Source organism: Lycorma delicatula, chromosome 8, assembly GCF_047948215.1.
Source record: "Lycorma delicatula isolate Av1 chromosome 8, ASM4794821v1, whole genome shotgun sequence".
NCBI classification, from domain to species: domain Eukaryota; kingdom Metazoa; phylum Arthropoda; class Insecta; order Hemiptera; family Fulgoridae; genus Lycorma; species Lycorma delicatula.
Genome location: NC_134462.1, coordinates 17,352,865 through 17,625,925, shown reverse-complemented (window position 1 = coordinate 17,625,925; position 273,061 = coordinate 17,352,865). Strand labels below are relative to the sequence as shown.

Sequence of the window (273,061 nt, the reverse complement as noted above, 5' to 3'; positions counted from 1 at the left end):
TTCATCGTTTTAAGTAAATCAGAAAAGGATTTTCCAGCTGCTTTGATAACCACAGTACGACTGTCAACTGCCGGTGGTGTTGACTTTTTAATATGGGCTTGTCCAGGCTTGCCTTGTATAGCTTTACCTTCAACTGGGATCGTAAGCACTTTAACCGCTACTTCCTTATCTCTCCGCAAATAAGATATTAATTTCTTCATATAGTTTCCAATATTATTATTGGGGACGACAAAAACTAAATTACCAGCCTGAGGAATAATCTTCCTTAATGCTCTCAATATAGCTCCCATTGTGCTCTTCTCAGTAGCATTACCATCATAGTAGATTTTGTATTTACTTTTCTTAATGTCGTCACAGTCTCCAAGAAGTCATTGTACATCTTTACGAATGTCGCCTACTTTGTATTTGGTACTAATACCTTCTTTTTCATGACTTGATTTACTTAAATCACTAACAGTACAAGAGTCCATCATCTTAGAAGGCAACTCATTAATCAAACTAATTTTGCTCCGCAAACTATTTGGCCACCTTTTGGGCAGTAGAACTATTATTTGCTCATCTGTCAGCTCCTTAAGTACTAAAACCTGGTAAAGACAAAACTAACCCCTCAAACTACCGCCTTATTTCTTTAACAAGCGTTTTGTGATAGTACTAAAAGTACTTGCAAGCGTTTTAGTACCAGTATGCGTTTTAGTACCAGTACTAAAACCTGGTAAAGACAAAACCAACCCCTCAAACTACCGCCTTATTTCTTTAACAAGCATTTTGTGCAAAGTAATGGAGAGAATAGTAAACCGCACGCTTACATGGTACTTGGAGAGACATGGCTTTCTATCTCCAAAAGGTTTCCTACGACAAGGACGATCTTCCATTGACCATTTAGTGTCAATGGATACAGCCATACAAAACGCTTTCCTAAACCGCCAGCACCTCGTCGCTATCTTCTTTGATATAAAAAAGTCGTAAGACACGGCCTGGCGACGTGGTATTCTTTTCCTCCAAGAATAGGGAATCAAAGGCAATATGACTGCTTTTATCCAGGGATTCTTAAATCACCGAACGGTGCCAAATGATACACCGGTATCCACAATCTAGTATTCAAATTCAAATAAAAATAACTACCTTTATTAGGATCTGAACCTGAGAACTTCTACTTCAAAATTAGCTGATTTACGATGACGAGTTTACCACTAGACCAACCCGGTGGTCTAGTGGTAGGTTAATTTATTCTTAAATTAGTCCTTTATTCATTATTTTTTGTATTTATTTTCTTATTTCAATATAGCGTTTCAGTGGCACCAATCTAAGAACTAATTAGCTAACTTCAGAGGTAGAACACCTACTACATTAATACCGATAATTTTTTAAAAGTAACTTTCTTGAAAACAAAGTTACTTTTTAATTTTATGTACGATTTTTTTTTTTTTTTTAAGAAAAGCTTGCTTTAAAAATTCTTTTTAATTTTACTAGGATCAGAACATTTTTATAAATCTTCTACATATGTAAAAATGTTTGTCCTGTACGCGTTCCTGTACCATTCATCCGACTGCGATTAAACTTTGGTGAGTTGTGCGCCCACTCGCGAAGGTTTCTGAACTAGTTTGGATCCGCTAGGTGGCGTTGAAGTAGAAATATTTCGAAAAATTGTATTTATAGTCCAATTTGGCTCATATTCAGAATACATATTAGTTACGTGAAAAAAATAATTTTTGCAAAAACTATACCCGCTAGGTGGAGCCGGTGTCGAGATATTTACAAAACAAACAAATATATAAACAGACTTTCTTATTCTATATGCAGTTAGAAATATAATGAAATATTGGATATAGTGATCAAAAACTTGTGTCTTGGTTGGTTTGATATGCTGTAAATACATAAATAGAGTATGTATATTGTTTATAATTACATCAGTGTAGTGACATATCGGTTATTATGACTTTTATTTTTGCTACTGCAAAAAGCAGCATCTTATCGCTTACAATGTCGGACGGAAATGACTCGTCAGTAACATCGTATATCTACAGTAACGTAGTATAGCTACAGAGATATTTTGACGGTTAAAATGAGTCACCTTTTCCTTTTTACCTGTATATCTACTATAGTTTTTGTTTTTCTTATCTTCTTCCTGTGCCAGATTATTGTAACTGAAGAGCCACATTCAGTTGTTATTAATCTTTTTTTTGTGAGGGTATCATATCGTACGGGAACAGTATTTATTTTACGTATCCTGTGTAATTCATTTAATAATGATTTAATTATGACTTTGGCCAAAGCATTCACGGCAGAGGAAAAGACGCATATTATATAGCGGTTAGAGAATAGTAAAACTAATAAGGACATTGCCCATGAATTACGCGTAGGTCATTCGACAATGTCGGTGATATCAAATAACCGTGAAAAAATTAAGAAAAAGTTTGAAACAAATTCTATGAAATCAAAAAAATTACGGCTTGTTCAACATAATGATGTAGACCAAGCGCTGTTAAAATGGTTTAAATACCAGAGAGCTAGTGATATCCCTGTTAGTGGTCCTATATTGCAAACTAAGGTGAAAGATTTTTTTTTTAAATTTGGTAAATCACATGAAATAACTTCAGCTTGGATACTACGGGTCCGTCAGCGTCACGATATTGTGTCTGGCACAGCCACAGCAGCTCCAACCGGTGTGTTAGAAAAATGGCTAGAAACCATTTGGTCAAAATAAAAAAGGGTTATTGGGACGAAAAAATGTTCAATGCTGATGAATCCGGTCATTTTTTTAACTGACCCCAGAAAGAACCCTTCGGTTTCAAGGCGAAACGTGTAAGGATGGGGGGGGGGGGGTGGAATTATCAAAAGAAAGAACAGTACTAATTATGAATGGAACTGACAAAAAAACTTCTGGTTATAGGGAAAAGTGCTAATCACCGATTTAAAATTTTGAAATCGCTTCCTGTTATATACGAAAGTAATAAGAAATGCTTGGATGAAAAGTGATACCTATACGTCTTGGTTACGAAAATGGGATCGTGAATTAAAGATTAAAAATGACAAAATACTGCTGCTCATTGACAACTGTCCGGCACATCCACACTTTGAAAATCTTTTGTGTATAAAGTTAGTTTCTTACCACCGAAAACAACAGCAGTCTTACAGTCCTTAGATCAAGGCGTGATCCAGTCGGTAAAAGTCCACTACAAAAAACACCTAAGTTTACAATTGATACAGAATTTAGATCAAAAAAAGGAAATACAATAACTATTCTGGATGCTATAATTGTGTTAGAAAGATCTTAGATTGAGGTTTCTTCGCCGACTGTAAAAATTTGCTTTGGACATTCAAGACTTTTATCACAAGCTAGCGAAGTTACTGACGTCGCATGCGAAGAAGAATCTTTAGCGGAATGGGGCAATAGTCTGCAAAACCAATCGTTGTCTAAGAAACCAATCTTTGCGCTAGCATTCAAATCCATATAAATGTAACATTTTTTCAAGGACTCGAATCTCAGAACTCTCGATTTCGAAAATCAGCTGGTTTTACAATGACGAGTTTAACCACTAAATATATATATACTCGTGTATATATATATATATATATATATATTTATACGGAAATCATTACGCTAAATTTTATCCAAATCGTTCCATCTAGTTCGGAGGCATCAAGCAGAAAATTTACCACTTAGATGCATTCTTTGGACATTTTTAATTCTAAAATTGTGTTTTTTGGTTACAGGATGGAACCATGAAACGTCAAAATCTGCAAAAACCACCAAATTTCAAAATTCCATTCGTCGGCTTAATTCCCTTATATATTACAGTATTAATTTTATTTTATTTATTATTCGTTTTTTAGTCGTTTATGGTAATATCACAACTGACATTACCTTAAACGATATTTACTGAATATAAAAGGCAATGTTCGTATGTGTGTCCGCTTTAGACTAAAAAACTACTGAACCGATTTACGCGCGGACTTTTGAAAAATGGTCCGCGTTGTCCAGAGAAGGTATGAAGCTATTGAAACCCTCGATCTAACTAGTAGAAACAAAGTTAGGGGTATTTTTAACCGACTAATGTGTTTAGAGAGTAGTTTGAATTAAATCCGATAGGTAGTGCTGTTTTGATAATTTGATTTATTTACATTCTTACTTTTATAAAGTGAAAGCTTAAATTTTGTGAAGTCCCGTAATGTTTTGCAAGTTTCTTAATGTTCAGTATTAATTGTGATGATTTTGCAGTCATATCTCTTTTCATTAAAAAGTTATTTTTCACTACTACTGTGTTTAGAGAGTAGTTTTAATTAGATCCGATAGGTAGTGCTGTTGTTTTGTCAATTGGATTTATTTACATTTTGACTTTTATAAAGTGAAACTTTCAATTGTGTTCATTTAATATGGTATAGTCAGTATATATATATACTGATACAAATCTAACTATGGCTAAGCATTGCCGGGTCTGCTAGTAGTTTTATAAAAAAAGTATAAAACATTTTAAATATCAAAAATTAATAAAAAAAGGTATACCAACTTTTGAATAACTTTTTAACAGTTGAAACAAAAAAAAATTGATTTTAGCAAATTCTTGTACCTCCTGAAAGTACACTGAAAAACAGATCGTTTTAAGAACGGAACTTTATACACGACTGCCCAAAAAGGAGTGTAATGCATGTATGTTTGTTTGCTTGTTCCACTGTAGCAGCTCAACGGCTGAACCAATTTAGATCTATGACCCCTCGTTGGAATCCTTATGTTACCAGGGCTATGATAGGCTATATATATGTTTAAGTAAATATAAAAAAAATTATACTATATACAAAACCTGCACGCTCTTTAATTCTCCTTTGTTAAAGAGCAATGTTTGAAACGCAATTCTTTTTGGCAGTCCTGTCTTTTCATTTTTTATCTCTTGTTTCTTTCTTTCTTTATTATATTTTGAACCTTTTTTCATAAGTAATCGTTGTATTTTCATTACATTGTTATCTAATTATTAAAAACAAATGAGTGACGATCCAGAGCATGTTGTGTAAAAAACATCGTGTGTGAATAAAACATTATTTACGTTCAGATACAGTTATAGAAAATTGTCTGGACTATGAAGATAGTGATTCTGAATTTGAACTTTACGAATTTTATTTATTAGACAGTAGTCAATCAGATGTTGACAATTCATGTCAGTTCGAATTAACAGACAGGGTAGATATAAACATAGATATAAACACAGATATTTTCAATAATTCTCATAACGTTCTGCCCATAGAATATAGTGAAAATAGTCAATTTCAAAACAGTGATACTAGTTCTCCTGTAACAGAAACTTCAACTTTGTTACCTACGGTATATATAAATTGAAAGCTCTTGATTCTTTTTAAATCGAAGATTATACATATTCTCAACAAAAATACTATTTTTATTTTCTTAAATAAATAGATAAATCTTAAGAAATAAAATAAATCATAAATTTAATAATCATAACAATGATAATTACATTATTTTTTAAATATTGTGAATATTGTTTTGAAATAGATTGGATATTATGTAAGGTACCGATCGGCTCATCGGCATCTCCGATAAAAAATTCGGTTGGTATGCCAGTGGGACCCACCGGTGACAAGACTGTTTTTTTTTTTGTTTTTTTTATGTTTCTGCAGGTAAAACTAACAGACAAATAATATAGTAACCATTACTTATTAATATTTAGTTCTTATAAATAAAAATACTGTCTCGGTATCTGAGGGGACGGATCCAGGAGATGGAAAAAAATGAGCACGCGTTTTAAGAGAATGTATGTTAATCTAAATAACTTTTCTTTTTACGAAACCCAATTTGGTTTTCTGAAATAATAATTTTATAATAATATTTTCTCTATTTAAAGCAAATATATCTGTAGAATAATAAATTTTATAATTGTTTTAATTATTCAGCATAATATTATTTTTTAAATAATTAATGTATTGTTATCTTTTGTAATTCATAAAAAAAAGACGATTATCGTTTCTATGCACTGTTTCCTCCTACGTTATGTTTCTGACAAGGCCGGATATGTATACGTATAATTAATTGATAATTATTATTTTATTAATAGTTGTTATATATAATGAACTTAAATGTAATTTATATAAGACATGTATTACTATTTTTATTATTACATAGTAATTATATTGTATATTCACCGGTGATCTCATATTTTCGTGGAACATTCTTATTCGATGTGCAAATAAAAAATGAAAGTTAATCTGTTACCGTAGAGATTATATTTTAAACTTATAAGTAAATAAATCTTCATTTTTATCGATACATTATACCGATCACATCAGGAATGGATAGTTAAAACTTCTGGCTATTAAAGAAAAAGAAAATAAATAAAAAAGATACTGAAATACTTTTACGGGTAAAACTTTTTAACATTTGCCTGGATGGATCAAGGGAAACCGTAAAAAATCCTTGATCAGAGCAGAATTACATAACACATAATCAATTATAAAAAAAAATAAAATAATGTAATTCAAATACATTTTAATTATTTAAAATTTAAACACATGAAATTATTTTGAGCACATTTATTTAAGCATGGTTTATATTCCTCTGTTGTGCTATTCTATTTACTTACGGATATCTTTTTAGTTTGTGTTGCCCTTTGAACTTACATATCAATCATTGGTCTCATTATCATTATCATGGTCTCCTCATCAACCGTCACCGGTAAACTAAAGAGCCGACTACGTCGTTCCCGGGTCCCTCCCCAGTCACCAACAGGTCTTCTTATATTAATTCCCAGACACAGTTAATCACTATCAAGCTCTTTTGTTTCCAAAATTTCTGTTATCGTATTTTCGATGTCTCCATTCTTGTGTTCCTTTTAACGTAACATTTACGACTGTATCCGATGTGATGTTCGTCCATTGCTCCTTTTCTTTGATGTCTGACCATCTCTCACAGGTTAAGAAAGTGTGTTCCGGTGAATCGATTTATCCGCAATATATATAATTGTTAAATTTTCTTCTTTTAAACCTTTGTAGATATTCTCCGAATCCCCCATGGCCAGAGAGAAACTGAGAGATGTAATATCCCACCTCCCCGTGTCCTTCTCCAACCATGGGTGCAGTCTAGGGATCAACTATTTGTCCAGAACGCATTGCGGACATCCAGAAGGACCATTAATGGAATCTGTCTGGTCCTCCAGGTGCCCGCTCTGCACCATCCGCCCATGACACCACTCTTCTTAAGGCATCTACGGTATACCTTCCTTTTTTAAATCCATATTGTGACCGAGATAGGTCTCCGGTTGCTTCAGTCTCCTACGTCAACAATCTCTCGTACAGTTTGTCAATAGTTGGTAGAAGACAAGTCGATCGATATGATACTACCATGTTATTCGCATTTGGTTTAGGAATTAACACCAATCTACCGAATTTTCAAGATGGGGGGAAGGTTCCCCTCTCCAGAGTCGCCTTCAGTAATCTGACAGTCTAAGACCGTCCACGGTAATTTTTTAGTCAGCTCTTTCAATAATATGCCTGGTACCCCGTCTGGGCCTAGACTCTTTTTTGGGTTAATGTGGGTGATCGCCCATTGCATTTTATCTACGGAGAATCTTCTCTTGTCAAAATATGGTTTAACCACTCGGTCGCCTTCTTCAGTAATAAAAAGCTTTGTAATCGCTTGTTCAATCTGGTCCCGAGTAAGCGAGGGAAGGGGGGTGCACTGAACCTCTTCATAACAATCCGGTACGCCCTTCCCCATACATCGCCCTCTAATTCCGCAACCAGTCTTGTCCATGCGGCTCTCTTAGTGTCTGACAGCAGCGCAGAATTCTTTCCGAAAGTTTTTAAAAGTTAATTCTGCTTGTTCGAGCTCATTGGGTGTGTTACTTCTGGCTCTTTGTAGTCTCTTCTACAGGGCGTCCACATCGAAACCCTTAACTCAGCAATTTCTGGCGTCTATCAGAATATATTTCTTCGTGAACGGCCCGATGGCAGTCGAATCCTATCACACTCTTCGAGCATAGTGTTTAGAAACATTCGGATTTATATCTATGCATGCTGCTGTTTTCCTTTCAACCGTTTGGACAGAAGTTCGTGTTTGTATCCTTGTAGGTTGCCTTCTCCATCTCTCTCTTTATACAATCGGCTGGCCCAGATTGATCTCGAAGAAGATCCCTAGATGATCACTTGTCAACTTCTCTTGTAACACACACCATGAGGTGATCTTACTGATACTCCCTTCCGAAACAGCAGTTATATCAATCACAGAGCCTCTACCACGACTTACGAAAGTACAGACCCTTAGCGTGTTGATGACTTCCATATTGATTGAGCCCAGCATTGCCGCCAACTCGTAGCCACGGCTTGTAGATTTCGTGCCAGCAAGTTCAACAGATTGGGCATTAAAATCTCCCGATAAGATGATCGATTCTCTTTCTGTCCTAATTGTATCTTTGAATTCATTCAGAAATTTTTCGAATCTCTCATCACAATTCTGTCAGATATATCCACATATGATGACACACACCGATAATCGTATGGCCAGTATACCTCTGCTATTTTGATTTGCACGACTGCCCATCAATTCGATACATTTAATACGGCCGTGTCCAGAAGTTCATCCGTGATCCAACCACCAGAAGAAACCTTCTACGGTTGGTGCAACGGCCAGTAGGAAGTCCACATCTCTATCATTAGCCACTTTTCGGCTTTCTCCTGGTTAAACATTAGATATGCAAATTCGTACAATGTATACATTGTGTCCTCCACATTTTTGGCGTATTCAAGCACTCAGTATGCACACTCCTTAATTTCACGCTTGGCGTTTGTGTTTTGTTGAATATATGCAATTAATTCCTCTATTTCGTTCATCAGATTGTCCATGTCTGTACCATCTGAGAGATCGACATCATATGATGTCGATTTTCCTCTTAGGGACCTTGACCTTGGTCGTCTTTATCTTGTCACAATCCTCGTCTCCATCTTTCTCTTTGGTGTCTTTCAACTTTTCACCTTTCTCCTGACCTTTATCACTTTTTCCTTTCACCGAAGATGGTCCTGGAGCCGAAGCTGTGCTTCTTCTTGATCTTTGAATGTCTCCGCATACTGGGAAGCGGGTCAGACTCCTCATCGCCTTAAATGATTGATCAATTATATCTCAACAACGGGTTACTCAAATTAAAAAGTAACCACAGATCCTTGTTCAGGGTTGATAACCACTCGAAAACAACACCACACACGGCAATTTCCGAGGGGTGCCGTGGCAGGGGGGGATGGAATTTTTGTAGGGATGAACCCAGAGATTAGTATAAATGTATACGGTTATGAACTGCCAAAGGACGATGTTCGTTTATATCCAGTCTTAGCGAGAAACGGGATTGCATACATGATTCATCTGTTACTAGTGACAAGCGACAACCAAGATAAGTCTCAATGTCTCATTAACACCAAACATGGATACAATGCCTATCGTGACTACTGACTGGACTGACAAAATCAAACCCTGTTTGTCATTGTACAACAACAATAAAAACAACCGCTGCTTGTCGCATACGACATGGATCATAATTGGGACAGCAATTTTAGTTAAAGTGATCGGTATGAAAGAGGATGTTCGATCGTTTCTCTTTATTTCATAATGTACAAAAGTTATTTCAAACGTGAAAATTATTCAGTTTCACTAATGCGGATTTTTTATTAATACTTAGATGTAAAAGATCAGGAGACGGTACACTAATCGATATTTGTTATCAGTATTAATCATTTGCTTGTTGGACCTTACGGCATTCACTACTAGCGTTTGCCATGTGTAACAAGAAAAAGGTACGAGAATATGTGACTGGCGTTCAGTCTTTAAAGCATTAAATTTGTAAACGACTCTAAATACTATTTCAATGCATTATAATCCGAGTAGAAGAAAAATAAAGAAAGATCAAATATAAATTTTTAAAACGGTACAGTGCATTGATGCTGTGGAAGTTTAATGTATTTAATTAATTGTCAAATTATGTTACGGATGGTAAGAGGAGTGTTTAACACATAAATACGTTTATTTTTTTAAAATTGGGTGTGGCACTTTTCGCTTGTAATATATAACGGACTTTGTTGCGCCACAAGGAAATTGGTCAAAGCCATCCGGTTTCGCCGCCACCGGACACGATAATCATTTTACGGCCGGCGCGCATGCACGGGCGGTTGGGATCGGATGTGGCTTTCGGCGCGAAAAATTATCGGGACGATGCGAGATTAAGCCGCCTTCATCAACGGTTTTTCAGTCGCACGTCATAATTCGTACGGTGAACATCTGCGCTGATCCGTAGCAGCGGCGGGCACTACACTAATGAACTATTGTAAATTCACACCTTACACAGAATAAATTTAGCGGCGACGGTCGGGGAGCAGCTGTGGCCGCGCGGGCTGAAGCTCTCAGCATCCCGCCGACAGTCAACCGACTACCGGGCGACCGGATTCGAAACCTAGATGGAGCGGTTACTTTTTTGGGCTTTAAGTATTATTTATTCATTCAATCCTCCCGCTCACCAGTGACATCACAACAGCTGTACGTTAGTGCTACCAATATTTGAAATATTAACTAGATTAAATAAAATAAATAATTAATATTTAAAGTCTACTTATGTTGGTAACCCTGTTGAACTTCAAATTTTTTCGGTCCAAGAAGACGAGGGAAAAGAGGAATTCCCACAGGGAAAAAGGAAATTCCCAAGATGGCGAACTACAACACTAGCTCTCCTGGCGGCAGCTAGGAAAACTATTGATGTAGTATGCCTATTTCCTCACTATTACCAGTCTGTATTGTTGTGTTATATCTAGTACAACACGCAATTCAGGCGAGTACGGTTATGTCTTATAAGCTCCGATTTGTAAAGTTTTATTATTTTTATATTTTCGGTTATTTATGGTTCAGTTTAGTTTCTTCGTTCGTGTTTTTGAGTAAGTTTTTACTGTTTTTAAATATTTTTATTTGTTTTTAGTTTATTTAGTTTGGTTGCTTAGATAGCCTAGGCTATCTGGGTTATTTGTTTGTGGGTGCTGGTTACTAGTTTTTAAATATTTTAGAGTTTTTCTTTTGAGGTGTTGTTTGTTCTTTTGTTATAAATGATTTGTTCGTTGAGTTTATATTTTATTTAGTTAGTTATAGTTTATTAATATTGTGTTTTTCGTTAGTTACAGCCCTACCAACGGTAGCCATCTTTGTTCATCTGGCTGGTTCATTTATTTTGTTTACGTTAGGGTGTGTTTTGATGAGTTTTTCTGTTTTGTTTATATTAGTTTTTATCGTTTGTTTACTGTTTGGAGCTTGTTAGTGTGTTATTTCTTATGTTAGCATGAGTAGTGAACCCGAGTCGGAGGAAGGATCATGTTCTCCGGGGTATCTCTGGAGAAAGGCATCGCAAGCGGAGAAAACACAAAAAAAAATGCGTGAATCTAAAGTGCAAACTGAAAAAAATATGAAGTCCAAAAGAATAGACCGCAAGATAAGTCAGAAGGAAAGAAGCTAATGAAAGAGAGGTTAAGGAGAAAGGAGATAAGGTAGCTTAGGGGCCAAAGACTAAGGATTTTGATTCAGTAGCCGAGTTAATATGCAACTCCTCCATTAACCTCCATTTGGTTTCTGCAACCAGTCAAGCCAAGCAGGTCCTTCCGCCGACGAAGGCAAAGACGGCAATGGCAGCGTCACTGAAAGAGTGTTACTATCGGTAGTGTTCTACTGCGTCGCCGCGATGTTCAGATGTTGGACGAGTTCATTTCAGTAACGAGTAAGGGAGTAAGCTTGACTTTTGAAATTTCATGGATGAGTGATTGATGGGTTGCGTTTTATATGGAACATCCTGTATTTTCATCATGCTTGTGTTTTAAAGTTCAGTGACTAAGAAAACAATTGCTCGTATTGCAAAATTACAGGGCAAAAGATAAAATTCATTACTTATATAAAAATAGTTGTAATTAAGCAAAAGAAAACTGATGTTTTATTATTAAACATTGAAATTAATTCATTAATATAAATAAAGCGTAATAAATAATATAATGTTATTTAACATTATCATGATATGCGACTGGGGGTTCATGCACATAGACAGTAATATTAAAAGAGAAGTCGCATTTACTTTACTAGACTGCTGGAACCGTGACTGTACGTAACAGTCATTTGTAAACTCTTTGCACCCCGCCTCTTCGACTAGTATATTTTAAATTAATCGTGATTAGTTTTATTTATATAAATGTTTATGTATATAAATTTATATAATGTATTAAATTTTCTTCTTTGGCCATGAACCTCATTAGTAGGTTACATATCAATTCTGATATGTACTTTTTGTCTTTGTAATTTATATGTAGAGTTTATCTATGTTAATTTTCGATGAGCAGTGTTGGAAAACTAGAACTGTTAACAACCTTGGCCTACTGATACTTCGTATTTACGCTTTAATTTGTTATGTCCTTTGGTAATTGTAGCAGATCGATAAGTGTAATAAATTTTTTAATAAGTTGACTGATTTTTAATCAACTTTTCTTTGTTTATTATAATATACTTCAAGAGTACTCACGACTATACATATTTATAGTGGAAAAAACGCACAATATATACACGCATGTTGTGACTACTAACCTCTATAAAAATGTTAAACATTGAAGGATAAAGTGATCACTTGTAAGAAATAACTGGTTTTATAAGTAGCTTTTACTTGTTGAAAAATAACTTTATCGTTTCTAACGAAATAAATACAAAATGTAGTATTCTATTATATCAAATAAAAAAAATTACGTTTCATTATTATTTTTTAGTTTTTATTTTTAATACATTACCACTTAAAACATCTAAAAGATATTCCAACCGATTAATTTAAAGTTAAATACGAAATCTTCTTTTATAAAAACAGTATTATTTATTGAATGTTTTAAATTAATATTCATTAGAAAAAACTTGGATTTTCTGCATACTCGTATAAAGTAAACCGCATTCCTTATTAAAATATTTTATTATTTTATTTTGTCCCAATTTTATTTGTTTATTATTATGTTTTTATATTTTTTTAAATTTTATTTATTTATTCATTACTATGTTATGAAGAATGTATAAATTACAAATATATGGATAATTCAGTAAGAAAGGGAAATAATTTTGAAACTGATTCTAGAGCTAGAGATTAGGAAACAAGTCGTTACAAACATAAATTCGAAAACGCTTTCTCATCGAGTTACGAGTAATGAAAAATTTCACCCGTATTTCAGATCTTTCGGTAAGATGAAGTTATACTGAAATTTTTAAGGCGTTATATAAAGGCTAAACTTGATGATTTGTAATGTTATTGTCCTGAAAAATGTAATAAAACTGGTCCCAGAACTGTCTTGGTAAAAATCCGTTGTATGCTCACAACGCTTCAGTAGTTAGTTCTTATACGTCACCAATGAAACGTTATATTGAAGTAAGAAAATAAATAAATAAAGTTATAAATTTTTTTCTTGTTTAACCTCCGGAACCACCGTTAGGTATTGCTTCAGAGGATGAAATGAAAGATTTGTAGCGTGTGCCATGCCCTACCGGGATTCGAAGCGCTATCTAGCAGGTCCCAGCGCATATTTAGGAGCCACCTAGCGGATCCCATATTCATATTCTGAATACGAGCGAAATCGGACCGTAGATAAAATTTTTCGAAATATCTTGACCTCAGCGCCACCTAGCGAGTCCATTTCTTGGAAAACTACTTCTTTTCATGTAAAACAAATATTTATTCTGAATATGAGCAAAATCGGTGCATAAATACAGTTTTTTTTTTTAAATATCTCAACCCTAGCGCCACCTAGCAGCTCCATTATTTGCAAAAATATTTCTTTTCACGTAATTAATATACGAGTCAAATCGGACTATAAATACAATTTTCCGAAATATCTCGATTCCAGCGCCACCTAGCGGGTCCAAACTAATTCAGAAGTCTTCGCGTGCTTGCGCACAACTCACCTAAGTTTCATCGAAATCGGATGAATAGTATAAGAATGCATACGAGACAGACAAATAAACATTTATTTATATATATAAGATTTATTAAATCTCTCAGCTTCATTTAATTATATATTAATGCATGAATTTATTTACAAAATTCCTTTACATTTTATATCACAAATAATAAAAACGCGGAGCACCCTTCTTTGTATTACATAGTAAATATCAATAAAAAATTATAGAATATAATGTATTTATTTTTTAGTGCATCTTTAAATATGTTTGTATTGGAAAAGTTTTCCAAAAAATTTATACTTAATTCTATAATTTTCAGTGAAATTTCGGTACTTTTTTTGTAATTTTTTCATTAGTTAAATAAAAATGTATTTTAAAAATTAAAAAAAAAAAATGTATACTTTTTAGTCACAATTAGACTAAAAATCATTACTATAACAGTTAAATACTGTATTACTATGAAACTTCTCGGATACAATCTCAGGTAATGCGTTAATTTATCACGTTTAAACATATTTTATTAGTGTTAACGTAACTCTACGCAGTTGTTCATTTTGCAACATCATTATATTTCAGAAGAAATCTATCAGAAAGCACAGCTGATTGGCCCGCTTTGTCGAATTCTTTCGTACACGTGCACGTTTGTTTGAATTTCCGTTATTTGCAAACAACAATTTTCTAAGAAAATTAATTTTTTATGAAATTTTTTGTTATTACAATGCATTGTCATCGGCAACAAACATGTGTGAAAAATTTTAGCTTTCTATCTCATCTGGTAGTAGGTGAAATATTTCTGACAAAATTCTGACCATCTCGCCGGGCGACACAGTGCACTGAGCAAATTAAATAAAAACGTATAAAAATAAAGATTTATATAACGGATCGAATTTGATAATCTCTATTTAATAAAACTAAAATTTGTACTTATAAGAAAATATGTTCTTTTTATTTTTTATTTAATTCTCTAACGAATCTCTAAAATACTTACTAACTGTTTTAAAATCTATCTATATTATTGGATAACGGCGTCATACCATATAATTAATATAATATTTTTATGCCAGTTATTTAGTTTTATCAATTATATGTCTATAACATATTGATTTTACTTCAAAAAGGCGAGTTCCACGTGAAAAAGCGTCCTTGATATAGGGAAAATTTATCTTACCTCATTTTTGAAAAATGAGGTATGATTTTATTTCCTTCTATCACAGGAAGGAGCTAGAGTAAAAGATAAAGTCATCGTACAACTTTGGGGCGAATGGCTAACTAGAAGTGCAATTCTTTGTGTTGATCTGAAGGGATACGGAAAGCTACTAAGTGCAGGTTATACAAGAGTATTATTGTGAGCATTCTATTTTACGGATCAGAAGCTTGGGAAATTACAAAAAGAGATGAGGAAAGGTTGTTGGCTGTGAAGAAGAACCCTCCCTACTCTTACCCAAAAGCGGCTTACTTTTCCACTCTTATCCTTTTCCATACTTTGCTCTTGTTGCGCTATATGGATGAATTATATGTATGAATTGAATACCTCCTCATTTTTGAAATCTGTTTATAAAATAAATAATTTAAAAAAATAAAAATCAACAGAAAAGATTAATTAGACGATCAAAATATCTCTGAAAATTTTAAGAAAAGAGATGTGCATAGAAATAGAAATTTGCGATTTTTAATTTTTCATTAAATCTCCGCTTAAAATTAAATATTTAACTAGCAAAAAATTAAATTTTTGAATTGACACTACCACAGTGTAATATAAATAGATACCTATTTTCACTTTTTCAGCGCAAAATTGTTCAGACTGCATAATTTTTTAAATTTAACAATTTCAAGCCTATTACTCGTATAGATGAATATCAACTGATTTGAACAAATAAGGTATCATTCAAAATAAAAGGGTTACCATTTTACCTAATGAACCATAATTCGATAAAACTAATGTATACTATTAACGATTAAACAATTTAAACGGTCGCCATTTTGGAATTTTTAAAGGTATACTTTCATAGGTATTTAAATTTGAAAACCTCTCTCTGGGGCATTTGTCCACATGAACTTACTAGTTTATCCTTTATGTTTTAAATCAGTCCCTTAAGTCTGTAGGGGGTATACCGAAATGAAACGACTAGCACTAGATAGGGAATCTTGGAGAGCATCAAACCAGTCAAATGACTGAAGACAAAAAAAAAGTCTGATTATATTGAGTCAATTGAGAATTTTAGACAAATTGAGTTAAGTTTGGTAAACACCCAGGAGGTGTTCATCAAAGTCAATAAATAACTCTACCTCCGCTAAAGCTTATCCTAAATCTGTGTTTTAAAAGGAGGAAAGTAAATGGTTGGTTAAATCATTGTGAAAGTGCTGATGTCATGTAGGTGTAACCATTAAAAACGATGAAACGCTCAATTTGGTTAGAATCTGCTTACGTAACCAATAATAGGGATGGATAAGGGTAAACATAAAACATAAACTAGATATCGTCGATAAAAAAAAGGAAATACCTTTTTCCTTTTTTTTGTTTTTTTATCCTCCGGAACCACCATAAGGTATTACTTCAGATGATGAATGAGGATAATATATATCAATGTAAATGAAGTTTAGTCTAGTACAGTCTCAAGCCGACCATTCCTGAGGTGTTTAGTTAATTGAAATCCAATCACCAAACTTTGCACGATCTAGTATTCAGATCCATATAAAAGGAACTACCTTTACTAGGATATGAACCTTAGAACTCTCGACTTCGAAATCAGCTGATTTGCGATGACGAGTTCAACACTAGACCAACCCGGTGTGTTGAAGGAAATACCTGACAACAAATTCCTGTTCCCCGGTTATGGGGTTTGATTTTTTCTTTTTTTTCCCTAACCTTCGGGACCACCGTTAGGTATTGCTTCAGAGGATGAAACGAATATAAATTTTTTTTGTGTGTGAAAATGCCATCCATGCCTGACCGGAATTCAAACCCGGGACCTCCGGATGAAAGGCCGAGACGCTACCATTCGCATTACGGTGGCCGGCTTGGGGGTTTGGGTTGTTTTTTGTTTAGCCTCCGGAAATTACCGTTCAGGTATTATTACTTCAGAGGATCATATGTATGATGAGTGTAAATGAAGTGTAGTCTTGTAAAGTCTCAGTTCGACCATTCCTGACATGTGTGATTAATTGAAACCCAACCACCAAAGAACACCAGTATCCACGATCTAGAATTCAAATCCGTATAAAAGACTTTACTAGGATTTGAATGTTGGAACTGTCGACTTCCAAATCAGCTGATTTGGGAAGACGCGTTCACCATTAGACCAACCTGGTGGGTTTTGGGGGTTTGGTTCGGAAAAAGTTTACATTACGGTATCAAGGCAACAGCCTTATATCTGCTAAGATAGGATTTTCGGATAAGAAACCTAAATTACTATTGAGAAGAACGGCAGTGGTTTGAAACGCTTGTAAAAACGAAAGTAAAAACTTCTGATGAGGAAGTAATCACTTTGAAAGTATTACAGTTGGTAAGTTTCTTAATTTTAATATAATAGACACTTACCGTATTAATCACTGGTTTTGATTTTATAATTTTATTATTCATTAAATTATATTATTCCATGCAGTGGAGAAGATATTTGAAAAAAAAATTATAGCTAAATATTTATACAAAATTTCAACTTTTTTGGTCAACGGATTTTCGAGACATGAGGTAAACAGTGTTCAGAAATAATATTGAATATCCCTCTACTCCTATCGACTTAAAACTTCGGATAAGTTTAATTTCCTAAGCATTTGGCACCGTTGGTATTAATACAATTTGTATAAATTTTTGTTTCCACTTACCAGTTTTACATATATGTCCTTGTACTTTCAGAGTCACTACTCCATCATTACGGATTTCTTAAAAAGATGCTAATTCAAAATTCATATGTGTAACTTCTCTATGTATAATTATATTTTTAATTAAAATTGTTATGTTCATAATATTCGATCGTCAAAAAATAAAAAAATTGTTTATACATCAATAAGAATGTAACGTCATGTCCGTAAGATGTTTACGACTATTATTGACGTATAAATTATTTTTTCATTTTTTGACGATCGACTATTATGAACATAACAATTTTAATTAAAAATATAATTATACAAAGGGAAGAAGGGTATAAATTTTGAATTAGCATCTTATAAGAAATCACTGATCATGGACTTCGAAAGAACTGGGACATATATTCTGAAAATTGTTGGTAAGTGGAAATTTTTATTTATACAAACTTAATAAGTATTTTCATCGAATACTCTACAGTATTATATAAACATTACATATGCTGAATATTCCTCTACATTTTTTAATTTTGTGCAAAATTTAATTCCATCAGTATCTCATATAGAGAAATTTGTTGAGCTATTTTCGAAGAATTTTTGTTGAGCCAACCCCAAGATATTTATCAAAATACATACCATACACGTATGGTCCTGCGTACGTACATCATCGGGAAATTTTTTTTCGTGTTTTTTAGACTAAAGAGATCTTAAAAATCGACATTTTCAAAAACCCTTGCTCCCAAAATTTTGGCTTATCGTTGTACTTTGCATTTGTAGTTATACTGTTCCACCAGCAATAGAGCTATAGGCGGAAAAGTAAAAAGGCTCCACTAAGAAATAAAAAGATGTATGAAATTTCGTCTTCTTTGAATTTGGCGCCAAATGAAGGGTTTTGAGTTAAATGGTAGCGATATTTGATCGGATGTCCGTTTCTGAAATTGGAAATTTAACGAAGAAATGAATCATATTAGTTTTGTAATTTTTGGTACGATCTTTTTAATGTGAATGACATCAAAATGATTGCGAAATGATTTACGTAGTTGATTCAGAACCGTCTTGCTAATAGGAATCAATTATTCTTTATTCTAATCTCTTAAGTGATTGGAATAGTTTCTAACAGAGGTCATTGTGAGTAATAGAAAATCATTTATTTATTTATTGCCGATGACAACTACAGGCTTACGATTAATTGTAGTTATCGGATGAGATGTGAAGAATTTTAGAGCGTGTGAAAAATGCCAAGCCTGACCGGGATATTACCAAAGATCTTCCGAATCAAAGGTAGAAACACTACCACTCCGCATCGGAGGTCGGCGAAGTACTAACTGCATGGTAATAATAATACTATTATTTTCGTGACTTTTCCTTGTTAATAACCTTACTTATGGTAATTCACCTGAATATAAAACTTGTTTTCCTTATATACATCGTAAAAATTAATCATAGTTTTGAAGAATACCCAATTATATCCATCCTTGAATTTTAACGTAAAAATAAAATTAGTTACTTTCTTAAGTTATGATCGTTTTGAATACATAACAACAAAATTTAATTTTATAAATTTTTTTAAAATAATTTTTAAACATCGGAAATTCCTGTGACCTATGTTGAAATAACATTTTTTAATTAACAGTCTTTCCCTGGAATTCCCCTCATTCTCTATATAATGTAATTCTAAATTACTTAATTGAATTATTACAATTACTTCTTAATTGAATATATAAATAATAATTGTTATTTATGAACAACATGCTATAATTTCCATGTTCTTTTAACTTTACTTTTATGTATGTGTGTGTGTATATATACATAAAAAGAATAATTGTAAATAATTAAATATATATATATGTAAAGAATAATTATAAAGTTATGTGTATGTATATATATATATATATATATATATATATATATATATATATATATTATCTTCATGTAATTTTCTTATAATTTTCTACAAAAAGTTGTTTATAAAATATAACAATATCTAACTAAAACAAAATAAAAAAACAACTTAAAAACTTCTAAAAAAACATAAAAGATAATTATTTAAATTATTTTTAAAATTTCGTCGTTTAAAAATCAATTTTTTTTTTACGTCAGAGAAGGGAAATTATCTAACAGAAACCATCCGCTCGCAGAGATGGTAGTTTCGAGTTTTCCGGCTAAACAACACCCCCTCAACAACACGCGAACACCGGACCCGCCATAATCACAACACAGTCTTTCAGGCCGGGTCGCCAGTCAGAAAGGGGGCGGCAAATTACATAGTGGAACCCACGGGTACCGACGGTAAACATAATTTTCCGTGTCCGGGCCTAATTCAGCCTGGTCTTCTTTTTTTCTGTTTAGCTTCCGGAACCGCTGTAAGATATTACTTCAGAGGATGAATGAGGATGATATGTACCGATGTAAATGAAATATAGTCTTGTACAGTTTCAGGTCGACCATTCCTAAAATGTGTGGTTAATTGAAACCCAACCAGCAATGAACATCGGTTCCAAGAATTAGTATTCAAATCCGTATAAAAATAACTACCTTTACTAGGATTTGAACCTTACAACTTTCGACTTCGTAATCGGCTAATTTTTTTGCGATTTTTGATTTGCGATGACAAGTTCACATTAGACCAACCCGGTGCGTTACTCAGCTGGGTCTTATTTGACCCAGCCTGAGGTGCGTATGTGTACCTGCGCCCTACCGATTAAACCTCCTATCTCACGAACTCCCTCCCCTGGGGCCGGGTCAGCATTTAAGCATTACACGATCCCGGGAGGTGCTTTCGAGCTCAGGTGGTCCAGAGTCCCCGTGCACCATCATCGCCGCCCATCCACGTAAGGGCGGACGAATGACGGCTCTGCAGGAGGCTGTCCTTCACCCCCTCGCTCTCCAGTTCTTCTCTTCAACTGGGATCCAGGACTTTTCTATACTATTATTCTGCTACGACTAGATTGTCTGCTTCTTCCTAGCTCAGGGTTCGGGAGTTCCGCCGCTTCATAGCCGCCGCCCACCCGAGCAAGCCCGGACGAAACGACAGCTCCACGATGGGCTATCCTTCCTTCCTTGCACCTCGATCCTTTTGTCGCATGACGCCCCGCCAAGATGTTTGAGATTCGGGCAAATATCTGCTCATCAAAAAATAAAAAAGTTAGATTCTGACAATAAATAATAAAATACATATTTACACTGGTGTAAAACACTTATAAATAGGATTGCATCAGTATTGCACAATGTTACTTAATAAAAGTTATTTAAATTTAAATCCATCTCGCAATTTACCTGTTGGATTTAAAATGTAAAAATCTTAATTTTTTATAGCCCTTACTCTTTAGTATTGCTTGAAAAAAAATTTAACTAAACGTTTTCATCTCTTCTTAGAAAATTACAAATTGTTTTATTTAGAATTAAACAAAGTATTTATCTTTTTATTTTTATACAATTTCAAAAAGCTTTTTTTTTAAATTATGCTTCCCCTTGAGTATAGGAGCCCCAAAAAAAAAAAAATTATTAATTCACCATTTCTAGTGATCAAAACGTAATTTTGTAAACAATAAATTCACTAAAATAACTTAATATCTCTCCCCTGATGGGAGGCTCCGAAATTAAAACAAAAATTGAATTTTTTTTAGATTTCAATTTTAATTTATTTAAAATAAATTTTAGTAAATATTTTAATCATTAAAAAGCCCACTGATACATTAACTCCAAATTTTTCAAAATGTTCTAAACATATTTTTCAAAATTGTAATGTTAATATACTAATATTAAAGATTCTTGTTATTGCTTTTTTTTGAGCCTATGGCTTCAAAAATTAAAATATTTAATTATTATCAAACAAGTAAAAAAAAGTTAAATCAATAACATTAAACTTTATTTATGATTTTTTTTTTACTTCGATGAAGAAATTACTAAAGCTGGCTAATTGAACATTTTATAACACATTCGTACGTTGTAAAAAGATTTCATAATTAAGTTCTTGTTTTTTTTCAATAAAAATTGATTATTTTATCATAAAGATAAAAAGAGAGCTTAAAATGATTGGATTTTCAGGCTTTAGCCAGAAAGGATTTTCAAAAATGAATTATGCAATTCATTTCCGGTTTTTTTTGTTTGTTTTAGAAAATAGAGCAGCGGATTGTTTGCTGACTATTATTATTAATCACATTACACTAGGAACTCTTATAATTTCAGACCGGTAGTCATCATAGAATGGTAAAAGGAACATGAATAAGCATTACATGTTACTGTCAACCACACGAAACGGTTTATCGACCCCAAATCAGGCGCGTACACTAATACTGTTGGAAGAATGTGGGGCGTTGCGAAATTTTCTTTTAAGCGACATTATGATGGACAGAAACCTATTTTTTTTTCTTTAATCTCCGGGACCACCATATTATTTCACAGGATGAGATGAATGAGTTTTAACGTATAAAAATGCCTTGCCTGAACGGGATTCGAACTCGGGTCCTCCGGATGAAAGGATGGACAGATACTTGCGTGAATTTATGTGAATGAAAAACCTATCCGCAAACGGGAATCCATTTTAAGTATGTTCTGGAATACATCAGTAATTTCTGGTTGCCATAATAACGTGTGTGTAGGTTTGTCGATTTAATAAAAATATAAAGTGTCCAATTTTGTTAAAACTAATTATAATAAAGTGAAATAATTTCTATTTAATAGTTTTTATTCCACGCTAATTATAAATATAATATTTGCATCAATTAATTGTAAGAAAATATTTAAAATTTTGAAGGCATATAACAATATTTAGTCCAATTAAATTCAAGTGAATTTTTCGTAATTATAGCTGAATCAAAAGTATTATTTTTAAAATTGTTATCTAGTTAAATAAATATAATCGCTAAGTTTAATAGCTGTTTAAATATGTATGTTGTTTGTCATTATCAATAAATATTTTTAATCCCTCTATTTGAATGATAATATAGTTTATTCTTTTTGGACTTGTATACTTCCTTATGCATGACTGGATTCTTATCTTTATTACTTACAAATAAGATATATTTTATGTATATATTTTAAATTCTTCATAATTTTAAATAATTGTTATATTTTCGATTAACCTTAAAATAATCGTAAAATTAAAACTAAATTTGCAAATAATTTTTTTAAATTATGTGTCTATATATATATATATGGTTTCTCCGAGTATGTTACTCTTTCGCGCAAAAACTACTCAACCGATTCATCTGAAAATTTTCGTTAACGTAGTTTATATACTTGGAAAGAAAACAGGACTATAGCTTTTACGAAATATTTCACCGTTTCAAGATGGTGGCAGTTTTAATGAGCTGTTAGTCAAATCGAATTCATAAACCATTTGGAGTATTAGAAATAAATTTTCTACAAAAAAGGTATTTTTTCGATATTTAGTATTTATCGAAAAAAAAATAGCTTTATATGTGACGGTATACGGATTACATTCCTTTATTCTTGTCCTTCACTTTCAACCAGCTCCAATTTCCTACTTTTACGATAAACTACTTTACTTTTAAACCTACTTTTACGATAATAATAAATAAGTCACAAGGGTAAATGCTTCCAATGGCTGGTCTCCACTTGGAAAGTCAATGCTTCTCGCTTAGGAAAAGTATATCTGGCTTGCCCAGGGTTTCATATGGGAACAATTTGTATATACAGAATGATTCAAAGACACGGAAATTTTAAAAATTAAATGACGTTAATGAAAAATCTTTTCAGAAAATGAATTTTATTTCATGTAATTGTACAAATGTTGCCATTTTAGGATACATACATTTTAGTTTATTTTGTAAAGATGACATCTTGCAGGTGACCTCCTCTTATACGTAAACACTCACGAAGTCTCTTCGTTAAATTGTTCATGGTTTGACGTAACATCTCAACTGGAATTTCCGCAATCGCTTCTCGGATCTTTGCCTTCAGTTCTTCCGGTGTAGCAGGTCTACTGTGGAACACTTTGCTTTTAAGGTGACCCCGCAAAAAGTAATCGCAAGCTGAGAGAACAGGCGATCTGGGAGGCCATCTAATGTCACCATTTCGTGAAATGACACGTTGTCCAAACAATCGGCGTACAGCTGCCATCGATATTCGTGCAGTATGTGACGTTGCTCCGTCTTTTTGAAACCAGGCTGTGTTAAGAATTGGTGGAAATCTGTTTTGTTGTTCCACAACAAAGGTTTCAAGCACGGCTACGTAACGAGCCGACGTCACTGTAATCGCAAGACCGTTGTCATCCTCAAAAAAATAAGGCCCTATAACACCGTAAGATGACATAGCACACCAGACGGTCGCTTTCTGGCTGTGCAACGGACGCTGGTGTAGCTACGTAGGATTTTCTTGTGCCCGGTATCTGAAATTTTGGTTGTTAACAAATCCACTGAGGTGGAAATGCGCTTCGTCTGACATCCACAGTTCGTGAACAAACTCTTTGTTATCATTTATCATCTGAAGCATTACATTACAGAATTGTGCTCGCACAACTGCATCGTTCGGTTTCAGTTCCTGGACGATCTGCAACTTGTATGGATGGTATTGCAAGTCCTTCACTAACATTCTTTGAACTATCCAATTGTAAAGATGCTGAGAGACGACGGATTGACCGATGTGGACTTCATGTGACAGCATCTTGTAAAGCTTGAACATTCTGTGGTGTACGGACGGTTCGCTCACGGCCTGGAGGTTTCTTTTTCATTGCCGAACCGGTTTCCTCAAAATTAGATATCCATGTTTTAATTGCATGTGCTGATGGAACACGGTCGTGCCGTCCCAGATTAAAATGACGGCGAAATTCTCTACGCGATCCCTCCACACTGTCATTGTTTTTGTAAAACGCTTTGATAGCAAATGCACGTTGCGCACCACTCCAAGGATCCATGACAGCTAAATGGCAGGTTAGGTTAGAGAGGCTGGCGCCACTTATCAAGTGGTACCAATCGCCCACGGCTACCAACACAACTTTCAAAATTTCCCGTTTCTTTGAATCATTCTGTATATATATATATTAGAGAGAAAAGCTGTAATCCAATTCCATTATTTAGATTTTGTTGTTCATTGATTGTTACATCAAAAAAGTTAAAAATATAATATTAAAAAAAATAGAAACAAAAAAAGAAGAAAAACGAAGTACGCTAATCTTAATGTTTGTTCCGGGTTCAAATCCCGGTCAGGCATGGCATTTTCACACACGCTACAAAACGTTCATCTCATCCTCTGAAGCAATACCTAACGGTGGTCCCGGAGGTTTAACAAGAAAAAAAATGTTAGTCTGGTAATGCTAAAAACCGTGAAAAATAATAATAATAGCTACTATAATTTCTATTTCTTAAATAAGGACTGACTATTCTGAAATCCGCATACTTCAGATCCCTCAAAGTTTCGAGTTCTGTACTTACCAGACTACTGATCTGAAGAAATTACAATACACTGATAGTTTTTATCAATTGGACAGGCTTTATTGTTATTTATCTATATTATTCTCACAAGCATGAGGATAATGAACACAGTGTCCCGTGACCGGTTAGTACGTCATAAAATAATTATATTTTGCAATCATACTTTCTATACCTATTTTGTAAACATGCATTATTGATGTATCCTTATATGAATTTTTCCTCCTTGAGAAGTAATTCAGAGTTGTTATTGCTCAATTTATGGTTTTTTTTCTTTTTTTCATCCTGCCAGCGCTTCGTTGGACACCTTCCTATTTTTTTTTCTTTTGCAGTTTTGCCTCCGGAAACACCGTAAGGTATTATTTCAGAAGATAATAGATATGAATATAAATGAAGTAGTCTAGTACAGTCGACCGTTCCTGAAATGTGTGTTAATTGAAACCCAACCACCAAAGATCACCGTTATCCACGATCTAGTATTCAATTCCGTATAAAAGTAACTTAATTTTACCAGGATTTGAACCTTAGAACTCTCGACTTTGAAATCAACTGATTTTTTTTTTTTTTTTTTTTGTTTAGCCTCCGGGGCCGCAGTTAAGCATTACTGTACAGAGGATGAGATGAATGATTTGTAGCGTGTGTGAAAAATGCCATACCTGACCGGGATTCGAACCTGGGACCTCCAGGTGAAAGGCCGAGATGCTACCACTCGCGCCACTGAGGCCGGCGATAACCTAACCTAACTTAAATAATTAATATACTAATTAAAACTTTAAAAAATCTTTTCAGAAATATTTAAACCGAAGGGAGATAGACTAAATGAACAAAAAATACATACAATATTTTTTTTTCAAGAGGAGGCGGTTGAATTTTTGAAATACATTTCAACCGGTTCGAATCCTGTTCGGGCATAGAATTTTTCATACGCTTCAAATTTCCATTTGGATTAAATGACCATAGCAGTCAATGCCCATAATCTTATAAAAAAAAAAAATAGCTTTGGCATTTGTATTACATTCTAGACCCAAAATCAGATGCAATTTTTTTTCAGTTACTTTCATAAAAGTGTAATATTTTTAAACAATTTTCTTTTAAATTAATTTGTTGTTTTTAGGGATCACTTCAAATAAATATTTCCTAATTTTTCCCTGTAAGGAAGGAAGCCCATAAATTAGAAGATTTTTTTATTCGAAATTTGGGTGTTTTGATACTTAAATCTTCTTTTGGTAAAAATGATTTAGTTGGCGTAGCTGGAATAATTATGCAATATTATGCCAACTTTTTTTTTTAATAAAGTAGATTATAAAATTTTATTTTATCATTATTTTTAAAAACTAATTTTAGGGTAAACCCACAACTTGGAGATTATTTGAGTTCAAAACACCAAAAATTTAAATCGTTTTTGAAATTTTTAATTGTAGTAAGCCAATAATTTCTTACTCATTCAACGGAATAAACTATATTTTTCACATAATTAGAGTAATAATTTTTTCTACCATAATTATGATTTTTTTTCTATTATAATTATAATTGAGGGAATTTATTGAAGTTAATGAAAAGGTGATGTTTAAGATAGATAAGAGGTTCTACTATAATTGCAAGTAAATTTCATTCTTGCGTTCTCTGTAAATGATTCAAAAGGTTTAAATTGGATATAGCAAACGTCTCTCGTCAAACTAAAAAGTCTGCTATTAAAAATGGATGAATTATAAAAAAAATTTCGTCTTCGAAAAAATAAAACATACTGCATTTGTGTTGTTAAATGAATATGACCTTGTTTTTTTAACATTAATATATAATTTATTTACTGAAATAATAGCAATGTTGCGCGAACATTAACTTGCATGTGTTAAGAAGAGCAGTGAAATAAAGAAATTACGTTGCGTTACAGATTATTTTTTTTTTATAATGTATTATTATGTTATTAATTTTTAATAAAATTCAACATGTAATTCTATATATATGATTCATTATTTATGCATTTTAAATACAGTATTTATAATTTTTCTAGATTGTGATAGGAAGATTAAAAAAATGTCTCAAGGTCATTCTTAATAATATCTATGCACTGTAAATGATTTTAGCATTTTAAAATTTTACTTCTTTATTAATTTTTAGAAGATAGTATTAATAAATTTAATATAATTTTAACTTTTATTTTATTTTTTTTAATTTTTTAAATCGGTGGCTATTGAAAGATTAATAATTTGTTCACTTATTAGAATTTTATCGTGATTACACGATAAAAATTTAGATCAAAATTGTATCGATTTTTTGAATCAGTTTATTATTGTTATTATTACTTCTTTTACTTTATTTTTCAGTTTTTTTAGTTTTATTTTTATTAAAAATTAGAATAGAATTTTAAGAAAAGCAGTTCATATGAAAAGTATTTTATAGGCACATATTATATACGCGCGCGCGCGTGTGTGTATGAAATATTACAAATTACACTATTATTAAACGGTAAATAAAAAATCTGTCTTACTAAAAATAAGAAAAGGAATGTAGATAAACCATGTGCTATCCGAAAAACAGATAATTCGGTTTACTGACCCTGACCCCCGTAGGGGAAATACCCGCCTTGTGACGATCCCAGTCACATTCAGTTACTAGCCTGATTAGCTTTCCGGAGGTCGTTTTTTAAACCTTCTAAACCTAATAATACATCACAGTGATTGGTTTGGCCTCCGTCAGGATGCCACTTCGACAGACATTTCTGTTAATGTATTTACACAAATTACTATTGCCTTCTTACGGCATCCTTCAACCACGATCACCTTTCACAACTTACAACCCTCATCTATCAAATTAACCGATTCGAGAAATCGCGATCCCCGCGCCTTTCTGTAACACCGAAGGTTTCACACAAAACCTTTTCCTATATCTAACTTCCATATTAGGCTGTCACTTAGATCATTACTGATTACTGGATTGAGTCTTTTAAAACCAAAGATACTAGTCTAGTACCAACGTAACAAGTGTTGATCGCAACAACAATTTTGTCCTACAATTCAATTTACTCAAAGTCCGCTTGATTTACTAAAAAATAATTAAAAAATTCACAAATTTAATAAGCATCTAATGAAAACATGCTATATCTCTGTCGGTTCTGGTCCGCATTCAGGAGTGAGGACAATGCCTACTACCCTCCCACACCGCAGCTCCGTCACAATGTTCTCAACACATCCATTCTCATTCTAACAGCGAATAACCGGAGATCGATGCCAAAACGCCTATCTTGGCGAAGTAAGCCTCCAGGCGGACCCCTAGCTTCTCGGGTTGCTATTCTACTTATAAATTTATAACAGCATCAGACCCTCTTAGCCATCCTCCTCAGGGCTAAGAATTTCAGGAAACCTGCAACTATGTTCCATTCCCTTTCGGGTATCCAATTAACTTGCAGATCAAAACTAGAATTGATCCTCGCAAGCTCTATACTACTTTGGTACGGTCAGCTGCGTACCTGCCGCGCACATGATCATCGGACCTACACTCCGGACGTAAGCCTGAATTAATCAAACCAAATCTGGTCAACCTATCTCGAAAAGCACCTTGTCCAGAAAGAAACTGTGTAATATGCCGACCGGAGGAAATCCACCTAACAACCTGCATAATTCTCACATCTGGAAAAGTACTATGCGTGTAACGGTCATCGGACGATTCAATCCACCTGTCCTGTCATAAATGGAAATCTTGGTCGTCTATTTATTTTATGCGCCCAGACGTAAGTTGGCCTATCTTCTTGGCATCATAACGTAATTGGCGTTCAGTCGTTTGTTTCAGTTTTGAAATGTGATGCAAAGACAACATAAAGTAAAAAGAAAAGCAAAGTTGCAATTTATTTACATATCTAACATCCCCGTCGCGGCTTCGCCTGCATTTTATGGTTACTTGCGTTTCCCGTCGCGATCAGAAAATATTTAGCAGGTCAAAGATCGCTTCGTTTGCCCTTCCCGTCTAGTCAGAATTCTCTGCCCCCGCAGTAACAGTAGTAATGGCTGTGTTGGTTGAACCGTTGCGCCGTACAGTGTTGTACCCCTTAAAAAATCAAAATTCAAAAAACCCGAAAATGTTTTTTAGATATTTATCTGAAGAATATTTTCAAGCCCAAATCTAGTGAATATCTCGTTTAGTATAGTCGGAAAAGGGGAACATTTGTAATCACTATTCAACATTTTTTTACCTTCTTCACTTCTTGTAAAGTCGAATTTCGAAAAACGTAGAAATTGGTTTTTAGATTTTTAAATGAAGATTACACATACCAAAAATCAAGTTTATATCTTCGTATGTTACCGAGAAATTAAAAAAAAAAAATTGTGTATTTTATTGTTACTCCATTTTAACCCTTTAAACTGGGAATTTAAAAAAAATCCTTTCTTAGTGTGCACTTACACCGTAAGAAGAATATGTACCCAAATTTTTGTTGGGTGTTGATTATGAATCGCTCACGATATATTATTTTATACTGTTTATTATTTTGTATATATGTATATACTAGCAGACCCGGCAATATTTTGCTATTGCTAGATTTGAGAATATATATCTATATATATAAAAATGTTAAGTTCGTTTGTGTACGGCTTCAAAAACTCAAAATGTTCTGCACCGATTGAGCTCAAATTTTAGCACGATATATAACCCGCATCAAAGATTGTTTTTATCTATTTTTCGCATCAGTCACATACCCGCGACCGCGAGAAAACAGTTTTTTTAACGGTCAGCTCTGTACCAGTGACCGCGCCATCTGCCGGAAGCGAGGGGAACACTCGCTGTACTAGCTAACGACAACCGCAATCACATGTGAAACAATACCTGTTCCTAATTACATTGTTTATTAACAAAAAAAAAAAAACGTATCCACTTGCATCTGATTCAGATTATTATACAATCTTAATTAAATATTCACTTTAATCGAGGTACTTTTGTGTGATCGTGTCGTGATTGAGCTGCGCCTTTCACCAAGCTCTGAATTTATTAGAAAACGACCAACAGTGAGATATATGTATTAATGACGCGTGCAACACTGCACATCCAAACCAAATTCGCGCATTATTCGCAATTATATTGACCGCTTACTTCATCTCCCATCTCCTACAGAGTTATGGGAAAGATATCGATCGCATATGGCTGAGGATATTTTGAATAGAGTACGCCTAGAAAATACCAATATGACCATGGAATTTACAGAAGGCATCTACAACGAAGCATTGATAAATATTGAAGATATTTATCAAGTGCTTAGCTATTGCAAGTAAAGTACTTAGTCAATTGGGAATGCCAGCATCCACCCGAGCTGCGATTGCTTCATTTGATGTGGATTTACGTCGTGAACAGAGTTACAACATTGGTGATCTTCAGTCATATGTCCAGTCAAACATTCCCAAATTAACGCGTGAACAGAAAGGCATTTATGATCGCATAATGCAAATGATAAATGACGGAGATGGGGGGCCTTCTTCTTGGATGCGCCAGGAGGAACTGGGAAAACATTCCTCATTAGATTCTAGCAACGGTTCGATCAAAAAAATGACAACATGTTGCGGAATATTAATCAGCCAAAACTCTGCAACGGCTCGTGACTTGCAGTTAAGAAATTGATGAATAACGTAGTGAAAGCAACGATTTTAACGGGGCCTTTCAAAGGTGAAGATGTCCTCATTCCTCGAATACCCATAATCCCGACCGATACACCATTTTAATTTAAAAGATTGCAATTCCCAATTCGATTGGCATTTGCAATCACAATCAATAAAGCTCAAGGTCAATCTTTAGAATTGACCTTGTGTGGTTTAGATTCAGATGCGGATTGCTTCTCACATGGGCAACTGTATGTTGCGTGTTTCCGAGTCGGCAAACTAGATAGCCTTTATATCTACGCAGACACTGGAAAAACAAAAAATATTGTATATCCACAAGTATTGCAAAATTAAACTTCTATGAAATGTATCCTTCGTTTTGTTTCTCATTTCTCATCCATGCAACCACAATGTGCCACAGCGAAGCGTGGCGGGTAGAGCTAGTATATATATATATATATATATATATATATAAATTAAACGTATACAATTGAAAGTTTGATAAAACATTAGCCAAATGAACATTACGGAACTTCACAAAATTTAACCTTTCCCTTTTGCCCTTTCTGTCTTTCCCCATTTTCATTTTTACCATATTCCTTACAGTTTTCCTATTTCCCCTTTCCCAAATACTCCCTTTCATTCCCATTTACGCCCCCTTTCCCTCTTTGATATTTCCTTTCCCCTTTTCCCTTTCTCCTTTCCATTTCTCTTTCCGTGTAATATTCCAGTGTAAAATTTTCTGCTGTTTTCGTTGGTGGAATCAAAAATAGGTAATTTAAAAAACCGTGTTAACCTTGAAATAAGATCAAGGTCAAGCTTAAAATCAAATCCAAGGTCACCATGAGGTGTCTCTCACCGATCTGAGTAACTTTTGTTTTGGTCATTTGTTTGTATTCTGCGTAGTTTACGAGAAAATCGCTTGAGGCGATTAAAATGAAACACCCGATATATATATTATTTTATTTATTTATTTGTATTATTGATTTTGATAAACTCTTGAATTCCTATCTGAATACTTTGCAGATTACAAAAAAGACACCGATCTGGGCTTTTGATTGAAAGCTAGATTATTATTTATTAACTAGATACCGAACGGAAAACGACTATAGTAGGTCAGCATCACGTAATTTAAACCGGGTAAGCACATCCTTACGGATAAAGCCAGGACTTAAAGATTTACGAAAAAAATTAATTTACATTTTACAATCATTATTTAATTTTTTTTCAAACTCCTGAAATCCATGGCTTTATCCGTAAGCAAAAAGGTACCTTCAAATTTAAATTAGCAAAGCTGACATTTTCTAGTAAGTTTCCGTCAGATGGACTTTTGGCCTTTAAAATCCCATCAAATTCCTTCTCCTTAGGTCTGAAACACAAAAAGTTTTGTGAATAAAATAATAGTTTTTATACGAACATAATTTATGTTTAGGAGCCGTAATGCCACCTGGCTGAATAGTTTTTAATCCGTTTGGATAACTGTCATAACAGCGATGATTTTAAGCCGTTTGAAATTATCAACAAGTCACGCCTGAAAACAACACATTACCCATTAGCAAGAAAATAAGCATTCCATTTAAGGCATAGTACAATACACTGATCAACAATGATTTTGTTAAATGAGAGTGAATAACTGATTCTTACAGTATTTTTTCATGATTTCAAATACGAAATCAGAATTCTTCTATCAGGCTTAGTTTTTTTTTACCCACCATTCTTATTTGCAGGTAACATCATGCATGAACTCCATAAGAATAGTATTTTGTGAACGTAAATACATTCGCAAATATCCCATGTGCTACGCCATGTAGCCAATAGCTTCAAATTCCTGCACCACCAGATACGTGGAACGTAGATAAAGATGAAAATGCCGAATCTTGTGCTGACATATCAGGAGATGAAGAAAGAGATCCAAAATTTTTAGAAAATAAATATACTGAACTCCACTTAATTAATCAGTCAGAATTAAATGATCTGGTTCATGATCTAAATTTATCAAAGAATCAAGCAGAAATACTGGCATCAAGACTGAAAGGATGGCATTTTTTACAATCAAACACTAAAATAAGTGCTTTCCGTGACTGACAGTCAGAATTTGAACATTTCTTCTCTCAGTACGAAAACTTAGTATACTGTAATGATATGGATTCTTTACTGGTAGCTTTGGGACATATGCACCATCCTGACAAATGCGACATTTTATTGAATTGTCTCAAAGTTTAGTTTGAAAGCTGGTCTACTTCACACTGGAAATAAATACCCATCAATACCATTTGTACACGCTCTTCACATGAAGGAGTCTTATCAAAATATGAAACTTGTAATGAGTAGTATTCAGTATGGGGAATATTTATGCCGTATTTGTGGAAATCTGAAAATATTAACGCTTTTACTTGGATTCAATAAGCTCTGTTGCTTTTTGTGCGTATAGTACAGCAGGGATAGGAAAAACCATTAAACCCACCGGGTTGGTCTAGTGGTTAACGCGTCTTCCCAAATCAGCTGATTTGAAAGTCAAGAGTTACAGCGTTCAAGTCCTAGTAAAGCCAGTTATGTTTACACGGATTTGAATACTAGATCGTGGATACCGGTGTTCTTTGGTGGTTGGGTTTCAATTAACCACACATCTCAGGAACGGTCGAACTGAGAATGTACAAGACTAGACACTTCATTTACACTCATACATATCATCCTCTGAAGAGTTATCTAAACGGTAGTTACCGGAGGCTAAACAGGAAAAAGAAAGAAAAAGAGGAAAAACCATTAATTAAAAGAGCAGTGGCCAAAGACAGAGGTACTGACTGTAGGATAGAAGAATGTTGTTAGTCAGACATTAAAATCAAAAAAATTATCTTCCACCACTACTCATTAAGCAAGGTTTATTCAAAAATCTTGTTAAAGCAGTGAATCGTAATGGTGCAGGGTTTCAGTTTCTAAAAAACAAATTCCCTAATATAAGCGATGCGAAAATGTTTGTTAGACCACAAATAAGAAAATTAATGAGTGATAGAAAAAATCTATTTACATAATATATGAAATCAGCATAAAAAATACTATAAGAATCAGCCATTTACTCCCATTTAACAAACAAAAAATTTAATTTTGTTGACCAGTGATATCAGAATCTTTATTCTGACTGAAAGACAAAAATACATTGTATAGATCACATCAGTATAAAATAAGTTATAAGTATGAAAACGAATTATAAGATAAAAAAAATATTTGTGACTAAATCTTATTTTAATTATTTACTAGAATAAAGGCAGGCCTAAAGATTCGTATCAACAAGTATAAATCGTTTGAACAAATGAATCGTTCGTGCGCTGCGCGTAGCCACCCGGCGCACCACCATTGATCCTCTCTGCACCAATAGCAACTCAAATAAAAATGTGAGCAAATAAAACAAACCCATACACCAACATTTGTAAGGGAAGAGTAGAAAAAGGGCGGGCCTACAGCCCGCAGCAAAAATGTTACGTGACTTATGTTTCATTACATATGATTTTCTTATATCTTTTTGCCAATTGTAACTAAATGACGTTGATGAATTTAGCGTACTAATAACAACAATAAAACCTTTACAACGAAAAGCTAAAAAACTTGAACATTTTAAGCTGTTTCTTGACGTGATTTTTTAACACAACTCTAACGTCAATGTGTCCTTTTTTATCCCCAAAACACAAATATAATTTTAGATAAATCATTCGTATAAAGAAGTATAAATTGTTTGAAATAATGAATTCTTCGTGTGCGTCGGCAGCTGTCCTGCGCACCATGTCGTCCGCTCTACGGCAGTAGCAGCTTAAATAAAAATGTGAGCACATATAACAAACAAACAAACAAATCCACGCACCATCCTTTTTACTTCTTTGTACGAAGTAAAGGATGAAATTTTTCGGGATTTTGTGATCGCGAAAAATTTAGGTTTTTGGATTTCAACGGAAATATCCATTTTGACAAGTTTCGACGTGACGTCTGTACCTAAGTATCTCGCATAACTCAAAAACGATTAAGCGTAGGATGTTAAAATTTTGGATTTTAGGACTGTTGTAACAACTAGTTGTGCACTTCCCTTTTTGATTGCAATCGACTGGATCAAAAGTGTCTAAAAAAGCCCAAATCCCAAATTGGATTTTGGACTTTTGCTTAACTGCAGTAATAAGCCCTCATTGAAAACTTTTTAACGATATATAGTTTAATAGGCGTACAAGGTAGTCATGTGGTATCTCTATCAGATTTTTTATGAAAGAAATTTAAATTCATTAAACAATTATGTTAATGTAATAAATTAAAAAAATATGTATTAAAAAATAATTCACAATACAGAAAGAAGGTACTGTTGATGAAATTTTTGAAAATTATTTTGAGCCCATATTTATACAGAGTGTATCACGAAGTTCTCCCGGGACCTTTATAACCTATTCTACTCGTGAAAATAATGGAAAAAGTTCATACAAACATATGTTCTAAAATGCTTCTTTTGCGAGTTACAGTTGGTGAAATATTTCGCTCGGATTACAGCTACCTCGGTGAAATGAGAACGTACTGAAAGTTTTAGGACGTTAATTAAGGAGCAGAATTAGTGATTGCTGATGGTTTTCGATATGAAAAATCGAATAAAATATGTCCCAGAACCGTATCTTTAGTAGTTTTTTAAAACTCTACGGTGAAAACTAATAAATTGTGGTAATAAACCCTGTTTTTTTATGTTTGACGTACAATAAATTGTTAAACATTATTTTACCTTTCATCAACCCTTTGAAGGTCAAATATAAAAAAATCTAGAAATTGGTTTTTAGATATTCACATGAAGAATACATACTCCAAAAATCAAATTGATATCTTCATTTGTAACCGAGAAATACAAAAAAAAACCCTGGTTTAAAAAAAATCCAACATTCATTTTAACCCTTTCAACTCAAAATTTCAAAAAAATTCTTTCTTATATACTTAAACCGTAAGAAGAAGATGCATAAAAAATGTTCACCAATTTATATTCAATAATTTTTTACGATGAATAAGTCAGGACATGTTCTTTTTCTTACATATGAAGATATGGAACTTTTTTCTTTGTGTCTACAGTTAGGCTGCGTTGAAAAACATAATACTTGCAAAATGTCTTAATAAACATAATAATAAATTAAAAATGAATTCTCAAATGTCTTTGTATATTCTTTTTACATATATCAGCTGACCTTCAATTTAATTTTGTTATAACTCATTAGTGTGTTTCTAGGAAAAAACTTGTAAAAGACGTAAATTCACCGTTTTATACGAAGCAATTTTTTATAATACTATATTTACGAATAAAAAATAAATGTTATGCTTTGTAATATAAATCAATATGTTTCTTCATTCAATACTTGAATTATATCGGTAGTTTAAATTATGAAAAAGAAACTAGCGTGTTTCAATACAGAGAATTTCTTCTGATAAGAGAGCGTCCATATGTGGTCGCTCTCTTCAGTACGTAATTACAAATTAAATAACTTCAGGAATGTGTCGATGTACTAGTCCAAGGATGATAAAAACAACTGCCGTACAGCCTAGATGGAATAAGGGAAACCATGGAAAAAAACTTCATAAAAGCAGCATCACAATATATAATTAATTAAAAATTAATTTAAAAAACTGGCAAAGTACTGCATGAATTTCCCGGTTATTAATAATAAAAATTGAAAGAGATAGAACCAAAATACAAAATATGTATTACTTTCCCGTCTAGCGCTACAGCAGAGCAATAGCTTTAGAAGGTAAATTATTGTAATCGGTCCAATTTGGGCATATGCGGTTTTCAGCGGATCTTGACGTTTTAACATCGAGGAACTCAAAAACCCGAATGGAAATTTTATGGATGTTCATATCTACGTGGGTGTGTCTTGCACTCCTCATATCTGTAGAACTACGGGACCATTTTGACCAAAAATAGTCAGATTACTTCTATTGATGCCATTAAATTTTCCACTTAAAAGGTCAAGAGGTGAAGGCTGTAGAGCAATGTCACCCTCAGTATCTCGAAATTTCTCCTAATTAAGGTCTTATTTTATTAGGAATATTTTTAAAATAAACTTTTTGGAAAATTGCACTCCTACCCCAAAATATTATCTAAATAAACTAGCGGTTAAGTGGGTATAGTGCGTCAATGGTAACCCCTCTTACCAAAAAAGAGCTCTAGTATCTGCTATGTTTTGATGTCACAGGTGAGCGGTAGAATTAAATAAATAAACAGTATTTAAAGTGTAAAAGAAAATATTTTAAGTGGTCGCTGGTACCGCCACACCCGCGCGAATGAAATACGGTATGCGCGCGCGGTTTAATTTAACAAAAATTGTTATCCTACTCTGCTAAATGGCATCTGTGTGTGTCCGTTAACTGATATGATTTTCAATAAGTAAGAAGAAGCAACACCAACAAATAAGAGCAAAAAGAAAGAACATGCTTACATGGTTTCTTTTTCGCCCCCGCAGCCGAACACGCATTAAACTCAGCTCTGACGGGTGCCATCGCCTCAAACTACCTCGGCGGGAACAAAGCCCTACCCAGGCAGCTGGGACTCAGTCGTTTATTGTCATGCCATGCCTGTAATAGTGGGAGGGGGATCCTAGAGGGATCCCTCCACCGGGACTCCAGTCGTTATGCCTCCGCCTCTAATGAAGAACCCCCGAAGGAATCCCCTACCGAGACTTCTTCGCCCCAACGGCCTTATCTTACCCCCAAAGGTGCTGCAAGGAAGTCCCGCCCGATCATTGATGGTGTACGCCGGTGCCTCCAACCCCGGACAAGGCTATCCCTCGCAAACACCAACTCGGGGCAGGCACTGCGCCTTACAACCTTGACCCCCGGGATGCATGCCCATGCAACTTACAAGAGGGACAGCGGACTTCCCGCTTGCAGTCCTTCCGCAAGTGGCCGACCTCTCCACAAATGAAGCAGTGGCCACTCCTCTCTGGACTGCAACAAGACTGAGCCCTATGGCCCGGACTCCAGCACCAGAAATATAGGTCAACATCGAAGGTGCGCCGTGTGACTCTCCAGGCCACCCACCCAATACGGATCCGCCCATCTGACAATTTTTCTGCAAGAATGGGCGGCACCACTACCGTGACAACCTGCGTTGTTCCATAGGCCGGCCGCATGGACATGATATCTACTGTAACCAACTCTCCCATCACCTTGCGAAATTCTCCAATGAACTCTTTTGTTGTCAGTACGTTCACATCCTTAACCAGGATGTGGATCCTCCGACCGCCCCTCCCCGCCGCCTGTGGTGGCGCCTTCTACCTTCGTAGAGATCTCCTGACGCAGTTGCTCTGCGGTGCCACCAGCAGCCCGCACCCGGATATGAAAACCCCATGCTTACATGATTGAACGTACATAAACATTCTTAAATGTTTATAAACAATAAATAAAAACAGTAATAATAATTATTGTAAAATAAATTTTACTACCGTAATACGTTCATTCAGTATCGCAGCAGATCTTAAAACACAACTATTTTCGATAAAAATGAATCGATAATGAAAATACTATCGATTATCCATTTAAAATCGTATACATGATTTATTTTTGGCCTTAACTACAGACAAAACACATGGGTCAAATAAACTGGTAAACGGTAATAAAAATTAGAGGAATTTTGAATCCTATATAGCAATTTACTGATTTTGAAGCCAACTTCTCTTTTGCTATTGTATCAAGGAAGGTAACTATGTATTACGATAATTTGTTTTGTAAATTGGATATAATATGCTCGTATAAATAATAAATTAATTTAATTTATATTTAAGCTTCCAGCTTTTGTAGCGAGTAAATTTGCATATGGATATTATGAATCTTGATAAAAACTTTGAGTGTGCAATCTTTAAAAGATATTGATTGAAATGTGCTGGAAGTGAACGACGACGATCTCTTTTTTCGCTTTTCCTTGATCAATTTTCATCATTCAAAAAAAAATTTTTACATAAGAGGTAATACATTTTTGACACCTAATAATACCATTCTGAGACGCCACCCACCAGGGCAGCCCGCCTGGAGGGCGTACCGTAGGCATGCCTCTGTAGCTAATATTTAAATAAAATGATAAATATTTTTAATTAAGTTGTGTGTGTAAGCCGTACATCAGAAAAAAAGCCGCGTGACGGGAAAGTCCTGCAAGTGTGTTGTCAGCTTTTTTTTGGAGGTGAGGATTAAAATTTAAGAAAAATTTTTAAAAAATATTCATATAAGAAAAAGAAAATTTAGACAAAAACTATTCTATTTTAATTAGTGTTTTATTTACCAAAATTAAGATTTCTTACAATAAATTCATTTTATTTACAAGCAGAATTTCTTTTGTTATTTACATTGTTCATAAATAAATGAGCTGTGTCTGTTGACTCCTTGTTATCGAAAACCTTCTTCGTTGGTTATATTATGTACTTCTGTGTGGGTTGCGTCAATTTACTTGTTTTGGTTGTAACTAATGTACAGCTAATAATGCAGTTGTACTTGTAAAACAAAACTTGTTAAACTTTAGATTAGATCTAATTGCATTTGGTAATTCGATGTAACAAATTATAGGGTAAAAACAGTAAATGAATTATCTTTGTTGATTTTACTATGAACTTTTTCCGGAAAAGAGAGCAAAATGCATTTTTACTCTTTTATTTGGAACTGGTAGGTTTTCAAAATATTTGTCTCTATGATATTTTTTTGAATTTGTCTCCTAGGGTGTCCCATAAAAAAAGCAACTTTTGAGTGCATAATAACCTATAATTTATTGATAAAAACTCTCTTAAAACATATTGCGGTAGCGTTCGCCGCTCACGGTTATAGCATTTCCGGTGCCATCTTCGAAGAAGTACGACCCAATTACGCCCTCAGCCTAAATATCACACCACACAGTCACTGGTTGTGGATGTAATGACTTCTCCATAATTACTCGAGGGTGTTCTTAGCCCCAAATCATGCAATTCGTTCACGAAGCCGTTCAACAGAAAGTGTGCCTCATCACTTGAACAATACTTCTTTGATGAAATTTTTATCCACTCTGTTTCGCAAGCACCCAATCGGCAAATGCTCGGCGCTTTTCGTGATCGTTTGGATTCAGTTTTTGTGTCAGTTGGATTTTACAGGCCCAAAGATGCAGATCTTCTTTTAGAATTCGTTGCATGCTGGTTCTGGAAATATTCAATTGTTGTGAACGTCGGCGAATAGATTTCACTGGACTTACAGTAACATTATCACTCACAATGGCGATGTTTTCCGCAGAACGACTTTAACGAGGACGCTCTGAGGGTTTAATGTTCACAACCGAACCGGTTTTCTCAAATTTAGCAATCAGTCTCATTACAGTCTACTTATTCGGTGCATAACTTTGACCAAACATTCCACGGAGTTTGCGAACAGTCTCTGCACAACATTCAACACTGTTCCACAGTGAAGCGCTCCATTCCTATCCCTACAGAAAACATATGATAATCATGTGCTATTCAGCGCTCTGTGACTACAAACAACAAAGACAACAGATGAAAATCGTGTAACATTCAGTGCTGCCAACTTACTTGAACAGAAATGGCGGTAATTTCAAAAGTTGCGTTCTTTACGGAACACCGGTATAAGCAGGAAAAAATAAAAAATACACCTAGACTCAAAAAATTACACAAAATATTATACGAAATCAACACCTTTTTTTTAGTTGAAAATTTTGCTTAAAGCAGACTATTAATGAACAAAAATAACGTTGGAAAACAGTAAAATTGTCGGACAGTAGCATCTAGCACTGCATTACATTTTCCAGTTCGGGAGACAATTTATAAGTATAAAATCAGAGACAAAGAGAATAATATATTTATTTCATAGAATTGCGTCTTTATAAAGATGTTATTACTAATAAAAAAAACAAAAAAAAAACAAGTGTTTGATATAGAATTCCAAAAATTATACGGTTAACAGACAAAGTGTGTGTGTAGGTCATTAGCAATTTGAGTAGTAGTCTTAGATTATGTATTTGTGTAAATGGAGTTGTTGTCCTTGGGGGTTGGTGGTGGAACATACGATGTTGTTAGTGGTGGGGGGAGACGGCTCTACACTTGCTACCACAGTCGTGGTTGAGATCACAACTAGGGAAGTTCCAATTTTATATAGTTGTTACATTGTTTTTTTCCGTTAAATGAATTATACGTTTTATTGAGATCTTTTTTATTATAGTGTTATTTATTAAAATGTGGATTTATTGTACAATGGTTTTATTATATTTAATGGCTGTTTTGTTTTTCAACAAAGCATGTGGTGATGTAGCGTCGGTGTCATTTAAGGAGTTAACTGATAACAAATTTAAACCTTGTAAGTTTTTTATTTTATTTTTTATAGTTAATAGATCAAATAAGTTTTAATACAGTTTTTTTTTCTAGTCAAAAGTGTTAACCTGTTTGTGTTGTTTCGAACATCTATAAGTTATAACTATATTATAAAATAAAATGACTTAATTATGCTGATAATTACATCAACTAGCAGTTCTGTAAACAATACTATTTTCAGATCATATTTAAGTAAAACAAAAATAAAACCTTTCATTCTGATTGGTACATAATAATACAGTGTATAGATTATATCACTAATAATACGTTTCATTTGACTTGTTCCTAAATGCTCTAAATTTTGTAAAAGAAAAGTAGAAGACCGTTTAATTTTCATTAAATTTTACGTGAATTATTTTTAATTGAAACTGAACTGAAAAAAAAGCTATTTAAAAAATTGAACTCAGCAAATCTATTTTGCATGTTATGTTCAAAAAATAACCTTGGGATTTTTAATATTTTTATAAAACCTGTTTTACCAAAACCGTTCTATTTTTTAAAGTATACTAATAGTATGCATTTAATATAAGGAACTGACCAAAAGATTACTGTGAGCAGAATATTATTTAACATTTTCCCTTGTATTCTAATATTTTAGTACCTGTATTTAAAGAATTTTGTTTATTTTATTGTTACACCTTTAAAAAAAAATAATAACGTCTGAATTTTTGTGTGTGATGGTCGCAGTGAATATTCTTAGTTTGGTACCAGCCGAATTATTGATAATTCTTTTAAGTCAGTAATACAATCATACTTTTCTGAGACATTTGAGGTAACCCGTAAAACTGTAATTTTACAGTCTTGTTCAATAAATGTGAGTTGCGTCAGTTGACACCTTGTTACAAACCTCCTTGATGTAACCTTTTTCCTGGTTACATCATGTACTCTGTGTGTGTACTCTGTGTGTGTAAATCAATTGATTTGTTTTTGATATCATAACTGTTACATCCAATAATGCAGCTATAAGTACTTTAATGAGTGCAAGATAATGAATTAAACTGAAACACAGAAATACTTATATCAATTACGTTACGTAGTAAAATATTTTTCCACCAATTTATTTAAAATACAATTTAAATATTCTCTTTTTTTAGAAAAAATGTACTCTGTTGATGTATATTTAAAATAATATTTAATAGCTGGTAATAAATTGTATAATTTTTCCAGCTATGCCTGTCAAATTATGGAATTTCAGTTAAATTATTTTAAGCTGTATTCTACCTTTATTACAAAATAATTCTTTTGTATTGAAAAACAATAAACAAAATTATGAAGTCTTTTTTCAACATTTTCATGTAAAAATAGGAAGGGAATGGACAAATCATTTGATTTGGAAAGTCGATAGTTACAGCGTTCAAGTCCTAGTAAAGCCAGTTATTTTTACACGGATTTGAATACTAGATCGTGGATACCGGTGTTCTTTGGTGGTTGGGTTTCAATTAACCACACATCTCAAGAATGGTCGAACTGAGAATATACAAGACTTCATTTACACTCATACATATCATCCTCATTCATCCTCTGAAGAATTATCTAAACGGTAGTTACCGGAGGCTAAACAGGGAAAAAGAGAGAGGAAGGGAATGGAAATTTTTGACTAATTTTTTTTTCAAGAAATACTAAAGATAAGGGCATCAAAAAATTAAGATTTAAAAAATTTAAATACAATGAGTAACTTGCGAGATGAATTTAAATTTAAAATAAATTTTAAAATAGTTTTTCTTTTAAATTAAAAAATATTTTTCATTACCATAGACAATCGGATCAGGATGAGCAAAAACGTGTTATACTGGTTTGAAGACCTGTTGGTGTAGAAAATATAGATGCAAAAAATTCCCATTAACTCCTTTTCTGAAGAAAGATATAGCCAAAAAAATAAAAATATATAAAGCTATTTTTGAATAGGGGATGAAATATTAAATAAAAATTTTTTATCGATTAAAAAAATTCAACTTTTGTAAGAAAGATATTTTGCTAAAGTGCCTTGATAAAAATTTGGAATCTTATCTTGGCCAAAATACTCTACCCCTTTTTCTAATAACTGTGAAAATTTGTTACATTCTGTCCCCCCAAAGGTAGTATCTATCTACAGAGTTTGAAGAAAATCAATCAATGGGGTTCACAGTACTAAGACCAAATACAAGCCAACATATATATATGTACAAATGTCCTCTGATAAAAATGGATTTTTTGGACCTGGAAGCATTGAATAAAAATCTTTTTTTGTAGATTACACTGGGGAACAAAAAATAATTTTTTTTTTATCTCAAGAAGAAAAATATATTATGATAGTATTTTCCCCCTGAATTCAAATATGATATAAGTTTTCCTCATCATGTAAGGATTTTGAGAGGCAAGCATTTATAATTTCAAACATTTTAATACTTTCTCCTTTCTTAACTACACAATATTCAAAGATTTGAATATTGACTCACCTAGAAACTAAGAAATGATTTTCTGCTATAATTCACCATCCTTCTTGATGGTCTAATAATATTCAGCTTGCATATTAGGTTTCCATTTGCCTCGATACATTTTTCTATAGCTGAAATCTCTTGATGAAAGTGCTCACTACACCAAGATTTTCCGGGAAGAAATCTAGGTCCAAGTGCAGGAAGTGTACTTTTAAGGAGATATCACAACCCAAATTTTTACAAGATGTTATAAGAGCATTGACAATATCAGTAATTTTCCGCCTTTCGATTGCCAAGCTGCTCTCTCATGCTTTAGTGATCGTATTTGTGGACTCACAAATATTCCTTCTTTAATTTTTGCATCACTAATTTTAGTAAACTTCTGTTTTAAGTATATCAAACCAGGAGTATTGTGCTTGGCCTTGACAAAATTCTTCATTAATCTTAGTTTGATAAGTAATAGAGGTAGATACACATTTTTTAGGATTACACAACGGGTCATATGTTTCAAATTTTTCTGTTTAGGAATGAGTGGTGATTCACGTTTAGGCCATTCTTTGCTGAGTAACTGAAAATAAATTTATCATTTTCGGCTCTTATCACAGACTTTTTGTTGTGATTATAAGTTTTTATGTAAACATCTTGCTTGTTATTTTTATAAATATGTTTAACTTTTACTTCAAATAAATTATGTTACTGTATTTTCTATAAAGATTCAAAAATAATTTACTCTTTCATAAATTAACATTTAAAGTATTAATTTATTTACTATAATTTCAAATAAATTTAATTTTTTAGAATTTTAATACCTTTATATCAAATCACGTTTAGTTTGCATTAACTGTTATAGTATAGCACACACAAACACACTTACACTACCATTTAGTGGAATTTTAAGTAATTATTTTTTGTACTTTATACCTTTGCAATATTTTCCCTTATTGTAGTAATCTTTACTATAATGATGATAAAGTGAAAATTAATTATATCTTGCTTTAAAATTAATAGTCAAAACAGTTCTTTTCAGATCTAAATATACAGCTTATTGGAGTTAACTATTCTGCTTTTGTTAATGGTTCATTTCTTAAATTAGTTAATAATAACAACTTAGAATATAACATTTAACCAACCTCTGATACAGACTGGTAAAAACTGTATTTCAAGCAGAGGGTTGTGGATTAATATCCTTGTCAGGTTTGGCACTTCTCAAAAAAAGAAAAATATAACTTTTTATCTTGTCCATAAAAAAAAAAAATAGACTGGTTGTAATTAGATGCAAGATTATTGTCACCAGAACAAAAATACATAAAAAAACGATTTGGAAGAAATATTTTCATAAAATCTGAAAACAATTTTTTAACATAAAAGAAATTATTTATTAAATCAATTTTTATTTATAGATTTAATTTTATAATTCGAAAAGTTTAAATTAGTTATTCAATACTTTATTTTGTTATTATCTGGTTGTTTCTCTGTTTTGCTGTGTATTATTATGCTAAGATTTCTTTTAATTTGTAAAAATATTAATTATTATATTAAATATGATATATTTCATTATATGATATATATCATTATTAATGATTATATGATATTATATGATAATATCATGACATCATAATATCATGACATTATATGATATTTATCATTATTTATTAAAAATGATATAATTATTACATTATATTAAAGAAAACTATAACAAAAATAATGCATTACTGAAATTGTAAACATTGTGTATATTATAAAGACTTATCATAAAAACCTTTAAACCCGTTCAATGATAAAGTTTACTACTTTTCTGTTATCTAATTTATATTTTTAAACTTAATATAATAAGAGAAAACCCTGATTTGACACCACATGTCTTCCTTGTACGCCTATTAAATAATATATGCACATTTTTTTTAAATGAAAAGTACATAAAATTTTATTTCATTTTACTTCACTTTTATTTCACTTCTGATATTTCTGCAATTTTTTTTTAATAATTATTATTGAATTATTATTTCTATAAAAATCTTTTTACAATCAAAGGTTAATAATTATTAATAAATCAATATATTTAAATTAAAAAAAAAGGAGATGAAGTCAGATTTGAACTGATGTGCCTTCCCCTTGTAAGATTCAAACATTTCATTAATTAAATATTTACTTGGCTATAACTCTGGAACCAATAAAAATTCTCAACGAGGGCTTTTTACTACAGTTAACAAAAGTCTGAAATTCAAATTTTTGGGGTTTTTGGCTTTTTTGGACACTTTTGATCCAGCTGATTGCAATCAAAAGTGGAGGTACTGAACTAGATGTTACAACAGTCCTAAATCCAAAATTTCAACATCCAGCGGCTAATCGTTTTTGAGTTATGCGAAATATATATGTACGTACAGACATCACGTCGAAACTAGTCAAAAAGGATATTTCCATTGAAATTTGAAAACCAAAATTTTGGTTTTCTTCCTTTACTTCGTACAAGGAAGTAAAAATTGAAATAAAATCAAACACATAAAGGCCCTTAGTTGTTCTTTGGAGTATTACATAACTGTAGAGTTTTTGTCTGTTGTGTGGTTTAATCGATTTTTTCCCAGAAGGGAATATATATAGCATAACAAATATTTAATAATAGTGTGACAAGCTTAGCCATTTAGTAAGACTTTAAAACAAATCAATATGATTTGATTTTATTACAAATGAAATCAATTTGATCATCTAAATTACAAAAACGTGAGATTAAACTTTAATTTTAATCTAAAATTGCTGTGTCTTTAATAACTCACTTTCTAGTCATGATTTTCAATGTAACTTTGTCAGATAAAAGCTTGAAACACATTAGGAAATGACTATATAGAAAGTACATTGAAGGTATAGTACAGAAAATAAACCTGTTTACTATGGAATGTGGATTTTTTTTTGACTTGTCAACAATACAAACCATAACTGAGTAAATATTCAAGTGGCTGAGAGAGATCCTTGTTGATGTTATATTGTTACGTAAAAAAAAAAGTCATTCACAGGGAAATTTAGATTTACTATAAAAAGTAATCAGTATGAATTCTGAACATTTATCTCTAATTTTCTCTTCTTTTAAGTTAAACTCCTTTACTGTAATCAGTAAATCTCCAATTAAAATAACATTAGCTGTAACTAAGTCAAATTGTAATTTGACTTTTCATTTTTACTGGATAATCTAATACAATATTTTTCTAAAAAAAATACTTTAGCTAATTACTCGAAATGTAGAAACCAAGGACCAAATATATCTTTGTTGCATAAACTTTCACCTTGCACAGAGTGGTTATGTGATTTGAAAAGAATTATTTGACTTGAAATGTTATTATTAAAACCAATAATACTTATAATATTGATGTACGACAAATACGTATATCTTTTAAAAAAATGTTAATTTCAGCAAAAATAAATGTTCCTATTTTTTATAATATATTTTTTTGTCCTAAGTTTTAAGTAGAATGCCTACAGGATCTTAATCTTAGGATACATTAAAGGAAAATGAGTAAAGGGAAAAAGAAAGATAGGAAGGTACAACGGATATAAGAAAGGACAGAATTCATTGGCAAATGAAAATAGAAACTCAGGAACAAGAAAAGTGGCAAACTGTCCAGCTGAAACCTGTTGCAAGACAGTTCCACCAAGAAGAAAATCCTTAACTGATGAAAGAGATATTTCTATAAACTTTTTTTTTGTTAGTTGTTATTTCTTGGGATGCACATTATTTTATTATATGTATGTATAATTTTTTTGTCAAATTTAATATTATTTAACTAAAGCAGGAAGAATATTTTTCAGTATCTAATAAGAATTGGGTTGTTTAATAACATGTTTTCAACTTAGTTTATTTATTAAATTTAGTTTAAGTTTATATTTTTTCTAATTTCCTTAACGTAATATACATACCACACCTTATATGGTTAAAGGAATAATAAAATTCTTCCAAAGCGAGGTTTTCTTTAACTTTGATATCTGTATATCAAAACGAATGCAGCTGATCAACCAACCTGGAAAAGTGCTTTGATGGTATTTGTTTTATCAACCAATCCGTTTAGAATTCAGAAAAGCTACAGATTACCATGACTGCTCTTCACAGTAGTAATTCATTACTAGCTATTCTTCAGAAAAGATCTATGACATGTGACTTTATTTAAGTAGCTTTATCAAACTACTTTTTCAGTTAACAAACTTGAAGCTTTTATTTTTCAAAAAGATACTTTTTCAGTATTCACTAAGCTCTGGAATGTATATTCTCCACAATTATTATTTGGATGTATTTCCACACCACAATAGAAATAAAATTTCATGTTGTAACACCCATGGCGCGTTGAGATTTTTTTTTTAACGAGTGTAATCTCTCCCCAATAGGCCTACTATAAAACACTCAAAACTGTTGTCTTAATGTAAACTGTGATTATCTTAAGAAATTCATAAAGGGACTTGGAAAGGATAGTTTTTCAACCAATCTGCAATTAGATCCCTTACAATTGCTTTAATTATATCAGACAACAAGTATTATTGTAAACATGCAGCCTATGTACACAACTTAGCAGAAGCCGAAAGGTCTGCAGAATAAACAGCATGTCATATATTGATTTCTTATAATATGTGCTCACTGATGAAATATACAAAATGTAGACCCTGAAACCTATTTTATAAAAAAAGCCTTGAGACTCAAAAATAAATCGTGTAAGCAATATTAGACCGGCGCTCTTTTAATGCTGGTGGGTCAAGTGTAAATCAGTAAATTCTACAAGTACATAAACAACAGAATTTGTTCCTTTAAAGACCGATCAGACCTTTAATTGAGATGTACTCCCTCGCCACTATTCCTCGACCTACTAGAAAAAGCACCGAAAATATATGTGAGTCAATTGACTGCAATCTCTGTGAGGGGTTAATATTATACCAGCCCTTACATACACTACCATAATGTCTACAGATTCTATTTAGGTTACCCATAAAAAGAACCTGACCCATTAGTCCTGATGAAGCATTAACGTAACAAACCCGTTTCATTAGTATTACATGACCTATAATTTCCTGACCTGTCCATTTTATTTCCTTGCCCAACATTTCCTAATCTGATTATGACAATGAAGTCATTGAATTGAACATTTGATCAGCATAAGGATTCATACAATTTCGTATGCTTTCTCTAATAGGTAGTTATCGAATAGCGGTAAAGGAATCTCATTCAAAGGTCTTATTAAATCTTTCATGTTTAAACAACTTTCGATGTAGTTCATGTACATATAAGATTTAATGCTTTTCCCTGTTACCCACCAGCATTAAATGCATCTTGAGTATAGAATAGCTAATAACAAAACAGGTGTGAGCTAAAAATTTGCTCATCGAAGTGCATTGTATTTCGTTGCTTCTTTTTGCTCATATAGTTGAATATCATGACTGAATTCGAAATTATATTAGCTTTCTCAAGCTTTATAAACCGTACAATCGGTAGAAGTAGCAGTAAATTGTATTTCTTCTTCATTCTATAAAATATGTTATATTACAATATCTTATACAATATGTTCTTTTGGTTTGATAAATTTATAACAACAAATAGTAGGAGTGGATATTTAAATACACTCCTTTATCTGGTTTCACAGTGTCCTCACTAATAGTGAGGATTTTTAATGCATCCTTTTCGTTGTCACAACCTATAACTAAGTATTAACCTAACAATAATTAAAGTATTAACAAAAATAAAGCATTAACCTAATAGAATTATAATAACAATAATAATAGTAGTAATAATAATAAAATTAAAAATCTCTAGACAACAGGCTCATGAAACTAGTTATAAGAATGGGATGAGAACAAAGATCGGAAATTCTATCGAGAGCCTGTAGAAATGGACAAAAATTTACAGGACCACTCGGAGATTAAAATGAAAGGCCACTACAAGATACCTTGAAGACTAACATAAAGAAAATAATCCAGAAAGGTTTGAAGGAAGAACGACATGGAAAATGTTGATTGACAGTATGCAATCAGAATGGAGACTCCAGGCGCACAGAATATCTATGGCTTCTTAGAGGATAACTGAAATCCTTAGAAATGGACAAAAATTTACAGGGCCACTGGAAGATTAAAATGAAGGGCCACTACAAGATACCTTGAAGAGTAAGATGAAGAAAATATATTCCAGAATGGTTTGAAAAAAAATGCCATCAGAATGGAGATACCAGGCGCACAGAATATCTATTATTTCTTAGAGGTTCACTGAATGCTGAAACCGAAGCCCTGATTGAAACAGTCAGGCACTAAAGACAAGAAATTATGAAAACTTGCAGAAGCATAATAAAATGTGTGGCTTTATTTATTTGGCCATGTGTAAACTACGAATATTTTTGAATGCGGACAAATGGTACCAGCAAATGCTGAATTAATGGTAATTTTGAGAATGTAATTGTACTGAAGGAATAATAATAAAAATGCCTAACAGCGCACACCAGTGAGAAGTTCGGAACTACCTCAACTTCATGACATGGTCGTCCTGTCATTCAAAAAAATGTTTACATTCGTGAATGATTGTGTCACTGATAATATTGAGATGATGTCTATCAGTTTCATATAGTGCAGGTCTTGAAAGAAAGTTTTAACATTTGCTGCCATTTAATATAACAAACATACTATGAAGAAAAAATAATAAAAGAGGGAGCTCGCGCTTTAATAAAAAAAAATTCATTGCGCCGAGGTTACGAGGGAGTAATTGATTTTCACATTTTCCAGATAATAGTCACGATTAAAATAGTGGCCTCGTTCCTTCGCTACAATTTTTTTGTTCCGACCATCTTATGCAGAATCTAACCTCAATATTCGAATTGCAGATCGGTTGAAAAACGTTGGAGAGATATCGGAATTCACTCCGCTAAACCTGTTTCACAAATGTAGATCTGTTCTCTCTAGAAAATAGAACATTGTGTAGTGAAGGTAACGGATAAAGGAATATTTATCTTTAAAAAAAAAATATGGTAGCAAGAAAATTGTATAAATGAGTATTAAAATGGTGAAATAATTTTCAATAGGTACCAATGATTGAGAAGGGGATTTTATATCGCTTTCTTTTGTTCTTTGATGAAAATGGCAGCAAAAGTTAAAAATCACTTTCTTTCTTTCTTTTTTATTATTACTATTATTATCTTTAATATTAAAATTACATGTGCATAATTATATCTCGGAATTCAAATGCCCTCATTAAGGAATGGACTTCTCTTTCAGTGGATTCAATTTTTTCAATTAATGCGTTGCTTCTTAAGACCAAATCGCGCCTGATATTCTCTAGCTCAAGGTCTAAACGCGCCTGGAGTTTTTGTTGCTTTGATTTTTTTAGATTTTTAGGATTAGACTGGGGGGTATCTTGTAGAAAAAATTGGAATTCGTTTTCTAGATCGTCTACCATTTCTAATTGTTCGTTTAACTTCCTACCTTTTTTTCTAAAGATAATTCTAAAAATATTAACTAAGCAAGACATACCTAAGACTTACTGTAGATATAACGCAAGTTTTACGGTATTTAGTAGTATATTTTACCAGAAAAGAGTTTTTTAAGTGCTCTGTTGTAAACCTTTTATGGAAGTATTTTATTTAGAAAATACTAACATATAAACTACGTTGCCAGGCAAAGTAGTTTATCTATTTAGATAAACTACGTTGCCTGGCAACCTAACTAAATTAATAAAAACAATAAATAGTAATAATAAATTAGAATCAGAAATAATTAGAAAATATTCATGTTTTTATTTTTCAAAATTAAAAGTCAGAATATCTTTCTTTTCCGCTCTCTTTTTTTAAATATGAGATTTCTAAGCTACAGAATACTGAATTTTATTTTAATCTTTACACAAATGATACCGTTTTTTTTTATGGTATATGAATAGTTAACTTTATTAAATTCATTCATTGACTATGATCTCAGTTATAATTTTATTCTGATTGAAAATTGAAGGAGATTGTTTTATATTCAAACATTTCAAATTATAAATAGAATTCAGATCAAATAAAAAATGTTAGAAATGAATAATGTGATTGAAAGTTCTTTCAATACCTTCAAATAAAATAAAAAAAAAATAAAAAAAGCATGTACAAATGTCATTTATTTTTTAATAACTGAAAACTATGATTACATATATTTTATTATAATATAGAAAAGCTTTATAAATCTATAGATATTGTGAAATTTAGAGATTAATAATATAAAAATTGGTGTAATAAGAGAATAAGAACCACTATTTTTTTGTTTGACATAATTAGTTTTAATGAAAATTCAGAATTCTAAAGATTAAAATAGTCTTTATTGTTTAGGATTCCTTTTTTTAACGTAAAGGAAAATGAAACTGGGGTAAACATTTATTTCTCCAAATATCTCAAAAACTATTGAACAAAGCTGCTTCTAATTCAATATCTTCTGGTATCAAACAACAAATGGGTAGGTTAGAATCACAAAATTCAATTCAAGTAAGGCTTCCCCAAATAAACATTCCTACATTTTCAGGCAGCTATGAGGAATGGCTAGGATTTCGGGAACTGTTTGATGCTATTGTTGACAAAAACCCTATTGTTTGATGATGTTCATAAATTTTATTTTTTGAAGCAATCACTGAAAAATGGCAATGCAGTCAATTTAATAGATTCTCTTGAATTAACTAGTCAAAACTATAAAATGCATGGCAATTACTAGTTGATAGATTTCAAAATGAGCATGTAATTATTGAAAGTCATGTCAAAGCATTATTTGATTTTCCAAAAATAGAAAGGGAATCATGGGTAAACTTAAGATCATTGTTAGATTCTACTAATATTCATCTTAGAGCACTAAAAACTCTTAAACAGCTCACAGACTCGTGGGATACATTACTCGTTCATCTTTTGACAAGTAAATTAGATATTAATACAAACAAAGCTTGGCAATCTCAAGCACCAACACAAAGAATTGCAACATTGTCTGAATTTACCAAATTTATAAATAAAAGATGTCAAACTTTAGAGACCATTTCGTCAGTAGATAAATTGAATCTTCTTATTATACGGAGTTCAAGATATGACTCACAAAAATAACAATTTAATGTTAAAAATAAGTTAGTCTATCATGTTACAAACCAACCACCTATTCAAGATTTATTCAAATGTAGTGTTTGTTCAAATGCTCATAAGATATTCAATTGTCCAGTATTTCATAGGTTTACTCCAACCGATAGAATGAGCAAGTTCAAAAAATTAAATTTTTGTTATAATTGTTAAAGAGCTGGTCATGGTATCAAAGATTGCCAAATAACTAGTAGTTGTAAGATATGTGGTCAGAAACACAATACATTATTACATAATGAAACCTTTAATAGTAAACATGCTTTCATAAGTAGGAATATTCAAGATCAAACAAATAATTCTAATTTGGAGGAAGAATACAGTAATTCTATTGCTGTGAACCATATATCAACCATAAAGTCATGTAACTAGAGTCCTGCTATCAACAGTATTAATAAAAGTGACACATCAGGTTCTTATATTACCTGTACAGCATTGTTGGACTCAGTTTCTTCAATAAACATAATTTCTGAATCATTATGTCAAAAACTTAAGCCAACGTCGAAGTGTAAATATATCTATTGGTGGTGTGGGAAACAGTACTACTTCGAATTATGCAGTCACAGCATCAGTCAAATCTAGATATCCCAGTTATGAAAATCAATTAGAATTTGTTTTCCCAAAAATCACTAATAGTTTACCTACTACTAAATTAAATATATTTCTGATTGGGCTATTCCAAAGAGGTTGTTCATAGCAGATCCTTCATTTAACAAGCCAGCGAGTGTACATATGTTAATTGGAGCTGAGATATTTTATGAGCTTCTGTGTGTAGGTCAATTTAAATTAAAAGATGGACATCAATCCTTCAGAAGACTGTGTTAGGGTGGATTAATTCAGCAAGAATACCAGGAGATTCAGTAACATGTAATACATTTTTTTGCACTGAAGATCAAATCAATAATCAGCTTGAAAACTTCTGGAATCTTGAAGAAATAGATAACAAGCAACAAAGAGCACTCACTGGAGAAGAGGCAGTTTGTGAAAAATTATTCGTTGAAACCATTCAAAGAACAGATAGTGGAAGATCCGTTGTAACGGTTCCAACTAAATCCAATATTTTAGAATTAAGTTTGTCTAAAAAATAGCTTTAAGAAGATTCAATCAATTAGAAAAATGATTATCAAAGGATCCTAAAATGAAGGAACAATATTGTGAATTTATGCAGGAGTATGAGAGATTAATCATATGGAAATGATTGATTCAAATACTATTAAAAAACCATATTATTTTATTTCACACCATTGTGTAATTAAAAATGATAGCACTACTACTAAGTTATGAGTATTATTTGATACTTCTTGTAAAACTGAAAACAAGTTATCTTTAAATGATTGCTTAATGAATGGTCCAGTGGTTCAAGAGGACTTATTTTCTATTGTCACTTGTTTTCGGAAACATCTATATGCAATGACAGCTGATGTAGAAAAAATGTATCATCAAATACTACTACATCCAGATCAAACATGTTATCAACTGATTTTCACTGAAAGACACCTTTCAATATGTCATTAACCTTAATTTTAAAAACAAGTCATTTTACAAAAAGGAAAATATTTTCAGACATTTTAAAACTCTTTGACCCACTGGGTCTAGTTGGTCCAGTCATTTTGAAGGCAAAAATTATTGTTCAGGAACTATGGAAACTTAAATTAGCATGGGATGAAAGCATTCCAATGTTCATTCATAATGAGTTTGTATAATTGTTTGTATATTTTGAGAATTCCAAGACTTATTCATTGCCGGGGTCAAATAACCACTTTAGAATTACATGCATTTTCATATGTTTCCGAGTTCGGTTACAGAACTTGTATTTATTTAAGGAGTGAGGACTCCTCAGGAAATATGTGTTTTTTTAGTTTGTTCAAAAACACAAGTAGCGTCTATCAAAAGGGTTATTTTACTGAGATTGGAACTATGTGGTGCAACAGTGGCTGTACAGTTATTAGAAAAACATTATCAGCATTAAAATTTGACAAATATAAAGTCTACTATTAAACTGATTCAACGATAGTCTTGTCCTGGCTTGCATCAAAATCATCAAACTGGAGTACATTTATATCAAACCATGTTGCAATTAACAGATATAGAAGATTGGAAACATGTGAGAAGTCAAGAGAATCCAGTAGACTTAGCTTCGCGCAGAGTTGGAGCTGATACTCTTGTAAAGTCATCATTGTGGTGGAATGGTCCAGAGTGTAGCTGTCCCAAGAATCTACATGGGAATCTTATCACAATATTCATTTTTATCCAGATAATGAACTTTCAGAGCAAAAACAAAAAATCAATGTATTCTTAACAGGAACACAAGAAGAGAGTCAATTACTACTGAATAAAAATTCAGATATTCTTAAATTTATGAGAGTAACCGCTTATATGTTAAGATTTTGTTATAGTTCAAGAAATATAAATCATAATAATCATATCATGGGTCCATTAACTGATCAAGAATTAAACACCACTGGTAATATTGGGATTAGTAATGTATCAACTACACAAGATCATTCATTAAAATCATCTATTGGTTCGCAAGGAAAACAACTACAGTTAATACTGTTAGGTAACGAGTTAATGAAACTTACTTATTTACATAAAAATCAGCCAGAAGAAAGTATTTTTATGACAGATTCTTCTCAAATCTGTCGTAAAAATACAACATAGTTAAAAAATATTGATAAAACATTTATGAATCAGCAAAATTAAAGTATGGTTCAGCAAAGTAGTAGTAATACTTTTCAAAATAATATTAATGTAAATATATTAACTACAAATTTAAATAATCCCTCTAATAATTCAACTATACATTACCTACAAACAGATAAATCCCTGTATAATGTTAATAATTGTCAAAATATTTATAATAATAATAATTTATTAAAATGTGGTTATGATAAAGTTAGCAGTGATAACAATCAGTTAAAGCAGAATTCTCAGCAGACTATTAATAATGTGCAGAATTATATTTTACCACCAGTCGGTAACATATCAGATAATCATACTCTGATGCAAAATCAGTTTAATCCAAATTTTGTTAGCCAAGTACCAGTGTAAAATATAAAAAGAAAAATTGTTGATTTTGCCACAGGTATTCTTTGAATACCTGTGGCAAATCAATTATCTTCTGGTAACACGTATCAGAATATAACAAAATAATGATTTAAACAGTAACTCTTTGTTATTGCAGCTAAAAAATAGGAATAAACAAACAGATATGTTATAACTGAATGTAGAATGACCAAATTTGCAGCTTCAGGTTTCACGTTTAAAAGCACAACAGTGGCAGCCACAAACACAATTACAACAAAAGTGTACAACACTTTTGTACACACTGGTGACTCAAGTGTACACCAGAATACTGTTAATAGTAATGAAGATAATCATAATTCATGGGAGAATGTTTGGAAAAACAGAATTGTATTATTAACTGCTAGAAATTATGCAGTATTAAGAAATATGGAAAGTCAGTCTAACCAGAATTTTCTACAGTGCAATACAACTGCATGGATTTCATTACATCAGGGTATATTTTTAAATAAATTAATATTCCTATATCATCATTTACCGCGTAGTTAAATCTTTTTCTCTTGCATGTACTCAAATATTTGTTTAATAATACTTTCTAAAAATGTTATATTATTCTGTACTGGTTGTATTTATTTGTAGTCTTTTCATCATAAGTCTGCATTTTTTTTTTTTACATTCAAAATATCTAAGGATCATGTTTGCATAATTTTGAACTTCTCTTTTGCCAAAATACTTACTCTCATTCTGATTATTTTTGTTTTTTCTTTCTTCTGTCCATTTTCTTTCAGGTTTAAGTTTTTTCTTTTTCTGGAAACCTTTTTTTATGAATTATCTTTCTAAATTTGTCTATCTTCTATTTTATCTTTTGTGATTCCTTAACTTTTAAAATTTTTTTTTAATTTCTGTAAACCATTTAGGATTGATTTTTCTTTTAAAAAATAATTCAATATTTATTTTATTCTATACATATGAAAAATATCTTATCTTTTTTCTTTACTTTTTATTCTATTTTTTCTAGATTTTCATAAATTTCCAAGGTACTTCTAAATTTGTATTGTTGATCTTCTGTAATCATTGGGCGATGCATTTTCCTTAGAATTTTTTTTCTAATCTAAATATTTCTTAACTAGAGAAGATATTTTTCAGATCCGTATAAACCTTAGGGTAGAATTACATTTATGTCTTATTTTTAAATTTTTAGATTGACAGTGTTTGTTGTAAATGTTATGGATCATGAAAAAGGTTTCTTTCATTTTTTTCTGTTTACATTTAATTTATTTTTATCTATTCCATTTGGGAGTATGATTTCTCCTAAATGCTTAAATTTATTCACTCTTAATAACTTTGTTTCTGGAATTTTAATTTTATTTGTTAAATTTTTAGATTAAGAATTAGAGAACTAATTAAATTTGTTCAAATGATATTTGTAGACCATAAAACTTTGTTTATGTTTACTCATTTTTTCTTTTGTTGATATTTCCAGAATTATCCACAAACACAAGAACATTTATAAAAGTTACTATTTTTAACTCCTACTTTAATATTTTGATCTATTTCTAATTCCTTTAGTTTTATTCTCCATTATCTTATAACTTTTTCTAAGACATAATTAAATAAACAAGGGGATATTCCTCCTTCTTGCCTTGATTTCAAAGGACATAGACTTTTCTTCCGTACATTTAATTTTAGAATATGTTCAGTTAATATTTACTTTATGATATTTTTAGTTTTGGGATCAATTTTAAATTATTTTATTATCTTAAATAGTGATTCTTAAAGAATTAAATTGTATGAATTTTTAAGTCTACAACATTTCAGGATACTTTTAAAAAAAAAAATTCCTCTCTCTTTCTCCTCCTCCTCCTGTTTCCGTATTCTGCCTAGTAGAGCTATGGATAATATTTTATACATTACAAATTGGAGCGATATGCCTCTTTAATTAATTACATTTGACTTGACCCTCTTTTATGTAATGGATGAATAAAAGCATTTTTCCAATCCTTGGGAACTTTTTCAGTCTGCCAAATCTCTTCAAATAACTCATTTTTCTGCAAATTCCTTGTTAGCATATTTCAACATTTCGGTGACAATGCTGTCATCTCTAATAGTTATAGTGTTTTTAAGTCTTTTTATTATACTTATAATTTCTTCTTTATTTGGTTGTTTAGAATTTAGAATATCATTGTTGTCTATGTTCTCAAAATTAAAAGTTTCATTGTGTTCAGGCCAATTTATTAGATTTTCAAAATACTTTGCTAAGTCTTTCAAATTATCTTGAGAGTTTATCATTATTTCAACTTTCTCATCTATAAAATTCATATAAGTAGGCTAATGCTCTTTGTGTTATCTGATAAGTTGATAAGTCACCTGTATTATTTCTATCAATCCTTTCTTGTTCTTTCTATAATCTATTTTTTCAAATTTTTGTTTTTCTGCTCTTAATATTTTGGATGTTTCATTTTTACATCTGGACTATTTTATTTCATACTATTCTTGAGAATTCTTGGAGTAATATTTAAGCCAAAATTTATGTTTTAATTCTAAAACTTCTTTGCATTTTTTGTTCCATGATTTCTCTTTTTATTTTTAAAGGGAGGAAAACTATTTTCTCTGCTTTTAATTATTTCTTTTTTTTGTAAGTTATTCCAATCATATATTTAATTAGTTTAATTTTTTTTAAATTTTTCTACTTCTTAAGATTTAACTATTCTGTTTTGAATTTAGAATTTCTCGATATTAGATATATCTTTTTAATTTGAATTTTAGGTATAGGTTTGAATTTAATTTGGGTTATATGGTGATCTGAATTGATATATGTTTTTCTTACTTAAGTATTTTGAATTTCAATTATATTTTTGCTTGAGATTGTGATGTGATAAATTAAAATTCTCCTAGCATGTGATTTGGAGATTTCAAAGTTGTACATCTTTTAGGTTTCTTTCTAAATCTTGTTGTTGTCAGCTTCGATCTAAACATTTTACCTAAGTTCATAAATCTTTATTTATATTTTTTTTGTTGTGAGCCAAATAATTTACTTTAATTTCTAAATCTTATTTTTCTTCACCAATTTCAGTATCAAAATTACCCATAATTATTTTTATGTTTCCAATTTTTTTTATTTCATTTATTTAAAATAATTGGGTTATTATTATTATTTGAATTGTAAAATACTGAATTGTTACCTGTGTAATTATAGTTATTATTTGTTAGTGTGAAGATATCTGTTATTATTATTATTATTAAAATTGTTTTGGACTATTTTTTAATATTATTTTTATATATATGTAAAAATTTATATATATATATAGTTGCATTTATATATATGTAAATTTGCTATTGATTTGTAAGATTGTAAAGGCAGTGGTCTGATTTTCTTGCTGCAAGTTCGTTTCTTGAAATATGTATTTTCTTAATTTTTTGAGAATTGTGACTTGAAATTCTAATTATTGTTGTGAATTTATAATTTATTATTGTATTCTGAGATTTATGTATTTAAATATTATGTTTTCAATTTATATGTGAATTGTTACTTATAACTGTTGTAAGGATATTGTAACTATTGTATTTGTTTTTATGTAATATTGTGCAACATACAAAGGCTTTATAAAGCTGTTCTGTTGCATGAAAAAACAAAATAAATAAATAAATTATTGTTGTAAAAAACAAAATCATATTTCAAACAAATAAATAAAAAAAAAAAAAAAGATTGTAGCAGAAAAACATAGCCTATACTCAAAAAGATAATATAATATATATATATATTATAATATAGATTTTAACCAATTTTGTTTTTTTTTGTATTACTTTTATACTACTTTCCCAATAAATATAGCTAAAATTGCTATATTGTAGGGGAAAGTATGGTAATCATGTCAAAAGTGGGGTATGTACATTTGTCACACTGCTTTTGGCCTTATATCTCAGGATTGATCAAACTGATTTTCTTCAAATTTGGCTCAAATATTTCTACATATGAGGCTTATTAAATTTTTTTGAAAAATTCATCAAGAGGTGGGGAAATATTTTGAAAATACAAATTAAAATTTTTTCAGAGGCATTTTAGAGAAAACTTTATTAAAGAAAACTTTTTATCTACAATGAATGCATATATAAATAATCCAAAAATTATTTTTTTCAAAAAATCAACCCACAATTCTTAAAATTGAAATATTTATTTTTTGTTCTTTACCTGCCTTCAATGTTGTAAATACATCTCCCATATTAATAATATATCTTCAATTAAAGTTTATATTTCATATATAGAAGAATCAAGATATGCCTAGAATTTTTTAATTATTGACCCTGGACCTAATATACAAAAATGTTTTTTTTTTGTTGAAAATGTTCTTTTTCTTATTTTACCCTCTGTTGAAAGAGATGTTAGATTTAGAGAAAACTTTAGTTAAGCAAATCTTTTTAACTTAACCTACATGTGAATAATTTTAGAAAAATTGTTCTTATAATTTATACCCTACATCTAAAAAATATATATTCTGTTTTTTGGATCTAACTCTTTTTAATTCATATTAAATTTTTTTTGTAGTTTTCTTCATCACTTAAAGGGCTACTAAAATAAAGTAGCTTTGGCACATATATACTGAACTCAAAATAAGAAACAATTTTTTTCATAAAAATGATAGTTTTTTTTAAATGTTTTAAACAGTTCTCTTTTAAATTTATTATTATTTTTTGTTAGGGATCACTTCTTTATAAATAAATTTTTCATAAATTTTCCCAACTGATTAAGGAAGCTTGTAAAATAAAAAAAATTGTTTATTTTAAATTTGGGAAATCTTATTTTGGTAATTATTACATGACCGATATAGCTGGGAAAGTCATGTAATATTTTTTCAGCATTTTTTTAATACTGCTTTTAAAAGTTTTCCTCATGATCTCCCTTGATCCCTCCTGGTAGATGCAAGAACATTTTCTTTTTTTTATCTATGGTAGAACGTTCTCAATGTGATCTATCTAATCAGTAATTGTACAATTATCTGAAAAATAAAACATATTTTTTTATTTAAGCTTTTATTAATCGCAAGTTAATATAATATAATTAATATAATATTTTCATCGGTCACTATAAACATTAAAAATAAGTCTTATTACATATACAGATTACAAAAGTCAAGGATATAATAGTTTTTTTTTATTTTTTATTATAGTGTTTATCATTTGCATCATCTTATATATTAAAGAAGTGATGATTAGTCACTTGAAAAATTATAATGTATAGTTGTACTGTTCTTTTTTATATTTATTCATCCATGAAAAATATACATCGATTTTTTTCACTCTTTTTATGAAATAAGTGATTATAATTATCTTCTTTACAAGAATGAATTCTTTTAACAACAAAAGATGAAAATACAAAGGCCATTTAATAATTAAGACACAAATTGTTCTTAAGTTAAAATGATTTATTTAATCAATGTACCCTTTTTTAACTTTTCAAGATAATCTTCATCAACGTTAAAACAATGTTACTCATCTCTGAATCAGTTTATGTATGCTTATTGTGAAGTTATCTTTGTGTTAATGTCAGAACCAATTAAGCACATTTTCTTTGATGTCATTACCATTAAACTTCTTACCATGTAATGCCTCCTTGAGTGAACCAAACAAATGGAAATCTGACAGTGGCCAAGTCAAGACTGAATGGGAGGTGAGGTACGTAGTACTGCCCAATGCAATCTGTCAATGGTTTATCGAGTTACTTGAGCTGTATAAGGTCAGGCATTATCGTGAAGCTGAATAATGCTTTTGTGCTGAGATCCAGGGTGTTCTTTTATCAACATTCTGGCTTCACTTTGTTTATAAAAGCATATCACAGTACTATGCACTGTTTATGTTTCGCTGATCTTCTAAAAATCAATAAAACCAGGCCTTTTGTATTCCAAAAGATAGTCATCATGATTTTTCTTGCTGATGGTTTGATTCAGAATTTTTTTTGTCAGGTGAACTTGTGTACTCTCACTCCATGCTCTGTCTTTTGATACCAGTTTATAATGATGAACGCATATCTCATCACAGGTTAGAATATTGTGCAAAAAAGCATAACCTTGCAGCTGATAATGTTGTTTCAACTCTGTGCATATGTGAAGTATTGTCTCCTTATGGTGATCTATTAACTCTCTTGGAACCCATCTTGTACTTATTTTACAGTACTTGAGATTCTTGATAATAAGTTATGAGCTACACCAACCTATATTTAGATATAATATTAACTGTAATCTGTGCTTTTACTGGATGAGAGAGTATATGTGAGTTTCAAGCGCTGAAGTTGGAAACTTCAATTGAACGTTCTGAACAGTGCTCGTCTGTCACTGAATTTTGACTCTATTTAAATTTTTCTATCCGGTTATAAAAATTTCTGCTCTTCATACAACTTTGTTTGTATTGTTTGATCATGTGAGAATAAGTGACTGGTTTTTCACCTATGGAAAGCAAAAAAATGGATCACTGCATGCTTTTCAACTAATTCGCAGACTTTAACAGGACATCCAACATAAAATGAGATTTTGAAATTACATACAAAACAGTTTTATTCATAACAGCTGACTAAAAGTCATCATAGAAGTACCAACTTACTTTTCTGAAAGTGTCATAACCCTCTAATACTGTGCATATGTTAACTTTTTTGCCCCCACAACTATTTGTGACTTAAATTATTGAATAACTTTTGTATTTTCTTTTATAATTTTATGTTTATGATTACAAAAATTCCTGGAAAAATGTTAATAATAAATAAATCAAAGATACAAAAAAAATTTTCTGGATAAATAAAGTGTGTGTAAAATAATGGTCGGGTTTCAAACTGTCATAATTTTTGGAACAAAGAAGGACAGAGACATGAATGAAGACTCTCCATGTTTTCGATATGTAGAAAAGTTCTACTGCCAGCACATGCACATTGTGTTACAAAATTTTCAATGAGAATATTTCTATTATTTTTTGTTTTTCTCTATTGAAATCCTAAGGATTTACAAATTTTCCTGATGCTCCATACGCCACTCTGAAAACTATTAGCCTCATTCAATTTATTAAAAATACGTTTAGCTCTAGGAAGCACATTTTCTTGCAAATAGAATTCATAAACAATTCGCCTAACTAAACATTTATCAAAACCATCTAAATTAGTAATTCTGTTTCCCAATTTATATTTCTTTTTGTTTTTGGTGTTTGAAACAAGCATTCACATTCTGTCATCCCATTTTTTGTTTTCTAATAGTTTTAACAGTTCTGGTCGAAACTCGACATGCAGCAATAGTTCTCTTTATACATTTTTTCACACGAATAATAAATGGCACGCTTGGAACCGCCTACTTTTGGAACTGTTTGGCATCTCTTTCATAAACTGATTAATGTTCCAATAATTTTCTGAGCTTGGCAATGGAGAGTTTCCCTTTCTTAAATTTTGATGTAAAACCTTCCATATTTTTTCTGAGAATAGTAAAAATATGCAAGAAAATAAATATACACTAATATTAAAATACTACAAAAATATTATTTGCAGGATAATGCACTCAACATATGAAAATTCAAAATACGAGGTTAAATCAAAAAGTAAAGGGGAAATTTTGATTTCCATCCCAATTACATGTATGACAGCAATGATTGTTTAACTATAACTCATAACCTCTATCAGCTGCTCATTGAAAGTATAATTTCATTGTTAGCTATTTGTGATATAATATTTAAAAGTCTGTTTAAAATGAGTGCTCCTTTGTCTGATTGTTCCAAGGAAAAAATGTGAGCAGTTATTCGTTTCTTCAGTTCAGAAGGGGTGAAACCAGCAGAGATTATTATGAAGAGAGTTGTTTGAGTGGAAGCAAGATCTACAAATGGATTGGTCCTATTGATTAAATTACTAAATATAGAAGAAATTTTTATTTTTATTTTTAGGGGCTTTCTTATTCTGTGAGGAAAGTTTAGGAAAAAATTATTTATATAGAAATGAATTTTAACAAAAGGGAATTGCTTAAAAATATTGATAAAATAAAGTATAACTCTTATGAAAGTATTGAAAAAAAATTACTTCTCATTTTCCGTCTGGAGTATAATATATGTGCGAAAGCTACTTTAATTTTAATAGCTCTTTAAGTGATGAAGAAAAATACAAAAAAATACCTTTTAATAATAGAGATTAAGAGTTAGAACCAAGTAGCACAAAGACAACATTTGTATTTGTATTTAAGGGTGGGGAATAAATTTTAAGAAAGACTTTTTTAAAATATTCTTGTATAAGTTAATCTTAACAAATTTTCTTAAATAAAGTGTTCTCTAAATCTAACAACCCCTTCAACAGAGGCTAAAAAGAGAAAAAGAAAATTTTCAAAACTGTTTTTTTTTTCATTGTAGGACTGTTTTGTAACTAAAAAAAATTGTAGAAATTTCTTGTTAATTCTATATATGAAGATAAGGTATTAACCTTACAATGGTTCTGGAGCTAAACGGAAAAAGAGAGCTCTATATATGAAATATAAGCTTTCAACAAATTCTTTTTAAATATTTGAATTGAAGATAGGTAGAGAGAAATAACAAAAAAACATGTAGGCTATTTCAATTTTAAGAGATGGGGATCGATTTTTAAAAAAAAATCATGTTTGGATTATTTATATGTGGGTATTGTGTGGTATTGTAACAACAATTTCACTTTAATAAAGTTTTCTGTAAAATCTGTCTGAAGAAAATCAAAATTAGTTTTTTTGCGATATTTCCCCACCCCCTTAAGAAATTCTGGAAAAAAATTATGATCAATGTCCTGTAAATAGAAATATTTGTGTCAAATTTGAAGAAAATCAGTTTGTCTCAGTCCTGAGACAAGGCCAAAATCAGTACAACACACGTACATACATATGTAAGATTTTTTCGTCTAGTTGAACTAGTTGGACTCTAAAACTTAAAGATTTTTAAAAACCTAATACTCTATTTTTGTCATGATTACCATACTTTCCCCTTTATTATTGGTATTCTAGCCTTATTCATCAGGAAAGTAAAATATGTGTGATTACAGTTCATATTTATTATCTTTTTATTTATAGTCGCATCAACAATTAAGAGTAATTACTGAAATATAATCCATATTATTAAAGTGTAACACAAAATAGTGTTCAACTAAATACATGAATGTGCTAAATATACAAAATTACTACAAAAGAATTCACAATTGTGCCAAGGAAAATTATTTGAGTAAATATTTATATAGATGTTGGGCAGAAAATTCAGTGTTATTTTAATTAGTATTATTTAAAAATTCATCAACAGAGTAATCTTGTTTCTGTAGAAAAAAAATTTAATCATTTTTTTAATAAATTAATGGAGATACATTTTGAATGCTGTGGTAATTTATTAAAAATGGCAATGGAAGCATAATTGTAAGTATTATGTTGAGTTAAACAAAAGCAGTTCTGTTCTCTGGTTTGGTAGAGGTCAATATTGATAATTTTTTTCAATTTAATTTCATTTTATGGGGATCAGAAATACTATCATTATCATTAGTAAAAATTCTATATATGTGATTAGAAATTTTTCATTTATCTGAAAAGCACAATGCAACAGTTTTATCCGTATTTAAACTTAGATCTTTACAATCCATTTAGCAAATAACTTTTTAAACTGTTAGTGTAAAATTTTCAAGTCCTTTTAAGTAATTATCTTCAGATATTAAGCACAACATGTTGATTTTATACATAGATCTCAACACACTTATTTGAACTATATAAAGTTTACAAATGTACTAAATTTTACAAAGTTTGTGAATTAAATGATCATACTCAAAGGTTGGTTGTATTATTAGGTTATGTATTTAAGGCGTTTACTTCCATTTTTAAGATGAGTTCTACTAACAATGATGCCAGTGCTTACTTTAATGTAGGGAGCTGCATAATTAGCTTTGAAGTCATCTTGAAGAAAAATGTAATCTGAAGGCGAGTTGTATATGATTTTTATAATTTAACCTAGGCACATTTTAGTAATTATTTATTAAAGGATGTAATAACAAGTAATTATACTTGTATACATATTATACTAGTAACTGTTATAAATCCGAAGGTATTTATTTAATTGAGAATTCAGAATAGGATGAGTATGTTGATTATCTTATTAAAAAGCTCTGATATTAGTTCTATGACTTTGCCAAGTTGAAACCGGTTACAAGAGGTTGTAATTTATTAAATTTATATTACAGTTTAATGGATAATTGCCAGGTATATTTTTTCTTGAGGCAGAGCTTACGGTAATACTCTTGATGTAAATCGCTTCAAAATAGAATCATTTAAATAAGATTTGGTTGTTTAAATTCAATACCATTAAATTATCATCAGAAGTACATGGTTGAAAATGTGATATTGAAATTTGATTACTTAAAACATTTCTGTAAAATATTCAAATTGTAAAGCAACAAATAAAAGTATAATATGAGAAAATAAATTAGTATGCAAGGAAACACTTTAAATTCATTTGACCATCAAAGACTTAAAAAAAGCTTCATGATTAATGCAGTAAAAGTGAGTAAAACTTTTAATTAAAATGTTAATTAATTGTAATACTTAGTTTTGAGCATGAACTGCATTATTACTTTATTGCAAATATTTTGTTTCATTTTTTAACAATAATAATACTTTATACCATGTTTTAGTGTTTATTGTGGTTTAATAAATTAAATAATCATCGTACTTATAAGAACATATTAATTTCTTATAAAATATTTTATTAATCGCCAAATAAAAAGCCAAAAAATTTCCTTCTTTTTGTTTTTAAAGAGGTTCAAGGACTTCAAAGAAGCATAAGATGGAATAAAGAAATTTACAACTTACTTGCTATACTAAATTTAATCTTCTGATTAGAATACATATCTAAAATATACATATCAAGTTGTATTGTGTGGAATGCCACAAAGGAGTGCCCTCAGTCTGTTGCTTTTCTTATTATTTGTTAAAAATTTTCCTCAAAATCTTTATTAATTCAGTTATTCTCTTCACTGATTACAGAACTATATCTATACTTGAAAATAATTATTTATATGGAGTTGAAAATTTTACATAAACAGTTCAAAAAGTTATTCACAGATGGCTAACTTGAAAAACTGTTGCATTATCCTTCTAAGGTTGATATAAGATTGCTAATTGTATGGATAGGATTATTAATGATAATAATAGTATTTCTATTTCCTACAAAACAAATTTTCTGGTTGTTGTATTAAATGACAAATTCTGTTTGCATGATCAAATCGATTTCATTAACAACAAAATCAAACCATATTTCTTTTTGCTTTAAATCGATTTAATAAATACTAAGCTTGTCATCATTATTCAGTATTTATTATTTATACATATATTCACATCTGCAGTACGAGGGTTATATTTTTTCAAGGTTCGATCGATCACGAAATTAAAACCACAGTGAAAATTTTTATTTGTAATAAGTACTTTAATAGTTACGCTATTTCTCTACATAGTCGCCACTCCGATTTAGCCATTGTCATAGTGTGATACCAACTTTCCAATACCCTCGTCATAGAACAGAGCCGCCTGTGTTTTCAGCCATGTTTCTACGCTGGTCTGCAGCTCGACATCTGTGCCAAAATATTGTCCTCCTAGCCAGCGTTTCATGTGAGCAAAGAGGTGAAAATCGGATGAAGCTAAGTCCGGGCTGTATGGTGGGTGATCAAACATTTCCCAACGAAAACACTGTAGAAGCTTCTTTGTTACAGCTGCAGCGTGCGGCCGAGCATTGTCATGGAGAAAGACAATTCCTGATGCCTGATAACAACATTCCTCTCCGCTTATTCTGAATTGCCCTTCGTAGACGTTGAAGAGTCATGCAGTATGAGGCCGCAGTGTTGGTCGTGCCACGTTCCATGAATTCCACCAAGAGAACTCCATTCCGGTCCCAGAACACAGTAGCCATACACTTTCTGTTGGAGAAGGTTCGCTTGAACTTTTTTGGTTTAGTGGGAGAATGAGAATGCATCCACTGTTTGGATTGTTCTTTTGTTTCTTCAGTTTCGAATGGACCCATGTCTCGTCCCCTGTGACAATTTTGTTCAAAAAATGTTCTCCTTCATTGTGGTAGCACTGGAGAAACGTTAAGGAGGCGTCCATTCTCATTGTTTTGTGATGGTCGGACAGTATCTTGGGAACCCATCTCACACACAGTTTGCGGTACTGAAGTCTCTCACTCACAATGGTGTAGAGAGCTGACCTTGAAATTTCAGGAAACGAATCGCTCAATACAGAAATTGTGAACCGACGATTTTCTCGAATTGTCTCATCCACTCGCTCAACGAGATCATCGGTTGACACTCGCTTTCTTCCCTGACCGCCTGCATCAAGAACATCTTTACGTCCTGCTTTAAAGTTCCTTCACCATTGCCGTACTTTGCTGTCACTCATTGAAGTTTCACCGTACACATTACTTATTCGTCGATGAATTTCAGCTGCATTACACCCCTCAGCCTGAAGAAATCGAATTTCCGCACGCACTTCACAGTTGGCGGGAGATGCTATTGTTGTACACATGTTTACGTGCTAGCTGCGTGGTCAGAACAAAACAAAGTGACACACCATGATTGAAGGCCATACTAGAGATGCTGCGCAACACATATACGCAAAGGTTCATCCGATTTTTGCGCGGGTTTTTATTTCGCGACCGATCGAACGTTGAAAAAAATAACCCTTGTATATATCATCACTAAAGGCTACTTCAAAAATTCAAATGAAATTTTCAAGATATAAAAATGGATTGTCAGATAATTGTGTCAACTCCTATAAATGTGAATGATGTAGACTGATATATAGAAAATGTAACTTATTTTTATGTTTATATTATGAATGTGCAAATGACTGAATGGTCACTTATTTAAAATAATATCCACCTTTATCAAACCAGATAATGGAACAGTTTTCAAGTAATTCAACACAATATTTAATGCAGCACAATACAAGAAAGGGACTTATATTTAATGCCTTTTTTAATAAATTACCAAACCATTTTTAAAAAAATCTCCAATTTATTTAAAATTACAGAAAAAATATTATTCTGCTGTTGAATTTTAAATAATATAGATTAAAAATTTCTCAAGTATCCTGAATTTGTGCATGTGTAATTTGTATATAAATATGTGCTAAATAATATTCATTAAATTTCTTTGAATTGTGAATTTTTTTCATATTTAGTATCGTCATGTATTTATCTCAACATTATTTAATGTGTTTATATTTTAAATAATTAATGTAGATTTTAATTCCATTTATTTTAAAACTAGCCAGTCACTTGCCAAACTGTCTAGCCAGGTATTATACAGTTGTTAGTTCAATTTTTTTCGCTAGATGGTAGTACTCAACAACAACAACTGCGTGCAGCTGCCCAGCGCTCCACATGGTCTGTTCTGTGCTAATAGTAGCTAAAATAAAAATGTGAGCACATATAACAAACAAACCAATGCACCGTGTGTTCTTATTGAAGTGATATTAATGTTGTATTTAGTGATGCTGTACAGAAGAAGATTTTACCACAGTTTCTTTTGATCCATCCAACCAAATATTGGGATAGTTCTTTTCTTATCTGAGGAATAGCATATCTATTCATCCTGATGTAATTTATGTATGTATAAGTATTATATGGGTCAATTAGAATAAAGGATTAATTTATTTACAATCAAAATATAGTTAAATAAGATTAAATAATAATTGTTTAGTAATAATGCTTTTCTTTCTGGTACCACTAAATGTAATATTAAATTTATTATTATCTAAAGTAGCAAAATAATATTGTTTTGAGGAAAAAAAATTGCAGTTTCAAATTACTTTAATTAAAAATTTATTAAATAAATAATTTAATGAATGATTTTTCATCTCTACAAGTGATATTCTGGAAGTTTTTAATGGTTGTGTGTGACCTGACATAATCGCAGGTCATTCCCAAAAGTTATGTTGCATATTCAAGCATAACAATTCCCACTCCAGGTAGGTAAGTGAGGAGTAAAATGGTTTCTTATTACCTTCTTCATTGAAATGAATATATTATTGCACATCAGAATGCTAAGCTTCTCTAAATACAGGTGATATTTGGTCTTACAATTAACACTGTCATTCTATTCACCAGAGAGACTTGAATGTAAAGTTAATAAATTTCATCTAGTATGAGATATTTCTTTTAAATAGCTTTAAATTATATTTTTCATTATAAATATATTTTCCTTATATTTTGTGTTATGGTCATAGATGACTATTATCTTTTAAGGTTAAAGATTTTATTTACGTAACAGTTTCATATTTATATGAACTTAGAACTACTATTTAACCAAGTGATACAAAATCCTATCTACATTTTATATTTAATATCCTACCTGTTTGTTTTTGTATTTAACTGCCATTTAATGACTTTTTATTGAATTAAGAAAATCCTTTGTAAATTAGAACACGATAAGGCATCCCATAAAACAATTCCATATCTAATGTGTGACATAATGAGATCATGATAAACTACTTTGTTATATTTTTTTAATGTTCAGTTCTACTTAAAATATAATTTAAGTCATCAACTTATTTATCTCATGACAAATATTTGTCAACAGGAATGAAAAAAAATTTACAGCTAAAAATCTTAATTTTTATTTGTGTGTAGTATATATTCTTGGTTTATAAAGCAAAGTTGACACTTTTCCTAAAAGATGATTGATGTGTCATCTGTGTACAAAATAAATAAATCTTTTATTCTGATTGGTACATAATAATGTACATTATGCCAGGAATGGGTAAGTATGCTAATTCATTAATAAAAAAAGAAACTGCCCTAGCATTTGACTGGTTAGATCAAGGGAAACCATAGTAAAATCTTGATTATTACAAAATACATAGTTAATTAAAAAATATTCTAGACTATATTAATTTTAAAATATAAACAAATTAAATTTTAAGATAAATGTTTGAAGACACAAAGTGTAAATAATAACCAAAAAAGAAATTACAATTCAGAAATGTTAATAAAAGTTGTTTGAGCATATATTTAAGTACTTATTGAACAGGATGCAGGAAATTCAAGCTCTTTAACAATTTTTTTTATTAATTTTATTAATCTGCCAGGTTAGTCTATTTAAACTCACAAAATCAGCTGATTTTTTAAGTCAAGAATTCTAAGGTTCAAGTCCTTGTAAAGGCAGTTGCTTTTATATGGATTAGAATGCTAGGTTGTGGATACTTTTGTTCTTTGGTGGTTGGTTTTTAATTAACCACACATCTCAGGAGTGGTTAACCTGAGTCTGTTCCAGAATAAATGTGTACTGGTACATTTACATTTACATTGCATTACATCTGCAGTTGCATCAGACCTGGCAAGCTGGTAGTGGTAATTGCATTTGTCTATGTGCACACACACACACACACACAGACAGACAGACCTGGCAGTAGCTGGAAGGCTGGTTGAAGAAAAAAAAAAACAATTACTTTTATTTAATTCATTGATAGAGTTACATTTTTACTCTAAAAGAAATTTTTTAAATTGTATTTTAATTAAATTTGTGAAATTTTTTTTTAAATGGTTAGATAATTTATTAAAAATGGTTATGAAAACATAATAAGGCTCTTTCGTGCAAGCCAAAGTATTGTGTTAATTTACATGAAGCAGTTCTGTATGGTTTGATAGAGATAGACATTTTTTTTTTAAATAAGTGATTATTTTTTTTAGCAAAGATTGCACATTTAAAAGTATAAACACAAAGATAAGTTAAAATATTTAATTTTCTAAATGTTACCATTTTTTTAAAAGTTGCCAGATAATTTTTTGTGCTCATAAGTATGAATAATGTAGCCATACTTATTATTCATTCTTATGAGCACAGAAAATTATCTGGCAGCCTATTTTCTATTCTGTAAACTTGTTTTGACTTTTTTTCAGGAAATTCCAAGTCATATCTTATATTTCAGATGGGAATATATGTATGAATAATAAGATATCTAATAATGATGACATTTTATTGTTTTATTAAGGCGGTTCAAAGCAAAAAAAAAAAATAACACATGATAATAGTTCCCTGTATTAAAAATTATACATTAATAAATTGAAAAAAAACTGGGCCTTTGTGAATGACTAATTTACTAGTCCTTACAATGTCTTGGATATGACAAAAAACAAAAATCTGCCTGGTCAGCATTTTGCTGTTTCAGTACAAATGTAATAGTCATATTATTGCTCAAATCCAGTTTTACTGGATTTATAAATAGATATTAAATTAATTTTTTTCTATCACTCTTTTTTGCTGGGCAAATTTTTTATAATTTTTTTCATATTGAAACATTTCAATATGAAAAAGTTAAGTTTTCTATTGACATTTTTTTTATTCCCATTAAAACTCTTTGATACTAATTTATGAAATAGTAAAGCATTAAAAATTAGAGTTACAATTTTTTTCTTTAAAAATCTAAAAACTGGTTAGTTTGTATTCAGAACTTTGAAATTAACAAAACTAAAAAAATCCTGTTTACCTCCATATTTGTGGTATTTATATATATATAAATAAATCATGTTTTGAAATGACATAATAGCAGTGAAAATATCATCTTTCATTTAACCTTGTGCATTTTTGTTTTGGCTGTTGAGATCATTTCTGTGTTATATTTATAAATATCTTGGTGAATTAATGAAAACAGTTAATTTTAGTAAAGTTATTAAAAATCTGTTTATTTCTGCTGATAAATACCATTTAATTATTTTAATTTATTTATCTGGCTAATTAAAAAAACAAATTGTTTCTTTTTTATGATGATAATTTTTTAATATATGACAAGGACATTTGTTTCTACTTGTTTGTTTCCTTGTTATGTTTAGAAATATTAAAAATTTGTTATCTTTAGTGTAGGATAGTATAGTAAAGGATCATGCAAAATTCATTTTTACGTCTTCTTCTTTCTTCCCAGAATTTGTTTTATCTGTTTTTATTTGATATTTTTATCTTATTTGGTCCATTTCTTAGAACTGGGCTTTTTATATTACACAGGTATGTTCAAATTATATAAGAACTTTCTAAACTCAGATTTGTTTGAGAAACTTTCCTGAATCAGATTGAATTTTCGCATTTCTATTTTCATTTGTTTGAACAACCTTGATGGTTTTTGTATTTTACACTTTAATATAATTGAAAAAAAATCAAGTAGGGTTAATTAAAGAAAATTTGTTTTAGAGTAAAATTGTTTACTCCAAATATAACTACTCGTATTATTCATTTGTTTTATTGTCAACCACTTTTGCTATCTGGCTTGTCATTATATCAGGAAAACATTTTCTTGACTTGACTTTTGCATACTAAATTTAATCTAGTAGCTTTTAATAATCAGTTGAAATTTCATAAATAACTTCAGTCAGATTTATTCTATTGTAACTTAGATTACATCCCTCCCTTTTTCTCAATATTTTACACTACTTAAAGTAATCATGTGTTTATGTAATACTGTGTTACATAAAAACCAAAAAAAAAAAAAATAATTACTACCATCAAATTAAGTTAAATGACTTTTTAAATTTATTAATTATTTATTATGAGTTAATTATATATAATTACTAGCAGACCTGGCAATGCTTCGCTATAGCTAAATTTGAGTATATATAAATATATATAGATTAAATGAACACAATTGAAAGTTTGATAAAACATTAACAAAATGAACATTAAGGAACTTCACGAAATTTAACCTTTCCCTTTCACCCTTTCTCCCTTTTACTATTTCTCCCTCTTCCCTTTCATTTATCCCCTTTTCCTTTTCCCCTTCCAATTTTCATTTTTACCATATTATCTTTCCTGTTTTCCCCTTTTCCTCCCTGTACCCTTTCCTTCTGTTTCTATTTCCCTTGTTTCCCCTTCCACTTTTCTTTTTTCTCTTTTCCTCTTTCCATTTCCTTTTCCTGTTTTCCCTTTTTTCTGTTCCCAGTTTCCTCTTCTTCCCTTTTTACCTTCTTCTGTTTTACTTTTTTTGATTTACCCTTTTCTGATCTTTGCCTTTTCCGATTTTTCCCTTTTTCCCCATGTATAAATCGGTCCAGTAGTTTTTTAGTCTATAGTGGACACATATTGAAAACATTGGAATGGAATCGTAAAATATTTAGTATAATGTGTGTTGCTTTTACATCCAACAGATAGTGCTGTTTTTCAAAAAAGCATGTTTTTATCTGACACAGGTGTGGCATTTATATAATAGTAGGTATATAAAAACACGCGTCTATTCGAATGCAATGTTGTGTTAAAATTTCAAAGCAGTCTGTGAAAAACAGAATGTTCAAAATTTAAGATTTTGAACAAACAAACATTTACGTTTTTATTTATATAGATATCTATAGACACAATTTAAAATAAGAATCCCAGACAAAAACATTAAACTATTTCAAACAAGGCATTTGTTTTGTGGGCTGATCATTCCCTTTCTTATTCTTTGTTCCTTTTTCCTTGGATAATTACTATGGGAACTGGGTCAGCTGCTGCGTCAGTCTTATCTGTAACATCATGCTCTAGCACCTTCTAGTAGTTTATTTAAAGCTACTCCTTTTTGGAGATTAACGGACTAATGACTCTTTGTGTTTGTAAAACTTACTGACTGTGTTTCTTATGAGGGGGTTACTAAAATGTGAAATTAACAGTAAAGTTCTACTGTGAAAATTTTAGCCTCCTATTTTTTTATAAAATCCAATTTAATCTAAATTAAACGTTCATTAGTAGATATTATTAATAATATTATTAGATTAGTGTAACTTTTGAAAGTCATTAGAAAATTATTATATAAGGATAATGTTTTTAAGAGAAACTAAATTTAGTTTTCAGTTATCTGAATGTTTTTACATTGAGTTATAAAAAGCTGAAAATAGAAATTCACATTTAAAAACAATGATTGTTTTTGTTGTGCAATATGTTTTTATTAAAAACATTAATGAAATGTTTATGTAGGGTGATATTTTTAGATAGGCTGGTATGTAATGTATTAAGTGTACTGTGTAATTATGCCAGAAGAATAATTTCATCTTATTTATTCTGAAGTCTGAATAAGAAAAACAGTAATTTTTTATACATATAATTCAGCTTTACTACTTTCCTGATTGTATTGTTATAATTTATTGTAACTATTTCCTATATATACCTCACCAAAAAAGTATGCTAATTAGGTCAATTTCGCTTGTTGGAGTTTTTGCAGAGCTTGATGTTTTGTGATACTCTTTAACCAAAAACATAATTTTAACATCAAACAATTCTAGAAAAAAATAACAGATATACATATGTATGAGTAAGCTGATCAATTTTGCTTGATATCCAGGCGGGATGGACCAATTTGGATAAAATTTGGCATGATGATTTCTGTATATTGAGCATTAATGATGTTAATTTGATGACAATTGATCATGGGGGCAGGGAGATATGGATCTTGTGGATCCCATATTTGAATGTTTTACTCAAACGGTAATAAAATTTTTTCCATATAATTTAATGCCCCTTAGGTAACTAATGTACATTTTGATAGTGTTTGGTTTTATTCAAAACCAAACAAAAACTTTTTTTTGTTATTCTGAACTCACAGTAACATTCTTGTAGTAATTAGATGATTCCATTACATTAGCATATCACTTTGGTTATGTATTTGAACAATTTCATTCAGGATTGATGAGTAATAAGCATAATAATATGCTTTCTTCATCTATTAATTTTTTTCTTGGTACCTCCAGACTGGATTAAGCAATTTTTATAAAATCTTGTACAATTACCTCTGAATATGAGTCATTAATGCCATTTAATTTTGGTTACAATTGGTCAAGGAATGAGAGAGGGTTTGCAGTAATGTATCAGTGGTGGGCTGTATTAAGTAGATTCTTTAATTAATGTCAAAAAGTTATTTTTTTTTATTGATGCTTATTTTGAAATGAATAAGAAATGAAAATTAAAAATTAGAAAACATTACTTCAAAAAAAAAATTGCTTTTTAATGCGGTTTAATTATTATTATTATTATGCAGGATAATTAAAGAGTATATGGGTGAGAATTTTGTATATAGTATTTGTATATATATAATTTTGTTTTCAAATATTTTAAATTTATTTAAACACATATATATATATATTTATGTAACCTATGACATTCCTGGTAATATAAAGATTCCAATGCAGGGTCATACATCTAATTCAATTCAGCTGTTGAGTTGCTACGGTGGAATATATATACATACACCCTAAGTATATTACACTCCTTTTTGGGCGTCATGTAAAAAGAACAAACATTTTTTGCATGCTCTTTAATATTATTTTGACTTATAATATCACAATTATTATAATTTATGATAAATACTTTTTTAAATATCTATATTTCAATTACAATACATTAATATTCTTAAATTAGGCATTGAAGGCAGGATTTACATAAACAGTGCCTGAAATAAAAGTTTGTGATCATTAGGTTAGGCCTGGGTATAATGATGAAATTCTAGGTTGAATGATTGTCCTATTGGGAATGAATGAGTCTTATATGAACAAAGTTTTGACATTCAGTATTAGGTCATTGAAATACTCAATAAAGAACACATGTTCTGGTTTTTTTTTTAAATTGGATCAAGTACCTTAAAAATTCTGGTAGATTATTTGTCTTATTAGCACATTTACGTAAATATTTTATAAAGTGATCTTATAATGGGATGAAACCAATTTATTTATGTAGTTTGTTAAGTAGATTGAGGAAACTGTAAATTTATTAAACTTTGCTGATTTGCTAGCAAGTTTTACCAGTTATTAGATGAATAAATAAGAAACCAGTTTATTCTAAGAATTAATAGTGATGGTAAACAGAATTGTTGAGTTTATACCTTAAAATGACATGTAGTTTTAATGATGTGAAAATAACTGTAATGGAATTTGTAAACGTTTGATAAACATGTTTCTAATTGGATAATTATTTATAATAGTAATACTAATAAGATACATGCACTGAAAAAAGGTCACGTACTGCTTTAGGTGTGGCTTTAAACTAGTGATTAAGTTTTCTGTATGACATCAAACTTGCTAAGCTTCCAGAAGAAACAAACTTTTGGTAAAATTTTCTAATAATGATTTATACAGCTCATTCTCAATCAAAAATATAAAGTGAAGTAATAATGTTCTCAGAATATTGCTTTTGATTTTACAAGGAGACAGGTTTATAGATGTGCTTATTTTGTTAAGCATACCAGTTGATTCTGAGTTTGTTATTAATAAAGTAATCTAGAGATGCATATAGTGCAACTTCATATTAGCTGGATACAGTGCATCTCAATATTAGCACATATTAAAGGGTTAATATTTTGGCATACACTACATAAAAATTAATTCTCTCAGTTGGATAGCATTTGGGGTTTGCTTTCAATAAGACTTTTTATTTGGTGGAAACTGTTATAAATAAAGTTCCTTTGTTTAGTCTTAATTATTAGTTGGGTTTCCAGTTTTTGATCTTTAATGCTCTATCACTGGATGAAGCATACAAGAACCATTTTTAAGATTATAAAAATTACAATTTCTACTGAATACAGTCACTTTAAACTCTCATTTACACTAAAAAAAAATGTTATGATTGTTGTTTAGTAAATGTTATCAAACCTTAAACTACTAGAGAGAGAGTGAGAGAGAGAATTAAATAAATTATTATAAATACAAATAAATTATAAATCCAAATGTAGAACTATGCACTTGATAGTTTTCATTGATAAAACTTAAAATAAAGGTGTACATTATACGTTGAATTCATTAACGCACAGTGTTTATTTTTTTAGAATAATTCTTCCCAAAATATATGAATATCAAATTAAGTGCATATAAAATAATGTATGTGATTTGAAAGTTATTAAAATTTTATGTTATTTCATAAATAAAATTAAAAATTCATTTAAAAAACACAATTTAAATTTAAAAAAATTGTTTTTTAACGTACCTCTTAAACCGTTAATAGAATGCGTAGATGCAGTATGCTAGGATACCATTTCTGCTCTTTACAATTCAAATATGAATACAATTAATACAACTAATCTCCTTAAATTAAACAGCATGACAAAAGATAAAACATTTTCAGAGTATTAAAGTTTATAAATAAAAAGTCAATTATATAGAATAAATATAAAATTATTATTAAAAAATAAATTGAATATTATATTTAATAGATTATTTAGAATCTACGACTTTAATCTACTGTACTATGGATAGAAAAATTATTATTATTAAAATACAGAAATTTTATTTGTTTTAATGTTACTATTATATGGAATTAATACAAGTATTTTTTATTTGGAATTATTATGGTTTCAAATTATATGGAGCATTTTCTTTCAAAAGAATCTTTCTGAGCTAATTAGTAGAACCTTCTTCTTTAGTTATAGTAGTAGCACCAATGTTAATGGCACTGCTTTTAAAACAATTAAGAAATCTGATCTCTTTGGCAGAATGATAGTGTCTCTGCTTTTGATCCAGAGGTCCTGGGTGTGAATCTCGGTCAGGCATGGCATTTTTCATAGCTACAAAATTCCATTTCCATATCCCACACATAAAATTTCAAGCTTATGTGGCAATAGCAAGCAAAAAAAAAAACAAAATTCAGTATATAATCAAATAATTTATTTTATTTTTTATCTTTGTTCATTTAAAAAGTTATTTTTTCTCAAATTTACCTTGCAAATTTCATATTGTTCAATTGTGTTGAAAATATTGATTTCAATAATTTTGCATCATACTCCCTACACTGAAAACTATTTTCTACAGAGTAATAATTTTTGAATGTACTGTAGTAGTTAAATAAAAATATAATATTTTTTTATTCATTTAATAATGAAATTGTGTTTTTTTACAGATAGAGTTTGTGTTTCGGAAAAAAAGATTAACATTGAACCTATTGAACAATGCTCCTTATTTGAGAAAGTTAATGCTCCTGTTAGATGTGTAGTTGGAAGAGACAGGTAAAGTGAACTGATTTTATTTTATAAGTAATCTTGTTGTGTGTGTAATTAGCTTTTATTTATATTTATTATATATGAGTAATTATTTGTATTTTCCAGATCATATTGTTTGTTAGCATGTGTGAATGTGTTTGTCATTTATAAATTATGACTGGAAAATCAATTAGAAAAAAAGTTAATTTCATCTACTGTGAGAAGATTGTATTATATCACTATTATTTACTTCCTGTCTAGGAGAAATAGGACCTTGATTCTGGTGGTGGGTGCTTGTATATTTTGTTGATCCACAGAACCATAGTGGCAGTGGCTTAGTTACTGGTAGGCACTCCCTACTTGGTTTAGGTTGAAGAGCCAGACTAAAAAGAATCTCACAGAAGCGTTCTCCATGTTAAAGTAGCTGCAATCAGTTTGTGTATACTCAAATTTTATTGAAGAAGAAACTTAGTAGCTATGGTATCAGAGGAACTGCTTACAATTTGATAATCGTACCTTACCAACTGTAAACAAGTGTTGTCGTTTTTTAAGAATACACATGTAAAATATTGGTCTTTACTTGAAGGTGTAGAACATGGAGTGCCTAAGAGTGTTTTTGGCCCATTGTGTTTCTTATTGTTTATTAATGACTTGCCTCAGAATCTAAAGCCATTCATTTTAACCCTCTTCATAAATGTTGCAACTGTGGACACAGATGTAATACATATCTGCACATAATTATTATTTAAAAGAAATTGAAAATTGTATGATAGCAGTTCAAAAAATTTTTCACTATTGGATTATAACCATTCAAGTTTAAATGTGAATAAAATGGCTGGTGCCTTCTTAGGTCGTTCTACCATTGCTGGTCATGTAAGTAGAATTCTCATTAATGATAATAATAGTATTTTCTGTTGCCCACAAAGTGGAATTTCTCATTGTTTTATTAGATGTTATATATTATTAATTATATATATATATATATAAATATATAAAATTAATAGATGTGTTATACATTTTTTAATTCTTGTGAGATGATCAAATTGATTTTGTTTGTAACAGAATCAAATATATATTTGATGTGTTTATAAAAATAGTGTAATGATAATGATATTTTGTTCCAGGTTAGATTGCTTAAGAAAAATTTCAATGCAGAAAGCTGATTTTACTGTATTTCATGCTGAAGAATTATTGGTTGCAAGCAGTCATAAAAATTTAAACAATATTGTTATTACAGCAGAATTTCAACGCTCCTATTCAACAATTAGTATGTAATTATAATGGTGTGCATTTTTGATACAATAACAATAATATATTTTTTCTAATAACATTTAGATTAAATATGGTATTTTTTAACATTCTGTTTTATTTACACTGAATTTTGTGATTTTCAGGTGATTTACATTTTTCTTCTTGTATTAGATTATGACTTAGTGAAACAAAATCATAATTTTTGATAGTTTTTTGTATTAGATCAGTTTCTTTAATCTAAACCATATTGAACTAACTAATTTTACTAAAGATCATTATCACAGTCAAGTTTTTCAGCCTTTTTTAATATTTTTCTTAAGATGCCTTTTCTCTAGTCTTAACATTTTTTTAATTAATTTTAGCAATGGCTGCTTTAAAAATTCTGATGATATTTATACTTTGAAGGTAATATTTTATTATTAAAATTTTAACACCTTTTTTTTATCTTTTAATTTTAGATGAATTCCTATTACTAATGGTTTTAACTGAATCTATCATATTTAATAATTCAAATAATCTATCACTTTTATCTTCAATATCTAACAACCATATGTATTTTAATTACTTTCTCTGGTGTAACTATTAAAACTTTCATTGGTGTTTTAACATTTAACCATTTGTGCATTTTTAAAAGTTAATGATAGTTCTCTAACTAAATATTAGTTTAATTTTGTACAGCACTGACCCCAGAAGAGAATTTAAATGTTTCCCGATGATTTCAATACATTTATATTACACTAATTTGCACCAATCAAGCAAAGACCATGTATTAGTCTTTGCTTACGTGTTTGCTGGTCATTCTTAATACAATTAATTTTTAGTCTTTCATTCAGAAGCTCTTGGGTTCAAATCCTAGTCAGACATGGGATCTAAAAATTTCCATTCTATGTTCCCATGTACAAGCTCATGTAATTAAAAAAAAAAAAAAACGTAAAATCCAACTGTTACTATTAATCTTTAACAATTAATGGTATTGTTTAAAAGTGGAGTTGTTATACCTATAGTTAATTGAGAAGTAAGCATTATCATTGTAGTCTTCTACACTGCAAATCACCATTAAAGCAATAAAGAGACTGTTTTTTAGTTATTTAGGTATAGATTCAAATGTAGTTAAAGAACAATTTTTGTTTGGAATTGAATGTACCTTTGTATAAGGAATTTTAGGGTGATTTTGGAGTATCTAATGATACTCTCATTAAATTCTGTATAAAACCCAGAAATGCATGAATACCCAGAGATATTTAGTCAATTATGTATTGAATACTGAGAAAAGTTTTTGCCAATCTTTATTGCTCACATTTCTAGGGATTTTCTGATTAAAAACTAATGAGTATGTACAGTTGATAACTCTATAAATATATAAGGTATGCTTATGTAAGCTACATGGTATAGATATAGATGTAAGATGTGCCTTCTGAGTCATTCAATTGTCACATTTTAAGCAGTAAACATCAAGCTTGAATTTTCTTACACCCATGGCTAGCCCAGTACATCTTATTGTGTAACAAATACAATGTATTTGTTGTATATCTGGTTCTTATGGATCAAAAGCTTGCTGAAAGATTTGAAATACACTTGAAGAAGAGCCAGTAAATAAACAAACTGCTCAAAACAGGTTCCAAAAGTTAGCTTAGGTGGTGAGAGCCTTGAGGATATACCCCAATCTAGAAGATCCCTTTTCCTTTAATGATGAGGATTTGAGGATTGCGATTGAGATGAATTTAAAGTTGACCCACAGGGAACTTGCTAATTCATTTAATATTAATGATGAAACTATAACATCACATCTTTATCAGTTAGGAAAGAGCTAGAAGTTAAGCAAATGGGTGCCTCATAGTTTGACACCTGAGAAGAAATTTCAAAAGCTCACAATTTGCATTTCTCATCTTATGCAATCAAAAACTGAACCTTCATTTAACTGAATTTTAATGTGTATTGAGAAATGGATCATGTACTTCAGTAGATCACAAATCAAATGATCTTGTATTTTGGATCAGAAAGTCATTTCTTTATTTCCAAATAACTCTGACATCAAAGGTGCAAGTGACTCAAAGAATAGGTCTGTGTTCAGTGGATTTCCAAGGGGATGGATCATGTACTTCAATAGATCCCAAATCAAATGATCTTGTATTTTGGATCAGAAAGTCATTTCTTTATTTCCAAATAACTCTGCTGCTGACATCAAAGGTGCAAGTGACTCAAAGAATAGGTCTGTGTTCAGTGGATTTCCAAGGGGATGGGACAGTCACCTTGGTTTCCACATCTCAAAATTTCACTCAAAGAATAGAATAATTTTTTAACATATTTCAAGATGTTTTACACTTTTGATTAAAATTTTATATTTTTTACAATCAAAGGGATAGCTACCATATTTGGAAGGAAAGTACAATTCATCGAAATGGAAAATCAACTGGGTGATTTTTTTTTAACTAGTTGCATATATAATTAAGCTCTCTTTTCATATTAAAGAATTCTCATTTATTGCTTCCTCTTGTAGCTGAATCTTCAATATTCAATTCCAATACTTGTTAAATAATTTATTTTGATCCACATTATCCGTATCAGTTTCATCATCAACAACAACTAGGAAAGTCATGCTACTCTTTACAAATTTTTAATGTATCTGTTGGTAATGTACTTGTTTTTAATTATAAAATATTAACAAAACAAAGGTCTATTGTGTGCAAAAAATTATCTTCATGTGTAGCACAAGGCTAGTTTCTTTAAAAAATTATTATTTATAATTTTAAATAAGTAATATTTTTTTATAGAGCATTATTTACAGGATTTGGTTCATAACAATGTTTAAGTACTTTAGAATGCATGTTGTTATTTATTTCTTTTTGAAGATCTTAAATGATGTATTAATTGGAAGGAACTGTAAGTTTTTTAAAATTAGTAATTGTAAATTGTTAAAAAATTACAATAATTTTGTTAAAATTGTGTTTTAGGTAAATTTCAATATGGTCTTGTAGTTGTCGTTAGAAATGATGTCAATATTAATTCCCTACAAGATCTAGAAGCGAAAAGGTTATGTCATCCTGGTACTGATCCTGATGGACAAGACCATTCAGATATTTTTTCTCAAGTTAGTATTTTATTATTTTTGCTGGATATTTATTTTTATGTATAATGAAGTATGAAGTAAATAGAACGGATTTAATGATAAAGGCCTCATACAAGGTTTCAACTCAAGACTAAGTGCTACAAATTTACACAATGTAATCAAATCACTTTTGCATAATCTCTACCCAGAAGAATCCAGATGTTTTATTTTTGTTTAAAAAAAAACAGCATTTGAAGTGAATGGTATTTATATTTTTGCGTATACATAAAAATAATTAATGAATGATGATCAAATCATTTATTGTCAACTGTCAGACCTTGCTTTTTTTCAGTGTGTACATATATAATGTATGTGTGTTTGTATATAGATGTTTTTTTTTTTTTTTTGAAAAATGAAATAATTCATTAATATGTTGACCCCTGTGATAATAAAATTTAATAATAAATGATATTTTAACCACTAAACCACAGTAAATAGATAAGTTAAACTTACCATATTTTCTTAATATATTTTTTTTTATATAGTAAGCTTAAATTATCTATTTACTGTATTTTGGTGGTTTAAATTTCATTTAATATTTTATATATATATTGTATTAAAGTATGCAGGTGAATAAAGTATGGGAACTTTTAAATAAGTTGATATACCACACCACAAGAATCCAGGGGGTCCCCATGAGGCACAATTGTCTCGCACAATTATTTTTTTAATACTAATGGGACATGTAAGTAAGATGTTTATCATGTAGTTCTGCTGTGTTGCTTTAATATCATTGTCATGTTTACTTGTCAAGTCTGCACTTTAGTTTTATTTTCTGTGATAATGTATGCTTATATTCTGACAATAAACCTGAATATAGAAGATCTAAAAAAAAAACAGTTTTATTATGTGCAAATGCCGTAATTCCTCTATGAATGTTATCAGATACAAAATAGTTGCATAAGTAAATTCATTTCACTATTTTCATTTTTATAAAACACAATACAATAAAAGGTAACAAAGGTCTTTAACATTAATAAGTTTTTTGTTTTTTTTTATATATATATAAATTTTTAATTTTACAGTATATTGAAGACCGACTTGTAGTACAAAAATGTGATCCAAATAGAACTATTGCTGAAAATAGAGTAAAATCTCTTGCTGATTATTTTGATGAATCGTGCAAAGCTGGACCATGGAGTTTAGATCCACTGGTAGATTCATCTTTAAGTGAGTAAATGAATTTGTGGTTCATGATTATAAGATAAAATGTAATTTGTCAAATAAAACTTTGTTTGATAAGTTAACAATTTAATTATCGATGACTTATTTGCATGCTTTGCCAAATGTGATAGTATGAGTACAAGAACTAATAGAAATGGACATGTGGTAATGCATGAGGTAAATGTATAAATTGGGTTGTAGTAGCAGAAATGTTTTACTACATTTTCAGAATTATTTTTTTACACAATTATTAAGATTTAAATTTTGTGTTAACATCCTTTGAGAAGGGTCTATTGATACTTAATTGTGTTTAAAAATTGGATAAGTAAGAATATTTCTTTAGTTCTTTTATAATATGCTATCTATAATAACTTGTTCATAAGCTATTTTAGTTATACTGATAAATTTACATGGTGTAACTCATTTTCAGTATGACTCTTAGAATAAAGTGAAAGCAAATTGTATGATTAGTTACTTAAAAAAAAGAGAACTAATAATAATAATAAAGGTTTTTTCTTGTAGCTTCCCTCTGGATTCTACACCTCTGTAACTGTTAGAAACTTTTCATAAAAAAATTATTTTTTATTTTTGATGAAAAACAGTTCTAGTTTGAAATGATAAGGATTAGTTGAAGAAATTTTTTATTCACATGTGAACTGACCTTACTCTAGTAATTTCAATAGATAATTATAATATAGCAGTCATTTATAAATAATTATTCTCAACTAAAGAAAAAAAAAATTTCTTTATCTTTCAGCAGACAGTTTCTGTTGGCTCTAAATTTCAACAAGACAGAACTGTTACATACAGCTTGACAGTCAATAACAGCTGTAAGTAATTGTTAGGCAATCAAATAATTTTATAACATGGTTACATTACAGTCTCCAACATCTCCTGACGTGACAGGACTTAAAATTTTATACAGGATATCTTGACAGGATATCAGAATTTTAAAAATAATGATATTTTGTGATTTTTTTTTGTGGGGACATCTCAAGAGTGTAGTGAACTATAATTGTCTTGCAAACATTGCTGGACTGAAAACAAAAATTAAAAAGGAAGTCACTAACATCATTGTTGATGTATTACATGCTATCCAGAATTTCCTCAAAGAAATTCTGGCAAAGTATAATAAAGTATATTAGGGTAAATGGCTTGCACCTTAATGATCTGATTCTTAAAAATAAAAAGTATGTAATTTGTTAATGGCATGATATGTAGAATATTGTTATTAAAAACTATTTAAATCCTTAACAGATTTCCCGTTTCCTTGCCCTCATCCTATATTATTATGTGATATACCAACTCCGGTTATTATTATAACATTTATTTGCTTTTGAAGCAGATATAGAAATTTTATATTGCTCTCTAAGAAGAAGACTATTCAAATTCTTCCAACAAATTCATACAATCTCAGAGAAAAAATCTGAATGTATAAAAAAATTGTATTTTTTAAAATAAAATTAATATCTATTTATTATAGTTATTTGCAGTAAATAGAAAAACAGCTTGCAATTACAAAGTTATGCATTTCTAGTAATCACACAAGCGTAAGTGGTTGGAGCTGTGGATGCATTGAATGTTCTTTAGCAGTAAGGAGTTAAATCATTTAATTTATCCCCTCAAACAAAAGAATAAGTCAACAAAACTGTTTTCTTTTTTTTTCATTTTTTATTTCAAAAGTCAATTGATATGTATATGTTAATAATAATTATTACTCTTTTTGGAAATTATTTAACAAATTGCTTTCTTTTACAGAGAAAAAATATGGAAGCCTTTGTAATTTATGTGATGATCCATACCGATGTTCAATAAAAGATAAATACTGGGGACGAAGTAATGCACTTCTTTGTTTATCTGACTGCCAAGGTGATTTCTCTTGGGGTAGATATCAGGATGTTAGAAGACATTTTAAAAAACAACTTTCTGTGAGTTACTATGAATTTTTGCTTAATTATCAACAAGATAAATTATACAAAATAAGAATGGTTACGAACTATTTTGTAATTATTTGTATAATATTGAAGTGGATAATAATATTATTGACTTAAAGTATGATTATTCTACATTATTTGGATAACACATTATCTAATAATGTAAATGACATTATGGTCAACTGGACCTTTTCTGAAGTTATATTTTAATATCTAAATGGTAGTGAAAAAGTGTTGTGTAACTGATATCATGCATATCAATTGTAATTTTACAATTATTCTGATAGATTTTTAAACAATGAATTATATTCAGGAAGCTATATTTAGAGAACTCATTGCTATGATTTCTGTATCAATGAACGTGTACGTAGAAACTTAATATTAATTAATACATTTTTATACATTTTATAAACTACATAGCAAAACTCATGCAAATTAACAACATATAGCTTTTTTTATTTATTTTAATTTGAAAGTTAAAGGAGTATCATCTTTATAAAAAAACAAAAGTACATTTTCTTTAATGAAAAATAAAAAACTCCTGTCAAAATCAATTTGCTTTACATAACTAATATCTTATAAATCTTTAAAGTTGTTGATGCAATTTACATGACACATATCCAAGGTTGAAGGATGACAAAAAGGAATAATAAGTTTGACAAAAAGGATAATCAACACAGTAGAACTGACTGATCATAGTAGTTTTGTTCACAGTATAATGTGGTAGAAAATATCAAATGGTCTGACTAAACTGTTGTTCACTTCAGTACAAACTGATTTTTTTCCACCCAACAGTAATACAACTCAGCAAATACATTAAATCGTCAAACAGAGCTGTCGGTTCACTCTAATGAACATTAAGTTAATGAAAACAGATAAAGTGAGTAAACTGTTTGTTATTTGCTGAGAACAGGTCATTTACTCAGCAAACTGTAGTTTTATCAATATTAAATTTACTGGATTGTGGAAATAATAATTTAATTTAATTTAATTGCAATTTTCAGATATAACTTAAATGGTACAAGCAGTACATAAATATTAAATAAATAAACTTTTTATGCTGATCAATAGGTAGATAAATAATAAAAATATGTAGATTTTATCAGGAATAATTAAACCAAGAATAAGAAAGGAACTCCCCAGCATTTATATTGCTGGATCAAAGAACCGTGGTAAAACCTTGATCAGAGCATCATAAAATACACAATTATAAAATAAAAATTAATGTAATTAAAGTCCATCATTAAAATATAAAAGTTTTAATATAAAGTCCATTATTTAAAATATAAATACTTGAAATAATGTTAAGATAAAGATACATGAACATACAATGAATAAGAAAGATACATGAAGATAACTAAATAAGAAACTAAAAATTAATTCACAGTTCAGAAGCCGTTAATGAGATTTATTTGATCACAAATTATGCAGAAAATTCAATTTTTTTAAATCTTTTAATTAGTATTATTTTAAAATAGTATTTTTTTCAGAAAATCATTTTTAATTTTATTTTAAATAAATTTGGATCTTATTAATCTAAAATAAATTTAAAGATCTTTAAATGATTTAGTAATTTATTAGAAATAGCAGCAGAAGCATAATAAGACCATTTCTTGTAAGCCAAAGTATTGTGCTGGTAGTGTTAAACAAAAAATGGTATCATTTGCCTAGCTACAATAATCATGGTACAATAACATTTTCTATTAAATACCTAACACCTTAACAACAACTTACTACATTACTGGAAGAAAGGTGACTGTAAAATGTATGTCACTCTCTCAAATCAAAACTTGTATTGAATTTTATGACAACAATGAGTAGATTCAAACTAATTTCAAAGGGCACAGTTATGTTGCCAACCTCATTTGTCAAAGGTCTAAATTTATTGTATTAAAGACAGCTGCTATTTTTAGAAATTAATAACATTTTTCTCTTAAGTGTTTGTTCATTTTGTTTTTAGTAATAAAAGTTTTTTTTTGTTTTTGTTTTTCATAGACTTTATTACAAAAAATTTTATCAAAAAATTTTTTTGCTAGCCGTAACTCAATAAAAGATAATTATTCAACATATGTTTGTATGAACTTCTTTCCTTCTTCAAGCTCAGTTTCCAAATTATTTCCTTTTCTACTGAATTACCTAAATATGTATTTAAATTTATTAAATAAACTGCCTAGTACAGAATATTGAGATAAGACAAATTTTAGCTTAATTATTTATGAAAGCACTTTCACGGGATTCCGCATCCTCACTCATGATTAAAATAATTCTGCTATTGCATAAAAAAAAAATTGCATATTAATTTAAACAAGTGCTGCTATCTGTTGCAGTTTTTATAAGACCATCTCAAAAATCCCTCAAACACTGTCTGATGGTTTATCAAATGAGCTGAATATTTATAGAATTTTGAGAGTAAATTAGTACATGGCATTCATTACACACAATGTTTTAATATGGCATGAAGTTTTAATACAAATACAGTATGTAGATGATATTATCACTATATATAACCCGGTAATAAACAATGAACATTTAACAATTAAACAAATGAAATTCTTATAATGAAAATTAAGAATTCATGTGGCCCTGAGGTAGATAATCCCCACGTCCGGAAAACAACATCTACGTTCCACGTCCAGGGCGGCAACAGCTGTACTCACGTACATTACATATAGCTGGCTAACGGGGTTCCGAGTATTGTTTCTCGGATATACTTTTTTCGGCCGATTTTCATCTGCAGGCCGAATCAGAGGACTGGATTTCACGGCCACCTGCAGATACGAAATTCTTACAGATTGTGGAAATGGAATAATACCACCTTTAGAGCTGGCGATGTGGCGGCCACGGTCGAAGTTATTTGCAGGTGTAACGGAGACCTTTCGTTGTCCACATGCCCCCCGCGATGGCAAGCATGTAGTTAAGGTGCCCATGTTGTTCGGGGCATGGGAGCCCTGAAAGCCTCGGTGTGTAAGGGCCTGGAGTCAGTGCAGAGACTGCGCATCCGCTCTCTGCCAGGACATATGCCGGTTCCACCGGAGTACCGGAACGGACCTCCAGGGTTGGTAGCCCTGGAGTGGGGGTGTACCCCGGCGGCTAGCCTTACTACAGAAGGGATTATTTGTTCATGGAAACTGAACAACTAAACGTAGCAGAGGGTTCACGTAAACACCCTCGTTTAGAACCGGCCGTTTCGCCTGAGGCGAAACGCCGAAAGAGTGCGGAAACAAAAAGGATTGAGATTGAGGCTAGAAAAAGCTTACAAAAAGCTTTTTTCAAGAGCAATAATGCACCGAAACCTAGATATTTAGTCATTACCAAGGAGGATGGAAATTTTTCGAAGGTGAGTCCTTTTCTCATCGCTCGGGAGATAACCAAATGTGCTGGAGGCTCTGTTAAAGAAATAAGAAAAACCTTCACAGGACTTCATGTAGAGACTGTAAATGATATACAGTCTCAGAAGATCCTAGGACTGAAGAAAATAGGAGATCTGGCTGTACGCGTTGATCCCCATGCACACTCAACACCTCAAGAGGTGTTGTGGTCTGTCGGGATCTTTTAAATTGTTCGGAGCAAGAGATTGTAGAGGAACTGGCAGCACAAGGAGTAATAGAGTGCCGTCGATTGAACATGAGAAGGAACGGTGAGGTCTTACCCTCAGCTTCTCATGTCCTCACTTTCAACCGGCCTACTTTGCCGGAAAAGATAAGAGAAGGGATTCACCGTTTGGATGTGCGGGCATTTGTCCCACAGCCAATGAGGTGCTTTAAGTGCCAACGCTTTGGCCACACCGCTCTTAGATGCGAAAGACCGCAAATATGCGTGTGCGGTGAAGAGGTGCATGAGGGAGAGCCGTGTAAAGAGCCTCCTACATGTATCAACTACAAAGGAGCACATTCTTGTAGATCAAGGAATTGTCCTGTCTACAAAGATGAAGTTGCTGTGCAGGAAGTAAAAACCCTGCAAAAGGTCAGCTACTTCGATGCAAAGAAGATAGTTAACGCCCGTAAGCCTAGAGCAACAACAACTTACGCTCAGGCTGCGGCTGCCGTTCCTGTTCCTGCTCCAGTTGCTGTCGATGAAGGTCAACTCATCAATAAACTTGCTCCGACCTTGGCTAATATGATTGAAAGAATTATTGACCATAAAATGAAACCTTTCAATAGTAAAGATCCTATAAAGCCAAAGATATTAGTACAGCTTCCTCCCGAAGATAAAACATCGAAAGTTGCTCTTGTTCTGAAGAAAACGGACGCCAAAGCAGAATGCCAAGTCCGTCTCAGTGAGATTCTTGATGACAAGAAAAAGGTAATACCTACAGAGACTGTTATGGAGGCTCTAAAGCCTCCTGTAACTGAAGTGGCCTCTAAGCCTCAGAGGCCACAAAATATTTCACAGGGGGGACGAGTGTCCCCCCCTCCACAGGCGGTGACCGGTGCGACCCCCGTGTCTGGGGTCGGCCAAGTTGCCGCCCCACAATCGGCGCCTGTGACCGGTGCCGATCCATGCCCGTCGTCGTCGGCGGCTTCGGTGGTCTCCGATACGGAGACCGGAAGCCTTACAGGCGACGACCTTCTCCGCGAACACGATGCTGTTCGTAGGATGGGGAAGAAAAGAAAAAAAGGATGGCTGAAAGGCAAACCCAGACAATAATTTAATTAAAAATTAGCGAGTCGATTGTACAATGGAACATCAATGGATGTTTTTCAAACATCCATGCGCTCCAACGCTTAGTACAAGACGTAGACCCGATTTGTATATATCTGCAAGAAACGCATTTCCGCCGAAATGAAAATTTTAAATTAAGAGGATTCAATATATTCCGGCGAGATCAACCGCCAAATGTAAGAGTTAGAGGTGGAGTAGCCATATTAACATCAACTAGAGCTACCACCGAAGCGGTTGTTCTAAACACAAACCTACAAGCGGTCGCCGTTAGAATGAAGCGTCCGCTCCAGGTCACTGTCTGCAGTATATACTTGCCGTATTTTGATTGGAATAAGGATGACATAGCAAGACTAACTTCCGAGCTTCCCCCACCTGTTTTACTGGTGGGTGACTTTAATGCTCATAATTCTCTTTGGGGATCAGATCGAGTAGATCCCCGTGGAAGAGAACTGGAAGGGTTCCTGATGAATTCAGAACTTATTATTTTAAACGACGGATCAGGAACCTTTTTGAATGCCAGAGATGGATCGACGTCCTGTATAGTTCTTGCACTTATAAGCGGATCGATAGCACCGAGGTACAGCTTCCATGTCATAGACGATCTGCATGGAAGCGATCATTTCCCGGTGCAAATTGTAACTGATGTTACAAGAACAATATATCCCATCCCTAAAAGATGGTTATTTGAAAAGGCAGACTGGACGAGCTTCACAGCTAGAACGATACTCCCAGAAACAATTGGAGTTATCGGAGACGATGTCGACGCCATAACAAATGCAATAATTGAGTCGGCATCGAGATATATTCCCAAAACATCTGGGAAACTTACGAAGAAACCCGTTCCATGGTGGAACGATGAAATAAGTGAAGCTATAAAAAGAAAGAAAAGGGCGTATAAGGACGCTTTAAGAAGCGTCCTAGTATAGAAAATCTTGTTGCCTTTAAGAAATACAGGGCGTATGCAAAACGTCTTATGATAGACTCGAAAAAACGATCCTGGCAGCAATATGTATCATCCATTGACAAAACTACTACTGCATCAGATGTTTGGAGGAAAGTGAAGGCGATTTGTGGGCGTAATGATTTTGCTCCCATAACTAGCCTTCAAGATGAAGATGAAATAAAAGACACTCCATATGAAATTGCAGAGCTGTTATCCAATCACTTCGAAAAGGCCAGCAGAACGGCCAATTACGAAGAAGATTTTTGTACTAAAAAAGAACAACTTGAAGGTCTACTAAACTTCAGAACTGAGTATAATTACTCATATAATGTACCTTTTAAAATGGAAGAATTCGCGAAAGCGTTGGAAAAATCAGGTAACACAGCTGCTGGTCCGGATGAAATCCACTATAATATGATCAGGCAGCTGAATACCACTGCAAAGCGTAGATTATTAGAACTTTATAATAAAATATGGCGGGATGGAACGTACCCGCAGCAGTGGAAAAAAGCTCATGTTGTTCCAGTACCAAAGAAAAATAAAAATTTAACAGACCCCAATAGCTATCGTCCTATTTCTTTGACGTGTGCTATGGAAAAAATGATTAATAATCGACTCGTCTGGGTTTTGGAAAAAGAAAACCTGATATCACCGTATCAAGCAGCTTTTCGGCAATACCATTCTACCACTGATCAAATGATCAGCTTAGAGGACGTTATATATAACAGCTTCATTAAAAGGAAACATTTTGTCGGAGTCTTCTTTGATCTTCAGAAGGCTTTCGATATGACCTGGCGTCATGGTATAATGCTCCAGATACATGAATGGGACATTCGTGGCAACCTGCCAGTCTTACTGAGCAACTATATGAATGACCGTACTTTCCAAGTACGAGTCAGTAGCGAATATTCATCTGTAAGAAATTTGGAAAATGGCATACCACAAGGTTCGCCGTTGAGCGGTACCTTGTTTACCATTGCCATCAATAAATTGATACTAGCCATTCCAGCAGAACTCAGCAAAAGCGTCTATATTGATGATCTGGAAATTGTGTATGCCAGCAACAAGACTGCTATGGTGAGGTACAAATTGCAACGAGCGATCAATGCTCTAAATGAAGTTGCAAAGAATAACGGATTCCAATTCTCACCAGAAAAAACGTGCTATGTACACTTTTGTAGAAAAAGAATTCCTCATCAAAGTCCTGCGTTGACAATTGATGATAATCCAATACAATATAAAGACAATGTAAGATATTTAGGGTTAGTATTGGATAAATCCCTTACATGGGGATTACATATACAGGACTTGAGTGATAGATGCAAAAGAGCCCTAAACATTATAAAATGTTTATCGAACTTAAATTGGGGCTCAGACAAAGAGACATTATTGAGATTGTATAAAGCATTGGTTCAATCTAAACTAGACTACGGATGTATCGTATATTCATCCGCTAGAAAGTCGCATTTAAAAAAGTTAGACGTAGTTCATAATAGCGGAATAAGATATGCAACAGGCGCTTTCTGCACAAGTCCGGCGGCTAGTCTGATGTCTGAAGCCGGAATAATGCCACTACATTATAGAAGAGAGATCCTCTTGTTAAGATATGCAGCAAATGTATGGGCTTTCCTTGCTCATATAAATAATAAATTGTTTACGAATCATCCCATGGCTGCATTATACGAACGTCGTGCTACCCATTCCAGACCAGCCGGAATTAGGTACCACGAATTAAGAAATAAATATGAAATTGCCATTCCAGATACATTGGCAATTTCTACTAGAGAAATACCGCCATGGCTCTTTCCAGCGGTAAATACAAGTTTGGATCTCTCTCAAGGAGAAATAAAAAAGAAACCAGCAGTGATCATCCAGCAGGAATTTTTGGCAATCGTCAGTAGCTACGAAGAACATATTAGAATTTATACTGACGGTTCTAAAACCGAACATGGTGTTGGATGCTCAATATACGTAAATGAAGAAGCCCACTTTTGGAAACTGCCAGATGTGGTCAGTGTCTAAACGGCAGAACTCACTGCAATTCAGCAAGCTCTTCGCTACACTGAACACTATTGCGAGGAGAGAGTGCTAATATGTTCCGATTCATTAAGTGCACTTGTCGTAATTCGGAACAAGAACATTAAGGATGTCCTAATTGCAAACATCCTATCCATTTTATACGTTCTAAAACAACGAGGACAGCGATGCGTATTTGTATGAACTCCGGGGCATGCTGGTATTACAGGTAATGAAATCACAGACGAAGCTGCCAGAAAGGCAACAGTCTGCGATGATTTGGATGCATTTCCTGTAAGAGTGGCAGATGTTAAAAACCGTCTAACAAACATAGTAAGAAACAAATGGAACGCTGAATGGAGGAGTTTAAATACAAAATTAAACTCAGTAAAACTTCTCCTTATAAATGGAAAAGCAACTTTAAGTTGACTCGCCGTGAACAAGTAGCGGTGACCAGACTTAGAATCGGTCACACGCGATTAACAAATTTATATATGTTAACCGGCGAAGTGAGACCAATGTGCGGTGTTTGTAATAAAACACTGACAATCAAGCATCTAATAGAAGAGTGTACCATATATGAGGACCTCAGAAAGAGGTTCCGCCTTAGAAATAATATTAGTGCTAATCTGGATAATGGAAATGAAGAAAATATAGTTGCATTTTTACACGCCAGTGGACTTCTCAAAAGTCTATAAAATGAAAGTTTAAAGCTGTGATAAAAGAATCTCTAAGCGGTAGTCTTATATATATATAAAGAAAGAAATGGTATTGATAAGTTGAAATTTTAATTTCATGGTCTTTTGAGAACCTTATCTCAAATTTTAATATTGGGGCCCTTTACACCCCGTAAGTGTTTGTGATTGTCCTTGTCTTTTATGTCTTAATGTTTATTGTGAAGTTTGTGTTTTTAAATAAAATGTAAGGGCCCTTTACACCCTTACATATGACGATCCTGATGGAGATAATAATTTCTTTTAAAGAATGTGACGAGGGCTAATGACCTTAGCAGTCGATGCCCATAAAAATTCAGAAAAAAAAAAAGAATTCATGTGTGTGTGTTTGTGCGTGCGTGCATGCGTGTGGGGGTGTGTGATATATATTTATTAAAATACTCATATTTAATTTTATTTCAGTACAGCAATTACCAGCAATGTAATAATGTATCACTACTTTGTCCTGATGGAACAAAACAAGATTTAATGACATCAGATCCCTGTATCTGGATTCAGAAACCAAACACAGTAATTGCTGCTCACAGGTATTATATTTTAAAATGATGGTAGTTATTTTTTATTATTTTAATTTTTTTTGTAATTAATATTTCTGTAGATTATCTGATAAAACACAACAATTTTTAATTAATAAAAACCTTCAGCTAAATGAGTAACTGAAAGTTACATGATCTAAAATTTATATAAAAGGTTTTCTTCCAAATCTCTCATTGGTGGTTACTACTGGAATAGTCAACGGTGCATTTGTTGGTAACATCTATACTTTCTACGCATTTTTTTTTTTGACAATTTTGTAGTGTGTGAAAAAATGCCATGCCTGAGCAGGATTCGAGCCCAGAATCTCCAGATGAAAGACCAAGATGCTGCCATGAAGGCCAGCGGTTGGGTTAGGTTTCAATTAACCACACATCTCAGGCAACGGCGGTTTCGGGAAGGGCCACGGAGGTGATCACCCCCTCTCAAACAACCCAACTATGATCTATTTTAAAATACATTTTTTAGATCCTTTTTTAAGCCTAGAGTTTTGAAATTAGAAGAATAATATGGTTGAATATATTATTGATTCTTCAAAAAAGAAGCTTTGAGAGTGTTGAAAATCTTTGAGATGCATAAAATCGTGGTTGAGGTCAACTATGGCTGAAGATTGATTAATTGGTTTGGCTCTTATGAATATTCATCATGATGTAAAAATAAGTGTGTAATTGTTTTAATTAAATAAAGATAATGTATATTTTTATTCCTGTATCAATGTCATTACCAGAGTAGTCAATCATAATACCAAATTCTCTGAGTTACAGAATCATCAATAAGTCATAAATTTTATGCTTTAATTTTATTATTATACACTATATTTTTATTTACTACCAACATATTACACCATCTAAAATGGGAATTTTTATAAAACTTCAGTAAATTTATTTTCACCTCACTTCTATTAATGCAATGTCATGTTTATTTCAAAGATGATAGTTTCATATTTAATATTTTTACTAATCCTCCGATTACCTGGGTCTTTAGTCATTTGTAACCAGCCATCTTATAACAAAATTTGTAGTTGAACCTTTGCAATTATGGTGTTAAGCTGCAAGTGGTCCCTTAGCCATAACACCATAAAGAAGAATAGTCTGTAATTTGTGTACTTGTGTGCAACTTCTGTCATATCTGTGTGTGTTTGTGTGCGTGTATATATGTGTGTGCATGAATGTGTGCTCATAATATATATGCACAATATTAATGTCCATATTGTACTTCTGTTATTGTTTACTGGTATACAAGTAATTAAATTAATAAATAAAACGAACAAAATTAATATTTATACAATATTGCTTAAAGAATATTTCTTTAGACAGTCCAAATCAAAAGTAAAGTATTCAAACAAAATGTGCATGTAGTATCAAAATCTCATTTTTTACAAATGATTTTAAAGAGTTTTCTCTTGTTAATACTATTCGAATATTAAACATTTTTTTACAATTTAATAGTCTTTACTTTTTAAGATAGTACTTATAATTTATTTATTGATGTTTCTTTTTGTTTCTTTACAGTACTGTTGCCAGAAATGTTCAAAATATTATAACAAACGTATTAATTAATCAGACTGATGGAGATGATTATAGAAATGCTCTCTCTGGTTTACTAGAATCATCACCCACATATAGTACTGTTGATTTGATCTCACCATCTGATTATTTGAAACAAGGTAAATATATTAAAATTAATACAATAACTTACTTTCAAATTAAATGAAAATTTTTCATCCATGTTTTTTTTTGGTTTGAATTGTCCATCTTCTTCAGTGGAGTTATTGGAAACCCCTTTAATCTTTTATTGTAATTTTATTCAGTAAATTTATTCTTCATTATTTTTAATGTAATTTTTGTAAAATATGACAAAAAATAATTTTTTTCAAAATTTGAGTATCTCTACAACAAATGAAATTTTTAATTAAGAAATTGTTAAGAATCAAAGAGTCGTCTGCTATTTTAAAAGTGTGTTAATAAAAAAAATTGAAAATATATTTTAAAGGTTTTTCATTTTAATTCTTAATAGAAATATTGATTTATATTTAGAATAAGGTTTTTGTGAGTATTGAGGATAATGCGGCTAAAAATTTGTAAAAAATCTGTGTAAGCGTTTTTTCTTTATGTTATGTAAAATAACCGAACTGGAGTTACGTTTCTCTGGTTTTGGACTGACAAATTATTGATTAATTCCTTATAAATGATGAAATATAAATTATTTTTATGAAAATTTTCTGTTCAGACAACTTTATCAGTGTTTTAGAATTCAGCTTTACCACAGTCATAAAATAACTGACTCATAAATATAATTTGTGTAACATATATAAATGTACGCACATGTAAAATATACATACGTAAAGCCATATAAACATATGTTATTTATATAGTAATAAATTTGTATATGTAAGAAAATCAAAGATTAGTGCAATATTAAAGGTTTATTATATTTTTATTTTATAGCTGAAGGATTTTTAAGTAGTACTAGTTCAACAAGATGTGGTAAAGACAGAGAAATCAAACTTTGCGCTACATCAGACCATGAGAAAGCACAGTGTCAATGGCTTTCAGCAGCTGCAGCAAGTTATGGAATAGAACCTCCTTTAAGTTGTTATGAACCACCTGACAATAACTGTTTTACAGCTGTTGAACATAGATTTGCTGATGTTTTCTTGACTAATAGTGATCAGTTGTTACCAGCAATGAGGCAAGTTGTTTTTTTTAACATACTGATATTCACTTTTTTCTGGCAGTTCTTATATCTGATAAAATAAAAAGAAATCTTGAAATCTCTGATTAACATCTGAGTATTATTTGTAATTAAAAAAAAATAAAATTTTCAATGAACAAACAGTTCATTATTGAATTCAATATGTATGTATAAACATTTTTTGCCTCAGATTTTGATTTTGGATTTGGATTAAGAATCATTAGAGGATTAGAAAAATACACGAATGGCCACAATCAGTTATCGGATTCATCTCAAAATGGCCGCCAAAATTAAAATTTTATAATCATTACACCGTAATGGTATAAACTATCAAGTTGGTTCAAATATACTAACCTCAAAATAGCAAAAAACTAACCTTTTAATAATTAAAAAAATATGCCATAAAACTAACAAAAAAAGAAGATAAATTATATTAACTTAGCATATTTAGATTAAGTAGAAGTTAGAGATAATAATTTTGTTAGAAATGAATTAATAATTCTGAACAGTAATAATAATAAGAATATTTGTTTTGGAGAATCTTATTAAACTTTTCATTGATAACTGGTTTAATTTTAATTTCCTTCTGTGTTTTTTAATGAAGGTGGAGGTAAATATTAAATAAAAATAGTTGATTAATAATAATTAAAGAATAATTTAAGTATTATAGTAATTATAATTGTTCTCATTATTCTTAAACTTACAGACCTGCTTCGCTATTGCTAGGTTTGAGTTTATAGTTTGAGTATATATATATATATACCAGAATTTGATCTTGTTCAAATGAACACAATTGAAAGTTTGATAAAACATTAACAAAATGAACATTATGGAACTTCACAAAATTTAACCTTTCCTTTTTCCCTTTTACATTTTCTCTCTTCTCCCTTTCCCCACTTCCCTTTTTCTTCTTTTCCTTTTTTCCCTTTTCCTTTTCCCATTTTCCTTTTCCCCATTTTCATTTTTACCATAATCCTTTCCCTCATTCTCCCTTTCCTTTTCCTCCCCTTTCCCTTTCCCATTTATCTTTCACTTATTTCCCTTTCCTTCTCCCACTTCTTCTTTCCCCCTTTCCTCTTTTTTCTCCTTTCCCCTTTCCATTTCCCTTGTTTTTCCTTTTCCCCTTTTTTCTTTTTTCCATTTTCTCCTTCTTCAATTTTTACCTTCTTCCCTTTTACCTTTTTCGATTTTTCCCTTTTCTGATTTTTCCCTATTTCCCTTTCTCCCTTTTTCCTTACATGTAAATTGGTCCAGTAGTTTTTTAGTCTATAGTGGACACATGTCGGAAACATTGAAATGGAATCGTAAAACATTTAATATAGCTTGTGTTGCTTTTACATCCAACTGATAGTGCTGTTTTTAAAAAAAAGCATGTTTTTACCTGTCACAGGTGTGACATCTTAGTTATATAAATAGTAGGTATATAAAAACATGCATGTATTTGAATGCAACGTTGTGTCAAAATTGGAATTTGGAAATTGGTGATGGTGAAATTGGTGAAGATGGAAATTTTGGTAAAAGTGGCTTTATTGGAGAAAGAGGCATTTGTACCTATCACAAAGTAGTAGCTGTAAGTTAAAAGGGACCTATTCTCTTGTCTAATTTTTCATAAAAATGAATATGTGAATGCTCCAATTGTACAAGATAATATAGATTTCTTAATTTTATTATCAACTGAGAAATTAACCAGAATAGATCCCAGTAGATACACAAACATGCATTCCTAGTTTTATATAGGATTTTACTCGATTATTTTTTGTTGCCTTGATCTTGGGAACCCTAAAGTGTTGAAAAATACAATAAGTATAAAAAAATTTGTTTCATTATTCATAATATTTTTCCTTATAAGATTCTGTTCTATATTAGCCAAAAAAGCAAAAAAAGATTCTAATAATAGATTATTTTTTTGTATAGAAATTATCATTTAGTATTAAATAAAATTTTTACCTTAATTTGTCAAGAGCTCCAGTAGGCAATTATTAGAAAGAATATCGGAACTCAGTTTAAAGGAAAATTGTGTAACTGTTTGCATGCATGTTGCAGCCCATTGTGGTGTTCAATCATTGCTTAGTATGTCAAAAAAAAAAAAAAAATGAAAGTTTGTAATAAGTTATATGGAAACATTCCTTCTCAGGTTAGCCTTATGGTCTTGTCAAAATTTTCAAATTATTCAAATAATTTGGAAAAAAAAGTTTTATACATGATTTTGTTCTATTATTTTTTACTGCCTTGATCTTGTTATATTCATTATAAAATACATTCAAAAAGAAAAAAAAATATAGACGATGATGGCAATCAAGTTTATATACAAGAAGAGAGAAATATTGTAGTGATTTGTTACCTGATTTAACATTTTAAGAAGTAAGTGGAGAGCACAAAAATTTCATGAGAAGCATTAAACAACTTACAACACACAAAGCTGTCCTATTTGCTGTCTTTTTAGCTGTACCTTCCAAACGTTGCAAACTCATTCTCCAGTACAGATCAGCAACTTCTTGTAATTCTTCATTGAAATATTGACTCTTTGTGGGAAAAAACAATGCATCATCTTTAGCAATGCAGTGTTGCATATTTTGGTCTGTCTCAATGTTTCAGAGTGCCATGTAAATAGTGTAATGAATCATTTGACAGACCATATATATATATATATATATATATATATATATATGTATATATAAATATATATATATATATATATATATATATATACATACTTTTAGGTAGATTTCATAAGAAAGCTCCTATTGTAATGGGTACCATGGTTTGACTTCTGGAAAATTTTCGCATTTTACATTTTCCAGACTCCAAAACCATTGTCAGTTCAAAAGTTTATGCACATATATATATTTCATTTTCTTGTTGATATGATAACTGTCATAATTTTGTGCCAATCACTTTCAAATTGATACATAAAGTATAATAACCAACAATTTCGGTTGAGTTTGTTGACAAAATCGGACCATGGGGATAGAAATAGGAGGGTTTTTCGAAAAAACAAAATATTGCTATAACTTTCTTTTTAGTAAAATATTGAATTCGTTTAAAGTTCCTACTATTCTTTGGATAAGGACCTAAAACGTATCTAAGTAAAGATTTTTTATATTACCACCGTTGGCCCAGGGGGTGGAAAAAATGGGGTTTTGAAGACCAAAAAAAAAACACCTTCCTTAATAGGCACAGTATCAAATTGGTTTAAAGTGATACTCCTTAAAATTACCTAAAACTTTTGTCTGAAACAATTTTTGACCAACCCTTATGGCAAGGGATGACCAAAATGTTGCTGGAATTGTAGAAGATGGGGCTTATCATATGCTAAACATGTGAAACATTTTTTCACATGCAACCATTGTGGTATTGAGTAAATTTGAAGTTTTTCTTAACTTTAAGGTGGAAGTCTTTTTTATCCCCTACTTAGCACTGGTGAAATCTACACCTTCCGGCATGCCGAAAGAGATTTTTTTTATGTTTGGATGTAAGTGAAATATTTTTTTGTAGAATTTTATTTTTTTACTGACTACTAAAATATATGTCATACACTAGGTAGAGATAAATGTAAAAATACAGTACTTCATAAATATATATTTATTTAAGTACAAATATTTATATATCTGGTATCTGAAATAAAGAAATTATAAGGTTAGCTTATTAATTTAGGATTAATTAGTATTTAAACACTTATTTTGTTGTGTTCATTTTAGGGATCACAGTTTACAACCTCTTCTTTATGAAACAGTCTATGATGTCACTCATTATAAATATTTTGGTGTAATTTTTGATTCGCGTTCAAATATCAATAAGCTGGAAGATTTGAGAGGAAAAAATGCATGTTTTACTGCAATTGATGGTGTCGGTAAGTCAAGTTTCAATTTTAATTATAATTTTTTTTGTATAAAATATTTTGAAAAATTTTATTTCAATCGAATCTTGATTTTTGTTAGTCACAGATTTTGGATTTCAAATTTAGATTTCAAATTTTGGCTTAGTTATTTTTTTTAATAGTTTTTGTAAATGAATTTTAATTATCAAGAATGGAACTGCTAGTAATGGAATTTGAAGGTTTTATGGCACACCAGACCATATTCTAAGGTTGTAGTGTGTAGCTTTTTTCCCCATCATGTAAGTAAAACAGTATTGAAACTGACAACAATACTGAAATATATTTTCTTTGGACTACAAATAAGTTTATCCCTTCAAATACTTATGGATTAAAATACAAAATGTAGTGATATCTGAATGTAAAAATCAAATCTAATATAATGATTTCACAAATATTATAACTTTAATGTATTATTATAATGATAAATTAAAATAAGGAAAGTTACCTTTAAATTAATTTCTAAGAAATTTTAAACAAATAATATCAAGGTACTAAAAGTTTTAAATTGTTTTACTTTTACTTTTTTTATATATGTGAGTACAACAGTATTTATCTTGATTGATTCAAATAACATTATAAAAATATCTAGGAATCTTATGCAGCATTGTTCAATTGTTCATCTAATGTATACCTATAGCTTTTTGTATCCTTCATTCACTAGACCAGGATGTGTTGTTAATTATAATTCAGATCAGTGATGAGAAGACATTATTGAGCAACTGATAAGCAATTCAACACAACTGGTCTGGTCTGGCACTGAATTTTCAACCTACTTACTGTAAGGCTGAGGAAGTGGTAGCTACTACCACTTGGTTATGGGTGACTTTATCCGTACTTGTCTAGGAGTTCTATATAGTTTTCTCTACAGAAGTTGTATAAAAGCCCCATCTTGTAACTGGATAAAGCTGGGTTTTCTGTTGTTCTTTAAATGTTGTGTTACTTTACAGTAAGCTTGGCCACATCCTTCTATTTAAACAAATGTCTTATTATTAATGGAGACTATGTAGAAAATTAGTGTAAGATATGGCCTTTCCTGTGATAACAGCAAAAGTTTTAACGATTTCTGAAGCCAACCCAACCAACTTTCAGATATGCATGGCCCACTATAATCAGTGAATATTGGCATTATTTAACAGTTGTTTTGCATTTCTTCAGATCTATATGTATTTCTTCAGTAAGTTTTTACATTATTAGTTCGGGATCTTACTGTATTGGTATGGTATACTGGGTTAACTCTTGGCCTCTTTTTCAGGAGGTTGATGGTTCAATGAAAAGCCAAACTTGTTATATTTTAATACTACCAGTTCCTAAATATTGTCTCACAGTTGCAATTCTGTTGGGTTATAGTTAACAGTTTTTCCTGGCATTTCAGAGGTGTAAGAAGAACTGGTACATTTACTCTCTGGACAAGGATGTAGTTTTCTATGGGCCATGATTCAAGAAAGCTACTGTAAATCCAGAAATTTAACATTGTATGATTTAATAAATATAAAGATGAAATTAAACAAATTTTTTCCCACTTTTTTCTCGTATTAAATTAAAGATATTTTAAAACTTCTTTACTAGCAGATCTACAATTTACTTCACTAACTGATTAAAAATAATTTTTATTTTTAATGTATGAAAACAGGCATAAAATTGTCAGACTGCACAAATTGTGCAATCTATTTTAACAATTTCAGCCATACCTCAGCTGTTTTTAAACTGATTCGAACAAATGAGGTGTCATTTTATTCACAATAAAAGACAACATTTTTTCTGATAAAACTTAATTCACTAAAACCTATTTTTATAGAGGTATTAATGATTAAAACATTTTAATGTTCGCCATTTTCAAAGGTAACATTCTCAAATTAATTTATTTTATAGAAAATGTAATTGTTGGGTATATGTTCAGCATATTTCATTAAAATATTTTAATCTGTTCTTAAGACATAAACTTTTATTTTAAAAAACACCATATTGGTGGATAGATAGAAAATGAAGTGCAGTATTTCTCCTTATGAACTTTTTGTTTACTATAATGTCCTGAACATTAAGTTTGGCCAACACCTCCCAGGGAGACTCCATATAATTAAAATTAACGATTAAGATTAAACAGGTTTGCAAGAACTAATTAATGGGCTGATAAAAAGATAAACAATTAATTTGTTTTAATTCAAATTATTGAAAATTTATTGCATATAATTTTAGTGTAAAAAAGTTTACCTTATTTTATATACATATGTAACAAAGAAACTGAGAAATTAAATATAGGAATTGTGGACTTTTAAATTTCTATTATATTTTTAGAAGTTTTAAAATACTTCAAAAAAATTTAATTTTTGTGTAATGTGTTTTTTAATTTTTGCATTTGATTTTGTAGGATGGACTACATTAGTAATGGCATTAAAGAAATCATCTTTACTTATGGATTCGTGCCCATATCATGAAACTGTATCAAATTTCTTTCATAGTATATGTATTACTAACCCAAAAGTTGACCCAAATATTATTAATAAATATAAAAACATTAAATATTGTAACAATGAACGTAAGTATTTTAGTACTGTAGTTATTTTAATTAATCATTTATACTAAGAATTTTTTATCATACAGTAAGATTATACCTGTAGAAAAACACATCATATTTTAAATATTCAATAGCTTGAAGACTGATGTAACATCATGCTTAAACTGTCAATATTTGATATGTGAAGATTCCTTGAATTTAATTATAAATAATTTATGATATTAATCACAGATACTTAGATACATGTATTACTACTACTCTGGTTATAAACATTCAGGAAATCCATAATTTACATCTATGTTGACTAACAAACTGCAATTAGCACAGTTCATTTATGTTATGTTACTGTGATAGTTCTGAAAGTATTGTCATTACAATAAACCCTTTATCTTTCGGACTAATTAGAAGGCAAGCCTCTCTGTAAAACCAAAACATCTGTAAAATTAATATGAAAATAATCTGGGTTGTGTTCAAAGTAAAAGTATCATATTTATGTTATTTTATTTATTTTAATGTTTTTCAATATTTATTTACTTCTTTAAATAAAAGTAATGTTATAAATGAATTTAACCTATATACAGCTACAGTTGTGATAATGCAAAATAATTTTTGGCGTTATTATTACAGGAAATAATATTTATTTACTCTTTTTAAGTAGTGTGTTTTAATAAAAATCTTGCATATTATTAAATAATAGCACAAACATTTTTTTTGATAATAAGTATTTTATGTTATTGTTCACTAAATTTAATCATTTTTTATTTCTTCTGAGATAACCCATAAATAATTTATATAATACGAATTTGTATGACGATAAATTAAATATTATTTTAACTGATTATTACATACACAAAAGTAGCTATAGTTTTCTATTTAAAACTGTCTTATCGTCAATTACTTATTATCACTATATCTAGACAGAAAAGAATTAATGTTACGTTTTCACATCTTCAACAGCAATGAATATTCATAAGGAAAGCCATGAGTCGCCAGCAGTAGATGATCAGATCAAGTAGATGAATAGACGATACCACACTTTGATTGCTATTCTTGTACAATGTTTATGAAAGGAAAACCTGTGTGCTTTGACTAGAAGGTGTGGTGTTTATGTTCGTCACAAGGATACTTTTGCAACTTTTCCCTTTATCAAGGGAAAGAAGCAGAAGTAGATTCTATTCTAGCCTTGGATTAGGTGGTTCAGTTGTTCAAAATTTATCGCTCATTGTAGACAGTCCTGGAAAGCATAGCATTTATATTGATAAGATTATATAATTCTATAAATTGTTAAGTTTACTGAAGAAGGAAGCCTTTTTCACAACTGGAACAGTTAAAGAAAATAAAACTATGCTTTGGAAGATTCTTGTTCTTTGTGTAAGAAATCTCATGGGATGTATGATTATCAATTTGATACAACCAGTTTAGTTTTTATTACAAAATGCAACTCTATTACTTTAATTACAAATTTTCAATCCACTGGACCTCTGAATAATGTCAAAAGATATTCTAAGGAGAAGAAAATGATAATTTCAATCCAACAGGCAGATCTCATCAAGCAATACAATCACTTTTCGAGTGGGGTTGATTCACTGGACAATCATGTCAGCAACTATTGAACAATAATGAAAAGAAAAAAAATGGTGGTCCTTTGTTTTCAAACATTCTTGATGTAGCTTTAGTAAATCTGTGGAAGATTTATCAATATGTCCACAAAGAACAAGTTTTTAGTAATTACATTATTATCATCAAAGGCAAATGACAAAAGAAATTGCTATACCACCAATGTAGAAACTTGGACAACCAATAGTGTTTTCAACTGCAACAACTCAGTGACACTCAGTTGATAAGCATCAACCTGAAAAAAAATGTAAATAATAGAAGAATCCTCTGCTGACACGAAAATACACGAAAATACAACAATCTAATATTTTTCGATTGTTTATTGAAATAAATGATAAACATTTCATTTATATTGTAACTTCTGTTCTGTTTAGTTATTTAGATTCATAAAAATATAAAAAAGTAGTAAGCTAAATCAGTTAGTGTGAATTTAGACATTCTTTCTTGTTGAAGTTGCGTTTTCGCAACATTTCATAAATTGATAAATAAATATACTTGAGGGTCAAAAATCATATGATTCAGAAGCATCTATTAACTTAAGAAATCATTTTACAACCAACCAGTACATCAAAGCGTGGAAAAATATGGTTTAATGTAAAGAGAACAGACAAAAAGTACGTATATTATGATATTTATGCCATATTGTACGAGTTGGTTTTATGAATCTCTTATACCATTTATATTAAGGAATTAAAAAGCTAAAGCAAGTTAGATGTGCTGTTTGTTAATGGAAACATAATAAAATTAAAATAAAGTACATACAGTGGACATAATGAGGTACTGTCTAATCTTACCCCTACTTTTGTCCACCAATAAATTAATCCAGTTGTAATTATTTATGACTGTCATGTTACTTTTAAAACACAACTCTCCTCACCTGTTTTACATATTGATAGTAGGGCTGCAGAGTCATGTCTGTTATCACAGTAAGGTAGTTTACAATTTTAACCAATTGTCCAGTCTTTTACTTTTCATACTTCAGGTAACTCTTGTACCAGTTTCTTCACATTTATTGTCGTTGTTTTTTATGATTCAGCAGCTCTAATTTTTTCATCACTCTCATTCTTAGACATTATATGGTCATAAAGGATCTCCTTCATCTGCTTTGTTAAAGAGATCTTTACTCACTTAATTACTTGATAAAATATATATATATATCAAGATAGTTTATCATATTGAATGCTAAAGAAAGTCTGTAAGATAGTGGGGAGGGAAACTACAACTAAACATGTTATATTATTATCACTATTACTTGTAATAATATTTGAATTTGTTATTACTAACTTGTTATTGCTATATTATTGTAGTAATTAAGAGTTCATACCCTCACCATAAATAATCTGATATTACCTGATTTATCTGTAATACAGCACATGTATTCTTTGCAATATCAGAAAGAGATAAAATGCTAAAGAACTAAAGAGATGTCCATTAAATTCACGGTTTGTAAAATCAGGGATTATTATATTAAAAGAAAAAAAATATATAAAAAATCTTTAAAAGTAATGCTTTTTAAGACCATATAATAACTTGTAATGAAACTTGGATTCATCATTTTGAGCTGGAATCCAAATGTAAAAATAAAGATGTAAAATATATTTTACTTTATAAACTTTAAAATTAAAATGTTTTACACCTGTTTAAAATGTCCATAAATCTTTATTAATCTTCTTTTCAAGGTTTTGATTCATTTTATGGTATTTTCAGTTTATGTTGATATGTTTCACATTCATAAAGGTTAATAAAAGATGTAACTTTTTTTTACAGTTGCAGAGGATTATAATAAACAGTCAGATGTAGAAATAGAAGCTGTCGATTGTTTAATCAGTGGAGGAGGAGATGTTGCATTCGTTTCTATTGATTCTGTTTTGAAATATATAGGTAAATAATAACTGTGTTCTATAATTTTTATATTCAGTCTAGTAACTATAAAATAATAATCAGTCCTTCACATATGGTAGGTAAGCAAGAAAGATTCCCTACAATGCTGCAATATCAGATTAATCAGTGATTTCAACAGTTTATTTCTTTCATCCTCTCTTTATAATTGACACTTAATACAAATTATGAAAAAATATATCATGTGATTATAATGCATGGGCGAATCAAATGTAAATAGTATTTTTTATTTTTTATTTATTGATTAATAATAAACACAATTCATACCTTAATCATTTCTTTATATAGTCTGCTGCACGATCTACACACTTTTGCCAATGATTTGGAAGCTTCAATATTTCTTGTTCATAAAAAGTTTGAGGATGAGTCGTCAACCAATTGCACATGTGCTTCTCAATGTCTTCAATGTTTTTGAATCATTTCCTTCCAAGCGATTCTTTCAAGGGTGCAAATAAAAAAATAGTCACAGGGGGACAAATCTGGACTGTTGAGAGAGAAGTTGAGAGTTTCCCAGTGCATTTTTTCCACTTTTTCCCTTGTCAAAATCGCGCGATGTGTGGCTTGGCATTGTCATGGAGAAGAATGACATCTGTGATGGGCATACCCTGTCTTTTATTTTGGTAGGCGGCTTTTATTGACTCTAGCAGCTGGCAGTAGTATGTAGTTGCTGTGTTATTGTAAGTAATATTAGTACAAATCATCTGATCATATCATTCTGATCTATATTTAGGGATACATTAAATCAAATTAAATTACAGTGTGTGCATATGAGCGAACAAGTACCAAAAATATATTTTACTTTATAAACTTTAAAATGCGCGGCCTGGCATTGTCATGGAGAAGGATGACATCTCTGATGGGCATACCCCATCTTTTATTTTGGTAGGCGGCTTTTATTGACTGTAGCAGCTGGCAGTATTTGCCACATTCACCATTCACTGATTGCAGAGAAAATCAACAAATAAACTCCCCTTGAATCAAAAAAAATTGTTGCAAGAACTTTTCTGGCTGACAGACGAGTTTTGGCCTTCACTGGGCAGCCCTCATCCTTCCTTTGCCACTCCTTACTCACCATATTTGACTCTGGAGTGTAATGATAGACCCATATCTCATAAAATGTGACGATGTACATCAAAAAATCATCCCCTTATTACCAAATCGATTCAGAAGTCTTTTATAGATCTTCATACTGACCTGTTTTTGATTTTTGGTCAACAACCTTGGAACCCATCGAGCACTAATTTTTCTGAAACCAAGATGATCAGTGATAATGGATTGAGCACTCCTATAGCTGATAACCCACTTTTGGTACGATTTCTTCGGCAGTGAATCAGCAATTCACCGAAATGGCATGGATGTTGTCAGCTGTGAGACTTGACCTTGGGTGTCGATCATGACTTTCATTTTCTATGGTTTCTTGTCCATCCTTAAATTGTCTGGTCCATGTACATACTCAGTTCTGGGAAGTATACCATCCCCAAACTGTACCTTTAAATGAGTTAAAATTTTCACAGGTTTAACGCCTTCATTAGTTAAAAACACTATGATTATGTGTTGTGTAACAGACGACAGAACCTCTTGTTCACTCATGGCTGTAGTGACAACAGAACAGAGCTAACCAAGCTGGTTCCCCCTCTCTAACACACTGAACATTAACCCCCCACTTCATCATCTAGTTAGGAACTGCTTGCTGTATAGAATAGCAAAATTACCATTTAAATTTGATTCACCCTCGTATAACTAGTGTTTTAAATCTTAATTGTTGGGGATATTGTACATTTCAAAAGAATAAAATGCTGAAATTCTGTTTTTATTAGCTGCTTACATACATAGTTGTAAATGTTATATTACTAATTTTTATATCATTTTAAGCACACAAAATTTTATTCAACTTTTTTTTTTGGGAAATTAGATTTGTTCTTCATGAAAATTATATGAAGAATAAAGTATATTTTTACATTAATATTTTAATATTTAAACATTTTTTGTTGTATCTATGTTCATTTTTTTATTAGAGTGCAAGAATATTAAATTATATTAGATTTTTAGTAGATATATAATTGTTAGTGCACAGATATATTCATACATACATTAAAAGTATGGAATTTAAGGAAAATGAAAACCAAAATGTCAGCTATTTAATATTCTTCATAGCTAATTTCCAAAATGGCCTGCAATATATCCCAAGTAGTGGTCTCATACTGTCCTGGTGTAACTGAAGTGCAACATCTTACATGTTGTCTTGGTGTGAAGTTTGGAGTAGAAGTGATGTGGATCTTCAGAACCTAAGCCTCTTTCTTCAGGCCCTTGTGTCAATTATAACTCATGTGCTGCAGGGAAATCACACAAAAATCACCCATTTTACACAAATAACATCTCATTGTGTCAGGGGGAATGGAGTAGATGATTGGAATAAAGTAGGTTAAGACTTTCCTGAACATTTTCTTGGTGAACCCACCACCACCCTTTCTTTTCTACTACTGTCTTTTTTGTTTTCCCTTCTTCTGTGCTGCTGAGTTTCTATGTCTTCATTTCAATTTCATACAATCTCTACAAACAGATATTAGCAAATTATAAAAAATAAATAAGATATTTATTTTGGAAACATATTATCAGTAAAATTATAATTAAATGGTTGAGGCACTCTAAGAATTATCTTAATTTTTGTTCAGGTGTAGGTCAATTCAATTCCAATAATTCAATTAAAATACAATTAATTAAAATAGTTTAATTAAAATTAAATAAATAATATATAAATATCTCAAGATTAAAGACATAAATTAGAACAAATATTGCATGTATAGGCAATGTAATACCAAACATAAACATTGTAAATAGATGATTATAAAACTGATTTCTAGATTAATTGTTCTCAAACTATAAATCATAATATCTAAACAAACAAAGTAAAATTATTTTATTAAAAATAAAAGATAACTCGCTAATCTTAAGTATTTTTTTTAATTTTTACAGATCTTATGGTAATTGGATCTGCTAAAGACCTTGTTAAAAGTAGATATAAATGGTTATGTGATGGCAATAAAATAAAAAATGTACCATGCTTTTGGACGTGGACTACAATGGGACAAGTAAGTTTATATCTATGCTGTTGTTTTTATCTATTTTTATTATTAACATATATGTGTTTTCAATAAAGTATTTTATTGTAATTGAATGGTTATAAAACGTCCTATGTTTTGGTGAAAACTGCTTTTTTTATCTTTAAATACTAATAATACATTAATCTTTTACTAAAATTATTTGCATTCATTTTATATATCAATAAAAATTGTAATTTATTTTTTTCCATGCTTTAATCAATCAGTGTTTTATTTGATTTATTGACTGATTTGGGATCCATTTAGGAACAGCCATGTATGACTGTCTCTCTTTGTTATGGCCTACCACATTGTTTGGTTTGTATCACGTAAACATTTTATTTATCCCTAAAATACTAATGTACATACGTAGATTTACCTAAATTTCATCAAAATCAGTCCAGCCGTTTAGGATTTCAGTCACATACACACTGACATATATTTAAAGATTTTAGGTGCATATGTTTTTGTCAGTAATTAAATGCAGTTTAATGTAACTGATTTTTGCTGCTATAAACTTTGCAAAATAATTTTGATATCTTGCAATAATAATTATGTATATTAATAACAATCAAATGAAGGCTAACAATCTGATATTACCATTATGTGTTTGAAATATTATAATGAGTAGAATCCTAGAAATTTAAAGGAATAGAATAAAATTAAAATACCAGTAAGTGAAGCCGATAAATAACTCTTAAAAAATCCAAACAATAACATCACTAAAATAATAAACAACCAATTAGTGCAGTCTCAGTTCATACTGTTGCCATTTATTAATGAATAATGATAATATCTTGCTATAAAAAGTGAAGAAAAATACTACAGAATAGTCTCATTTTATTCAGGGCTAGCGAAAAAGACACTTGGTCTTAAGTCCCATTGCTCATCATTTGCTGCATTCTGTACACATAACGTTCAAACTTTGAACAGTTAGATACTTATAAAAAAATTACATAATCTATGAACTTTTTCATTTTGTTTTAAGGTGCTGGTTCATAAAGATATAAATTATATCCAGAAAGAAGATATAATTTCTACATTTAAAGGTTTAGACGCATTATTTGGTGATAACAATAAAAATATAAGACAAACATTTAATATATTTGCTGAGTTTGAATCGCTGGAAGAAATATTTCAGGTAATTAAAAAAATATATATATTCTATGTAAGTAATATGGATTTATTTTGATGAAGTTTTTGTTTTATTAAAAATGTATTATAATATATTTATTTTTTTTGTGATTTTTATTAGATAGATCATCTTTTACTATACCTTGGTGTAACCTAGCTTTTAATTATAGAATTTTATTGCCATATAAAATTTAACTGTTATGTTACATTTAGAATAAAAGTTTACTTTATAACCGACTAACTTTAAATATTAACAATATATAAAATTCCCTAATGGTATTCACTTCTGGAAGTTTAATTTACACCTTCTTGGGAGAAACTAAAACATGAAATTAAAAAAAAGGAATAATTTTGTTGTTGAGAAAGGTTTCTTTTCTCATGATTGATTTCATAAATCTAACAATTGGCTTGGGTTAAAAAAAGACAGGTAGAAAGTAAGCTATGGAGATGAAATTTATTAAAAGCATGTTGGGGAAGACAAATTGAGAGATCATTCAGAAATGTGAAAATAATGCCTCTTACATACGCAGAAAGTATGTTGAACAGGGTAAATAGAATAAAACTTAGATTGTATGGACTTGCTAAGAAAATGAGGAAAGAAAGAACAGGATCAAAAGTGGTCAGTTGAAAGCAAACTGAATAGATAAAGTTAAGGATATTAAAAAAAAATAAGTTAAGAATATTAGAAAAAGTTAGGGATAAATAAGGTTGTAAAGTTAGAAAGAATTAAGGAGTAGGTTTAGAACAAAATTGATGTCTATGGTCCATCTCCCAATTCAGGATATTAGATAAGAAGGAGGAGGGGGAGAAAAAGAAGATCCCACCCAATATTAGCAATATATCTTGATATCCCGACATGAGATGCCAATAATGCTGAAAATGATTTTTCTCAAAAATAAACATCCTATGCTTACAAGAAAATGAGAAGGATTAAATGGTTTCCCATTAACTGGCTTCTTCACTAAGTAAATAAATATTAATTGTTTTTTTATCAACATACCAAGTCTATAAAGATCCAATTCTATAAGTCTTACTTTCATTCTTTTATCACAGGAACTGGTTCTATATTGAATATCATTACTTGCAAAGAAAGCAATTCTTGTATAGAGCTATGTGTAGCTCAGATGTTGTTAGATGTATCATAGACATAATACAAAAACTGCTAAAACTTATATATTCTTTCCATGGGGGAAAATACTATTTCAATTTTTTCCAAGGAAAGATTTTTCTTTTTCTTTTTATAAAAAAAATTAAATCTACTTAAAACAAGAGATGTAATATACATCTAGCAGGCCTTTTCCTACATCATAGAGGTAATACCATTTAAAATTTACATAATCCTTAATTCTATTTCTAAATTTTCTTTTAATTTCTGTAATCAAACCCATGCCACAGGCTATAATTAACTGCTCTATTTAAGGTATACCGATCGGTTCTAATGTTCCTCAACCCATATGAATTATTTGTAGGCAGACATCTGGTTATTATTAAATTTTTATAAAATACGATATAAAAGTAAAAAAATAAAACTGAATGGGAACAGTATCACTGGTCATAGAAGAACTGCTTACTCATTTACTTTGGTAGTTAATAATATTTACTACCAAAGGTTTTTGCTTTGAACCATGCATCTTAACATATTTATAATAGCAATTGATTTAACCTTTTACTATACGCAGATTAATAAAAAAAGAAACTGTCATGGTTTTGACATTTTAGTTTTCTGTCATTTTTATCTTATATTGATGCAAAATACACTCAAAATAATTGAATATACAAACTACTGATAGACAAGCCTCTATTTATTTATCAGAACAAAAAAAATAATAAAAACAATAAATTCATAACACTTGGTTACATTAACAAATATAAGAAAAAAATTTCCATAACTCAAAAGAGCTATGGCATTAATTTCTGATCCATAAATAAACAAAATTCACATAAAAATTCTAATAAATTTAATTTACTAGATTTATACAAACTTACTATATAACTATGATAAGTTCTGTATAGGGCAGACAGGATATAACTTATCATATTGATACAAATAATACTTTACCACTATCTTTTTTTCTTTTTAGCCTCCGGAACCACCATAAGGTATTACTTCAGATGATGAATGAGGATGATATGTATGAATGTAAATGAAGTGTAGCCTTGTACAGTCTCAGATCGACCATCCCTGAAATGTATGGTTAATTGAAATCCAGCTACCAAAGAATATCAGTACCTACGATCTAGTATTCAAACCCAAATAAAAGTAATTGTCTTCACTAGGGATTGAGTCACTTTTAGCGATGATGAGTTAACAATTAGACCAGCCCAGTGGGCTAACATTTCACCACTAAATCCATTAGACAGGTCTCATTAAAGAAGCTATGCATGCATGAATATTAGCATCATGAAAATAATTACACATAAATAATGAAAGATGAAAACTAAACCCACTTGAGTAATTCAAAATATACAAAGACAATTTAAATGACATAAACACTTTAAATATATCATTATCAACAAAGATCTTTCAAAACCTAATTCAGAGTTCAGTACCACATCCAACGCCAGTATAATTTTTTTTGCTACATTCCCAGCAGAAATCTCTGAAGATAATTAATGTCTAGAGAAGGCAAGCAAACACCAGAAGAAAATAGATTTTATTTTGGTTTCTTTTATATATTTTTTTAATTGGAATAGAAGTTTAGAAGTCAACTGAAAAATAAACTATAATTTTAAATATCTGCAGTTAGTTAAGCAATTGATTCTGGTTCAGTTTTTGGGTTATGGTAGTAAAATTACAGGAACAAATCTTATTTATATATTTTTTTTTAAATCATAAATCCACCAAATTATATCAAAAGACTTAAGAATATCTCTTTTGAAAATCTAAGTTCTTAACAAATACAAAAAAATATATCCAAACACCTTAGCAGAAGATGTAGTAAAATCAAGAGAACTGACAGTTTCAAGTACCTTAGAGAAGTAATATAGTCCAGTCGACTACATAAAGAAAATAATAAAAACCAGGATCACAAAGCTTATGGAATGACCAAAAATATATTAAACAAGAAACTAACCTCAAGGGGGAGAGAAAAACTGAGTTATTACACAACAGTGATTCATGGCCTAATGCACAATCTTAGACAGGGAGAGATAAACAAACTTGAAAATTTAGAAAGCAAAATACTGAGGTTAATACTAGACCCAGAAAAGCAGAAGATGGTTGAAAACCATGAACTTTTCTGAAAGTTTAACATACTGTCAGACATGGTTAGGAAAAGCAGACATGCATTCTACAGGTACTTTGTGAGAGTGGACAAAAAGACAAACCAAGAAAATCTTTGAACAAGTTAACAACAAAAAGTGGTTCAAGCAGACAAAGAAGATCTAAAATAAGCAAAGATAGAAACATGAAATCACTCGCAGAGACACATTCAGACAAAAATTCAAAACATGTGAAGGATTCAAGAAGAAAAGGACATGAAGAGAATAAACCCAGTAAAGGTGGGAGGAACACTCAAATAAAATGAAAAAAGTACTGCAAACAAAAGAAAAGAAATGCCAGTAAGTGAAACTATTTATCATAGTTCTAAAAAATACTGATTTCAATCTATAAAAATATACAACAAATTACTTTTTTTGTTTACTCCAGTATATATTGAATATTTCCATGTTTGTGCCCTTTAATTATTTTTTATCCTTAACAAGTTTGATTGTTTATTCTTTTAAAAATGTTGAATATTTCTCTAAATATTTCTTATTTTAATTTTCAGAATCTAGGTGACAGACTTGAATTGGCTGATATTTATTTGCAAAAGGTTCGTGGTTCTGAGAAGAGTTTTGAGTATCAATTAAATGATATTGATTGTCAAAAATCTGAAGTAAAATCAATGTCACCTTCTAAAAACTATAATTCTGTATTTTGGATATTACTATCATTATTATTATTAATATTTAATAATATAAATAATTTAGCACTTCATTGACAATTGACTGTCCTTATAATCTGTGATAAATTTGATCTCCTTAATTATGTTTTACTTTTATTCTTTTGCCACTTGAGAGTAATACTGTTTGATGATTTATGTAGAATGTTCCAGAGGATTGGTTTTCATTTTGTTTGATGGTAGATTTAAAACCTGCTTCTAATCATTAAATGCCACTACACAGTTCAGTGATGAATATTTGGTGCATCTTTTAATCAGTGTATGTACATATTTCTTTATTACTAAAATTGTGTAGAACTTGTTAGAAAGGAATTATAAGAACTTTACACTTTAAAACTTATTAGAATTGTTAGATATTTTATTTTTTATTTTGTGTCCAAGATAATTCTGGTTGATTAAAACAAATATATACATCAAGTAAGTATTTATTACATTCTTCCTTAAAGAGTATCCACCCGGAAAAGTTATTTCATGCTTTGAAAACAAATATTAAGTAAATAATCTCTTTTTACATGTCCTTTTAAATGAATAGCCCATTTTTTATTTATCATCAGCCATCTCTAACTCATAAAAATATATGTGAAAGTCTGACCCATTTTCAAATATTTTTTTAAGTAAAATTAAATTATAGTATTTTTAATAGAACAATCGGATTTATATTTTCTGCTGCATACTGAAAAAAAACACTGTTACAAGGTATTTTATACATCAAAATTTATGCAGTTTTCTTTTTAGTTTATATACTTACAATTTAATAGTACACATGAAAGAATTCTAATTGTCTAAAATGATTAATTTATTTTACACTTCTATTGATTTTTATATATTAAACTTTAAAAAGTAATTCACAGAGAAAAGTTTTCATTATGAAGTAATGAAAAATTATCCACTGATAAATTACCTCTGATGGAAAATTAAAAAAAAATTTCATTATCCTATGGCAGGAAAAATCAGCTCTTCATTTTGATTTTTATTATGTGTACAAAAAAGACGTAAAATGTCTTTTAAATATACTGAAGATTTTTGGGTGAAAACTGCAGGAGAGATGTAGTTGGATAAAATACATCTAACATCTAAACTTATTGAATTACTTCTGAAAATTTTCAATACATCAATGATAGTACTTTTTGTTAATATTTTCACTTGAAGGTTTAAAAAAAAAATTAACTCAGAGCTTTATAAACATCTATATATCATGCTATTATATACATGGTATATATTTTTTTAATTTATTTAATAGGTTATTTAATTACGCTTTAGATTAATTAAATTACTAAAACTGATTAACAAGCTGTTATCTATAATATACCATTCATGTAAAAATTTGTGTATCATCCATATGGCTGTGAATTCATTTTAAAGTGTAGTAAGTGAAAGATTTATAAATGAAGCTGTATTTTTCATTTTTGTTTAAGTGTTAATATGAATGTATGTTTTTGAGTTGTTAATTTGTACGCTGTATCTGATGTTATGTAAAATATCATATTTTTCTATATAATTTTTATTTTTATTTATTTAATGTATTATAAATGAACATGTAAATAGCTATTTTTGTATTTATATAATTTTTAATTTACTAATAAATAATTTAGTATAATTCATATTTATTTTAATAATAAAATAAATATCTACTAACACTATTACTTTTTAATTGTGGTTCTTTTAAGGTTGTCAGCTATGTTGTTTTTGTTAAGTAATGTCAGTTTATGTAAAAAAAAAGTCTTGGGTATATCAAATAGTTTTTATTTCCAAGAACAGTTTTAAAGTTGTTGTTGCGCTCAAATCAGAAACATGAAAATAAAGTTTGTAGTTAAAGTGACAAAACATGCAAAAGAAAATATTACTAATAACCTGATAATACTCTGAGAAGCTTATGATAATAAGTAGAAGACACATGAAAAATGTGAGTAGAGATTAGGCAAAAACTAAAACCCAGAAGAAACTATTTTAAATTAAGTAGATGTACTAAAAAACTCGAAACTAAAGGCTTGAAATAACATTTTTAATATCTTAATCGTAATTAAAAAGAATACTAAAATAAATACAATTACGTAATTAACCCTTCCTAGTACTTCCATTTACCTAATTATTATTACTTATTACTGAAAGTTTAAATTGTTAGCATATAGATGTGGAATAATTTTATCTGAGGTTGTCTGAAGTTGATTGGGATTGCTAATAGAACAGGAGATAGTGTACCATGAAAAGTTATTGTAGGTAACAAGATCATCTGAGTTTCCCAATCTTTGATGAGTATTAATTATATATGAGTTTAATATATTATCCTTATGGTATACTTATATATTATTCCTTAAAATAACATATATTTTGATCTCTTAATTACTTTATAGTATTTTACCTCAACTCCATGTTTATGTTGCATTAGCTTGCTGTAATATAACTTGAGTTTTTAAAGGATCAATTATATTATATAATGGAGTTGTAACCATTTTTGTGCTGCTTAATACTGAATTTTTTTTTGTGTTAGACATGTTTTTTTACCATGTAAGACCAACATGATGTTGTAAATATGTACCTTATGCCTTTATTTTCAAGCTCAAATGTAACAGATTAGGCTTATAACTGGAATTCTTACATATTGTACAAAATCAGTGACACATTATGATGTCTGTTTTTGAGTAGCGACAAATGAAGATAATTTAAAAAAATTATTAGAATTACTATGAAAAGATTTTAATTAGACCTTTTTTTAATCTTTCAACTTATATTTATAAATAAACATGTTAAATATTTATTCTCATATTCTTCTGTACTTCCAGGATTAGGTGATGCATATGTTGTGATGTATACAGGTGACACATACGCAGTATGCAGGTTGTGATTTACAGGGCTATTAGATCTAAAAATATACAAAATATTTGATGTCGCTTTCCATTTATTTCTAAAAAAAAGTTGATTCTTTTCCATCTCACTATGATTACAAACTGGATTATATGCATTTGCATATTTAGTCCATTCTAACTGGTTTTGCATGTTTTCCTTAAAATCTAGTGATGATGCGTATTTTCACTATATTTACAATATTTTTCGGTAGAATACCTAGTTAATAAATGAAATCTTAAGTTGTAGCTGGCCAAACCTGTTAGCTGCATAGTTCTTAGAGCACACCTAGCCACCATGTGTCTATTGTTTTGGTAGGATAATATTATTATGAGGCTAAGTAAAACACAGACTCATGCGAGACAAGAACGAACGATACCGTTCTGTGTTGTCCACACCTACTGCAACACTCCTCTCACTAGGCAATTAAATTACACATATTATTGTTGATGCATTCTTTTCATCAGTTTAGTTTCTCATTTATTTCTGCAAAGTTTAATGTGTACCATGTCTCCTGAAAAAAATGTCTCTGTGGATAGCTTACTATCTTGGAACATTTACATATGACGAAAATGTTTTATATTGTCGAGTTTGCGAGAAAAATATTTTGTGTACAAAAAAGTTTCAAATAGACCAGCATGTCAAGACAAGTCTTCATATCACAGGTTGCAAAAGAAAGGCCCACGACAGCAACTTATTACAGTGGCAAGTAGCAGTGATTTCACTTCCAAAGGTAAACAAAAAAACCACTTTAGTGTGGATTTATGTGAAGCATTGCTTACAAGTAATATTCCTCTTCACAAACTTACAAATCCTACCTTCAAAGATTTTCTGCGAAAATATTGCTTGAATCAAAATTGATGAATCAACATTCATCTATTCATCAAAATAAGATGAATCAACACTACTTAAAAATTACATACCAACAATTTACCTACATGTTCTGGAAGAAATACACAATGAACTCAAGGATAGTATTATTTGGATTTCAACTGACAAAAGAAAGATTTGAAAACATTATGAACAAAAACCCAGGCTTTGAACCTTTATGTCAAACTGATAGTTTTATTAATGGGATGGATGAACTTATACCAGAAACAGTAAGTGCTAACATAACACCCAAATTCAAATACTGCAGTTACCTCAGTGGATGTGTAACGATCCTTTTCCACTTATAAAAATATTTTGAGTGATCGAAAACACAATTCTACTACCAAACATTTGGAACAGTGACATTTACAAAAGTGACAAAATGTTAAAAAATGATTAATTATTGAATTTATCAATATATTATACTCACTAATTATATGCTGATTTTGAAATAAAAAAATTAAAGATTAATTTTCTTTTTATTATTTAAAGTTGCATATTTCAACTTTTTTGTTGCATATAATCTGGTCTCTGATAATGATATTTCAAAATGTTTCTAATTAGAAGGGATGGTAAATATTTTTTACATGTATATATATGTGTAGAAAATAATGTGAAGTTCATATTACCTAAATTCATATTTAATGCAGGCCTCCGTGACACGAGTGGTAGTGTCTCGGCCTTTCATCTGGAGGTCCCGGGTTGGAATCCCAGTCAGGCGTGGCATTTCGCACATGCACAAAATTGTTCATCATATCCTCTGAAGCAATACCTAATGGTGATCCCGGAGGTTAAACAAGAAAAAAATTCATATTTAATACATTTTTTAAAGTGTACTGTTAATATGATCCCTCACAAACTGTGTCTTGGGCTATAGCTTTAAAAGTTTGTAAAACTCTTGAATACATTAGTGTGTTTGTAAGAAATTTCTATGCTTCAGACAATCAGAATTTTTAGTGACATCTATTCACACAATTAATTTTGTTACTAATGCATTGTTAAAGCCCTCAGATTATTTTTACCTGATTGACAAAAAAAAAAAATCAACATCCACCACATTATGTAATCTAAAAATCTGATATGGACACCACATGATTTCCTTGTATGCCTATTAAATTACATATATTTTTTATACATTCATATTTTTTATTAAATTTTTTTTAATATTTTTTTTTATTATTATTGAATTATTATTTATTGTAAAAATCTTGTACAATCAGAGGTTAATAATTATTAATAAATCAATATATTTAAATAAAAAAAAGGAAATAAAGTCAGATTCTAACCAATGTGCCTTCCTTTTGTAAGATCCAAATACTACATTAATTAAAATTTTATTGGGCTATAGCTCTGGAACAAATGAAAAAATGATTTTTTTTCATTTTTTTTTTTGTTTTTTTGTTATTGAATTATTATTTATTGTCATTTTTTTACAATCACAGGTTAATAATTATTAATAAGTCAATATATTTAAATTAAACAAAAAGTTAAAAAAAAAGGAGATGAAGTCTGATCGAACCGATGTGCCTTCTCCTTGTGAGATCCAAATAGTAATTAAAATTTGATTTGGCTGTAACTCTGGAACCAATGAAAATAAGTATCGCTTAGGATATATAGTTGAAAAGCTCTCAATGAGGGCTTATTACTGCAGTAGTCCAAAATCCAAATGTTTTGGATTTTGGGCTTTTTTGGACACTTTTGTTCCAGTCAATTGCAATCAAAAGGGGAGGTGCCCAACTAGATGTTACAACGGTCCTAAATCCAAAATTTCAAAATTCTACGGCCAATCATTTTTGAGTTATGCGAGATACATATGTACATACAGACATCACACCAAAACTAGTCAAAATGGATATTTCTTTTGAAATCTGAAAACTGGAATTTTTCACGATTGTAATACTTCCTTGTACTTCATACAAAGAAGTAAAAATGTATCTATATTTTAACTGCATCATATCCATACAATATCTCAGTCACAAGTGACTAATCAATCATACTCTATCATTTTTATTCATTTAGCTGTAAACTTTTCATTAATTTTTTTCTCTACTTGCAATAAGATGGTCATAAACATCATGAAAAAAGTTTAAATATAGACATATCTTAATAAAAAAAAAGCCAGCATTTTGCATTTTTGAGAAACTTTTAATTCAATTATTTAGTCATATTTTTGTACTGTTACAATACTAATTGTACTATTACATCGTTATTTCAAAATATTTAAAAAAAAGTTTATGAAGTGTTTACCTCAAGAAATATGTTTTATTCAGTCTCCCTGTCATTTAAAACCAGTCTCCCCTACAAATATCCAAATCATACTAGAATTTGATAACATAAAGGTCATAGAAAACAATTTACTGCAGCATTAGATAAGTACATATTATGATGGTGAAATACTTGATTTATTTGACAGTTTGAATCAATTCTGCCTTATGAAAATCGATTTCAAATTTATATCCAAATTGTAAAGTAGAAGTATGAAAACAGTACCATAAAGTTTAAAGCCAAATCAATGCTTATAATTATGGATTTTTTGCTGTGGCCTTTATGATGTCTATACTTTTTTTAAAAAGTATAAACCGGAAGAGGAAAGTTATGATGAATAAAAAGTACGACATTTGTATAAAATATTGAATGAAAAAATGTTTTATGAATATCAAAAAATTTTAGCTACCTTTAGTTATTTCTTCATTGACATATCAAAAAATGTGTATGATAATAAACTTTAATGTTGATTAAAAAAAATTGTTGAATATAAAATTACTTTTTTTTTGAAAAATATTTTTCAAAATAACTTTTGACTTTTTTAACAAACAAAAAAAATTGGGGATAACCAAATTTTTTTGATTAATGATTAAAATATTCACTAAAATTGTATTTAAATACTTAAAATTGAAATAAATTTGGGAGCTCTCCTATCGGGGACTAAGTTATTAGATATCCTATCAGGGTATTAAGTTATTTAGTGACTTTATTTTTATCGTTAAACAAAATACATATTGAGCATTAAATGTTTGAAATTTCAAAATAAATTTTTTTATTCATTTTGGAGGCTTCCATACCCAAGGAGAAACATTTGTGTACAATTAATTTTTAAGAAAAAAATCCCTAAATAGTAATAATAAATTTTAAAAAAGAATATTTAAAATTGTTTAAAGAATAAACATATACAGCCATAATCCTAAGTTGGAATTTTCTAGGAAGGGATGAAAATTTATGTCTAATTTTTTTTTCAAGAGATACTAAAGAGTAAGAGTTACCAACAAATTAAGATTTTTGCACTTTAAATTCAATAGTAACTTGCTAGATTGATATAAAGTTAAATAATTTTTTTTTTTAATTAAAAAAAATACTTTTTATTATTGCAGACCAATGGAGTGAGATTGGCAAAAAAAATTAATAATGGATTGAAGACCTATTATTGTAGAAAATATATCTAAAAAAACCTTCCATTGATTTCTTTTCTAAAGCAAAATTTAACCAAAAAAGGAAAAATATAGTCATTTTTTTGGGAAGGGATGAATATTAAATAAAGATTTTTAGTAATTTGTGATCTTTATAAAAAAAAACTTCAATTTTGGTTGGAATATGTTTTTGCTAAAGTGCCCCAGTAAAAATGTAAAATCTTATTTTGACCAAAACACCCACATCCCTTTTTCAATTTTTGCAAAAATGTAATATATTCTCTCCCCCCCCCCCCCCTAAAAGGTAGTATCTGTCTATTAAGCTTGAAGAAAATTGGTCAACAAGATCCAGAGTTGTAAACCCAAATACAGGCCAACATACATACAGACTATGTATGCATGTACGTGCACAAACATCCAACATAAATACATTTTTTGGACTTGAGCAGCATTGGATTAAATTTTTTTTTTAGATTATTTACAATTTATTTAAATCAATTTTTTTTTGCTAAGTGTTTTTTTAAATATCTTCTTAAGGTACAAACTTAAAAAAAAATATAATCTATAGTTTTCCATTATTGCTATAGCAGCCATTGTGCCAAGAAAGTAAAATGAACTCATGGTTAGTCATTTGTCAAGCATTGAATTATATTTTAGATCAATAAAAACTTCAGAATTATTGTTAATTATATATTTTTTTAAAACTGTAAAATATAATGTGTTTTACACAACTAAACAATATAGATAGATAAAGTAAGCCCATCAAAGCATGGAGAGTGTACTTATTTGTTTTCAGTAAAAACTTAATTGGACCCACCTGGTTGGTCTATTGGTGAATGCACCTTCCCAAATCAGCTGATTTGGAAGTTGAGAGTTTCAGTGTTCAAGTCCTAGTAAAGTCAGTTATTTTTACATGGATTTGAATACTAGATCATGGATACCGGTGTTCTCTGGTGGTGGTTGGGTTTCAATTAACTACACATCTTAGGACTGATTGAACTGAGACTGTACAAGACTACACTTCATTTACACTCATACATATCCTCATTCATCCTCTGAAGTATTATTTGAACAGTAATACCAGTGTTTTTTTTTGGTGGTTGGGTTTCAATTAACCATACATCATCTCAGGAATGGTCGACCTGAATGATCAGGAATGGAGACTGTACAAGACTACACTTTATTTACATACATACATATTATCCTCATTCATCCTCTGAAGTAATACTGAGTATAACTGGTGTTCATTCATTTGGTATATTCAAATCATTATGTAAAATACTTTACCATTGGAGTGGGATTGGCAAGGCCTATTGATGTAGAAAATATATCTAAATAACTTATATTGGATTCCTTTTCTAAAGCAAGATATAATCTAAAAAATGAAAAAAATAGTCATTTTTTGGGGAGGAGTGAATATTAAATAAAAATTTTTAGTAATCTGTGATCTTGATAAAAAACATTTTCATTTTTGTAGGAAAATGTGTTTGCTAAAGTGCCCCTGTAAGGATTTTAAATTTTATTTCAGTCAAAACACTCCCATTCCCTTTCCCAATTTTTGCCCCCCAAAGGGGGAAAGAATGTACCAAGTTTCCGTTGACAAACAATTGAGTTATTGTAAACAATTAACCCAGCAGTATGCTTGTGCACCATAATGCAAGGTGATAATTCTTATTGCTATTAATTTATTTTTATCAATTTACTATTATTATATATTATTAATAATTTTGATTACATTTAGCGGAGGAAGTAAAAAAAAAAATTATCATACTGCTGGGTTAATTATCTTAGTGGTTTATTTTCAATTTCTTTAAATAAATTTTTTTTCTTGATATTTTTTTAAATGTTTCAAGACACAAAACTTAAAAAAGATCACTTTTTTTAGATTTTTTTCCAGTCTATATATTTTCCTGTTTTTGTAATATCAGCTTATTTTATTATAGTAGGGAAAGTAATAATGACAATTAAAAATTTAAAAAAACTCTAATTTTCTTTGTCCAGTTCAAAGTGTATGTGTATATATGTGATCAAATAATTTTCATTAATGCCTTCTGAATTATAAATTATTTTGAGGTTATTTTTATATTAAATACCTTCATATATTTAGCTTAGCACATTATTTATGTTTATATAGTAAATTATAAATATAAACTTGGAGTATAATTTTTTTTAATTTTATAAGTATTTGTGTATTTTGTCATGCTGCTCTGATTAAATTTTTACCATTTTTTCCCTTGATCCATGCTGGGAAAATTGGTGGGGCAATTCCTTTTTTATCTATCACAAGACATAATCTATATTATGTCTCTATAATGCATATAATAATAATGTTATTAACATAATTATTATTTCCTGGTCAAAATAAACTATTTATTCAGTTATTGTTTATGATTCAGTATTTAAAAAAGCAGCTATTAAATGAGAAGATCTATACAATATATGTGTATTGCTGACAACTTTTTAAATCATAACAAATTGCATGTGATATTTTGTTCAATTTCAACAACAAACATTCTTATGACATGTGAACAATATTTATGCACAGCAATTACCATTAAAAAAAGCAAATTATTAAACATATAAAAAACATTATTCCAATTAAAAAATAATATGCTGGTCACTTTCAGTAGTGTTACAGCTTACAATTCAATGTATTATTAAGAGTTTCATTTATTAATTGTAGTGCAAGTTCCATCTCTCCACAATTAAGATAATGATGAGAGAGAGTATGGCAGAATTATAATTATTAAAAAATAAAAAATATTGACAATATTTATATTCTTTCAATGTAAAAGCAATGTATTAGCTAGAAGGTTTGAACACCAATGAAACAAAATGGTAAATGATCACCTATGGTCGGAACACAAGTAATCTGTGATTGTAATATCAAGTTCTATTATCTGCCATAGATTTTTAATTTTAATAGTAGCAGAACAGTTAATTGTGTGCAAGTGACTAAAATATTAAAAATACCTCTATATATTAATTTTTTAATTATATTTTTAAGTCAAAATTTATATATGCTACAAAATAAAAATCTCTATGAAACTGCTCAATACAGAGGAAACATTTAAAAAAGTAATTAATACGTGAATAAGTGAATGACAATTAATTTTTATAAATAGTTGTATTTTAAATAGTAGTTTTATAACAGTTTATAAATAGTTATGTTGTGTAAATTTGTTAGATTATACAAATATAAATTTATTATGTATAAGTAACAATAAATCTTGGTATAACTATTTCATCAATCCATTTTTGTCTTAGAAGAAAGAAATAATAATTTAGAAAGTAATGATATACATTTGAATTTGTATAAATCCAATTTTTGTAATGGAAACAAACCATTCCATAATGGAAACAGTTAATCTTAATGAATGGCTGTTAAGAATTCTGAAGAAAATATAATATGTAGTTTTGATACTCAATTTTTATAAAACTGTTAACAAAACATTTGAACATATAATGTAATGATGTAAATTACATTCTGGAAGTCATAATTGAACCATATTGATTCTACAATTTTTTTATTATTTAATTAATGAGTGGTCAAAGATATAAAAAATAATAATTATGACGAATTTTACTTTAGATAATTTATTAATAATTGCAATAGTTTGTCAGAAATATATTTTTCTTAGGATTAGATCATTATTTTTTTAATGGATTGTAATCCAGAATATGTAGTCTTAGGTTCAGACATTGCTCACAATGTCTGATCATTAGATTAGATCATTATTTTTTTAATGGATTGTAATCCAGAATATGTAGTCTTAGCTTCAGACATTGCTCACAAAACATCAAAATAAAAATGTTTTATCATTTCATTTTATTTTAATGAAGGAAACATTTTCTTGAATGTTTTAATAACCACTGGGCTCTCATAGTTTTATAACTATAAATTACCGATGAACTTTCATTTTTAAGCTGGTTATACTCATGCAAATATACTACACCGTGGCATATATTTCAACTGGATACAAGTAGTTTTTTGAAAGTATTTCTAGATTTTATAAGAATAAAAGTTTATTTTTTTAATAATTAAGTTTAGTAGTACGGGATTTTTAAATTTTACTTACAGGATGTCAGCTGATGTTAACGTCAGCAAAACAGCTGTATCCGGTGTACACGAAAAAGGCCAGAAGAGGGTGTTGACATCAGTCTTAATTTCTGAGTTCGGAATTTGGAGTTCAGTGATTACAATACCGATAGGAAAATGTAATAATCTTTGTTGTTTTCTAAATAAGTTTTATAATTATTTGTACAATGAAATGATTGATATTTTTGAATTTTGTGTAAAGTGATATCGTTGAGGGTGTTTTCTTGTTTTCGGTGTTTTTTTAAAGTGTGCGGTTACTTTGTGATATTTGACATCTGTTATGGCTTTGAAAAAGGTTAGAGGTAACTTGGAACGAATGTTTGATAAAAATTTAACAGATTTAGTGCGAGGGATCCGAAATAATAAAGACAATGAGGTAAGTTTCGAAATGAAAGTATGTTTAAGGTAGTTTCATTTCTCTTAGTTGAGTTAGGAATACATAATTTTGTTAGACATGTATCTGCTTAGTTTATTAAATTTACTAATTTGTTTTCAAGAACGAATTTAGTACAGTAATCTCCTTTAACTCGGGGCGCAAACTTATTTTCGTTTAGTTTCTTGAATTATAACGTAATTTCATCACAATAAAATATTTTTTTCTTAACATCTGAAACACGATTTGGTGTTTTTTTTATATTTTCTGAGAAAGTTAGGATTTAATTGAAATCCGTATTACCTTTTTCTTGTACATTCAATTTTGCTCTTTGTATCTTTCGTGTCATATCATTTATGTTTTCGTCAAATTTTCTTACATAACATCTAACCTACTCACTAATATTGCGCTACGAGATGTAGCAACAAGATGTAAGGGTTCATCTTTGTTTTTGTAATTAATTTTGTTATATTGAAGTTCTCTAGGTTAAGTTAAGAAAAAGAAAACAAATATAACATGCTTTATTTTAGGTTATATGTGCAAAATTGTAGAGGTTGTTTTATGGTCAGATGATATCTTAAATGAGTAATGCTTATTATGATTAAAGCTAACAATATCCCTCAATGTTTGATTGATTTCACCTGATAAAAACAGCAGTCACACTTTTTCACATGATTATTCTTGTTTAGTAAGAAATTTGTAATTGTACTTTTTCTGTATTAAGTTACATATTTTTGTTTTACTGATGCATTTTTGTTATTAAAGAATAAAAATCTATTGAACTGCGTTTTTGAAGATTTTTTTGTTACCAGACTAATTAACAATAGTTATTAAAAGTGAAGATTTTATCTATTTGCAGTAAATGATATTACCCTAACTAATTTTCTTTTTTCTCCCTTTCTCTTTGCGGATGTGTCTTTTCCCATATATTCTTTAGTTTGTTGACAATTTGTACCATTTATAATTTTTTTCTTAGCTGTAGGCCTATATAAAGATAAATATATTAAATTTGATGATGTTTATTGGGTGAAATTTCAGTTTATTTCTGTAGTTACAAAAGTTTCAGAATGTGTATTTTAAATTTATTTAATAAATTAATCATTTTTATTTGCAGATAATAATTTTAAGTTTGTATTAGTAGCATATTTAAATGTAATATGCAGTTTTTAAAAATACCAATGGGACAATGATTCATTGTTTTGGATTGAAAAGTAAAGCTAAGTATTGCCTCTTAAAATAAAAAAATTGATATTCAGCAGGTAGAGATAGAAGCCTTTATGTCCTCTTATGTTATTCAACAAAAGTTGTAGCAAATGGTAGAACAATCTTGTTAGGATAAGAATTCATCTATTTTTTACAATTTATGCTCTCAACTCTTAGTTTTTGTTTTAATAAACCCATGAGTAATAATTAGAAACTAACTTATTCTAAGGTCATAGCCCGTATTTCTAAGTTAGGTAGCTAAGTTATAGAATTTGAAAATTTAAAATGAAAATGTTGCGTATAGCTCTTTTAGTTTAATTATTTATTTATTATAAAGTTTTACAGGCTTATCTGCCAAATAGAGTTTTATAATAATTGAATTTTTTTTTGTCTTAAGTCATTTGACTGGTTTGATGCAGCTCTCCACGATTCCCTATCTAGTGCTAGTCGTTTCATTTCAGTATACCCTCTACATCCTACATCCCTAACAATTTGTTTTACATATTCCAAACGTGGCCTGCCTACACAATTTTTTCCTTCTACCTGTCCTTCCAATATTAAAGCGACTATTCCAGGATGCCTTTTTTTGAAGTCTGACGGAAATTCCCCTTTTTCATAAATATTACACACCAGTTTGTATAATCTATCAATCGCTTCCTCACCTGCACTGCACAGTAATTCTACAGGTATTCCGTCTATTCCAGGAGCCTTTCTGCCATTTAAATCTTTTAATGCTCTCTTAAATTCAGATCTCAGTATTGTTTCTCCCATTTCATCCTCCTCAACTTCCTCTTCTTCCTCTATAACACCATTTTCTAATTCATTTCCTCCGTATAACTCTTCAATATATTCCACCCATCTACCGACTTTACCATTCGTATTATATATTGGTGTACCATCTTTGTTTAACACATTATTAGATTTTAATTTATGTACCCCGAAATTTTCCTTAACTTTCCTGTATGCTCCGTCTATTTTACCAATGTTCATTTCTGTTTCCACTTCTGAACACTTTTCTTTAATCCACTCTTCTTTCGCCAGTTTGCACTTCCTGTTTATAGCATTTCTTAATTGCCGATAGTTCCTTTTACTTTCTTCATCACTAGCATTCTTATATTTTCTACGTTCATCCATCAGCTGCAATATATCGTCTGAAACCCAAGGTTTTCTACCAGTTCTCTTTATTCCACCTAAGTTTGCTTCTGCTGATTTAAGAATTTCCTTTTTTACATTCTCCCATTCTTCTTCAACATTTTCTACCTTATCTTTTTTACTCAGACCTCTTGCGATGTCCTCCTCAAAAATCTTCTTTACCTCTTCTTCCTCAAGCTTCTCTAAATTCCACCGATTCATCTGACACCTTTTCTTCAGGTTTTTAAACCCCAATCTACATTTCATTATCACCAAATTATGGTTGCTATCAATGTTTGCTCCAGGGTAAGTTTTGCAGTCAATGAGTTGATTTCTAAATCTTTGCTTAACCATGATATAATCTACCTGATACCTTGCAGTATCGCCTGGCTTTTTCCAAGTGTATATTCTTCTCTTATGATTTTTAAATTGGGTGTTGGCAATTACTAAATTATATTTCGTGCAAAACTCTATAAGTCGGTCCCCTCTTTCATTCCTTTTGCCCAGCTCGTATTCACCCACTATATTTCCTTCCTTGCCTTTTCCAATGCTTGCATTCCAATCTCCAACTATTATTAAATTTTCATCTCCTTTTACGTGTTTAATTGTTTCATCAATCTCTTCGTATATACACTCTACCTCATCATCATCATGGGCGCTTGTAGACATATAGACGTTAACAATCGTTGTCGGTTTAGGTTTTGATTTTATCCTTATTACAATGATTCTATCGCTATGCGTCTTGAAATACTGCACTCTCCTCCCTATCTTCTTGTTCATCACGAAACCTACTCCTGCCTGCCCATTATTTGACGCTGAGTTAATTACTCTAAAATTACCTGACCAAAAGTCGCCTTCCTCTTCCCACCGAACCTCACTAATTCCTACTATATCCACCTTCATCCTACCCATTTCCCTTTTTAAATTTTCTAGCCTACCAACCTTTTTCAAGCTTCTAACATTCCACGCTCCGACTCGTAGAATATAAATAATTGTATATTTTAACATATAGAATTTTATTCCTGCAGTGTTAAAGTAATTAAGAAAAATAATTAAATTCATTTATGCAAGATTAAAATGAACCTAGAATATAGGAATTATAGCAAAAGTAATTTAATTTAAAAGTAGTAAGCAACTTGTAAAGCTCTTAAAAACATATTTAAGATTTTCCTTTAAAGTATAGTTAACTCCTTTACATTTGGGAATAAATTTAGTAATGAAGCTGTGATCTGTAAAGTAAAATTGGTACAAAACTAGTTACTTATTAATGTTAATTACTGTTACTTATTTCTGTTGCAAGTTACTTATTAATTAACAGGGAGCCACTTGTTCTTTATTAGAATGATTTTTGTTATGTTCTGTTTAAAAGCCAATCTAGTATTTATTGGCTATATTATGTTTCTTCTACCAATGTAAGTTCTGCTTGAAATTAAGCAGAGTGAAGTTGTACTTCACAGAGGTTAGCTATCAGGGGAGGTCAGTGAATTTTGGGGTTTTTTTTGTGAAAAAAAAAAGGGAGTCATTTTTGGACAGGTCCTCCCAACATTAACAAAAAAAAAGATGTAGTGTAAAACATGGGATGACTATTAACTCAGACTCCTGGTGATTGTATTGCACTGCAACACTATATGAGGCTGGATTCCTTCCATCATTTGAAAGTGAAAACCATAGGTTCAAGTTTGTTGATCCACAAAATGGAACACATAACATAGACAATTGAGAGGCTATGAGGGAGCACCAAATGGCAAAATAAGAACACTGTGGTGTTGTTAGGCATCATCTGAAGTACTAGTAGAGTTCCAGTGGTGACAGAATGAGGCAGGTGACTTGTTCGTTGAGATAATTTCAGGCGTAAATACGGTTTGGCTAAAAATTAACCTAAATTAACCTATGATGTAATTAAACATCAGAATAGATTATACTACATGTTAAGTTATAGAACTGCGCAACAACAGTAACATATTTTAACAAAAAACAAGTGGTCCCATGTTAATTAACCATAGCAGTGACCCATAGCAATTATAATCTGTATATAACTGATCATCAATTTATGGCCTAACTTGTATTAAGCAGTAATCAAGTAGACATATTTGGTTGAAAATTATTTTGTGAAGAAGTAATGCTATGTTTAAATTAAGTGTTTAGAATAAAAATAAGCTGCGATAATGATCTGAACATATTAGGGTATATAAGAACATATTACATAAAATTTCACTGTAATTGTTTGATCTTTTACTGGCATTTTAGTTGAATAAATATTTTTTGCTGTTATATAAATAAAATTACTCCTATTAAAAGTATAAGAGTAATTTTCATAAAATCATGTTTTGGTGTTCATTTTTCCTCTACTATTTTTTTTTTTTTTTTGAATATTACTCATTTACATCTCTACCTACTGCTTGTGACATGCATGTTTGTGTTACATTTATTAATAAAAATTTAGTGTACAGTTATATCTTGTAACTTCATTTTCATTTTATTGATTCTGATGTTTCAGTTATTGTCACATGGATTCTGACCCGGTTAATTGTGACTCAAAGTGATGCTTTCTTTATTAGTTTTGCAGTGTTTTTCTATAATTTTTTTGACAAAATTGTTAAATTTGTTTCATTTTTACCATTGCTATTGTGCTCAGTAAAGATTGTTTCAAGTATTTTTGTTAATATTTATTTTCCTTGTCATTTCTTGCTTTCCCCTATTACTTACTATATCTGATTTTTCTTTGATATTTCAAAATTATCTGAGTTTACTTATCTGCCTTCTTTTTGACCATGTATAATTCTAATCTTTACAATATGCTTTCCTAGAACATTTGGCAAATGACTTCTTTAGTTTTATTAGCATTCTTCTTGCTGTCAGTAATCCTTTCCTTTGACAGATATTCTGAATTTTACTTTCTCTGTTTGGCCTCCATTTTTAATCTCCAAATTTACCAAATTATCAAATCTTTTTTTTAGTCTTTGGTTCTAATGATAAAGACCTATTAATGGAATCTGTTTGTTGACAATTATCATAACTTTGTTTTTCATATGTTTAGCTTCATTCTGAACTTCTTATGCATTCTTATAATAATATCTTCATGAACTGTAGTATTTCCTTTGATTCTGCCAAGAAATCTATCCGCGACAATTTATCCATAAAATTATATTATCATAGTGGTGAAGAGACATTTTCATGTTTCCAGAGTTTTAATTTTATTCTAGAGTTATAGTACTAGAATTTGAAAACTTAGGTTTGAAAAATTAAAAAGTTATACAGTTTTAACTAAGTTAAAAGAGAAAAAAATTGATTTAACTTAAAAATTGACGTACTTTTATTTACAACAGAGTTAAATGGTTTTACAATACCGGGATTCTTATGGGAATTTTCATTGCTTATGTTTCATTTCTGTTCATGTTATATGTAATAATAATTTCTACATTCTTATCTTTATAGTCAGTTTGTTGTAATAGCTTTTTTGTTAAATTTTAAAAGTGAATTCTAAAATTTTTCTAAAGTATTTAAAATTTCTGTGATGCATACATTGTATGTTCTGTTGAAAAATTAGTAAAAATCAGTACAAACTGATACAAAATATATTTTAAAAATTAATACATGTGAAAGGAAAAAATATTCACTAAATCATCTTAATTTATTTCATTACAAATTGATTATAGATTTAAGGTAATAAAAATTTTCTATGAAAACTGGGTATTGTAGATTATACATTGCTATTGAGTTTTGTGTGTGTTTACTAATAAATCTTTTATTCTGATCTACACGTAATAATGCATTTTATAGATCATGTCAGGAGTGGGTATTTGGATGGCTGTATCAATAGGAGGAACCATGATAAAATTACTTGATCAGAGTTGCATTAGTATTAATATTATTTAAAAATCCATCTGCAGTGTAATATTATTTTTGTAACAGGAAATCTTTTAATTGGATTTTAAATAAGATACGATTTTTTTTAAGTGGTTTGGTACTTTATTAAAAATTTCTATAGAAGCAAAATAAGGCATTTTTATAAACCAAACTATAGCGTGGAGTTACATGAAAACAGTTCTATGTCTGGTTTGATTGAGGTAGATATTGTTTTTTTTTGTTTTTTTTAAGAATGAGTGACTGATTTTTTAATCAAAGTTCAAACATTCATAAATATGAATATAAACGCTGGATAAGTTAAAAGTTTTAGTTATCTAAATTTCAATTTACTTGATTAATATTTTTGGGCACTAAACAGTGATCAGAAAAGCTATTTTTTTTATCTTAAATGATTATTTTTGAGTTCAGGAGGTAGTATCATACTTCAGACAGGTATGTATGTAAGCACAATAGATATTTAAAACATTGTCAAACTTAGCGTTTTCGTGATATAAAAATAATATTGTTATAAGTAAGAATTCTATTCGTGTGATTAGCGTTACATTTATTTAGAAACTGTTTTAACAAATTGAATTTTGCTTTATACAAACAATTTTTATATTTTGTGAGTAATCTAATTTGTTGCTTGTGTTACTTCCTCAACATATTTGGTAATCCACATTCATTATCTTATATTATCTAATACTGTTTATAAAACAAATTGATAACTTCACTCTATAAAAATTGTTTTCACAATAAAATGTTTGCATTTTATGGTAATAACAAAAGGAAAACTGTCAATCATTTATTTTGAGTAAAAGTAGCTTAAAAATGATTTAATAAATCTTTGTTTTCTATAATTTTCGTAGATTTATTCTAACAACTGATATGTGGGTGTGACATTAATCTCATTTTTATGAATTGAAATTTTTTTTTTCTAACATACAAAATCGAATAAAATTTTATTGGTTTGTTATTTAAAAGCTGAGTCACTAAAATAATATTATTTTAAAAGTTATATTTCATTTAAACAAACAAAACAATTATTATCAATAAGCATTGTATTTAACAATTTAGTGGGAGTAATCATGTGAAATTAACACTGATTTAGTATTGCTTCTAAAAATATATAAATAACTTAATCATATTTCAGATAGTTAATGTCATTCTAAAAGACACATTACTGATATTTGTTTGAAAAACATAGTAATTTTACGTGGTGCATTATAATAGGTACTATATATAATTTCACAATTTTATATATATATATATATATATATATATATATAGTATATGTATAATTCAACTGATCCACCCAAGTACAGAATTAAGTAAAGTAAAATGATACTCGCCTTACTTTTTCATAATTTCTACAGTAGACCTACATCCTCAGTTGTAATTCTTCTTTATAAAATGTTTATTACCAAATTATATATTAAACTCAAAATGATAATTAAAATATATAATATATAAGATTAAAATATTAAAAATTTTTCAAAATTATAATATTTTAAAAAGAAATATAAAAAGTGTTAAAAATTAATATTAATTAAAATTATTGAAATTAAAAGTTACATAAATAAAAATATGGCGTCAATTATGATAAAATAAAATTAAATAGGATTAAAACAAATATATTACTGATTTGTGCCTATACTGTAGTACTCCAGTATTGAGTACTGCTCGTGGTGGAGTTGAGTACCCTGAGAGAGTCCATTGCTCAGATTCAAGGCTCTTACACAACAATCAGAACCTGGATGGCCAGAGTCGGGTTAACTATTGCTCAAGATAAGACTGAGGTTGTTGTGACTACAACAACCAAGCAAAGGCCAACATTGATGATTCTGCTTGAGGGCCACAGGATAGTTTCAAGGACTGCGATAAAATATCTTGGAATATGGCAGGTGCCAGGATGCGTTTCAGCACTCACGTCTTGGAGGCCTGCTGAAGGCTGAAAAGGTCTTGCATCTGGTTGCCAGATTACTGCTGAACTGTGGGGGACCAAGGCAGCAGAGGAGGAGGCTGGTGTCTGGAGTGATATACTCCACATTACTTTACAGTGCCGAGATATGGGAAAGGGTCATTAGATACGGCATGTGGAGGGTGCTCTGTAATCAGTACACAGAAGGAGCTGCCTCTGTATTACAGCTGCATATCACACGGTTTCTTGAGAGGCAGTCGAAGTGTTGGCAGGAATATTATCTGTCGATCTGGAAATGACTTACAGGAAGAAGATTAAAGAGCAAAAGGCATCAACACCTGTGGATAAAACGAGAGCGGCTAGCTCCATTATGGAAGAAATGAGACGAGAATGGCAGATGCAGTAGAACACTAATGATAGAGGTCGATGGACATGTAGTGGAGGGCCCATGGCTCACTGGATTACTGTCTCACACAGTTCCTAGTGGGCCATGGGGGGTTCAGAGAATACCTTTTTAGGTTTAAGCTAGATCACTCTGCTAGTTGACCAATGTGTGTAGACAAGGAAGAGAAATCATATCACGTATTCTTTCACTGTCCCCGATTTGAGGATGCGAGGAGGGAAATATTGGACACCATATATAAAGGGGAAATGTTCCTCTCAGAGGGACTGCAGCAGATGATGTTGGAAAGCGCGGAAAACTGGACGGCTTAGCAAGGTTGCTAGGAAGATCATGGAGGAGCTGTACATCTGGGAGGAGTCTCACAGGGATAGAAGAAGGGGTTGTTGGAGGGTGCGGGAGCAGACAGGCACATGGCTAAGAGCCTAGGGGATTCCCTGCATGTGTGGGGATCACCTGGGTATGATGAGGTCATGGGCACTCTGCTCCCACATCTGATGGTGACCCGTGAGGTAAGTATACTATCGTGTTCGATTTTCTGTGAGGTGTTAAGTGGAATATTAAAATACATAAGTATGCAAGTAAAGAATTATATAAAAAATTATCTTATATATTTTTCGGGTAGAATTTTGAGATATGATATCCATTTCTTCCCATCCCATCTCTACCAAGATTAAATGATATCAGTGACCATAAAGAAGTCATTTTACAAAGTTTCTTAAAAATCGGTTAATTCATTTTGATGAAACCTAGCTAAACAACAACTGATGAGAAAGATCTAAAAAATTATCCCCCATTCCTGAATGAAGTTAAGATATGCAACCAAAGTGACATATTAATCACCTAAGTACAAGAATGTGACTTTCAGACCAGAAACAAAAAAAGAAAATTGAGGCGGAAAAAGTTTTACCCCACTGCTTTATGGGGGATGTGAATAAGACCAAACACAATTAGAAAGTATCTTAGCGACTTAAGGGATATAAATTATGCAAAAAAATTTACTTATCTTTGAGTAAAACTTTGAAATGCAGGACCTGTAACATATATGTCTCCCCAACCCCTTGACTGATGTGACCAAATGGCATTATTGTCTCCATGAACAGAAATCATTGTGCCAAATTTCATCTAAATCAGTTCGTCCAGTCTGGAGATACCAAGCGATCAGGCTGACATACAATTGTAGATATATTCTTCCATCATGTGGAAAATATAATGCTAAAATTGTGTTTTTGGCGAGAAGGAGTCATGAATTGAATACTCAAGATCTACAAAAATCTCCCAAGTGGAAAATTTTACCCCGTGGAAATTTGGTTACGATACTTTCCCGTATGTAGTAATACTGTATGAAATATACTGTACAGCCAAAAAAGTAAAATTGTATGTTTGTATGTATTTTTTTCCCCTTTTTTGTAACCGAAAGCATTTCAAAATAATTATTCAAAAGCCATATTAGTTACGAGGAACTTTCATACAAGTTCTTTATAAAAATTAAGATGCTTTTAATTCTTTTTAAAGTAGGCTATTGACTTGTTCAAAATCAATGCTGCATAGACCGATTTAAAAATACAAACTTTTGTTATGACACATCAAACACTAATGCAAAACAAAATATTTTTAAAAAAGTTACTTCAAAACATTTTCAGGTGTCTTCTTTATCATCTTCAGTTATTGGTGATTCACTTATTATGCTAGGTGTGTTTTTTATATTAGGCCGATAAGTGGTCATAAAGTATCTGGGTATTTATTTACGTGTTTTCATATGTTTATATATTTCATAATGTTCCAGTATATTAACATGTAGTTTTTTATTTTTTATGCGTTTGCTAAATATCAAAGTTATTGCCTATGTTGATAGATTTTAGGGTATTTGAAGTGGTTGGCAAATAAATATTGACTTAAGTTAAATTTCATAAATTTTATCATTACTTAGGAAGTAATGTAAGAAAGCAGTCGAAAGTGGACAGGGATTACTAGATGAGCTATGCGTTGTGAAGGGCTCTATACACCTTTTTTTTTATGTGCGTGTATTACATAATGTTCCTTTCTTTTTTTATTTGAGATTATATGTATTGGTATGACCTGATTTAATGAATGAGCTGGAATGAATTCAGAAATAATGATATACAATTTTTTGCAAGAAATATATATTTTTTTTGACTGAGAGTTGTTTTTCAAATGTTAAATAATATTCTTATTATTTATTAGCCCAAGATTCATTATAGAAAAAAAGAATAAATAGAACAGTGTATCAAATTTGCTTTCCTGTTGGTAATTTTTTTTTTTAATTTGCACGTTTAAATACAAGGATAAATATATTTAATAGTTAAACTTATTGAATATGCTTTAAAAATAGCTATCAATACAAGATCTGCTTAAGGCTTAAATAAATTACAATTATAAATTATGCTTACAAATGTTTCAGTTTGATTAAGAATTAATATCTAGTTATATGTGTATATATAATTTTCGTGAACTGTTCGTACTACAGATACTGGTACAGAAAAATCATAATTATATAGGAACTGTAAATGCTAATGATTGCAGCACTCAGTGTCAGATATAATTAAATAAAACAGTGTAATGCACTTTACTACCACATCTGCTTGTAAAAGTAAAAGCTTTCATTACTAATTCTAGTTGACAGTGTAATATGTTGACCTATAAATTAATTTCTTTGTTAATATGTCAGCTGTGTCGAGTAACCTTTTGAATGACCTATGTAATTCTTACACATTGGTGTGGAGTATATAGACATTTTATAAAGTAATAAAGAAATGTTATTTAGGTGTAGGAGTATTTTGAGCTGAAAGTTAAAAAATCTTTTCAATTTGTATTTATTATACCATTATGACAGTAGTCTACTCATATACATGTTTATTTATTATTATGATTATACTTTTACTTAACATTGCCGCAGGTTTTTTTTTTATAATAACGAATTCTATTTTATGAAATAAATTTTAATTGATCGGCATTCATTTTAGTAAATAATGATTATATTCATTTATGAAATATAGTTATTGTATATTTATCTTAGTGACCTAGTTTTTTTTTTAGGAAAGATATTAAACATTTGGATAGATTACTGATTAAAAGTATTTTTTAATAATGTTTGTTTAATTTACTGCCCGTGTATGATAGGGAATTGTTGAAATAATTTAAACTGTGTAGTTCAATGTGAACAACTTGTAATTGCTTTAATTTCTTTTTCTGGTCATGTTATTCTTTGTAATTTACCGGCGATTGTAGTTAGAATATCTATATTAAAGGGGAAAGTATGATGATCATGTCAAAAATGGGTATCGGGTTTTTTTTAAATAAATCTTTACGTTTTAAAGTCCACCGAGTTCATCTAGACCATGTATGTTTGAGAACATGTATGTATGTTTGTCGCATTTTTTTGGCCTTATAACTCAGGATTGACCGTTTTTAATAAACAATTGATTTCATCCAACCCCATAGATAAAAATCTGATGGCGTGAGGTCGGGAGATCGTGATAACAATTTCACCGGCCCGTTTCAACCAATCCATTGTCTACCTTATATACGAGGTCTGTTCCGAACAAAAATAACCGAACATTTTTAATTACGCGCCAACGGAGATATTTAGTGACGTGTGGTTGGCAGCATTGTATTCCGCATAACCTAATGTGTAATCACGTGGTCTTGGATTGTAGATATCTTTTAGTTTTCGTCTTATTATTATTATTATTTGAGTGCAACATGTTGTAAGTATTAGGATCTCCACGCCCCAAGAAAGCACGTCAGTCTCGATCCAGTTGAAAAGTGTCAAAGTAATGCTCTCTGTTTTTTCAATTTTAATTGAATTGTGCATTTTGAATTCTTGCCTCGAGGTGAAACAGTGAACCGTGCGTTATGTCAAGGCGCATTACAACGGTTACTGGAAAAATTCACAAAAAGAGACCACAACTTTTTTTTTTTCTTCTCTGCTTTGCTTGGGACGGATTTGCATTAAAGCTTAGCACGGCCCATGCAGAGTGTTCCTTGACTTTAACGTGCCTCCCCACCCACCGGCTGTATGTTCGGTACGGTAGGTCGGCTCGCCGGTTCGGATCTTTTGAGATTTCTTCTTCTTGCTATGCCTCTAACAAACCATAGTGGAGTAGTCAAGCCCCGACTAAGTCGTTTCCGGGCCCCTTCCTGGTGGCCGGGACTCGGTCTTTTTATTTTTTTAATTCCCTATCCCTCTACCTGTTTCTTCTACTCATCTCCGGATTTTCTACCGTTGTTTCTGCCTGGGTTAAAACTATCCATAGAGTTTCTTCTTTATCTACCATCAATTTCTATTCATAAACTTATCAGGGTAAGATGATTGCTGTGGGTTTCGTCTTTGCCACTGGCCAACCAGAGAGGGGTAATCCGGATTCGACTATGTCGTTCCCGGGTCCCTCTCCAACCGTCGGTTATCTTTTAACCATATATTAGTTCCTGGAGTCAACCCTTGCTTTCAAATTATTTTGTGTCTAATATTACGGTAATCACGTTCTCTATTTTCCTCCATTCCTGTATACTACGTAGCATATAGTTTATTACGATATCTGGGGTAGTTTTCGTGATTTTTTCTTACTCTTATGTCCAACAACTTATCACAAACGAAGCGTGTGTACTGTAACGAGTCAGGTTACTCACATTAAACACAATTATCAAATTCTCTTTTCTTGAATCTGTTTAGATAGTTTTACAATGATAGTTAAACAATGATAGTTTCCAAATTCCGGATGACCAGAGAGAAACTGGGAGATGTAATGTCCCACCTCACCGTGCACCTATCCAACCATGGGCGCAGTCTGGGTATCAGTCGTTTGTTTCACATGCTAGTATGGGCTGTATCCCACATCGTCTGGTACTATTGTAATAGCATTTCAGCCGCATCTTGGCGATTCATACCTTCATATTCGCTTCCTTACCAGAAGATGAATCGGCGGGATCCCCGCAAGGACGGTGGACACCCTTCTGTAAGCCGAAGAGATCTTTAGATTCAATCTTCTTTGTAATGAATTCAATCTTTTTATATTCCTTTGTGTATTAAAAGCTGTGTACCACGCAGTAGTCGTATATAATATGATAGAAGTCACAGCAGCCGATATCACTTTACGTTCTGATGCTTTGGGGTCCCGTTTCTGCCCATCAGTCAACTTAGGGAATTTATTGTTTTTTCCGCTTTTATCGTAATTTCTTCAGTATGCTTGTCTGCTCCTGACTGCTGGAACCAAATACCTAAGTATTTCTCTTACTTCATCTCTATTATGTGATCATCCACACTGACACGGATAGTTCTAATTTTTCTTCTGCCAGTAACCCTAAAACCTGTGTTTTTTTAGATTACAGACTAAGGCCACGGTCTTTGAGCCATCTGTTCGCTAAATTCTCCAGCTGTTCCTAGCTGTTCTTCCAGTTCTCCAGTATCACCTGATTCCAGGACGTTTTCTATTTTCTCTCTGATCTCGGCTCGGTTCGACCTTTGTTTATCCTAAAGGTTCTGTCCGCATTTCGTCCGAGTATCACTGCTCTGGCTAAACATCAGATATAGTAGTCTCTACATCCATAGCAAATTCTAGTACCCGATAAGCGCAATCCTTGATTTCGCGCTTTGTGTTCACGTTCTTTTTAATATGAAAAATTAACTCTTCAATTCCTTGCATCAAATGATCCATATCGGTACCATCCGTGAGATCCCTATCGCTGCTATCTTCTACTGCATCTATTTTCCTCGGAGATTCTAGCTTCTGTCACCTCCATTGTATCGCTGTCGACGTCTTTATCACCTTTTATACCTTTCGCTTTTTCTTCCATATCTTGAGTTTTATCGCCTTTCTCCTTATCACCTTTCGCTGAAGACAGTCTGGGGACCAAAACGTTAGGTGTTCTTGATCTTTGTTGCGTCTCCCCGCACACTGGGGAACGGGTCAGATTTCTTGTCGCTTTGAAAGGCTGTTCTGCAATTTTCTCAAAAATCGGTTATGGTAAACAAAATGTAACCGCAGATTCTTACTCAGGATCGAAAAACACGTGAAATCGACACCCCACACAGTAAGTTCCGGGGTCCTTGGTAGGGGGTAAAAACTTTTTTGGGGTGGTGGGAAGGTGTAGGTAGTTTATGAGTCCAAAAATGCGGTCGGAAGTTTTTTTTGGGGGTTTTGGAGCAAGGGTTCAAACGGTCGAGGATGACGTGAAACGTCTAGATACAAAAGGATTTAGCCGGGAAGGGATTTTTTTGGGGGGGGGTATTTTTTGGGGTTTTTTGGGTTGGGGGTCAAAAGATAGAGGAGGCCCGGATCGGTGAAGATCCGGGTCTAGAAGGAACGGGTAGCCAGAAGATGTAAAAAAGGAATACCCTTATAATTGAGACGGCTAGGACTTAAGAATATTTTCCCCTCAAATGCGAAAAATATTCAAAGTTCTTGTTTACTACAACAAAATGACGTCATACACTTTCACTGTCTTGTCTTTTAACTTAGAATAATTTTAACTAATTACTGGGTTAAATACGACCAATTTCCTATACTACTTGTACAGGATAGGAAAAATCGAAATAACTAAATAGTCCGTCGTCCAAAACTCACCAAATTACGTGTCCATTTCCATTAATCTTATACCAACAAGTCCAATCCAAAGAACCTTAGAAATCACCAAAAAAAGTCTAAAACACCAAAAAAAGCGGAGAAAAATTATACACGTCTGATCACTTGTCAAGAGACCAGAGTTGTGGAGAGACAACTCGTGGTTCTTTCATCACGACAATGCGCACCCATACTCAGCTTTGTCAATTCGTCAGTTTTGTGCTAAAAATCAGATGACTGTCCTCTCTCAGTCTCCCTACTCGGCAGACCTGGCTCCTTGAGATTTTTTTCTTATTTCCGAAATTAATATTTGTGATGAAAGGACGCCGTTTTGAGACGATTAATGACATTAAAGGAAATTCGTCATGGACCTTAAAGACCATTTCAAATGAAGCTAACCAGGACTGCTTCGTGAAGTGGAAAGACTGCTGGGAAAAGTGAGTGAATAGGGAAGAGAAGTACTTGAGGGGGACAAGGATCGATAATTGTAAAATTAATAATAATGATTAAAAAAATAAAGTTCAGTTATTTTCTGAACAAACACTATTTAAATATTCCTTTACATTATTAGCATAAGTGAAGAGGTGCCCCTTTGTGCATGAATCACATCTTATAACGGGCTGTACGTTATAGCAGAATAATGAACTAGTATAAATAAAATAATTACACACTAATTGAGAATTAACTATACTATATTTATACTGTTAACAATATTAAACTATGTTACTGTGATGCAGAGGCCGTACTGGCATGCATGATTACTCTATCACTGTCCAACTCCGACTGACTAGAATACAAAATGTTCTTAATACTAAAGCTGCCCATAGGCAGCACTGAGTGTCTGATTTTAAACCAAACACATCTCTAACCTGTTTTCATAAGAAATATCTTCCAAGAGGGTGGGCAGGTTTGTTTCCAAAAAGTTTAAATATGCTTCTCTGGCTTTCACCTACATTTCTCAAAAACTTCTGCATATACGGTTTTGGGACTTCATTCAATTTTTCAGGTCAAACATCATAAGAAATCACTAATTTTGCCCCCTGATTAATGATCTAAAAATTTCAGTACGACCCCATTTCGCTGGGGTAGCTGAAATCCGAGCAAAATCATTCACTAGCTGTAACTAGCAAACGAAGCATGTTAGGAAATATTTTTATATTAACTTTTTCCATTTTCATGATTAGAATAGGCTATGAAAGCCCTGGAAGAACTTTGCGATACATTCTGTATAAAGCTGTTGAGAAATGTACACAATTGTTTAAAATTATAGACCTCGGACCTAAAATGCAGAAGAGTTTTTTGAAAGTTTTCTCTTTCTTATTTTTAGCCTTTATTGAAGTGAGTGTTAGGTTTAGAGAAAAATTTTAATTAAGCAAATCTTTTAAGTTTAATCTATATACGAATATTTTTAGAAAATTGTTTCTCAAAATTTTTTCCCCACTTTTAAAAAATATATATTCTGTTTTTTTTTTGTTTTTTTTGGCACTTTTAATTTTTATTATTAATAGTCAGGAAATCATGTAATACTTTTCCAGCTTTTTTCAAGTATACAAAAAAGTAAAAAGTTTGATGTGTATGGTTTCTTTAATGTTAATTCAGGGTCATTATGAAGATGGTGTTATCCATTATTTCATATGCTGCACCGGTGTGGGGTGCAGCGATTAATATCCAGTGGAATCGGATGACCTGGTCAGAGTTCACCGCAAATCCCTACTAGGTGTGGCGGCGGCTTACAGGACTGCATCTTATGAGGGATTATGTGTTTTGGCGGGGGTTCCCCCCATTGACCTTCTGGTCGAGGAGCAAGTTGGCAAGCATTCTGGTGGCACTAAGTCTGAATTGAGGGCAAGGACTCTGGGGATTCCCCCCCATCGACTTCTGGTCCAGGAGCGTGTTGGCAAGCATTCTGGTGGTACTAAGTCTGAATTGAGGGCAAGGACTCTGCGCATCTGGCAAGTGCGATGGCGCACGGGTGAGAAAGCAACTTGGACCAGACGGCTTATATCTGATTTGACTGCATGGTATAGTAGAGTTCATGGCGAGCTGGGTTTTTATAAGACACAACTGTTATTGGGCCATGGGAACTTTGAAGTTTATTTGCACAGGATTGACAGGAAAATTGAATCATCGGCTTGCATGTATTTCAGTGTTTGTGATACGGTAGAACACTTATTATTTCGGTGTCCAGAGTGGGGGGGAACAGTGCAGGCGTGCTGGTATTATTGGCCTGAAACCAGAAGAGTTGATAGGATATTAGTTAGCATCTAAAGATGGTTGGAGAAGGGTTGGCGAATTTGAGAGAACAACGTTGCATACAAAGGATGAAGAGGGTAGAAGAAGTTTTTAGTTAGTGTAGGGGTGGGTAGGACAGCTACAACCAGGAGGGCCAGCATGCCGTGGTTTGCCGGTTCCGATGAGAGGTTGGGGACTCTTGGTAGATCAGGTTGGGGTTAAATTAAAAATCGAGTCCCGGCGCCTGGGTGGTGACCTGGGAACAACATAGTCGGGTCTATTTAACCCTCCCTGGGGATTTAAGGCAGGTGATTTAAAGATCCAACCTGCCATGCCAGATGTACCACCGGTAGGTAGGGGGCTCATTTGAGTTAAAGGACACTCTTCTGGGCTGAGATATACTTATTGAATGTCCGGCTCAGGGAAGTAGGGAATGAGAAAAAAAGTTCAACCCCTAATATTTGCTGAATGGGTTGTTTCATGGATTATATTTATTATAAACATTAGCTCAGGTTTTTTTTTTGAATAATAATCAATTATTAAATAAATTTTGATTATTATTTTATTTGACCAGCATTCATCTTATTAAATAATAAATAGATTCAATTATGAGTTACAATTATTTAAATTTATTTTAATAAAAAATATAATAATCATAAGAGGAATAATTTTCAATGAAAATTATGTTCTCAGCATGAATGGTTTTTAGTTATTCTTCATTGTTCACTACTTCAGTATTACTTAGAATTTTGCAGTACAATGGTATGTTGATATATTTCCAGTATTGAAAATATTTTCATATGAAAATTAGTAAAAAATTAATATGCAATACAGCTCGTTGATTTCTCAACCAAGACATTCTTTCTGAACCTTTTTGTTAGTCTTGTTAATGATTATGTATCATCTCCCCTTATATGACATATATTCTAATGTCATTCTTTCAGTAGAAAACTCAAGATTATAATTTTCAGTTATGATAACAATTTCATTCATTCTCAGTAAAAAATTAAGTTTAAAAAAATTAATGTATAATAATACTCTATTGTAGAGTCTTAACTCATGTTCAAGAGCTTTCTTTAATTCATGTCTTGAGCTGGGTGTTTAAGGCATGTGCATAATTTTAATTAAAAATAAAGTATGTAAAGATAAAATTAAAAATATAAGTAAAACAAATTTTCAAGAAAAAAACTGTTATAAAAATGAAAAAAATATGTAAGGCGTTACATTTTTGGGGACACTGGCTTGTAAAACTAATGAAATATTTTTTGTAGTAATTTTTAAAAAGTTTATTGGTTTTTTATTTTTTGAAATTGGTTGTACTTTATTAAAGATTGTATTTTAAATTTTCAGGTTGCAGTACCAAAATACTAGGAGGAAATTATGTTTCCCTCTTCACATTATATTTATTTCATTATAAAAAAATAGCAAGCGGTAATTGGAAAAGTAGAGAATTTTGATTTACAAACAAAACTCTTAGTTGTTTAATAAATAAATTTTTTATTATGAAAAAAATGTATCTGGGTTTACTTATATGTTCTATTACTTATATCTATTGTTGATTGCTTCTTATAAATTTTATTTTCTCAGTGTAGATTCTTTAAATTTCTGGTTATTTCTATTCTAGTGTATAGTGGATTTTCTTCAATAAATAAAAGTTTGGAAATTGCAAGTTAGAAGCGAGTGGATCTTAATTTTGTATATACAGTTGTTGAAAATTATTGAAACAGTTGTTACACTCCACTTTCTTAATTAGAATATCTCTTTTTCATAAAAACTTAACTTCTTTTTTCTGCTTATTTGAAGTAGTGTTTATAATGGTGGAGTATTTCAGATTGGAAAGGGATACATTCATTTTTCTCAGTTTTTCTTACAGCTGTGATATATATTAAACATTGAAGATGTGATTGACAGCAGTCAGAGTTTGGAGATGTTTTTTTTTTAAGGTTGATGATGTTTACTATAAATGTGAGAGAAAGTGTCACTTCTCTATAAAAGAGAGAAGGTGTCTCTTGTAGGACTGAATATTCCTTTTCATTTGAGTGGGGTTGATGCCGTTATGTAAAGTATATTTGGCTACGGTTGTAATTTGTACTGTTTACTTGATTTAATAGTGTTTACTGTAAATAGTACTTAAATTTCTATTTAATGATATCCTTTTAAGATAAGTTACTCACAATTCATAATATTTCAAAATTCTAATATCATTAAAGAAATTAATTTAATTTAAAGGGTTTATTAATTTAATGCTCATGTGTGAAACTAGATAAAAATATCTTTATTGATGTACAGAAGTTAACATTTTTTATCATTGTTTATGAAAAGAAGAAAATTGTGATTGTAATTATTAACATTGAACATGTTACTTTCAAATAAATGATATTACATTTGCATTATTCTTTCTTGACTATTAAAATGATTTAATTTTTTTATGTATTCATTATTTCTAATGAACTTAACTGTTGGTTAAGCAAATTTTATCCAGTTTTCATTGAATTTCTGTTTCTGGTTGTTTTGGCCTATTCTAAACTTGAAGGTGTAGTTTATGTTAGGAACTAAGACAGCTTAATAGAGCCAAGTTAAAATGAAAATCATAAAGGAAGCACATTCTTCTTGAACCGTAGTGCTATAAGTCTTGTCAGTGAATATATATCTGCCCCTCATAATACAGCATATATTCTAATTTCATTCTTTCAGTCGTTTCTACTATTCTACTATAATACTTTTTTCCATAGAACTTTCTCATTAGTTACTCATCCAGTCATCACATTAGTTCATCACTTCATCATTCATCACATTAGTTACTTATGCACATCTCCTACTTCATCACATTTTAAAAGTCTCAATATTTTTCATGTGTTTCATGGTCTCATGTCTGTGTATCACAGTGTAGAGAAAAATTTTAACATCTGTTTAAAAATTCAAGTTGATATTACTACAACACAGAAACATCTTTATTTTGATAAATACTTTTCTTGCAATTTATATTCTTATCTCAATTTTCTTATTTTGTTAACAAGTTTTGCTAAATCATGTTCCTAAATATTTATACGACTGTTCAATCAGTTTGTGTTTTTAGAGTATTTAAGTATATTCAATTTTATTCTGTTTAATTTATAATGCGATTGATGTATTTGTGAATGAACACAGTGGAAATTGAATAACTTTCTAATATTTGTAAATGAGTGGTGGTTACCATCATTTTCATAGTTCACAGAACTGCATAAGAACATAAAAATAAAACACGTTATCATTATGTGCAACTTTTAATAAGGCAGTGTTAAAATGTATTTATTAGAAATAAAAGGGAGGTTAGGTGGTTTATAAACTCGTTCGCTTTCTCAGTGCATTCTTTCTTCTGGCCTGTGTTGTACTGCTATAGTGTATTATATGGGAACTCAGATTACCTGTCATCTCGATGATTGATCTTCTACTTTCTTGTCTAGCGCTATAGCTGTAGAGCAGAAAGTATTGTAATTCGTCCAATTTGGGCATATGTCATGTTCACCAGATCTTGATGTTTTGACACCTAAGGAACCAAAATGGAAATTTTCTGGATGCTCTTATGTAAATGTGTGTGTTCGGTGTTTCACACCCACCTTATATCTTCAGTCCTACTAAACCAATTTTGATCAACTTGGACAGATTACCTTTGTGTACGGGGCATTGAAGCTATTAAATGTTCAACTAAAAAGGTCAAGGGGTGAAACTGTAGAGCAAGGTCACCCTCAGCGTCTTGAGATTTCGTCCAATTAAGGTCTTATTTTTCTCAGGCACATTTGTTAACAGTTAAAAAATAATATTTGCAAAACTTTTTTTCAAAATCTCATCCGTGCTCCAAAAAATGCTCTGAACTATTGGGTGGTATACTGCGTTAATAGTACCCCGTACTGCCACAAGGAGCGCTAGTGTATCACTGACGTATAGCTGTTGTAGTATTCTACTACGTTTAAATAAAATTATAAATATTTTAAATTAAGTTTGTGTGTGTGTGTATGTTCGCCGTTCATCAGAAAAAAATCGCGTGATGGGAAAGTCCTATAACTGTGTGTTGTCAGCTTTTATTATTATTTATTTAAGTATAAATAAAATAAATCTTTAATTCCGATCACTGTATAATAATAAATTATATTATAGTTCATGTCAGAAATAGGAAATACTTCGCAGATAAAAATTCACAATCTCAGCATTTATCTTGACGGATAAAAAAAACCACTGTAAATGATCAGAGAAGCATTACAAAATATTCAATTATAAAATAAAAGATATCTGTGATCAAAGTTAATTTTAAGTATTTAAAATAAAAATATAAAATATTGCTGAGGTAAGTACATAAACAATAAATATAAAAATAACTATAAATGACAATTAAAATTGAAATTAATTTGAGCACATTTTTCTACGCACATTGAGTGGGATGAACAAAAGTTCAAGATCCTTTTTCGGTTATTAATTACGATTATTTAAAAATTCATCTCCAGAATAATATTGCTTCTGTGAAAAAAATCGTTTATTTAAATAATTTGGTACTGGCAGCAGAACCCTAAGTCCATCCTCATAGAACTGGCCCTCTCTCATAAGCTGAAGTATTATGTGGATTCAGTTAAATAAAAACGGTTCTCTTGTCCGGTTTGACAGAAGTTGATTTGTTATTTTTTAACACTTTTTAACGAAGATCCTATAAACAGAAGCATTAAGTTAACATTTTTAATCTTTTAATTATCTGTTTACAATGATTTCACTTTTTGTGGCAGCCACAAGCAATTATAGTATTTTTCAAATAGAAACGCTTTATAAAACGTTCATAATAAATATTTAATAATGATAAGTTATATCAAGGTGCTTCAAAGAAAAACAGTACGGTTTGTCTAATCAATTTAATCGTCGCAAGAGAATTTGTCATCTAATGAATCCCCCAAAAAGTTTGCTTTATGGGCAACAGAAATACTGTTTTTATCATTAATGATAATTCTATTCCAGCAATTTTACATTACATGAGAAGTAGCACATCTATGTTTAAAGTTAAATGTATATGCTTGTTTGAACTTCTTCCGTCTAGGAGATGAATGCAATCTTCGCATCGATTTCTCTACATTCTAATAAGAAATTTGGGTTTCATCTGCGGTAACAATGCTATAAAATGATTCCTTTATTATACAACGTCTCGAAGATTCGTGCCAGCAGCAAGACGTTTTTCCTTGTGTGCATCGGTTAATGTAGTTGGCACACAATTTTTTACAGCCCATTTTTCAGTCAAAATTTCATAAATCAAAGATCATAAAACATCAGGAAATATCAAAGATAATTGTTATTCTGTGAAGCGCCAAATTTCTCTAATTTTTTCTTCAACTTTTTCAGTCAAATCTTCGGTTGTCACCGATGGCCGGCTGCTACTTTCTTCATCTTCTCGAAACCAGCGGCACCACTTTCTTACTTATCATCATTCATAATACACGACCCGTAAATGACAAATTGTTTGTGAATTTCGTTCTTCCTTTTCGAAACGTCATTGTCACTGTCTTTATCGTTACTCATAATATTCGGCTCGTAAACGACACAAACTTACCTGTGAATGTCAGCCTCATAATTTGTTTTGCCATGAAAAATCAGATTACGCTTCGTATTTCGTACGTGGCGGGATCCCAGATTGTAGCAGTCAAACGGACGACTAATAACCGTCCAGAGGAGGTTATTATTTGCCGTTTACAAATAGGGCAGACTAATCTTACTCGTGCATTAATGAGTCAAACCGATGCACCCGATTGTGCTCGCTGCGATTGCCAGCTAACGATACACCACGTCCCTGTGGATTTTAAAATGTGACTTTGCGTGTGTTATGTGGCATTGCGTCAGACATTCAAATTAGGAGTACCCTCCGAGATATTCTACAAAACAATTTGAGGATGTTGAATATCTTGTTTCTTAAAACCGGACATCTATAGTAGATTATTTAATATTTATTGCGATATGTTTTTTTTTTTTTAGTATTTTATATTGTGCTTTACCTTTCCCTATCTTTCCCATGTTATTGTGGGTTTTGTTTGTTCTTTTCATTTTTGTGTTATTTAGTTCATATATCATTATATTTAGCGGATGTTGATATAGGATTAGTTTATATATTGTAGAATAATTGCTTCCGGGTGCTAATAACGAACCTTCGTTGTGCGTTCAAAAAAAAAAAACATATATATATATATACTTACAACAAAATGACTTAATCGTAACAAGTGAGCTATGCAAGCGCCATCTGATTACATCGCATATTTAGGCGGCAAATTCAAAAAGTACTGTACTTTAAAACACGTCTCGTGTATAATTTGATGTATAAATTTTGTTGATTGTTATATTGATGCTGTCTGTTATTTATTGTTATTTCTTTCTCATTCTGAGCTGGCTTCATTTCATATACCGGGATGTACCTGAAATGAAGGGCTGGCTATACGTTTTCGGGTTCTACGTATTAAAATGAACAAAACTGTCGTATGAAAAATCTCGACTTCCTTTTTTTCCTTCTGTCTGCCATTTTGTGTTTATTAATGTAAAATGTATATCTCAAGATTGGTTTGTGGAATCACACTAATTTTTGGTACACATATTTGTACCAATGTTGTCTAACAAATAAAAAATTACAATGTAAACATGTTCAAAAATTAAAAAATGGCGACCGTATAATTTTTTCAATTCTTTATATTTCTGTAATCCTTAGTTTTAATATATTAAGTTTTTGAAAAAAAAATAAAACATCACCTTCGTTTTGAAAATCTGTTGACAAATAACCAGTTTATGACAGAATATGTAAGATATAACTTTTTGCCAGATTTTATCTTCTCTATTTGACTGTTCCTTCCTATTTGACTCTTTCTAGATTTGTGTAATTTTTAAAGGTGCTCACTTTGAGCATTTCCTTTGATTGACTTGTAAAACAATCATAATAATTACTGTTATTTTAAAGATAAAAATAAATTATCTTAAATGTCTTGTTATTTTAAAAATAAAAGTGTTTACCTTTGATAATTATTTATTTATTTTTACTTTTATCTTGAAAAAAATATTAACTTGTTTTAAAGAAAAATTATTGAAGAATCTTTCTCTTCTATTATTAAATTCACAGATAAACCTAGTTTTGATAGAAATGATATAAACTTTCTCAACTGGCATATTTGGAGTTAGGAGAATCCTCATACCTCAGCAGCTATCAACAACAATTTTCCCCAGACACATGGGCAGGTATTGTATTGTTAACTAATATCTGTTAGGTCTTCTGATTCTACCAAACCATCTAAAATGGTGAAAATTACCTCAACCATTTAATAAAAAATCTTCCAGATTTGTTGCAAAACTCTACTCTGGAAGTAATAGTAAATATGTAGTTTCGCCATTATGGTGCTCCAGCACATTTCAGTTGGTTGGAAACAGATAAACTGTATGAAAAATTTTCCTGAAAAATGAATAGGTCGCAGGAGGGGCAGTAGCGTGGCCTGTCAGATCACTCTTGACACAAACCCTCTTGATTTCTACATCTGGGATCATTTAAAAAATATTATTTATTCTATTCCAGTCCTCAATATTGCAGACCCAAATTTGAGAATCCAGAATGGCTTTAATCAGTTAAGGAATACTCCAGGAATTTTGAGCAGGTAAGATGAGTTTTTGAAAGACGAGTTGAGTTGTGTAATTTTTAAAGGTGGTTACTTTGAACATCACCTTTGATTGACTTTTAAAACAATAATAATAATAAGTACTGTAATTTTAAAGATAAAGTTATTCATCGTAAAATGATCACCTAATTTTTGTTATTTTAAAAATAAAATTGTTGAATTATTTCGGGTAATTAATTTTTTTTCTTTTATCTTGAAGATGTGTTATATACTTCAAAACTAAATATTAATAATTAGTAAAATAATTAATAATAATAAATCAATTAACATAGTAAATCAAGTACCTTATTTAATAGAGAAAGAAGCGAGATCAGAAAATTACGACACAATTTCTGCCAGTTCACAATAACATATTTAAAATGAGATGAAGGATTACAGAGATATAGGAATTGAAAAATTGATATGGATACCATTTTGAAACCTGTGAATTGTTTATACTGTAATTTTTTATTTATTAGACATTGTTGGTGTAAATATGTGTACCAAATATTCTATGAAATATATTCATCCTATCTTAAAATATAAATTTTTGCATTAAATAACGGATAGAAGAAACACAAAGGGGAAATAAGCATTTTTCACAGAACATTTTTTGTTCATTTTGATATTAGAAAAAGAAAATGTACAGCCTGCTCAATATTTTTTTTTGGTACACTAGTATATACCAGTGTACCGAAGGAACAACTTTGGTGACCATCAGGGAAATTTTTTCCCAATGATTCAATTCTACTTTCATTTTTTTCTCTGGTTATTCTGCTAATGTTATAATTTGTTTTCGTATTTGTATGTCTTTTAAAAATTGATGAACATGGTTGTAGAGATCTTGGTTTGCATCTAAACACATTTGAATTGGCATATAGCTGCACAAAAAGAGCATACTTTGTTTTTTTTAAAATTCTTTTATGATGTTCTTTTAACATTTTTTTTGATAAAAATTATTTATTTCAAATTAGTTTATCTTAAATTTAAGGGGGAGCTGCAGCATCATCATAAATAACTGTTTAGTCTTATTTGTTGATAACCTAATGAACTATTGTCCTTAAACTATATAACCCCTTATGTAGTTTTATTAAAAAAATAAAGTGTGCACTTAATTACAATTTAATTAAGTTAAATTTAATCAATTACAATTAATTAAATTAATATTAATTATTTAAAATTTAATTTGTTAATAATTAAAAAATATATATTACATAATGGCTAATGACTGTACCAACGATACTTATTAAAAAAAACAAAAAAAAAACATTTGGACTGTACTAGGTCTTAACAGTAGTACTAGCAGTAGGGAGCCTGGCAGGTGGGCTGCTCTGGCAGGGATGTCAGCATCCACTGGTGGGGTCCCATGTTGGGCTGACCAACTTAATGTCGTCTTCTTCTTTTGCTCCTGGTGGTGGTCCACGAGAGAATGCTTTTGCGGAATGGAACGCAAGGATAGCAGGAGAATTTGTATCTCCCTGCCAATTTGTATCTCTCTACCAATCTGTCCAGCAGAACCAGGACAAGTCGCTTGCAACTGTGTCTTTCTCTTATCGGGCACGTGATTATTTATTTAGTGGCATTTATTTTGTTTTATTTATGGATGGAATTATTTGCTGTGTTCCGATTCCTTAGACTGGGGAGAATTTATTGACCGAGTCTAACCATGGGAGATCTAAGAGCTAGCTAGGAGGGGGTGGCGTGACGGCCGAATCCATCACATGGTGGGTGTCTTCTCTCTGGGATCAAGATGACCATGGGAGACTAGTTCTCCTGGCATGATTCCACTTCAGTCCATCCCCTGAAGTCCTTCGGTGGTGCTAGAGCTTCCCGGCCTAGCAGGAATGCATCTTTCGGTGACCTTAGTGTTTGGAGCATGCAATGGGCTCCCCTTTCCAGAGGGAGTCACATGTGCTGGCAATAACGTAGTTATAAAAATTAGGGAAGGATGATGGATGGTTGGTGAGATAAAATTAGGAAACTTTCTTCACTCGGGCTGTATTGCATATCGGTTGGATTCCAGTTTGTGGTAGCAGCCCAATCTTTGTTCATTTTTCTTCTTTTGCCTGAGTATGCTTTCGCACTACTGGGATTCTGTTTATAAAGCCGGCCAGCGCGTGGTGTGTTCTTGTCACTACGGTGAGATGTTGGGTGGTCAGCTGGCTTGGTGGTAGGGCATTTGTACAGTAGCATAGGTGTACTGTAACTCCTGTTGACAGTTGAATAGCTAGCATCGCGCTCGCCAATATGAAGCATAACATGTGGCAACATGATGAGTAATTAATTGCTGTGACCTGCTCAAAACCAGTGACAACTATTATCGCCACTTCACCAGGAAGAAGGGGGATATGTCTACCAAATCGGTCCATCACAGGACTCACCCCCAAGGATCAGCATCAAGCTCAGCAGTGAACTTCTCCCATGCATTTATCTTAGGTTCTCTGATAGCATCAGTTAATGCCTTTCTTGCACGTCGCTATTCTTCTCTACCTCATTCAGTTCTACGCGTGTTCCGCTGCATTCTTCTCCTCAATGCGAGTACTGACGCTCTTATTTCTGCAATTGCCGGGGAATACCAGTACACCCGACGTCTACCTGGCCCATCCTGCTGTCCTGCACGTCTGCAGGCATTTTTCAAGTATTCAGAAAGATGTTCTGGGGTTATTTGTGTATTTCTGTCAAACATTTGCGAAAGCTCATCAGCCACGATTCTGGCTTCGTAGTCCGTTGGCTTCCAGCGTGGGGTTCTGGTATATCCGGGCCGTGTGCAAGCTACAGAAAATGTGATGGCGTTGTGGTCAGTAGCAAGTTCCTCCTGTCGCACGCGCCAGTTAGTAATGGTTGGTATTATATTTTCTGTTGCCATCGTTATATCAACGATCGAGCCTTGACCCGTCCGATGTATGTGGGGACACAGCCCCTGTTGGATATCACGAGCCCTACTGCCGCAAACATACTGACCATGGCATATCCGCGTCTTGTCGAGATTCTGCCACCCAGTTCACAATATTCAGAATTCAAATCGCCCATTAATAAAATGGGTTTCCGACGTCCTCTTATAAATTTTTCAAGTTCTATAAATTCAGAAAATATTGCCATCCCCGAGTTGGGGAAGATATATGTGGATATTAGTTAGTACATGTTCAGTCAACTCCACATCAACAAATCCGTTATATCTAGAGACACCTATCTGTGTATATTGACCTGACACGTTCAGAATAGCAGTGTCTGCATTCCTATCAGCCTCCTAAGTGTAGGCAACCACCCTCCTCTTGTTAGATTCCAAAACCGCTAGAAAGTCGTTGTTTTCCTCAATCGCTGTTCTGCAAATCAAGTCGTGCGCTAAGGCGCAACGGTTTGCTTTGACTTGCATCAGTTTCATCAGCCAGTCTTCTTGCAGGCCCCGCTGTCAGTCCGATGGCCAGCCTTATTACATTTCAGGCACTTTGAAGGCTCCGTACAGTCTCTTTTCTTATAGCCTTGTCCGCCGCAGTTATAACATCGACCAGTGATATCAGGCCCGTTACATTGAGAGGAGGAGTGACCTATCTCCCAGCACCTAAAACAGTGATTATCGGATCTTATCTGGACTCTACAAAGTACCTATCCTATACGAATTCTTGCCTGTATAAGTTTCATTGCCGCTCTGTGTGTTGTGATAAGTGACGCATTTTGCGTATTACCGTAAGCGGGTCTTATCGAAGATATTTTAAATTCATCCTGATCGCCAATGACTTGAGCCTCCGCTTCTCTTATTTCATTCTAAGTTGTGTCGCAGTCCAATTCTCTGAGATGGACCACAGTCCTGCGACTGCCTCTTGCTTTTAAATCAATCTGTAGGTCTGTGGTTCTGTCTCTGAACACGTTTTTTAAACTCACCGCCATCGTATCTCCCTTGACCCGAATGCATAATTGCTCATCAGCACCCTTACGTAATGCTAGTATTTCTACAGCTTCTCTTTTTAAAGTACGAAGAAGATCAGCGTATGATCTTCCCGCGGATCTTACTATTAGCGTACTATTGTCAGAAACTGCTGGCGTCGTCAACCTGATGCTCTGAACAGCTCCACTTTGAGCTTTTGCCGTTGTTTGTGGCAACACCATTTTTATTTTACCAAGTCTCCCTCTCAACGTATATATTAACATACGTTTTATGGCCATACCGATTTTTCCTTCTGGTAAAACAAAAGTAGGTGACGACGAATTCTTCACCACCTTCCTGATCGCCCCTAAGATGCCGCATAGTGCATTTTCTTCTCCTTCCTCCAGGTCATAGAAAATCTTATATATTTTTTTCCATTAAAGGATTTAGCCTTCCTGCCCACGATGGTAGATTCTTCTGTAATAATATCCCCTTGTCTAATGTCTGAGGGCTAGGTAAATGTATGAAGCCAAAAATGAGGTCAAAAAAAATGAGGAGTTCAATTTTTTTTGGTAGGTCCGAAAATGTATCCCCCAAAAATGAAGTCAAAAAATGGGGGAATGGAGGGGGGTTAGGGGGTCGGAAAGGACCTTGAATGTATAGATCCTAGGGGGTTTGGGGGTAGGAAGTACAGGAAGGGATCTATTGAGAAAAAATCGTTTCCCCTTGTATTCCTGTCTCTGGACTTAGAAAAAATTAGCGCACTCACCATGGAGATTGAAGAAAATTTCCTAAGTCCTTGTTTACAGTATTTAGTTGCTTGTTGAATCTTGCAAACAGAACAGCCACTCAAATTTAGTCCTTAATGCATATGGCAATAATGTCAACGTTAGAAAAAACGTTATAAAAAAGTAGTCCGTTATCCTTTAATCACAATTTTCTTTAAAACAGATGCACTAATATACTCTCACACAGTTCCAATAGTCCAAACTAAAAAAATAAACCAGAACATCAATCAAAATTCTAAAAAATGTAGAGCAAAGAAACAACACGTTCACTCTGTACGAGTGCTGTTACTCAGCTCCTATGGGTATACCTGAAAACCAACTTGGGAACTTTGTTTTCTGTTTGGTGGACAAGAAGCCTAGTGGCTAAAGTCCATTTGTAAAAATGAGCCTCTTAACTCCTCTTCTCTAATAGTCTCTTATACAGCAGTATGATCAGCATAATGTGTCAGGAAAATGATGTTTCCTGTTTATTTTGAATGTATGTATATATATAATTTTTTTTTTTATAATTTTCACTGACCACAGAATATTGCTTTTAAAAAGTGATTAGTATTTATTTTCCCTGCTGCTTTATATTAAATATTTTTAAGATTTCTTTTTCTGTTTTTTTTTTTTTTTTTTTTTTTTTATTGTTGCTTGAATTAAAACATAATTTTAATTATAATTAAAACAAAAGGTGTTATAAAAACTATTATATTATTAATTTTATATTAATTGAATTACTGTTGTCAGTTTATTCAAGTGTAGAAAAAATTAATTGTAAATATTTACTTTCTACCAAATGTTTGGTTATGTTTACAAGTTATTTTACTTCAGTTACTGAGTTCTGATATATTGTGTGCTACCATTATGGATTTCTCATATTATTATTATTTAAAACCTAACAATTTTTGTGTAAGTTTATTAAGTTGTATTAAAATCATTTTACATTTATAAAATTGTTGTATAAAGTTTTTTGCTTTTGTTTTTGTCAGGTACATAATACCAGAACATGTCACTACTTTCACTTTTTTAAAGTACTATGTGAAATTGAATTGTTTTTTTGATTTATAGTATAAAATTAAGAATCCTTAAGCAAATTTCTGTTGAAGAGGTTTTTTATGTACTTTTATAATTAGATAAAATGTTGAGTACTGTTTTTGTTTGCTATTTATTTTTTTAAATTTTATAAAATGAGATAGCTTTTGTTAATTTAAATAACTATTATTGTTATCTTTCAAACATGTTGCTATAATTGACGGGTTCACTTTGATAATTGTTATTGTTCATGGTGATTATTCATTATATTTCTGACTTAATATCAGTCTAATGTTATTTAGGTATAAGTAAGGAATTGCACATGAAAAAAGTTTTACTAAAAGTGTGAGGGTTCTCTTAATCTTATTGAATTCTATCAAAAACTGAAAAATCTTTGTTTAGTTCACATGTTTAATTAGATGAAAGAAAAATCAAATCGTGCATCTCCTTAGTGCTTTGAATTTCCATTTTATAAGTTGATCATGAAGAAGTAGAGCAAATTTAGGATGATATGACTTAATGTTTGGAGTAATCTGTCTGTAGTACTTGTACAATCTGTCTTGTACTTGTAATCTGTTTGTAGTACTTGTGTCTGATTGTTAAATAATATGTTAAGGTGGTGTATACTGGAAATTATTTTTTTATCAATATCTGCTGATTTATGTGGCAGAGTAGTAGCGTCTTTACCTTTCATAAAAAGCAAAAGATTCTGGGTTTGAAACTTGCTCACGCATAGCATTTTTCAAATGCTATATAAAGGGCACTACAAAAGTTTTGCTATGTGACAGAACAGATCATCACAGGTAGTAACAAGTTAGCGCATGTTTAAGACAGGTACCATCTACTGTAGCTGCTCTAGGCATTATCTTGTGTCATTTAAGCTGTGTTAGTGAAAAGAGCTAGTGATATCATCCTGGTGAAAACCGGAATTCTAGGTAATTTTATGCTAGACAATTTTGCACATGGTGGATCATATTTAGAGCAAATGACTCTTGTGCTTGGAGAGGATTGTAATCATCATACAACAATATTTAGGTGATTCTGAGAGTTTGAAAGAGGTGATTTGACCTTGAGGATCTATTGTGATTCAATTTAGTATGATTGTAGTTTGGTATTAGGCTATAGGTATTGGTACGAATAAGAAAAAATGTTAACACCATTGGTTTTTATAGGAGTTCATGGTAACCTCTCTTACTTAATATTTTCTGAAGTTTCTGGATGTTATTTATAAAGTTGTAGGAATAGTTTTTCATAATTAGTGAATGCCCAGTTAGTATGTAAATTTAATTCTATTCACTTAGAAATTGTCTCTTTCAAAATGAAAACATTGTTTAGAGTAAAATTCTGCTTGTGAAAATCCTGCTGTTCCAATAGATTATGCAAAGAGGTATTTAAGTACTAAAGAACCAAACACCTGTGTTAAAAAAAAAGTTCATTTATTTTGAATAAATGTTCAAAATTATACACTCTGTATTGAAGTAATTTATTTAAAACAGCTGATTTACATATACATTTATCATTCAGCGATAACAAATCTAATTGAAAAGTGCACTTTCTGAAAAAAAAACATTCAATAATAAAATTTCTGGCTTCATAGATTGTACAAAATACCAGATATTACTTTCAGATGTTCAAGCAATGTGGTAAAAATACGTAAGAATTTTTTTTTGCCTCAGAAAGAAAAATATGTGATTCTGATAGTATTTTTTCTCCTGAATTCAAACATGTTGTCGGTTTTCCCCATCGCGCAAGGTTTCCAAGAGACAGGCATTTATAATTTCAAACATTTTTAATACTTTCTGCATTCTTAACTACATAATATTCAAACATTTGACTCATTTAGAAAGTAAGAAATGATGATTGTCTATTATCTTTCGCCCTTGGAGTATCCCTTTGATGGTCCAACAATAATCGGCCAGTATATTAGGATTCCATTTGCCTTGTTACCTCTTTTCCGTAGCAAACATTTTTATAAGGTGTTATAAGATCGTTGCCAGTATCATGGTAATTTTCCACCTTTCGTAGAAAATAACTCTGAGTTACAAATAACTCTGAGTAACAGTTTTGAATGCTTGCCAAGTTGCTTTCTCCAGTGGATTCAGTAGTTCCTCAAACTTTTCATTATGCATTAGTGATTGTATTTGTGGACCCACAAATATTCCTTCTGTAATGTTTGAATTTCTAATTTTAGAAACTTCTGTTTTAAATACATGAAACCAGGAGTATTGTCCATGGCTTGACAAAATTCTTCATACTCTTAGTTTGATGTGTAACGAAGGTAGATCCACATTTTTAGGATTACACAATGGGTCATGTTTCACATTTTTCTGTTCAGGAATGAGTGATTCATGTTTATACCATTCTTTTCAAAAGAATTGCTTTTTTCTGACCCTACTAACCCATTCACACAAAAAACAATAGTAATTTGTGTAATCAAGCTGTTGATCAAGAATAAGTGCAATTATCTTCAAATCACCACAAGTATTCCATTGATACACTACATATTGAAGCTTTTCCAATAATATAAATTTAGAGTTTTCATATGTTTTTTTCATACTAGCAGAGTGAGCTGCAGGTACTGATGGGAATTTATTACCATTATGCAGAAGCACAGCTTTTAAACTAACTTTAGAGGAATTAATGATCAAGCACCAGAATGGTGCTTGTTCATTAATCTCTATGTTACATTCATTGCAAAGTGTCTCCATAAGAGAAGAAATGTCATTACAAAACATTAAGACAATTTCTTTAGAAAAATAGTCTTTTAATTCAGAATGACGATTATGATGTACATATCTTTGTATTCTTTTGAAGAAGATTCCATCCTTTTAGCCGGGAAGCAAGCATTTCAGACTGTTCTTTGGATAACTTTAAATCTTATATGTGATCGTTAGATTTTCTTGAGTTAGTAAATGAGGCTCGGATGAACTGCTTTGTTCAAAAGTTGTATCTCCAGAATCTGTGCCTTTTTTTCGTTACTTCCATCAGACTCTGAGCTCTCTTCATCTAATGTCACATGTTCTGGAGGCTTTGTTATGGACAATTCTTCACAGTGTGACACTGGTCTCATTGCAGATTGCAAGTTAGGGTACACCACTGTATGTTTTGATTTTGACGTAATCCCTTTAGTGATTGTTAAGCAGAAATAACAGTCAAAAGAGTGATCTTTGGGTCCCTCCAAATCATATGGATAGCAAATAGCATGTGGCATATGCCATTTTTCAATTTAGTGAGAAGCCTAGAACACGATAAACAACAGATATGTGGGGCCTAGGCCCTTGTTTGGTCCCCGATTTTATTACCAAAATAAAGTTCATAACACTTTTTTACTAATGGAGTAAGGTTTCGCCTTTGGGACTTGAGTGTCGCTTCGCCACATACATAACAAAAATTGTTAGGATGATTTAAACAAACTAGGCATTTTGTAACTAATGACTAATTGAAAGAAAAAAAGTTGTAATTATGTAATACACAATAATTCAGACAAACAAAGCATTCACAGTAATGTGTTTACTGGTTCACTACTATCTCACAACTGGTATCATTCTTATGAATGTGTGCTACACTAGATCACATTTGTACATGTCTATACACGTCTGAACCTGCACAACAGTAGTAATGCTACTCTTTGAGTTAGCTCATTTGGTTCCATCATATTTACTACACTCTAGGAGCTTTTATTTGACAATTGACTAATGGATGAAAAAACATTTTAAAATATTTAAAAAAATTTAAATAACAAAAAACTGGGGTGATGGAGAAATTCGCAATACATTTTTGAAAACAGGAAAAAAATGCATTAAGTTCACTTATTGGTAGACTTGTGAGACAAAAATCACGTTGACCAGTGTTGTTTATAACAAACTATCACTATAAAACATGCAAGAAGGGTTCCAACAGCTTATTGAAAATAACAAAGAAGCCAGTTGTGTAAGGAATCAAAATAACATTGTTTAAAGATGATTTTTGATAAGTATTCTTGTGATATAACAATATGAATCGGAATTCAAGCAGCGAAGTTGTGAGACATTTTACTTCCCCAGTTAGAAAAAATTCAAGACCTAACTGTCATCCAGTAAAATGGTGATAATGATCTTTTGGAATGATAGTCTTATTTTTTGCGATAATGGTTTAATTTATTTTTGGAAGAGAACATGATACTATTAACAGTCAGAACTGCTTGATGTACTTGAAAATAAAGCAAAATCTGTAATTGTGTAAAAAAAAAAAAGATGCAGTTTACAGAGAATAAGAATGATTTTTTTTCAAGATGTTTCTCATCCATGCTGCACAATCAATTATTGTGATCATTGAATAATTAATTTGGGAGTTTCTGCTATATCCACTAATAGTCCAAACTTGCTCCACAAGAAGGGCAGTGATTACATAAAAGTCAAGTTTCACAAAAGTGAAAAGTAAAAATTAATGTAAATGAAAAATTTTGTATATCTGGGATAAAAGAAATTTGTAGGGCGATAGGAGAAGTAGCTGCGGATTATTATGTTGAAAAATAGATGTTAGATTTATTAATAAATAAATAAACTACATCAAAATAAGTTATTTATTTATTGAATAACTTAAGGATAAAATCAAAACCTAAACCGACAACGATTGTTTATGTCTATATGCCTACAAGCGCTCATGATGATGATGAGGTAGAATGTGTATACGAAGTGATTGATGAAACAATTAAACACGTAAAAGGAGATGAAAATTTAATAATAGTTGGAGATTGGAATGCAAGCATTGGAAAAGGCAAGGAAGGAAATATAGTGGGTGAATACGGGCTGGGCAAAAGGAATGAAAGAGGGGACCGACTTATAAGAGTTTTGCACGAGGTATAATTTAGTAATTGCCAACACCCAATTTAAAAATCATAATAGAAGAATATACACTTGGAAAAAGCCAGGCGATACTGCAAGGTATCAGATAGATTACATCATGGTTAAGCAAAGATTTAGAAATCAACTCGTTGACTGAAAAACTTACCCTGGAGCAGACATTGATAGCGACCATAATTTGGTGATAATGAAATGTAGATTGGGGTTTAAAAACCTGAAGAAAACGTGTCAGATGAATCGGTAGAATTTAGAGAAGCTTGAGGAAGAGGAGGTAAAGAAGATTTTTCAGGAGGACATCGCAAGAGGTCTGAGTAAAAAAGATAAGGTAGAAAATGTTGAAGAAGAATGGGAGAATGTTAAAAAGGAAATTCTTAAATCAGCAGAAGCAAACTTAGGCGGAATAAAGAGAACTGGTAGAAAACCTTGGGTTTCAGACGATATATTGCAGCTGATGGATGAACGTAGAAAATATAAGAATGCTAGTGATGAAGAAAGTAAAAGGAACTATCGGCAATTAAGAAATGCTATAAACAGGAAGTGCAAACTGGCGAAAGAAGAGTGGATTAAAGAAAAGTGTTCAGAAGTGGAAAGAGAAATGAACATTGGTAAAATAGACGGAGCATACAGGAAAGTTAAGGAAAATTTTGGGGTACATAAATTAAAATCTAATAATGTGTTAAACAAAGATGGTACACCAATATATAATACGAATGGTAAAGTCGATAGATGGGTGGAATATATTGAAGAGTTATACGGAGGAAATGAATTAGAAAATGGTGTTATAGAGGAAGAAGAGGAAGTTGAGGAGGATGAATTGGGAGAAACAATACTGAGATCTGAATTTAAGAGAGCATTAAAAGATTTAAATGGCAGAAAGGCTCCTGGAATAGACGGAATACCTGTAGAATTACTGTGCAGTGCAGGTGAGGAAGCGATTGATAGATTATACAAACTGGTGTGTAATATTTATGAAAAAGGGGAATTTCCATCAGACTTCAAAAAACGTGTTATAGTAATGATACCAAAGAAAGCAGGGGCAGATAAATGTGAAGAATACAGAACAATTAGTTTAACTAGTCATGCATCAAAAATCTTAACTAGAATTCTATACAGAAGAATTGAGTGGAGAGTGGAGGAAGTGTTAGGAGAAGACCAATTTGGTTTCAGGAAAAGTATAGGGACAAGGGAAGCAATTTTAGGCCTCAGATTAATAGTAGAAGGAAGATTAAAGAAAAACAAACCGACATACTTGGCATTTATAGACCTAGAAAAGGCATTCGATAACGTAGACTGGAATAAAATGTTCAGCATTTTAAAAAAATTAGGGTTCAAATACAGAGATAGAAGAACAATTGCTAACATGTACAGGAACCAAACAGCAACAGTAATAATTGAAGAACATAATAAAGAAGCCGTAATAAGAAAAGGAGTCCGACAAGGATGTTCCCTATCTCCGTTACTTTTTAATCTTTACATGGAACTAGCAGTTAATGATGTTAAAGAACAATTTAGATTCGGAGTAACAGTACAAGGTGAAAAGATAAAGATGCTACGATTTGCTGATGATATAGTAATTCTAGCCGAGAGTAAAAAGGATTTAGAAGAAACAATGAACGGCATAGATGAAGTCCTACGCAAGAACTATCGCATGAAAATAAACAATAACAAAACAAAAGTAATGAAATGTAATAGAAATAACAGTGATGGACCACTCAATGTGAAAATAGGAGGAGAAAAGATTATGGAGGTAGAAGAATTTTGTTATTTGGGAAGTAGAATTACTAAAGATGGACGAAGCAGGAGCGATATAAAATGCTGAATAGCACAAGCTAAATGAGCCTTCAGTAAGAAATATAATTTGTTTACATCAAAAATTAATTTAAATGTCAGGAAAAGATTTTTGAAAGTGTATGTTTGGAGTGTCGCTTTATATGGAAGTGAAACTTGGACAGTCGGAGTATCTGAGAAGAAAAGATTAGAAGCTTTTGAAATGTGGTGCTATAGGAGAATGTTAAAAATCAGATGGGTGGATAAAGTGACAAATTAAGAGGTATTACAGCAAATAGATGAAGAAAGAAGCATTTGGAAAAATATAGTTAAAAGAAGAGACAGACTTATAGGCCACATACTAAGGCATCCTGGAATAGTCGCTTTAATATTGGAAGGACAGGTAGAAGGGAAAAATTGTGTAGGCAGACCACGTTTGGAATATGTAAAACAAATTGTTAGGGATGTAGGATGTAGAGGGTATACTGAAATGAAACGACTGGCACTAGATAGGGAATCTTGGAGAGCTGCATCAAACCAGTCAAATGACTGAAGACAAAAAAAAAAAGAATAACTTAAATCTTAAATATATTGAAGTCATGTGTTAAATTTTATAGGTGATATTCAGTACTGATATACTGATATTCAGAACTGATTCCTCTGTGATTAAATCTTTCAAATATTTGTATAATTGTGTTTTGAGTACTAATTTTTAAAAATAAGTAAAAATGTGATTGAACCTTGATCTTAAAACATTTTGTGATAGGATAATTGTTAATTACAATGCCCTGTTATCTTCATTGATTTCTATGGTTCGATGTTATTATATTGAATTTTGATAAGTTATTTTTCTAACTTTTTATTTGACACGGCCATTAAGAAACGTTTTGCTGCAGAAATATGTATGCAACAAAAATATATTCCTTTATTCTTTATTAAACTCTTAACATAATTTTTGTGTTTTTTACTTAATTTTTTGCAGTTTTAAATGTAAATATAAATTAAAACTATACATTTTTTGACAAAAGTTAGTATGTAATATTATATGAGAAACAGTGGATGTGAAGTCGATTTTTATTTTAATTTGTTTATTTTTTTGGTATTTAAAATTTTTTTTATTAACGTCTTGGAAGTTCATTAGTTGTATAATATTATAACATCTACCTTTGATATTCAAATGTCCCAATATGTTTTTTCTTATTCTTCGTATGCTAAAAGTAAAAATTGTAGTAAAAGAAATTATGATAATGAGTTCTATACTGTAAGTGTACCTGTTTTTAAATGTAATTTATTTAATTTTGTAGTTTTAATTTTGTTGTATTAACTTTTTTTATTTTTATTTTTTAATTACATATATTGTATTTTTGAAAGACAACGTAGTATGATTTTATTTAAATTTCAGTTTTTATTGTTAGTCTTGCTTTTAAAATAGTATGGTTATGATTAAACGAAAATGTATAATTTATAAATTAAGTATTTTATAGTTTGAAATTGATTTCTAATATCGTTTAGTTTAATTAACATCTTGTACATTTCATAAATTTAATTATATTTAGATTTTAACAAATTCTTTACGCTTAAATTTCACTGTAATAATAATAATAATAATATTAATATAATCGAATAATAATAATAATGATTGTCTGTTGTGAATTTTTATAAAGAAATTTTTTAATTAATTATTGAATGTATTTTGTTATTTTTTTAATATAATAATTTGTTTAATTTTCAGGCTAAATACATCGCACAATGTATTGAAGAGATTAAACAGGAGTTGCGACAGGAAAATCTTGCTGTCAAGGCAACTGCTGTGGCAAAACTCACTTATGTAAGTATTTTTTTAAATTATTTTTTTTCTATCGAAATAGATTAATTAGTCATGGAGGATATAGGTATTACAGAAATGTTGAAAATATGCATTTATATAAAGGAAAGCTCTTCAACCATTTAAACGGAAGACAATTGAATAAAATAAAGAATATTGAAATATTCAGTTAGACATAATTCTTTTCTGCAATTTAAAAAAAGATTGTCTCATTTTTATTTCTATTGAATTAATTTTGTTTTTAATACAGGTTGTGACCTGATGTTTTGTTACTATGTAACTACTTTTGTTGCTGTTACAGATTAAAATAAGTTGACTTTATTGAAAAGTTTAGTTCTAATACGATATTACTTTATAAGTGATATTTCTTTAAATAAATAAAATATTTATAGTAAATATGTATTTTACCTTGAAATTCCAGACATGAAAATATGAAATTAACAGTAATATTATGTAGCTGAAAATTTATTTTATTTTTATAAAATTTAAATTTTGTGTTGTTAGTGAAAAGTGTGTTAACTATATTTCAAAAAAAAATAAAAAATAAAATCACTTAACTTTTTTCAGAAAAAGTGCTAACACTAGCTTCACTTTAAGTGCTTATAACATTAAGAAAAACTGGAAAATCATCATAAAATTTCAAAAACCTATTTCTATGTAAAACTAGATTTACAGTAAAATCTCAAAATTTTAAATGGTTTTTCAAAAAGTGGTTTTTGTCAGTTAACATATTTTTTACTAGCAAAAAATACAAAATTAAAATAACCAATTTTGTTTGAAAAATATTAAATAATCACCAATTTATAATTATTTCATTTAACACATTGCAGAGTAGGTTTCTATACTTCTGGTTCAATATTTACTCTAAGTAAAGTAAACTACTTCTATATGTTATCACTTGAATGTCTCTTCATTCAGTTATTTGCTATAAAGATTTTTGAATGAATCATGAGGTAAAAATTGCTTAGTTATTTATTTTTGCTATATAAGCTTCAAGCTTGTCTTTGGGATATGGAAATGGAATTTTGTTTGTGAAAAAATGCCATACCTAATGGGCATTCAAACTCAGGAGCTTTGAATGAAAGGCCGACTCACTACTGCTCCACCATGAAGTTTGGCAAAATTATTGAAAATGGAACATAATATTTAAGTGTTATTAGTAAAAATGATTAATGGTAGACGTTATGAAAGGAAAAATCTATTGTAACTCAATGTAGTTGTAACTCAATAATTGTAATCGGACGCAAATCCATGAAATCAAGCAGGAGTAAATTGCATGTTTTGTAAAATGTCAAAGTAAGCATAGAGGCTTTACCTCCAAAGCTTATCATTTCTGAAAAATACTAATAGATATTACATAAACCATTCGGTTAAGTTTTGTAATGTTTAAAAATAGTTAAATGTATTACTTTTGTGTAATTGTAACTATGAACTGAAGTAGTTTTACACTCCATTAGTTTTTGTATTATAGGTGAGGTAGCAGGGTCCTGTCTTTAACTGATAAGCATCTTGGTAAAAATTTTTGCTTTTTATGTAATCCTTGATAAGAAGCACAGTGTCTGAACTGTCAACAGGCAACCCAATAAAGTAGAAGCTGTTGCAAGAAGTTGTTAGCTTGAACTCCAATAAATCTTTGGCTCCATAGGAAAAACCAGGGTGTGGGTGATGTGTTTTTGGTACTTTTCCAAATACAAGGGAAGGGAGGAGCAGGTTAGAAAAGGACAGTCAATCTAGAGAAGGATTATTTTTAAGAGAATATGATCTGTGTAGTTCAGTAATTTACTCAAGATCATCTCTGTTATCATCATTATTCCTAACTTCCCACAATAATAGTGATATTTGTTCTAGAAATTGTCTAACTATCTTCAACTATATAATCTTTTTTTTTTTAACATGTATATGTATATAAGTTAGTTTACGAAACATTATTATGCCATTGGAAAATATTTCTCTTATTTGTAATGATACACAAGTGTCCAATAATTATGTTTTCACACATTTTGCATATCTGCATTTCTGTGTGTAACTGCAAATATTACTGTTGATAAATTGTTTTGGTAATTTATAAAAATAATAAATGTTAAACCCAGTTGTTACTATCAATTAACAAGTTTTTCGTTTTGTTATCTTAGTTTTCTTAATGATGTGATAAATATTTTTGTAAGCATGTTCTAGTATTTTTTCTTTTTTTTTTTAATTATTTGATTGCAGTGGATATTGATCTCAGTAATATATATTTATAAAACAGGTCTTGTAATACAAGATTTCATTACATGTGTAAAGAAGTGAATATAATTTATATTATGTTTACATCTGTTGGTGCTATGCTTTATTCCCCTACTAAAAAAAAAAAAAATATATATATATATATTTATCCAATTATGATTTCATTTTATGCGATAATTAATTAATTAACACTAAAGAAGAAAAATAAACTGATGTCAGTTTTGTTAAAATTTCTTTTGTGGTAGCTGTTCATAAATTTGGTAATGTTGAATTATAATTGTATTAACAACAATGCCAATGGTAGACTTTCTGTTAGGATATGTTTATGTATAATTTGATGACAATATGTGTGACAATATGTGTTTATGAGGTCCTAGGTAAGAAGGTTCTACCTGATGGTTTGACAACATCTGAAATTTTTCTAGGTGTAATATCTGGATATTAAATTATGTAAAGTAAGAATTCCAATAGCCTGAACTAAACAAAACCAGTTGCTATATGTCACCTAAGTTATGTAAGTTTGGGTACAGTTTTATTACTGTCTGATGTTAATGGCTTTTATAATAGCTCTCGTTATCACAAAAACACATTTAATGAATGATTTCAAAGTGCAGAGGTATCAGTCCGTTAGAAAAATATTTGAAAATGAGTGCGATTTGAAGTTGGTTTACTTTAGTTTTCTGTTAAAAATGTGTTGATTCTTTGTAATAATAAAGCTCCTAGAGGTTTGAATGTGCTAACAGGTAGAGTTTCATTGTTTACATTTGATTTTATTCTTTTTTTTTTGTATTTGTTTTATGTTGTAAACTCATTAAAATTAACTGCTTGTAAATAATACATTACAGGATCTCTTTGTGGTGTGGGTATTCATTCAAACTAATACTCTTCTATTGGTTAAGTTAAAATAAAATTATGGTTGTATCTTACAATGAAAAATGATAATACTGTAGTATTAGGCTAGTTACAATTCATTTGAGAAGACAAAAGAGTTAGACTTTTTGAGATAAAGAGCATAAAGTTTATGTATGTTTAGTTCAATTTTTCACTTTAGTATATAACGATGAGATGTTCTTAATATATGTTATTATTAAGAGCATCTAATTGTTAATTGTTTACTATTTAGACCACGTTAAGAATGATTGACACAGTATTCCATGGATAAGAAAGGAACTCTCCCTGTGTTTTTCTGTAGGGATCATATGTGAAAACCTTGATCAGAGCACTTTCTCAAAATACAGACTTATTAAAATGAAAAATTGTTAAAATCTCTTTATTGTTACGTGAAAAATATAAAATATTTATCATTTTATTTAAATTTAATTTTTTTTTGTTATGATATGTTTAATATAGTTAACATTTAATATTTTATTATAAAATGTTTTATTTTATAATATTTTTTTTTTAAATTCAATGATTGTAATTAAAGTGTGTACGCATACAGTTGTTTGCCAGTGCTACACTAGCACTCCTAGTGATGACAGGGAATACTATTGATGTAGTATATCCTCCCACTACTTTAGAGCATTTTTGGGTGCTATTTTGCAAAACTTTTTTTGGAAATTTGATTGTTAACAATTGCGTATGAGAAAAATAAGACCATAATTAGGCAAAAATTTAATGGCATAAAATTTATTGGCATCAGTCCTCCATATGTAGAAGTAATCTGATCAAGTATGGTCAAAATCAACGAGTAGTTATGGAGATATAAGGTGATTTAGTATGCAAAACTGAACGCGCGTGCGCCCCCCCACACACATACATACATGTACATACAAAAATTCAGAAAATTTCCATTCGGTTTTTTTGGGTTCCTTATGTGTCAAAACGTCAAGATCCGGTGAAAACCACATGTACCCAAATTGAACCGATTATAATATTTTCCCTTCTACAGCTATAGCACTATATGGTAAAGTAATAATAAAGTAATAAAAATGATATTGAAGAAAGTATATTAATATAAGGAATAAGTGAAATGAATACTAAATGACACAAATTTGGAAGTTGTTAATAAAATTATTTTTGTATTTTTTTGTAATGTGTTTGAGGCCACAGAAATTTCAGGTTTATTTTAACCTAATTTTGTTTAAAAATCTCTTGACCAAATAAGATTTATAAAAGAAAATCTATTACTTTAATTCTTATCCTGAAAATCTTTTAAAAGTCTCACTAATCAGATTTTATTGGTTATGCATATTTATAATGTAGTATGTTAAATTTGTTTTTTAAATAATCTTTTTAAAAGTAAAAATATTTTTTTAAAAATCTTATTTAAACCACTCCAATTCAAAAGAATCTTTAAATGGCCAAACCAAATTATTATTATTTTTTTTTACCGGAATGAAATCAAAATTTGAAAATCAAAAATCAAGATACAAATCAAAATTTGTATTCTTAAGCTTAATTTTAGTGTATCTATTTTTTTTCTTCAATTTAATACAACTGTATTCATCATTACACCAAGAAGTACAGGATTTTTATGTTGGGTGGTGAAATTTGCATTTTCCATTGATTTTCAGAGCTATGCAGGCAATAAGATTAGCTAGTGGTAGGGATGGCTTCAGAACATTTTTTTTTTTGTTAAAATTGGTTGCAGACGGTGTCTGTTTCCCATGCTCAGGAGCTGGGGCTTATGTATAGGTAGAAGGTAATGTAATATTATCACCTCCCAATTGTTCTCAAAAGTTTTAATTTCATGGGACAATTTTTTGTTATGTAGATTCCATTTGTATTTGAGGGAATCAAGATTCTTACAAAAACTTCTTGTGAAGTGTTTTGTTTGGAGTGCTAAATTTCCGTCTAGATGTAAAATAAGAAATAAGGAATAAGGTAGGATGGAGGAGGCATTTAAAATGAGGATATGGAAGAAAATTTAAGAGGATTAAAAAATAATGAAAAAGTAATAAGGAGAGTGAATAGGAATGAACATATAATCTGAACAGCTGAGAATAAGAAAGCTTTGTTATCTGGCTGGGAATTATCATTAGTGGAGAAAATTTGATTAGAATGGATATACAAGGATCAGTAGAAGGTAAAAAAAAGAGGATAAAAAAGTAAAAATTATAAACTCATTGCCTTGGTCTAGTAGTGAACTCATCGTAAATCAGCTGATTTTGAAGACAAGATTATGGATACTAGTGTTTCTTGGTGTGTGGGTTTCAATTAACCACACATCTCAGGAATGGTCAACCTGAGAAAGTAAAAGACTATTATTCATTTACATTCATACATACCATCCTCATTCATCTTCTGAAGTAATACTTTAAGGTGGTTCCGGAGGCTAAACAAAAAAAAGTGAAAATTATAGACAATCAGTAAGTTAAAAGTTTATCTGAGAATAAGGAGAGTGAAAATTGATATGGTCCACGAGGCCTTCCTTAGAGTAGATAACCATTTGATGATTACATTTCTTAGAGACCAGAATGGGTACTTACGTATTAACGCCACCGCAGCTATAGCTTTATTTAAAAACAAAGTAGTCAATCGGATTTCGGTGGAAAATGAACAGTCTCTTTATTAATATTAATAAATGGTTATTTATATTTATTTATTTTATAAATATAATTTAACCAAACTTAACCTTCGCTCGCTTAGCTTGACTAATTAACACCATAATTTTTTGAGTATTTATTTAATAAATTCAGTAATTATTGCAATTATTTATTATTTAAATAATCAAAACACTCCTGTTAATTAGTTAAGGTTAGCGAGCGAAGCGAGCGTAGGTTAAGTTTGGTTAAATTATATTTATAAAATAAATAAATATAAATAACCATTTATTAAAATTAATAAAGAGACTGTTTTGAAACTATGTTAAACTCTATATCGGCACATTTTCCACCGAAATCCGATTGATTACTTTGTTTTTAAATAAATTGTAGCTGCGGTGGCGTTAATACGTAAGTACCCCAGAATGTTATTCAAATATGTATTTTTAAAGTTTTCATGTTAAATTTTTTCTATCAAAATAGTGCCATTTTGCTATCAAATCCTGTATTTTATTACATAAATTATTGCATTGAATTGAAGTAGTACATAGCTACTTTTTTTTGGGGCACAATGTTTCCTTACATTAAAAGAAATCCTGTAAAAATATTGCTATTGTATTCTTATAAAAAAAAATTCTTTTAAAATGTTTGATTCTCCAGAATTAAACCTCTTCAATGCTTTACTTAGATTACTGAGAAGTTTGGAAGGGTTCAGACTAGTGGTCCGCCTATTTAATTCTGTGTATTGTGAACAAATTACATATAGCAATAAAGCAATAATTTAATGAGTTATAATTTTATTTTAATTCTACCAATTAACGTAATTACTACTACTATTTCTAAACAAAATTTCTTTCTACTTTTATTTCCCAGTTCCTGCTGAGCTTAGGTGTGAGAAATTCAGCTGGATTTTCAAGGTCAGATGCCCTTTCTAATTTAATTTTTTAATTTTAATTGAAGATTGTCAAAAGTGGATGGTGTAATTGAAAGGTTACATTCATCTGCTAATCATGACCAATGTTAGTTATATTTTTTGGGATATTATTGCATAAGCACAGCTATGGGTTGACATATTTCAGAATTAAATTAATAGGTCTGATTAAAAAAATAATATTAAATATATTATGTAACTTCTGAAAATTTTGACCGAACTACTTCTTGAAAAAATTAATTAAAATTAAAGAACCAAAAAGGCCAGATATTTAATAAACTAGGAGAAGTTTTATTTAATATAAGTTAATTATTAATTTTTAAATGTAAATTAAGGGCATATTTTGGCAATTTTCCATTGCTACTAAACATTAAAACTGTAAAATGTTGAACTTTGTAAAATACAGATTTTTTTTCCAAAGCCTACTGTTAGCATCACAAAGTAAATGAAAAGAAAACACAAGATTAGGTGATTTACTTGCATATAATGTTATATAACAAAATGTTGTGTTATATACAATATTATTTTAATTGGTTACCTGAACAAATATGTTGTAGCTGATCTCATTTGGGAACTGCATCGTATCACAACATTAAGTTATGTATAGAAAAACATTCCAATAATTGCAAGAAAATTTTAATTGCCAAAAATTGTTCATATTTTAAATGCTAATCTTAGAATTGGCTTAGGTACAGCAACAATTATCTCTACTAATCCAAGAAAAATTGAGCAGGGAATCAAGATTTGGGTTTATATAAATAAAACAGTTTTGTTTATTATTAAAATTTATTACATAATGTTTTTCTCAAGGAGAAAGTATTAAACATTTTAGAATGCAAAATCAGATTCTTTACCAGTAAAGATGTTTTACTGGTAAAGGCACAAAAGAATTAACATTGTAAGAATGTTGTGTAAGCCCTGGGTAAAACTAGATATTAAGAACACTGTTACTTTCCTGTGGCAGTTGTGTAAGCATAAAAGCTGAAATGTCTGTTGGATGTATCTGGGCCTTTTAATCTCTTCTAAGATTCAAAATTCAGATAACAAAGAAATTTAAGTATCAATTTTCAAAGAAACTTTTAAACTTAATTCTGTAGATAAAAGATTGTGACACTACTAATGGTTATAACCAAACAAAAAAAAATTAACATAATTTTTATTTATATGAGTAATTGCATACAGTTTGCAATGCTTGTCTAATCTCTTTGATAGGCTAAGCCTTAAAAAATATAAATATTTGACTAATTTTTTTTTTTATAAAAAAAACGATTTCTTTTTTAATGGTACTTCTGTTAAGCTGTTTGTTACACTTTGGAAAATTTTCTCTTAAAATTATTTGAGGACCATTCTAAAAATTTTTTACCTGTTGAAAACATTCATATTCCTATAACAATAAGAATCATGGGAATAGTCAACAGCAATTTCACTATATACCCATCTACCATATTTTCTGTTCAGTTCTGGAAATCACCAGTTGATGAAACATAAAACCTGTCGTTGCCGCTTCGGTTAATTGTGAGGTATGTGACGTAATTTTTTTTTTGCAAGCAGAAGGATATGGATATGGATTATATATTTTGCACCATATGGATCCATTCATGATTATGTCATGTTTATGTTAGCAGTATTATGAGAAACAGTGCTGTGAGAGATTAGAACTTGAAATTCTGAGAGCCGTGAAAGATAATTCAAATAAGCTCTGTTGAAACAAAAAACTGATTGCTGCAGTATTTTGGAATCACAAGAAAATCTTGTCGTGTAATATTCATTGAACTTGGATAATAATACCTTAATATTATTATGAAATAATAATGAGGGGTCAGTCCTAAATAAATGGAATGGAATTCTTGATAAATGGAAAGAAGTTGTTCTATATGAAAATGGTTGATCCTATACTACAGGTTGCACAAAGGTTTTATGTGAACAGTTGAAGCAAAGATTATTGTACGTGCCCTTTGTGGCCTGAATTTTACCCTAGAAATTACCTTATTCACCGATTACACCTATATACTTTTACAACCTTTACACCATTAGATTATTTGTACTCCAAAATTAAAGTTTGGATGGCTACACACTAATAAGTAGTTATGGGTGGCTTGGATATCTTTATAACGTAGTTCTTTGGCAAGGATAAAGAAAAGCTGGTGTATAATACAATTAGAGCTGATCTGGCTTGAAGTAATGTAGATATGTTTTTTGTCCAGCTAATTATAGTTCAGTTAGAAATAGTTCTTGAGAAGTTAAGGTAGAGCTTTGTTTGAGTAGCAACATGATTTCTGGTCACAAAGGAGTATAGTCAACCTTATTTATGTGAAAGGATGTTTAAAAACATCCTTTGGAAAATCCATTAGGAAAATAATTTTGGTGTTTATTGATATATAGAAAGCATGTGATTCAATGAAAATAGAATCCATTTGGAAGAACTAGACGGGGAAGAGGAGTATATAAATTTGGTGTAATAGATGTGACTGGATACACAAATGTAGAGTAAGAACTATGGCAGGTAATATTGATTGGTTTGATGTGAAAAATGGATTAAAACAAGAAAGTGTGTTTTCTCCTGTATTGTTTAATACAGAAATAAAAAGAATCATGAGAAGAGTTAAACAGAAATTGGATGAAGACATTGGAACAATGATTTTTGTGGATGATATGCTGGTGTGGGAAACTGATAAGGAGGACGTGCAGAAATGGTTGGAAGAGAGAGCTTAAAAAAGTATGGGTTCAAAATTAGCAAAGAGAAAAGTAAGATTCTGTTAGTGGCAAGGAAAAGAGAAGTGGAGAGGGCTACTGTGTTGGAGGGAACACCGCTGAATATCACATTTTTAATTCAGATTTGTGTATAAATTGACAAAATTAAGTATGTGGTTTCTAGTCTGACAGCAGATGGAAGGGTAGAAAGTGAGATAATCAGTGATTGCAGATAGAAGGAAACTTCTACCAAACATTAAACTTTGGTTTCTGTAGAAATGTACCACAGAAGGTAAAGTTACATTACGTTAATTACGTACATTAATATACATAAATTACACTATGTCCCTAAAATTACATATGCGACTGACATATGATTAGTGATAATAAAGTATACATTAATATAATACATAAATTACACTATTTCCTTAAAATTACATATGCAGCTGACATGTGAAAAGTGCTAGTAATGGACTGGAGTCTTCTGCAGGCGTGGGAAATTAAATTTTAAGGGGCATATTGGGAATAACAAGAAGAGAAGGAGTAAGGAAAGAATTGGGAGTAAATAGTACGAGAAAGATTTGGAAGGAGTCGAGTATGATGATTTGGGCACCTCAGGAGAATGGGCTGAAGACAGAATCCTGAGACAAATGGAAGAGATGCAAGGAGTAGGAAAATCCAAGAGTAAGACTTCTAGCACGATGGAGAGACTGTGTAAGGAGGGAGTTTGTAATCGGGAGGAGTGTGGATGGTAGAATGCTAATGAGGGTTAATCAACACATAGAACCAGTTAACGGAATGGGAATTGGAATATACATGTCTGTGGGAATCCCTTCTATTAATGAATATTATAAATATATGTGTATTTTATTTGCTTTGAATGAAATACAATAATTAGACTTTTTAGTGTGATTTGATGAGCAAGTTGTTCAGTTACTATTATTGTTATTTTCACTGAAGCTTTTTTTAAATTCTAACTGTACAAGGTTACACAAAGTAAAATACAGATTTTTAGATTAACATTGAAAAACTCTTTCAGGCTTTATTTATTTTGCTTTATTTTTGATTGCGTTTTCAAAAAATTCATTAGATGGTTATAGTGATGTTTTTGGATTTTTGAATCATATTTTGTCAAAGTTAATGAACTGTTTTTAATGTCTGTTGTGTTAATGATGGGCTTTTTAAGTTATATTAAAACAAAAAAAAAATTATTTTATTAGAATATTGTTATTAGTTAAGAAGAATTTAAAAGATTTTGTATTTAAAATTAACAGTAGATTTTCAAATTTCTATTTTATAATATTTAAGGTAAATATATTAAGATTTTATTATTTTATAAAAATATTATCGTAAATGAAGAGTGATATATCCACAGTATGGATTAGCAGTGTTAAATTTCAATTCAGTATATATATATATTTAATGTTAATATTTGAGATTTTTCTTTATCTTAACTTATTAATGTTAAACAATATCAGTAATTTTTTATTTAAATATAAATTAATGGTATTTGTTTTTTACAGATTTATTTACTTATTTGTGATTTTTAAATTATTTTTTATTTAATATCATCATTATTTACTTTTTTTTTGTAACTATATTCATTTTTATTAATTGTATTTGAGGAATTAGAAGATTCAACTGTACCTGTTAAGCACCTCAGTTCCAGGTTGAGCTTTTTGTATACAGCCTCAGAACAGTTTGATAGGTTTAACTACCATTACCGATCCTAGAAATACCAAGGATGCACTAAATCTTAAGTCACTCTCCAGTTGAAATTTAAGAGAGTGTTTTATATAGTTCACATGGATACTTATAAACATTCACTATTCCGGAGGAGGGTGTAGGTTTTCTGTAAAGGAAGTCTTGACTCAGGTTAGTCTTTAGTAAATCTGGAATTAAAGGGGTTCATTGCAACATATATTTAATCTGGTCCATGTAAAATTTGGATAATTTATTTGTTGCTCCCATCCTGAGTAAAGAATCTCGAATTCATGAATGATTTTAAGGAAACTAATAATGTTTAACATGTATGAGGAAACATTGTTTTTCCACAAGTGCTGTTTGTATTTCTTTTGCGCTATACGCAACTGCTATGAATCCATTTTCCACAGTTTGATCACTTTCTTCTGGGACATTCTATGCAAACATATATTTATTACATTTTCCTTTTCTTAGTCTAGTAAAATATACTTTACCAAATTGAAGAATAGAATAAATTTATAAAAAATAAATGATTAATGTACATTTTCTTTTGTTTTAGTTGCAAATGTTGGGATATGACATGAGTTGGGCTGGATTTAATGTTATTGAAGTTATGAGTTCTTCAAAATTTACGTACAAGCGTATAGGTTATCTAGCATCTTCACAAAGTTTCCATTCTGACACCGATGTAAGTATTTTCTTTTAGTTTATTCATTTATACAATTGATTTATTGTTGTAATGCTTCATAAGAAGTGTTTTAATATATTGTACTCTTATACATTGTGTCATTAAGTATAGACAAATATTACATAATATATATTATTATGCTGCTATTTTTCAACTCTCAAAGTTTTTCAAATTTTGACCTTTTAGTTTGTGGTTATTTTAATTTATTTTCAGTAAGCGTAGAATGCTTGAAGAAAACCAATGCAATCATCTCATTAGATTTGTAGCGTAGTAAAGTTAAAAACAAATCATATTTAAAAAAAGCACAGTTAGCAACAATAACAATAAATATTTTATTCTGATCAGTACATAATTATATAATAGATCATGTTAAGAATGGGGTAGAGCTGCTACTCCATGGATGAAAAAGGAACTCCGACATGGATCAAGGGCAACTAGATGTAACCTTGATCTTAAAAAATCAACTTGATCATTGATGGTCATCATGAAGTATACAAAAAAATAAAAATAAAAAATATATTAAAGTTAATGTTAATTATAAATAAAAAACCATGATATATTGTCAAGGTAAAAATCAAATTATCAAATAATCAAAAATCAATTATCAAATTTTCACATGCACAACTTTAGATACACTACTACAGCATATCAAAATTTCAATAAAATTGATCAAGTAGTTATCAAGCCATAAAATTTTATACATAGGCTTTTAAATCTATATATCTAAAATAACATGTCCTGACTGATTGATAATCAACGCCCAGCAAAAAGTACTGAAGATAAATTGATGAAAATTTGTATACAAGTTCTTCTTATGGTGTAAGTCATACTAAGAAAGGATTTCTTGAAATTCAGGGTTAAAGGGTTAAAATGAAGTAACAATGAAATTTACTATATATATATTTTTTTTTAATTTCTTGATAAAAAATTAAGATATCAGTTTGATTTATTATGTGTGTAATATTCATGTTAATATCTAAACACCAGTCTAGATTTTTTGAAAATTCAAGTTAAAAGGTTAAAAGAGTTATTGAATTTTTTTTTAAACTTGGCTATTCGAATTTCTCATAACAAATGAAGTTATCAACTTGATTTTTGGTGTAATTTTCATATGAATCTCTAAAAACCAACTAATAAATTTGTTGAAATTCGACCTTTAAAGGGGTAAAGAAAGGTGAAGATATTTTGAACAATGATTGCAAATTTTCCCCATTTCTGACTATACTTAACAAGATATTCACTAGATTTGGGCTTGCAAATCCTCTTCAGGTAAATATCTAAAAACCATTTTCGGTTTTTTTTATTAATTTCTATTTTTTAAAGGGTGCAGCAGTTCAGCACAGCAGCTCAACCAACATAGCCACAATTACTATGTGTAACATGACTGACTGGTTGCATATGCCGTTATCCAGTTATTTGACTAAAAAAAACATAAAATACTGACAGGGGCAGAGACCCCTGACCAGCTAAACATCCCCTGATACTGCAATAGGAAATACAAGTAACTATCTTACATGGGTTGTTAGCATCTTGGCTATATGAAAAAAAGTTAGCATATGCTGAGAAACCATCTACCATTCAGTGAACATATTTACATATACAAGGTCTGTAAATAAAGTAAAAACTGGTTGAGGAAAACTTTTTATTTACATTCCAAATATACTTGGACTCTATCACCTTTGAAATGTTCCCTTGGGAAGTCATGCAATGCTTCAAATGGTTTTCACTCTTCATGGCAGTGTTGGAACTCAGAAACCGGAATATCCTTCAGATGTTCGGTTAAATTTTTTAAAATGTTTTCTACTATTCCAAAATTGTGTCCTTTGAAGTGTTTTTTAAAGTTGGGAGCAGGAAAAAGTCGTAGGGATTCAAATCAGGTGAATAAGGTGGTGAGGAACTACAAGAATGTTTTTCTTTGCTAAAAACTCATTAATTGAGAGTGCAGTGTGACATGGTGCATTGTCATGATGCAGCATCTTGTTGTTTTTGATGGCTGGTCTCACATGAGCAACTCTTTTCCGGAGTTCAAATTCAATTGTTCCACAATTATTCTGACAGTTAATTACCAATCATACCGTATCAAGTCTCTCATTCGCTCAACATTGTTATCACTTTTTGACGTTAACAGTCTTCCAGAGCGTGGATTGTCCACAACTGATTTCCGGCTCTGAAAATGCTTTAAACCACCTAAAAACTTGGGCTCATGACAAATCATCATCTCCATATGCCCTTTCCAGTTTTTAAAAAAATTTCATTAGTATTCTCACCGAGTTTAACACAAAACTTGATTGCACAGTATTGCTCATAATTAGTATCATTCATTTTTGTAACGCACACAAAAACTCTTTTCATAAAAAGTTTGTTTACGTCTCATGTGGCAACAATAGACTAAAATTATTAATACCTAATATAAATCAGCTTTTATATAACCATATGTGTACTAATAACTTTACAGTGTTGTCAGTTTGGCTGCCAAAAAACTAGTCTTATTACTTTATTTACAGGCCTCGTGCATTTTCTTTTTTTACAGTTATTTTTTTTAACTGATGCACATTTCATACTGTTTGTGTTCTTTTCTTTTTAAGGTTGTATTTTTGAATAACTGCTCAATTTCTGTAATTAAAAAAATAAAATAAGCTTGCTGTTGAGAAATAAATTTTTGTATTCATTTTTGTGTTCAGATTCTGATTATGTATTTCACAAGTGAAGCCACAACAAGAAATGTTAGTGTGTGTGTACATATAAGGAGATCCCATTTGAAGTGAATGATATTTTCTGTCCCCCTCATACCTCAAAACCTAAAAAAAATTCATTTTCACACTCCCACTACAACCATCTTCAAAAGTGTGTAAAAAAATCTCTAGATGAAATCAATTGCTGTACATAACAGTATTTATGCCATTAGAGATACAACTCATTTCATAAACCATACACCAAAACTGTGTTACAACATTGTCTGGTTAGCATTCTTGGTGAAAAAAAATATATCAGACATTTATTTAAGCAAAGTGCTTTTAAATGGTTTTTTTAATGCTGCAGTACAGTACACATTTAAAAAAAATATAATTAAATTTAAAAAAAAATTCTTTTTCTAAATTATAACTAATAAACATAAAATTATTTTCCTCAAAAAAAATTTATTTGTGGATTAGAAAAGGGTAATAAGTTAGTTTATGCTTGTATAATTTTAATTTATCCTCTAAAATGTAGGCACAATATGGAAGAATAGTAAAAAATGATAAGTATACACAATGAGAGGAAACAGTTTCAAAAAAATTCATCAATCTAACACCAATCTTGAGAGTCATTCTTGAATTATGATCGATTTAATGTCAAAAAAATTTGAGGTTATGTTAACTGTGTAGTGTTGTATTTTTCATCTGTGCTTAAGCAGCGAGTCACAGTAGTGAATGAGTTGTAATTTGATACTTTTGTGTAGTGTCCACTCGTTAATTGAACATATGTAGTATGTTGTACTCTGAAAATTGGTGTGTTTCTGACTGTGAAATAGTAGTGAGGGTGAGGGTGTCCGAAATGAAAGATCTGTTGTATTCTTTTATTTATTTATTTTTTTTTTTGTAGTTACTGAACTTATTTGACTTTTTTCCAGTCTACACATAGAAGATGTTATCAGGAAACACGGTAGTGTAACAATAAGTGTGATGGTTTTGGGGCTTTCATTTTATTTAGTGAAAGTAAATTATTCTAAAAATATATAGAGTGGAATTAATCTGGTGTATATAAAGTAATGAAATGTGTTTCTATTAAACAATCTTGAGTATTACAGTTACTGATCCAAAAAGCATGTATGTTATAATAAAAGGTGTTTCTTGTACAAAAGAAAAAACCTTTTGTGTAATAAAGAGTCTAACTTATGCTGATTATTACTGAAATTGTGAAGAAATTACATTAAAGAGGCATTTCCATTAAGTAGAGATTGGTATTGAATATCTTAACTGTGTATATTTCAAAATGTCATGAGATTGTACTTTGTAATTATTTGAGATAAATCACGCTACAGTGTTTTTATTTTGTCTTGACCTGAAGGGCTAAAAACTATAGACATGATTTACTCAGCTTTTGTGTTCTTTCTTATTTATCTTTTTGTATTATTTATTATGGCCCTTTTTGTATTTTTTTTTTATGTAGATATTCAAGTTTTCCTGTGGTATCAGGAACAGTATTTTTTTTATTGATGTGAAATGATGCTAAAATACTTTATTATATTTTTATGGTCTATCTTTTCTAATGGTTTTTTTGTACTTAAATGTTACAGTTACTTATGTTAACAACAAATATGATACGTAAAGATCTAAACAGTCAAAATCAATATGATGCTGGTTTGGCTCTTAGTGCTCTCTCATGTTTTATATCAACTGACCTTGCCAGAGATCTTGCTAATGATATTATGACATTGGTGAGTAGTTTATTTTTTTGTTTCATACATTTTAATTTGGTTCAGTATTATAATTTTTTAATCTAATTTCTGTAAGTAAAAAGATTTGTAATCTTATAAAAATGTTTTGTTAAATGTCCTACATTTGAGACATGTGTTTTTTACTGTAACTGGTACAATTTAATGTACTAGAGTTCCCAATTTATCTTTGTACAGGCCAGCCAATTTCAATTGCTTTGGTACAGTTTAGCCCTCAGAACTTGCGTCTGTTACATATATTTAACATGCACTTTTTTTAAACAAAATTCTAAATTAATAACTGCTTTTAGAAATAGAAATGTTAGTGTCTTACCTTTTCTGATATCAGTATAATTTTGTTAAAAACAGTTTTATTTATATTACAGAAATTTTTGTTTTTTGAGTGGAAGAAATGATATCTCTGAGACTTACCATATGGTTACAATTTCATTGTAATTTTTTTGGATTAGACTTATTTACTTCACTATTTTTAGAATTAAAATTTTAGAAATTTTATTAATAAATTTTATGGTTTTATTAATAATTTAAAAAAGTTATTGTTTTGCAAACCGAAGAAAAAGGTTTTTATATCACAAATTTTTCAGTTTTACTTTGGGTATCATGAAAACTACTGGAGATATAGTTCTAGAACTTATTTTATGCAATCTTTCAGATCGAAAACCTTAGAAAACCATTAAGTTTTTTCTCTCAATTAACGTCCTAAAAATTTCAGTATGACCTCATTTCACCAGGGGAGCTGAATTCTGAGTGAAATTTTTCACTAGCTGTAACTCGCTAATGAAACATTTCCAGATCTATGTTTATGTGAACTTTTTTCATTATTTTGATGAGAGGAATACACCTGTGAAGTATGTCAGTTTCCTCATGGGACATCCTGTATCTATATAGGGTGTTCCATGAAGAAACGAAAAGAACTTCAGGACGAGTTCTACTAGTGAAAATAATGAAAAAAATTTATATAAACATAGGTCAAAAAATTGTTTGTTAGTGAGTTTCAGTTTGCAAAATATTTAGCCCTGCTTTCTGCTCCCTCTGTGAAATTAAACCATATTAAAATTCATAGGGTACAAATCAAGGGGTAAATTTAGTCTTACTTATGATTTTTGATGTAATAAATTGAATAAAAGTGGTTCCAGACCTCTATCTTGCTTAAATTTTTTTGGTGTTAAGAAAAACAGGGTAAAAATTGAAAAAGTTTTGTCAGAAAACATACTTTTTTAGGTTTGGAATAAAATAACTTTGTTCATTTACCAATAAACAAAAAAGAATTTCTGTAACTTTTTTGCCAAGAATTTAATTCTGAAAAAAATAATGTAAATAATTTCTATTAAAATTAAATACAACTTTGAGAAATTTAACTTTAATTAGAAACAAAACACACAACTGGGTCGGAAAATTGATACAATTTTAAACAGAACCATTTACATATCAATACTGAAGATTATAAAAAAAATTTGAAAAACATCCTTCTAATATTAAGTTTAGTGTCTAACATTTGAATATTCATTTCAGTGGTGTTTTTACTGTTATTGTTCAGTCAGTCATTCAAATTGAATGAAAACACAAATTTGTTTTCATTTGAAGAGTTGATGGACATGTTAATTTATGTTAAATAAATAGAAATAGATTGGCTGCTGTGCATGAATACCAGGGAAATTATCCAGATTTGTGGTTTTGGAGAGGCAAGTTTGAGAAACAGGTATGCTTATACCACAATGACTCAATGCAGGTTGTGAATGTTTTTTGAGAAATGCCAACACTAAAGTAGCAATATTGAATGTACAATTATCTCCCATCCAAGCACCAGAAGGTTGTCACATCATTTGCATGCTTTACAATCAAATGTGTTGCGAGAGTTACGGGAAGAAGTATACCCATTCCATAGAACATCTGTACAATAATTATTACCACCAGATTTTCATAAATTGATGAAATTCTGTCAATTCCCTAAGTAATATTGTAATTATTGATGAATCCTGTTTTACAAGAAATAGATTGCAAATTATTATCGAAACGGTCATATGGGCAGAAGAAAATCCCCAAGGGACTTCTACAAGTCATTTCCAAAGCACTTTTTCTTTTAATTTGTTGTGTGGTCTTCTTGATGATAATCTCATAGCCCTTTTTTTCTTACCACTAAGGCTCAATGGAGAGCAGTACTTGCATTGTTTATAAACAAATCTAATGAAACTCTTGGAAGACATCCCATTTGCAGATGTGATTTTTCAATGATGACAAACACCTGCTCAGAACTGTCATGATGTGATGAATCAAATTTAAATAACACATTTTGTAAGCAATGAATTGGTCGAAATGCACCAGTAAAATAGCCACCTTGATCTTCTGATCTCACACCAGTGAACATTTTCCTTTGTGGCTGGATGAAGTCAGTGTATTCTGCTTGTTTTGGCACCCATGAAGAATTGAGACATCATATAGTAGAAGCTGGAGGTATTAGTAACAATAATAATGGTATTATTATAAATTTGATGTGACTGGCTAGCATGGATTTGCAAAGTTGAACTATACATTGACTAGATTGACAGCCACATTGAGCAACTTGTTTGAAGAAATATTTGCAGCTTTATCAAGTAACCATTTTAATATTTAATCATTTTTAGAAAAAAATCAAAAAGAAGTATGTGATTTTTATTTTTTAAATTTATTTTTTATCATTTTTTTCTGTTATTGATAAGTTTTCTGTTTGTTTTCACTTACATTACGTTGTTCAAACATTGATAAAAGTTGTTCTGATTAAAATCGTATCACTTTTCTGAACCAGTTGTGTGTTTTGTTTCTAATTAAAGTTACACTTCTCAAATTTGTGTTTAATTTTAGTAGACATTATTTACATTAATTTTCTCAAAATTAAATTCTCTACAAAGTTAACTACAAATTTTTATTTGTTTATTGGTAAATTAACAATATTATTGTGTTCCAAAGTGTATTTTCCGACAACCTTTTCATGTTTAATCCCGTTTTTCTTAAAACCTGAGGTAGAGGTCTAGGACCTCTTTTTTTCAATTTCTTAGATAAAAAACCATAAGGAAGCACCAAATTCGATTGTACCCCAAAAATTTTAGTAAGGCTAATTTTCACACAGGGAGCAGAAAGCAGGCTAAATGTTTTGCAAGCCGAAACTTGCTAAAAAACCAAGTTTTCTGATCTATGTTTATATGAACTTTTTTTCTTATTTTTTGCTATAGAATCATTTCCTGAGACATTGCCGTGCAATTTGGAATCACCCTGATAGAACATATATGTTTCTACTTTGCACATCAATTAGATTTACCAGAAAAAGAGCAGGTCATTGAAATATTCTGCCATGTTATTAGAATAGAAAATGTTTATTTTAGAACAGTATTAAAGAGTTACTAAACTTTAATAGCAATTTTAAAATACTAGATTTATATTTCAGTTGAATATTACATTTTTTCTTGGAAGTTCTCTTGATGTATTTATTGCAGTTAACATCTACAAAACCTTATCTTCGTAAAAAAGCAGTCTTAATGATGTACAAAGTATTTCTGAGGTTTCCTGAGGCTCTCCGTCCAGCTTTTCCAAGACTTAAAGAGAAACTTGAAGATCCAGATTCAGGTAAATTCCTATTTTTGATTTAAATTATTATTATTATTTATTGTGACATGATTATTTGAGTTTTTTCATTAAAGAACTCTTCATTTATGTTGACCTACAATTAACATGTGTAAAATTAAGCCCAATTGAGAAATGTGAAAACATTTCGGAGTTTTTTTGGAAAGGGGGTATAACCATTATAACCAGTTGTGAGTTATTTGTATAAAAAGGGTGACTTTTTGTCTGGCCAAAATGTAAAACTGAAATATTTTTAGATCCATTTTTTAATGTTTTCATTATTTTATAAAGAAATCAACCATAAGGTTTAGCAGAAACTTAATGGAATGCTCTACATGAAATTATGATTTTAAATGTATGTAAAACAAACAGTGTAAAATATGTATTGAACTTTTGATTCCAGTTTGTATAAAAAATTAATCATAAAATCAAAAACTTTTACTGTATGTAATATTCTATCAAATGTTATTATAGTAAGTTATTTTGTATACAAAGAAAATATAATGCAGATATATATATATATTGGGGTTGGGAAAGAACTAAACCCTAATTTTTCCCCGTATTAATTTCATCATATTCTGTTTCTTTAGGATAGCAAACTCTGGTAATATTAATCAATTCTTGCAACTCGTTTTTGAAAGGTGATATATCACTAAGTATTTTTAAAAAGGTTATGATTATATTGGTTTATTTATTTAAGTTTTGAAAATGAGTGAAATAAACAAGAAACTTTTATATATTTTGAAATTTTTTTTTACATAAAAGGGGAGAGTACACCTCAGGCTGTTAAAAACGTTTATGATGTTTATGGACATGATGCAGTACCAGTATGTTTGGCACAAAGCGGTTTAAGTGTTTTCGGTCTAGAGATTTTTTTTTGTCAATAAACAAATTTGTAACAGTTGTAAAATTATTTAATTTTTTTTTTTAATTAATGGAAAGATTATTGCTGATGCTTTTAAGCTTATAATTCGTGGCGTATTTGTCTGTCTCTCTTCATTTGTGATATGTTGTGAAGGAAGGAAATTATTAAGGATATGGAAAGAGATAAATAAAATGAATAGCCCACCAGCTGTCTATTAAGTTATTTTTAATTACTACCAAATTTATTAATTTATCCTATAATTGTGTTTTGTAATATTTTTTACAGGTGTTCAATCTGCAGCTGTTAATGTTGTCTGTGAATTGGCTCGAAAGAATCCAAAGAATTACCTTAGTTTAGCTCCAGTATTTTTTAAGTTAATGACCACTTCTACTAATAATTGGATGCTTATTAAAATAATTAAACTGGTTTGTTACTAATTAGTTAACTAGTTTGTTATTACTTTTTTATATTCTATAGAATATAAAGTTAAATTTATTTATTTGTAGGTGTGATTGATTTCATTTGATATGTATTCTGAATGTGTAACTTTGATAATTTGAGATACATTACCTTCTGTAATAAAGGAAGGGTGTGAGTTAAATGTATGTAAGTGGCTTTACTATGTGAAAATGAATTTGGAATTAATTGATTTTTGTGTTTTAGACTGTGTATACTGGTGGTATCATATATATTAATTGTTAAATAAACATTTTTTTTTTTTTTTTTTGAGTCTCTTTAATGATATCATCTAGTATTTTGTGTATATGATAGTATTTTCATTTTTTATTTATTTATATACTTGTGAAATCGTTATTAAGAAGAAAAATTGTAATTTGCCCTTCTAGATTTTGCCATTTGTTTTTAGCAGTTTCTAATTATAGAATTTGTTTTCTATATATTTTAAAAATTTACAGTGATTTAAAAACTGTTGAAACATACTCATGTAGATTAAGTAACTACTTAACTGTAGGGAATAGTTAAATTGTAACTAATAACTATTTAATATATATATACACTTTTGTATATTATATATTTATGAATATATATTTCTTGTATAAAATTTGTTTTTATAGTTATTTGAAATATTACCTTATGTTTGGTTCAAAATTTTTGATGTTACTTTGTAAATAAACTGTTCTGCGCTTTCAGTTATTCATTCTTTACAAAATTTTAAATCTTGATTTGTAGTTCTCAGCAAAACTAATCAAAAAAATTATGGCTGTTGTTTACATTTGTAGATGTGGGCTATTTTAATTTTATATTATTACATTGATTTTTATTTTGGGATAAATTTATAATATATATGATAATAATAGATGAACTTTTTTTATAGTATTTTTGCAAGCATACATAATGGTAATAAATTGAGTACATGTTTTGTTAGTAGTTTTTTGTTTATATTGTTTCTTTAGATTGCATCAACTGTGATTAGAGAGTTTCAACTATATAATATTTTATTTATTATTATTACCTCAAGAAGTCATAGTAGCAAGAAAAATTAAAATTCTGATTCATTTTTTGTGCGATAATTGTTAGTGGCTTATTTTATGTTTGATATACTCTTTGTTTTTGTAGAATCAGAATGATTTTTTTTATCAGTTTGTCTTAGATTGCTAATAAGTTATAATCTCATGATTCTTCTTGAATCTGAGAGTCTGTTATAATCAAATTATAAAGCTTTTTATTATTTTTTTTTTTAATTAAGACTTTTTTTATAATCATTTTAATTTTCTGTTTGTACTTGTTGTTTTTTAACAATTTTAATCTGGTTTCCAATTCTTATGATTACTTGTTTCTCTATTTTCATTGAATTTCTATTTAATATTATTAACATGTGACACATTTAGCTCATATTTGACTTTGTGTTGGACATATTAGCCAATAACATGTTACAAGTGAATATTTTTTTCAAACTACGTGTTAGAATACTGCATTATATTTTAGTGCTTTTTGTAATATGATTGTTTGGTAGCTGTGGCTTCAGAGTTAGCGCAGAATCCATTTTGCATTTTTTTAATGTTTACTTAATTAAATTGTTATTTTCTAAGACTAACAAAAAACATTTTTTAATTGTTTCATATTGTTATTAATTTTTGAAACTTTTCTTCATTGTGATTTCATTTTTTTACCTTTCAATAGTTCTTGTTTGAGTATTGATAAAAGTAAAGATAAATTTTCTTTCTTAAATTTTGTTAATGACTAGAGTAATTTATTACTTATTCTATAGAAACAATTGCTTTTATTCAAGTATGTTGCATTAAGTTTTCTTACTGTACTTTATTTTTCTATTTTTATGCCAATTGAGTTGTTTTCAATCAGAAATTTTTTTTATCTCTGTGCTATTTAATTCATTATATGATCTACAGCAGTTTCACATTGACTGGATCAAAGAAATCATTCCTGTTAGCCATGTGACACACAAGTGTTTCATCGCTTTTATTCTGAGCATCATCAAAGAAATTTTGTTATGTAAAAAAATAAATATAATAAGGTAAAGAAACATAAATAAGCTAGTGGCCTGAATGATTACAAATATTGCATGACAGTCAGTGCAAGTATTTTAGTATATATTTTTATTTCTGAAATTCTTGTAAAGAAAGTAATTTTTAAAACATTTTGAATATAGTAATATAATGAATAATTTATATTTAATTTTATTGTTCTATTCATTGTCATGATTTCATATTGTTTTTCTTAATCAATGTTTTTACAATGAATATTGCGCGTAGGCATTTCTGTATACGAATGCATATGGTTACATATGCATTTACACATTTACATATTTATATGTGCATTTATACAATGCATGTTTACATATGGTTATTTCTGATTATTTAAATATTAACTTAATTGTTAAAAAAATTGATGTTAATTTAGTGATGTTAGTTTAACAAGCCAGTTGAAAAGTCAAATGTTTTTATGTTTATTTTCTATTTTAGTGGTAGCAAAAAGTGTATTTCAATTTTATCTATTTTTTAAACTAAATTAAAACAATTATTACACATAAGTAAAGTATTATAAATTAAGCTTTTAAAACAAACTGAATTAGTTTTTCTTTTTTCATGTAAATTAAAAAAAAAAAAGATTTAGCTTTTATGAGAGGCGTTTAGAAAGTTCTCAGCCTAACAACAAAAACACAAGAATTTTTCTTATCTTTCAATTTAGTCATCTTGTGAGTCTTACATTTAGATCAATGACTTTCCAATTTGTTAAGACTCAGTATAATATGATTTGTCCAACTTTCCAAACTAAGTTATTGTATCAGTTTTGACCTCATTTGAAATGAATCTTTGGTCAGTGAGCTATTTCTTCCAGGTTTGGGAAGAGGAAACATTCACTGGGAACAAAATCTGGCAAATACGGACTATGTAGAAGCATAGGTCATAAAGTTTTGCAACAGTGTCTTTTGCAACAGATGTGTATGTGTAGAAGCATCATCGTGGTAGAAGAGCACTTTCTTTTTGGCTAGATGAAGATAAAGGTGTTTAGCCTGAATAGCATCCTTCAGTCAGTCCAGAAGTTAAGCGCAATACTCCCTGCTGATAATCCTTCCTTTTTCCAGGTAGTCAATGATAATCACACATGAGATTCCAAAAAAAACTCTTACACAATTCTGTGCAAGAAGATAGACTTTTTGTTTCCAATGCCTTCATCATTTCACAGAGAGAAATGCACTACATACATTTGATTAATGTGTGGATCCAACTCACAAGCATCAAATTTCAATTCACTCACCACTTTGATTCATTGCATAAGCATGTATGAAAAATACATCACTACATAGGCAACATATCCCCAAATTAAGGTTTTTGTCTGTTGTTGATCTTAAATTAAGTGTAATTCAAAAATGACTGAACCAATCTTCATCAGATTTTCACATGTACAACTTCAGATACACTACTACAACATATCTAAATTTCAATGAAATTGATGTCATTGTATACATGATTGTATTTTCGTACTCCTCATACTTCAAAATGTAAAGAAAATTCATTTTCACTCCTGATCCCTCCATCCAACCAAAAGTAACTTTTCTTTGAAAAGTTAGTAAACTGTAGCTTTGAATTTTCCTGCAGATGAGACCATTTTGACTTACTTTGCTATACTTTTATCTGCTCCCACTATTGTTTGGTCTCTGGTGTGTAATGATAAATTCATGTTCCATTTACCGTTATAAAACTTTGAAGAAACTCTTGGAATTGCATTTAAATATGTCTAAACACCCTCAAGAAGTATTGAGTTACATTAATTTTTTGGTGGACTATTAACAAACATGGCACTCTTTGAGCAAAAGCTTTCTCACATCAAAAACATCATGTAAAACTTAATGGTTGGTTATTTATGATGTTAGCAAACTCGCATACCTTCATTCAACAATCATTTAATACAAAATTGTGGATTTTTATGATAATTTTGTCAATCGTAGTAGGTTTTGGGCATCCTGAGCGGTTACCATCTTGAATGGATATATGACCATTTTTAAATTCACTTTTTTACCATCAGAAACAAAGAGAAGAATCCTTTAAAGTGGAATCTTTTATGTCTAAGTGGAACTTTTTTTTTATGACTGTCAGGGTTAAATGTTTTAAAACAAAATACTTTATAATAGCTAGAATTTTATCTATTTTTCAGAAGATGTCAAAACTGTTTGTTTTACTTGGTTACTATAAACAAGCCACTAAATCCATGCATCTGAAACTTCACAGCATGTCATCTAAAGAATCTAACTTGACAAATATCACAGATATTTGGTCATACTTATGCCATCTCTGTGACAGGCTGAGAACTTTCTGTACACCCTTACACGTATTATAATTTTAATAGTTTAATAAGTGTTGAGTTTAAAAACAGAAATCTGTTGAAATGGAATTTGATAGTAAAATGCTATAACATTTTTCAATAAAAATAAGAATAGACTCTAATGGGTTTTTCAGTTTGGGGTTCTTACACTGATTGAACCACGCATTGGTCGCAAGTTAACTCATCCGTTGATAGAAATCATCTCAAGGTAATGTAATATGAATGGAGTTACCTGTACTATAAACCCCTTAAAATTGTAATTTTTATTATTACCATCCTTTATTGTATTATTATTTTATTTGCGTATTCGCTTAGTTCGTTTTTCGTTTTTCAGTTTGGTGCGTTGACCCCGCTTGAGCCTCGGCTTGGTAAGAAACTGATAGAACCTTTGACAAACCTCATTCACAGGTAATTTTTATCTATCCAGTAGGTTTTTCTTCTTCCAGTTTTTCCTTTCATATTGTTCTTTTTCATCATCTTTTGATTGTATTTTTAACCAATTGCTATTTAATTTTTTTTTTATCAAATCAGTAAATGATATATCAGTTTGTTTATTAGGTGTCTTTTTAAAATTTGTTAAAATATTTCTGTTTGTTACTGCTTTTCAGGATTTGTTGTAAACATGTTCTGTATAATATATATTGGAGTTTTTGTAAAATTTCACTAATTTGGAATAAGTCGCTCAAACCTGATCCAATCAAAGTAATGAATATTTCTTTTGGTACTGTTTTAAGAGGAAAATTGTTTAATTTGTTATTTAAAGTGTTAAATATTATAATAAATGCATTATTGCATGAGATTGATCAAAGGGAAGGATGGAGTGGGTATGTTTTGCAAAAAAAAATTGAATTGTTATAGAAGAAAAACGTTAGACCTGTTACATTCTACATAAGCATGAAGTAGTTATGTTTTAACAGTTACAGAATGAAAAATTGTTTTAATACAGATTTATTTAATTGTTTAGTTATATTTATGTAATTTTTTAGTGATTAGAATTATTCTTTGCTTTAAACCTTTATTGTGTTCTAACTATTCTTTTATTGTTTCATTTGGTCATTTTTTAATTATCAAGTAAGGTACATTTTTAGTGAATTAGAAATGTATGCTGTAAATGTAGAGAGCATACTTAAGTAAAAAAAAAAAAAAAACTTTTTTACTTGTATTACTTGCTTATCATTTTTCTCATCTTATACAATAATTCTAATTTTTCCTTTAGTTTCTGAATTTTTATTTTTATCTAATAATAGCTATATTTGTATTTTGTATTATAATTCTTTGGCTCATGAGAGTAAGGATTTTATTATACTCCCATTTGCCAATTTTAATAAATTGTTTTATTATATAAAAGATTTTTGTCAAAGATTACTTAAAATTAAATAAAATTAATTAAGTAAGCCTGAATTTCCTGGTGCTTTATGTTATATGAGTGTAAAAGAATTAATATGCTTCATATATTTTTCAGTTATGTGCTTTTAAAGTTATTTTATTCAGTACTATACTTATAATATTTATTTATTATTTTCATATAGTTTTATTATTATTTTATGTATTAATATAACCGGACACTTTATTATTATTCTTTGCTTATTATTATTGTTGTGTTTTGTGATACTGCTCTAATTTTTTCACAATTTTCCTTTATCCTTTCAGATAACTGTCTGAGCAGTTTTTTATCATCTGTGGTTTATCACATGTATTACAAATAATACATGTGATGTACGTGTTCTCACGTTCACCCATGTTCCTATGATGTACATGTGTGTTCTATATAACGTGTAATTGTGTGTTTATAAAAAAAATAATTTTTATGAATAAATTAAATTTCTGTTATAAACTCTATATAATTCACAGTACTTAAAAACAGTTTAGTTTGAGGTTCAGTAAGTTTTAAAAATAAATAAAAAGGTTTATTATTTTGTATTTTTTAATATTGTGAATCTAACAAACTGATATTTATTTACTTTCTTTAAAAAAAATAAATATAAATTCATTACTCCTTTTTTTGCATTAGGCTTCTTGGTGTGCTGATACTAAAACTTTGCTTCCGTTTTATTTTTTCTTTAAAATATTACTTTTTATTTAATCTTTCATTTTTTTATTAATTAAAATTTAGTGAAAAATAATAATGTTTGTTTGTTTTTATTGTATCAAATTTATCATACAATTTTTAATAGTTTAATTCTTCACTTTGTTTGATTTTTTTTTTAGTTAGTATTTTTATTTGTTATATAATTCTTTTAGAGGATTTCATTAGTTCTTATAAAAGTAGGTTTATTAGTGAAGTTGGATATATAATATTTTTATATATCGTTAATTTAATTTTTGATTATTTGTTATGGGAATGATATTAATACTTTTTTATATAATAATTTCTTTTTACAGTATGCTTTTTCACTATGCAGGTGTCTACTTTAGATATGTCATCTTTTAAAAAAAGTAATATTTAATAGAGCAATCTATTTTTTTAGACTAGTACATTTATTAAAGTATAATACTGAAAGAAGATAATATCTTAAAATATTGATGAAAATGCAATAAATGTAATAAATGTAGGGAGATTTTTAATTTTACTAAAAAAGATGTATAATTAAAAATTCTTTATATTTGTTGAATTTTCATAAAATATTTCAAGATGTAGTTTTTTCAATTTGTTTTTTTTTTTTTGGTAATATAAAGTGGTCAACTAATTCCAAGACTAAGTCTGTTATTAAAATAAATCCCACTTTAATTTGGTAATATATTTTCCCTTTAAAGTTGTATACCATTCTTCTGGTTTGTTACTGCTACTAGATCTGGTGTACAAGAATGGTTATCTTGCAGTGAGTTTCACCATGAAAATAAGAAAGAAATAAGTTTTAGGACAAGAAACCAATGAATATGAGGGACATGGAGGCTATAATCATGTTGTGGTCAAAAAACTGAAGTGTTTTGTAAGCTTCGCGAATAAGAAAATTGTCATAATGATGTACCCAATCTCCTTTACTTTATAGTTAAGGTTACATTTGTCAAATGTTAGTCTTCTTATAATATTAAGGTAGAAGACAGCATTAACCGTCTGACATTGGAGATAAATTCATGGAGCAGCAGTTTTATATATTGAAAAAAAAAAACAATGAAGAAGTTCTCCTTTTTTCATCCCTGTTACTTTCTCACTTTTTTTTTAACTTGGAATTGACTGTTCTACTGTGAAACAACTGCTTAGTCTCTGGATTGTAACCATAAATCCATTTCTCATTATTAGTTATGACCTCCACATTTTGACAAATTTAGAATTTCAACTGAATGCTCATGTTCAAAGTCAGGATTTTTGGACAGTAAGTTGCCCTTACTCAGGATCTCTGGACAACTGAACCTGTTAAGGTTGGCAGACGGTGATGCATGTTTAAAACAGACATGAGTTCCTGCGCTGTTTCAAATGATGTTTTGATCTTGTTGAAACATGATTGCTTATTGAAACACCTTATCTGCTTCATTGCTATAAGCCTGCTTAGTCCTTTCGTAGATCTTCATCTAGGATTTCAATAGTGTTAAAAGCAAAATTAATGTTACCTCTCTTCTACTTTAGTGTCCACAATGAAATTACTGATTTGATCAATCAAGCCCATGGTCATAAAATCTGTATATTGCAATTCTTATAAAAGAATCACTGGTGTGTACTCATGCTGATGATATGATGAGAGTCTTTTTTTTTTTTATTGAATTAGTTTTGGAATTACTTGATTTCACCTTGAGTTTCATGTTTCTTTATTAATAATTATTTTATAAGCATTGGTTCTGTTCTTGGATTTAAGATTTAACCTTTTGTTGTTTTTTTTTTATTTCAGTACATCAGCTATGTCTCTTCTTTATGAATGTATTAATACAGTTATTGCAGGTAAATATCATATTTTGTTTTTTTTTTCACCTTTTATGTATAATAGAATTTCACTGATTTTTTAGTGGTTTCTTTTGTTATCAGTGTTTCATTTTCTGTCAGCCCCTTTTATTTTCTAAGGTAATTATACATTCTGTGATGGTGTCAATAAGAATAAACTGTTTGCTTTTGTGGTATTTCCATTTTAGTATGAAAGTTTTAAATCTTATGTCGTTAAATGCTGGTGGTAGTGGTTACCTTATCTAACACATTTATTTTGAAATTTTATTTTAACTTTTTTGCACAATTAAAAAAACTCTATTTTCTTTTACATATTTTTAAGTAGTGTGTGATTTTTATCATAGGTATTTATGTGATTTTACTTTGGTTTATTTAATCATGAAGTTACGCATTTTTTCATGTGGCATCTCTATATAATTCTCTTCCCTTTGCCTTCTTAATTCTTCCATAATTTTCATTTATTTTTATGTTAAAAATTAACTAATGACATCTGTCCCTTTTACCACCTGCTGTTTTTAAACTATTTATTCTACAACATCCACCAGAGTGCATTCACATTTTAAACCATTTATTCTCAAGTTTTTGTAATAGAGTTATTTTATAACTGTATCATTTTTATTTAGATTTTTGTGTTGTTTTACTAACTTGTTGAAATTATACATTTATATAAATGTAATTCAATTTTTTAAAAATGTATAATTGCTGAAATTCTTCATTTATCCATATTATCTGTTAATTAAATTTCTGTATACATATTTATTGTTTTTTTTTGCTTAGATAATGATTATTTTTGTGAATTTAAAAGATCAATAAAAATGTTGGCCCTAACTTAATTATTTTAAACATTTAAAATACAAAAACATTTATTGTAATTATATAAAAAAAAACTTAATTTAGTTTATTTTTACTTAAAACAAATCTAAAATCTTAAAACTGTTTTTTTATTTTTTAATCAACTTTACTGTTTGGTGTGAAACTATACTAGGGTGTCAAAATATATTATTTTGTTACCAGATGTGGACATTAAATTAGTAAATTTATATATAAATGTTGTAATTTTATAATTAAACTAGTTTTTAATAATTTCTGTGGATAATCAAATTATAATGCTACTTTTATTTATATAGCTAATTATTATCAGCTAGGAGGTAGTATGAGTTTTTTTTATATCTTGGGATATGTCATTGTTGTGATATTGACTTAATTTTCATATAAACTAATTTTAAAACTTTATCTATTTTCATCTTGGCTTTTTTCATATGTGTTGTTTGTAAAATGAGCTTAATGTCTTTATTCTTTTTAATTTTTTTTTCGTAACATACTTTTTGAATTTGTTTTCCTTTTTTTCTTTTTGTAGTGCATTCATTTTTAAGTGGTATTTTGTTATTTGAATAATTTTTAAATAATGTTTTTAACAATTATAGTGTTTTTAGTAAATAACTATACAAGGTTTGTCAAAATAAGTAATTGGCCTGTAACTAGAAACAGAAGACGTTATTAAAATTTTTTTACAATTTTATGATTCTACATTATTTATTTGGTATAAATATTATAACTACTTTGTAATAAGTATTCTTTTTAATTACATCTTTATTAAAATTATTCTTTTGTTACCAATGTTACAGATAAATCTCAAAGTTGGTTTTTTTTTCTTTAATCATGTGTTAAATTTCTTTCATCATAGTATTTTTATATTTTTTGAATATATTAATTTTTTGTTATTTGAATAGTTTTTTTTGAAGTGTTATATCTAATTAATTATTACTTTTGTTTAGTCTTTAACAATTTAATGCGTGACTTTTAAGCTGATCTTATGATCTTCTCTGTGAGTTTATTTAGTTAATTACATCTATAACTACCCACCAGGTTAGTCTAGTGGTGAACGTGTCTTTGCTAATCAGCTGATTTCAAAGTCGAGAGTTCCAATGTTAAAGTCCTAGTAAAGGCAGTTACTTTCATATGGATATGAATACTAGGTCATGGATACCATTGTTCTTTGGTGGTTGGGTTTCAATTAACCACCCATCTCAGAAATGGTCAATCTGAGACTATACAAGACTACACTTCACTTACACTCGTACATATCATCCTTATTCATCCTCTGAAGTAATACCTGACAGTGATTCCCGGAGGCTAAACAGGGAAAAAATTACATATATAACAAGGCTTATGGGATAGGCTTATTTTTAATGTAGTCATTTAACAATGTAAGGAATAAGTTATTTCTACTAGTTGCGTGTGTAAAAATTATTTATCTTTTCATTTTGAGAACATAATCAGTTTTATCAAAATTAAAAGAACCATCAGAAAGGGAAGGAATGGATTGTCATCTTTATCATCTTCCTTTTCTATTCCTATAAATATGATTATTTATTCAATGACAAACACTATTACACTAAAACTTTCAAACTAACACTGCAATTTCCAAATAACACTACTTTCAACATAATTCCTGGCTATATGTAAACTCTTGTATGATTCTATGAGCTTTCTTATTCCAGTAAAAGAGTAATTCAACTCGGTCTTTGAGCAATTCTGGACCTGCTCATTATTGCCAAGCTTAATGAGACAAAAACTCTTCGAGAGGACCATACAAAAAAAAATCTGTGAGATTGAGACTGTAACATGGATGTGGCAACACTTCCCGACCCGACTTTTGAATAGCTTATGACTTGTGCAGTGTGGGGGCACTTGTCCTTATTGGGGATTTCATTTTTTTTCTAGCCTTGACATTACTACTTGCTGTTCGTACATTTTTCTTCCAAATAATAGGAATAGATTGTATCTTTATAGTCTCAAAACATTGTTAGGATCACTTTACCAGTTAATGTCTAGGTAATGAATTTTTCCTGGTGGGTATGATGTTTGAATTTTAGATCAAAATGATGATTCCAAGTTATGTGATCTAATAAAGCATTACCATCCATTAAAAATCATTGTTTAAGTTTCATACATATTTGAATTCAAATTGACTGTCTCACAGCACCCATCTTGAATATATTTTGCAGTATTTCAGCTTATTATGGATGATAGAATAGACTGTTCGATACTTGTAATACAAATTTCAGTGATTTCCCAAATTTCTATGCATCTGTCTGTGAAAAAGATCATTAATACAATTTTGAAAAGTGTCAATAGAAACTTCCATCAGTCTTCTACTATGATGAAAATTGATTACAATTGTTCTGCCCGATCCACTTTAAAAAATTTGTGTTATTAATACACTAAATACCACAGCTGCTAGTGAATTTTGGCTGGTTTTACACCTTCAGAAAATAAAACCCTTATCACAGCCGCTGTTCTTTCACATTACAGATTTTGAATGTTGCCAGCATTTTGAAATAAAAGAGTTGTAATGAAGGAAATTGTTTTTGGACAGTTGATATTTTCTGTGTCAGGGGTATTGGACTTGAACATCAGGTAGTTTAAGTTTATTCTATTAAATGGTTTTCCTCTGTTGCCATTTTCCTCTTTATTGATTGAATGACCCTTCTAATTAAAATAACTTTTAATTAGCTGTCAGTTGCTTAGGATCTCTGTTTTATTTTGTGATAAAAAAATAAATATGTTCCTAAAAAAGTACTTTTTTCATATACAGAATTTAATATTTAATAAAATAATTCTTTTCTGTGTCTAAAGTTATCTGCTGCTTTAAGATCTATATTAGGGTTCAAGATAAATAACTGTTTTAAATATAGATTAGAATACACTGTCACAGTTTTTTAAATAAAATTAATGAATAGACCAGGAGGTTTTTTAGGTCATTGTAATGTCAAGTTAGAATTCAAAAAACAGGATAGCCATACAGAAACATTTCTGAAACTAATAATTAATATATATGTATAGTATATTATTTATGCATAATTGAATTGTAACGTTTTAATTTTTTGATTAATGATTTAATTGAATATTAGTTAAGTGACAGTATTTATTTCTCATTTTTTGTAAACTTAGGAAAAGAAATGTGATTTTATCGCATTAATAGCTTTTTTTTAATTTTTGCATATTTATTTATTTCTATTTGCTTGATATATTTATTTTTAAATCATGCATGTTTATGTATTGTCTGTTTTTTTTAATTTTTTGCTTTCAATTTGCATTTTCAAAAAAAATATAACAAAATTTTCATATTTCTTAGGTATGTTTTAAAAGTAGAATTTGTCAATTTAAAAAAATATTACATACGCTTTTTTTTTGTTTTTTTCAGTTCTAATTTCAATTTCATCTGGAATGCCTAATCATAGTGCGTCTATTCAGGTAAATACTTTTCAGGTAAATAATAATTTGTTTTTATTGGTAGTAGATAGATGAATAAATTATGTAGTACAGTTTACTCATGTATTTATTTATCTGTAATACATTTTTTCTACGAATAAACTGACCTGTTACCAATTGAAAGACCTGGGTAAAAATGTATGAATTTAAATTTAAAAAAAAATGTAATGCAAATAAATTAATAAATAAAGCTACTTTAATGCAAGTGTGAAATCAAAATCAAGTTTAAGAAATAAAATATTTTCCTTTAGATCTACTCAAAATAGTGAAAAGTTATACTCTGATATCTTGAAAGTAAAAGTTTTAAATGCAGCATGTGAGGAGTGAGTTAATGATGCGGTTTTAGTGCAGGAGTTTGGTGGAACTCTGCACATTGTACAAGTGTACTGCAACTAAGAATCTTGCCAGCTGCTAAACTACACTGTGTAACAAGATTACTGTTAACCTGAAACTTAAAAAAATTCATTGTCAATTTTGCAAAGTTTATGGTGAAAATGCATGATTGAAGATAGTGTGAGGCAACTGTTCATTAATTGTATTTAGAAATGGCCAGACCCATGTCTATGATGAGAAGCAGGTGGCTAATAGTCATAAATAATGAACTGGTTCAGCTGAACAATGTGGATTTAGATTAATGCAATTTTTGCATTATTGAATTTTCTGATTGATTTCTTTAGAACTCTTGATCAATTCATAAAGTTCCACTTCAGTAATGTTAGACCATTGAGTGTTTTGTGCCTGGTGGGATCTAAAATTCTTGTGCGACATAAAAACAGTGGAAAAGATTGTTATTGTCCTTTCTTTAGGATTATAACACTAAGGTGATGCTTTCCTGGATAAGTTTTTATTCTCTTTCACCAAAAAAATCAAAGAAGCTTTTAATGAACTTCTCAGACAGAAAAATTATACCAATAAAGGAGGGACAAATCATGGCAATTTGAGACTAAGAGGATGAACGGTTGATTCATGGGTATGTACCTAGTTTGGAATTGTGCTATGAGATATTTACAAAAAATAAAGATAGGGTGATTCAAAACAAGCATAACACCACATTGAACTAGGGTATCGTTTTCTTGCATAAAAGTGCATGCTTAGTTACTGCCAGATATACTTGAACTTTGGTATAATAATTCAAGTTTGAATTATTTGATCATCCTTCATAAAGCTGTGATTTATTATTTTGTGATTACGAACTCTTAAAAGATTAAGAAGCGTCTTGTAACCAGTGCTTTGATGAGTATGAGGATGAGCACTTGGAATTCATTTTTAAAGGGTAGATAAGATTACAGGTAAAAAGATTTTATGATGATACAGTTCAAAAGTTATGTGATAATTTGTGATGAGTATTTTAATTTGGCTGGAGGCAGTTTAAAAAAATAGACAAAACTTATGGTTTTAAATTGTATGAAGTAAAAATGTTTTGTATGTGTTAAAATTTTTTCAAAATAAATGAACACAATTTCTAGGTAGTTGTTGCATACATTAAAATATTTGCTTTGACTAACAAATTATTTTATTTCCAAGTCATTGAATTATTTATGTAATTGGTAAACTAAATTGTTTTATAGATCTCTGCTTTTGCGTGTGCAGTGCAGTAATTTTTTTTTAAACTGTTCACTATTTGATTTAGAGAAGTAAAAGTATACCTTCAAATTGCATGTAATTGTACTGCTCTTATACTCTTGAATTGTTTTGAGTAAGAAATGAATGTTGTGTTTTGGGTATATCTTACTTTGTGGGATTAAATGGAAAACCTCAAATTTTTTTAATTTTGGTGGCAGCAGCATTATGTCAAGTTTCGGCTTTCTCATGACTTAAATGTCTTCTTCTTATTCAGACACATAAACTGGTAATTATATATGATGACACTATTCTTTTTTAATATGGTTGAGTGGTATTTGTTTAATTTTTAAGTATTATCTTTTTTAACTTAACAGCGTCAACAAAGATGTTACAACAGATCAGGATTGTTGTGTAGAGTGGTGCAAAATATATTGTGTAGTAGTAGAATTTAAGTTCATAGTTATGTCATTTAAATAAAATTATTACTGGATTTTTACATACTGGGTTTTACCTCTGATTAAAAAATAATAAAAAGTCTATCTAATATTAGATCACTCAGGACCTCTCCACTTAATGTCTGTATTATCTTGGGATAATATCTTGAGATTATCATGAACGGGAGAATACCAGGTGAGCAACTTAAAACTACTAAAGAATGAATACAGTTGTAACATATAACATTTTATGAATGAAATGAAAAAATGAAAACTTAAATTACATTAAATTCTGTATTTACATTAGCAAAAATGTACATATTTTTACAAAACAGTTTTAATGCGAGAACCCTGAACAGCAATGCACTATTGTGTTTGAGTGATCATATCGAGAGTCAGCTGATTCAAAATGTTATTGTCAGTGCTGTCGATTTATTGTTGACTGTTCATCAATAGTGTGGGGATTCAGTTCATAAAGTCTATCCTAATAGCCACAAAATAAAAAAATTGCACTAGAGAAATCTATGGAATATAATATGCCACCAACTTCTGCTGACAGTTTGTATTTCTGTAAAAACTATATGTCTGCGAGCAAGTGAATAGTTGTGTGTGCACATGCTCTACCCTTGTTAGAAGAAGCAGTATTTTTTTTTACTATGTGGTAACAGGGTGTATAATTCTTAAAAAGATAAAAGATTTGCATGATTATTGGAAACAGCTCACCATACATAGGTATGATGAGGAAATATAGATTTCCTCATCATGAATTGGATGCTCAAACATTCCGTAAGGATTTTCAGCCATCCAATACCACTGGAGGGTGTGAATTAACGTGCTCAGATAGAAACCTGATCTGACAAGAAATACAGCATCAGGTCTATCTGCCAATCAATGTTTTTGAAAAGCCCTTTGCAATAATCAAAGATGTTTCAATTAAGTCTGTTCTCTTAATTAAGTCAGGGGTTTCCAAATTTTTTAACCTAAGGGCCACACTAACTCCTCCACATCTGCAGGAGTGTTGGACTCCTGCAGATGGTCTTATCCGACCGCCACTAGCAGACTACCGAATAAAACCACCTCCCCTATAGGTGTATAGCAGTACACCTATACACCTTGAACTACTATTAGGCATAACATCAGGGTGTGTAGGCTCCAAAACTGGTTCACTCTTAACTTTAACGAGAGATCAAACCATGTAAAACGGGAACACGAAGAAATGTAACACTGATATGACACAACATGACTCAATGACATAACACTACAACACAAATCTTCTTTTTTTTAAATTACTATTACAACAGAAGGCTTACACTAACAATGCAATCCTATTTGCTATATAGTCGTGAATTAAAAACGATAATAAAACTGAAAACAAACATAAACATGAAAAACAACCCGACACATCACGAAGTAACACGCTGCCAGATAATGCAGTTACAATACGAAACATGAAAGATAACCCCTCAATACAAGTGTTGAGTTATATTCATTCTGTATTATGTTCATTCTTTGGAGGTCCCTCCCTCAGGCACACAGCCAATCTTCTTACAAACCTTCTTCACCGCAGTTGAAGAAGGGCACTGCCCCAACATTTGAAACACCTGGCTTCCTCTGCCCATGTCTCCATCCTACAATGGACCCAGCCGACCTGAACTCTTTATGAGTGCAGCACCTCCTCGCAGCCACCTTGTCCACATGCAAAACCACGTTCCAGGTCTGCCCAAAAGCAGCCCTCTTTGATACAACTAAAGGCGTGCAGCTGGGTTTGAGACGCAGCACTAATACAGTAATAATTTCTTTTGCTTCCGTGTCCTGACAGACACCCCTAATACTAATGGCGGACATCTTAGAAGACTTCACCCTACTGGTCACCTTCTCTTCGCTTAACTTTCCTGCATCATCTTTCTAACAGTCTCAGATGCTTCCGCTTTCAGTTCCAACTCTTTTCTGGGATCTTTCCTTATGGAGAGTACCTCCGCACCCTAAGGGCCAAGATCTAGCTAGCTCGTTATACCAACATTCTGTAGTTTTGAATATGCGTAAATTTTTGTTTCGGGATTAGCCGGCTAGTAAGATATCTATGGTGCAGTGCACAGGGGTGGACTGCGGTCTGTATACAATTTCGGTTGGTACTTACGGGCAAGTGTCAAGGACATTTCATTGCGGCAGAGATAGCGCATGCTGTGCATTACATATTGTTACAACTACTTACGACCATGCTAAATGTATAGTATTGATGACGTCAGCAGTGACTAGTAAACTTGATACACAACTGCAAACAATTGTCAGTGGAAAGTTACAGCTACATAAATTTCATTAATCAAATAATGTTTAATTTCATTGTGTGAATTACAACTGTTTTTACAATCAGTTTTACATAAACTGATTGTAAAAACCTACAATCAGTTTATGTCACTGATTGTAAGTTTTTAGATCTCATATCATTCATTAGTTACAGTTAAAATATGTTCTGTTTCATTATGTACATCAGTTACTGTGTTTCTTAATTGGTTGTTAAATAAACACATCTGATTATTATTTTGTATGATTTACTTACATTGTAAATTTTATAATGTAATCAAAATAAACTATGGCAGGCCAGATACTGGGCATGTCTGTGGGCTGGATTGGTGATACTTGCAGGCCAGTGTTGGCCCGCAGGCTGTAGTTTGAAGACTCCTGTGTTACGTTATTGCACAGTTGCTATTTGATAAATTTCTAATTTAAATCAAAGAATTTTACAGCAAGATGTTTGTTTTACATCACTTATGACAACTTACGTTTCGATTTTTTCAGACTGGCAGAAATTCTTCTTTGAATATCGGCAATGGATTTTAGAGTCTTGACAAAAGGTTGTCTATTTAATTTTTGCATTTGAAGCCAACCTCATCATGTGACATTTTTTAATTAATTTGTGTATGCTACTCTTTTCTGAGTTGCTGGCATTCAGAAATTTTTCCATGATTATTTGATGCGTTTCTTGAAAGGATTCAGAACGCACATAAACTTACACTAGTAGTCACCCTTTCCTCAATCAAAAAGGCTTTTTAGAAAAACACATCTGCAGACAATGAAACTATACTGCACTGAAGTATGAACTGTTAACAACTCACAGCAATAGACTAGCGTAATAACATGTACAACCAATAGTGGCATTACTAGCAGCAGTGAGCATAGCATTGTTAAAAATGACACTCAAATAAGTGCAGTTTCAATCTAGCTCAGTTTGGATTTAAGTTGCTTACCCAGTACAAGAACTATCCACAATTGAATATAATTGAATTTTTGTTGGCTTGTTATATTTATGAATATAGATCCATTATTTAGACTATTCCTTGCTGTTTTCATGCACACAGTTTGGATCTGTATCATAATTTTGTCATTAGTGGAATGTAATTTCATTTTGTTCTCATTGCAAACGTTAAATCATATGACAAATCTCACAATTGGCAGGAGTGAGAATGTCAGTTTCTTTCAACTGATCTTTTATCAACACTCAACTGATTAGATGATACTAGACAGATGGTTAATATTGTTTTTAGATAGTTGTTGGCTGCTGCTTACCCACTGTGTTGCCGAGGCAGTTGCTTTATTTTCAATTGATAATCAGTAACAATTTTGGAATAGCGTCTTGTGATTATAGTCAGTAAAATTTATCATTTACTAAGATGTTGGTTTTTCATTGTTTTTGGTTTTTGTATTCTTATAATTGTTGGATTTTTATTACTTTAAAATTAAATGTAATGTTTATCATTTGAAAAAAAATTCTTCTGAGTAAATGATGTGCTTAAATCTTTTATTAGTATAATATATGATGTGGGACTTATTTTCCACACGTAACATTCTTCTTTAAACTTTTCTAAAAATTTAATGGCTTAACTTTAAAACTTTAATGGCTTTTCTAAAATTACATTCTGATAGATATGATAAGTGTTAAGGCTCACCAGGATAATGAGTTCATAATGAAATCATGTTCTTCTTTATTATAAATTGTTATTTTTACATTCTAGCATTAAATTTCAAATAGGTTTAGCCTGAATAATAAAGTATTTTATCTCTAGAGCTTTTCGTTGTACACATATAAAATATATTTTCTTACTTATTCGGAATTACTCAATACAGTAATGAATTTGTCAATTGTGTGGTTATGTGCGAGTAGTCTACTTTCTCTATTGGTTTAGTTTCTTCAAACATGACAAGAAATTAGTTTTCATGTTGTTAGTCTTGGTTTAGGCTATTCTCCATACCTTTCTATTTTGTACTAATTTTTTTTAACCTCAATGTATTTTCTATATCCTATATTTTCAATTATTTTACATATTCCAGTCTTTGTGTTCCTGTTTAGTTTTTACTTTTAATGGAACTCTTTACCATCAAATTAATGAAATCAGTATGTTTTAATTCATGACCTATCAACATACGTCATCTCTTTATAAGATTCTACTATAGATTTCTTTTCTTTCTTCTGTAGTATAAGTGATTTTCAATTTCTCTTCTGAAGACTTCATCATTTCAAATTTTATCGACCCAGTTAATATTTAATATCTTACAGCATTACATTTCAAAGGCTTCTATTTTTTTTTCTTTCTGTTTCACTGTGATAAATGTTGTCCATATTTCACTATGATAAAGCACTACATGGCACACAAATATTTGCAGCAATTTTTTTTTAATTCTTAGATCTACATTTGAAACTAGTATTCATCTTTTTTTCCATGTTGTAGATATTTGCTAACTGTTGCAGTAATGGTAATGACTATACGCGCTATTGACTAAGATTTTTAAGTCGTGTAATTTTTAAAAAAAACTTGTAATTTTTATTTAAAGATGTAACGCATCATTTATACATTGTTATGAATGAATTAAATTAAACATTAATGAGATTACGTTTTTATATTCCAGTTATCTCTGCAGCAGAATGGTAGTAATAACTCTGCATTTTACTCTGAAATGGTGAATCATTCCAGTTCAGATATTAACCTTGCTTGATATCTTTATATGAGATTTTTTGTTTATCATATAAGGACCAGGCTTCTGAAGTAAATTCATAAAATAAAAAGAGAATGTAATTTTTATTTTAAATGGATTCATTTAAAATAAGGATAATTTTTTTATCCTCTATCCCTCTATACATCTGACATTTTATTAATACTCTTTAAAAAATAAAACTTCTGTTAAATCCGTAATTTTAATAAATAATAAAAGAAAAAGTTAGACCCTGTGCAACAAGTTATCATTAAATAAAGATTATTATCCGCTTCAAATAACTTCAGATACTTTCTCTTGTTCTATAAAGGTCTACAGCCAATCGTTTAAGTATGTTATCATCAATTACAACTGTAAACATAAATTTGTTGTTTCCAATGAATAAAAGAAGATATAATAGGTAGTTATTGAGTTATTGATGTGCACAAAGTGATCAAATTGAATTTATTTTCTGGACAATCCTTATGTACTTGAATAGCTTACCTCCCATAATTGAATAATATACTTATTGATTTAATTTAATTGATATTGGATTAATTTAATTTTAATGGTTTTTTTGACCCTTTGGTGAACAATTTTTTTTTCTGTTTCCTATTGTAATTTAACCATTAACATAAATTTGCATATTACTTAATTGATATTATTCAATAATTGTAAAATTTTCTGATGAATGGGGACAGTAATGCTTATTTAATCTACTAAATTTTAATTCTACTGAGTTTGCCTGCTCATGTTTCCCATTAAAAGAAAAAATGTAATATTTCTTTCCTTTAATACAATATTTTTTAAAATTTTATTACTGCTTTATTTAAAAGATTATGTTTAGTCCTATTTTAATCCTTAGATTTTAGGGTGATTTTCACTTTAATTTTGTTTAAGGGTCTATTTCTAACATTATTGTGTGTAAACCTCTCTTATTTATTGAAAATTAATATTATACAGCCATAAAAATAACATTATCTATAATTTGTAAGATGATTTTGTTATATGCATTGTAAATAATTAAGAAATGTTTATAGAAATTCAAACTGCGGTAAGAAATCACCTTGAGTTGCTCATATAGATGTTTTATTAAATCAGCATGAAATGTAATTTTAAATCAGAATTTCTTAACAGGATTCCTCAAATTTTCTTAGAATAATCTATGAAAATTTGCTTCTTCATGATGTAAAAACTGAATTCAAAAGATTACAATATAAATTAAACATAGAAAAAAGTGATACTACTCGTTCAGTTTAAGTTATGTTATAATTTATCATTAATGTTTCTACATTATTTTTGTTTTGCAGTTATCATTTAAATAATTTTGGCGACAGATCTGTTGATTTGTTTTTCTGATGCAGTATTTTTTCTGCTAAGAATGATTAGTTCTTTTCTATGTTAATGATTTTTCACATAAATGAGCTAGAGATGTAGTAAATTCTCTTTTACGTGATACACCTACTGAAATGATTTTTATCCAGCTCTAAATCAAATTATTATTCATTTATATTTTGTACTACTTCAGAATAAATGTAATATCTAACTTAAATTTTTCTTGTAGTTAAAATTAACTGAAAAATATGATTCATTATGGTAATTGTTATTATTTCTAACATATAACAATAATAATAAACAGTGATTACATACAAAACAGAAATTAAAGTAATCGCCAGGTTTTATTTACAGGTAGTTAAATATTGAAAACCAGAATTCAGTCCCATTGACATAAGACATTAGTATGACCACTAATTTTAATACTTTTAATCACTAGTCTTTTATTAACCACAATAGATAATACAAGTATAAAATTCTTTCACTGCCAAACAAACACTAACAATTTATGAATGAAATTTAGTACATTATCTCTTTCGTTTATAGTCTTAACTGTAACTCACTGAACCATTTCTTGTTTTCATGTACTGAAATTACTTGTGATGTCACCTTAATTGCGTTGAACTTGTACGCACTAGAAATTCGCTCCTTCACCGACCTTGCAGATTACTCTTGCTTCATACTTGCATAATAACTCCTCGCTTAAAACTCTCTCGCAGAAATGATTTCAATTCATCTTCCCTGGGGTATTTATACTCCTACCCTCTTGACCTGCAGGACCAGACCTGCAGGTTGAGTGTGAGAACGATTGACCCTTTTACTTACCCATGCATTCCTATTCTGGGTCCAGTAACTCATTTCATAGAACATCTGTTAAGGTGTGTTTATAAGTAGTATTACAAAGGACGATTGATAAATGGACCTGTTAGCTTTACTAAAAGGGTTCCTTTTAGTCCCTTTCTGGATTCCTCCCATTATTATATTTTCTACTACTTTCTTCTTTATTGGCAGGAATCAGTTATTTAGGTCTGTTTTATTGGTCTTACTACAATATGTATTTTGATTTACTGCCTAGTAGTACTATTCACTTTTTTTATTGTAAAAAAAAAACTTGAAAATTAATTTTTATAAGTATTTCTGTATATATTAATATAGTTTTAAAGATGTAACTTAATAGTATGTAAAAAAAGCTGTTTATTATTTTATTTTTGTTGAGCTGTTTTTTCTTTATGTTTTCTTAAGTTTTTTAGTAAAATTTAAATCATTAATAATACTGTATTACTTTGTTAACTCGTGGTTACTATATTTTTTTGTTTTGTGATAAGTTTGATATTAGTATATCTAATTTGGTATATAATCCATAATGTTAATAGTTGTATTATTTTTGTTCTTTAACTGTTAATTTTCCGTAATGTAAAAAATTAATATTGATTCTCTTTCTTCTTCAATTAAGGTAGTTCGTGTAGATGATTTTTTTTTTTTTTAATTTTACACTTCATTTTCTGTTTGAGACTATAATATTACATATTTGTACTGATCATTTCATTCTTTTGCGAGTGTATTATGGCATTTTTTCTTGTTTCAGTTATGTGTTCAAAAATTAAGGATTCTTATTGAAGATTCTGATCAAAATTGTAAGTTCTATTTATTATTTTTTTGTTTTACTAATTATATCTTATTCAGTTAGCTTATAAGTTGAAGTCAACAAACTGCGCATGCAGATGTTCAGGTGGCAAATTCAGAAGCATCTCCTGTAAATCCTGATGCATATAAAACGAGTAATCATACGAAAAGAAATAATATTATAAATATTTGATTACATAAGTACTATATGACCAACTAATTATATGGTGACTAATATCAGTAATGATTATTGTGTTTTATATAGATACAGCCTTGTTCTGAATCAGCACTGATATAAGGGATGCGACTCAGCAGAAACATGACGAAGTCTAACACAAATGCCAATGTTTGTTTATTCTTCACTCTACAAGCTAACTAACTACAGAATAGTTACACTAATTTTACTAATTGTGCTGGATTTTATTTTTAAACATAAGAGGATTAGATTTATAAAACATTACATTAAAAAACAACAATATACAATACTGTTTAAATACTTTAAATATAGTTGTATAACAAAATTTGTTTAATTATTGAAATACAAATATTACAAGAGAGAATTTTATTTATATTTGACATCCCTTTACTGTTCTGTGTTTACTACTTCCTGAGTGATTGTACCTAGAATAGTTATTTGAAAGGGGAAATTATGATTGTCATATCAAAAATGGGGAATCAGGTTTTTGAAAATCTTTGTGTTACGGTCCAACTAGTTCATTTAGTCCAAAAAATATATATGTGTGTATATGTATGTATATGTGTAACACTGCTTTTAGCCTCATATTTCAACATTGATCAAACCAGTTTTGTTAGAATTTGGTTTGAATATTTCTGAACATGGGGCAACCAATGATAATATTAATTTATTTACAGAATTTTTTCAGGGTTGGGGATATTGCAAAAAAACAATTTTATTCTGAGCCACTTTGGAAATATATTACTTTAGCAAATTTTTTACATTGCATGTATAAATAAAAAAAAAAATGTTTTTTTTTCAGAAAATCAATCCCCACCAATTGAAATTGAAATATATATTTTTTTGCTCTGTTTCCATTCAGTTTTGATATTCAAAAAAAAAAAAAAAAATGGTATTTTTTTACATCATTTCCAAAATTATAAACCCTGGATCTTACACAGAAAGGTTTTTTGAAAATGTATACGTTTTTGTTTTATCCTTCATGGAAGGAGTATTAGATTTAGAGAAAACTTTAGCAAATTTGATAAGGTTAACCTATCTATATATGAATAGTTTTACAATAATTTTATTTTCAATCCTACATCTAAAAAATAAAACATTCTAACTCTTAATTTTTATTATAAATGTTTTTTTTTATTTTTCTTTGTCAATTTGGGCAATTAAAATAGTTTTGGCTTCTATAATACACCCTGGACCTAAAAGAAGAAGCAATTTTTTTCATTACTTTCATAAAAGTTGTATTTTATTCTTAAATATTTTTAAACAATCTTTTTTTTAATTTATTTATCTTTTTAAGGATAACCTCTTACAGTCCCATAAATTATGAAAGCCCCCAAAATCAAAAATATTTTTTATTTGAAATTTTGAAATGTATGATTAAATCTTATTTTGGTAATCATAATCAATAAAAATGCTGCATTGATACTAGGACCCCAAAATTAAAAAAAAAAATCAGAATTACTTTGTTAGTTATATTTAAAAGTTTATTATGAAAATAAAAATAAGACTTAATGATCTCAAGTGCAAAGCTTTTTTGGTGCCGCCAGAAAAGTTTTGCAATGTAAAAGCTGTGCAAGGTATTGTATGGCAATCAGCATAGCTAGGAAAGTCATGCAATATATTGCCAGTTTTTTCTACTCTGTATAAATAATTATGAGTTTCAAGTGATTCATTTTAATTATGTTTGTTTTTTTTTTTTTTTTGCTGACCAGATCTGAAAAATGTTTCATTTTGTTGTATCTGATTTTTCTTTTAAGGTCTGTTCTCCTTTAAGTAATATTTTATTATTAGATTTTCTAGAGGGAAGTTTGTTTTTTGTTACTGCCTTGTATAAATTCTTAATTCAATCTATATTTCCTCTGTTCATACCCATCTACTGGCTTTTTTTAACTTTTCTAACCTCAACATCTTTTGTTCTGCTGTCATTGCCTTCTCATTCCTTATGTTTGCCATAATTTCTTTCACATGATCCCAAAATTTTGATTGATGGTCTCTCCACCCGATCTTCTTTTCACAATCGATTTAACAAATCCCCTTTCCTTCTCATAAATTGAGAATTTTTAAACCATTTCAGATAAAATTTTTGTAACAGCACATTTAGCAACTTTGTAAGTTGCTAAGCATTCTTTAAATCTTTTTTTTTTTTAAACCCATCCTTATGAATAGATTTACTTATCAATATGTCAGTTTATTGTAAATTATTGAGAAACAATGATAACTGTGTGCATGTGCAATCAATTAATATACAACAGTTCCCTTAAAAAAAATTATTAATTTTTTAAAATGACATTACTCAATAAAGAAAAGTGTAAAAGTTTTAAAGTAATATATTTATGAAATATTTTAACAATAAAAATAAACATATAATGTATGTACAGTGAATACGATGAAAATAAAAGCTTAGTTGCTCAAGGCAGACAGTCTTAGTGCAGGGCTTTATATTATTTCTCTTTTCTCATAACATTAGGCTGATTCAGAAACCAAGTATTCTGCAATACAACGTGTGTATAACTATTTTCATAAATAGCAAAAATTAATTTTTTCATTTTGTTTAATTTCAGACAATAATTTCTTTAAAAATATTTATTCTTACTATACAGTTCAAAAACAAATAGTTATACTTGTATTAATAAATTATTATTACACTCCTTCCATCAAATGAGTCATAAAATGAATGATCACTTTATATGAATAGAGGTTATCAAAATATTTCATTTGAGTTATCTTTATATGCACTTGTGTAATGGTTATTAGTATTGATGATGTTTATAGTAATAAACATAATAGGCCTATACTCTACAAATTATAGTAATTTATTAATGGTTTAGATTAGGAATAGCTAAGTAATTTTTGTTCCCATTGTTGATCAATATTCAATACAAATGTTTACTTTTTATTTTCAATAAACTGATTTAGTTGTTTAATGTTTTATATGTATTAGTGAATTCGTTTTTTGTTAGTGAATTTTTTTTTTTTTGCAATGGCAGAACTTAAATCTACCTAAATATCATTTTATAGTAGCTATTTTTTGTCATTTAGGCGTACACCCTACAAATTATAACTTATTACTAGTTTAGTCATTACTTATTATTTTCAATAAACTGATTTAGTTCAATTCTTTGTGGAAATTGGCACAAATGGTTTCCTTCTGTAATGTGTGTTGTGTTAGTGAATGTTTTGTGTGTTTTATTGAATTCGTATGGATGGTGGGTGGTGGTTTTTGGTTGTAGGACAGGTGGAAGCCCTGAACAGATTTAAGGTAGTATTTATTGCACGCATTGTTTATGAAGACAATGCTCTGTAATCAAGCTTGTGAAATAGTAATTAATGTATATGATTTTTATGAAGAGAGAAATTATAATGTTAGGAAAATTAGAAGATGAGAGACATTTAATATGCATTCAAAAATGTGAAGAGCCGCTGCAGCTCTAGCTTATTGGATTTCAAGATCACAAATTCAAAAACTCCTAAATGAAAAGTAGGTCATGTTAAATCTAAATCGCATTCATGCTTGTTCAGCACACCAAAAAATAGAAACAACATTCAAAACCATTTAGTAGATTAGATCATTTTGATGAAGTTGTGTAAGATGAACAGTTAATGAGTGTCATGCTATACATAATGAACTGCCTGCATTAAATAAATTAAATGAAGAACTTAAAAGAATATTCAATTTAAAGGTTCTACAACTACACTAGCAACTATACTGAAAATGTTAGGCTTTAAGTGTAAAAACTGATAATGATAGGAAACCTATGTGTGAGAAAGAAGACATCCATGAAATAGGATAGAATATTTAAGAAAAATGACTGATTGCAGAAAAGAAAATTGTTAGATTGTTTATTTGGATGAATCATATATTTTAATGTTCCATGCGGCGACAAAATCATGGTTGGATGACAGTGGTACAGGAGTAAAAGTGCTGATTCAAATGTTAGGAAAAGTGGCATGATTAATTGGTTAGAAAAGAACAATATTTTGTTAAAGCAATGTTAAAACCACAATTGTATGACATAATTAAATCACATAGAAATTCAAAAATAAATTACCATTTTGATGAACTATTAAAAAAATACAAGCATCAGGTTTTGCTACTTTCTCCTGATTCTTTACCATCCTGATTTAAATCTGATTGAGATGATATGGACGGCTCTGAAAAAATGTTGATAGTAATTCCTCAACATTTTTAATATTAGATATTAAAAGATTAGCTGAGGAAAAAATGAATGAAATGAATAAGGATGATTGGAAAGTAAATTGTGAACATGTAAAAAAAGTTGAAACAATTTAAGAAGATGGAACTGCTAATCGACAAAATTACTGATAAATTTGTCATATATTTAGACAGTGGTAGTGAAGGCGACTGACTATTCCAATAAAGACAAAGAAGATTGTGATTTTGCAAGTGAACTGGACATGTAATAAAAATATTAAGTAAGAGTTAATAATAATAATAGTACAATCAACAATGAAAACAAAAAAAGAATTTGAAAATTCTAAATATTAAGAAATTCCAAATATTGTACAAAAAATAATTGTACATCTTATTTAGTGTAATTACAGATACAATATACATTCAAGCACTAGTTAAAATTTTTTAGTTTAAAAGTACACCTAAATTAAAATTCTTGTTTTTGCAATCTATTAAATTATTAATACTAATTATGTAATAATGAATTATAACTAATTTATAAATTAAACGTGTATAAATAAAAGCACAAAAATTATTATTGTTAGATAGTTATAAATGTAGTAATGCAGTTAACCTTCTTTCAATGCAGTTAACACAAGCTTTCATTTTCATTATATACACTATATACTTATTACTTAAACTTTTATTTTAATTTTTTAGTGTGTGTTTGTATGCTTACTGGATATGAAGTTTGTATCTTTTACTAATTGTTGCAAGAGTTTTAATATATTGAGTTTTAATATATATTTAATATATAATTTCACGAAGTGAAATTGTATTGAAAATTATAAATTGGTTATGAACGTTATTGGGAGAATTTAACTTTATGTTGTTTTATCATTTTATTATTAAAATTGAGTCAGAAGTTCAATATGTAGTATATATAAATAATCATTTAAATGTTGTTACTAAAGCCAGTGTACTACACCATTATTTAAAATCTGTCCTTCTTAATAATGTATCCATAAATTAAGTTTTGGACACCTCATATCTAGACAAAGACCTCTGATGGAACATGTATAAAACAATGAACAGTATTGTATATTTATAAAGGTAGTAACAATAAAAATAAAATAGTTTTCTTTAGTAAATAATTTAAAAAATATGTATTTTATGAAATAATTTGCCTGCTAATTAAATTTAAGAACTGATTACCTTTACAGCATATTGTAAATTATTGTTATGTATTATATGTAAAGAAACTTGTTGATTGTTGAAACTATATAATGTATAAATCTTTGTAAGTATCGATTTATGAAACTGAATTGTAATATATCTTGTTCAGGATAATTTTAATGTTAGTGTGATTAATTTTTTATTTAGTTCATTATTTCGTATGTAGTGTTTCAGCTTTAAAATTTTAGATAATTTATTAATTTTTTTTTCAGTGTCACGTTACTATTAGTTTTTAATTGGTTTAAAATTCTTTGTAGTATTATAAGTGTTATAAATCTAAAATTGCAATTTATTTTTTGTTTGTAATTCTTTGGTTCTTCTTTTTTTTTTTAGTAAAATATTTGGGCCTACTTGCTATGTCAAAGATATTGAAGTCTCATCCAAAATCTGTTCAATCACATAAAGATTTGGTTATGCAATGCCTGGATGATAAAGATGAGTCCATTCGCTTACGAGCTCTTGATCTTCTATACGGAATGGTAAAAATTTATATGTTGGCCTAATTTTTTGTTTACTGTTATAATAAATAATTACAGTTCTGTTATCAAATTTTTTTTGTAATAAAATACAGGATTCTTAAGAATGTTAAATAGCTTTTATCTATGTATATTCATGAATAAAAAAGTACTTCACAAAGAAAAACAATGGTAGCTCTATGACATACCATAGAGTTATCTCATAGTGCTACCCTATTTCGTAGCCAGTGGTACGTAAGAAAATGTTGTGCCTAACATTATTTCAAACCTGCAATTCTTGGATAGGGAGCCAGTGGTTTGCCTTTATACGATGTCTGTTCAGTTTGTTTTTTGTGATGTATTTTTGCTTTGTTATTTTTATTTAATTTATGCAATAGTGAGTCAATGAGTAAGATGATATGTTGTAGATGATGTGTGTGTGGTAAATAAGTAAAATGTTATCTGATTGTTACATAATAATGTATGGATCACATCATTAAAGATAAATTATAAATGTAAAAAAAATTATTAAAAAAAATGATTAAAGTCTATTAATTAGAAGCTTTTGAAATGTGGTGCTATAGGAGAATGTTAAAAATCAGATGGGTGGATAAAGTGACAAATGAAGAGGTATTGCGGCAAATAGATGAAGAAAGAAGCATTTGGAAAAATATAGTTAAAAGAAGAGAGACTTATAGGCCACATACTAAGGCATCCTGGAATAGTCGCTTTAATATTGGAAGGACAGGTAGAAGGAAAAAATTGTGTAGGCAGGCCACGTTTGGAATATGTAAAACAAATTGTTAGGGATGTAGGATGTAGTAGAGGGTATACTGAAATGAAACGACTAGCACTAGATAGGGAATCTTGGAGAGCTGCATCAAACCAGTCAAATGACTGAAGACAAAAAAAAATACATGAAATGTTTAATTAAATACTAGAAGTTACTAAATATAAAAAAAAAAAACTTCAAAATAATTCAAAATTCAGAAGATGCTATTTAAGATTATTTTGATCACATATTTATGTATACATTGAATGGGGTGCAGATAGATCATCATGTTTTTATTTTTAATTAGTACTGTTTCAAAGTTCATCGACAGAGTAATACTTTTTGTATGAAAGAAAATCTTTTAATTGTATTCTAAATAAATCGGTTGGAAATTATTCATATGGTTTGGTAATCTTTTAAAAATGGTAACAGAAATATAATAAGCCCTTTTCTCTTATGCTGAAATTTTGTGTTGGAGTTACATGAAAACGGTTTTGTTGTCTGGTTTGCTAAAGGTGGTTGTTATTGAAACAACGATAACTGTGTGCATGTGCAATCAATTAATATACAACAGTTCCCTTAAAAAAAATTATTAATTTTTTAAAATGATATATTTTACATATTTTCTAAATATTGGTCTATATAATTCATAAGTATGAGCACCAGTCACAAGATAATGGTCTGACAGCCCATTTCTATCTTAAAAACTCATTCTGACTTTTTGAGGGAGCTCCAAGAGATGACAGTATACTTTTATGAGAATATATGTAGGCATAATAAATATCTAATAATCATGACAAGTTAAACAGGTTTTTTAAGAAGCTTCAAAGTAAACCAGTACTTGCATAGTAGATATTTTAGAATATTATTTTCTATTTGGTCTTCATATGATATGTATTTATTAAATATTCTATGGAATTTATTTCTAAACGTAGACAGTTTAAGTTAAGTTGGATAGTTTGGGGTTTGGGAATATAAGTGTCTTATCATTATTAATTTTCTATATATTTTGAAAGTGTGTTTTTATCAGTTACTTTTTATGTTAATGAGGTCTTTTTTCTCCAGCTTCTTAAGCCTTGTAGTTTTATGTTTATATTTGATCAATAATCTTTCTTTGATCCTTGTTGTTTTTCAGAATGTTTGTTGCAAAAAAGAAAAGAATTTATAATATTCTGACACGAAGTAATATTTTTGATACAATGTAAATCTAATTTTGTTTTCTTCTAGACAAAGATTATGGATAACTTAAATGAAATAGTACTCAAATGAAATTAAAAATAAAAGCTTGGGAATTATTAATTACAAATTTTTGTTTTAGGTCTCAAAGAAAACTTTAATGGAAATAGTTAAAAAGTTAATGGTACATATGGATAAAGCTGAAGGTACAACATATAGAGATGAATTACTTTCTAAAATAATTGACATCTGCTCACAAAACAATTACCAATACATTACTAATTTTGAATGGTAGGTATGTTTATGGTAGTTTAATTTTTATTGTACCCTTATTTTTATTATTTTAATTAACTGTCTTCCATAATTATTTTTACTAGTTTGTACAATAATAGTAGTAACTAAATGGTGGTTTGATGATATAAATTTTTTTTATATGTAAGTAACTCTGTAGACATTTTAATTGTGTTCAATGTGTCTATTATTGAAAACTGAACATATATTATTATTATAATGTAATTTATACTAAAGCAAATTTGATTTGTGGAATTTTCAATTGAATAATCTACTGTTGTAATTTTTTATGGTTTGTTTATGTTATTGAGCTCTAAAGATTTTCAAAAATTAATTTGTAATCCAATTATTTTCTGAGAATTATGTCTTCCAACTGGAATACCTAAAAATTTATTGTTTGAAGGTGCTAGTTAGATATTAATAATTAACCTGCTCTATGTGACTGATATACATTTTGTCCAAAAAGTAACTATATGCCCATCATACACTAATGAAACAATACGTCTAGCATATCAATAGTTGGAAATAGTTTTTATGAACAGCCAGATATATCTGCACTCATTTCTTCTTGTTCTCAAAGACCGTCACAGTTTTGTTTAGTGGATTGTTCTTGGTGAAATTACGAATAGCAGTTTGAAGTTCGAGAAGGTGTGGAGGTTTTCCTTGGCAAACATTACTGTATATATCTGAAATACTTATAACTGTATAACTTATACTGTATACTTATAACCCCCAGAAATAAAAATCCAGCTTGCTTAAGTCCGGAGAATGTAGTTGTCACAAGCCCTTAGAAATGATTCAATCTCCAAAAACCTACTTCAGCAACTTAATGGATTGCCTGGTTGTATGTGTAGCTGTGCCAACTTGTTGAATCTAAACATTATAACTTTCATCCTAGCTAACCTTCCCATTAACTGGTGAACTGTTTCACAATAACTAGCTGAATTATTGTTTCTAGAAGAATATTGGAATGACTATTCTTCTCATAGATATTGCTATCTACACCTCAATCTTCTGATCATGTAGAGGACTTTCATGTATGGTTGTGGGTTGTTGGCAGACCATAAATACGAGTTCTCTGTGTACGTATATCATGATAAATAAAACCATGCCTCATCAGTGTAGAAAACATAATCCAAAACATTGTTAGAATTGTCTGTAGGAACAGTTTAAACCATTCACAGAATTGAGTTCATTTTCCATAGTCTGAAGCTGATAAATTTGAACCGGTTTCACTTTATATGATATGAGACAGCTTCTTATGAGAACTGCCTTGTGTGTTGTGTGCAGTTGTAACTAGTTAGGTTTTTCTGTTAGGGCGACTTTCACATGGATTTGTTGGTACTATGTCACATACTAGCTGTCTTACAGTTTGTCTTCATTGAGTACTGTAATTCTACTGATTTACTTATATTCCTTTACTTCTCCTGTCTTCCTAAATTTTTCGATTAACACCCTTATACTATATTGATTAGGAACTCGTGTACTTGGAATTCAAACAGAATACTGGTCTACTGTTCTCACATATGTAGTTAACAAGACATATTCATTGTTATAAAACAGAAAAAAAGGTGGATGAACACACAATGAATAACGAAGAACATGACAAACCTCATTTCAAGGTCATCAGCCTGACTGCTCATGGAAGCAAATTGCACACAACGCAGTATAAACAAACTTTACAAAAAACATTAATCGCAGTACAAGGAAAAAAATTACCTCAGTATATATGTTTATATAGATGTATGGATTGTTATTTTTCAAATTCACTTTTGTAAAGAAAAATTAAGAAGATGAAACCACTATTAAAAGTCTGGCATTAAAAAAATTATTATTGAGGCTTATGTTCTGAAAACTAGTAGGCTAGTTACTGGTACAGTATTGCTCTGATTAATTAGAATGCAAGGGAAATTTTTCAATATACTTCGTTTTAACAGTATTGTGTCAAGACTGCAGCATTTTTTGCTAATTGTAGCCTCAAAACTAGTAAGTCCACTCTTAAGCATTGTGTTTCCTGTATTGTTCATTTAGTAGACTGGTCCCAGTAGATTGCTGACATTAAATTACCGGATTGTAGTTTCCATACATGCTATTGGCATTTAAGTTTGTTTTTGTGGAATGATTCAATATCATTTTTTAATTCACATTGGTATTGTTTATGGTATTTACTTAATAATTTTTTTTAACAGGTACGTAAGTGTACTAGTAGATTTAACTAGAATGGAAGGTACACAACATGGCCCATTAGTAGCTGCTCAAATGTTAGATGTCGCAGTGCGTGTACAGGCTATAAGAGAATTTGCTGTACAAAAAATGGCTCAGTTGTTAGAGGATGCACACATACTTACACAACCAGGATCAAAAATGGCTGATGTACTTTATGCTGCTGCTTGGATTTGTGGAGAGTTTGCTTTGTAAGAAATTTTTTTTATTTACTTTAATTATAGTGTTTTATTCCTAATTTTTGTTACTATTGTTATTATTTTTTTTTGTTGATGATAACATGACTTATGAGATTATGCAAATATTAAGTGTAAGTCTTATCCGCTACCATTAAGTTTGGTGCACATACAGTTCTTAAATTGTATTTACAGATGTTATTATGTAGATTGGCTTATATTCCTTCAGCTAATTCATTTCCGTTGCAGTTCAGTTAGTTTCTGAAACTGTCATATGATTAATATCTGTTAGTTAGATATGTTGGTTTATTGCAGTTGTTGTAGGTCTATTGAAGAATATAGAAGTACGTATTTCATCCTTGGTAATCTTCCATTGCAGTTCACTTTTCTTTACCTCTAATTTTTGTCTTCCTTTATGGTTTCTATAACCAAATTAATATAATCAGTATACTTTAATTTTCAACCTTATTCTAAATTTTTTCTCATGGATTCTTTTTAAAACCTCGGTAGATAATGCTGTCAAAAACATATTTCTGAAGATTATCTTTATCACCAAGATTGATGATTATCTTTATTGCCAGATTATAAGAACCTTTATTCTTAGTTGTTAATATTTATCATGTTTTTTTGTACATACTACTGATAAGTATTTTGTTGCCATAAAGCTCCATGCTCTAAGTGAATATTTTTTAAGTTTTTATCTCATTATTTTCCTAATTATTTTTTCTTTTTTAAATTTTTTCAGATTGAATTTCTCCCTGACATTGAACCTATTCTTATTAACATTTAAATCATTTCCAGAACCAGTCAGCTAGAACAGTATCATTGATGAAATTAAGTATTTTTATTTTTTGTCCTGTGAGTTTCCTCCAAGCTAAAAATCTTTTAAATTATTCTATTGCTTCATCCATGCATTTTGTTTTGTGTAATTGTGAATAGAGACAACTTCAATTTCATAATTTAGCAGCATTTGTAAAATCAGATTGTGGCCAGCGTTATGTTCTTGTTTACTGTAATAATAACTGCTTATTCTAGAAAGTCTGTTGACGAACTGAAAGATTACATTTATGACGCATTCAGTGATTTGGACAGTGTTAGAGAAGTTTGTCATACAGTGTGTAACAGTGATCCCAAAAGACTGAAAAAAATGTATTAATGAAGATAGAAAACATTTTGAACATAAAGTATAATTGCCTATAATAAATAAAATGAAATAAATTCAGTACTTGTATAAACAAGTGTCAAGTGACTTTTGTGCCACTCTGTATATCTGCCAAAGGAAACTTCTTTAAAGAAAATTTTTGTTGAATTTTAATATGCATAATTTTTTAAGATAAATATATTCCAAAAAAGAACTTTTGTACAGTCTGTCTGGCATGATATTATTTTTGTGAGTGTTGGTATGATCAGTAATGTATAGTCGCTTATGCTTTTAAGAATCATTTCCTAGTGCGGCCTACCCACAGATTTGCATTTTAGAGACAGTACTACTTCCTGTCTGCTTCTTATTGTTACACAGATTCTTCCCGACTTACCAAAGTAATGTGCCATAGTTGAAAGGGAGATACACCCAATATATATTTTTCTTATTTACGTATTTATTTATTTAATTACAAGTAATATCCTAATATTAATTACATTAGTGATGAGATATGAATTTGATATGGGAAAAATGGAATGGAATCCAGTGTGTCTCCAATTCAAACTGGGAAATTTACTATTTAAATTGAAGATATTTGTCCAAATGTAGGATATTCAATGAAATTTACTTTAAATTGCACAAAAAGCACTTTTGTTATGGTATAATTTCTATAAAACTGAGTAAGTTACTCAACTGTAACAAAATCATTCTTTTGTGTTAAAACAAATCTCCATGTTTATTCTTATTCACTTTTTATTTATTGCCTTTCTGCTAATTTTTATTTCTCTTGAGCACCTTTATTTATTTTATTTTTCTATAAATCATTTTTGTGTCTTAAGTACTGTTTTGTTGACTACAATTACACTAAATAATTAACTGTGGCTTTAGTAAAATCTTTATTTATAAAAATTTTTTAATTTTATTTTATTAAAAGAAAATTTAATAATTTGACTTCATTTTTATTTTCATAGGGAGTTGGATAATGCTGAAGCAACATTAGAAGCGATGCTTGGTGGTAGAGTGAATTCCTTGCCTGGTCATATTCAAGCTGTATATGTTCAAAATATTCTTAAAGTGCTTACTGTTTTGCTGACTAAATCACCAGTCAGTCATGCTATCTTGGTACTACATCTAATATAATTACAATTTGTCTATATGTTTTAAGTTTTTTTTTTTTACTTTTACTAATTTTTATTTACATTGTTTTGAAAGTGGATGATTAAAGCAAATATCTATATATTTACTTTTCCAGCTGTAGCACTGTTGCTGCTACTACAGTACCGTAGCTATAAAGGAAAAGCATAGCGATGGGCAAAAATTTTGGGTCAGGTTTTCTGTAAATGTTATGTTTCAAGGCTTTTAAAGAAAAAAGGTTAACAGAAATTTTCAGATGTACACCTAATGTATATGGATATTGGCCTGTATTTAATTAATTGTAACAAATTGGCTCAACGTAAATTCTTCCAAGGTGACTCAAAACATTTTTTTTGTGGGGCATTGATGGCATTAAATTTTGGTCGGAATTAAAAAAGGCAAAGGGCAGTTTTTGGCATTTTGATTTTTTGACGTTGCTTTAGTGGTCACATAAAATTGAGCTTTTAGTATGAAAGTTCTTATTAAGTTCTTTAAAATTTCGATGTTTTAAGTTGATTAGATCTAGTGGCAAGGGGGATAACCCATCATCTTCCCAAATCAGCTGATTTGGAAGTCGAGAGTTCCAGCGTTCAAGTCCTAGTAAAGCCAGTTATTTTTACACGGATTTGAATACTAGATTGTGGATACCGGTGTTCTTTGGTGGTTGGGTTTTCAATTAACCACACATCTCAGGAATGGTCGAACTGAGAATGTACAAGACTACACTTCATTTACACTCATACATATCATCCTCATTCATCCTCTGAAGAATTATCTAAACGGTAGTTACCGGAGGCTAAATAGGAAAAAAGATAGAAAGAAAGGGGCAAGGGGGATATTATTCAACATTATTTGTAAACAATATTTGCTTTGTATTTCAAAAACCCTTTGACCAAAAAGTTGAAATTTAGCCCAGATATTTGGCTATATATATGCACAATGTGTCTGCAAAATAATATTTGGGTTTTAAATGGTTATATCTTTATAACAAAGCACTGTAAAGAGATGAACTGTACATTAAATGAAAGACAAACCCTCCAAGTCTATGTGTTGAAAGTTAGCACATACGCGTTGTGTTTCCAGTACACGCAAGTAAACATGTGTGTTAGTCATCATGTTTGCAATGCAGAGGAAGGTTCAATGTGTGTTATGGCTTGATATGTTTGAGACAGTTACACATGTTATGCGTGAATACCATTGTGTGTACAATGAAGACACCCCCCCTTGCATGAAAATAACATTTGGCAATGAGACAAACAACTCAAAGAAACAGGCAGCCTACTGAAGGAAACACATCCACAATGTTCATCAGTGTCTGATGAAATGATTGAAGCAGTGCGAACAAGTTTTGTGCATGCAGAAGTGTTCTAGCAAGTTGGACATTCCTAAATAAACTGTTCGTAAAGTGTTAAAAAAACTGTTACATTTCACAGCGTACAAAATTCAGGTGTTATAATAGCTCTACTACAAAGGGAAACAATTTGATTTTGCTGTAGACATTCTGGCAGGATGATGATTTTTTAATTAAATAAGACCATTTTCAATGATGAAGCAATGTTTCATGTTTCTGGACATAATGTTCGTATGTGGGGTACTGAACCTCAGCATATTGGGTTGTTTGGTTATTGAACATCAGCATGACAGTAAAAAAGCGAATGTGGGGTACATTATTGGATGAGACAGAGTTATTGGCGCCCTTCTAATTTGCTGAAGAAATGGTAATGGGAACTTCTTCCTGGATATGTTAGAAGGGTATGCAGCATCCCAAATACCAGAGAACTTCATGTTTCAGTTGAACAGAGCTCCTCCACATTTTGCCACAATTGTGCAGGATTTTCCTAATGAAACATTTCCCTAGCATTGGATTGGACGAGAAGGGTGAATTACCTGGTGCCCATGGTTTCCAGACCTTACCTCCCCATGGGTTTCTATTTTTGGGGTTATGTAAAACATAAGTGTATTCCGTTCATGTTCAAAATCTGGACCATTTAAAAGAAAGAATCACTGAAGCTGTTTCATCTATCATGCTGGATGTATGGCAAGAGCCTGAATATCATCTTGACTGCGAGCAATTAAGGGCGCACACATCAAATTCTACTGAAGAAGTAAGAAACTTGGAGTTTCTTAACTTTCTTGGAGTCTCTTTCATTTAACATGTAGTTTATTTCTCTACAATGCTTTGTTGTGAAGCTATAACCATTTAAAACCACACTATTATTTTATGGACACACTATATTTTCGACTACGTTGAACTAGGGTACACAATTTTTTTTTTGTAAGCTGTAATTTTTTAGCCTTGTTAAATAACTGCACCAAATCAAGGCGACTTATTGAAGTAAATAATTACACCAATAAATAAACTTTTAAGTCTCAAAAAACAAGGGTGGGCCTGAGTGGGATTCATTTTTAAAATATCAGTTGGTCAAAAATGTTTAAAATATAAGATTTTTTATTTATAAATAACTGATATTATTTTTACGTGAGACACAGTTTTATGCTGTTTCATTATAATATGAAGATGTTTTTCATGACTTTGTATGATATATAAAGATTTCCTAAATGTTTTATATGATTCTTTGCCATCATTAATTTTTTTGAAACTGTAAAATACATCCAATGACAAAATCTATTCATTTAAATGTTCTTGATTGTGTAATGACATTTATTAATCACATTTTCTATTGATAAACAAACATACTTCATCTGTTTTATTTAGATAATTAATTTGTAAAGATAACAGTTTTGTGTGATTTCTTTGTATGTTTAGATTAAACATATAAACATGTGTGTTTATAGAATGTCATACCATAGAGTTTTTCAACTAATAGAAATTAATTTTCTTACATTAGTCTTTCATGTTTAGCAGTTAATTGAACATTAGTCTCACCTACTTATAAAGTAAATTATTATTTATGTATTATAAATAATAATGTATAATAAATAATAATTTTATAATACATTTATGTATTATAAAATTGATTTTGGGGATGATTTGGTTGGTGGGGAGATTGATTTGATTTGGGGATGGTTTGCTGTCTTGCTCAGGACCCAAACATTTAAAAAGAAAATTATTAAGGAAATATTACTTAAGCTCTGCAAAAACATAAGTTCACCAGAAAATGTTTGAAAAGCTTTGTGATTTATAAGAGTGAAGTGTATACTGTAGAAAATCAGGATGGAATAGAATAATGCATTGAAATGTACTTTTATAGGAATATTTTGGAAATTAATTTGATCGATAAGACTACAAAGTGAAGAGATTTGAAGATGACTTGAAGAAGGAAAAGTGTAGAGTACAATCTTACCAAAAGAACAAGGCTGATCATCTGTAGTTTTTAATTAATAGTCTTAAAGTAACTTAATTTTGTCACTAGAAGGAGAGAGAAAGAATAAAATCTCTTGGGAAAGTCAAAGATTAGAGTAGGTGGAACAAGTAATTGAGGATATAAAATGTAGTAAATATTTTGAAATTAAAATTTTAGTACATAATAGAAAAGAATTATGAATTGTCTCAAATCAGTTAAATGATTAATTAAAAAACAAATGATTGGTTATAAACAAAAGTTGTTAATGTATTTGTGTATTAATTTTTTTATTTTAGTAGACATATATTTATTTATTTTTGTTTTTTCCAGATATGTGCACATGTTTGTGAAAGGCTTCCTCAGTTTGTGCAGAGTGCAGATCTTGAAGTCCAGGAGCGTGCAAGTTCAGCTTTGCATCTGGTTCAGTATATTCATGATCAACTTAAAGGTGGTGAACCAATAGAGATTATCGCTTGTGAAATGGCTGCCCTATTTTCTGGTGAACTTAATCCTGTTGCACCTAAAGCTCAACGAAAAGTGCAAGTTCCAGAAGGGTATGCTTAACCATTTTTATAAATAATGTTAGTATTTTAGACTAATAACATCTTATGTTAAAAATGGGCTTTTGTTTTAAAAAAAATTAATATATATTAATGAAGGTAATGTATGAGGGATACTGACATGAGACTGACTGTCATGGTTATACAACATGACTGACTGTTCTGGTATAAATTGTAATCTTATACATTTATTCATTGGAAATATTGTTCCATTGTTAATTGTTACGATTATTTTTAAAAGACAATTTAAAATGAGTGTTCCTTTGTCAGATTGCTTTAAAAGGATTGTTCACTTTAGAAAAGGTAGGATTTCTCTCTGTGATGAACAACAAAAATATGGGCATTCCATTTTAAAGAATTATGACAATATTGAAGCAGTTAAACAAATTACTCATTCTCAAAATAAACTTGATGAAATTGCAAGTTAGTTCAATACAAGCCAATGGTTTGTTATTTATAGTCATCCATGACTTTTTAAACTTTTAAAAGTCTGTGCTCACCTGGTTATACATCACCTGACAGACAACCATTTTCAAAGAATTATGACAATGTTGAAACAGTTAAACAGATTACAATAATTCACAAATTAAAGTCGATGAAGTTGTAACCAAGTTCAATATAAGCCAATTGCTTAAGTCACAAAGATAATCGTTTGACAATTTTCCAGAAGGTTTTGATATGTAATGAAAATGATGAGGTATTATCCAATTCAAAAGAATTGGATAATAACTGTTGACAGATGGGTTTGAATCTGAGAGTAAGCAACAAAGTTTAGTCTGGAAACATCCTTTGACTCCTGTGACAGAAAATTTAAAACTCATGTCTGTAGGAAGGTCGATGATATGTTTTGGGGTGTGAAAATTCAGTTTTTATTCATTTCACTCTTAAAAGTGAAATTTGAATAGTGAAAACTGTGAGCTATTGTAATCACTAAAGGCAAAAATCAAATTCAAAAGTCATGGTAAACTTTCAAAAGATTTTGAAACCGAAAACTACTGTATCAGTTATCAATTCATTGCTGGCTGTTATATTTTCTTCTCACATTCTAAGAATAATAATGTGTCATTTCATTCTCCTTCTCCCTTGATTTCTGTTCATCCTTGTAATCATATGTAAGTTTAGGTGCAGATGATCTTTTACATCTATTCACAGGTATTTAACATTCAAATCATTAATATTTTAGGCCTTGAAATATTTCTCGTTCATGTTTATCTTTGCAAAAGAGTGGAATTAAATTTATTCTTTTTGGAACAGATTAAGTAAATCATTTAACTTATATTTTGTATTATTTGCAGGTTAAATCTGGATGAATGGATTAATGAACCACCAGAATCTGAAAGTGAAGAGGAAGAAGATGAAGAAAATTTCCAAAAGAACCCTGTTGTTGATTTATTTGTTAAGAATAGTAGTTTTGAACCGAAACCGTCTCCTGAACCTACTGAAGAACAGTTACATAAGGTATTAATTCTTCAGTAAAATTTGTAAAATATGGTTAAGTAATTTATTGATAAAATACCATTCAGTAAAAACAACTCCTACATCAAACTGTTTGAAGTGCTCTCACATCAGTTCAGAACATCCTTTGCCAAATGTATTTGTGTTTGCTATAATATGAATTGTGTTTTAAAAATTGGTAGCAGTACTGTAAGAAATGTTATATCTCCTTAATTATAAAGAACATCACTGTTCGACTTCCTTTCTTATGGTTCCAGTTTTAATCTTGGTTATATAAAAATATAAATGATACTAATATAAATAATATAGATGATACTTTTCTAACCGAATATTTTTTCTATTTTACTATTGTTTTATTAAAAAATTAATAATATTTTTATTCTCTTTGATATTTATTTTTTTGTATTCATAATAATATCAAATTGTTATCCAGATCCTGTTCATCCAGACATCCGGAGTATCTGGGTCAATTCAGCATTATGATATTTTAAATATATATTATTTACAAAACTTCAGTTTCCTGTTTTTTTTTTTGTTGTAATTTTGGTCTGATTTTTTTCTCTCAAATTGATTTAGTATTGTAAAGTTCAAACATTAAAATCAGTATATTGAGACTTCAGGGTTTACTCAACCATCATTTAATTAAATTTTAGACCCATCAATTAGATACATAATTTGTAAGTATACGCTTTTGTAGCCACAGTAGTTCGTTGAACTCTGTGGAACTATCCCTTGTTTGAAGAAATATGAGTGACAGGGTGACACTATTTTATTGGCTGACTAGCTGTCTTATAAGCTTTTTTTTTCAAAATTGATCAGATTGTAAGTAAAAATATAAATCTAATATATTCATTAAAAATGTTTTGAAATAATTTGATGTATTTAACATTTAATTCTTATTGTGGTATGAGATCTCTGAATTATCTGAACATTAATTGATCTGGATCATGTCCAGTCAGATGAATGTCTGGATGAGTAGAGAGAATGTCAGCATGAATGGGTTGTACTGTATTTGTCACAATGTGCTTAACATTTTTATCATATGTTGAATAAAGTTTGATAACTTAAGTTTATCTTCAGCTTAATTAATATAGTATATTTAATGATAACGAACCGATTAATTTTGATTATTATTTTTCTTTAGCTAAGAGAGGCTCGTAAATTGGAACAGGCTATGAACCCACATTATCTGAAAACAAATAATGATATCACTTCCGACATTCCGGTAGCAGAGATTGAATTATCTGTTCCACTTAAAATACAAGGTATTCCATATCTACGTTTTATTTCAATATTTTTTTGGTTGTTCAAAAAGAAACTTGCTTATTAATTGTAAATGATTATATAACTATTATTTATTTATTAGTAATTGAATAAGAAAAACACTTTCTTCTTATTATAATAAGAAAGATAAAATTGTAAGAGAGAAGAGAATGCGAGGCAGAAAATTGATACAGTTTTGTTAATTTTTTATAGTTAGGACAGTTATAAAAGTGAGGAAGTTATACTGAATTAAAAAACCATTTGGTATGCTACTGAAACTACCAAAAGAAACTGTATAATACGTAGGTCATATTGTGTGTGTGTGCGCACGGGCGTGCGTGTGTACTACTGCATCAAGTTATTTTTTTTTAAAAATATTTAAATCTACCAGTTATTGTTCAAATAAAAGGTAAGAACACTCACCTATCTGTAGAACTCTCTGAGTTTGTACTTCATCGTCAGAAAACAAATTTTATAAATTATGTACAGTTATAAATGAATATAATATAATTAAAAATCTAATTAAACTTTAACTATAAAAAGTAAAAAATAACTATTTTAATTTATAAAATTTGTTTGCTGATTAGGGAGTAAAAACTCTGAGAGCGCTGCAGATAGGTGAGTGTTGTCTCTCCCTGCTTTACCCATCAGACTTAACTCCTTCAGACTATTATTTGTTTCCAAATGTTAAGAAGTGGTTTGCTAGAAATATATTTAGATAAAAATTATGATGTTATTGACAAACATCTGCCTATTTGAAGGGTCAAATAACTGTTAAAAATTGGTAGTTATATTAAGAGATTAGAAAAACTATGATATCCTTAAATAATGTAATCTGTATTTAACTGTATCTAATTTATTAATATTTAAGTGTAAAACATATAGAAAAATCAGAATTATATGAATTTATCATCAGAACATGGATTTTTAATACTAATTTTGCTTTATATTTATGTGTGATGCATGGCAAGTATTTATAAAATAACTGAAGATAGGGAGAAAAACTCTTAAAATTTTATTTACATAACAGGAGGTAATATAATTTTTTTGTTCTATTCATCATACTATATTAGATTTTTATTTTACTACTAATTCAGGTTTAAATTCTGACAAATATTTAAGAAAATCAACTAAAAAGAATAAACGGAAGAAGAAGAAGAAAAGGGGAGGAATAGAAGTTGATAAAGAAACTAGTTCGGATGACAGCGGCGTAAAAGAATTTGAAAACGAATTACCTGTTGAAGTAAATAGAGGTAAAGGAGAAATGCCCGAAGGAGCTATGGATTCAGGTGGTGAGAGCTCTGAAGGACATGATGAAAATGATCCCCATCGAGCACTTGATATCAATTTAGATGAGTGAGTACTATGCTGGATTACGAGCTATAAATGTAGATTGTTAAATTTTAATCATGTTTTTCTTAAATTTTTATAATTATTAAAAATAAAAACTTTTTATAGTTGTACAAAGTCAGACATTTTTCTCATAAATTGTTTTCCTTTTTAGTAATTATTATTGGCCATAATTTTAGTAATGTTAGTAAAATATGATAACTTAGAAAACATCACTGAGTTTTTAGGCATCATATCGAGTGTCATTGTAGATTTCTTTATGAGGTGATAATTTTATCAGCTTTGTATTAAGATTAATTAAAAATTTCTATTAATAGGTTTTGACTGTTATTTAAACTAATATATTTTCCTTATTTTAAAAATATTGAAATTAATTTTTTCATGTGCAATATTTGTTTGAACAGATCACATTGTAACATTTATACTAACTGATGCTCAAAATTATCACTTTTTAGAATACAAAAAATAATTATACTTTTATTGTAAACTTGAAGGAAGTATAGTAAATATATAAAAATATATGTAATTAAAAGGTTATTTTATTTGTAGAAGTTTTTAGATATAGAAACTCTTGCATTTATTAAATACTTCCATTTTTAAGTAGAAAAAATTTTTACTTGCACAGAGGTGTCTCCTTGCAAGTACAGATTAAGTCTTGATTTTCCATTGCAAAATGTCTGTTTAAAATTTGTGAAAAAATAAAACAAACCATTAATTAGATTTTGTTAAAGCTTAAATTAATTCAATTTTTAAATCAACTGAAATTAAAAAAAAAACATCAGATTAATATGTCAGAAAAAAAAGAAGTGATATAGATTGTCAAGTATAATAATAATAATTATTAAGTATTTTCTTTATAATTATAATCTGCCAAACTTATAGGATTGATAGAAATTTACTCTTATGATTTTCTAATCTCTTAATCTTAAAGATTCATAATCTCATCTTCTAATAGTCTGTCATTCTTATCCATTTATTTACATCATTATCTTATTATTGCTTCTCTCCCACTTAGATTCATTAAATCATTTAGTATATCTGAATGCCATCTTCTTTCTCTCACTTACTGACTTCTTGGATCCTTTCTTTTTTCCTATTGCAGGAATTTTTTCTGTTGTGCTTTTTTCTGAGAAGTTGATGTATGACCATCTGTTTTGTTCCTTAGCCCTGTTTCTGAAAGAGTTCTTTCATTAGTGCTAGTCTATGGTAGATGGCCTATTCAGAGATACTGTATCTTCTGTATGTTTCCATTCAAGATTAATTGATTTGCTAAATCAATTATGCACCGCTTTGTCTCACCGTTTCATTCGACAGGATAATTTTGCATCGTATCCCTCATGTCTACTACTTGCATGTAAAATATCTTGATGCTAAGTTTCAAAGTAGTGTTTTTCTCTTGTATTGTATGAGTTTTCATTTTAACATTGTTTTAATGGAAATGAGTGGTACAACATATCATTTGAATATGGAGACTTCATCAGAATTATCTGTAATTTCATGTTCTACAAAACACTTGGGTAGTTTCCTTCATGAGAACTGAAGAGTTCCAATGAGTAAATTGTTTTTTAACAGTTTAGCTTGTTCTGGAATATTATACCAGTTATCTATCATTCATCCATAGGGTGTGATCTTCACAAAATTTCTTGAGTTGAGGGTAAAGATTATAGATTTAGATTTGTTTGATTTTGAATTAATAAAGTGGATTATAAAGTGTCATGTTTTTCCAATGTATACAATAAAAATCCCAAGTATAATTAACCTGCTTAAAATTCACCTAATTTTAAGGCTTTCAAACTAAACTTTACTGCTTTCAAAGTATATATTACCTGAATGAAAGGAATCCTTTCTTGAGTAGTATGCATTCGTTCTGTGAAAGATTATAAGCTGATAGAAACTTTTGGTGTAAATTTCATATAACAGTATTTTAACAAGTTTTTAATTGTATTTTGGAATTTGGTGGTTGTATTTAAATTTTAAATTCATTCTAATTGTTTTTTTATGTATTAAAATTATTTGGCTGTTTTGTAATCAGAAAGATTAAGAGCTTGCAAAGAATTGTTCATATTAATTGTAATTCTTCATGGGTGGAAAAAGTTTGCTTTGCAGCAAGGCATCCTTAGAAAAGTAGGGGTTAAAGAAATTTAAAATAATAGAAATAAGTCTGTATGCTATTCCTAGCCTGTCCATTTCTTGCTTTCAAACTTTGCTTGTAAATTAACTTCCATTGATTGGTAATTATGAATTTTTATTTTCCGATTTCTTTGTACATATTTTTCAGTAAAGTAACAGAAGTAGCTTTTCTGATGGGATAAATTTAAAAAGTGTTGTATGACAATCTAAAATAATAAATAACCACTGATAAAGTTCTTTTGCTTATTAATTCAAATAAATCTATAGAAATTTTACATCTTTTGTATTAGGTTGTAATTGTGTACATTTCATAATTTTTTCTACTTTTAATAAGTTGACAGTATTTACAAAATGTTGTTACTCTATTTACCTTATGTTCCAGTTTGAGTTTGAATCTAGAATTTTAGTAATCCTTACCCTATAGAGGAAGACACCCTCTATGTGTGACAGTTTCAGTTGTCACACCTAGCTCTTATGGGCTTTACCAGAGGTCATCTTCAGTACCTTAGAAATGACATCTTTCAGTCAAGCCTCAGCCAGGATGCCACCAATGTGAATGCCACAAATGACATTTCCATGGTGTACTACTAACTAATGTAAACTCCAAACGAAACATATCTAGCCAAGTCTCAAACAAGACTGAGTGACTTTCTAGGAACGAAGGAACTGAACTCTACCTACCTGAAATGTAAAAATGAGTTCAACACAACGAATCATATGCAACACAAAAACACTAACAAAACATAACAATAACAATAAATAATTAACATAACAGTAATATAAAACATATTAATGAAAGACAAACAAATCTATAACCAAACAGAAACAAAAAACAGTAACAGTTTAGCTAAATATTAAAAAAAATAACAATAAAACCAAACATAAACACAAAGAAGGAAAGTCCAAGCGTGAAGGAACATCACACTCCTTCAGTGATTCGTTTCTTTACCAAATATGAAATAAAACTTTCTATGATAACCCATTCGGCCTGGCTTTTCCAATTAACATAAGAGATCAAGTGTCAACCCGATAATATCAAGCCGACATATGGTCTCTGCACACATTGTCATACCTTTTTCCTGTTTAGCTTCCAGGAATCACCATCAGGTATTACCATCAGAGGAATAATGAGAATGATATGTATTAGTGTAAGTGAAGTGTATTCTTGTACAGTCTCAGGTGAACCATTTCTGAGATGTGGTTAATTGAAACCCAACTACCAAAGATGATCTAGTATTCAAATCCATATAAAAGTAACTGCCTTTACTAGGACTTGAACGTTGGAACTCTCGACTTTAAAATCAGCTGATTTGCGAAGACATGTTCACCACTAGACCAACCCAATGGGTTGCATAAAGTCATAACTAGCACCTTCATAAGCATCGTCCAATAATCCACATTTCAGACACATATCGGAGTTAGCCAGGCCGAATTTCTGTAGTCTGTCTCGAAAACAAAAATTTGTCACTATTTACCTTAGGTTCCAATTTGAGTATGATACTAGAATTTTAGTAATACCAGCATATCTTAATTTTTGGTACATTTCTTCAGTTAGATTCTTAAAAAATATTTCAGGATGAGCTATTTTCCAAATCCATTTCACCAATTCTTTTTACAAAATAATATAGCTCGTAAACTGTATAATATCTAGAGACATTTAAGTTGCCTTCTGCTTTCATTTTAGCGTTTTTCATCCATTTATCTTGCTTTTGGTCATTTTTTTAAATTTTGAATTCTTTTTATTTTTTTTAGATTTTAAATTTTTTCATCAGTTCTGGAAATGATGTTGGCAATAATATTCTTTTTACCCGGTATATATTTCTTTATTTTAATAAAATTTTATAAGGTAACAAGGATAAGCAGTTAGCTTACAATGGAGTTTATTGATCCCCTTTTCAGAGTGATTGAAGAGAGGACCTCTCCTTTAAATCCAAAATGATAGCGTCCAACTTGGTTCCATTTTAGAGTTAACTTCATGTAAAGATTTTTTGAGTGGTTCAGGTAGCTTATTTGTATTCTTTATATATCTTCAATAACAGCAATGATAATAGATAAGTGGTGAACATTCCTGTTACATATTCGAGAGCTCTCTGACTCAAGTCTATGTGTTGTTTTTTAACTTTTTTTTTGTAAATATACACTAATATCATATTGAATAATTAGATTTGCCATTATAATGTAAATCTATATATATTTGTATATATTTTACATGAAATTAGGTTGAGATCGTTTACTTTGAAGTACTGAACTCACAACATTATTTTTGAATGTGTCTACTTTTGATGTTAAATTTCCATCTTATTGTTTCTAATTAGTAGATTAATAAAAAAGAAAAAATGTCCTTAGCTATATATTGGTTAGTGCTAATTGATATTAACATTATTTCCTACCATTACTTGGAGAGATAAATTTCTGTATTGTATCTAGTCTTCTTAAGAGATCAGTTCACGCTGAACTTATAAAAACTAAATTTTACAGTTGCCAGAAATATTATTGTTTGCCTGATGTTGTTATAGCTGTTCGACTCCTGTGTATATTTTTAAATTTAAAGAATTTTTTTTTTAAATGGTAATTTAACATGAAATGTCATTTAATGATTTTGTTATTTTCTTGTAGACCGTTGAGAGAAGAAGAAAAATTACCTGTATTAGAACATAGGTACCCTCCTGTCAGTGAAACTAGTGAAAAGGCAAGACATTCCAAAAAAAAGAAAAAGAAGGTAAATCTATCTATGCTATAGAACAGCTATTTTTGCATATACAGCTCTAATTTAATTTAGTTTACCATGGTGCAGAGATGTTAAATAAAATATTTTACATATAAATGATTCACATTTCTTTTTGTGATATGTCTTGATGTTGGAAGAAAGTGTCCATTATTTGTAGTTATTTTGAAACTTGCACTTCTGATGATTCTGTTAGGGGAATATGTAGAGGTGACCATCAAAGTAAAGAATGTTAAGTTGCAGTGAACATGTTTTGTTAATATCCAAGTATAGTAATAAAACGTTTTCTATAAACATTTGTTTTCAAATATACTGACTTAATCAATATGATTGATGAATCTATTAAATTTGTTGTCAATTAGATAAGTAAATTAATAAATTTTATTCAGCAAATTATAAAAAAAAAGTAGTCATTTTATTTACCTATAAGCAGTTCCTTTTTAAAAATATTTCTCTATAGCTTACATAATCTATTTCAGTGTTGTGATTTTGCTTTGAAGTGCCTTTAGTGTTTTATTAATGCTAAGCTAGTCATCATTATTAAATATTTATTTTGCTTATGTGTATTCTCATCTGAATATTATCTTTTTGGGCTATCTCAGAAAGTCAGAACAAGTTTTCAAGACACAAAAATGGGTTATCAGTTCATTATCTGGTGTCCATAAGTATGAATTTTGTAGATTGATATTTAGAAGATTAAATACGTTAACTTATCCTTGAGTTTGTGTATTTATGTATTACAATCTTTGCTAAAAAGAATGGTCTTTTACTCTTAAAAAATAACATTATCTACCTTTTCTGTAAAAAAGGAACTGTTTTCATATAATCCACACAGTAAAAAAGAAGAAAAGGTCGTATGGTTTCAATGACATTTTTAATAGATTACTGTACCATTTAAAGAGAATCTTCTTATAGTTATAATTTAATTTAAAAAAATTTTTTTAATAAGAAACAATATTATATTGATGAATTTTTAAATAATACTAATTAAAAATCAAAAAATCTGAATTTTCTCTTGATGGTTTTTGAGTTATTTTTTATTTTTAGTATCTTCATATATTCCCCGTAATATTATTTCATATTTTTGAATTTTAAATAATTAATTACATATATGAGGGTTATTCAAATATAAACTGGAGTTTATGCAGCTTTATTGATATTAGATAAAATTCCAGATAAATTGCCTTATTTTTCTACATAGTTTCCTTGAACAGAAATACATTTTCTCCATCGTACAGGTAGTTTCCTTATCCCACTCATAAAAGCATATATGGATGCTCCAGCACCCAGTTGCACACATAATAGCTTAAGTTCGGCATCGTCTTCGAATGTTTCCCCTCCTAAAGCTTCTTTCAGCAAACCAAACATTTGGAAAAATGTTACATTGTGATAAGTCTACTCTGTATGGTGGGTGGGTGGGAGTTTATCTTGAGTCGTGAGCTTCTATATGCGGCTGTGCATTGTCGTGGAGAAGGAGGACGTTGGAAATTGGTTGCCAGTGTCATTTGCTGTTATAAGCAGCCCTGACATCATCCAACTACTGGCAGTAGTAGTATGCTCCATTCACCATCCTTTGTTTGTGCAGAAGATCAATCAGCAACACACCTTTTCACTTCCTAAACATTGTTGCCAGAAATTTTTCAGCTAATGTGTTTCTTGGCCTTGGATCAGTGCTCCCTACCCACTTTTCCTCCACACCATACTTGTTCTCTTGCTTTCCGGGGTGTAGTGGTGGACCCATGTTTCATCAAAAGTCACAGTATGGTCCAAAAATGCCTCTCCTACTTCCTTAAAATGAATCTGAAGACACTGACAGATCTCTATTCGGACATTTCTCAGATGTGGAACCAACCCACCTTGCTGATACTTTGCTGTATCCAAGAGTATCTGAAAACATTATATGCACACTCCCAACTATTTTGGCCATCTTTGATGCAATTTCAGTTATGGTTATGTGGCAGTCATCTTCCACAAGGTCATGAACGGCCTGAATTTTATCATCATTAATGCTGATCTATGGACATTGTGACTCATTCTCCATTGCATCACAGCCACTTTCAAATTTTTTATGTATCCCTATACTTTGTTCAGTGTGCAAGCCGTCATTAGTATTGTAAAAAATTGTTGGCAGAATGCATGAAAAAAGCTCCCTTTTTACTCAATATACTTAGAGATTTATTAATGTGAAAAAGTAATTTTAGAATAAAATAAATAACATTTAGGCACCATTAGTAGAATGGATCTGAAAGTATTAAGTTACGGTTTATTTTAAAAAAATAATTTGTGTTCAAAATTATTTTATATCCGTTGCATGTAAATAAAAATATTGTTGCAAATCTAGTACAGTAAATTATTCAAATTTTGTTGCAGAAATTTTGATTATAATAGCTTTTTTTTAATATAAAAAAAAGTTTGTAACTACTACCTTCTTTGGTTTAATTTATATTAAACATTGCATTAAAACAAATGTACAGTATAGTTGTACTGTATTTTTACAGAAATAAACTAACTTTTATTAAATTTAATGTCATTTAAAAAGAAAAAAAATTGAAATATTGTATAAATAAAACAAAAAACATACAATTTTTTCATTGTTAAGCAGGAAGAAACTACAACTGATCTATGGTCAGCCAATGATTATCAAGAAGTGCCGTCTAATAAAGAGTCTACCACTAAAACAAAATCTAAGAAAAATAAAAAATCCATTGAGAAAGAGGAAAAACCAAAGAAACATAAACATTCAAGTAAATGTGAGTATAATTTTATTATAATCACCTTTTTATTCTATTGATTTATCTCCTCATTAAACATTTTTTTTTTCTTTTGTTGATGAGGTATTTAATGTGTTAACTAATCTACATAACATCTAGTGTGTGAATCAACTGTTAAAAACTTTAAAATTCAAAAGATCTGCCTCTTACTCTTTTCTGTATACGTATACTGATTATTAATGTAATGCCTTTATGATTTTGATTCTTAAAATTATATTCCTTCCACCATGATAGAAATATTTGACAAAGATACATATATATATATAATCTTATATATATATATATAAGATTATAGTATTTTGAAGTAGGCATTTTTTTAAACACCATATTTATATTTACATAAAATCTGTGAAAAGGTTACTTCATTTATGTGAAGTTTTGGATTCTGTGAGATTGTGAGGAATGATATTACAGATTTCCTTGTTAAATATTAAACTGGCTCAGGGTTAGTGATAGATACTGAAAATTACTTCTGCTGATAAATGTAGGAGCTGCTGTAAAGTTGTAAGTAAGCTGGGCATCTGCTTACTGTTCTCAAAATACCTATGATGTTTCATCTACGTTAGAATACTTTGCATTTATTTATTTATGCTGCTAGTTCTAGAAATTAATCCATTTCTAATTGTGTCAATTTACAATGCCAAATTCACATTTGTGTTCTGCTTGCTAACTGCAAGATATTACTATACTGTGCAAATTAATTGGGACAAAGTAAAACACTCTTTTTCAAAAAACTATGCTTTTATTCATTCTATGCCTTTATATACATTGATAAATACATTTAATAGTATGAAGTTTGTTCTCCTTTAACAGAAATGACTTCTTGAAGACATTTTAGCGCACTGACTGCACTAGATTAGTGCACATATTCTTCATTTCATCGTCATGGACCACATTTTTGTAGCATTAGTTATCATGCGTTCTTTTGTCGTAGAGTCCATCTTATCTAAACATCTCTTCAAAATATTCCATAAGTTCTCAGTGGGATTTAAGTCTGGTGAATTTCCAGGCCAATCAAGCCCTTTAATTTTATTTTCCAGCGTGGAAGTCTTGACAAATTTTGAATTATGACAAGGGGCCTAGTCATGTTGAAAGTCCCGTTAAAAAACGTTTGCACAAATTGAACAATCCTACATCGTAATAATTCTATGTACATGGTTGAATTTATTATACCATAAACAGGAACTAAGCTTCCAGTGCCACTTGTTGCATAAAAACTCCAAAACATTGTTTCAGAGAGTGTTTTACAGTTTGTTAGACATGCTCAGATCTCAAAGGTTCACTGTCACCTTGTCCCACGACATTTACTTCGTAACCCTGCACAAATAAATGAGTTTCATCACTAAAAATGACCTCCTTCCAGTCATCAGCAGTCCATGATTTACATTTTGGGCCCATGCTAAAGAGTTTTTCTTCATTTTAAGAGTTAAAAAATTGTTGTTTCGTTGGTCTTCTTGCCTTATGGTCAGATTCCAGAAGCCTACGGTGTACAGTTGAACAAACATCAAAACCAGTTGCCAATAAATCTCTTTTAAGGAGTTTGTTTTCTTTGGATTAATTTTACTATTTCTTATTAAAATTTTATCAGTTCTTGGAGTAACTTTCCTTCAGTGCCCACATTTCCTCTCGTTTTGGGAACAATAATCCAGATTATTTGAATGTGGTCAGAATTCTTGATACGCTTGGTTTGTCTACATCAATTGCAGAAGCGATGTCTTTCACTGTCATAGAAGTGTGATTTTTAAGAGCAATAATTTTTGCATGCTTCCTCAGAGAAATATCCATTTTTAAACAAACAAAAGCAACATATGTTACACTGAGCACAAAAACTAACATTTACTTGCCACACTCAAAGGCTCACAACTGAAGCTAAAGGTTACTACTTCCACTTTAAAACCAGTCAAACTGCTTTCTTATTGTCAAGGCCAAACAGTTACACCACCTCAAGGCAGATATAACTGGTTTAAGGCAGCTTTAGACATAATTGGCAATTACATAACAATTTAGAGAAAAAAGTTGCTTGTTCCAATTAATTTGCACAGTATAGTACATTAAAATTTATTTTAACTATTGAATGAAGTTTGATAAATCCTATTGTGAAGAAATATTCCTTTTAACTCTGAAAAAGGAGAATTTTTTGGCCCTGGTTTAAGATGTATATAGAAATAATATTGTGAGTTAACAAAATGTTACTAGCATTTTATCTGTTAGCATCAAACTATTAAAAATTATTATTTTTTTTGCCCTAAATTATACATTTAGAATAGAATATATTTTATCACAGTAAATTATATATAATTTATATTGCAATCTTCCTCTACATTTAATCTTCAGTGATGTAGATAACTATCAGTTGATGAAAACTGGAAAAAAAGAATAAATAACTCTTAATGCATTCACTTTGCTGTGATTGTGCTTACATCAAAGAATACAAGTATGTGTTTTGGTGTATCAGTAAGCGTTTTGATATTTCATCATATACTCCCTTCTGTGGTCGTTAAACTAAAATGAACAGAACAATATACTGCTTTTAATTTGGCTTAGAGCAGAATTTTCCTTTTTTTAACTAATCTTTTATTGAATTGTATGCTTATTTTTGTAGAAAGTTAAATTATAGTAAAAATTTAATATATCAAAGGGTTAATCTTGCTTTTTCATTAAATTTGGCTTTATTCTATGCTAAATGTGTAGTAATGTATTGTTTACATGCACAGCTGTGTTTAATTTAACCTCTGGCTACCCACTGTTATTTAAAAAAGTTTCACAACTGCCAAGAGGTGGGAGAAGGATAGTGACAATGGTCAAAGTTTTCCTGCATCACCAAAGAATAGGACATTGGAGGAGTGTGTATGCCATTTTTTGACCTATGAGCAGTATTTTATTTCAATTCAGAATCCAAATTTTTATTTATTTTTGAAAAAAAAAGTTTGTCTCTTATCATGAAGCTTTTATCATACTAACAGTAAACTAGTAAAAAGTTATAAGAGATTTAAAATTATGCTCTTTATATTGTAAATTTTACAAAATAATTATTTTACAGTAAAATTTTGTATCTAAAAAACCCTTCAGTGTCTTATTTAGCATAAATATATGGAGATGGAAAATTTTTTCTAATTTTTTTAGTTTGCTTACCATATGGAATGCAACATCAAGAAAAATTGAGTCATCATTTTTTTTTAAAATAACGTTTATGTACTCATTTTTACATAATAATTGAAATACAAAGTATTTTGAGTTTACAATGAATCAGATTCTTAAAGTTATCTGTATGGTTCTCCCAAAAAAAAGAAAAAAAAAGATTTTTATTGCAGTGTTTGATTTATCAAAATTGGATAAACTGTTTTTGAGATAATTAAATAAAATTGTATAGGTAGCATTCAATTTTTTTATAGCAACAGTTATCTAAGCAATTTATGTATGATTAAAGTTTTGGTTGAAAATGATCACTAAGGTAATGTTTTATTTCCTTGTGATCTTTATGTTGTATACAAAAATACAGCAAAAAAATATTTACTTCAGTGATTTCATATATTTTTATTTATGTTTCTTGCTATCAAATTCCTATGCTGTCACAAAATAATTTGGAATTTGTGTAATTAAAAAATTCGTTGAAGTTTTAGTTTATAATAGAAATTTTATAACAGTTCTTGGAAAGATTTACCATTTCATTTATGCTTTTATATTTTGGCTAGTTATTACTTCTATTCTGCTGTAAACAGCTGATTTTATTAATGATTAATTATATCTGATGTTGAGAAAATTCAACTTTATACTGCATCTATTTGTAATAATTTCTTTTTTTTGTCATAGTAAATATTATTATAAAATTATAAAAATTAAGAGTATTTATTTATCTACTTTAAAAGGATAAATTTATAATGTTACTTTCCTTTTTTTAAAAGCAAAAAAAGATAAAAGATCTAAAAAGAGTGAAGGAGAATTAGTGAAATTGAAAGATGGCTATGAAGAAGCTATGGGAATATCAACTCCATCAAAAGAAATGCTTTGCCTATCACAGCCAGCAATGAATAGACTTGCCAGTGATAAAATTATTACAGCTGTAAGTTTTTAAGTTATCTTTTATACTCTAGTATTTTAATGTTCTCTTATCAATAGTACTGGTTTGCTGTAGTACAAACTGACTTTGTTATTCAACCACTAATATTTTCATTAAAGTAAATAGTCTGTTTGTATTTTAGCACAATGATGTAATCTAGCTGAGGAAATAAAATTAATTATTACAACATAAGTATAAGGACAGGAAATTAAAATAAATAAATTTACTATAAACAAAAGCAAACTGCTGTGTGTTTTATTTTATTAATGGTCTTGGAAAACATATGCCCAAAAATTAGATTTTTTATCAGACACACGTAGAAGTTTACAGTCATCAGTTCAGCTTTAAAAACAAAAATATTAGAATAAACAGCTTTTGCATCAGATAAAACCAGATGTGATTTTTAACAATTTTTCTTAAGGTATATTAATATATGTTTTGATGTTTTGTAGCAGGGGTAGCCAATGCTGCACATTTCAAAGGAAGTGTACTAATCAGACAGGGATTAGTAAAGTTGAGCCTACTGAAAAAATATATCTGCTAAACTTATATTTAAGCATACTTTTACATCTATTTACATGAATATTTTCCCTTATCTGTAAATGAATGTTAAAAAATTTCTTCCTATACTCTGTCTCATGTTATCATTGATAAAAGTAATAATTGTTGCTTTTGGAGTGAAATATTTTTCCTGCTTCTAACTTTTTTTAAAATTATATATATGTTTTGCCAGTTGACATACATAGTTTAACATTTGTAGGCAATTAGAAGTAGAAAGTAGAAATCGGTCTTGAAAATCAGGTTACCAACTATTGAGTAACAAGCATCCACATTCTTATTTGCTAAGGAAAAAGAAGTGAAATAATTTCCTTTGAGTCAGATGTACTATTCATTAAATAAAATATTCTGATTTGCCCATTGAAACGCAGGTGATATTTACTTTTAAAAGTGACACCGTCACTCTGTCCATCACATTAACTGACTACAGAAAATATTATTACTCTTTGAAAAATCAATTCCAAATTATATTCCTTGTACTTCAAGTGTACATACATCATAGCCATTCTAAAGGCTTTAAAAAATTGTATAAACAACAAATTATTGTAATTTCTGTCAAGACAAATTACATTATATTCATAATCTTTACTAATTTCTCATTTGAGCAAAGGAATAAGTAATAAGCATCAAGTATTAAGGTAATTACTTAATCATTGATGCGAATAATGATAACAAGTGATGTGATCAGTAACAAGCATTAAAGCACCTTAACCTTCTGTGTTTCAGAACTGAGTAGTGCATTTCTGGGATTATATTTAATCTAATATACTTTTAAATTGTACGATGAGAATTTTTTTCTTTATATAGACAAGCACTTTTCTTTTGGTGATTAATTTATTTGTTCATATTTAAAATTAACATAGTGGATCTTGATTAATTGAATCAGTTTTAATCAGGACAACCATTTAACTGAAACTACATAAATGATTAGTTACAATAATCAAACAAAATGTTAATTCATATATTTGATTTATCATTCTGCATAACTGAATCAGCATTTTATAGTGCTAGTGGTACTTGTGTATTTTTTTTAGTCAGAAGGTGTGTCAATTGTCACTTTTGTAATTTGTGAAATTTTTGTTTGTTATATGTATAAGTTCATTCAGTAATTAAAGAAAAAATGACAATAGTGGAAAAACTAAATAAAAGAATAAACTGAAACTGTCTGATATTCTTGACAGAAAATATGAGCTGTTTGAAAAGAATTTCCATTATTATAACCTCTTTGGTTTACTTGAAACAAAACCTCTGCCTGAAACATGTACTGTGTTAGGACACCGTACTGTGATAAGATTTTTGTTTTCTGAAGTTGTAAAACTAGCTTAAATTCACTCATGGGTATTAAACAGCAGTAAAAACTACAAAGTACAAACCGTATTAACCATGTAAATTTTTATAAGTGGCTTGAGCAGTTTAAATCGGGCAGAACAAGTATTATCATAGTGGAAGACTGATAAGTTTTTACCTACTCTTTTGCAAAATTACATTAATAATCTTATTTACAAGAAAAGATGCCTAAATTTTTTGAAAATTGTTGAAATTTATAATGTAAATATCAGCACTTTCCTTTCATTATCCATGATAAGCTGAATTACTGCAAAACATGTTCAAGGTGAAACAGTCCACTGAAAATTACGAAGCCAGCAAAATTCATAACAACTGTTATGAAGTTCATACATAACTTAAAATAACTGTTTTTAGCGGTAGGTAATTTTTAGTTTTTTAAAGACATAATAACGGATATATAATTTTGTGCCGGAATCCAAATGTGAGGGTATGGAATTAAAACATTCCAATTTGCCTACCCAGAAAAAATGTAAAACCTACATGCCAGCTGGTAAAGCAGTTTTAATGGTGTTTTGGAAGTATAAGGGGTTGATTTATTACTGCTGTTTGGAAGAACAATACACTGAATTGCAAGCACTATTGTGATATGCTGTAAAATGCAGTGAGACCTGAAGTACAGAGAAAATATCTTTGTTCACCCCCAAAAGATGTAATTCATCTACCGTGTGTATAATAATGCCCATTCCCATAATACTTTAAAAACATGTGAAGCTATTCAAAACTTAATCTTGTAACATTAGATTTCATCTTTTGTGTAGTTCTCAAAGAAGTTTTATGTAGCACCAAGTTCAGCAACAGTGAGCAAGTCAAGAATGCAGTATAAAAATGGCTGACAACAAGGCGAATAATTTTTACTACTTGAAAAAGGAAACTTACAGAAAGATTAGACAATTACCTAAATATAGCTGGCTATCTTTTATAAAGAACATGAGGAATAATATATACCAACCATCAGTATTACTTCAGAAATAGGAGCATCTCAAAGAGGGTGTTTGAATTCAGAACAACTTTGGTAGGCTGCCTTAAAATAATGTAGTTATATGGACTTTGTATATGAAACTTAATAATTTATTTGTTTCAGGATTATGAAATTAGATCAGAGAGTGGAACTCCTGGTAATGCCACAGTTAGCTTAACTCTAACTAATCATAGTATGGCTACTGTTAAAGATGTTGAAGTATGTGTTTCTGATTCTCAAGAAGTTCATTTACTAGATAAAGTAAGGACTGATGAAGTAATTATTTAGATTTAATTATGAGTATTTGTTCATAAGAATAAAAATTCCTGCAGTTTTTATTATCTGTAATAACATGCTTTGTACTTTGTACTTGTTGACTGTTATTGATTTAAAATGAGTGTATACAAATAAGTACTTACATATTCCAGATGAAAAATTTATCTAAGTTATTAAAAGTAGAATAAAACAAAACATTTTGTAAAAAATTTCTATTCAGTTTTTCTTATTATAAAACAGCTATGCGGTTTTTTAAATGATTTTTTAAATGTTGTTATTCTGTTGAAATTTATATCAAATAGTTTTGTTATTATTTGATTAAGATCAATTTCAAAATTATTTCTTGTAAAGTGAAATTTTTCATAGATTTAATGTTTTATTTAATATTTTTTATTCAGGATGGTAAGAAAACAACAAATACAACACTAGGTGTAGTTCTCAGGCCTGGTGGTGCTAGTGAACAAGATTCTTTATCAATTTTTGTTCCTGATATTACAACATCCCATAAATTACGAGGGACATTATCTTACATAAAACAGGTAAAATAATTAATTAATTTTTTTTTATAGAATATAATTTTTAAAAAAATATTGCAATAATATTTTTTAAATATTGTCAAATAATTATACTTATTATTGACCCAAAATATTATATATATCTTGGGAATAAGATATTAAAGTACTCAAAATGATTGATTAGGCTTCCAAAAACATATTTTCAACAAATTGCAATGTTTTGAGTGACAGTCATATTGATTGATAAACATATCTCAAGCCCTAGAAAATGTTTAAAAAATATTTTCAAACTATTTGAGAAGTCTCCTACTGTATTTAATCATTGACATATATGCTACTGTTGAAATAGATTACTGTGTCTGCTAGGGTGTCTGTAGGGATGTTACGTTGCTGCAAAAATTAATCCTCAGACTTGATTTACCTGACCTGAAGCACTGATACCTCAATATGAGTCAGAAATTTCTACAAATTACATGTATGATCTGCTTTCCATTTTTAAGATCATTGCTGGTGATGAAAAACTGATTTACAGGTGTGATTCGTAGATAAAGTACTGTTTGCCAAAGTCATGATACGTTGTAAATGTAACATGCATGTTGATTTTTTTTAACATTAAGGAATTATGCAATGGAAAATTCTCCCTCTTTGTGGAATGATGAATTCTTTCTTCTGTTATGATATTTTTTAGTAAAATATAGAAGGAACAGAACTGCAGTGCAACCACAAGTATGACTTGCTTTATGGTTAAATGTCCATTTATTTCCTGTCCTTCTCTTTTAGTCTGTTTAGTCTTTTCATTAGTGAGCTAAATCATCGTCTAAGAATTTCATTCTGGTTTCCAAAAAGAAGTTGGAATAAAAGGGACAATGTTTCACTAAAACATAAAAGAAATTTAGCATGTCACAAGCACCTTCTAGTGAAGGAGTACTGGGGAAAATTGAGAACCTGGTGGAACTTTTAGACTTACAGAACTGTTTACCAGGTCACAGGGGTCGTAAGCCAAAAATTTAGGAAATTTATTTCCTTAGTTGAGGTGTTAAAAATTTTACTACATCTTAAAAAGTAGTTATCTGATTTTTAATGTTTGTTGTTTTATTGTAAATAAAAATTTTTTACAATACTGATGATCTCAATCGGTTTAAACTGTATTTGCCTCCAGTAGAACATAAAAATGAAAATTTATTACATTTTTGTTTTTTAAATTTATTAAATTTTATTACATCTTATTAAATTATGCATTTGTTTGGCATAATGCATTTGGTATCCCCTCACTTAAGCATGTTTGCCACTCAGTCTAGTTCTTAATTCAGTAATTAGTGCTGATGTTGGGCACTTTGTTATTGTGTGTTAGTTTCTTGTCTTCCATTTAAATTTCTATAGTTTGTTCTGATAGACTACCATGTTAAGCAAGACCTATGTTTAAAAACAGATGTTAATAAATTACGAGAATAGGCTGGTCACAGAGCCTATTTAATCCTGTGTAATGCCCTTTTGGATTCAAACAAGAGACTGGTAATTTATGGTTGAACATAGAAATTATTATATAATATTTCCATGTATGCATAGAAAGCATATTGTATTAAAATAAAAACCCTCAATTTCAGAGTTTTCGTGAAATCTGTGTTGAGATTGTTTCTTCAAAATCAAACATCCATGACAGTGGAGAAAAAACTGTAACAGATTAGAAGAAGCTGATTATTATTCTTTTTTTTAATTCAAACTCGATTTCTATATATTTTTTTAATGATTTTATTACTGAGGGGATGCAATGTACTATTTTTCAGTAATTTTTAAAAATGTCAGTTTTACATTTTACAAAACCAGTGATGGTAATGTGAATTTTAGTTTTACCATTCAGCTTAAACTTGCATGCCAATTTGATGTGGTTTATATTTCAAAATCATAGCTTTCTTTATTTTGTTTGAGTCAATATATATATATATATATATATATATTCATAATTTAAAGGAATATATTGTTGCTTTACACTAAATTTTATATGATTGTGACAAATATACTAGTCAAAATTTGCTTACTCTCTGCTAATGAATTTTTTGGTTTTGGATTTTGATATGCAACAGTATATCATAGCTTAGTGAAGAAGACAGCAGAAGAGTACTCTTCATTTCTCAAGTTTCCTGGTGTTTCAAAAGTTTGTTTGTTGTGCTTGAGAATTACAGTATCACTATAATTGCTGTCTTGTATCATTTATTCTACAACCTTTCATTTATAGACACTTTTATTATCAGTATTCTTTACTGTTTTTGATTTGTTATACTATTTATATACATGTTTTACTCTATTAATACTTAGTTTACTGCAATTAAACAAATTTGTCAAAAAAAAATGTTAATGCTGCATTTGTTTAAATGTAGCATTGATCTCTGTTGGTGTAACATTTGAATAAAGATAATGAGATTGTGTTATTTAAATTTTTTTTTAAGGGTGATGATGGTACATCGCAAGATAAAATAGATTTCTGGTTACATGTAAATGTCTCAGCATTTTTATCAGCTGTGATGAGTGGTTCAGAAACATATACAGATCTTCTATCCAGTGGACAACTTATTCATAGGTCTTCCTTAATGTTACGACCAGTAGTAGCTAGAGACTTTCCTCAGGTAAATAATTTATGTTTATATATATATATATATATATATATATATATTTATCTTATAACCTCCTGACAATGCTACCTACATTTTATATAACAATATTTGTAGAGCTGAAAGGTTCTGATGAGTTTTAATGATAATAACTCATTCTTATCAGATCTCAGTTATATAAAAAATATATGTGCATCTTGTATTAAAAAGTTATTACAAAACAAAAGCTTTTATTTGTATGTTTTTAATCTTTGTTAAAAACAAATTACATTTCTTAAGTTTATGTCAAAAAATTATTCAAAAACAAAAGCTTTTATTTGTTTTTTTAATTTTTTTTTACAAATGTAAAAAAATAAAATTTATGTTGTTTGTTTTTGAGAACATGTAAAATTTAATATAGTAACTATACGTGCTTAAAGTACAGGATATACAAAAAATAAAGTGAAATTTTAATTTATTATAATATCTCTTGCATGAGGTGTTGTGTTATTTTAAGGCTAGAAACAAGTAGCAAAAAGGACAGTTTTTAGTTGTGAGTAATTGTTGTTACTTTTTCAGATTTAAGAAAAAGTAAAGATTTTTTTATAAATTTGCAAAAAAACAATAAAATTTCTCATAGATTTTTGTAAAAAGTAAAGAATTTCTTGCAAATTTGAGAAAAATAAGAATTTCTTCCAAATATGAGAAAAAATAAAGAATTTCTCGCATATTTTGGGAAAAAGAAAAGAATTTATAGCAAATTTGAGAAGTATTAAAGAATTTCTTACAGATTTTAGAAAAATTTCTTGCAAATTTGTGAAAAATAGAGAATTTCTCATAAACTTGAGAAAAACTAAAGAATTTCACCCAAATATTAAAATATTATAGGATATGTTGCAAATTGCAAAAAATTAAAGGATTTCTCTCAGATTAAAAAAAAAAATCATTGAATTACTGTAAAATTAGAGGTTTCCTGCAAATTTGAGAAAAATTAAGGAATTTCTCATAAATTTGTGAAAAAGTATAGAATTTTTTGCAAATTTGAGAAAATCTAAAGAATATTTCCCAAATATGTGAAAAAAAGTAAAGAATTTCACATAAATTTCAGATACAGTAAAGAATTTCTCACAAATTAACGAAAAAATAATTTCTCTGAAGTTTGAGAAAAGTAAAGAAGAATTTCTCTCAATTTTTTTTTAAATTTGTGAATTCCTCTGAAATTTGTGATAAATTACATAATTTCTCGCAAATTTGAAAAAAAATATTATTATTTGCAAAAAATAATTTGCAAAATTGTGAAAAATTAAGAACTTATTGCAAATTTGCGATAAAAGTAAAAAAAAAACGTTCTCGCTAATTTGAGATGTAATGAATTTATTGCAAATTTGCGAAAAATTAAATAATTTCTCACAAATAAATTTGAAATTTGAGAAAGACTAAGAATTTTCCCCAAATATGCAAAAAATATCTAAAAATAGATATGTATTTTTTGCATCAAAAAATAGATGCAAAAATTAAAGAATTTCCTGCAATAACCAAAAGTAAAGTAAAAAAATAAACCTTCTGAAAGCTTTCTTATGTAAAGCAGTTTAATATTTTTTCTTTATTTGAGGTATGTTTTGAAATAAAAACAAATCTTAAAAATATGAAAAATTATTATTTAAGGATGAAAGCTATAATTATTTACTGCTTTTCTTCATACCTGCCTTTTTTAACATATTTTTCATATAGTTTCATTAGCTTTCTTTGTTCTCTCATCAAGAAATTCTGCTGCCAGTGACAATAAAAAATTCACCTTTCATATTCAGTAACAGCATGATTCAACAATCCATCACCTTCATTTTCATAATTTCATAAAAATTCATGTGCTGCTGCAAAGACGTTTTTGCTTGTGTGTGTCAGTTAATGTCTCTTTGGCATTCATCCTGCACACCATTTTTTATAACTCAGTTTTTAAGTAAAAATTTCTTAAACCAAAGTTTGTAAAACGTCAAAGACAATTTGACATGGCAAATTTGAAATGAGTATCACCACTGTCTTACTATAATTATTATAGCTTCACTATAATAATGTCACAAATTTGCCTGTGAGTTTTAACTGCAGAATTGTTTTTTGCCATTAATTGGATTACTCGTCATACTTTACACGAGAGGATCATGAATTGTAGCAGTGATTATAAATTGATGAATATAAACCATTAATAACCAAACTATTGATTGAAATAACAGCTATGCATGCACCATTTGTTTACATTGCATATATACAAGGTCTGTTCAAAAAATATGTAGACTGTTTGAATTGCGTGGGTCCAGTTGGTTCCAGTCAATCCGCTCGGCGTAGCTATGTTTGTACAGATCAGCTGATTACAACACAGTTTTTTGATTGCAAATATCGTCGTTATTGGTCGCTTAACTACATGGTTGTTTGTGAAGTGTATTTTTTTTATTTTTGCGGATTTTAGAATGAGTGACTTGAACAAGCAAAGAGTTGCCGTGAAATTTTGTGTGAAACTCAAAAATGTGTGAGTGAAACTTTTGATATGCTCAAGACGGCTTACGGCAACATTGCTATGAAGCGTGCAACATATTTTAAGTGGCATTGATGTTTTAAAGATTTGTGAAGACGATCAGCGTCCTGGATGTCCTTCCACGTCAACTGACGACTCGCATGTACACAGAATCAACACCCTGGTTCGGGCAAATTGACGTCTGACGATCAGAGAAGTTCACTGAAGTTCTCAAACCTAGAGGTTTGAGGTTTGGGATGCGGCAAAAAAGGCCAGAAATGTGGAAGAGTGGTGACTGGTTTTTTCATGGTGACAACGTTCCAGCCCATTCATCCCCCAGAACTCATGAGTTTTTGGCCAAACACTCGATCACTGTTCTTCCCCACCCACCCTACTCACCTGACCTCGCTCCTTATGACATCTTCTTATTCCCCAAACTTAAAAGACCTTTGAAAGGAAGAAGATTTGAGACGATTCCTGAGATTGAAGCAAATGTGACAAAGTAACTGAAGAACATCACAAAAGTAGCGTTCCAAGATTGCTTCCAAAAGTGGAAACTCTGTTGGGATAAGTGTGTGCGTCAGGGAGGAGAGTACTTTGAACAAGTAACTTCTAAATAAAGTACAGTTTGTTTTATGACGTTTGTCTACGTATTTTTTGAACAGACCTCGCACGTGTTGGCAAATTCAAAACTGACCTTACTTTAAAATTGTGTCATAACTATGATTTTCTGTTTAAAATTTAGTAAATCCAGATTAACTTAGAATCAGTTCACCCCATGTGAATAATTAGATTTTTATGCCAGGAAATGAATTAATGTAGTTCAATTATTAACTTTTAAAAATAGACTGATTACAGTTGAAATAATATTTTATGTTACAGGTATTAACAGCTCTTTGCGGTAGATGTAGATTAGGTATTGTTGAACAAGTAGAAAGTACCGCTTCATTATATTGTTGGTCTGAACAAAACCATCATATATGTCTTCTTCTGAAAGCTGAACCAACATATCTTTCAATCGAAGGAAAAAGTGATTGTGCTCCATTACTTAAAGCATTACTTGCTGAAATTCAAGCTTTTCTTGCAACTTGACCTCTTTGTCATAATTCAGTTATCTTAAACAATAAGTCACAGTTATTATTATTATTGTCATTATTATTATTAAAGCTTAAATTTTGTCCACGATTAACATTTATTATTATTATAGCATTTATCCATATTATATTGTATTATTATTTTTATTATTATTGTTATAATTATTATTTATAGTGTTATTCGATTACGGACAAAATTTTTTTCAGTTGTGTATATATTTAATTTTGTGTAATTTTTTTTTAATGATTTGGTATAAAAATATGAAACTTTTACTATCTTTTATTTTGTTTTTTTTTTTTTTTATTAAAAACTTCCTTAGAATTATGAACTTAGACTATGATGTATATTTTTAAAATACTGTTACTTTTATTTTTTAAATTATTGTAATTTCTATTTCTTTTATCAAGTAGTTACATTATTTTCTACTATTATTTGCTAATGAATATCAAGTGGTTATGAAAATGTTGCATCAGGCCATTAACATAATTAAATAATTAATGGTTATAAATTTTGTGTCAGTTAATTAAAAAAAATCTTGTTTCATAGTATTGTTAATAATTTAAAAAAGTATTTTGTAACTGATTGTAGTAACTTTTTTTATATCTACTATTCTGTAAGTACAACATGCATAATTAGATTAATATCAGAAAATGTAAATTTAATATTTTCAGTATACTTTTCTAGAAGCATACATGAGGTTGTAGGATAAGTTTTCCAGATTTTTAAAAAGCCAATCAAAAACTAGTAATTCATAAAAAACCTACAGGTGATTACAGAAAACATGAAGATATTGTAATCAATGTCTGATTATATTTGGTTGGCAAACATACATTTTGATGCTTGATTATTCCCTCCTACAGTTTTTGTGGGATTCGATTATTATTCCAAAAAAGAACTATCATTTGGCTCTCTCATTTAGAGATAAGGGAGAATTTGTGTTTCTATGTTGAGACCATGTTGAAAGGAGTAGTGTATATGTGGGTTTCCTGTAATTAGGCACAGTATTAATTTAACATTTTTTAAGGCATTCACTAATAATAAAATTTACTCGAATGAGTTGTGAAAAAAAGCTTGTCTTTAAAGATTTATTATGAATATTTTCCAGAAAATCATTGATTTTAGTACCATAATAAACATTGTTAATTTTTTGTGTTGCAGTTTATATGATAAATATATGTAGCATTACAAAAAGTTATGTATAAAAAGTGCTTCTATTCGTACCTGTTTTCCTTTTAGTGCAGTTTCAGTATAACATTACTTTAAGATAGCATTTTAAAAATGATCTTTATGTATTTTAAAAGCAAGAATTTTTATGTCATTTAAATAATTTTACACATTTTTTCAGTCATCAGTTTAAAAAATTAAGCTATCTTTTGTAATGATAGGATTGTTATTTGCAATGAATTATGTATTTTAATAGGGTGGCATGATTATGCTGACTAACAGTTTTTTTTTTAATAACTGTTAGGAAGAAAATTGATTGTGAAGTAATTGCAGTGTTAAAATCAACCATTAGCAGCATTTTTTATGTATAAATAACAGATAAAATTTTGTTCTTAAATTTTCATAAACATTAATTTTTTATTTTATGAACAAAGTTGAAATTGTACTGCTGGGAAAACAAGCAAAAGACAAGAGTCTGTATGGATTTTTTTCTTTAATTCCTATATATTTTCTTTAAATAAATTGAAACTTAAGTTTAATATATTTATTACTAAACCTAATTTTTTTCATGCAGAAAAAGTAAGTTTTTAATATTGCTTATTACCTCAGTTTTCTCATAGAGGCAATAAGCAATTACTCTTGTGTATTACTGGACTGTTTTATTAAACTCTCATATTATTTAATCTATCCATGAGGTTTTTATAACTTCTGAAGAAATTATAGGTTCGGAATCATTTTTAATACCTTTATAAGAGAAATATCAGAAAGAACTTAATTCATAAATTTTATTTTCCAATTCCAATGTTTATTATTATTATTATTACTCTATTTTAAAAATTATACAAAAATAGCAGTACAAACGTACGTAAAAATGGAGAACACTGGTCAAATTGTGGTTCCACAAATTTTTACTATCCTTTATTTCATTAGTTGTGCAGATTTTAGAAACGTTTGATCAGGACCATGTATATTTTCAGGAAATACATCCATAACTTTTTTTATGTTAATAATAATAATTTTAATTATAGTGTAATTGTTAATCTATTTTGTTTATAACTATGTATCCCATATTCATGGTTTTACTTTACCTGTTTTAAAACTAATTGATCAACCTTTGTTATAAGGATTATTACATCGTAAAAATATAGGTTGGTTAAATATAGTTGAGTTGGAAGTAAGTCTTTAAATTTTTTTATTTATTATAAAATGTATTCATTGTTTGTACCGGCAATTAGTTCCAATCAGACAGTGATCTGAAGTAAATTATGATTTATTAGATGTTGAATTATACTTATTTAATAGCATTTAGAAATTATGTGTTACTGCCATTTTTTTTATATCTAGTTATTTGAATTTGAAGATCTTGTTATGATTTTTTATCCATTATAATTTTAAATGAATGTAGAAATTGATAATGTTTATCTCTTTGAACTTATTCTGAGTAAATTATTATTACAATTGTTTTAGTACTTTTAATTTTCTGGTAGAATTTTTTTATATTATTTTATACATTAATCATATTGTGTATATATTTTATATAATAAATTTATTTTTTAAAGATAATCATTTTAGAAAAAAAAGTATAATTTCAGATTTTTATTTTCTATAGTGAAAAACGCTTGTTATTAAGAATTATCATTCATTTTGTTAATAGTTTAAATAATCAATGTATTCAAAACTAATTGTAATTACAAATTAATATAAGTACGATAATTTTGCCTTCACTTTATTATGAGCTTTTTTCAAAGTTCATGATTGTACGTTGAAAATTACAAAAGTTCTATATTATATTCTGATTATGTAAACCATGTAAATCATAACTTTGTAAGGTGACTGGCCTATAATTCCCAGATATATCATGTATTCTACAAAAAACAGAAGATGGAACTTGAAATTAATGAAAGGCAGAAAATTAGAAGCAACTCATGAATGAATGTTATTTGTATGATTTTTAAATAAAAGAGTAACATTATAGTAAGTAGAAATGTATACACAGTGTACAGTTAATAAAGATAATAATTAGTTAATAAGTGATAAGCGTGATATATTGTTTAGATTAAGATTAGTAGACCATGAGAATAAGATGTTGATATTTGACCAGAATGTAAAAAGACAAAAAGAGACATACAGACAGACAAACCAATGAAAAACCCACAGTGGGTATGTACAACATAAAATTATTTGGCTACTTATAAAGGGAATTCTAAATAATTATGATTTATGTAGTTTTGCATAGACCAAACACTGACATTGATGATGATGTGTTTTTCATCTAAATTTAAATGTCAAGTATAGATTGTGTTGTACAAATTTCTTCTGATGAGATAAAATTACATATTCTACGTTATTATTTGTCGTCATATGGTTACAGCAAACGCTATCAAAAATTCCAGATTCCAGATTAAAAAGATTAAAATCTGTACTATCATCAAAAATAAAAGTTCAGATTATAAGAATCTACATAGACAGAAATTGAATGCCCTTTATTACACACAGAATAAATGCAACTCTGCTATCTTAAATGAAGCCTTCATAACCTAGCAGTTATTTTTTATGTTAGAAGACGGACATCCATATGATCTCCCTGGTGTACTGATAATATGGGCATTCTATTATGCTATATTTTTTCTATAGAAAACTGACGACTACATTCATGGGATAATGTAAAAACCCCATTTTTGCATGAAGTTAAAACTTCCTCATTCTATTTTTAGACATGTCGGTAAGCACCACAAAACCTACTTTAATTCAAAACTAAAAACAAAGTCGTATGATGGATGCTATGTCCCAGTATTTCTTGATCATTCAGGGCTTCATGCTCTTGTATTCAGCATGAAATTTTTTGTATGAAATTAAACTATGAAGTTTTACAAATGTTCCAAAATATATTATTTCTGTTGTGTATAAAAATTATTTTGTGATCTATGACAAGGGGTACTACTAGGAGAAGTAGAAATAAAAATAACCATTAATTAAAGCAAGAATATTAATTATTCATGGTTTATTTTTAGGCTGTTGTTACTGAATTACGTCAGTTTAAATTTTTTTTTTTTAATTGTAGTTTTTTTATTGAAGCTTAAGTTAATATTTTGTAAAATATAAAATATATAATTTTTTACATAATTGCTGCTGCTGAAATGATAGTTTTTAATCTATCCTGCTCTTGTTTGATGTATCAATTGTTATGTCTTACGATAGGAAATAAATTTAAAATAAACTACACATTCCTGAATAAAATATCTTTAATATTAACAAGAACTATATAAATTGCATTAAAACGAAGTTTCATTATATTACTTAACTAAAGATTTTTTAAGATGCACCTATTAAATTAGCAAAAAGAATAAATAAAATTTGCTTTCTTTGCTTTACATTGCATTAAATGCTTCTAAGCATCATAAAAAAAACCTTTTTTTTGTATTTTGTCATTATTTATTTTCGGACATCAAGAATTTATTTATTTTTTGATTTCTTTTTAGTAATCGTTATTTCAAATGAAAACTCTTATGGTCTCTTAAAAATAAAATGTTTAATTATCTGCTTTTATTTACAGATGTATGTTAATTGTACAATATTTCATATTAATGTAAAACTCAGAAATATATATTCATTCACCGAATAATTAAAAGAAAAAGAAAATTATTAATGAAAGAAAACATTTTACAATACATATACAGTATAGTAAAGTTTTATATCATGATGATGTATTATTATTTAGTACACTTGTCTATAACTGAAATTAAAAATTAATTTATTAATCCTACTTAAAGTTATGAACAAAAATTTAAGTTTTCCACGTAAAAAATATAATTAAGTTTCATCTACAAACATGAAGAATTTTTAGTTATGTTTTAAAACAGAAATTATAGATGTGTGTAGAAGTATGAATTCTTTTCTTTTTAGAACCAGTTCTAATACAAATTAAAAAAAAAATGGAAAAAGAATTTATGTAATTGTTAAATATGTTAAAATAAAGTTTAAGTAAATATAATAATATAAGTGATAAAAAAAACAATGTAAGAAAATATTTGTATATATTATATAGATTTTAGGATGTAATAATTAATAATAATATTGTGTTAATCTATTATAGAATGATATTATTATTACATTATCATTATTGTAATATTTAAATATTGCATTATAATTAAATTGTAAATTTAATTATTTCCACATCTCTAATGTTTTTTATTCCTTTTTTCCTTATGATTTTAACAAATTATTAATAACTTTATTATTACAGCAATAAGTTTGACTAGAGAATGCTACGATAAATCTTAGAGAACAACATTTACATTATTACATTTGTTTTACCCTGATTATTATCCATTCAATCGCAAAATTAATTTTATCATTATCTAAATAATGATAAAATGTATCTTTAAAAAAAAAATCTATTCTCTAAAGAATGAATTGATATTCCTTCTGATTTTTTTATACTTTTGATATATAGTTAATTTTATTTTTGTAGGAATGTGATCACAATTTACCAGCTGTTGTAGAAAAACATGAAATTTAGTTGCAAAAATTTAATAATCAGCAAAAGAGAATATAATAATCTCTCGGGCTAAAAACGTGAAAGATTAAAATCTGTTTTCCTTGTTTGGGAAAAAGGTTTATAGCAAGCTATGTGCCAAGAAAATGGACTAATCAAAGTGAATTATGATTCAGTGGTGCGAAGAAAGAAAGAGCTAATGAAATGATGATGAAGGAATATTGGGCAAAATCAAAAATAAGCCAAATCTAAAGAAAAGAAAAAAAAAAGTATTGTTTTAAAAAAAATGAAGGTAGCATCATAATTATGCAACATGAAGTATGACTGACAATTCTACTCTGGTAACCTACTGACAGGGAACAAACTTAAAATGAACTAACATATACATACATGCCTACGCATTTGTGATCAAGTATGACCTTACTCTAAAATTATAACATCTGTAGTGTAGCCAACTATTCATTCAAAAAAATATTATTTTTATCATTTTATCTATAACTTTTAAATCAAGGTATCCTTCAGTTAAAAAATGCAATAATCTTAATTTACAAAAATTTTTATAAGTCTTTTTTTTTATATTTCTTTATAAATTATCTGCAATGATAAATTGAAATTTTTGACCGTACATTTAACAGAACCAAATTTTTGGAACGTTTTCGTTTTATACCACCCAAAAATTCTTGCTCAAATCAACTTAAAATCACTCAGAAATGATCAACATACTAATTATTAGTTGAAAAAAAAATTTAGGCAAGAAGGTAAAAATTTTTTTTAATTTTTGAAAAAAAAGTTTTTTATCAAAAAGCTTTTGAGTAAAATGAAATAAGCCAAAAAATGAGTAAATGAATGTATATAATTTAACAAAACTTTACCTATGCTCACTAACCTCGACTTTTTCTGTTTTATAGCAATTCTTAACTGTTTTTGTCGACTAAGAGCGGTTGTAGCTCTTAGTCAACAGACTGTAGCTTTAGGAAAATCATCATAACGATCCATTCCACGCATTAAAATGTGTGCAAAAATTACGGCAAAACACGGGATTGTACAACGTCAGCAGGCTCCTTACTCTCTACATGGCTACCTGCGATTTGGCTCTCTCCTAAGTTTAAAATTCTGCTTAAAGGAAAGCTAGTTGAAGACAGAGAAGAGATCAAAAGAAATGCGAAAGAGGACTTCGGGTGAAAATGATTTTCATAAAAAAATGACTGAAAAATGCTTCCAACAATGGAAATATCGCTGGGATAAGTGTGTTACATCAGAAAAATTTCACTTTGAAGAGGACAAGTCATTCATTGAACTATAAGTGTTTTTGTTTCGATGGTCTCAAGTCAAATTTAATCATACATATATAAAAAGTGTGATAAATTTATTGGAAACATTATATTATATTAAGTAATAATAAGTAGAAGTAAATAAGAAAAATAACGAGACATCTTTATTAATGTAAATAATTTAAGATCAAATACAGAAAAACTTTAATCTAAATTACTTAGTACTTGTATATTTAATTAGATTTTATTTCAGAATAATTATTTTTAAAATAGATTATTTTTTTTAACAGATTTTTATTTAGTTTTAATTTTTTTTTATTAAGGGAAAAATTATGTGTAAAAAAAGTCTGTTTAACCATTTGAAAAATGTTGTCATTCAAACTAGAAAAAAAAACATCCTTTTACATTCTACTACTATCCCAAATTGTTTTAAGCATCTAGGTCAAATGAAGTCACCTTAAACGAATATAACTTTAACTGTGCCAAAATATATATTGGGCATATATAAATCCTCCTCTATGAATCATGAGACCTTGCCGTTGGTGAGGGGGCTTGAGTGCTCAGGGATACAGAGTAGCTGGACCGAAGGTGCATCCATATCGGAGAGGTATCTGTTGAGAGCCAGACTAAGGAATGATTCCTGAAAGAGGGCAGCAGCTCTTTCAGTAGTTGTTAGGGGCGTGAGTCAGGACGACTTAAACGGCCGTATCAACATCACTCAGTCCTCTGAGTACTGCGCAGGAAAAACTACAGCTGCTTTTTTTCCAAGAAAATGTGGCTCTCTGCATTTTCACATAGCAATAATGGAGGCGCCTTCCTTGGTAAAATATTCCGGAGGTAAAATAGTCCCCCGTTCGGATCTCCGGGTGGGGACTACTAAGGAAGGGGTCACCAGAAAATTAAAAAATAACATTCTACGAGTCGGAGCGTGGAATGTTAGAAGCTTGAAAAAAATTGGTAGGCTAGAAAATTTAAAAAGGGAAATGGGTAGGACAAATGTGGATATAGTAGGAATTAGTGAGGTTCGGTGGGAAGAGGAAGGCGACTTTTGGTCAGGTGATTTTAGAATAATTAACTCAGCGTCAAATAATGGGCAGGCAGGAGTAGGTTTCGTGATGAACAAGAAGATAGGGAGGAGAGTGGAGTATTTCAAAACGCATAGCGATAGAATCATTGTAATAAGGATAAAATCAAAACCTAAACCGACAACGATTGTTAATGTCTATATGCCTACAAGCGCCCATGATGATGATGAGGTAGAGTGTGTATACGAAGAGATTGATGAAGCAATTAAACACGTAAAAGGAGATGAAAATTTAATAATAGTTGGAGATTGGAATGCAAGCATTGGAAAAGGCAAGGAAGGAAATATAGTGGGTGAATACGGGCTGGGCAAAAGGAATGAAAGAGGGGACCGACTTATAGAATTTTGCACGAAGTATAATTTAGTAATTGCCAACACCCAATTTAAAAATCATAATAGAAGAATATACACTTGGAAAAAGCCAGGCGATACTGGAAGGTATCAGATAGATTATATCATGGTTAAGCAAAGATTTAGAAATCAACTCGTTGACTGCAAAACTTACCCTGGAGCAGACATTGATAGCGACCATAATTTGGTGATAATGAAATGTAGATTGGGGTTTAAAAACCTGAAGAAAAGGTGTCAGATGAATCGGTGGAATTTAGAGAAGCTTGAGGAAGAGAAGGTAAAGAAGATTTTTGAGGAGGACATCGCAAGAGGTCTGAGTAAAAAAGATAAGGTAGAAAATGTAGAAGAAGAATGGGAGAATGTTAAAAAGGAAATTCTTAAATCAGCAGAAGCAAACTTAGGCGGAATAAAGAGAACCAGTAGAAAACCTTGGGTTTCGGACGATATATTGCAGCTGATGGATGAACGTAGAAAATATAAGAATGCTAGTGATGAAGAAAGTAAAAGGAACTATCGGAAATTAAGAAATGCTATAAACAGGAAGTGCAAACTGGTGAAAGAAGAGTGGATTAAAGAAAAGTGTTCAGAAGTAGAAAGAGAAATGAACATTGGTAAAATAGACGGAGCATACAGGAAAGTTAAGGAAAATTTTGGGGTACATAAATTAAAATCTAATAATGTGTTAAACAAAGATGGTACACCAATATATAATACGAAAGGTAAAGTCGATAGATGGGTGGAATATATTGAAGAGTTATACGGAGGAAATGAATTAGAAAATGGTGTTATAGAGGAAGAAGAGGAAGTTGAGGAGGATGAAATGGGAGAAACAATACTGAGATCTGAATTTAAGAGAGCATTAAAAGATTTAAATGGCAGAAAGGCTCATGGAATAGACGGAATACCTGTAGAATTACTGCGCAGTGCAGGTGAGGAAGCGATTGATAGATTATACAAACTGGTGTGTAATATTTATGAAAATGGGGAATTTCCATCAGACTTCAAAAAAAGTGTTATAGTTATGATACCAAAGAAAGCAGGGGCAGATAAATGTGAAGAATACAGAACAATTAGTTTAACTAGTCATGCATCAAAAATCTTAACTAGAATTTTATACAGAAGAATTGAGAGGAGAGTGGAAGATGTGTTAGGAGAAGACCAATTTGGTTTCAGGAAAAGTATAGGGACAAGGGAAGCAATTTTAGGCCTCAGATTAATAGTAGAAGGAAGATTAAAGAAAAACAAACCAACATACTTGGCGTTTATAGACCTAGAAAAGGCTTTCGATAACGTAGACTGGAATAAAATGTTCAGCATTTTAAAAAAATTAGGGTTCAAATATAGAGATAGAAGAACAATTGCTAACATGTACAGGAACCAAACAGCAACAATAACAATTGAAGAACATAAGAAAGAAGCCCTAATAAGAAAGGATGTTGACAAGGATGTATGTTCCCTATCTCCGTTACTTTTTAATCTTTACATGGAACTAGCAGTTAATGATGTTAAAGAACAATTTCGATTCGGAGTAACAGTACAAGGTGAAAAGATAAAGATGCTACGATTTGCTGATGATATAGTAATTCTAGCCGAGAGTAAAAAGGATTTAGAAGAAACAATAAACGGCATAGATGAAGTCCTACGCAAGAACTATCGCATGAAAATAAACAAGAACAAAACAAAAGTAATGAAATGTAGTAGAAATAACAAAGATGGACCGCTGAATGTGAAAATAGGAGGAGAAAAGATTATGGAGGTAGAAGAATTTTGTTATTTGGGAAGTAAAATTACTAAAGATGGACGAAGCAGGAGCGATATAAAATGCCGAATAGCACAAGCTAAACGAGCCTTCAGTAAGAAATATAATTTGTTTACATCAAAAATTAATTTAAATGTCAGGAAAAGATTTTTGAAAGTGTATGTTTGGAGTGTCGCTTTATATGGAAGTGAAACTTGGACAATCGGAGTATCCGAGAAGAAAAGATTAGAAGCTTTTGAAATGTGGTGCTATAGGAGAATGTTAAAAATCAGATGGGTGGATAAAGTGACAAATGAAGAGGTATTGCGGCAAATAGATGAAGAAAGAAGCATTTGGAAAAATATAGTTAAAAGAAGAGACAGACTTATAGGCCACATACTAAGGTATCCTGGAATAGTCGCTTTAATATTGGAAGGACAGGTAGAAGGGAAAAATTGTGTAGGCAGGCCACGTTTGGAGTATGTAAAACAAATTGTTGGGGATGTAGGATGTAGAGGGTATACTGAAATGAAACGATTAGCACTAGATAGGGAATCTTGGAGAGCTGCATCAAACCAGTCAAATGATTGAAGACAAAAAAAAAAAAAAATATATAAATAAATAATTATATGTCATTTAAATAATATAAAATTAAATGTTAAGCAATCAACAATTTTATTATTATTAATGTTCACTTTTTCTATGCTCAGTTCATGCAAACATGGGCATTTCGTGATTAAACTGAAAATTGAAATTATCTCAGGTTGAAAATTTACGATAAAATTTAGGATTTCATTACAATGCCCTTTACAATAAAGAAATTCAATCCCTATTAATTTAATAAATTTAAAGAATGAGTTCAACACCTGAAAATAAGGTTCGAATATTTTCTTTTTTTTCATAAATAATTATAAACATATATCTGTTTATTGAAAGTATCAGTTCTGACATTTATTGTAATCCAACAATATTTTCCAAACCTCAGTAATCATATTTACTTGAGTCCTAACTGTTTTTAAGGAATGGTATTGACGTTAATGATATTTAATGACTAATTCCCGACAAGAAACATAAAGCACAGCTTTTATATTTTAGAAACCTGAGTTTATTTGTTAGACACCTCATTTTTTTGTCTTCAGTAATTTGACTGGTTTGATGCAGCTCTCTAAGATTCCCTATCTAGTGCTAGTCATTTCATTTCGGTATACCCCCTATATCCTACATCCCTAACAATTTGTTTTACATATTCCAAACATTGCCTGCCTGCACTATTTTTTCCTTCTACCTGTCCCTTCAATATTAAAGCAACTATTCCAGAATGCCGCAATATGTGGCCTGTAAGTCTGTCTCTTCTTTTAACTATATTTTTCCAAATGCTTCTTTCTTCATCTATTTGCCGCAACACTTCTTCATTTGTCACTTTATCCACCCATCTAATGTTTAATATTCTTCTATAGCACTGCATTTCAAAAGCTTCTAATCTTTTCTTCTCAGGTCTCCGATCATCCAAGTTTCACTTCCATATTATGCTACACTCCGAACATATACTTTCAAAAATGTTTTCCTGACGTTTAAATTAATTTTAATTTACACATTTCATAAATGAAATTTAACATCCCATTTATGAAGCTTATGATGACTAAATAGAGTTCTCGGTATGATACATTGGTAGCTCTTTAGGAGATCACAACAATTTCAATGGTTCTATAGATCCCATCATCTGCTATCAATATAGGTTAGATCCTAGAATGGAAGAAAATATAAAAAATAAGGAATTAAAGTGGCATTAAAGACGATATACTCATGGAATAGTCTAACCAAACAAAACTTACAAACTTTAAACTATATATATATATATATATATATATATATATATATATTAAAACTGAAACTCATTTGTCTTATAAAGTCAGTAGGAACCAGTAAATGATAATAAACTGAAATTTAAAAAAAACACTTTTTGAGTTATAGAAATCATAGAACAACAAAATCACAGGTTAACTGTTATAAGAATTTATGAATAAATGAATACTTATTATAATTTAAGTTTTTTATTCGTTTGTATGAACCACATTTAACATTTTTCTTTCCCTCCTTTTATGCCATAACATTTTAGTAAGCTTCTGATGCCCTTTTACAAGAATTCTCTTACTACTTTTTTTTTATTTTGGAAGTTCTTTGTAGAAAATTTATTATCTTTTCTAGATTTCTTAGTTTTCCTTTCTAGATAAAACAAGAATGGCCTTTTGTGAAGGTAATTTTCTTGGGAATTCGATTATCAGTCATCTTTAAAATGTGGTCTATGAAAGCCGTTATTTTTCTAAATTACTATTGTAGAATTTTGTGGGAGTTTATATCATCATCATTATCAATTCCTGGACGGGTTAGGTCAGAATCCATCTTTCCTCGGTCTGCTTCTATCACATCTTCCACAAGGAGAATAACTAGAGCTTGTTTCGGGTTTTTGTCTTCTTCCATATGAGTCAAGCGCTATGTCCATTTACTCCTATATAAATCAATTCTTTCATTAACGGAGAATATATTAAAATCTGTCCAAATATCTCATTTCTTGATCTTTCCATACCAATCAATCCCAGCAATCCTCTTAGAAAACTCATCTCTGCTCCTTGTATTTTACTATAATCTCAAGATTTCACTTCCATAAGATCACCAGGCTTCACTTCATAAAAAAAAATTGGCATCGCCATTATTTTATAAACTTTTAACTGGTTATCAATGCTATCCTTATTTCTGAGATTCTTCTGAATAGTTCCAAACATAGATCGAAATTTATTAAATTTGTTATGTATATCATTGTCATTATCGAACGCTGAATAAGAGTCCAGGTAAGTAAAGGATCACGCTCCAGTACGCGTGCACTCTGCTGGAGTGGTCCATTTTTCGCCGGTACTCGTGGGACCAAAATTTCAGTTCCAACAATAAACACAATGATGGTTGGTGGTCCATCTGAATAAAACACCAAATACAGTCTTGTGAAGAGACCTCGGTCAGCTTTGTCTGACGAGGATAAAAGTGAATGTCTTGTGATTATAGTCAGTAAAATTTATCATTTACTAAGATGTTGGTTTTTCATTGTTTTTGGTTTTTGTATTCTTATAATTGTTGGATTTTTATTACTTTAAAATTAAATGTAATGTTTATCATTTGAAAAAAAATTCTTCTGAGTAAATGATGTACTTAAATCTTTTATTAGTATAATATATGATGTGGGACTTATTTTCCACACGTAACATTCTTCTTTAAACTTTTCTAAAAATTTAATGGCTTAACTTTAAAACTTTAACGGCTTTTCTAAAATTACATTCTGATAGATATGATAAGTGTTAAGGCTCACCAGGATAATGAGTTCATAATGAAATCATGTTCTTCTTTATTATAAATTGTTATTTTTACATTCTAGCATTAAATTTCAAATAGGTTTAGTCTGAATAATAAAGTATTTTATCTCTAGAGCTTTTTGTTGTACACATATAAAATATATTTTCTTACTTATTCGGAATTACTCAATACAGTAATGAATTTGTCAACTTGTGTGGTTATGTGCGAGTAGTCTACTTTCTCTATTGGTTTAGTTTCTTCAAACATGACAAGAAATTAGTTTTCATGTTGTTAGTCTTGGTTTAGGCTATTTACTCCATACCTTTCTATTTTGTACTAATTTTTTTTAACCTCAATGTATTTTCTATATCCTATATTTTCAATTATTTTACATATTCCAGTCTTTGTGTTCCTGTTTAGTTTTTACTTTTAATGGAACTCTTTACCATCAAATTAATGAAATCAGTATGTTTTAATTCATGACCTATCAACATACGTCATCTCTTTATAAGATTCTACTATAGATTTCTTTTCTTTCTTCTGTAGTATAAGTGATTTTCAATTTCTCTTCTGAAGACTTCATCATTTCAAATTTTATCGACCCAGTTAATATTTAATATCTTACAGCATTACATTTCAAAGGTTTCTATTTTTTTTTCTTTCTGTTTCACTGTGATAAATGTTGTCCATATTTCACTATGATAAAGCACTACATGGCACACAAATATTTGCAGCAATTTTTTTTTAATTCTTAGATCTACATTTGAAACTAGTATTCATCTTTTTTTCCATGTTGTAGATATTTGCTAACTGTTGCAGTAATGGTAATGACTATACGTGCTATTGACTAAGATTTTTAAGTCGTGTAATTTTTAAAAAAAACTTGTAATTTTTATTTAAAGATGTAAGGCATCATTTATTCATTGTTATGAATGAATTAAATTAAACATTAATGAGATTACGTTTTTATATTCCAGTTATCTCTGCAGCAGAATGGTAGTAATAACTCTGCATTTCATTCTGAAATGGTGAATCATTCCAGTTCAGATATTAACCTTGCTTGATATCTTTATATGAGATTTTTTGTTTATCATATAAGGACCAGGCTCCTGAAGTAAATTCATAAAATAAAAAGAGAATGTAATTTTTATTTTAAATGGATTCATTTAAAATAAGGATAATTCTTTTTATCCTCTATCCCTCTATACATGTGACATTTTATTAATACTCTCTTAAAAAAAATAAAACTTCTGTTAAATCCGTAATTTTAATAAATAATAAAAGAAAAAGTTAGACCCTGTGCAACAAGTTATCATTAAATAAAGATTATTATCCGCTTCAAATAACTTCAGATACTTTCTCTTGTTCTATAAAGGTCTACAGCCAATCGTTTAAGTATGTTATCATCAATTACAACTGTAAACATAAATTTGTTGTTTCCAATGAATAAAAGAAGATATAATAGGTAGTTATTGAGTTATTGATGTGCACAAAGTGATCAAATTGAATTTATTTTCTGGACAATCCTTATGTACTTGAATAGCTTACCTCCCATAATTGAATAATATACTTATTGATTTAATTTAATTGATATTGGATTAATTTAATTTTAATGGTTTTTTTGTCCCTTTTGTGAACAATTTTTTTTTCTGTTTCCTATTATAATTTAACCATTAACATAAATTTGCATATTACTTAATTGATATTATTCAATAATTGTAAAATTTTCTGATGAATGGGGACAGTAATGCTTATTTAATCTACTAAATTTTAATTCTACTGAGTTTGCCTGATCATGTTTCCCATTAAAAGAAAAAATGTAATATTTCTTTCCTTTAATACAATATTTTTTTAAAATTTTATTACTGCTTTATTTAAAAGATTATGTTTAGTCCTATTTTAATCCTTAGATTTTAGGGTGATTTTCACTTTAATTTTGTTTAAGGGTCTATTTCTAACATTATTGTGTGTAAACCTCTCTTATTTATTGAAAATTAATATTATACAGCCATAAAAATAACATTATCTATAATTTGTAAGATGATTTTGTTATATGCATTGTAAATAATTAAGAAATGTTTATAGAAATTCAAACTGCGGTAAGAAATCTACTGAAATTACTTGTGATGTCACCTTAATTGCGTTGAACTTGTACGCACTAGAAATTCGCTCCTTCACCGACCTTGCAGGTTACTCTTGCTTCATACTTGCATAATAACTCCTCGCTTAAAACTCTCTCGCAGAAATGATTTCAATTCATCTTCCCTGGGGTATTTATACTCCTACCCTCTTGACCTGTAGGACCAGACCTGCAGGTTGAGTGTGAGAACGATTGACCCTTTCACTTACCCATGCATTCCTATTCTGGGTCCAGTAACTCATATCATAGAACATCTGTTAAGGTGTGTTTATAAGTAGTATTACAAAGGACGATTGATAAATGGACCTGTTAGCTTTACTAAAAGGGTTCCTTTTAGTCCCTTTCTGGATTCCTCCCATTATTATATTTTCTACTACTTTCTTCTTTATTGGCAGGAATCAGTTATTCAGGTCTGTTTTATTGGTCTTACTACAATATGTATTTTGATTTACTGCCTAGTAGTACTATTCACTTTTTTTATTGTAAAAAAAAAAATTGAAAATTAATTTTTAAGTATTTCTGTATATATTAATATAGTTTTAAAGATGTAAGTTAATAGTATGTAAAAAAAGCTGTTTATTATTTTATTTTTGTTGAGCTGTTTTTTCTTTATGTTTTCTTACTTAATGATTTAAAGTTTTTTAGTAAAATTTAAATCATTAATAATACTGTATTACTTTGTTAACTCGTGGTTACTATATTTTTTTGTTTTGTGATAAGTTTGATATTAGTATATCTAATTTGGTATATAATCCATAATGTTAATAGTTGTATTATTTTTGTTCTTTAACTGTTAATTTTCCGTAATGTAAAAAATTAATATTGATTCTCTTTCTTCTTCAATTAAGGTAGTTCGTGTAGATGATTTTTTTTTTTAATTTTACACTTCATTTTCTGTTTGAGACTATAATATTACATATTTGTACTGATCATTTCATTCTTTTGCGAGTGTATTATGGCATTTTTTCTTGTTTCAGTTACGTGTTCAAAAATTAAGGATTCTTATTGAAGATTCTGATCAAAATTGTAAGTTCTATTTATTATTTTTTTGTTTTACTAATTATATCTTATTCAGTTAGCTTATAAGTTGAAGTCAACAAACTGCGCATGCAGATGTTCAGGTGGCAAATTCAGAAGCATCTCCTGTAAATCCTGATGCATATAAAACGAGTAATCATACGAAAAGAAATAATATTATAAATATTTGATTACATAAGTACTATATGACCAACTAATTATATGGTGACTAATATCAGTAATGATTATTGTGTTTTATATAGATACAGCCTTGTTCTGAATCAGCACTGATATAAGGGATGCGACTCAGCAGAAACATGACGAAGTCTAACACAAATGCAATGTTTGTTTATTCTTCACTCTACAAGCTAACTAACTACAGAATAGTTACACTAATTTTACTAATTGTGCTGGATTTTATTTTTAAACATAAGAGGATTAGATTTATAAAACATTACATTAAAAAACAACAATATACAATACTGTTTAAATACTTTAAATATAGTTGTATAACAAAATTTGTTTAATTATTGAAATACAAATATTACAAGAGAGAATTTTATTTATATTTGACATCCCTTTACTGTTCTGTGTTTACTACTTCCCGAGTGATTGTACCTAGAATAGTTATTTGAAAGGGGAAATTATGATTGTCATATCAAAAATGGGGAATCGGGTTTTTGAAAATCTTTGTGTTACGGTCCAACTAGTTCATTTAGTCCAAAAAATATATATGTGTGTATATGTATGTATATGTGTAACACTGCTTTTAGCCTCATATTTCAACATTGATCAAACCAGTTTTGTTAGAATTTGGTTTGAATATTTCTGAACATGGGGCAACCAATGATAATATTAATTTATTTACAGAATTTTTTCAGGGTTGGGGATATTGCAAAAAAACAAATTTATTCTGAGCCACTTTGGAAATATATTACTTTAGCAAATTTTTTACATTGCATGTATAAATAATAAAAAAAAATGTTTTTTTCAGAAAATCAATCCCCACCAATTGAAATTGAAATATATATTTTTTTGCTCTGTTTCCATTCAGTTTTGATATTCAAAAAAAAAAAATGGTATTTTTTTACATCATTTCCAAAATTATAAACCCTGGATCTTACACAGAAAGGTTTTTTGAAAATGTATACGTTTTTGTATTATCCTTCATGGAAGGAGTATTAGATTTAGAGAAAACTTTAAGCAAATTTGATAAGGTTAACCTATCTATATATGAATAGTTTTACAATAATTTTATTTTCAATCCTACATCTAAAAAATATAACATTCTAACTCTTAATTTTTATTATAAATGTTTTTTTTTATTTTTCTTTGTCAATTTGGGCAGTTAAAATAGTTTTGGCTTCTATAATACACCCTGGACCTAAAAGAAGAAGCAATTTTTTTCATTACTTTCATAAAAGTTGTATTTTATTCTTAAATATTTTTAAACAATCTTTTTTTAAATTTATTTATCTTTTTAAGGATAACCTCTTACTGTCCCATAAATTATGAAAGCCCCCAAAATCAAAAATATTTTTTATTTGAAATGTATGATTAAATCTTATTTTGGTAATCATAATCAATAAAAATGCTGCATTGATACTAGGACCCCCAAAATTAAAAAAATAATCAGAATTACTTTGTTAGTTATATTTAAAAGTTTATTATGAAAATAAAAATAAGACTTAATGATCTCAAGTGCAAAGCTTTTTTGGTGCCGCCAGAAAAGTTTTGCAATGTAAAAGCTGTGCAAGGTATTGCATGGCAATCAGCATAGCTAGGAAAGTCATGCAATATATTGCCAGTTTTTTCTACTCTGTATAAATAATTATTAGTTTCAAGTGATTCATTTTAATTATGTTTGTTTTTTTTTTTTTGCTGACCAGATCTGAAAAATGTTTCATTTTGTTGTATCTGATTTTTCTTTTAAGGTCTGTTCTCCTTTAAGTAATATTTTATTATTAGATTTTCTAGAGGGAAGTTTGTTTTTTGTTACTGCCTTGTATAAATTCTTAATTCAATCTATATTTCCTCTGTTCATACCCATCTACTGGCTTTTTTTAACTTTTCTAACCTCAACATCTTTTGTTCTGCTGTCATTGCCTTCTCATTCCTTATGTTTGCCATAATTTCTTTCACATGATCCCAAAATTTTGATTGATGGTCTCTCCACCCGATCTTCTTTTCACAATCGATTTAACAAATCCCCTTTCCTTCTCATAAATTGAGAATTTTTAAACCATTTCAGATAAAATTTTTGTAACAGCACATTTAGCAACTTTGTAAGTTGCTAAGCATTCTTTAAATATATTTTTTTTTTTTAAATCCATCCTTATGAATAGATTTACTTATCAATATGTCAGTTTATTGTAAATTATTGAGAAACAATGATAACTGTGTGCATGTGCAATCAATTAATATACAACAGTTCCCTTAAAAAAAATTATTAATTTTTTAAAATGACATTACTCAATAAAGAAAAGTTTAAAAGTTTTAAAGTAATATATTTATGAAATATTTTAACAATAAAAATAAACATATAATGTATGTACAGTGCATACGATGAAAATAAAAGCTTAGTTGCTCAAGGCAGACAGTCTTAGTGCAGGGCTTTATATTATTTCTCTTTTCTCATAACATTAGGCTGATTCAGAAACCAAGTATTCTGCAATACAACGTGTGTATAACTATTTTCATAAATAGCAAAAATTAATTTTTTCATTTTGTTTAATTTCAGACAATAATTTCTTTAAGAATATTTATTCTTACTATACAGTTCAAAAACAAATAGTTATACTTGTATTAATAAATTATTATTACACTCCTTCCATCAAATGAGTCATAAAATGAATGATCACTTTATATGAATAGAGGTTATCAAAATATTTCATTTGAGTTATCTTTATATGCACTTGTGTAATGGGTATTAGTATTGGTGATGTTTATAGTAATAAACATAATAGGCCTATACTCTACAAATTATAGTAATTTATTAATGGTTTAGATTAGGAATAGCTAAGTAATTTTTGTTCCCATTGTTGATCAATATTCAATACAAATGTTTACTTTTTATTTTCAATAAACTGATTTAGTTGTTTAATGTTTTATATGTATTAGTGAATTCGTTTTTTGTTAGTGAATTTTTTTTTTTTTTTGCAATGGCAGAACTTAAATCTACCTACCTTCCTTCTGTAATGTGTGGTGTGTTAGTGAATGTTTTGTGTGTTTTATTGAATTCGTATGGATGGTGGGTGGTGGTTTTTGGTTGTAGGACAGGTGGAAGCCCTGAACAGATTTAAGGTAGTATTTATTGCACGCATTGTTTATGAAGACAATGCTCTGTAATCAAGCTTGTGAAATAGTAATTAATGTATATGATTTTTATGAAGAGAGAAATTATAATGTTAGGAAAATTAGAAGATGAGAGACATTTAATATGCATTCAAAAATGTGAAGAGCCGCTGCAGCTCTAGCTTATTGGATTTCAAGATCACAAATTCAAAAACTCCTAAATGAAAAGTAGGTCATGTTAAATCTAAATCGCATTCATGCTTGTTCAGCACACCAAAAAATAGAAACAACATTCAAAACCATTTAGTAGATTAGATCATTTTGATGAAGTTGTGTAAGATGAACAGTTAATGAGTGTCATGCTATACATAATGAACTGCCTGCATTAAATAAATTAAATGAAGAACTTAAAAGAATATTCAATTTAAAGGTTCTACAACTACACTAGCAACTATACTGAAAATGTTAGGCTTTAAGTGTAAAAACTGATAATGATAGGAAACCTATGTGTGAGAAAGAAGACATCCATGAAATAGGATAGAATATTTAAGAAAAATGACTGATTGCAGAAAAGAAAATTGTTAGATTGTTTATTTGGATGAATCATATATTTTAATGTTCCATGCGGCGACAAAATCATGGTTGGATGACAGTGGTACAGGAGTAAAAGTGCTGATTCAAATGTTAGGAAAAGTGGCATGATTAATTGGTTAGAAAAGAACAATATTTTGTTAAAGCAATGTTAAAACCACAATTGTATGACATAATTAAATCACATAGAAATTCAAAAATAAATTACCATTTTGATGAACTATTAAAAAAATACAAGCATCAGGTTTTGCTACTTTCTCCTGATTCTTTACCATCCTGATTTAAATCTGATTGAGATGATATGGACGGCTCTGAAAAAATGTTGATAGTAATTCCTCAACATTTTTAATATTAGATATTAAAAGATTAGCTGAGGAAAAAATGAATGAAATGAATAAGGATGATTGGAAAGTAAATTGTGAACATGTAAAAAAAGTTGAAACAATTTAAGAAGATGGAACTG

General features: G+C 29.9%; 2 protein-coding genes across 7 annotated transcripts; both read left to right on the top strand.

The window, feature by feature from the left end:
* The first annotated feature begins 40,776 nt into the window (after positions 1-40,776).
* On the top strand, positions 40,777-117,200 carry Tsf3 (Transferrin 3). Of its 2 annotated transcripts, none has more exons than XM_075372372.1 (15): positions 40,777-41,030; positions 78,406-78,511; positions 79,609-79,751; positions 82,687-82,823; positions 83,867-84,011; positions 85,764-85,933; positions 94,697-94,821; positions 96,340-96,494; positions 97,276-97,519; positions 101,221-101,372; positions 103,765-103,932; positions 107,296-107,409; positions 110,401-110,516; positions 111,514-111,666; positions 115,747-117,200. In XM_075372372.1, the coding sequence occupies exons 1-15, from the start codon at positions 40,910-40,912 to the stop codon at positions 115,810-115,812; spliced, it is 2,115 nt and encodes a 704-aa protein (XP_075228487.1). In that variant the 5' UTR covers positions 40,777-40,909; the 3' UTR covers positions 115,813-117,200. The 2 variants fall into 2 exon arrangements, with proteins under 2 accessions (XP_075228487.1, XP_075228486.1); XM_075372371.1 differs by having other exon boundaries at positions 115,430-117,200.
* Positions 117,201-126,837: 9,637 nt separating this feature from the next.
* Positions 126,838-257,453, top strand: LOC142328592 (AP-3 complex subunit delta-1-like). 5 transcript variants are annotated; one of them, XM_075372370.1, is made up of 25 exons: positions 126,838-127,193; positions 166,146-166,241; positions 177,835-177,963; positions 182,240-182,380; positions 185,866-185,995; positions 187,143-187,282; positions 191,992-192,065; positions 195,482-195,531; positions 199,739-199,788; positions 209,689-209,737; positions 215,624-215,769; positions 217,836-217,984; positions 220,174-220,398; positions 222,496-222,646; positions 226,294-226,517; positions 227,819-227,981; positions 229,123-229,243; positions 230,339-230,597; positions 235,338-235,440; positions 238,049-238,196; positions 242,120-242,277; positions 245,261-245,398; positions 245,812-245,952; positions 248,373-248,549; positions 251,902-257,453. In XM_075372370.1, the coding sequence occupies exons 1-25, from the start codon at positions 127,098-127,100 to the stop codon at positions 252,109-252,111; spliced, it is 3,468 nt and encodes a 1,155-aa protein (XP_075228485.1). In that variant the 5' UTR covers positions 126,838-127,097; the 3' UTR covers positions 252,112-257,453. The 5 variants fall into 5 exon arrangements, with proteins under 5 accessions (XP_075228485.1, XP_075228484.1, XP_075228481.1 ...); XM_075372369.1 differs by having other exon boundaries at positions 238,046-238,196; XM_075372366.1 differs by having other exon boundaries at positions 199,739-199,803.
* The last annotated feature ends 15,608 nt before the right edge of the window (positions 257,454-273,061 follow it).

Excerpts from the sequence above, each read along its gene's own strand:
- Tsf3 (XM_075372371.1), top strand. The coding sequence starts at position 40,910 with ATGTGGATTTATTGTACAATGGTTTTATTATATTTAATGGCTGTTTTG. Across the intron at positions 94,822-96,339 it reads ACAGTAATTGCTGCTCACAG|TACTGTTGCCAGAAATGTTC; the intron begins GTATTATATTTT and ends GTTTCTTTACAG. Across the intron at positions 103,933-107,295 it reads TAAATATTGTAACAATGAAC|TTGCAGAGGATTATAATAAA; the intron begins GTAAGTATTTTA and ends TTTTTTTTACAG.
- LOC142328592 (XM_075372365.1), top strand. The coding sequence starts at position 127,098 with ATGGCTTTGAAAAAGGTTAGAGGTAACTTGGAACGAATGTTTGATAAA. Across the intron at positions 215,770-217,835 it reads TTGATCTTCTATACGGAATG|GTCTCAAAGAAAACTTTAAT; the intron begins GTAAAAATTTAT and ends TTTTTGTTTTAG. Across the intron at positions 222,647-226,293 it reads CAGTCAGTCATGCTATCTTG|ATATGTGCACATGTTTGTGA; the intron begins GTACTACATCTA and ends TGTTTTTTCCAG.